The sequence below is a fragment of the Sorex fumeus genome, unplaced genomic scaffold, assembly GCF_029834395.1.
Source record: "Sorex fumeus unplaced genomic scaffold, SorFum_2.1 ptg000122l, whole genome shotgun sequence".
NCBI lineage: Eukaryota > Metazoa > Chordata > Mammalia > Eulipotyphla > Soricidae > Sorex > Sorex fumeus.
This window is the reverse complement of record NW_026606179.1, coordinates 57,034,968-57,323,325: the sequence shown is the minus strand read 5'-3', so window position 1 is coordinate 57,323,325 and position 288,358 is coordinate 57,034,968. Positions and strand designations below refer to the sequence as shown.

General features: G+C 47.5%; 1 protein-coding gene across 2 annotated transcripts; it reads left to right on the top strand.

The window, feature by feature from the left end:
- The first annotated feature begins 107,529 nt into the window (after positions 1-107,529).
- ADAMTS18 (ADAM metallopeptidase with thrombospondin type 1 motif 18) lies at positions 107,530-248,142 on the top strand. 2 transcript variants are annotated; one of them, XM_056136301.1, is made up of 23 exons: positions 107,530-107,678; positions 107,767-107,839; positions 110,654-110,970; positions 163,568-163,850; positions 169,507-169,700; positions 169,884-169,967; positions 172,062-172,221; positions 173,993-174,098; positions 177,058-177,195; positions 179,613-179,766; positions 192,156-192,251; positions 196,864-197,012; positions 205,199-205,371; positions 211,118-211,248; positions 212,668-212,791; positions 213,749-213,993; positions 232,660-232,801; positions 235,962-236,088; positions 240,070-240,274; positions 243,112-243,297; positions 243,522-243,737; positions 246,254-246,401; positions 248,012-248,142. In XM_056136301.1, the coding sequence occupies exons 1-23, from the start codon at positions 107,616-107,618 to the stop codon at positions 248,125-248,127; spliced, it is 3,630 nt and encodes a 1,209-aa protein (XP_055992276.1). In that variant the 5' UTR covers positions 107,530-107,615; the 3' UTR covers positions 248,128-248,142. The 2 variants fall into 2 exon arrangements, with proteins under 2 accessions (XP_055992276.1, XP_055992277.1); XM_056136302.1 differs by lacking the exon at positions 192,156-192,251.
- The last annotated feature ends 40,216 nt before the right edge of the window (positions 248,143-288,358 follow it).

The following is a 288,358-nucleotide window of genomic DNA, read 5'->3' as shown; positions in this document are numbered from 1 at the left end:
AATACTTAAAGATGTGAAACGATTGACAGGTGTCCCCTTGATGCTGCCCCAGACTAGTTCCTTCTGACCTCTACAAACTTGGAGGTTACGGTGGACATGTAGGGGATAGAGAGCAGATGCTGATGTTCAGGCACTCACCTGGACACACAGTGGCTATGGCCCCACCATGATCTGATTTCAGGCACAACCTATGGTTCCCTGAGCACTGCCAGTCTTGGCCCTGAGCAGTGCTGAGTCAGCCCATATACACCCCAACCCCAACAACAATGGAAAGGCAAATCAGGGTATCCCACTTCCGCTCCCCAGCAGAGCTGAAACCAGGGACCACGGATTGACCTAATCCCTCCAAGTCCCAGGAAATTCATTTCAAAAGTCTCTCTCTCTCTCTCTCTCCTCTCTCTCTCTCTCTCTCTCTCTCTCTCTCTCTCTCTCTCGCCTTTTGGGTAACACCCAGCGATGATCAGGGGTTACTCCTGGCTCTGCACTCAGGAATTACTCCTGGCAGTTCTTGAGGGACCATATGGAATGCTAGGGATCGAACCCAGGTTGGACGCCTGCAAGGCAAATGCCCTACCCACTGTGCTACCTTTCTGCCCCCTCAGAAGTATTTCTCACTCCCTCCTCTCATCTCAGTCCCCAGAGGCTTGGCTCAAAGGTGCCTCCATGAGTCTTTTCCCTTTCTTGCATTATAAAAAAAAAATCACTGTGTGTGCATATATCTGTCTTCTACTGTACATGTATCTTTGCCCTTATAATTTCTTATTACTATGGCACGCCCACCAAAACCTACTCAGGATATAATGCTGCCCTCAGTTCACGTGGGCCCAGGACAGTTTCACAGTCCCCAGTGGGGAGCTAGGTGGATCCTGGGGTCCAAACCTGCTGAATTGTAAGAGGGAGAGGATGTACATACAGATTCTTCCCCATGGCTTTGGAGTTCCTTCTTCCAGAAATGGGGAAATCATTCCATATGGCGTGATTGAGGTTGGGCTTGAGCGAATGTATGCCAGAGTGATACAGCCTGAGGTCCCAGCCCTTAACCCACCAGGGATGTCATGCAGGCAGGGAAAGCGGAGAGCAAGAGCCAGGTGGAAGCAGAGCAGATGAGCTGTGTCCTGGGGGGTCTCGGCATCAGCATTTCTATTGTCCATATGGGATGACTCTGATGGTCAGGGGGGCTCTCCTGAGCGGCCGGTCAGAGGCTGTACAGATCTCCCAGCCTCACCCTTGCCCCTACTGGGACCCCCAGCGGTAGGGCGTTTTGCCTTGCACACAGCCAGCTTGGCAGAGCTGGGTACGGTTTCTCTGCCCCTCTTGGAGAGCCCGGCAAGTATTTCGCCCACACAGCAAAGCCTGACAAGCTACCTGTGATGTATTCAACATGCCAAACATAGTAACAAGTCTCAAAAATGGAGACGTTACTGGGCCCGCTAAAGCAAAATCGATGAACAACAGGAGGACAGTGCTATAGTTCCTGAGAGATGGAATTGGCCTGGTGGAGATCCACTGAGTCCTGGGACGGATAGGGGGCATGTTCAAATCCCCGGCCCACCTCTTCCCATCTGAGTGAACTTGGGCATCGTGCTCCGTCTCTCAGTACCTCCATCTCGGCCGTTCCGTGTGGCAGCATGTTGATGAGGACACTTGAAATCTGTTCCCTGCTGGCTCCCTTCAGGAGAAAACACGCAGAAGAGTCTAGCAGAATTTGCTGTACGTGTGTATATGTGTGTGTGTGCGTGCATGCACACTCGTGTGCGGGGGAGGGAGGGGCAGGATCCCGGAATTGAACCTATATATTTAAAAATATATGCTCCTTTTTTCATCCTTTTTTCTTTTCCCCCCAAAGAAAGGGTTCTTAAAGCACTTGGGGATTCCTCATTTCCAATCAGAAACTGTGACCTGAGCTTAGTGGGTCAGGAATCGATTGAGTCCCAGTCGTGATCCACCCTGGCATCCAGGGCGCATCCAGGCTCTCATTCTAGAGATTTCTGCCACTTCGAAGCCTGCTCACATGGAACTTTATCAGAGACTGTGCATGAGGAGTCTTTACCTGGGCTGGCCGTGGGCTGGCTGGCTGCCCCCTGGTCCGGCTCGGCGATGTTCCCCAGACTGGCTGTTTGCACAGTGGTTCGGCTAACGGCCGATCTTTCAAGAGCATGAGAGGGCTTTCACACTTGGGACAAATTAACCAGTTCGACAAGAGCAAAACAGTCCCCCCTTTTAAGATGAAGTGCTCCTTAAGTGCCTCGACTGTTTCCAGCCCAGACCGGACATTTCCAGCTCACCCGTCGGTGCTGACGGGCCAGGCAGCCCACCGTGCTGAGGGCCCTGCTTGGCTGAGGTGAGTGATTAGCCCGATAACAATCTCGGCAGAGCCTGAACTCGGCCTGAACCCCCGAGCTCTCCGCCCCTGCCCCTTCCCCACCCCCCTCTGCTGGTCCTGTAGCTTCTCCCTCAGCAATAACCTGACTGGACTGTGAGAGGCACTCGTCACGGGGGCCCAGTTCTCAGGAACCCTCAGGGATCACCTTCGCCCTTCCTTCCCAGGGTCCTCTTCATGTCCTGGAACCATCCAGGGCCCTCTTCCACCCCCAGCCAGCTTCCCAGAGGAGGTGTGTGTGGGGTTTCCCAGCCTTGGGCTAAGTTCCCTCAGTCACAGGAAGCGGACAGAAGAAGGTGCCCGGGCACGGTCACCTGGTGAGAGCTTTGGGCCCTGGTCAGCAGCTGCAGCTCCACAAGGACTGGAAGCTTCTGGAGCTGAAGCCCAGTTGGATCTGTGGCAGTTTTCCTCCTAGATGAGCTGAGGCCCAGGATGCTGGCGGCATGAGTTCAGTCACCCACGGTGGGGGCCGGCGTCCAGAGTCTCTAGTCCTGTTTCTCTTCTCATCCCTGCACCTCCAGAACTTAATCCCAGGTACTGAAGTCTCAGAACATGGCAGAAAGACAATAGACTCAGGCATCAGGGAAGCTGGTGTTAAATACCCACTAAATACTCACTTTTCCACCCACCAGAGGTCTCGCAGGGAGCGTTTCTGAGCTGTGAGGGCATCCAGCAAACATGATCAGCTCCATGAGAGTGCCCAACTCAGATGGGTCTGAACTCCTGCACTGCACCCCGGGAGAAGGTGGTGTTGGGTAGATATGGTCTGAATTGCATTGCATAGACAGGACCAGATGGCTGTTACCAGCAAGGCAGGAGAGAAGGGGCTTGCAGGGCTTGCCAGGACAGCTGGCCTCTCTGCACTGGACCCTCGGGCTTTCCAGAGGTTTAACCCTCTTAAGTGATTTCTGTTCCTGCTTGAGAGCCACTTTGGGGAGCCCGGCACCCCTTGAAGAGCATTCACAGATGTGTTGCTGCTGATAGGCCCTCCTGTGCAGTGCCCACCCCCGACCCCCCAAATCTTGCTTCCCAGTAAGGCACCTTCAAATGTGCATTATTTTCCTTCCCTCCAATGTGTGGCTCTTAAATTTTTATTTATTTTTGATTTTTTGGGTCACACCTGGAGATGCACATTGCACTCAGGAATTACCCCTGGCGGTGCTAAGGGGACCATATGGGATGCTGGGAATCGAACCCGGGTCAGCTGCGTGCAAGGCAAAAGCTCCAGCCCCTCTTAGGTTTTTAAACTGCTGAATCCCCCAGTGTGCCTGGATCTTGAATGCCACACAAACACAACACACATACGACACACACACAACACAACACACAACACAACACATCAAGCTCTTGAGTGTCACTGCCTTAAATTAAGAACAAATCGCAGTTGATTTCAGTCTCCCGATTTAATAAACACCAGATTTCCCCAAATGTCAGAGCATCTAGTCTTCTGCAGAGTCTTTAACTTGTGGCTCATATTCGAGACTAAGGAAAAAAGTGGTAAATGGCATGAACTACAGAAGGGGGGATAGGAGCAGATGGTTACTCACCAGGCCAAGCATGTGAGGACAAGTGGTTTGGACCCATCTGCACCAGGCGTCTGGGCCAAGCGCACGCCTTCTGGGCCCCAGAGATCCCGCCAGCGTCTTCAGTTCCCGTCAGGAGCGCCGATTCTGTTCTGTGTCGAGTGGGCCGTGTCTCGGAGCAGGGACTCTTGACCAAGATGATTGCCGAGAGAAAGCCCTTCTAATCCCTAGGATGACTTACACAGGATGACTAACGGCAGGATGTCAATTTTCCAGAGCCCTGGGAAACCTTATCTCTGGCTTTCTTCTGAAAGCAATGTGGCCGTCCTGGCCGTGACTTGCACGGGGCCAACCTTATCCTGCTTCATATTGCTCTTGCTCCCAGGACGGCTGCGGTGGGGGGAGGTTGGGGCACGGACACGGGTTGAGTAGTCCGTCCTAGACCAGATCTTCTGCATAGTTTTCATAGATCCGAAAAGAAGTTACTTCTTGCCTCTTGTTTCCTTGCCCATGATCTGATCTCTGAAGTCTTGGGGTGGTTTCTAGGGATTGGGGTCGTACGCGTGATCTGGACAGGGTCAGTTTGGTAGTGAATATTATCCCCATCCTCCTTGAACCTCTATTTCTTCAGAGAAGGGGTGATCACATTCAGCAGTGCGCAGGGCCTACATCTGGCTCTGCATTCTTGAGTCTCTCCTGGTGGTGTCAGGGATCAGACAAAGGTCAACCACATGGCGAAGCATGTGCTCTACCCCGGTACTGTGTCTCTGGGACCTATAATAATTATGCTTCTTTACATGGCTTTGCAGATGTGATTAAGTGAAGGGTCTGGACTGGGGGAGATAATCCTGCCTCCACTGTAGAATGCCAAGGCCCTAGATGAGTGCAAACTTGCACTTGGGGTGATAGCAACGTGCCCATCATTCCAACCATTGGCCCTCTGGTGGCCAGTGTCGGTGTGGAGGAGACCTGAGGGGCCTGGGGAGGTGGGGGGCGAGGGCAGGGACCATGTGGGAACTCTGCTTTCTTCTCAGTTTTGCTGTGAATCCCAAACCACTCTGGGAACACAAGTATTTTCTTTCCAAAGCTAAATAGTAACCCCTGAGGATAACAGCCCACTCACCACTTTCAGATGGACAGCACTTTAAGTGCTTCAGAACCTGGTCAAACTGTCACCCTGCCAGGGAGTTCCTTCCTCCAGCCTCTCCCCTTACAGACACAGTTCCTCCTGCCCATCCAAGATCGTCCAACATGTTCAGACTCACTTCCAGCTCCCCAACCCCCCATTTTGAGTTTTTCACTTTCTCTTGTATCCCCAGTAGTCTCTGATCTAACCTCCACACTCCACAGCATTAGTACTTACTCACATGCCGTTCTGGGTTGGGAGGTTTTTTTGTTTGTTTGTTTGTTTTTGCTTTTTGGGTCATACCCAGCGATGCACAGGGGTTACTCCTGACTCATGTACTCAGGAATTACTCCTGGCGGTGCTCAGGGCACCATATGGGATGCTGGGAATCTAACCTGGGATGGCTGCATGCAAGGCAAACACCCTACCTGCTGTGCTATCACTCCAGCCCTTGGGTTGGGATTTCTTAAGGGTCACAAAAAGCCCCCTTGTTACTTTCTCCATCCACCAAACCTGGGCAGGGCTTGACCAAGGATCTGTTGATGAACGACCAAAGTTGGAAGACCAGAAGTCCTTCACAGTGTCTGTCCCATCTTGGTCAAAGCTGCCTTCTCTTTGTTCTCATACTCCCAATTGTCTTCTGAATCACTGTCCCCTCTTTCATTGTTTCAGCTCTGATCATGTTCATTTGTCTTCTGTATTCATGGTGAAGTGAAAAAGGACTGATTTCTAAACCAAGACATTCTCATTTTCTAAAGCTTGGAAACAGTGATTCAGTTTGCCCCTAAGAGTGCGTGCGTGCGTGCGTGCGTGCGTGCGTGTGTGTGTGTGTGTGTTTGTGTGTGTTCAATGTTCTGGGATCAGTATTGAAATGAAGAGTCTTCCTTTTCCAGGTCACCCTTGTGTGCGTGAGTGTGTGGGTGCATGCATGCATGCATGCGCGCGTGTGTATGTGTTCAATGTGTTAGGCTCAGTACTGAAATGAAGAATTTTCCTTTTACTGTGTGTGTGTGTGTTCAATGTGTTGGTTCTGGTATTAAAATGAACAATCTCCCTTTACCTGACCACTCTTGTGTGTGCGTGTGTGTGTGCGCGTGCACATGAGTGTGTGTGTGTGTGCACGTGAGTGTGTGTGTTTTCAATGTGTTAAGTTCAGTATTGAAATGAAGAATCTCCTTTTTCCTAACTGTGTGTGTGTGTGTGTGTTTTTAATGTGTCAGGTCTGGTATTAAAATGAAGGTCTCCCTTTTCCAGACCACGCTTGTGAGTGTGAGTGTGTATGCATGTGTTCAATGTGTCAGATTCAGTATTAAAATGAAGAGTGTCCCTTTTCCTGACCACCCTTGTGTGCTCTCCTTTTCTTGCTATCTTCTCAAATTGTATGTGATGATGAAAAGGATTCTTCTGGAACTAGAGTACACACATGCTTGACACCCCAATCCCCTTTAGGGATGAATGATTGGACAGAGTTCGAGAACACAATGACAAGAAAAACTCAAGTCATAGGCAGGCTCTGATCAGGGGATCCCCCACATTTTAAAAAAATTTTTATTAGTGAAACACCATGAGGTACAGTTGTAGACTTACAAATTTTTGTGCTTGGGTTTTAGTTATACGATGATCGAATACCCATCCCTCCACCAGTGCCCATTCTCCACCACCACTGATCCCAGTATCCCTCCCACCCCCCATCTCCCCCATCCCCCATTTTGAAAGTCAGTAAGTTGCAGGAAGTAATGCTTTTCACAGAAGGGGACCTCCCTGTAGGGTGATGTCATGGCACCCTTCCACCCTGCTGATGCTCAGCCTCTCCTCAGGGCTCTTGATCTCGGGCCTTTCCTTGTGAACATGAAACTCTCACAGGAAGTGGGCCTGTCCTAATGGCCCGGCGGGCTTTCAGCCTTAGTCCTACCTACCTTTCCGGTAGAAGGATGATATTCATGCCCAGAAAGGAGAGATAATTCTCCTCTTAGAGGGAGGATGTGGGGGAGGTGTCCCAGAGGGAGGAGGACTCCAGGGGAATTTGAGGAAGCAGAGATTAAGGCACACGATTTCCATCACTCTAGAACCTCTAGTTTCTATGTTGGCATTCCTGCTCTTGGTGACTGTACAGAATGTGGGAGCCGGAACCCAGTGGGAAGAGGCTGGATGCAGGGCACTCTAGCAGCTCTTCTCAGACAGGAGGTGGCTTCAATGCCCCTCCCCACGCTGTGCTAATAGTGAAGGAATGTGGATGGAAAGCTTGGAGCTGCCCAAGTGGGTGATGGCCCACGTGAGCCATCTCTAGATGACCTGTTGCTAATATTGGGAGGGGCTCAGAAGGGTGGGATATTTAAAATAAATTTTCAGTCAGTCAAACAAAAACTGAAAGCAAAATAATGTTTCCTGGTAAATAGATTTAAATCCTTTTTTTAAGCAAAAGCTTCCTTATCTGTCTCCCTAGCCAAAGATTCCTGTACCTGTCTGTCTTTCCCAAATATGAATCTGGAAGTAACAGAAGGCTCATCATTTGCATTTTTTGGGAAATGTATCCATCTGTAGGAGTCAGGTCATTACATAGAAGAAGCTGTAAATTCTCCAATAGGCCAAGGCAGCTAGTACAGTTTTGGCCAATTTGACTATGTATGGCTCGTTACACATACTTACGTGTGACTTAGCTCAGTTACAAAATCCTCTTTTCTAGACATTTCAACACTTTTTAATTCTCCCGTGCAAATATGCAAAATGAGTGCCACATTGATTTCTCATTTCTTCCGGAAGAATTCGGCATGTTTTGGGCTTCTTCTTCTCCCTTTGCTCTACTCCACAGCAGGCATTGCTTTCCACTCTGTAACCCGTGGGTGTGCATGGTTTTTACCTGCCAGGGAGGCAGTCATTTAAATCACGCTGAACGTCTCGATGTTCAGCAATTTTTCACTTATTTAAAGGAAACTTGGAAGAGGAAGTCGCGGCAATGCAGAGTCGATAGAATCAGTCACATTGAATTAACTTTGCCATCCTTGTTTCTGAAGAGGGATCCTAGAGAGACAAACGCAAAGTGTCTAATATCTCTGCTTGGCAGTCAGGCAGATGATTGATACTCATTGAGAAAATCAGAAAAATATGGCTGGATTATATCACACTGGGCAGCCCAGTTGGAGTACAAGATGATCAGCCACCAGTACCTGAAGATGTTTGATCACTAGACACATGAAGTCATTCCCTTCGAGTCCCACATCAAGGACTAGATGGGAAATTGAACGTGTAGGTGTCTCATCTGAGTCTACGATCCTATAAAAACATAGATTCAATCCAGGTATCGGAATTCTCAGCAAGGGAAAGTACTTGACTCTCACGACAACAGTCCTTTAGTCTTTTCGAACTTTATTAGCTTAATTCCGGCCAGTATTTTTTATAGCTTTCATGAATCTAATTCGAAACACATTGAGAAGCCAGCCCTTTGCCGGGCTTGAGAATGTAACTAATAAAAAGGCAAATATATCAAGGTTGCCAAAGACTGCAAAAGAGAAGTATATGACACCAGCTCTAATGTGAGAAATTGTAGAGCCTTATTTTTCTTCTCCTTTTGATAGGAAACATAAGGCTTGTTTCACACTCTTGGAGTAGGGCCCTTGCAATACTTAGCCATGACTTTAAAAATATCATTATTATCCATGAGAAGACCCATCATGGCAATGAGCTAGGTAGAATTCAGTCACTGCCCTTCCCTCTGGGGAGTACCAAGCAAGGCTGCGCCTCTCAAATTGAGTATCCTTTGGCAGCCAGAGAGACCATTTGAAAAAACAAAATCTCATGTCACAGTCTTTAGGGTCGTGATGGGGTCAGGCAGGTGGCTACAGGAGGACGGTCTTGAGGTCCCGCATGGACACAGAGGACAAGACCTTCTCTTCACCATTCCTTCCTCCCTTCTTCCTTGTCTCCTACCCCTGTCGACGCACAGTTTGGTAAGAATTGCCGAACAAGTGTCCCACTCTCAGGAGCTTTGTAGAAGCCTGCCAGATAAAGGAACCATTCGCCCAGTTCTTTTTGCAAGTGATCGTTGGTTTTGCCAGCTTATGGTGCTGGAACAGATTTCCTATGGTGTTTCATGGCAGTTTGAAAGCAACCCTGGAGAGCAACCGTGTATGACTTTTGGCATGAAGTCAAGATCAGTAGGGTGGCTGAGTGGTCATCCTTGAATCACTCCCAATCTCGGTCCTCTCCAGGCTGGGCTTCCCACATGTGTGGCTCCTCTCTCTGATCTCACTTCCTTTCCTTCTCACCTGCTCGCCTACAGCCATTCTGGGGGGCTCAACTCAGCCATCAGTTCTACAGAGCATCTCTCCTCTGAGCCCAGAGGTGCTGGAAGCAGCATGCCTTTCTCCTTTTCAGGCACTGACACTCTCCATTCCCCTAGGTCACTACTGGCCATTGTCCACTACTCAGGCTGTGCTGCCATTGGTCCAGGCACTGTCTTTTTCTGTGACTCTCACCTGTTAGTTCATGTTTTGCATATGCTGAGAACTCAGTCAACTACTGTGGAATGAAGGAATGAACAGATGAATGAGTTCATTCCAGTCACCTCCATCCTGCGTTGTATCCGCACCTCTCTGGACTTCAGTGTTCTTCTTAGCACCAGGATAAGAATGTCTGCACCTCATTCCTGACAGGGTTTGGATTAGAATCAGATAACGTTGGACAGCATTTGGAATATTGTAGGAACTCAAATATTTGCTGAACTCAATATCTGAATTGAAAACATTTGGCAGCGGCTCCCATTTGTGATATACCTTACATTTTCTATTTTCTCTTCACCCAGGAAACATCTTTTCTTGAGTATTCTTATGTCTTTTCCACGCCAGTTTCACACTGCTTGATATTTTCCTTTCGAAATCTCCATATCTGCTAGGATATCAGCCTGGCAGTATTGATTGCAATGCCTTTCACTTGTCTATTTTTCATCAGTTTGGGAATTGCTAACAGAACAATTGTTGCTACATTGCCATTGACAGGAGCAGAATTTGGGGGTGTAAAAGCTATTCACATAAGAGAATATCATACAATGATGAACTCATTCTTACTTTGGACAACTTGGCAGGCTGCCGAATGTAACCTGCCCACACGGCTGAGTCTGGCAAACTCCCCATGGTGTGCCCAATATGCCAAATACCAGTAACAATGATGGGTCTCATTCTCCTAACTCTGAAAGAGCCTTGAATATGGAACTTTTAAAAATCTCAGGGTTTGGACGAAGGAGATGTTACTGGGGCTTGCTCAAGGCAATCCACGAACAATAGGATGATCGTGATCGTGATTATGATGAGAACAAATGATTGAAATGGCTCACAACCACCTGGGTAAATACTGAGGATCATTCATAGACATGACACAAAAAGGTCCATTTAACTTTCAGTGTTGGAATCTGGGTGGTGGTACCTCTGATGAGAGAAGGTCTGAGGGAAGGGCAATGGCTGCTTCTGGGACAAAAGTTCTATCTCTCGGTTTGGGGACTGGTCATGCCAGCATGTTGGGTGTGAAAAAATCCACTGAGATTTACGCTTCTGAATGACAAGTGTGTCGCTTTTCCATAGTAATTTCTTTTCTGTACCGCTGCATGGGATCAACAGGACAAGGATATTTTATTTCCATAGAGAGCAGCAGGGGATGACGTGTAGAGATGACTTTCTCCAAATGCAGAGAACTGTGTGAGCATAGAGACGGAAACCCGGGTGTTGCAGTCTAGAATTCTTTCCGCTGGAGCTTATTAACCTTCAGCTGTGATACAATGAGGTCGGTATAAACGCTCGTGTCTCCCTGCCGCTAGGAAGGAGTGAGGGTAAATACAGAGCATCTTGCTTTGAACCGGGGAGGTGTTCTGATATAGTCAAAGCCTCTCGGATTGAGGGTCATTGATATTGCTTGTACCCAACATCTCAACTGAGATCAAGCAGAGGGAGCTACATACTGGAGGTCATTGTTCTTGCACGCCTACCCAGCTGCTGATGGCCAGAAGGAGGAGTCCCAAAGGTTGAGGCAGTGACATGGAGGACAGGCACAGGATCCGACACGGTTGAGCAGATGTTCTGCAGCTGGGACTCTCTCTGGTCATCCAGGCAGGCCACCGATGAACTCATGCTTTGTTTGTGCTCTTCTGTTCGGCACCCCGTGTGCTAATCCTTGCAATGGGAAGGCAGAGCGCTGGCTCACACCTCCTTGCAGAGGTCTTAATGGAGGAGAAGAAATTTTGCAGAGCTCTTTAGAGACACAAGGGGCTTGGTGGCTGACAGGAGGAAAGAGGTTCCAGATGTTAAGGACACGGGGAAAGTGGTTCAAGTTCAAGTGAGTTGTGGCTACAGAGGACAGGCCCATGGCGGGGGTGGGGGTGGGGGGGGGGGCGGTCACGCAGAGAGAGAAGCTTGCTTCTGGAGACAGAGAGCTCACATCACATCTTGTGAGACTTGAAGTTGCAGAATGTGGACCTGTCAGCTCCAGACCAGAACCCCAGGTCCTGAACTTCAAGATCCGTACTCTCTTCCTCTTGCCTGCTGTGGGACCCTGAGCCAGTCACCCCATCTCTGTGAGCAGGACTGTGGGCCTTGCTCCTGTGGCTTGTGGTTATGGCCCTGGTCACGTTCATTGATGCTTCCTAGCAACTGAAGCCTGTTTGTGACTAAGAAGCAGAAAAGCAAGTTTGAGGGATCTTAAAAATATGTTCCATCGGTGCAAAAATGAACATTCCATGCTTTGCTTTGCAAAAACAATGGACACATACCTCCAAAAATCCTCGATCGATCACAGCTAAATAGAAACCTTATTAAAGAACTGCAGCACATTCTTTCAACTCCCTCTTTTTAGGAACTGAGATGCTTCTTTATTTGCTTTCGTGTTGTTTGATTTTCTTGGCTGTTTTCTAGAGTTGCATCGTGGCGTGGGACACGACTTGGACCCCATCTCTGTGTTGGCAGAGCTGGAAGAGCAATATTTCTTTTGAAAATTGAGGTTTCCTGAAATCTGGTTTTATTTTCTCAATAAAAGCACACAAAAAATCCATATTTTGATTTTTCTAATGGGCCTTTTGCTTCTCCGTGGATGTGAGAAAAAGTCACCTATGTGATAATGTTAGTAATGATGATAATGAAGTCGCCTATGTAATAACATTAATAATGTCACTGTGTAATAATGTTAGCAATGATGATAATTAAGTTGCCTACGTAATAATATTAATGATGTCACTATGTAATAGTGTTAGTAATGATGATAATGAAGTTGCCTATGTAATAGTAATAATAGTGTCTCTATATGGGCCGGAGCGATAGCACAGTGGGTAGGATGTTTGCCTTGCACGCAGCCAACATGGCCGACCCGAGTTTGATTCCTCCGCCCCTCTTGGAGGGCCCGGCAAGCTACTGAGAGTATCTCACCCGCACGGCAAATCCTGGAAAGCTCCCCGTGGTGTATCCGATATGCCAAACCCAGTAACAACAAAGTCTCACAATGGAGACGTTACTGGGCCCGCTTGAGAAAAATCGATGAACAATGGGAGGACAGTGACAGTGTTTCTATATAATATGTAATTATAATGAAGTTGCCTATGTCATAATAATGACGTTGATGATAATCCTAATCAGTGTACTTGGACTTCATGTACAAGTTCAGTCATTTGTCCTTGTATTCCTTCTGTACAATCTGCCAGATTTTTCGCATGTACTGGGGGTAAAACACACATTGCTGGGCAGTCATCGTGCTTTTGAATGGGCACCGTCGTGGTCTTTCCCAAGTCTCAAATTGCTGCAAACCTCCTCATTCCAGAAGGCTTCAGTCACCAGGAGAAATGCACAGCCCTGCCGCTGAGCGCGGGTTCTCTGCTGGGAGACTCCTTATCAGTTCAGCTTCGTATCTTTCCTAGCAATCTCCTTGCAGTATTTCATCATGTGCATAACTTCCTAGCAGCTTCAGACCCCAGAATCACCAGCTGACAAAAAGTGGGGAGGCCTGTCTTGGACAGTGTTAAATCTAAATGGTGCTTTTTTTTAAAAAAAAAAAAAAAAGAAAAATCATGTGCAGCAACTCGCCCCATATACTGTCACCGCAAGGAAGACTTATCTGAGCGTTCGCCCTTTACGGCCCCAGATTTCAACATGACGTGAATAATGGGGAAGGGAAGTACTTTGGGAGAGAAGATGAGGATAATTTGTACTGGGGAATTATTTGCCCTTGTGATGAATAATCCCTGGCACACCATAACAGAAAATCTCCACCCCGGCCCTGAATTATATATGTTTGTGTCTCATAAACAAGGTAGAAAATACATTTTTTAAACTGCTGTGTTTGCAGAGCCCTTCACATCTAAGCCACCCTCGTTAATAATCATAAAGAAGGCACAGTTGCGAGCTCAGAGCCACATTAATCTCCCCGATTAATGTGAAATGCACGTGAGCCAGCCTTGCACTCTGAGGGCAATGGAAGGGGGTGTACTTGCCTTTGTGAGATTTTCCCCCTCTGGTTTCCCCGAGTGGATAGCTTGGAAATGCAGAACGGGGGAGGCTGGTTGGGAAAATCGTAAGATAAAAAATGATGTTTCCAGAAAAGGGGACTTTTGCGGTTAATCACCAAAGCCGGGTGCCATCAGGCCATGAGTAGTTGGTTTTCTTTCTTTCTTTCTTTCTTTCTTTCTTTCTTTCTTTCTTTCTTTCTTCCTTCCTTCCTTCCTTCCTTCCTTCCCTCTTCCTCTTCCTCTTCCTCTTCTTCTTCTTCTTCTTCTTCTTCTTCTTCCTTTTTAATTTTCCTTCCTCCAGTTGGAGAAGGTGAGAAGGAATATTTCTGTTCTTCCTCTTGAGTCTTACCCTTCTATCTGGGAAAGTGGAAGGGGAAACTTAGCAGAACTTTTCTTTAGAAAGTCCGTGTTTAGAAATGGCAGAGTTGTGTTTTTCCAAGAGGGGGAGGTTATCCAAGGGTTGGGGGCCAGGGGAATGGCCTTATACCAAAAGGAATGCGAGGATTCCTCCAGAAGGGGTGAGACATGGCAGTGGAGAAAGGCCATGTTGGGGGGGGGGGCTTGTGGCAGGGGACAGATGAAACTCACCAGCAAGCTTGGCCCATCCCTGCCTGGGCTGCTTCCTTGGGGCAATGGTGCATGATGGCCAAGGGGTCCCTGTGGAGGTGAGGCACGAAGAGTGAGATTCCCTGAGGTCTGACACGACCAACAGAGGCGTCTGCCCATCCTGTAGACACACAGTGAACTCTCCTCTCAAGTCAGTTCCCAGTCACCTGACGCACTGTCCTGTCGGGAAATGTGCAGTGAAATACCTTTGCATTAAACCCTGACATCGGAGGACTAAAGAAGAAAAAGCTGAAGCTTGGTATCCCAAAGAACATATTGGGGTTTTCCCAAGAAGAGTCAAATGGGGTTTTAAGGCGAGGAAAGCAAGCAGGACGGGGCAAGATTCCAGGTTGATTCCAGAGAGATGGCTCGGAGTGGGAATCTAAGAAGGCAGGGACCCCTGGTTCAGCTTCTCCCCAACTCTAGGCAATTCTGGGGTGTAGTCATCATCCCAGGGGGAGGGGTGGGGGTGTCTACCAGAACTCTTCCCTCTCTTCTCATCTCACTGTAGAAACTTCTGAGACACAGGTGGAGGCCAGGCCAGACCCTGTCCTAAAGGGTGCGTGAGCTCTGCCTCAAGGATCCACTGGTCATGGTCAGATGGGGTGCTGGGACCTCCACACGGGGAAAATCATGTGAGGATTGAGATACAATCCAGGCCAAAAGAGCCCTCGCTCCCTCCCTCCCTTCCTTCTTCTCTCCTTCCTTTCCTCCCTCTCTCCCTCCTTTCTTCCCTTCCTCTCTCCTTCCCTCTCTCCCTCCTTTTCTCTCTCCCTCTCTCTCCCCCCTTCCCTCCCTCTGTTTTTCCTTCCTCCCTCTCTCTCTCCCTTCCTCCCTCTCTCCCTTTCTCCTTTTCTCTCTCCCTCTCTCTCCCCCTCCCTTCCCTCTGTTTCTCCCTCTTCCTCCCTCCCTCCCTCCCTCCCTCCCTCCCTCCCTCTCTCCCTCCCTTCCTCCCTTCCTCTCTCCTTACCTCTCTCCCTCCTTTTCTCTCTCCCTTTCTCTCTCCCCCTTTCTGTCTCCCCCTCCCTCCGTTTCTCCCTCTCCCTCCCTCCCTTCTTCCCTCCCTCCCTCCTCCCTTCCTCACTCTCCCTGTCTCTCTCCCTCCCTTTCTCTCCCACCCCCCCTCTTCGGGAGGCCCCACCTAGCAGTGCCCAGGACTTACTCCTGACTCTGCACTCGGGGCTCATTCCTGGGGAGCTCAGGGGATCGTATGTGGTGCCAGGGATTGAACCTGGGTCAGCCATGAGGAAGGCAAATGCCCGACTCGCTGTCCTATCGCTCTGGCCCGCAAGTCCTTCCTGGTCTCCCGGCCACACCCGTCTCCTCCTGCTCCGTGGCTCATCTCCAGATTCTAGCTGAGGCTTGTCTGCCTTTGTGGGTGAGCCTCACCCCGCAAGGCCTGCTCAGCATCCCTCTCTCACTGTATCCACAGCCTCTGAGAGTCTCTGAGTTCCAAAAAAGCAGCGCCCCAGCTCCCCCAACCCCCAAACTTGGTCCCTTTCCCAACTGGGGACCCCTTCACCTTGCCCTGCTCTGCCCCTGCCTGCACTTGGCTCTGAGCTGAGGTTCCGCTGATGGTTCTGACTTGAGGCTTTCTTGGGGCCAGGGCTGGGCCAAGAAGTGCAGGTCGGAGCTGCCTTTGCTCTTTCTTCGCTTCCAAAAGAGCACACAGACTTCTGGGCTGTGTTTTACGACGGGGAACGTTAGGCCACAGAGACGTTCCTTCTCCCCCGGCCAACAGAAGGAGACACGGTCCGACCCAGAAACGGTTCCAGCTAATTTTTATGTCACCGACAAACATTTCCATGGGGGCAGATCGTTTTTCCAGGCCCCGTTCTAAGCAGCTGCCACATTTTAATCCATTTAATCCCCATCAGAAGGCCGGTTCTTTTATGGCCTCCATTTCGGGGATGAGGAAGGAAACGGGCGTGAGGGGCTGGCTGGCCACGGCCACACAAGGCGCAGCCCATGTCCCCGCCACCGTGGGTTGGGGGCTCACCGTGGAACCAGATCCATCCGTTTATGACCCGATGTAAAGCGGGATTTCACTGCTTATTGGAGAGGGTAAGCGTGCGTGAAATTGAGAACCAACGGTGTTTCTCTTTCCTCCCCAGGTCTCACTTCTCTGAGTGCTGGGCAGGTTTGGAGAGGGTCATCAGGGGACCCCTCAGATGCACAGACCCTCCGACCCTGCGCCGCACTGTGGGCCTGGCGGCCTCGCTGGGGGCTCCCTCTGGATCCCAACCCTGCCTCCTCGCATCTCAGTATACCCCACCCCGGGTCACACTCAGGAGCAGCCCACAGCCTCTCCATCTCCTCGCTCTGTTCTCCCCTTTCCACTCAGCCTACACAGACCTGCAAAACACAACCGTGTGTGTGTGTGTGTGTGTGTATGTGTGTGTGTGTGTGTGTGATGGGTAAGGGGTTGTCTGTGCATCTTATTGGTGGGTCCCTTAGCAAATGTCAAAGTCAAACGTCCCTTTTCCTCAGGAGTCGAAATTGTCTATTTACGGTGGCGATCCTGTAGCTCTCGCATCTAGCGTGGTTTGTGGTGGTGGTGGCTGGGCACAAAATAGTTATGGGGTGAGCGTGTACCCTGGTTGATGGGACTCATGCATTTTACTGCCCCTCTAGGGATCCCATTGGGTGCAAGGGAGCAATAGGGCAGGAAGGGGTGCTGGGCATTGCCCACCTGTGAGCTAGGGAGGCACACTACCACCCAGTCTCATCCCTGGACCCCAGACTATTTTCTTTTTTCTCTAAACGTGTCTGCTTGCTGTAAGTAGTTAGGGAATGGTAATAAAAGAGTCAAAAAAACAAACAAAGGGGCTGGAGTGATAGCACAGCGGGTAGAGCATTTGCCTTGCACGCAGCCAACCCGGGTTCGATTCCCAGCATCCCATATGGTCCCCTGAGCACCGCCTGGAGTAATTCCTAAGTGCATGAGACAGGAATAACCCCTGTGCATCGCCGGGTGTGACCCAAAAAACAAAAGAAAAAAATGTGTATTAATGTGTATTATTAGATTATAATCTAACCAGGCATGTAGAATGTTCTCTTCACAGTTGAGTTCCCCATTCCCCTTCCGGTTTCTCTCTCCCCTTTCCTGCCCACTTCATACCTGTGGATCATGGGTTCCTAAGATTTCAGGAGTGTCCTGTTGTATAAACTAGTTTGCATCCTGATTCTTCCTCCCCACCTACATTTTTTATCAATAAGTTTCCCATTCTTTTCGCCTCTTAAAACATGCCCTCTCCCACCCCGCAGGTGGCAGCTTGGTTGAATGAGACCCAATTTTTATTCATTTACTTTTTGGTTTGGAGGTCACATCTGACAATGCTCAGGGGTTACTCCTGACTCTGCACTCTGGAATTACGTCTGGTGGTACTCAGGGAGCCATATGGAATGCCAGGGAGCAAGCATGGGTCAGTTGCATGCAAGACAAACACCCTACCCATTATACTATCTCTCTGGCCCAAGACCCTATTTTTAACATGTTTGATGCCTAGCTTATTATCCATGTTTATGCCAAATTAATACTTTTCTCTGTATGTCTCTGTGGTTAGGTTTCTGCACCCTCATCTGAGTTCGTGTTTTTCTAAGGAACTGGGAGCTGTGTTTCCTTTTGCTTGGGGGAGATTTGGAGATAATCCCTAGAGAAAGCAGGGGGCGTGTTTTACTTTTTAAAGGATTTTATGCGTATTATAAAATTATTTTCCAGATAATTGGTCCCAATTTTCTCTCCCAGGAGAAGGGAAATGAAGTGTCTGTTGCAAACCTCCTTCTGCCAAACGTGCTCAACTTTGAAAAGCTTTTATTTGATAAGCTGGAAAGAAGATCTCATTTCAGTTTGTTTTTTTCGAAAGCTTCCTGATGAGAAGCTGGTTATTTACTCGTGCCATTAGTCACATTTTATCTACATTTTCAGTTGCTCTTTAAAGATTTGTTTCTTGGGTCAGAGAGGTAGTACAGGGGTTAAGGTGCTTCCCTTGTAACCCATCCTGATTTGATTCTCGGCACCCCTTATAGTTTCTTGTGCACCCCGAGGAGTGACCCCTGAACACAGAACCAGGAGTAAGACCCTTAGCACTGCTGGTGTGACGCCCTTACTCTCCCCTAAAAGAAAAGCAGAAGAAATAACGGTAAGAAGAAATTTGTTTCTTATTAGCCGTTTATGTGTGTTATGTGAAATGTCTACATTTTTAATCAAAAATTTCCATTGGGATTTTTGAGGCTTTACTTAAGCATTTTTATGAGGATATGGCCTCATTCACTTAGCTTTCATTTCATCAATTAATCTTTAATGTATTTTCAGTGAGGGCAGTCTATCAGCGGGGTACATAGAGAGTTGAAAATACTTTGTCCGGCCACATCTTGGAAAAATGTGCACACAGATTGTTTTTCCTGTCCTCTGTGTGTGTGGGGGGAGAGGGGGTTGCCTGGGGGCAGGTGGGGGGAACTGGTTTGGGTTTGGTTTGGTTTGGATTAGGTTGGGTTGGTTTAGGGGCTCTTCCAGCAGTGCTCGGGGGCTATTCTCAGCGCTCTGCTCGGGGGTCTCTTCTAGGTGAGCATGCAGGCCAAGGATAGCACCCAGACCTTCTCCCTGCACAGCCTGTGATAAGCTAGCACGAGCTGGGCTTTTGAAAAGAAGCTGCCCGCTGGATGTTGGCACATCCCAAGCATCGCCACTTCATCCACCACTTCTGGCCTCTTTCTCTCTGCAGCTCGTCTTCACGGAGACTTCCTTGGCCTTTCTGCAGATGTTCTCAGGCGCTGCTTTATGAGCACATTGTATAGAGGTGGTAAGTTGTCAAGTTTCTCTGAAACACGAAGAGAAACTTGCTTTTTGCCTTTAGTCCTCTGCACGGTGTCTGTTTCCTCTGAGGTGTTCTCTCTCCGCCCTCCCATCTTCGGTGATTTTGATATCATACACGTTTTTCCATCTCGCTCCAGACCAAGCCTTGATATTGCACGAGGTTCTTTCTGGGGTTCGTGGACAGGCAGGCTTCCCTTTGGGGTGATTAGACTCAGTGAGCAGTTGTGTGTCTTGGGTGGTACTGGAGGCTCTGGGGCAAACCAGGGGTGTCTCGTCACCCCTGCTTGACAGGTCTGAGTGTCTCTCCTCACCATCTGCTCCTTCATTGCCACCCCTGATTTCTTCCCAGTCCTCTGTGATACCTCCTGTTTCTAAGCCACAAGAACTCTTGGCCTCCTCTGGCTTTCTCTCTCTCTCCCCCCCTCCCCGCCTCCAGTGGAGCCACTTATACCTCCAGGCTGTCCCCTGTCCCTGCACACCTGAAGCTCCTGGAACCTGTCTTTGCCCCCCTGCTGTGTCCCTCCCACCAGGCACCCTGGCCATAGTAGGCAGCTTCTCCAGCTTTCAACTTGCTTCACACACAGCCAGTGCACGTGGGATCAGCCTTGCTTGTCTGCCCTGGGGTTCCTCAGCCCTTGCAGTTGCAGGAAAGGGTTCGCCATCTAGTTTATGGGCAGAGCCTTCGGGATGAAAGGGGTGTGAACTTAGCTCCGGAAGTGAAAGGATGGATGCTTGTCGGAGCCGTCCTGGTGCGCACACACCATTGTGTATCCACGTCAGAGCTCCTGGATAGATGGGGTTTCTGCTGCTCCCAGCAGTTAACTTGGGCATCTTAAGAGCCCACGCATCTAGGGCTGCACAGATGATACTACCGGTGAGTTAGACACTTGCCTTGGGTGCAGCTGACCCAGGTTCAAATCCCTGCACCACCCCTGAGCACCGCCAGGGGACACTCCTGAGCACGGAGCCAGAACTAACCCCGGAGCAGGGCTGGCTGTAGCCCCCCACCAAGAAACAAAAAAAACCCTAACACACTTCTGGCTTTAGTGTCATGTAGTTACATTTAGAGACAGACATTGTTGTTCGTTTGGTGTGGACACAGTAAGGAAGTCATTGAAGATGTTACTAAATCTACTAATATTTCCTCTGTGGTTTAAAAAAAATGCTTGTGTTTTGAGGGCGGGATTAGGTTCATTCCTGAGAGGAAAGTGAAGACACCACTCATGGTGCCTGATCCACAAAGCTTGTTGATGAGATGAGCACAATCTTAAGAGTCTGCTATGCACTCTTTACAATAGCCAGAATCTCAAAAAAAAAACCTGAGTGCCCAAGAACAGATGACTGGTTAAAGAAACTTTGGTACATCTACACAATGGAGTACTATGTAGCTGTTAGAAAAGATGAAGTCATGAAATTTACATACAAGTGGTACTACATGGAAAGTACCATGCTAAGCGAAATGAGTCAGAAAGAGAGGGATAGACATAAAAAGATTGCATTCATCTGGGGGGCATAAAGTAACAAAATAGGAGATTAATACCCAAGAATAGCCGAGATCAGTACCAGGAGGATTACTCCATGGCTTAGAGGCCAGCTGTGCATTCTAGGTGAAAGGGCAGCTCAGATAGAGAAGGGAGCACCAAATATAGGGTGTTTGGAGGATCCTCCCAGAAGGGGAGATGCATGTTGAAAGTAGACTATGGACTTAACATGATTGCCACTCAATGCCTCTTTTATAGACCACAACACCCAAAAGGAGAGAGAGAACAAAAGGGAATGCCCTGCCACAGAGGCAGGGGGGGATGGGGGGATGGGGGTGGGAGGGATACTGGGATCCATGGTGGTGGAAAATGGGCACTGCTGGAGGGATGGGTACTTGATCATTGTATAATTGAAACCCTGGCACAAAAATTTGTAAGTCTACAACTGTACCTCATGGTGTTTCACTAATAAAAAAAAATTTAAAAAAAGTCTGCTATGGAGGCCACCGGAAATACACCCATTATGGAACCAAACAAGATTCGTTTACTTGCTGCCAGGAGGAAGAATGCATGCCCCATGGGATGGTGGAGTTTCTGGGCTGGGGGCATGTCTCGTTAGAGGCTGGGATTAGGGGGCTCTGGGGAGTTGTGCTTCCCATAGACTGAATGCTCTTGAAAGGTATAGGCAAGTCTCTGATTAAATGTTCACGTCATTACTCTCTGGCAGGCAAGTTGAGTCCAGCAGTGCTCAGGCCATCATTGATAGGAGACTCAGAGAGAGAGAGAGAGATGGGGCCATTGCTTGGCTTCGCCAGGGATGGGCGGTGTTTGGGATTCTTCTCGCTGTAGCCGCCCTGGACAGGGTGGACAGTGCTCCTGTGCTTGCTCAGCCCTTCTGTGGGGTGGGACTGTCATCACCGCTGTCGCCCAGGCTGGAGTCCTGTGAAATTACTCAACACAAATATCTCACCTCCCGGCTGCCAGAGCTGGGAGGCTCCAACCCCAAGCTGTCCCCAGGGGTTAGGAGCTGCCTTTCTCCGCCTCAGCTCTCCTGAGCGTTCTTGACACACGTGGATGCCGTGAGTTTTCCGTGTAACTGGGCTAGACAGTGGCACGTCACTGCTTCTACCAGGGCTTAGTGACTAACTGCTCAGAACAGGGTTAAGAGCCTTTTACATCATCATCATCAACATCATTATTATTGTTGGTATTATTATTTTGACCTCACTGATGATGCATAGGGCTTATTACTGGCTCTGTGTGCAGGAATCAGTCCTGGCATTGCCTGGAAGGCTGTGTGAATGTTAGGCCTCAATCCAAGGTCAGCTGCACACAGGAGAACACCTTATCCTTTGTGCTGTCTCTCCAGCCCCTCGAAACAAGCCCTGGAATCTATTTTGAACTCCATTTTTGTCATTTGCTAAACTTTTTGGTTTTAGTTTTTCATTTCATTGTTTTAGTTTGTTGGGTCATACCAGCAGAGCTCGGAAGATACTCACGCCTGACTCAGGATTGAAGTCAAGTCTGCCATATGCAAAGTACACAGTTACTCTTTGGCCTCGGAGTAGGTTTTCTTTTTAACTGTCTCGAGTTGAGCCAGTGCAGGTGAATGGTGTTAGTGTATAGAAACCTGTTTCAAGTAGTAACTGGTGTTTCATGGGCATGGCGAGCCTATGGGATTCAAGGGGGCACAGACAGTGTAAGTTTTCTTCCCGTCCTTTTCTTTCCCAGCATTTTTAGCATTGATATGGGGATCACACTCAGTGATACTTTGGCGAAGGTGAGGCACACAGGGCCAGGGATTGAATCAGGGGCCCAAGCCTGCAAGGAAGTTTTGAGAGAACATTCTCATGCAAAACCATTGCTCACCAGGATCCTGCCTTGCGGGGGGCCCCGCCAGACCACTCTCTGGCCCGCGGAGGTGGCCCTAGAATCCGTAGGTGCTGGGAAGGACCGACCGAATGAACACGAGACACAAGAGACAGAATGCAGCTCAGAAACAGAGAGAAAAAGGGACAGACTTTATTGGGGGCAATCAGGGTATATATTCATTAGCAAGGCAGCTACACAGAAGGTCGTGCCCACATATGGTTAGGGAGGTTTGTTACACAAAGGGCCATGTCCGTATGATTTATAGGCATCACATACTAGGCAAGAGATAGTTACTTCATGTTGTCACCATACCTCAAGGTAACCATACCTAGCACTGGCCTTGCCTGTTGCAGGTCACGTAGCACAGGCACTTAGGCCTTGGTCAGTTAAAGGGCCAGCTTCCCACACTGCCTGTTCCTGATGGACTGGGAATATCCCTCTTCCACAATGCATGCCTTTAGTTGACATATCCTGCTGTGCCTTCCCACAGGTAGCCCCCCAACAATCCCGCCCCCCCCCCACACACACACCCCATTCAAACTATACTTCCTATCTGTCCCAGTCTTGCTTATCTGCTAATTTATTGGCAGGCTGGGACCTTATTTTTCCTAACTCAGATCTGTATTGCTTATGAAATCTTTTGGAATGATTTCCCTCTACCCCTTTTCTCTAGAAAGCTGGGAATAATTAATACTGCCATAATTGTGACAATGGGAAAAACAAACAAAAACAGCCGTTTGAGAAGCTGCAAAACTCCTTAAATGCAATACTGTGTGCTCATCCTGTATCATGTGCCTGTGATAATAGTGTAACATATTTAACTGGAAGCATCAACTTCTCAGGCAGAGATTTAGCTAATTAGAAAAGGAAACAGAGTGATAGTTCAGTGGGTAGGGTGCCTGCCCTTCCCATGGCTGACCTAAGTTCGATCCCTATGCCCCCTCAAGCACTGCCAGGAGTGATTCCTGAATGCAGAGTCAGGAGTAACCCCTGAGCATCACTCGGTGTGACCCCAAAACAGAAACAAAAAGAAATAGGGAGGGTCTTAGGAAAACGTGTGGAACCCTACGATGAGGCGTTGGAATTTAGGAACAGAATATGCACCGACCACTAAATTATCTCCAACATTTCCAGTTGCCTTACCGGGAACTCTGAGCTGGGTTTTGAGTATGAGTCGTTTCCATGGGAGAGGGTGCAGAGGGCTGGGAAGGGAAGCCTAATAAAGCATGTCTACGGGTCTATGGCTTCGGGGCCCCAGACTCCGAACCTTCCTGGAGCCAGTATAGAACTGCTCCCGGAAGCTCTCTAGACACGGGGGTGTCTTCGCTGACCCCCATTACTCACTGATAATGTGTCCCCAAGGAGCCAGCACTAACGGGCAGGAGGGTAAAGTGGGTTTCTCAAAAGGCAGCAGGCAGGGGCCACGCAGCCCCTCCATGGCAGAGCTGGGGAGGCGGTTGGGGCTGGTCCCAGTATTGACACCCCCTGGACCCAGATTTCACCTGAAGCTAGTCCCTCGAAGCTATAGTATTGCAACCCAGTGGTAAATCGGTAGAATTCACTTAAAGATTAAAATTGAATTAGGAGTGACTTACCCGAAATCTCTTACAGTTATTGATGGGCAGGAACTCCTAAGCAGTGCTTTGAGGCCTGGAGCCATCCCTGGTCTTCTTGGCCAGTCAACATGCCTGTTCTGTGTGTGGTCTGGAGGTGCCTGGGGTCACCAGTGCTCAGGTGAAATGTGAAGTCGGGAATGAGCTCAGCCTGTCCTGGGACCTCAAGCTGTCACCCCAGTCTCAAAATACCCAGTTTCAAAGGCAGCTTGCTTCAGAAGCCCCATTCTCAGGGTGTAGACGGAAGGCAGGGGTCACGGCGGGACTGGCCCAGGGACCCCCAGAACCCTCTGGTACGCTGCCGTCATCTCCTCCAAGACCTCCTTATCGCAGCTGTTTCTACCATCCTGCTCTTATACTGGATTTTTTCCTGTTTGTTTGATTTTGGCCACACCCAGCGGTGCTCAGGGCTTCCTCCTGGCTCTGCTCTCAGGGATCACTCCTGGCAGAGCTCAGGGGACTCTTTGTAGTGCTGGGATAGAACTTCCGTCAGCTGCGTGCAGGGCAAATGCCCTACCCGCTCTACCAATACTCCAGCTCCATATTCGCGGCCATTGTGTTTATTTGGGTTTATATTTTTGGCGAGGCAGGTGAGGTGCCATCAGTGATCCTGAGCCAATGCGATGGCCTAAAGATTCAGGGCTGCTCATTCCCTGCTGTGTTGGGGCTCCCTTGAGTTACTCTGGCAGCACCCAGGGGCCTCCAGGGTACAACTGACAATCCTCGGGATGCCGAGTGGTACCAGGGACCAAACCCAGGTGGAGCACACCCCTGGCCACTGTGCTATCTCTCAGCCCTACTTTACCATTTTAATATTACTACTATTTTTGTTTGTTTGTTTGCTTGTTTTGAGGCCATACTCAGCAGTGCTCTGGGCTTACTCCCAACTCTGTGCTCAGGGATTTTTCCTGGCAGGCTCAGGGACCCTATGGGGACCTGGGGATCAAACCTAGGTTGGCTACGTGCAAGGAAAGTGTCCTGCCTGCTGTACCATAGGTCCACCCCAGGGTTACTATTATTCCTCCTCCTCCCACTGTCATTTGCCCCAGTGCTACGTGCTGCTTCTGGGAGCGTGGCCCTTTGAGCTTATTAGCACCATGTCGGCAGAGAGACTATAGGTAATAGTAAGACCCTGCTTACTTGTCCATTCTCATAACACAGTGGAGCCAGCACTGATTTTATCCCCCTCCACAGATGTGGGTTTGTTTTTTCCTTTTTTTGGGTCATACACAGTGGTGCATAGGGGTGACTCCTGGCTCTGCGCTCAAGAATTACTCCTAGTGGTGCTAAGGGGACAATATGGGATGCTGGCAATCGAATCTGGTCAGCCACGATGCAAGGCAAACGCCCTCCCCACTGTACTATCGCTCCAGCCCCAGATGATGTGGGTTTTAAGATGGAGAGAAGAAGCACGTGCCATGGCTTTCTTGGGACATGTGACTCACATCTTCTGTCCACCATAGGCTGTGGGCTCTGTGTATGCCTGGGGACTGTGGTGGCCCACATGCCCGTGGATGAAGGGACACAAGAATGAGAAAACCACATTGTTTGCCCTTTGGTGAGGGCCCAACTGTCCTGTGTCTCAGGAACAAATGCCCGTGTCTTTCAGAACCTGGAGCTGCCCTGTATCCTGTCTGCATGGGAGCACTGACCACCCGCAGCTATGAGAAGGCCAGGGCGAGGGGTCGCTGCCTGGAAGGCTTTTGCAAGTAAGAGAGCATTTTCACCCCAGAGTTGGTGCTTTAATAGCTTTGGGCAGGTGACAGTCAGACAATGAGTTGTTAAGCAAAGCTCAGCCATGAGGCAGTTCGGGGTCATTTTAAGCCTCTGATTTTCGTTTTCTACTTGGCTGACTGTTCTCAAGGCCAGGGTCACTTGAAATCCTTGATGGCCAGGAGGAGGATGATGGAGGTTCCTGCCTCTACCCCCTATTCTGCTCAGCCCCTCAGCGCCTGGGGAATTCTGGGTTTGGAAGAAGTAGATTAAACCTCACATTGGAGGGATAGGTGTAGCAAGGCCTGGAAACGCATCTCTTGAGGTTTCTCTGTCTTCACCTGTTTCACAGAGGAACAGCCTCAATTTTATCTGGGGCCCAAAAGGTTCCCTTCGTGGTGTTAGGGCTCGCAGGTAAAGTTGGACATCCTCGTGAACTCTATCCTGGTCAAGTTGTCTCCATTTTCTTGTGTTCAATGGGTTTCTCTTTTTTTTTTTTTCTCTCTCTCTCTTCTTAGCTTCTTCTTTGGGCAAACAAAATAGTCCAACGGATCTAACAGGTGCAGCTTCTAGGCGATGCCTCTCCTTCCTTTTCCACATCAACCCAGCCTGCTTCCTCGCCCCTGAATGATCGTCTCACCTCTGGGCAGCTGTGAATCACAGGTGGCCCCCCTCAAGGACCCTGAAGTGGAACCAAAACACTTCTCTCCCCTGGCTCTCAATTTGCCTTGTGCTTTTTTAGCAAGTTCCGCTGTGGGAAATCCTCAAAGATGTGGCAGAAGTCTGGGAAGTAGCTCATAAGCCGGCGGGCCTGTCTGCCAAGAAGAATACGGAGACCCGAGTGCCGTTTTATGACTTGGCGCCGCAGAGATGGTGAAGTGGGAGGCCTTTGTCCAAGTTCTGCATACTTCAGCAGGTAAGCATTTGGCTTCCAGTTCCCACTCAAATGGAAAAATGCTTGGCGTCTGCGGAGCCTTCCAAGAAAAGCCTGACTTCCTGAAACAGTGGGTGTCCAAATTCTGGTTAAGTGGGACTCCTGGTGTGCGCCCTCACTATCTTCCCAAAGCAGCCTGAATGAGGCCGGTGTTCGCGGGAGCTGGCTAGCAGTCATTATGGTCATAAGAACATGATGCCTCATCTGGATGCAATGCTTCTCTTGTTCCACCTCTCCAAAGCGTTTGTTTTTGTCTCAGGTTATTTGTGTGCTGAGTAAACTTCCTAAAGGCCTTGCTAGTCAAGGATAACAAAGTTCCCAGGGGTCAGGCGTTGTGGCCTTCTCTAAACAGTGGTGCAGAGCACCCCAGGTCCTACTGACCCAGGCCAAGTCTTGCTCCTGCTTCTCTGGGTGGTCACCCTAGCTCTGTGGCTCTGTCCTTTTCCAGCTATAATGCTTCTAGAACACATGCGTGCACCAACATATACCACCTGGTCGAACTGCTGTGTGTCACCGGTGAATTTTACTCCATGACTTGGAGGCCAACCACACGTGCTAGGGGAAAAGGGAGCTCAGATAAAGAAGGCAACACCAAATAAAGGCGTTGGGAGGATCCACCAGGTATTAATACTACCAAGTGGCCTTCACAGACTTTCTGTGTTGTTGGTTCTGTTCAAAGCCAACCAACAGCCTTTTGGTCTCCAGCTTCAGTTAATCTCAGAGAAAGAGCTTGGCTCCGGAGGAAAGGCCTCCACCCCGCATTCTCACTTGTCAAGGATTTTATTTATTGCCCAGACAAATGGGGATAAAACTGCGGCTCATCCTCTCCAAGTCAATTCATTTTGTTCCTGCACGTTGTATATATTACTCATTTGGCACATCAGAGACACAGGTATGCTTTAGCCAGACTGTATATGGACGATCTAGGCTACCTCTGATGCCTTTCTACATAACAGCTTGTGGGAGACTGATGTGGAACTAGTATTTTAAAGTGGTATCTTGGGTTTTCAAAGGGGCTTTTGAGTTGGAGGCATGAGGGTGGGTGGAGTGGAATGAAACCCCAGAATCTGCTTCTCTCTGGCTCTTCCTCATCCCCCTCACCCCCACTCCCAGACGTTCATTCTGGACTTTGCCGCTGACTTACCTTCTGCTACCTCCTGTCTCTAGCCATGAAGTATCTGTCCAAGTGTCAGGTCAGCGTTCAGAGGTAGTAAGTCATGGTTCTTACTGCTTTTCTTGGATTCCCCTGGTAGGCCGGGAGGAATTTCCCCCAAATGCATAATTTACAGCCTTCTCACGGATGATGGGTTCACAGTTTCATGGTGCAATGGGAAGGACCATCCCGCTACCATTAACTTGGCACTCCCACGTTGGAAAAAGACATGTATTTAACATTCATTTAAGCTGTGTTTAGCCTAGCTTCGAGTTTCGGGAATCACAAATTGTTTATATTACGGTTACAATATTGGATTAGCAAACTGTTAATGTTTTAAATATTTTGATAACTCCTTTGCTGTCTTTGGGAGGAACTTATTCCAACACAGAGAGAGCCCCTCTTTCTAGGGCACAGAAAAGTCAGAACTTCCTGAGCGTGGTCTCTGATCCCAGAGCTTATGATCTGGTGTAGACAACATTTTTGTGAAATTTTCTGATTTGATATTCCTCTTGTTGATGGACATAAGTTTATTTGCCTGCATTCTGTATGCCTTCAGAATAGCCCTTATATTCTCTCATATATGCCGTGACACCTACACATCATGGCTTCTTGATCATTTGTCATTCAAAATGTTCTCTAAAAGCATTCTGGAAAAAAATACATAGCTATAGAGTAAAATCCTACATGTTGAAGTCCATCTATGTATTCTGCGGCTCTCTACATGAAAAGGAAGCTTCCTCCTACAGGACACACTTTCTCTTGACTGGGATCTAGGCCGAACATTAGTGTGGTGAGAAATAACACACTCAACATGGTACTTAAAGTATCCCAGGCTGGTGGGCAGAACACTGCATGTGCCTTGCTTTTTCTTGTCATCTTACAGGCAAGAATTTTAAGCTTAGAGTAGGTACGGATGATTCTTTGTTTCGGGGACATGCTCTGTGTGTTTATTGTAAGGTGTTTGACTCCATCCCTGGCTTAAACTAAGTGCCAATAATTCTGCCCTCTGCAGTCAAGATAACAAAAATGTCTGATATTGTCAAATATTCATAGGAATAAAAACTCACTCTTTGTTCTCAGCCCATCTGTGTTCTAGATTCTTGTTCCCACCACCACTTTGAGTTAGTAGAGACAGCTCTCAGAGCCTAGGAACTCCTTGGTTGTCCTGGGCGGGCGTTGATTGGGAAAAGCAGTGGGGCACAGTGGAAGCAGTGTTGTCTTGGGGTGGTAGCATTGCCGTTTTATTGCAAAGCCTCTTCTAGTTTTCCTGTGCTTTTGGAGACAATTTCCTTTTATGTGATCAGGAGATAATAAGCACTGTCTGGATATGCTTGGCTTATAGTCAATTACAAATATTAAAAAATTGCATATGAAAGGCCTTTGTGAACTGTGAGTAGTTGTACCAATGAGTTCCTTGTCCACCAATATTATGTTAGATGGTTAAAGCTGAAAAGAGAGTGACAATACACTCATTCAGTTGAATGCTGTCTCATCAGTTCTGACAAAGCCCTATAGAAATTATTAATAAGTTCAGATTACAACTGTCAGTTTGCTGTAGTCCGAAACAAATGTGTTTTCATGAGTTTGTGCAAGTTGATAAATACATGACAAGGATGACTAGAAGGTTGGTGGAGGGGGCTGGGTTGTGGATAGATAAAACCTGAACTTGACAATAAATATGGCTTTTAAATGTCCAGAGGCAATGGGATGTGAGGGTCTATGCCAGAATGAGTTCCCAGAATTGGAAATTTACCTGCAGTGGAGGGTAGGTAAGAATTCAAGATAAGTATTTCCTAAGAAGGCCTTAGACTATTGCCCAAAGTCAAGAGAATAGAATGGGTTGAAGGAGCTTTATAAAGATAGATTCTTTATGAGTTTATTTAGACTCTTATCAATTCAAATGCACTGTCCTCTCATTGTTCATCGATTTGCTCGAGCAGGCACCAGTAATGTCTCCATTGTGAGACTTGTTACTGTTTTTGGCATATCGAATACACCACGGGGAGCTTGCCAGGCTCTGTCGTGCAGGTGGGATATTCTCAGTAGCTTGCCAGGCTCTCCAAGAAGGATGGAGAAATCAAACCTGGGTCGGCCCACGTGCAAGGCAAACACCCTACCTGCTATGCTATCAGCCGACCCGAGCTTTATAAAGATAGATTCTTTGAGTTTATTTAGACTCCTATCAGTTCAAATGCTAAAAGGTCATTTATTTGTCCACGCATTTTGTAAGCATCTGTTATGGCCCAGACGCTGTTTCATGTACTGAGATGATAATGAAAGTAAGAAGGTCTTGCTGACTCCATGGGGCTTGTCTTCTGCTGGGTAGGTAAACCACCAAGCAAGGAAACACAGAACGTACAATTGGGGTTATGGGGGAATACGCAGGATCCACAAAAGGAGGGAAGACTTTGATGATATTCAAGCCGTGATCATATAGTGTCAGTACTCTGTGTTGTGAGATGATATTCAAGCAAGAATTGCACGAGAAAGAGCATTTAATTGGTCTGGAACTGAAGGAGATACGTGAACCAGCAAAGAGAGGGAAAGTATTTCCAGTGGAGGAAAGAGAAGAGGAAGGTTGAAGAGTGGCAAGACTTTGGTCTGTGAGTCAAGGGCAGCCAAGATGGCGAGCAGGTAAAGAGGACCTGATGTCCAGTCAGGCAGGTGTTGGAGACTAAAGCTAGGAATTCCAATTTAATCTGAGTGTCATTGGAAATCACGAGCTTGAAAGCTATGTGGAGAGGTGATGTGAGGAGGGCAGTTATTGTTCAGACAAAGCTAAGAGTCTCGGCTTTGGAAGGTGACAGTGGAGATGATAAGAAAGAGAGGGATTCAGATAGATATGAGATTAAAATCAGAGATTTATGATGGATTAATAAGGGAAATAGTGGAATCAACGATGACTGTATTGAAGCCTGGTAGGTCGATAGTATAAAAGTGTTTCTGAGCCTCTGTGGTTGAGAAAAAGTGGAACTCTCACTCGTCTGTATGCTAGATCATCATTAAGGACTTGATTTAGATTAATTTTCATCCCAAAGACCAGATTGTATGAAGCAACGGAAGAGCGTGATATCTGTGCTGATCTATTGCAGTTGTCTACTTGACTCGGACAGATGACTGGATTCTAGAAGTTACAGCTTGTTAAGTGCAAAGGTTTTCCAACACTGACTAACAGAGTCACGGGTATTAAGGAAACTTTTCTTTTATCCTCAATTTTATTTTTTTTAACACTGTGAACTACACAGTTATTCACAGCTGGGTTTTTGAACATATAATGTTCCTTCACTGATCCATCCACCAGTGTCAGCTTCCCTCCACCAATGTCCCCAAGCTCTCTCTCCTACCCGCCCCCCTGCCCTAGCCCTAGCCCCAGCCAGCCATTGTGACAGGCATCTTTTATGTTTGGGTCTCTTGATTTCAGTGCAGTTTGGATATTTGCGCTATTGTTCTGTAGTTTGGATATTAGCTCTATCATTCCTTACCACCTCTGATGTATCTGAATCCCCTCGGCTCCTGTCCCCCATTGCTTCTTATCTGTCTCTTCTCCCCCTCCCTTTCACTCTATTTCTCTTCTCTCTATACTCTGGAGCCAGGGGTGATCCAAGCATCCCCCCTTTCTTTGCTTTTTTTTTGGTCACACAGGCAATGCACAGGGGTTACTCCTGGCTCTACACTCAGGAATTACTCCTGGCGGTGCTCAGGGTACCATATGGGATACTAGGAATCGAACCCGGGTTGGCCGTGTGCAAGGCAAAATGCCCTACCTGCTGTGCTATTGCTCCAGCCCAGGCATCCCCCTTTAAATCATTGCATTTCCTCATCCATTTACTGTAAATACCATATATAAGTGATATCATCCTGTGCTTGTCTTTCTGGCTTACTTCATTTTGATCAAGCATGGGAAGAATGACCCATGCCATGTGTCAGTCCTCTGTATAAGATTTTACTTGTTATCCAAATAGGATATTTTAAAACCACTCAGCCCAAATCACTAGCTTTCCAGATGATGGAAACAAGACACGAATACTTGTCCCCAAGCAAGTTCCAAAATTCTTGTCATCTGCCTTCTTTTTTCCTACAAGGGCAATAAAGTCATTTGGATGATTTAAACGGCATGTTCATCTACATCACTTCCCTTAATTCTCACATGTAGTTTTTGAGGAAGATATTATTTTCATTTGTTAGGCAGAGACCCTGGTGGCTAGGAAGCCAAATGCCTTGCAACTTGAATTTCTCATGCACAGTTGTGACTGGAGACCAAGACTTCTTATTCCATAGTTAGTCTCTGTTTCCATTCTCCTGAAACAAATGAAGCGACTGGGCCTGGATAGAGGCATTTTCTCAATTTATTTAAAAATGTTGGTGATCCCAGGATGGGAGAAGCATGCTGAAAGTAGACTATAGACCAAACATGATTGCCCCTCAATGCCTCTTTTGCAAATCACAACACTGAAAAGGAGAGAGAGAACAAAAGGGAATGCCCTGCCACAGAGGCAGGATGGGGTGGGGGGTTAGGGGGTGGGAGGGATACTGGGACCCGTGGTGGTGGAGAATGGGCACTGGTGGAGGGATGGGTGTTTGATCATTGTATAATTGAAACCCAAGCACAAAAATTTGTAAATCTACATCTGTACCTCATGGTGTTTCACTAATAAAAATTTTTAAAAAAATTAGACAAGGAAAAAAAATGTTGGTGATCATACTGAGAAGAAAAGGCGTGGTTCACCTCTTGTTCCTCTTTTCTGTAGGACTTGGAGTATGAGAGTATGAACAAGACATAAACTGTATATGCGTCAGTTGTCTCAATCATTGAAGAGAGATGTTCAAACATATTTTTGGAGGGTTGTTATAGGGATAAAAGGAGAAAATAGCATCAAAACCAGATGGTTAATCTAGAAATAGCTACTCTTCAGCCAGTGGACCATGGCTATGAGAACATGATTCTGAAATTTAGACTGCAGTATAAAGACAGATCTGGGTAAACACTTTTTTTAATGCCACAGTGTCATCATGAGAGCAAGAGACCAGGGAGCCACTGGCGTTGTTGATAACTATGAGTAAAGTCATTAGGACCCTCTCTTCTCCATATTCTGGTAGCACAAAAGAAGAGACAGGGCAAACAGGAAGGCTTTAGAAGATCTGGTGGAGGAACAGGCTGGGAAGGCAGACAGCACATGGCATGTCAACCCCCTACTAAAAGCTCTGTATCCAACTGTCAGTTCTTATTTTAAAAAACAGTGGGGCCATCGGCGGTCAGTTACATTCTGCAGAGTCAAACTCTTGTTGTCTTGAGCATTTCCTTGACTTCTCCCTGTGGATCTTGTCACCTCCTGGGTGGTAGTTGCATTTTCTCTGTAGAACTATTGGGACACTGGGAATGTATGAAGTACCGAACATTTAAATGTATCCATGGCTCATCTGTACCAGCAGATCATGCAGAAAAGACTTACACATTTTTCATGAATGTGTCTGTGCACGCAAACACATACGCACGCATCCATGCCGAGTTGGTATGCCAGGCAGATCTAGAGTCAGATGATCTGGGTTAAATCTTGACTTTACCTCTTACCAACTTTGTGTCTTGTTTTAGTAACTTCCTTTTGATGAGGATGAAACGCCTTGAAATATGTGAAGCATATGGCACAGTGCTCATAATTTATCATGATGGTTCTTCCCCTCCTCCTTATCCACTGCCTTCTTTTTTTTCTGCCCTCTCATTCTTCCTCCTCCTCTTCTTCCTCTGATGCCTCTTCTTCATTCTTCTCTGTCTTCACCAGCTCCACCCTTTCCTTCTCTTTCTCCACTCCTAATCCTCCCATTCCTTCTCCATTTTCTTATTTCACGTGACTTTGTCCATCTTTCTTGAACTCCCTTTCTTTCTCATATAAACTTGCTGATTTCCTACTCATTCTTCCAAGCCAAGCTTCAGATGCATCTCTTGAGTGATTCCTTTTTACCACCCCCCTCACTTCCTTGTTTTGGTTCCCAGACCATCTGTGCTCATTCCTTATGGCATCTCATGTCACAAACCTGTGGGCGTTAAGCACAAGGTGCTTGGCAAAGAGTGGGGAGTCAACAAGTAAAAGCATCGGGGAGTGAATGGAGGGAGAGAAGGGGCTCCGTGAATTTTGTTCAGTTGATTTCATCAGTTCGAAGTAAACGACTTAAAGCTAATTGGTGGGTAGAGACTCCAGCTCACTTTGAACAAGTTTAAGAAGTTGACTCAGAAAATACATGTAATTTTTCTCCGTTCATGTGCCTTTAAGAGGACCAGTCAGCCAGGCTCAAAGCAACAAGGATGCTAATTAACTCTGATTAGAGAATTTATTCTCAGTACTTTGTAGAGGGATAGATAATTGTAATGTTTGTAGTGAACAAATTACTTATTATCTCTTTGAGGCATTCCCACTTGGCCAAGAGCTCTTTGATCATGGGGACGTATACACACAGGCGATCATGTATTAGTTTTACATATGAAAGCCTTGGGTTCCTTTAATCCTTACGGGACAGAAAGATTTATCAGTGGAAAACAGATCTGAACCCTCCTGACCTCACCTCGACACAGAAATCCTTAATTCGGGTATAACGACAGTCTGGAAAGAGCAAATGCTTTTAACTAACGTCAACATACTCTGGCACTCTTTGTAATTAATCAGGGCAGAAAATTCGCAGACAAGAGAGTAACATAGGCCTCTGCAAGTCATATTCCTGTCTAATCAGCAAGAGCACACACTTTTTCTTCTCTCCACTTGGCGTTTCAAAAGGACTGTCATTTGAAAATGACAACGGCTATTGTTGGGAAGCTCTGGAAACGTGGTCAGCCTTTGAAGACCCGTGTTTATTGTTGCAAGCAAGGAATGGGAATGCACTTTGGTTTCAATTAGTTATCCCAAATAATCCCCCACCCCACCCCGAAACCACTAAACCCAGCCCTCTCACTGGGACAAAGCCTGTCTCTATTAAATCTGGGTATTATTTTATAATGAGAGTGTAAGAGCATGGAAACAGGAAGACTGAGCACATATCTGAAAATGCATGGCGGGAAGAACTGGGTGCAGAGAGGAGCTCTCACTGCCTGGCTTACAGGGGAGGATGTCCCGGGCAGCCCCGGAACTGGGTCCCTATGGTGGGAAGCAGTGACCAGGCCACGACCAGGACATAATGGGCTGCCCTCATGCTTTTATCCTGAGCAGCTACACACATGCAAGGGGGGGGGCATCCTGACATGAGAGAGGCTGTTGGCATTTTGGAATGAACTGAAACAGTTGAGAAGGATTCTCATATTTTTAATTGAGAATTTATTTTTAAATAGCTCTCATTACTCAGATCCGCAGAGATGATGAGGCATGATGGAAAGACTCAGTCGGAAAGAGGCCCAGATGTGGGCTTGGAGAGGGTTCTCAGACCACCCTGTGCCACAGCCGGGTGCTAATGACACCAGCACAGAGCTGCCTGTGCTCTTGGTTCATTCTGGGAAGTGATGCGAGCGTGCCCAGGGACTCACAAGACCACAGGCAGTGAATCCATCACTGTGGCTCCTGAGGTTGCTTTTGGGGACATTCCTCACAGAGCCAGGTGGTACTCCCCGCTCTGTGCTCCAGAGTTGCTCCTGCCCTGCTTAGGGGACCGGGTGGCAGATGGAACCAGGACAGGTCACATGCAAGGCCTGTGTCCTACCCCTGTGATGTCTCTCCAGGTCAGCTTCCTCCCTTCACGCTGCTGTTGTTGGTGTGATGACGGGGGCTGGGGCAGGAGGGACAGGGGTGTCGGAGTGGGGGTCATCCGTGCTTACTGGGAGGGTCACACCCATGCTTATGGAGGATCATTTACATGCCTTCTGAGTTCACACATGCTCACTGGGAGTCACAAACATACTCATGGGGGATCATGCATGACCATAGGGGTCACACATGATTACTAGGAGTTATATATGTGCTCATGGGGTTCACACGTGCTTACTGAGGGTTACATATGAGTTTATTGAGGTCACACGATCACAGGGGCTCACACTAGCTCACTCGGGTCACATGTGTTCATTGAGGGTCACGTGTGCACTGGGCTCACATCTCACTACAGGGGTCACGTGTGTTCAGTGGAGCTCACATCTTCTCTCTGGGCATTGCATGAGATCACTGGGGTCACACTTGCTCACTGGTGCTTACCCATTCTGGCCCTGGTGCTCGCCTACGTGCACCCCTGGTCAAAGTGCTCCCCTAGCATTACAGTACTTGTGGGGTCACACACTTTCTCACTGTGGGGCTCACACATGCCTGGTCACAGCATTGGTGACCTTAGAATGAGCCTGTGCGTGTATGTGGTTCCAGTGACTGAACTCATGGACTTACCTGGCAGGTGAGCCATGGCCCGTGGTCTATCAAGTTTAGGGAATGGAGGAACTCAGCTACAGCAGCGGTAAGGAGAAGCATCTGTGAGCCCAGAAAAGAAAACGTGGATCAGAAACTCTTGGAGGAAACGGACATCGTGAAATCTCATGTCGTCTTTAGACAAGTGTAGAAAGTGGTAATATTGCAAATACTGAGCCGGGCATTTCAGAAGGATGAAGGCTGCCTCCCTGGAGCTGAAAATGACAGAGCAAGGAGTTAAATGGGGGTGAGCCTGTTTAAAATTTTAGAATCCCTGGGGCACAAGGCTGTATTTGCCACACAAGATTTTATACACTACTCCACTGATGTACTAAGAGTAGCACACCACGTTTGATGGGGTTAAAGTAGAAGTCAATTGATCTCCATCCAAAAATAAATAAATATTAGCACACGAGGCTCAACATGTAACAACATGTTAGTAATCTCTTATACAAGGGCTTAATGACTCTAGGATGAGATACGACAATCTTCACACATTTTCCTCTGAGGAAATTTTTTGGATCATTTTTAATGCATTATTCATAACAAGTCATACAAAATAAATTATTTAGGACCTATTTTGGGGACAAGCTTGGGTGGTGGTGGGAAAATTCAAAATAATGGTGGTAGGAAGATGTTATGGTGGTGGGATTGGTGTTGGAATCACTGTATCACTGTCATACTGTTGATCGTCGATTTTCTCGAGTGGGCACCAGTAACATCTCTATTCCTCCCAGCCCTGAGATTTTAGCAGCCTCTTCTTACTCGCCTTTTCCCAACAATTGGAGACTCTTTCAGGGTCGGGAAAATGACACCTGTTGTCGTTACTGTATTTGGCATATAAAATACGCGACGGGGAGCTTGCCAGGCTCTGCCCGTGGAATAATGAATATAATAAATTATTGTGAACAACTTTATAAAAATAAAATAAAATTGGGGGAAAAAGAAAATAGGGGTGAGGGGAATCTGGGGTTCCTCTGGGGCAATTTTTAACCCTTTGTATGTTGGATTATGCTAATACTTGGAGAAACTCGACATCTAGTGGCTTGGAGGGTGGGGGAAAGCTTTTTACCAAGCCAGGTGGGTTCCATCACGCATGGAAGGATTTCAATATACATGAATTACAGGCAGACACACCTGTGCCTACTGGCTACGTGCCTGTTTGCAGAAAATCTAGCCATGAAAATGCAGCCGCTAACATCTTGAGTGTCTGTGAGTGTGCTGGCATCATCTGAGTGTAGCTCTGGTGGGAGGGGCACAGGGTGGAGGGGCAGCTCTAGGCACCCCTCATCCTCCAGCTCCTCCTGAGGCCGAGCTAGGATGCTCACTCCCTCACTGTGTTTCACTTCACTGCCCAGGGAAGTGTCACCTTCACTGCGTGGACTTGATCTCCCTCCTGGGCACTGAGTCCACACATGCCCAGGAACCCACTTGGCTTAGCCCTTTGCAGAGCCATCTTTGGGGGACACAGTTCAACATGGGCCCTGTCACCGATGGGGACTTTGATGGGCACCCAGACCTGCACTACACAGACACATCTACTTCCTCTTCTTTGGGAGCTTGACCTGGGACACTAGAAAGTCTTCTAACTTCCTCTGTTGGGGGTCTGTGTAGTGTGGGTGTCTGCACCCAGGAATGCTACCACCGGAGGGAAGGAGCTGTCTCTTCCACTTTGGATGCAATGTTCATTCTTTCCAGAAGTTTCTTGTTGAAGTCAGATTCCCTAGTGATGAGAACGACAGGAAGCAGATACTTGGCTCATCATCACATTATTCACTTTGACTAGTTGGGTGAAGTAGAAGACTAGGCACTCACATGAAAAATACATGGTTACTCCAAAATACCACTGGGCTGTCCCCCAGCACCCAGAGCCCAGGTCACTGGACTGGACCTGAGCGTCGGACCATCTGGTTGACCAAGCATCATCTGGAGTGATCCCCCACCCAGGTTCCATGTGCAGTGTCCCTTCCCCCACCCTCCCACAATACACTGTTCCATACAAAGTGAAATTTTTGGTTTCATGACCACTTAGAAAACCTTTAGACCTAAGTCTAGGGCAGAATATCATCTGGATTTCCAAAAAGATCATTGATTAAAACAATGTTCCTTAAGAGTCTGAGACTCTCTTTAATTTGCACCCCCTAAAAGTGCCCATAGATTCATTGCAATCCAAGTTGAAAATCCCAACAGCCCTTTTTTGTTGTTGAAAAGAAAGTGACTAGCTGACTTTATAATTTCATGGTGCCGAAATATAAAGTACCTATTAATAGAGGGAGCAACTTTGAAAAAGACTGAAGCTCCTGGCAGGTCACCAGAGCTTGGCTTTGCTAAGGTGTGAATGGCCAAGGGTGTGCTAATGTGTGGTTACTCTGGGGAATCTCTTAATGAGAAGCTCTGGAGACGGTCTATCCATGGCCTTTGTGAGGGATTGGTCTCCAGGGATGGGATTTTTTTCCTATATAGTAGACTTTGAAAGAAAGCTGTTATTAATTATCCCAATGTATTCTTGGCTGGGGAAATGCAACCATCTATTTAGTAGGAAAACAAACATAAATCTCCAGCAAGGCACTCTGTATTAATCAGACAAGTGGAATTCCGAGCTTTATTTCTCATGTTTAGTCTTTGTTGCTCCAGGAGGCAGGGTAGCGTTTGTGGCAAGAGCTTCACCTTTTAAGTCATGCGGCCCATTCTTGGAATAATAACGCCACTTGTTTGCAAAGAACCAGGGAGCTCCTAGCTTTCAGTCCTTGCTACAGTTTGATGTTTGGTAACCAGAACCTAAAAAGAGATAGGAATGAGGGGAAGAGAAGTTCACACTGACATAAACAGAAAAGATTGAGTGTCCTGGGTAAAACCAGAAGATCGTGCTTGGGGCTTAAGCTGTGAAGAGGACAGACAGCTGGCTATTCGGATGGAATAGTTCCTGGAGCCTGTTTTCACAGAGATTCATTGCAATCCAATGATTTCCCTGAACTTCTTTTTTTTTTCAATTTATTTTTCTTTTTTCTTTTTTAATCACCATGAGATACAGTTAAAAAGCTTTCATGTTTGAGTTTCAGTCATATAATCTCTCCACCAGTGCACATTTTTCACCACCAATGTCCCCAGTATCATTGCCCCCCCAATCTTACCTCTCCCCCTGCCTCCATGGCAGATAATTTCCCCCATACACTCTACTTTTGGGTGTTATGGTTTGCAATACAGATAATGAGAGGCCATCACGTTTGAGCCTTTATCTACTTCATGTTTGATCCTTTATCTACTGTCAGCACACGTCTCCTATCCTGAACAATCCCTCCAACCATCATTGACCTAGTGATCCCTTCTCTATTCCAGCTGCCTTCTCCCCCAGCTCATGAGGCTACCAACCATGGAGTAATACTCTGGGCCCTGTCTCTACTGTCCTTGGGTGTCAGTCTCATATTATGTTATTTTATATTCCACAAAGGAGTGCAGTGATTCTGTTTCTGCTCTTCTCTTCCTGACTCACTTCATTTAGCATGATACTCTCCATGACCATCCACTTATAAGCAATTTTCATGACTTCATCTTTCCTAATCGCTGCATAGTATCCCACTGTGTAGATGTACCAGAGTTTTTTTCAATTAATTGTGTGTTCTTGGGCATTCAGGTTGTTTCCAGATTCTGGCTATTGTGAATTATGCTGCAATGAACATACAGATACTGATATCATTTCTACTGTGCTTTTTTGCACCCTCGGATATATTCCCAGAAGTGGTATTGAAAGTTCATATGGAAACTCAATTCCTAGTTTTTTAAGGAATGCCCATATTGTTTTTCAAAATGGCTGGATCAGTCAGCATTCCCACCAACAATGAAGAGAGTCCCTTTGTCCCCACCTCCGTGCCAGCACTGGTTGTTCTTGTACTTTTTGATGTGTATTAGTCTCTGTGGTGTGAGATGATATCTCATTATTGTTTTGATTTGCATCTCCCTGATGATTAGCGATGTAGAGCATTTTTTATGTGACTTTTAGCCATTTTTATTTCTTTTTTGAGGAAGCTTCTGTTCATTTTTTTCTCCTCATTTTTTGATGGGGGGTTGGAGGTTTTTTTGTGTGTGCAATTCTACTAGTGTCTTGAATATCCTGGATATTAACCCCTTATCAGATGGGAATATTTTTTCCCATTCCATGGGCTCTCTCTGTATTTTGGTCACTATTTCCTTTGAGGTACAGAAGCTTATTAGTTTAATGCAGCCCCATTTGTTTTTGTTTGTTTCCACTTGCTTGGTCAGTGGTGTTTCATCCTTAAAGATGGTTTTAGCTTCATTGTCATGGAGGGTATTGAGCTTGAATGCCGTGATTGGCTAGGGCTTCAATGACCACTTCTGTCTCAACAGAATCGAAGGCCTTCTTTAAATCAATGAATGTTAGACAGAGCAGCATCTTGAACTCCCAAGAAACCTCAATGAGCTTGGTTATTGTGTGGATATGGTCATATGGTCAATGGTGCTGAATCCTTTGTGGAACCTGGCTTGCTCGCATGGTTGTCTGTCATCTAGTGTTCTGCCAATCCTATTTAGGATGACTCGAGTGAACAACTTGTAGATGATAGACAATAGGCAGATCAGGCAATAGTTGCCAATGTCATGGATATCTCCCTTCTTGAACAGTAGTACGGTCCTGCTGGTTTTCCATTGGGACGGAACCTTGCATTCAGACAGGTAGCGTGTGAAGAGCCAAGCCAGTGTATTGATGAGTACAGACGGCAGGTTCTTCAGGTGTTCAGGTCTAACCTTGTCTGGGCCGGGTGCTGTTTGTTTCTTTACTGACGAAATGGCATGTTGAATTTCGGAAGGGAGAACATTGGGAACGACATATCCATCCTGTGGAATTTGGTATGTCGGCAAATGGACATGGCTATCCAAGAGATTTGAGTAGAAGTCATGGATAATCTTTTCCATTGCCATTCTGGAGGATGTGATAGTTCCATCAGGATGTTGGAGGGCAGTCATCTTGGTCTTGTAGTTGGCGAAGGACAGGCGGGCATTATGAATACTTTTCCTGGCTTCTGCTGTATCTACCAGCACTTCTGCTCTTCTCTCTTTGAGATCTTCCTTGGTCGCATCTCTGCACTGCTTTGCGAGCTCGGACGTTCTCTTGCGGTTGCCAAACCACATTGGCGAATAAGCGCAAGAGTTTTCGAAGACAGGCATTTTTTTTGTGGCTATCTCTCTCTTGGCGTTTCTTGCACAATCATGGAGGTGCTGAACCAGTCAATCGTATTCCTCGTCAATGTCAACAATGACATCTTCCCATGTTGCAGCAATAGTGCCAAAGAGCTCCCAGTTGGTGGTAGTTCTGGGAGTTCTCTTCTTAAACTTTGCAGCCCTGACTTCCCGCTCTGTGAAGTAGAATTTTGCACCAAGGAGACGGTGGTCCGATCCCGTTTGGAATTTTGGGACAACAGCGACATTGGTCAGGCAAAACCATCGATTGAATATGATGTGGTCTATTTCGTTGTGAAATCGTCCACTGGGAGGCTCCCATGTCCAACGTTTAGATTCGGCCTTCTGGAACTGTGAGTTACCATGGATGGTCTTGGTCGGCATGATGAACTCAGACAGTCTCTCACCCTGTTCGTTCCATTCTAGGATCAATACATCAAGATCCTCCATGAGCTGTATTACAGATTCACTACCAGGATCTCACCATTCTACAAAGAAGTAATCATTGATGTCAAGAGGGGGGTTCAGCAGGGTGATACCATATCACCGAAACTCTTCAGTGCCACCCTCGAGAACATCATGCGACAACTGAAATGGGAAGGAATGGGAGTGAAGATAGATGGTCGGCAACTACACCACCTCCGCTTTGCTGATGACATTGTTTTAATAACACCAAACATTAGCTAAGTGGCACAAATGCTGGCCGACTTCGACCATGAGTGTGGAAAGATCGGACTACAGCTCAATCTTACGAAGACAATGTTTATGAGAAACAGCCTCATTCCTGACACCCCATTTGCTCTCAATGGAACGACCATCTCCGAATGCAACAGCTATGTGTACCTAGGTCAAGAAGTCAACATGACAAATGACCTGGCACCCGAGCTGCGCAGGAGGAAGAGAGCGGCTTGGAATGCCTTCAAGAGCGTTGAAGAAATAGCTAAGAGGATGAAGAATCTCCGGTTCCAGGCACATCTCTTTGATTCCACTGTTCTTCCTGCATTAACATATGCCTCAGAGACCTGGGCCCTACTTAAATAGGATGAGAACGCTATTCGGGTCTCCCAAAGAGGAATTGAAAGAGCTATGCTTGGAATAACACGTTTCACTCAAATGAGAGAAAGAATCCGGAGTTCTGGCATCCGTCGACGATCAAGAATCAGGGACACTGTCTCATTTGCCAAGGTGTCAAAAATCAGATGGGATGGTCACGTAATGAGATTTAAAGACGACCGCTGGACTAGAGCTGTTACCGACTGGATTCCACGGGATGTCAAAAGACCGTGTGGCCACCCACCTACCAGATGGTCAGACTTCTTCATCAAGATCATGAACGATCGGTTTGAGGCTCTTCATGTTCCTGAGCGAACGGACGCCATTGAGCTACACTAGCACGCGACAGGGGCAAATGGAGACGTTACTGGCGCCCGCTCGAGCAAATCGACGATTAACGGGAAGTCAAGTGATCAAGTGATCAAGTCATGGAGGGTTCTGCCTACATTTTCGTCTATGTTCCTTATGCTGATATTGAGGTCTTTAATCCTTTGACTTTTTTTTGTGTAGGTATCTGTCCAGTTTTCCCAGCACCATTTGTAGAAAAGGCTTTCCTTGTTCCACTTCACATTTCTTGCTCCTTTATCAAAGATTAAGTTATCATATATTTGAGAGTCTGTGACAGAATATTCAACTCTGTTGCATTGGTTTGCGCCTCTGTTTCTAGTCCAATACCATGCTGTTTTAATTACTACTGCTTTGTAATAGAGTTTGAAATTGGGGAAGGTGATGCCACCTATCTTCTTTATTCCCGAGGATTGCTTTAGCTATTAGTGGGGGTTTATTGTTGCATATGAATCTCATGAGTGTTTTGTCTATTTCTTTAAGAAAGTCATGGATATCCTGATAGGGACTGCATTAAATCTAGATCGTGCTTTGGGGAGTATTGCCATTTTGATAATGTTAATCCTCCCATCCATGAGCAAGGGATGTGCCTTCATTTCCTAGTGTCCTTTTTTATTTCTTGAAGTAGTGTTTTGTAATTTTCTTTGTATAGGTCCTTTACCTCTTTAGTTAAGCTGATTCCAAGACACTTGATTTTTGGAGGCATTATTGTGAACGAGATTTTTTAAAAATATCTCTTTCTTCTCTTTCATTATTTGTATGTACAAAAGCCAGGGACTTTTGGGTGTTTATTTTGTAGCCTGCCACTTTACTATACAAACCTATTGTTTCTAGGAGCTTTTTTGGTAGAGTCTTGAGGATTTTCTTAGTATCGTATATATCATATCATATCCTATCCTATCATATCATATCATATCATATCATATATAAATAGTGGTAGCTTGACCTCTTCCTTTCTATCCGTATGATTTTGGTATCTTTTTCTTGCCTGACTGCTAGGGCAAGAACTTCCAGTATTATATTGAATAGGAATGGCATGAGTGGGCAACCTTGTCTTGTCCCCGATCTTCGAGGGAAGGCTTTTAGTTTCTCTCCATTGAGAATGATGCTTGCCATGGGCTTGTGGCAGATGGCTTTAACTATATTGAGGAAAGTTCCTTCAGTGGCCATTTTGCTGAGAGTTTTCATCATAAATGGGTGCTGGATCTTGTTAAATGCTTTCTATGTGTCTATTGATATCACTGTATCACTGTATCACTGTGATTCCATTGTTCATCAATTTGCTCAAGCGGGCACCAGTTACGTCTCACAACAAATTGTGAGACTTGTTGTTACTGTTTTTGGCATATCGAATATGCCACAGGGAGCTTGCCAGACTCTACCGTGCAGGCAGGATACTCTCGTTAGCTGGCTGAGCCCTCTAAGAGGGACGGAGGAATCGAACTCAGGTTATGATCATATGATTTTTGTCTTTTCTTTTATTGATATGATAGATTATGTTGATTGACTTGCGGCTGTTAAACCATCTTGCATCCTACTTGGTCATGGTATGTGATCTTTATTTTTCCTCTTTTTAAAAATTTTTATTAGTCAAACACCATGAGGTACAGTTATAGACTTACAAATTTTTGTGCTTGGGTTTCAGTTATACAATGATCGAGTACCCATCCCTCCACCAGTGCCCATTCTCCACCACCACTAATCCCAGTATCCCTCCCACCCCCACCCCCCCCATCCCACCCTGCTTCTGTAGCAGGGCATTCCCTTTTTGATGAGTTGTTGGATTCTGTTTGCTAGGATTTTGTTGAGGATCTTTGTGTCTGTGTTCATCAGGGATATCGGCCTGTAGTTCTCTTTCTTTGTAGTATCTCTGTCTGTTTTTGGTATCTGGGTGATATTTGCTTCATAGAAACTGTTTGGAAGTGTTTCTGATTCTTCAATTTCCTGGAAAAGCTTGAAAAGGATTGAGAGTAAGTCCTCTTTAAAGATTTGGAAGAATTCACTAGTGAATCCATCTGGGCGAGGGCTTTTGTTTTGGGTAGACTTTTTATTACCATTTCAATTTCCTTGATGCTGATAGGTCTGTTCAGGTACTCCAGGTCTTCTTGATTCAGCCTCAGGAGGCTATAGAAATCCAGGAATTTATCCATTTCCTTGAGGTTTTCTTGTTTTGTGGCATAAAAATTCTCAAAGTAATCTCTGAAGATCCTTTGGATTTCTGTAGTTTCTGCTGTGATGTTCCCGTTTTTGTTTCTGATTCTGTTTATTAAGGTTTTTCTCTCTCCCTTTCTTTGTGAGTCTACTAAAGGCTTATTGATCTTGTTTATTTTCTAAAAAATAGCTCTTGTTTTTACTGATCTTTTGGATTATTTGGGGGGCTTCATCTTGTTAATTTCTGCTCTGAGTTTTATTATTTCCTTCCTCCGTGCACACTTCAATGTCCCATGCACACTTCAGAAGAATGTGTATTCAGATTTTTGAGGATTACGTGTCCTGTATATATCTACTAAACCCCTTTCTTCCATGTCTTCACTCAGATAAAGTATATCCTTGCTAAGCTTGAGTCTGGTTGATCTATCGAGAGGTTGATAAAGCAGTGTAGAAATCTCCCACTAGTAATGTGCTGTTATCAATGTCTTTCTTCAAGTCTATGAGTAGTTATTTTAAGTATTTTGATGGTCCCTTATTAGATGCATATATATTTAGGAGTGTAAGTTCTTCCTTATGTATAGATCCCTTGATCAGTAAGAAATGACCTTCACTGTCTCTTGTGACCTTCTTCAGTCTGAAATCAATGTGGTTTGATACCAGAATGGCCGCTCTAGCTTTTTTGAGGGAGTTGTTTACCTGTAGAATTGTTTTGCACTGAATTTCTCATGTCATTTTTAGGGGTATGATCATGCAGACACAGTCGGAAGGGAATTATAGATTGGTTAGTAACCCTCTGGTTCATTGTTCAGAGCTCTGGTTGCCTGAATGGAAGGTTAGATGAGCCAGAATTAAGAGAAAAATGGTCAAGCATGACATTTCCAAAGCAACACTTTGTTCTTTCAATGGAATCTGTCCTTCTATTATGCTGCTTGGTGATCAGAAAAGCCCAGTGAGGAAGCAACCTACAGACATCACCTCTCTGTGTTTTAAAGGGAAGGGAAGAAGAACAAAGATGTGTTAAGTAGTTGTTCAAGATTCATAGCCAGTTTGTGGGAATGGCTGCTTCAGAGTTCTCGTCTTGGTGCTGGTCAGCAAGGGATGTCCTTTGTCTCTGCTGCCTCCTTCAGTGTGAGTCTTTGTGGGTGTCTGCTATGGTCTTGAGGACAGTGTTGACCTTGTGTAGATGTGAGTTGGGTTTAAAATGGTGGGTCAGCTGTCTTGATTTTCAGATGCAGAACACCTGGATGGAAATCTCAGCCAGGCTCTTCAGAGGGGCCTCCTTACTTATGGAAAAGTGTGTGGGGCCAGGAAAAAATGGGCCAGACTGACAGTGCTGATCTGATGTGGATCATTGAACACGAGTATCTGGTTGCCACAAGTCTCCACTGCTTCATCCTTCGTGTGAAATCCTATGAGAAATGAATTAAGACACGTACTATTGGGGCTGGAGCGATAGCACAGCAGGTAAGGCATTTGCCTTGCATGCGGCTGACCCAGGTTTGATTCCCAGCATCCCATATGGTCCTCTGAGCACCGCCAGTAGTGATTCCTGAGTGCATGATCCAGGAGTAACCCCTGTGCATCGCCAGGTGTGACCCCAAAAAGCAAAAAAAAAAGACACGTACTTTTCTGGCCACTTATCACCACCACCAAATGGTCATCTGCCTTGGCCTCTTCCCTCTGCTGGTCCTTCTTATGAGAAAAGTCCTGGTCAGCAGATGAACTGGAGAGGACCCCAGTCTCTCCTGGTGTTTTGTGAGTGGCTTTGCCCTTGACCAACCACAGCGTTTCCTGACACCAATGGCACCTGCCAGGGTTTGGTTTTCAAAGACAAGATAAAATAGTCTCAGAATTGGGCCGGAGTGATAGTACAGTGGGTAGGGCATTTGCCTTGCATGCAGCTGACTCAGGTTCCATCCCTGGCATCCCATATGTCCCTCAAGCACCGCCAGGAATAATTCTTGAATGCAGAGCCAGGAGGAACCCCTGAGCATCAACAGGTGTGACCCAAAAAAGATGATGATGATTGATGATGATGATGAAGATGGTGACCATCATTATCATCATCATCATCATCCATTATCATCATCATCATCATCATCATCATCTCATGATTATCTGTTTTTTCTCAAAAGGAGGTTGAGTAAAATGGAGATGATGTGTTTCTTCCCAGTTCTTCACCAGCACCCCTCTTTTTTCTTGCCCTGTTTGCAGAGTCACTTTGCTCTTCTGTTCCTAAGCATGTCCTTGTGGAAGGATTGCTTGCTCTCCAGGGCGGGTGTGGCAGTGTTTCTGGAGGCTCTGCTGTGCGTGTCCACTCTTCCAGGTGCTGGAGGGAGCGGACTCTTCCTCAGCGTCCAGCGCAAGGAGACAATGAGTGAGAAAAACATCTCGTGCTGGTTCACCCCAAAAACTTCCCCTGCAGACTTCCTCTTTAGGAAACCGGTGTGAAGAGAGGGAATCCTGGTGGCGGTGGGCCTTTTTAATCACTCATTAACCAGTTTAGTAACTTTCTCCAAATGGGAGCTTTTTCCTACACAGCAAAATCCTGCATAGAAACCTTTAGAGGCAGGAGTCTTATTCTTGTCCAGGAACAGTATGTGTGCACAATTGATTTTCTTTTATTTCTGGATGGAGGTCTGTGGATGGTTTTCTGGGAGGCTAGAACCCCCTGAATTTTAGCATTAAACTTCCTGTGGGGGTTCCTCATGAGGGTGTGGGATAGACTTGAGAGCCAACGACAACCTCCGCTCTACAGAGTCACAGGGGAGTCATTTCTGGACAGTCTCTGCTATTTCACTGGAGAAACCACCACGCTTTCTCTAGCTGGGCTCCAGCCACTGTACTGTGTGCATGATCATCAGTGGTGAGTGGAAGCAGGAAGTGGAAACTCTAATCTCCCACAGACTCTTACCCGGAGTGTGCTTGGGTCGTCCCCATAGCACTGAATGTAGGAGATGAACTCGGGGAAACACCACTGAGTTTCCAGTTTTTTTCATTGCCACTTCAAGCACAGAGTCTACATTGGAGACCATTGTCTTGGGGTCGGATTGGGCAGGTGGCTGTTGCTCCAAATTAAAAGCGCTGGGGCCGGAGTGATAGAACAGCGGGTAGGGCGTTTGCCTTGCACGTGGCCAACCCGGGTTCAATTCCCAGCGTCCCATATGGTCCCCCAAGCACCGCCAGGAGTAATTCCTGAGTGCATGAACCAGGAGTAACCCCTGTGCATTGCCAGGTGTGACCCAAAAAGGAAAGAGAAAAAGCGCTTTGCCTGGTGGCCAGTGCCATCACTAGTGGGGGGTGGGGGGGTCAGGGGGTGGTGATTTCTCTTCATTTAATTTATGGAATGCTCTCTCCCTTCTCATATTTCCTAAAATAAAATTATTTCCTTAAAAAATTAACGGGGTATTTAAGTATTAACACACAGTCCTGAGTCATTCTGGACTGCCTCTGGAGTTCAAGTTGGTCTGCGAATGATTCAAACGCGCGTGCCACTCCTTGTCTGCCTGCTGGCTGGGGAATGGGTGGCCCAGGGAATCTCGAATGTTGCTGCAGAGACAGTTCTGCTCCTTGCTGGCGTGGCTTCTCCTGGAGGCAGACACAGATGTGCCATATAAATCAATAACCTCACCCAGAATTTCGGTCTTGACCGTATTCTTGGCGTATGTAGTCATCTCCCAGTGGTGTCGAGAAGAATCTAGCAGCGCCTTGTGACTTTTCCCCCCGCCTCCCCTCATGCTCACCCCAGCACTGTGGTCCCTCAGTCACGTCAATTCCCAGCCCTCTGCACCCCTTGGGTCACTCCTAGATGCGTTGCACAGCATTTCCTCTCGTCCACTTTCTCTTGGTGTAAGAAGTTTTCCAAGGGTTCTTTTCATGGTCGGCCTGATGTGTGTCGTGACTTGAAAATATTACACTGAGTAGTGTGTGACTTCAGTGTGTGTACATGTATGTGTGTGTGTGTGTGTGTGTGTGTGTGCGCAAGTGCGTACACATCCCTGTACGTATGCCTCTGTGAGTTTATGCAAAGCTCATGTGCATGGGGGCATACCTGCCTCTCACAGGCCTCTCTGACTTCTAGGCCCGGCACTCTCTTGTTACTCTGGTAATACTCTCATTACTCTGGTAATCTTTCCCCTATTAGCGGTCTTCTTTGGGAGGTTTGGTTTTGTTTGAGGGCCACACCTGGCAGTGCTCAGAGATCACACCTGGCAGGACTCAGGGTGCTGGAAATGGAACCTGGGTCAGTCACGTGCAAGGCAGTTTCTTTACCCACTGTCCTATCTCTCCAGGCCCCTCGTTGCCATGGTTTGGATGGTAGAGGGAGTCGTACTGGTGCCATTTCAGAGTCAGCAAACTTTAAATGAGTCTGTGCCACCTACAAAGCAATGATCCATGAAAATGTACGTGCAGACCGTTTTGTAATGAACAAGTTGATTAGGGCGCTGGTGTGTTTGGGGTTCAAGAGTTCCCCACCCAGGAATGTTGGCATTGGTGGGGGAGCCTGAGAATTGGGTGTGGAAGGAATGCAGGCCGTGCTAGTCCCGCCCCTGCCCGGCTTCGCAGCTGGTTGTCCCTGGGAAATTCAGCAGCTCTCCAGGGCTTCTTCTCTGCATCCGCACAAGGAGGACAAGACCCCCCCCCGTCTCACACTTCTCTCCTTTTGGGAAACATCCACAAGAAAAGGGTTTACCAGCATTACAGTTTATCAGCAAAAATGGTGACATCCTGTGGGTATTCATTTTTAACTCCTAATGAACCACCTCCATCAATTTGCTTCTTGGCTTCATGTAGGTGATGGGAACTGGGTTTCTAGACATCATGTGGCCGCCCACCATGCAGTTCACACCAACTGACAAATACTCTGCATTCCAGCTTTTCCTAAAATCTTCCCAGCATTTACCTTTGTAAGAGCTGGTCCCTCTGGTTTGATGGGGTAAGTGTTGAGTCACTGAGTCAGGGCAGATGATGCTTCCCTTGGAGAAAACCTCCTCGCCTTATCTTTCTCACTTACCTGATGCTCTCTCCTCTAGCTGCTGGGGGAAGATGGGTCACAGGAAGCTGTGTGGGCCCCACTGTGAAAAAGGAGGCTGAGAACATTGGTTCTCTCTGACCATCTTTCCGTCTCACCTGTAGGTTTTTCATTGACTCAGATCAGGTACAAACAGAGCAAAGTGCCACGTACCCAATGCCTCCAAGGAGCCCAGAGCGTTGCACAGAGTTTTATTTTTCCCTCCTATGTTATCACGTACTCAACAAAAGGAATGTTGTCCTGTACTCTGATGCATGAAAACACCTCATCCCTGTAATCCATGTGTACTAAAGGAATGAATCACATAGTGATCAGTGGATGGGAAGGGAACACCAGTGGGAGTCAGAGTCACAGCCTTATGCTGCAGACGCTCAGAGAGGCCAAGTAACATGCTGAGGGGCATGCAGGAGCAATGGGGAGACCCTGCACTGACCCCAGCTGCCCCAGAAAGGGGCTGCTCTACCCAGAGTCATTGGATGGTAGATGTCATGCCCAGGGCTAGCCCCTATTTTCTGCTGTGCCCTGAGAACATCTCCTTCACACATTTACCCAATAGGTATCTATTGAATCTCTACTTCATTGCATAGCCTGTACTGGTCTGTACAGTGAAGGAAAGAAGATGAGAACTGTCCATAGAGAGCCTATACTCCAACGAGTTGTTTCAACTAAGATGCAGGGGATAAAATACAAGACTGAAGTGTTCTAAGAATGGTGGGCCACCAGGAGGAATGGGGAGGCCACTCACGCCTCTTGCCCTTCAGAGTCTCAGAGGAAACACCCATCCTGGGTGAGGTGTGAGTGGCCTCTCCCAGGACGGGTGCTTCCTCTAAGACTCTGAAGGGCAAGAGATCTGCCAAGAGAAGGTCCTGGGACGTGTGTTCCTAGCCAGGGAACAGAGGCCCTAAGCTAGGAAGATCAGGGTGTTTAAGGAATCGAGAAGAGAGAACAAATGCATGCCAGTGAGATCACCCTGGCTTTTCTACCTCCCTCTCCCTTGATGCAGGTTTCCCGTAGGGCTCACAAACCCAGACACCTCCGCATAGAGAACCGCTCTGGGTTCAGTCATGGCCTCCCGCTAAACATTACACCTTTTGGACTGTGCCCGGTATCTTATTTGGTAAGAAGATCTCTGTGACTGACTCTACAGTGGAAGCTATGGTGACTTCCTACTGGAGAGCCAACCTAGTTCAGTGGGTCCTGTGTCCCTAGAAGAGATGTGGGAACAGACCTGTGCAGAGGAAATGCCATGTGAAACTTGGGTAGAGAAGGCAGAGAGGCTGCCTTGAGCCAAGAGTCTCTGCCCCCTCGGTGCTCAGGCTGCCTGTGGGCTCACAGGACCAAGCTGCATTGGGAAAGCCAAGGGCACTTGCTCATCAGTGGAGCCTTTCTGTGTAAGGAAAGAAGACGAGAAAAATCCATAGAGAGTCTACACTCCAGTGAGGTGATTCAACTAAGGTGCAGGTGATAAAATAGAAGACCGGAGTGTTCTGAGAATGGTAGGCCACCAGGGGGGATCGGGAGACACTCATACCTCACCCGGATGAAGGGGCGTCTGGAACCCTATCACTGGAACAAGGCCCAGGGAGATCCCTCCTTCTGCACCTGCCACTTGGTCTTCCAGGAGGCTGCAAGGGGCTTTTCTGCAGAGCAGGTCCAGTTGGCAGGCATGGCACCATCAGGACAGGCACCTCTTGATCTATCTGTCCGAAACCCTCTTTCTTACCAGCTCTGCTACCACTGTCCAAAGCCAAAACATTTAGCCTTGTCTGGACAATAACTCCCCTCCACACATCAACTCTCCACATAGCTTCCAAGACATTAGGTCTTGATTTCCAATGACTCTTAGATAAAATTGGAATTCCTAGCTTTAGTCTCCAACTCCTGCCTGACTGGACGCTATGACCATGGCTACAGCCTGGCTCTGCTCTGGCACTGTGAGGCAGTGAGGTCTCTTGGCCCAGTCAAAGGCATTCATGCTGCCTAAGCTTCCTGGCGACTCCTTCCCTCCCAGGGGGTCACTCCCAGGTCCTTGAGTGTCCTACCATTGGGAAAGGGGGGAGGAATGGGGTTATGCAGACTGCATCCTCTCTGTGGGGAGGTTTGGATTACCCCAACATGGACTTCAGATAATTAAGGGGAAAAATAAAGTTTCATTTGCCCCAGAGAGCTGCTTTGCTTGAACAAGTGTTCTTCATTAGCTAAACAGGGTTGGGTTATTTTCTGGTTCACCCTGCTTGGCCACTGCCCCTTCTCGCTAGCACAGAGTTCTTTGTCTCAAGAACGGTTTTAAAGCACCGAAAGGGAATGTGTTTCAAGATCCTTGAGGAATTCTCTGGTGGCAGGACAATGAGCCTTCCAGGATGCAAGATGGCAGGCCTGGGTTCAGATGGACGTGGGCACTGACCATATGATTTGTTTTTGGGTTTTTTTTTCTTTTCACTTTTTTGGGTCACACCAGGATACTCCTGGCTCTGCATACAGGAATTACTCCTGGAGGTGCTCAGGGGACCATATGGAATGCTGGGGATAGAACCCAGGTCGGCTGCATGCAAGGCAAATGCCCACCTACTGTACTATCACTCCAGTCCCCTGACCACATGATTTGTAGGAGCCAGATCCGACTCTGAAAACAGTGACCGCCCCCCCCCCCCCCAATCCACCAAGGATTGTCAAGATCCAGTGAAATCCAGAAGCCCAGTCTCTTGGAAGTCCCTGCCACTGAGCCGAGCACCCTCCTTGTGTTCCGAGGATGACATGTGGAGGAAGGGTGACAAAGGACTCTGCGACTAATGACACTGCAGCCACCATGAGCTTTGTTCCTGTACCAGCACCCCTTGCCCTGGCACCCACGGACCAGTGCAAACAGGCAATGAATCACATGCAGCAGCGAGTAATTATTGCCAAAGAGCAGCCCTCAGCCCAGGGCACCCGGATCTTTTATACTGGACAGTCAGCGGCCCTCCTGGACTCCAGAGGGAAATACAGTCTCCAACTTCCACGCCTGTTGGCTCTTCAGGCTGAAACCACGATGCGTAACAAAACATTCCACAGCACTGCTTGCAGAAGGTCCAGAGTGGGTAAGTTTCCTGGAAAATGGTCTCTCTGTGATTCTTCAGGACTAAAGTGGTAAAGCACAGGGTGGTTGAGAACAACCCATGTTGTTTTGCTTCTCTCCCTCTCCCTCTCTCCCCCTCCCTCTTCCTCTCCCTCTCCCTCCCCCGCAGTCTCCTTTCTGCTTTCCAGTGTCATGCAGAGGATTCAGCCCTTGCGCCTTGGTAGAACTGGGTGACCAGTGTGAGAATTTCAACCTGCTACTGATTCATCAGGAACCGAGCAGATGGCTTATGATCTGTAAGCCTCACTCTTGACACAGTGAAACAGGAACAACCCCTACTCTTACCACAACCCAGAAGAAAATAGGCTTGGTGTTTTCAGAAAACTGTCCATATTTGTCATCTGAATCTGTACAAGCATGCCCTCGTGTCATGGATTGGTCAAGAATGGAGCCTGCATTGTCTTTCAAGGTCACCAGGATGGAGGCTGGCATGAGGAACACAGTGAACAATGGGGTAAACTCAGAAGATTGTTCTCCCCACCTTGCTCTCCAGGCCCCCTTCTGGAAACAAGATCTTCACTTCTCTTGGTACAAGAGCAGACCAACATGGGCCTGGAGTCGGAAAGTGCTAGAGCCTGGCTGATGGGGCCCAAGTTCTCCCTTGTCCTGCTCAGGACTGGGTATGGCCCAGGAGGGCAGCATCTGTCTCCTGAGAGTCTGTATTCTCATGCTGGTTGGTGGCAGCTCATGAAGAGAATGGGCAACACTTCCTAGGAAAACCCCCTATCTAATGTTGATCTGTAATGGCAAAGCCACTTTCGTGTATCTGGTGATGATGGAGAAGAAAAGTGTTGCTTTCTTCAGATAAAATTGATCAGTTATCTATTCACTCAGAGTTTACTTATCTAATTACTTATCTATCCACCTAATCATTCTTCCTTCCATCCATATAGCTTATGTATCTTTCCATAATTTTGTCTGTCTACTCATCCACCCATCCACTATCCATCCACATCCACCTGCCCATTCATCCACCATCCATTCCTCTATCCAGCCACCCACATACCCATCCCACTAATCTGTTTGCCCTTTCCTTCATTCATCTGCCATCTATATATTTGTCTGTCTATGTATTTATCTGTCATCTCCATTGGGCACCTATTTCAAATGACCTAAGTGTTCTGATCGAAACTGAGACATGGAGGATGAATAGCTATTATATTTTTTTTTATTCCTGATGAGTAGAATCTAGATGGTTCTGGGTTTTATGGATTTTTGTTTCTGGCTTCCATGACATCACTATTTTTCCCCGGATGTGGAATATCTCTTCTGTGGGTTTCAGATCAGATCAATGGACAGCTGTTCATTAGCCATTCACAGTTTGGGTACTAGAATACCTATGTAGTCGAGCTCTCATTCAAAATTCCTTATTAACTGGAAACATTTTTTTCCACTTCAAGAGGAAAGTTTTCTTTTTGTTTAAAGAAAAACTGCAAAGCAGCTCTGAGGCCAGGATATTTCTCCACTATTTATTTTTCAATGGAATCAGCGGATGTGATGATGGATCCCACATCACCATGTGTTCTCACGGCAAGAGGCAATACCAGAAATGCAAGCGGGAACTGGGCAAAGAGAGACTCAGTGACCAGCGGGAAGAGGCCCTGCCAAGAGGGGACAAAGCAAAGCTAAAGGCATGGTGGCCTCCTGATGAGGGCGCCTTTGTCAGAGAGAGGAACTGGCTTCAGGGCAGAAATAGCACTTTGAGTAGAGTCAGATACCTAGAAGCAGAAGCTCCCTCAGTCCTTGATTCGAAGCTTCTGTCCTAGTCTGAGAGCCTGGGGGAGGGAGGAAGGGACAGAAGGAAGGAAGGAAGGAAGGAAGGGAGGGAGGGAGGGAGGGAGGGAGGGAGGGAGGGAGAAAGAAAGAAAGAAAGAAAGAAAGAAAGAAAGAAAGAAAGGAAGGAAGGAAGGAAGGAGAGAAAGAAAGGAGAGAAAGAAAAGAGAGAAAGAAAAGAGAGAGTGAAAGGTTTATTGGAAAGTAGAAGGAAACAGAAACTTCCCAACTGGGAAGGAATTTAGTTTTAGCATATCACAATTAAGTATGCCTCCTTTTTCTGTAGAGTTTTTGTAGGAAAATCAGGAAACTGGTCCTTTAAATTATTTATCAAGAGTTATTTACAGTGAAAGAAAGGATTATATTGGTTAGTTGTTTGGTTATATAAAGGATTATATTGGTTAGTTATATTGGTTAGTTATTGGTTATTTATCAAGGAAGGAAGGAAGGAAGGGAGGGAGGGAGGGAGGGAGGGAGGAAAGGAGGGAGGGAGAGGAGGGGAGGGGAGGGAAAGAAGGAAGAAAGGAAGGAAGGAATGGAGGCAGGGAGGCACAAGCTTGGAAAGGAGCCAGGGGTGGGCTTGAGATGGGGCACCTTGAGATGGGGTAGGCTGGGAACTGTCGAACATGAGTATGCGTCTTCCCCTGCTGCAGGGAAATTATTAGCAGCCATATGGACCTGGAGGAATGGTGTTTCCCACCTCCCAGTCTTCACATGCTCTTTCAGTTCTTTCCCGTGGGACTAGGGACAGGGCCTGTAGGGTGTCATGGAGTCAGAGGTGCCCATAGCCTGGCACCGCTCATAAAGTCCCGGGCTATCTATCCACCTTCTCCCTCCCTCCCTGGCTCAGATGAAGCTGCCCTGTGGCATCTGCAAGGTGAGGCCACGTGACAGGGATGGAGGGGGACCTCTGGTCAGCAGGGTCAGGAGGGGAATGGAAACCTACCCCACTCAGCCTTCCCCTTGAGTCTGCAGAGCTGAATTCTGCAGCCAACGACAGAAACCAGCCTACTCTGCCTGAGCTTTGGGATAGCGGCATCCCCATCCCGGCCTGCCCCAGAAGGCAGCAGGCACGGAAGAGACCGTGATGCAGAATGAGGCCAAGGGGCCACATGCAACACACATGCTTTTAAGTTGCTCTTTTTTTTTTTTTTGGCTTTTTGGGTCACACCTGGTGATGCACAAGGGTTATTCCTGGCTCTGCACTCAGGAATTACCCCTGGTGGTGCTCAGGGGACCTTAGGGGATGCTGGGAATCAAACCCGGGTTGGCTGCGTGCAAAGCAAATGCCCTACCCGCTGTGCTATTGCTCCAGCTCCAGTCTCTCATTTTCTGAACCTGTGCTGCAGAACTCGATTCAGAACGTGGCGATGTTCTGGGATCAGCTGAAGTGGCAGAAGGCAGATGGGAGAGAAGCCCAGCAGGGCTGGGGGTGAGCCAGCCATGTCCTGGAGCCCCTGACTAGGCAAGTCGCTGGGTGTAGCCCCAGCCGTGAGGTCTGCCTACACCCGCTCCAGAGAACTCAGGCTTTGTGGAACTGGGAAAGAAGTTTTTTCTACCACGAGCTGGAGTACCCACATCTCCACTCCACTTCTCTCCAGCCTACCAGCAATATCTTGTGGAATTTTCTGGAATTAATCCGACACACGCAATGGAAGTACCCATTACATTGCAGCAAATGGGAGGAAAACCAAACCCAACCCCCAAAACAACTGCTGTCAATACATGGAGAGGAGAAGCTAATACATGGAGTGGTCTCCAGGGCCTGACTTGCCAGATGGAGGGGAAGGCTTAAGGAAAATGGCGCTCAGCTCCTTCAGAGAGTCTGTGTTCCAAGGAAGGTGTTTGCGGATCCCAGAGAGAGTGAGCTAAGCTCCAGAGTCGCTCCTCTCCTGCTCTGCCTCTGAGCACAAGTGGAAGGAATCCCGAAGACGCCTCTGGGGAACGTTCAGGGAAAGCAGGAACCAAGCAAATGCCAAATCCCTCCTTTTGAGCTTCCCTCCCCCCAATGCCACAGTGTCCTACTGAATTTGTCTAAATGTTGCCCTTTATTTCCTCTGAATCCTGGTTGGTTGTGAGTCTAACTTTTGCATCAGGTTGTAGTTACACACTCAGTGCTTTAATTTTTTTTTAAAGGGAAGGATTTGTAGCTGCACTGCAGCCTGGCTGGAAGTGGGTTCCACCTTCTGAGGGACTTTCTGTCAAGAGGCTGATGCATGCTTCATTGCTCCTCTCTCTGGGCTGCCGTCTGGGTCTGGGAATCCTCCAGTTGGAACGCACAAAAAGAGGCCCAAGGAGAAGAGAACAAAACAACTGCAGGTGTCCCCTGAGCCACAGATTTTAAGGCTCTGTGAAAGGTGGTGACCATGGAAACCAGCATTTTTCAACCTGTACATTGCCATGGATGGTTGCCTCTCCAGCACATGGCCCACAGACAAGCACCTGGCCAGCATATGGCGCTCGGACAAGTGCAGGTCCATGGACCATCAGTGAGAGTAGACCAGTGGTCTCCAGCCTTTTTACAAGCACAAGCTACACTACTCTGTGGACCTGTGGCTGAAGGTCACTCATCTAAACCATGAGAGTTTGGATTTGAATATTTCACATTTAATGATGAAAACAAGTTCGTTGTATACTTACCTTATATCAGACACCTGGGTGGATTGATTTCAAATATCAATATGACATCCATTCCAACCCAACACGTTCTTCTACCCTAGAAGAGAAGAAAGTGCTCATTGAAGCCATGATATCCTTTTCCTGCTTTCTAAGGGTTGAGGACAGGGAAAACCACATGGTTGTCACTAGGACATGCAGCGGGGCTCTCAGAAGGATCCAGATTGCTAGGATTTGCCATGGTTGACTGGAATAAGGCACCCAAGCACCCCCTTTCTTTCATAAATTGATTCAAGTTTGAGAGATAAATTAGATGGTGCATCCTAGCTGACACTAATGGTCCCAAACTCATAGTTGTGAAAATAATGATGATAGGATAATAATGTATTGTTGGTAAAAAGCAGTCACATTCGCTGCTTCTGCTCTATCTAAACAAAAGTTGATAGGCAATTTTTATATATTCAACTTATAGGTTGATAGTTCAAGTTACCCCCTACACATTTATAGTGCCATCAGTTACTAGCGATTTTCTCGATCTCTGGATCATTATGTAAATGTGAAATGAGTCTTGTTTTACCCAGGTCAAGGGAAAGTGATCTTTGGTTGACTTGATTCTTCCATCTCAGATAGTTTCTCAGTTGCCAGGGTTAACAGTCATCCACTGGAAAGCAAAAATATCGACTTTCCTATATGGAGATGATGACGCTCATGAATTTCTGGGGAGGGAAAGTACCACCCACACTAGTTTCTCTTACTTTTCACTCCTCCAAGGAATAATTGTGAATCAGAGAATAGCTCTATGGAAATGAGAGCTGAAAATGGCCTATAAATCACACTTGTCATCATTTCCCCCAACTGTGGTTGATTTATGATACACCCTAATGCTTCATTGCTTTGGCCACACCATTCTCGTGATATGAAATCACACACACACATACACCATCAGGGACTACTTAAAGGCTATACAAAGGGAGAAATCAAAACAAAACAGGATCAGAGTTGGAGAGACACAGATGGGATGCAAACACATCCTTGGAAAATCTGGGGGATGCTGGAAAGAAAAGTTAGCATGACGAAGAGCCAGGGAAGGGGGCACCCTTTGGTGGAATGACGGAGGCTAATGGACAATCAAGAGTGTGGACAAATGCTGGTCTTGGGTGGGACGATGCTCCCAGACATTCATTGACCCCAGGCACTCTGGGTTGATTCATTAGCTCCCAAGCAAAGCTGGGGGAAATTTTCCCAGCCATGTTGGTGTCAGAGTGTTGGGGTCTCAGAGCAGAGCCACAGGAAGGAAGGAGACTGGAAGACAGGGAGCTGACTTCCCACCTGCTTCCATCCTTACGGAATCCAGGAGATCCAGGGAGAAACAGAAGTGACCGCCCTGTGCTCACCACCCCCCACATCAAGATCACAGAGCTGGAGTCCACCTTCCAGTATTTTCCCCCAAGAACACACGTCCTTGTACACAAGTACTGTCAGGATTCAGGCTTGTTCCCCTGGAATGTCCTTCATTTCAACAAATCTCCCCAGTCCCGGGTGTTCCAGAAATCTGTCTGGGATCATTTTCTAAAATATTTCAACAAGGAAGAACAGTCAGTGATGAAGTCATGAGGGAAGCTAATGGGAAGCCTAATCGTCCTCCTGGGCTGCCCACATCTCCCTCCCTCCAGGACACATCCAGTCTCCTTGCACACACACCAACAGAGGAGCAGGCAGAGGTGGAGGATGGGCAAGGGTGGTGCAGCCGGGGCTGGACTGGCGGCCTGCCTGGGCTGGTTGGTGAGAGGTGGCCACGCGCGGGTGGGCCTTGCTGCCTCCACAGCGTCAGCTGCTTTCTTCTTTTCCTCGGGGCTTTGCTCCTCGCTGTGGCTTTGGGAAGAGAACAGTTTTAGGGTTAGTTGGGCTTGAGTCTCAGGGCTGGTCTGTCTCCCATGGGAGGTCGGACTGTCCCATGGTTCCACTGAGTCCATGGACTCTGAAGGTAGGGTCAGGGAACATCACCGGGGCTCGAGAGGGCATCTGTGGTTTTACTTGAAGACACAGAACCTGGCCTCTTGCTAATGACATAGAGTAGGCATGTGGAGCGGTGTGTGTGTGTGTGTGTGTGTGTGTGTGTGTGTGTGTGTGTGTAGGGTTTGCCAGAGAACCAAAGAATGTTGCTCTGTCTCTCTCTCACACACAAGTTCTTTCCCTGTTTTTCTTTCCCTCCCTACCCCTCTCTCCATTTTTCTTCCTGCTCTCCTTTTCTCTCTCTCTCTCTCTCTCTCTCCTCTCTCCCTCTCTGTTTCTCTCTGTCTCTCTCACCTTGGTAAGACCAAATTCTATTTTTTTTTCTGTTTTGGGGGCCACACCCTATGGTGTTCAAGGCTCTGTGCTCAGGGATCACTCCTGGAGGGGCTCTGGAGACAATATGAGGTGCTAGAAAACAAACCCAACTCAGCTGTGTGCAAGGAAAATGCCTGACCTGCTGTACTATTGCTCTGGCCTAGTATGACCAAATTCTGAAGAGTGACTTGTGGACTGAAGACCCAGGAAGAGCTCCACCCTCTGTCTAAAGAAAGCCTGTGGCATAATTCCATCAGCCGAGGGAAGCTCAACCCGTTGTTCTATTCAGCCTCCAACTGGTTGATGAGACTCTATTCCCCACAGCATAGGGAATGATTTGCTCTACTCAAAATCCACCCATTTAAGCTGCTAATCTCATCCAAATAAATTCCTTCACCAAAAACATCCAGAATAATGTTTCTCCCTCTCCTTGGACACTGTGGCCCAGCCAAGTGAGCCCTCACAGTATGGATTTAAAATTGGGAACTGTGTCATTTTTTGTAGATATCAAATAAGTCTAGGCATCAGAAATACAGGCAGTATTTTTTTTTTTTTTGAGCAGGCAAAAAAAAAATACTGACTTTATGGGGAAAAATAACTTCATTCACTTTGGCTGGCCATTCCAAACCTCACACTTCAGATCTTTCAAAATTGATTCCACTCAGGTTGTCTATGCCAAATCTCGAGTTAAGCAGAATTCTCTCTCCAGCTGACCTGAAGCTAATCTTCCGGGGGAAAATACTGAAACATGTCTAGGCAGATAGAGGCGGCCGAGAAAGGAAAGGCAGGCACTGTCTTCCCACAGACAGGCAATGCTTCTGGAACTGGACCCCTTCATGTTGAGCTGACTGGCTTCCTGCCACGGCTTTGATTGCGAGCCTCGCGAGCACTTGTTAGAGGCTGAGGATTGTGGCACTTTCTCAGAGTGGGTCAGCACTTTCTGTCCTGTCACCACCCAACCACACAGAGAGTATTTCTGTATCTCTCCCTGATGACGATCTTAGGACCCCCCTGGAAGGAGCCTAAACCTTTGAGATGCATGGACTCAGTCCAAAGGACTGGATAGAGTCCCTAATATTGCAACTATGGGACAAGCAACGTTCCCGAGACTCACTTTCCACAGCTTGTGTCGGCCTGAGAGACATTCGTCTTGGCCCCGCTTCTTGTTCCTGTCACATGGCATCTCCGGATCTAACTTAGAGATGGCTTTCAGCCCCCAGGAAGCTTCCTCCTCAGATGAAAATGTTGAGAAAGTGCTTACCCGTCATTAGGTGACACCTCACCCACCCACCATGACTTTTTGCCTCCTTCTGACTGCCAACAACCCCCCCCCCCCCCCTTAGAAGATCAAACTGAAGTGAAACAATATAGGACAAGTGGTAAATTTTTTCTTGTGTTGAGTCCAGACTGAGCACATTTCTGTGAAGACTTCAGCAGAGGCAGTGGCCTTAGGAAGCCCATTCCCCAGATGGTTTCCTGAGGTAGCCTGTGCTTCTGCTGCCTTGGGTGAAGCTTCATGAGAAAGATGACTTCTCTCTTATCGCCACCTAACCTCCCCGGTAATTGTGTCACTTTCCTCAGTTGCCCCTCTTTCTCCTCATTAGCCACCAAGAAAACTCTTATTTATCCCCTGAGTACAAACATGTCTCACCACAATGCCTCCTGTGGAAGTTTAACCCTTTTCCTGTCAATGTGCCCCAGGACTCTTTCTGTCTCTATTATTGTCCAATGGTCGGCCATGTTGGCTGCATGCAAGGCAAACACCCTACCGCTGTGCTATCGCTGACCCGAGTTCGATTCCTCCAGCCCTCTCGGAGAGCCTGGCAAGCTACTGAGAGTATCTCGCCCGCATGGCAGAGCCTGGCAAGCTCCCCGTGACGTAGTCGATATGCCAGACACAGTAACAACAAAGTCTCCAATGGAGACGTTACTGGGCCCGCTCGAGCATTGTCCAATGAATGTTATTGCTCCAGATATGTCTCTTGAAGCTCTTCAAACGCAGAAAAGGGCAGGTGATGTCATTAACTAGAGAGCACAGACAATGGCAAAGAAGACCCTTAAGGGAGTGGATGGATCAATGGACCAATCACTGTGTCCTAAACCCATGTTTCAGTGCCAACATCAGCATCAACTTGCTGTGTGTCGCAGAGTACTTCACTTACTCTCTCTGTTTTTCATTTGGTAAAATGAAGGTGCTATTTCATTGGTAACCCAGCACTTTTCTGCTCCCTTTGTTTGTGCTCCCTGCGTACCACCAGTTTTCCATGTGGCAGGCAGCTTCCCAGCAAGCCTGCAACACTTTGTAGGATCTCAGTATCCAGCCAACAGTAGGGACTTGTGTAAAAGTTGTGCTATTCTGAATGCTATTCTCTGGTCAGAGAAGAATAAGCATTACACTTTCAGAAATTCTTTTTTCCAGAACCCACTGTCTGGTGAGGGCAGCTGACCTCTACAGGAAGGACCCTATATATCTTCACTGCACCAGGAATGACCGTAGTCTGAGAGACACAGAGGAGAAAGCCAAAATGCATGGCTTTTGGGACCCAAAGGCAGGACATAGAAAGCTTGTCCAGAGGACTGGAATGATAATGGAGATCAGCCCGTTTCTTTTCTCAGCGGACTTTCTACACTTACTTAATCTCCTCTCTGCTGAAGTAGGAGCAGGAATGGACCTTGGGTCCTCCTGGAAAAAGGAAGAGGCTCACGGAGGAAGGGAGGGTTCACTTTCCAACCCTTTCCTGCAGGGGGCCCCGGTAACCACTCTCCGGCCCGCGGAGGTGGCTCGAGGATTGATCCGATGGTGCAAGGAGGGACCAACCGAATGAACACGAGACACAAGAGACAGAGTACAGTTTAGAAACAGAGAGAAAAAGGGACAGCACTTTATTGAGGGTTACAGGATGTTTATATAGGGTCCGGGCAGCTCAGTCAGGAGCAGAAGCAATATAAGCATACATGGTAAGGTCAGCAACAAGAGCTTTACCTAATATTCAAGGTAGACATTTGCACATCAAAGGGTCTTGTGGCAGTAGGTGCATCCTGAGCTTTACATTTGTATATCAAAGGGTCTTAGGGAGTAGATGCATCCTGGAGGTTACTATAGATAAGGCCAGATAAGCTAACTGTCAGCCTGATGTTGCTTGCTATAGATCAGGCATCCACTGAGATCAGGAAGTCCTGGGAGACTGTCACCAATGTCTGTCCCAAGCAGTTCCTAGCATGGGAACCACGGCCAGGGTCTATGAGAGGGCTCTTGGCTTCCCACACTTTCCCACTAGATTTTTCTGAAGAAAGGTTTCTCTGATACAAAGGTTTCTTCTGGAGCTGTCCCTCAATGTAAGTGATCTGCATTCTCTCAGGGGCGCTGCACTGTAGAACTGCACTGTCCTCCCGTTGTTCGTCGATTTGCTCGAGTGGGCCCAATAATGTCTCCATTGTGAGACTTGTTACTGTGTTTGGCATATCGAATACATGATGGGTAAGTTGCCAGGCTTTGCCGTGTGGGTGAGATACTCTCGGTAGCTTGATGGGCTCTCCGAGATGGGTGGAGGAATCGAACTAGGTCAGCCAAGTTGGCCATGTGCAAGGCAAACGACCTACTGCTGTGCTATCTCTCTGGGGATGGTAAGCATTCTCTTGATACCCATGGGTCATACAACCACAGACAAACTTGGCATGTACCAGAAAAGGCTTTCTCTGACAGCCTGGGAAGATCTCAAGGCACATTTGGTAGAGAGTTTGAATTAGATGATGTCCATAATATGCTTGGGCCAGAGAGAAATACGGTGGTTACGGTGCTTGCCTTGCATGTCACTGACCACATTTGAGTCCTCAGCACCACATAGTTCTCTAATCATGGCCAGACCCCATTCCCTCCTACCCCCCAGCAAATAAAATTAAGAGCGAATTGAAATATGTGATAGCCAACATGCACTGAAAAATTAGCATGGTGACCCAGATTAATATGCAGTATCTTGGGACTGGAGTGATAGCACAGTAGGTAGAGCGTTTGCCTTGCACATGGCCGACCAAAGTTTGATTCCCAGCATTCCATATGGTCTCCTGAGCACCGCCAGGAATGATTCCTGAGTGCAGAGCCAGGGGTAACCCCTGAGCATCACTGGGTGTGACCCAAAAAGAAAAAAAAACAGCAGTATCTTAAAATACTGTGTTCACATTGATCAATGGTGTTTTCATACCAGCCACCAAAGAATTGAAAAATCATTAAGTCCACAAAAATTCCATTTGCCCTGCCACAGAGACTGGGTGGGATGGGGGATGGGGGGTGGGAGGGATACTGGGATCCGTGTTGGTGGGAAATGGGCACTGGTGGAGGGATGGGTGTTTGATCATTGTATAAGTGAAACCCAAGCACAAAAATGTGTAAGTCTGCAACTGTACCTCATGATGTCTCACTATTAAAAAATTTTATAATAAAAAAAAATAAAACCTAATCCAAAGGTATGGAAAAAAGAAATTCCATTTGTCCAGAGCAGTCTGTGCTCCTCCCATGTTTCTTCTCTACCCATTCAATGGCTCTGACCTTTTCCTGCTTATCACCTTCAATTTCTCACCAGGGCCAGCTCAGCTGGTGACCTGGGGAGACTTATATACACCTCAACAATAGGGTTCCTGCCGCAGGGCTTCTTACCTCTGCCCCAAACCCCCGACCCTGTTGGGTCTTTACTCCACATTGGCTCACACCCACCAAAGGCAGTAAAGGAAACAATAGCTGTCAGCCCCGGCCAAAACGCCTTGTCTTGGGGAGATGCAGCTGAATAATCAATCTCTGGGCGAGTGGATGTACATTTCCCTGGCCACCTTCCACAAGCCCAACATCAAAGTCCAGGAGCCTCTCTCACCTTCCTGCCCTTCACCCTACCAGCCCCAGGGGCAACTCCTTCTCCTCACCTCACTTCCCCTGGTCCATTCTTGCCAGCGAGTGGGTGTCTCTTGGGAAGGCAGGCGAAGGTTCCCCTTTTGAAAGGGGGGCTCAGTGGGAAAGAAAAGTACAGACAGACACATCTAGTTACTCTGTGGCTTGGGGCAAAGACCAGGAACTATGAAATAAATACTTCAGTTCTATTTTCATTTTGGTCCAGTAAGCGGCTCTGTTCAAATAAAGCAGACATCCAAACGAAGACAGGGACCTTCCGGGAGACACCAGAACCCCGAATGCACCCATGTTTCCATGTGCCCAGAGCCCACACAGTTAGATGTGGTGTCTGTGTTCCCGTTCGCTTGCAGCCCTTACTGGAGGGAAAGTCAGAAAGTCTAGTGATTCCACAGAAAGTCTTTGCCAACCATGAGAGCAGGCTGGGAAACCATTTAAGAAGCAGCTGAAACGCTTGTGTGGGAAGATGTCTGGAGTTTCCGAGAGTTGCTGCAGATATGTTTGCATTTTGGGGAGAATAATGGTACAGGTGGCATGGGGCTGTTGGCACAACTGTCCGCAGCCACATCTAACTGTGTGGGCTCTGGGCACATGGAAACATGGGTGCATTCGGGGTTCTGGTGTCTCCCGGAAGGTCCCTGTCTTCGTTTGGATGTCTGCTTTATTTGAACAGAGCCGCTTACTGGACCAAAATGAAAATAAAACTGAAGTATTTATTTCATAGTTCCTGGTCTTTGCCCCAAGCCCTATTAAAAAACAAATATTTATAAAAACAAGTGGCAGCTGTTGACCCCAAGAAACCCTAAGTGAGCATCTGATATAAAAAAAAAACATTTTTTAAAAAAATTTAAGCCTTGAGTAGAACATGCTCAAGGCTTACTCCTGGCACAGTGCCCAGGGATCACTCCGGATGGTACAGTAGTGAAGACCAAACTGAGGTTGGCCATAGGCAAGGCTTCATCTCTGCACTGTCTCTGCAGAGAAGACAGCATTTTCCTTATAATGTAAACCTTCCTTGCATTTACTTCAAATGTAAACATTCATTTAAGTAAGGAATTCTCTCCTGGAGATATCTAACTAATAAATGCATCTCACCTGGTTGCCCAGTGGCTTATTTCTCCTGATACTCTTCATTGCTTTGCATCAATCTAAACGTCTTAATCAAATTTTCTTCCTGCTGGAAGGGTTCTCTTGAAAATTTCTTGTTTCACATGTGTGCGGGTGATAAATTCTTTCAGTTCGTGGGTGTCTAAAAATATATTTAACCTTCATGTCTTGAAAGATATCTTACTGCTTAGCATACCAGGTTGAAATTTGATTATTTTTATCTTTCAGGCTAGGAAAGATGTTCGCTCATTGTCTTTTTGCTTCATTTTTGATGAGAACTTCCCTTTCATCTCTACCTAACTCTTCCTGCATATACTGTATCTCTTTCTTGCTGGCTGTCTTTATGACACTTTTTTCTCATCACTGTTCTTTTTTTTTTTTTTAATTTATTGAATCACTGTGGGAAAGGTTACAAAGCTTTCAGGTTTATGTCTCAGTCATGCAAATATCAAACACATTTCCCTTTACCAATACTTATTTTTTACCATGAAGAACCCCAATAAAACCCCACCCCCCACCCCTCCCCGTCCCTGTGAGGCAGATGAATTCTAGTTAACACTCTATCTGCTTTGATTAGATTCATTGTTTCAATAAAAGATTCACCACTATTATTTAGAGTTTACCCCCCCCCCCAAATCAGACATGTTGAAAAAGCATTGTGAAGTGATTTGCTTTCTACGGCTGGGTTCAAGAATTAAATGTTGGTTTTGGATTTCTGCTCTTTTACCTATTGACCCTGGAAGTATTTCTACTGAAAGTCAGATAGTTAAGAAATTGGTTTCTGTGTTCTGGAGTCCTGGCCGTGCTGGAGAGCCGCTCGCGGGGGGCAACCGGTGGCCTCGGTAGGGCGTGAAGGGCGGAGCGAAACGCCCCCCTTCCCATGAGGTTTTAGTCGCCCCCACACTCCCGGCTCATACCTGCTGTCCACAAGGCTCCCATGTGGCCGCCATCTTTCTTTCCAGAGAGGAGAGGGCGAATGGGGCAACACCCTTTCCCCTCCGGCAGACTTGATGGCCTGGATCAATGCATAGTCCGTTCACTTTTCTGCTCCAAGCTGCTGGGTTCTGCATTAAGTCCTTGTGCTTCTGGGGCCGTGGCCGTGCTGGAGAGCCGCTCGCGGGGGGCAACTGGTGACCTCGGTAGGGCGTGAAGGACGGACCAGAACGCCCCTCTTCCCATGAGGTTTTAGTCGCCCCCACACCCCCGGCTCATACCTGCTGTCCACAAGGCTCCCATGTGGCCGCCATCTTTCTTTCCAGAGGGAGGAGGGCGGAAGGGAGCAACACCCTTTCCCCTCTGGGCAGAAATGATTGCCTGGATTAACGCATAGTCCTTTCACTTTTCTGCTCCAAGCTGCTGGGTTCTGCATTAAGCCCTTGTGCTTCTGGGGCTGTGGCCGTGCTGCAGAGCCGCTCGTGGGGGGCAACTGGTGACCTCGGTAGGGCGTGAAGGACGGACCAGAACGCCCCCCTTCCCATGAGGTTTTAGTCGCCCCCACACCCCCGGCTCATACCTGCTGTCCACATGGCTCCCATGCGGCCGCCATCCTTCTTTCCAGAGAAGAGAGGGCGAATGGGGCAACACCCTTTCCCCTCCGGCAGACTTGATGGCCTGGATTAACGCATAGTCCTTTCACTTTTCTGCTCCAAGCTGCCGGGTTCTGCATTAAGTCCTTGTGCTTCTGGGACTGTGGCCGTGCTGGGGAGCCGCTCATGGGGGGCAACTGTTGACCTCAGTAGGGCGTGAAGGACGGACCGGAATGCCCCCCTTCTCGTGAAGTTTTAGTCGCCCCCCACGCCCCCGGCTCATACCTGCTGTCCACAAGGCTCCCATGCGGCCGCCATCCTTCTTTCCAGAGAAGAGAGGGCGAATGGGGCAACACCCTTTCCCCTCTGGGCAGAAATGATGGCCTGAGTTAACTCATCGTCCGTTCACTTTTCTGCTCTAAGCTGCTGGTTTCTGCATCAAGTCCTTGTGTATCTGGGGCTGTGGCCATGCTCCAAACTTAACTCTGATTTTCAGGGAGAAAGATTGGGTGGTTTACTTCTCATTGATCACTTTGTATATAGAGAGATGCCGCGCAGTTTTGAGAAAAAGTCCTCGTTCCCGCATACTCGAGCTGTGTTTGTAGAGGCTTCTGGTCACCAGGGTTCCATCTGGGGGAGGCGGGATGCGGCGCCTACTCCATCTGGAACTTGCCGGTGCTCTCGGCTCTTTTTGGAACCTGTTTTTTCTTTTTTCTTTTCCTCCGGGATCCCGCACCCTCCATGTGTTCCTTCTCTTATTCTGAACGCTTCAAAGATGGCCATCACTGTTCTTTTTTATTTATTTATTTTTTTTTACTTTTTGTGTCACATCCAGTGATGCTCAGGGGTTACTCCTGGTTCTGCACTCAGGAATTACTCCTGGTGGTGTCGGGGTTTGCCAAGGATTGAACTGGGGTTGGCTGCGTGCAAGGTACACACCCTACCCACTGTACTATCAATCTGCCTACCCTTCCCCCAATCACTGGTCTTAACAAGACTTTAGTTATGACTTAGATATGAGGAACGGATTTTGACTGTGATGTGCTTTTGTCTAGTTTTCTTTATGTCTTCCATAGAAGGGAAACATTGGGTTGTTTTGATCTACAAGAATATCATCTGAACTAAATTTGAGGAAATAGGTCACAATTCCTTCAAATATTCTCTCTGTCCTTGCCTTCCCCCTCCTTCAGAGAATACAGTCAAACATATGTTTGAGTACTTGAAAATCCCGATGCACTCAGGATTCTTTTTCTTTGGCTTCTTTTTCTCTTTCCACAAATTTTATTGGAATCATTTCTGTGGCAATAGTAGCAACAAGTCCTTTTTTTTCTCCATTTTGCCTCTGGAGTCAATCTCATCCTGTGTATTTTTCAGGCCCCCACCATAGATTTCATCTCTAAAAGTTTAGTGTATATCCTAAAATAAAATAAAATAAAATAATTTTTTGGCCTAAGTCATCCACCCTGTAAAAGATTCCAAACATCAGGGGTATCCTTGTGCTTATTCTAAACACCTTTGCCACTGTGGACATTTCTTTCAGTTCTCACTCCATTCCCATCATTCGTCATTCAGTCTGGGTTCCGTTTCCTAGTTTCATTGCTTTCTGCAGGCAAATAACTGTTGTGGATTTCACCCTGTTGGGTGAGGAGTATTTCTGTATTCCTATCACTTTGTTGAAGATTTCTTTTTTTTCTTTTTTCTTTTCTTTTTTTTTTTTTTTGCTTTTGGGTCACACCTGGTGATGCACAGGGGTTACTCCTGGCTCTGCACTCAGGAATTACTCGTGGCAGTGCTCGGATGACCATATGGGATGCTGGAAATCAAACCCAGGTTGGCTGCATGCAAGGCAAATTCCCTACCCACTGTTCTATTGCTCCAGCCCCATGTTGGAGATTTCTTCTGGAAGGCAGAGAAGTTCCTTGAAAATGATTTGATCATTTGGGAACTTCGATGTTTTGCTGCCTTAGGCAGATCTTGGGCAGTGTTCAGCCTAAGGGAACTATCCCTAACTACTCAGCACTCTATCTGCTGTCCCTGGAATGTGAGTTCTGATGGGTCCAAGGCATTATTCCTGCCCCTGGGCACCAGACATCATTCTCTTTGATCCCTTTCAATGGTTCTTCCTTGATTTTCGGTCATAGCACAGCGGTAGGGCGTTCCCCTTACAAGCGGCTAACATGGCCGACCCGAGTTCGATTCCTCCGCCCCTCTTGGAGAGCCTGGCAAGCTACCGAGAGTATTTGATATGCCAAACACAGTAACAACAAAGTCTCCAATGGAGACGTTACCGGGCCCGCTTGAGCAAATCGACGATCAACGGGAGGGTCTCTCAGGTCAGTGCTCATTAGCTCTTCTGAAGCCTCACAGAAGATCTTTGGGGTGACTCGATGTGTAGATCTTTCCTCTCCTCAACTGCCCTGCATGCATGGTCACCAATGCAGAGACTTGGATTTCTCCTGGGTTGCTCTTGGGGAATGGCAGGGGGCAGGCTGGGGCAACCATCCCCCTAGCTTCAGTCCCCTCCCCCCCACCCCATCTCTCAAGGATTATTCTCTTTTGCTGCTTGATGGATGTTCTGAAAATAACTTTCCATCTGTTTTGTCTCTTTTGTTTGCAGACAATCTCAATCTTGTTTATCTCTCTTGGCTGAAGCCGGAAGACGCCCTTCCATTCGCTTAAGGGGGACCCAGGAGAAACCCAGAAGCTCCTGAGTTGTCAGCTATGAAGGAGTTAACCCTACCGGGTAGGGCGTTTGCCTTGCATGCAGCCAACATGGCCGACCCGAGTTCGATTCCTCTGCCCCTCTCGGAGAGCCCGGAAAGCTACCGAGAGTATTTGATATGCCAGACACAGTAACTCCCACTTCATAGGGAAAAACTCGAGATATACAGGATACGAAGACAATGTTTATGAGAAACAGCCTTGTTCCTGACGCCCCATTCGCTCTCAATGGAACGACCATCTCCGAATGCAACAGCTATGTGTACCTAGGTCGAGAGGTCAACATGACAAATGACCTGGCACCCGAGCTGCGCAGGAGGAAGAGAGCAGCTTGGAATGCCTTCAAGAACGTCGAAGAAATAGCTAAGAGGACGAAGAACCTCCGGCTCCGGGCACATCTCTTTGATTCCACTGTTCTTCCTGCATTAACATATGCCTCAGAGACTGGGCCCTACGCAAACAAGATGAGAATGCTATTCAGGTCTCCCAAAGAAGAATAGAAAGAGCTATGCTTGGAATATCACGTTTCACTCAAATGAGAGAACGAATCCGGAGTTCTGACATCCGTCGACGATCAAGGATCAGGGACGCTGTCTCATTTGCCAAGGTGTCGAAAATCAGATGGGCTGGTCACGTAATGAGATTTAAAGATGACCGTTGGACTAGAGCTGTTACTGATTGGATTCCACGGGATGTCAAGAGACCGCGTGGCCGCCCACCTACCAGATGGTCAGACTTCTTCCTGAAGATCATGAACGATCGGTTTGAGGCCCTTCATGTTCCCGGAGCGAACAGATGCCATTGGGCTACACTAGCACGCGACAGGGACAAATGGAGACGTTACTGGCGCCCGCTCGAGCAAATCGACGACTAACGGGAAGTTAAGTGATTAAGTGATACAGGATACCTAATTGGTCTCAGCTCACACAGCCCAGGCCAATCAGTGAGGGGTAGAATGCTGATTTTATCCCAATTTGTCTCTTGGAAATGGTTGTTTATGTTATTTCCTGTACTCTGCTTTGCCTTTGCTAAACATGCTCTGGTCTGGGAGGAGAAGGATTTGGCTGGAAAATAGCCACCACCAACTTCTCTGGAATACTGCCCTTTGGGGTGTGACAATTAAGAGAGGGAGGAAACTTGAACTGCGGTCCAGACTTGCCCTTCTGCCCCTAGTAGCCAAGGATCTTCTCGTACTATAGGTTTCAAAGTTGAAAAGAAGCAAAGAAACAAATGGACAAAAGTGGGGGTAGGGGATGGAGCCGCATGTGCTGATGCTCAGGGTTTACCCCTGGTGGGCTTGGGAGACTACATGGAGATGCAGGGATTGAACCAGGGCTGGCCATGTGCAAGGCACATGTCTTAGCCACTGTACTATCTCTCTTGTTCCACACATGAACTTTAAACTAGGGCAGATATACAAAGTCTAAAGTTATTGAGAATAGTAAAACTGATAGTAAAGGAAAACATTGAAAAAGAATATACTCAGCTCCCTTTCCAATGCGTCCTCATGACAATACTGTTCTTTTCTCAACACGCTTCCTTCAGTACATCTTCCTACTCAGTGAATCTCAGCCAGGACGTACTGGGCAGGTAATGCAGATCCAGCCAATCATTAGAACCCCACCTTCGAAATGATCGTAATTGGCTCTATTTTTCATTCCATACCCCAGTGGTTAGGGCATTTGCCTTGCACGCAGGTGACCAGGCCAACTTCAGTTCGATTCCTCCGCCCCTCTTGGAGAGCCCGGCAAGCAACCGAAAGTATCTTGCATGCAAGGCAAAGCCTGGCAAGCTACCCATGACGTATTCAATATGCCAAACACAGTAACAAGTGTCACAATGGAGACGTTACTGGGCCCGCTCGAGCAAATCGACGAACAATGGGAGGACAGTGACAGTGACCCCACACTGGGTCTTCCAAGTTCTTCCCCCAAGGAAAAACTAGTATTTCTTCTGCTGGGGGCTCCCAGAGTATCCCAAGGAGGACACAAATGAGGACTACATCGTAGGTAGCCAGACATAAGGGGCTGGGTGGGGAGGAGCACAGGAAGTAAAAACAGGTTGGCCACAGCTGGGAAAAGTTAAGAAAAGTCTAGAACTAAAGGTGTGGGGTGGGAGTGCTGTGTCTTTAGGAATATCATGATCACGATCACGACCATCCTGTTGTTCGTCAATTGCCTTGAGCAGGCCCCAGTAACTTCTCCTTCGTCCTAGCCCTGAGATTTTTAAAAATGTGCCATATTCAAGGCTCTTTCAGGGTTAGGAGAATGAGACCCATCATTGTTACTGGTATTTGGCATATTGGGTATGCCACAGGGAGTTTGCCAGACTCTGCCATGTGGGCAGGTTACATTTGGTAGCCTGCCAGTTTGTCCAAAGTAAGGATGAGATAATAAGATGTCATGTGGCTGTGAATGCGGCTGTGCGCTTCCGGGATCTGGGTTTTATAGTCTCTGGGTCTTGGCCGTTGATGGGATTACATGGCACCAGGGGGCCAGTTGGTGGGTGTGACCCCTGCCTACTGGAATATGGAGGATCTGGGTGGAGGATGCTCAGCCCTGATCCGAGCAGGCTTGGAGATCTCAGCCTCGATACTCCATGCCTTTGCTCCTCTGCCGGTACCTTCATGCGTGTGGAGAGTGGTCTCAGCATGGTGGTGGCTGGTTCTGGAGGTCTTCGGCTGCCAGAGCCCTTGTCGGGGTGGGGAGGGAAACTCAACCCGCTCCCCTCCAAGGGGCCCTGGTGAGGACAGCCAGGCGCAGGGGCAGGAGACTCTGTGGTGTTCTCTTCCGGGACCTGTTTTTTTTTTTTTAATTGAATCACCATGAGATATACAATTACAAAGCTCTTCATGGTCAGGTTCAGTCATACAATATTCCAACACCCCCCCATTCGTCCACCAGTGCACATTTCTTTTTGTTCTTTCTTTTTGGGTCACACCAGGGAATTCTTAGGGGTTACTTCTGTCTCTACAGTCAGGAATTACTCCTGACTATGCACAGGGGATCATATGCAGTGCCTGGGATCGAATGCAGGTCAGTTGCATGCAAGGCAAACACTCTCCCCGCTGGACTATCGCTTGGGCCCCATCCAGTGCACATTTCCCACCACCGTGGGATATAGATTTTGAAGGCTTGAATTTGAAGGAACCAAGATCTGTCTATCCAATCATATAAAGTAAACTGCAGTAGGAGAGGATATAACCCAAAAGAATCATGCCCCCAATTCAATTTGAATGAGGCTGGGCCAGTGGTCAGAAAGAAAGGTCTCTGGGGCAGCGTCTTTCCTGACAACTGTCTCCCACAGTGCATGGAGCCTTGTGTTCTGACTTGGACTTCTCAGTATGTGGCTTGAGCCATTCAATCTTATTTCACACTTCAATTGGTTTGAGAGTCGAGCGTGTTCCTGCTGGCAGGGCCGCAGATGGTTGGTTTCAGTTGGGTTTCCATCACAGAGACCCACAGAAGACCAAGGGGGGAAACATTTACCCAAAATAAGATTTGCTATTCATCGGGATGGCTGGGGTGAGAATCCTGCTCCTTTGATTTCAAATAGACACAGCTCCAAGCGCCTTGTCTCCACAGCATGTTGGCCACATCAGTCTTCATCTGATGTTTGCTTCTCTGTAGAGAAATCATCCACACAGCTGAATGGGCATCCCAGGGGACCAGGGAAACCACCATTTCCAAAAAGATTTTGTGAAGCCAGAGCTGTAATCCGGCAGGTAGGGCATTGACCTTACATGCTGCCTACCCGGGTTCAATACTCAGCATCTCATAAAGTCTCCCTAGCTCCACCAGGAGTAATTCCTGAGCAGAGAGCCAGGAGTAGCCTTTGTGCATTGCCTGGTGTGGCCCAAAAGACAAAAGAACAAACCAAAGAATCCATTGCCCATCTCAGGCATGCGCCTAAGTGAACTGGGGTGCAGCTTCAGGAGAATCCTTGAACTGAGCAAATTCACCTGCTTCCCTTTCCCGGACACCAGAGTTTACGTGCTCACCAGACTCCCAGTTCTCCTGAAGACAGAGCTGGAAGAGGGGTGGAGGCAGGGCCAGTCCCTGACTCAACACATCAGGGTTGAATCCATCCTTGAATCCGCCCCCCTCCTCTCTCAGCAGACAGTGGGGACGCAGAAGCTCCTTTTCCTAAGTGGCTTTCCCCCCACCCCACATTTCAACTTGTGTTTGTGTTCGGCTATCTGTGGAGCAAAGGGGCACAGACCCCACTGGCACCCCATGTGGCTTTTGGCTTTGGGGAAGCGTGGCTGGGCGGAGGGAGCCCCAAGGCCACATGTTTAGACAGGGCGGGGCTGGGAAGACTTCGCAGGAGGCCACCCTGGGTCGGGCTGTGGGAACCGCAAACATTAGGGAGGGAAGGGACCATCATTAGGCTGGCTGCAAGGACAAGAACGTTCCCCCCCCCCCCCCAGCCCTTACACTCTCTCTTGCACACCAGATGGTCCCTGCCTGGGGCTTGGCCAGACAACGGTCCTCAGCTCCCACTTGGCTGCGTCTCTGGGGCAGAGTTCGCAGGAGGAGAGCACGCCCTGAGCACTGAGGCGGGGATCAGGGCCCGAGTCCTACCCGGGCAGTCTCGGGGGGGGGGGGTGGGGGAGGGGGGCAGCAGGCCAACAGGGAGCCCTGAATTCGCTTGGGGCCTCAGTTGCCTACAAACCCATGGATTCATTCAGATAAAACCTGGGAGCTTTGAGCCCTGGTGGTGTCTTAAAAAAAATTAAAAATGTGGACAGCCCCTGCCTTAGATATTACTTAAGAAAAACAAACTAAGCAACACCCCCAGGGAACTTGAATTTCCAGACACTCAAAATTCCCTCAGCTCCCCTCCAGCTGGAAGCCAAAGCAAAGAGGCAGAACCAGGAGAGACATCTCCAGGGCACAGAAGCCCTTGTGGGCCTGGCAAGTCCTTACTATTTGTCAGTAAGCCAACTCTATTTTTTTTTTTGTCCACTAAATCGAAATATTTTAAAAGGGAATCCTTCTATCTTTTGCCATAGTAAGAATTTGAAAGCAGTGTGTTTTTTCATTGTGTTTTTTTTTTTTCAATTATCTTCTAATGAGATGCCTTTGCCTGCCAAGGGCTTCAGCCCCAGGCTGATTCTCTCCTTAATGCTTGCTAATCACTCTTTTGAAGAGGTAGCAAAGGCCTAGGGGTTCCAGCCAAAAACACTTCCCTTGGCTGTGAAGAGCCTGAGTGTTCCTCGGTGCCCTTTGAGAGACTCCTTCCGGATTCTGGGATTCTGGCTCGAGGACACCCAGCAGTGCCAGCCTGGTCATTTCCGCACCCACCAGAGAAAGGCACAGCCCCCCACCCCCACCCCTTCCCCCCTTCCCCAGGCCCAGGCAGAGTCCAATTCAAGCGCTGAGGCCTTGGCAGGCTGCAAGGAGGGTTGGCCACTTAGAGAGATTGCTTGCAAAGCACAGGACCCAAACTTTCATTTTTATTTTTGGGAAGGAAAATAGTTTCACTTAGACAAATGTAAGGGGAGAGGGATGGGAGAAAGATGAAGGAAGGTAGGTTGTGATGTAGGTCATGCTGGGTAGCTGGGTTGTGGAGACCCTTCTTTATATCCTTCTTTTCTTCTTGTAGTTTTTGGGTCACATTCCGCTGTGCTTGGGGCTTATTCCTGCTTCAGTGCTCAGGGGTCACTCTTGGTGGGACTCAGAGGAACCCCAGTCAGTCATGTGCAAGGCAACTGACTTCTCTGCTGTGCTGGTTTTCCAGATCCAGCCCACACGTTTTAACTCTGTGTATTTTGAATGCCAGATGTTTAGAATCTCAGTGTGCAATTTTTTCAGATTGGCTTTTTTTCACTTAGTAATGTGTATTCATTCAGATCCGTCCTCTGCTTACAGTTTAGGTAATACGGTAATCATAGCATTGCTCCTCTGCTTACAGTTTAGGTAATATGGTAATCAGAGTAGTATTGTTCATGCTTTTGATGTGCCTCTTCACCACAATCAAAGTGCCCAACCATCCTATTGTATCCCGATCCACCCTATTGTCCTGTTCTCTCTTCCTTCCCCTCTTCTTCATTCCCCATTGCTTGGTCATTTTGGTTTTGTAACCTAAGGTTAAGGGGTTTTCAGTAAGTGATTTCTAACGCAACCCCTTATCTTTATTACCAGAGTTGAGCTAACTAGTGTTACAACACAGGTGTTTATTTCTTTCTTCTTGAATGTTATCTCTAATATGATGTTTATGTTTTGGGCTGCAGTTTTTGATCCTGCACTTGGCCTTCCTTAGAAGCAGGCTTAAAAAAGTTCTCATCTTTAGGGAGAATTTTCTAAAACTGGAGGCTGGGATAAGCCCCCCACCCCCAAGAAAGGTGCCCTCTTTCTTTCCTACTGCTCCTCCAGGCCCATAACTTGCATGTGGTGTTAGTATGTGAACAGCACAGAATAGTTGTTCAGGAAAAACATACCAAAGGACTGTGTTGTGTATCCTGACTTCCAGAGATCAGAATTAGTTACAGTCACTTCTCATTCATCTGAGACATCAAACTGCCTTGTCAAACATCGAATGAAAGGAAGTCTTTTCTTTCTGGGTTTTTAAAATTTTTTTTATAATTTTATTTATTGGATCACCATGAGAGCAGCTACAAAGCTTTTAGGTTTAACTCTTAGTCATACAATGAAACACCCATACCTTCACCAGTGCCCATTCTCCACCACCAAGAACCCCAGTATACACCCATCCCACACCCTCCCCCTACCTGTGGGGCAGATGACTTTTACATTACTCTCTCTCTACTTTGATTACATTCAATATTTTGACACCAGACCCACCATATTATTTGGGATTTTACCCTAACACTCAGATCTGCTGAAAAGGCAACAGTAGACAATTTGTTTTCTATTGCTGGTTATGAATAACATATGATGTTGCACGGCTGCAGTAGTGGCCATGTGATTTTGAAATTCCAAAATTTTAACAATTAAATCTGGAGGGATTTCTGCCATAACCTGCTGGATTTCGAGATTTGTTCCTGATCTCTGGGATCATGGCCATTAAGCAGCTTGATCAGGAGTCAGAGAGGCCATTAGTGAATGGCGACCTGGGGTCTCGTAGGGACGGGGAGGAAAGGGCCGGCTTCATACCCATCCCATGAGGCCCCATGTGTCTTGTCACTGCGGGCCCAAACCTGACTGTCCAGTGGCTTCTGGCAGATGGTAGCCACCAAGCCGCCAAGGGGGAGCAGGCGGAGGGACAGCACCCTTTCCCCCCTGGGGTGGCCCGGAAACAGTAACCTACTGCAGGGACTGGACACATTTCTGCCAAAAGCCGTTGGGTTTTGAGATTTGTTTCTGAGCCTCTGGGATCATGTCCGTTAAGCAGTTCAATTAGGAAACAAAGAGGACATGCCTCCAATTATGTAGCTGAGTCGGAGATGTTTTGTGGGTGTGTTTCCCACATACCTAACTTTTGGCCATTTACTTTCTTTTTTTCCTTTCTTTTTCTTCAAATTATGTATTATTTTATGTATCATTTGTCATAACAGTTTTAATGTTTTCACCTTAAGATAAAGTAAAGTAAGTAAAGGCCCTCCGGTTGATCATCAATTTGCTCGAGCGGGCCCAGTAACGTCTCCATTGGAGACTTTGTTGTTACTGTGTCTGGCATATTGAATACTCTCGGTAGCTTGCCGGGCTCTCCAAGAGGGGCGGAGGAATTGAACTTGTGTCGGCCATGTTGGCTGCGTGCAAGGCAGACGCCCTACCCGCTGTGCTATCGCTCCAGCTGGAGCAATAGCACAGCGGGTAGGGCGTCTGCCTTGCACGCAGCCAACATGGCCGACACAAGTTCGATTCCCAGCATCTCATATGGTCCCCTGAGCACTGCCAGGAGCAATTCCTGAGTGCATGAGCCAGGAGTAATCCCTGAGCATCACTGGGTGTGACCCAAAAAGCACCTTAAGATAATGATGGTTTTTTTTTTTTTGTAGGAGTACTGCTATTTGTACTGCAATTTGTGTAATCCCATCAATGGCCAAGACCCAGAGACTATAAAACCCAGCTCCTGGAAGTGCGTGGCCGCAAATGCGGCCGCGTGACATCTTATTATCTCATTCTTACTTTGGAAAACCTGGCAGACTACCGAATGTAACCTGCCCACACGGCAGAGTCTGGCAAACTCCCCGTGGCGTACCCAATATGCCAAATACCAGTAATAATGATAAGTCTCATTCTCCTAACCCTGAAAGAGCCTTGAATATGGCACTTTTTAAAATCTCAGGGCTAGGATGAAGGAGACATTACTGGTTCCTGCTCGAGGCAATCGGCGAACAATGGGATGATTGTGATCATGACTGCTATTTAATTGACTGTTTACTTTCTTGGTGAACTTTGCCCCAAGTTTTGGGGTCTGGCACAGCATCAATTTTGGGGTATCTGGAAGTCTGAAGGTGCCATCAGGCTCCTGATGCACTCGCCTCACAGGTACAGATTGACCTGCTGGTGGCACCATCTCCCCTTCTTTCTGTTTTTAATGGGTATTTTCCAGCAAGGATAGGGTCTTTGGGTTTTGAGTGTGCCTCAAAGTTGAATGCTCAATTGAATCTATTCGAAGTTCCATTAAGTAACCCTGGCAAACTCTTCCTCTGAATATTTCTAGCCTTAGGGTTGCATTTGTGTGTGGTGTGTGTGTGTGTGTGTGTGTGTGTGTGTGTGTGTGTGTGTGTGTGTGTAAGGAGTGAGATGTCTTCATAATGTCTTGAAAAAGCCCCCACTGGAGTTTTCACAGAAGCAACGCAGAGGCAGACGAGAAAAGGTGGAGCCAAGGATCACCCCAAGACCAGAAGGGGCTTCAGATTTCAAGGGAACAGGAATCTCTGTGGGAACACTGAGCTCATAACTCATAACTCATAACTGAGATCCCTTTCTCCCTTCCCTCCTGAAAGCCTCTATGTGAAGGTAGAATGTAGATACCGAGAGCATCAGGCATCCCTGGACTTCTGGGCAGTGTTGGACTGCCAGGGGACACTGACTAGCGGTCCTAACAGCCCTGTCACAAGCCCTGTGCTTCAATGTGGCACCGGCTAACCTTTACACTCTAAACCCTCATCCAGAGAATCCTCCTCATGACACAGTCCTGAGAACGCAGCCTGAGAGGTAGAGGAGCAAGGACTGAACACAGGTACTGCATGTGGGAAGCTCCAGTTCAATCCTGGGTTGCTGCAGGGTCCCCAGAGCACCACCAGGAGAGAGCCTGGCACACTGAGCTGGGAGTAGCTCCTGAGCACTGCTGAGTGTGGCCCCTAAACCAAAATCCAAACTGAACAACAGTTCCCCAACCCCCAACAAAATGCAGCTTCATCACTTCTGGTTGTAGGGCTAGTTTGCCAGAGGCTTGGAGTTGTTGAGTCTCCGTAACTCTCCAGGAGGTATGGGACGGGACTGGTATTGTTGGAGAAATTGGTTATTTTTATGGAAGAGTTAATAAAGCTTGCATCAGAGAGGACAAGGGAAAAGTCATCAGGCCAGAGTGATAGTACCGGGGTAGGGTGCTTGCATTGTATACAAGCAACCTCGGTTGGGTTCCCAGCGCTGCATACGGTCCCCCCAAGCCCTGCCTAAAGTGATCCTTGAGCACAGAGCCAGGAATAAGCCCTGAGCATATTAAAAACACCTTTAAAAAATCATGGGTTGTGAGGGATTAGGATGGATGGAGAATTAGCAGGCAGGACACAGAATATTTTGGAGCCAGTAATATGGTTCCTTATCGTGCTGTTAATGGAGGCGTGCTACGATGCCCGTGCAGAAACTCCAACAATAAGCAGAAACTCCTGGTTCTCCTTTCTCCTGCAGGCTGGCTAACCTCCATGTTCGTGATCTGTCTCAGAGAAACTTGTCTCTTCTACTGGATCATCTGCCAAGCACATGAGAGACCCAGGTTTGAGCCCAGCACCTCATGGGCCCCATACGACTGCACCCCCCAGGCCCAGGTATCACCTCCAAGCAAAGAAATGAATACCAGAGGATTTGCCTAGAAAATTCTCTAAAATCATCTAGAGAGTGGCTATAAGTGAGTTACACAGTGTCTATCCTAAAATATGACTTTAGTCATGTTATATCAGAGTATCCTTCCCTTTGGTGACTGCATGATATTCCATTATAATATATTCGTGATATTCCATTATAACATATTCCATGGTATTTATTTCATTATTCCAAACTTCTTTGTCTAACTCCCTTAAAAAATTTTTTTTACTCACCAATCACCCCACCCCACCCAATCTACCTTCTTTAAATGAAAAAAACAGAAAACACACCTCTCCCCCCAATTATACCCAGGGCTTCCCTGGGTTGTTCCAGCATCCACAGCCCCCTCTGAACGCCCGAACCCCACCCCTGCGACCCCTCCCCCTGTGCCTCAGGGCTATATCTCCCATCTGGGAAAGACTGGGCTCTTGTGAATCACTCCAAGATGAACATTGGCCTCTGGCTAAGTGTGTTTCGGTCCTTCCGAATGTGTGCTTAGTAAAGGAACTGCAACATCTTAATTCTAGATTTTGTTTTGGGAAGAACCACCCCCGCTGCCTGCCACACACAAGTTTTCACGGCAGCCTCATTTTCATTTTTTTTATTCCCATTCTTAGTGTGTGCTAGCTTTAGTTTCTCTGTGTCCTTACCCCTACTTGTTATTTCTGTGTTTCGGGGGCAGCCAACCCCTCGACTAGGAGGTGGCATCGCATGGTGCTTTGTTTCCCTAATGACCACGTGAGTGTCTTTCTGAGTCCTTATTGGCCATCTGTCTCTCTGCTGTGCAGAAATAGCTATTCAAAGAGTTTGACTGTTAGTCTCTGTTGTTGAGTAGTAGTAGTTTAAGGTAAGGTAAGGTAAAGGCCCTCCCGTTGATCGTCGATTTGCTGGAGCGGGCCCAGTAACGTCTCCATTGGAGACTTTGTTGTTACTGTGTCTGGCATATCGAATACTCTCGGTAGCTTGCCGGGCTCTCCGAGAGGGGCGGAGGAATCGAACTCTGGTCAGCCATGTTGGCCGCTTGTAAGGCAAACGCCCTACCCACTGTGCTATCGCTCCAGTAGTAGTTTAAAATATATATATATATTTATAAAATCTTAAACCTTTGGCAGATGCGTTTGCAAGTGTTTCTCCCAATTTGTAGGCTTTCTTTTGCTTTTTTTCCCCCACTTTGTGTTTGGAAGCACTACACTTTTTTTTCTTTTGCATGAAGTCCTTAGCCATTTCTGGTCATTGGTACATGTCCTTGGGTGTCTGCAGTGACTTACTAGGACTGCCATAATGAGTACCTCTGGCCGTCCACTTTGCCATAATGAAAATACCATTGGTTTCCTTTGAGGCCTCCTGCCTTGGCTTGCTGCCCCTGGCCTGGCCTTTCCTCTGTGCGTTCACATCTCTGCATGTCCCAGTTTCCTTCTCCTAAGGCCCCTTGTCCTGTGGAATTAAGGTCCACATCTCGACCTCATTAAGTCCCCTGTCCCTATTTAGAGACCCTGTCAGATATTTAGGAATCAGGGGTTAAGAACTCATCATATATCTTGAGGGGACACAAGCCAGTCCCTGCTGGGTCCTATGGAAGAATCCATTTCCAAATCCCATTTGCTTCAGTTTCCTTTTCACAAAGGTTGAAAAGTCACACCTGAGCAAAGGTAAAAGTGCTCAGGCTGGAGAGATGTCAGGGCAGAGACATTGCACTTTTTTTTTTTTTGCCTCAGTCGAACCACAGACCCAGAACTATAGAGTGTCCACTTTCTTACAAAGGAAACAGAAGGTAAACAAACAAATTCATGAGAGAACAACAAGTTCTAGGGTGAAAAACAAAATATATGTAAAATTAATAAACTTACCAGATTAGAAATCAACTGGATGGCGAGAGATTAGGGGAGAAAGGGGGCTATTTAAGCCAACACTTAGGGAAGCCTGATGTTTCGGCCCAAATGACCACAAGGAACCAGTGGTTTCAAGATCTAGGAGAAACCTGAGTCTTATTCCATAGTAAACCAAATACTCAGCACCAACATACTTGCTCACAGGGTCTCTGCTGGACCCCCAGACTGCCCTACATCCTTCTGAAAAACAGACTATGGGATGCACTTCAAGATTCACCAGCCAAGTTGAAGGACTCCATAGTGTGTTACTAGTCAAGAAAAAGATAAAGAGTAAAAAAGGGATGTGATTGATATTTATTTATGTATCAAATTTATGGAATCTCTGGCAGGCATAAGGGGGTAATCAAATGACATATTAATTTGACCAGTATTTTGACAAGCTGCCCTGGAATGTAGGTTCCCAGAATTACTTAAGATCAATAAACAACATTCCTTGCTGGGTAGAGTGGCAGGAACCCTGATCAGCTCTCCTGGAAAGGAATGCAAGGGTGCATTCCATTCTCCAGACTGTGCGCTGGCCACAGTGGGATTTCTGGGTGGCCGTGGAGAAATAAGACGCAAGCGCATGGTCTTGGGTGGATGCGCCAAGCGGACATGGCAGTGACAAATTATCTCCCCCCCCCCCGTCCCCCGCCCATCCAGAGTGCTGGATGGCAGAGCTGGGTGTCTGGATGGTGGCTGGGTGTCCAAGTCACATTCCTCTTTGGCGGGATCATCAGGAACCAAAGTCCTCTTGGACCCCAGACCACACTCGCCTCCTTGGGAAAGTACCACCCAAAAGCAAACACACCCTGAACTCGCCACATTCTTCCACAGCACAGCTCCCAAGAAGTTGCAGTGCTCAGCACAAATCTTGGCGTTGAAAAAACAAAGAGGAGGAGAAGGTGCTCTCTAGGGAGTGCGTTTATTTCGGATTCCCTAGGAATCAGCCTTATTCGGCGGATTCCAGTCTTTTCCAATTTGTACAGCCGAGAATGATAAGTCTTAATCACCATGTCTTCCCAACCAGTGGGGAGTTCAGACTGCCAAGTGTCTTTCTCCCAACACTGCCCATCTTGTTTGGGACACTTAGGACATATTGAATGTCCTGTTTCTGTTACTTCTTCTTCGTCTCTTATCTGCCTGACTCATTGACGCCATGTTTCTGCCTAGAAGGACCATCTCTCATCTCTGCCTCTCTCCCTGCCAACTTGGGAACCCCTGGGTCTTCCCGTGCTGCTGCTGATGATGATGATTATTTTTTTTTGGCAGACACATTTGGTGAATTCTGAAAGCTGTTTCATATTTTGAGTATGCTTTTGCTATGTCTAGAGCCGCAGTGGTTGGTTGGGGTAGAGTTGTCAGAAGCATCACTTCCCACTCATCTCACTGATAAATGCCTGAGACAAATATTATAGTAGGAAAAAAATAATACATGTAATGTTGCCGTGGCAAAAAATCCAACTGCATGACTTCCAAAGGAGCAGAGTAAAACAAAATAGAACCATTTTGTTTTAATTTTCCAGTGGAGAGAATAGATAAAATAAATATAATCATTTGTATACTAAGTATACACAAGTTACAACGGAGGTAGGTTTTGTGGGACAAATGCAAAAAGATGAGGGTCTCTGTTGGAATAGAATAATTGAAAAAATTGCAGTCTATATGCAGTTCCAGCGATCCAACCAGGTTGAGCTACATGCCAAGTGAGCACCTTAACCTCTCTATCTCTCTGACCCAAACAGAATTTGTTAATATTTTCACAACAATCCAAGTTATTGTATCACCTAATTGACTATTTTTTTTACAGTTACAAAACTTTCATGTTTGAGTTTCAGTCATATAATGATCAGACACCCATCCCTCCACAGTGTACATTTTCCACCACCAATGTCCCCAGTATCCCTCCCCCGCTAAAAAACTTTCAATACTTAAAAATATTAAAAGGTACAATGTAGCCTGGACAGCTGATATCTCAAACTTGGCTCCAGTGTTGTCTCTGGAAAATATCACAGCACAAAACAGGAGAGGAGAGACCACCGACTATAATACAAATCCTTATATTTCTAATAAAACCGTAAATGGAGTCTCCTCTTATTGCCAGATACTGGCTGGTGCTACAGTGTTCCGCAGTAAATATAATAACATGGACGCTAAGCTAGCATATATGTTGGCGCTGGTTTAAAGATACGAATGTAAAAGTTTATCAGTGATGACAAATAGTTCAAAATGTTTGCTTACAATTAGGAACGGGTTTCTCTTAGCTACTGTGTTGAACTTTCTGGATTAAAGAAACATGGGGAGATATTTTGAACCTCACAGAGATTCACAAATGCTTTGCAAACAGTGCTTCTCAATTTACAATAAAAACACGCTGGAAATGATCTTGGTAGGGAGAAGAGCTTGGTTGACAATGTGGGGATTATTGAGCCTGGACTGTCCAGGCCTCTTGTCCCACTGAAAGTAAGCAGCAGAAATCTCTTCCAGTGAACAATGAGCAAATTAATTTTTGAAAAGCAGAAGCTTTTGTGGAGGGGAAAGAAGACACTTTTTACATGCCAAAAAAAAAAAAAAAAAGCTTGTTTCTACCCATAGGGCATGTGAAAGCATTTGTAGGATCTGAAGATCCATTAGTTATTATTATTATTTTATGAACTTTTATTGGTTCAATTTGGGGCCCCACCCCACAGTGCTCATAGGCTACTTCCATCTCTGTGCTCGGAGTTGGCTTCTGGGGCGTCCAGGAGACTCTCTGGTGCTGGTTCAGTTCTGGGCCTGTCATGTGCTCAGCCCTCTAGGATATCATGGGCTCAAGTTGAACTTGAAAAGAGTCATCAGATTAGAAAAACTCCCACTGTTCCACTGTTCTTTTTTTGGAGTGGAGAATTGACTTTTGGGCTACACTCAGCAATGCTCAGGGATTACTTCTGGTCCTGCACCCAGGAATTACTCCTGGCAGGCTCCAGGAACCACATGGGATGCCAAGATCAAACCCAGGTTGGCCTTGTGCAAGGCAAGCACTCTACCACTGTACTATCTCTCTGGCCCCAAACTCTCACTGTTCCGAAGGGGAGATTCTTTTTTTTTTTTTTATTAGTGAAACACCATGAGGTACAGTTGTAGATTTACAAATTTTTGTGCTTGGATCTCGGTCATACCACGATCAAATACCCATCCCTCCACCAGTGCCCATTTTCCACCACCAGGATAATATCCCTCCCCCCCATCCCCCCATCCCCCCCTGCCACTGTGGCAGGGCATTCCCTTTTGTTCTCTCTCCTTTTGGGTGTTGTGATCAGCAAAAGAGGCATTGAGTGGCGAACATGTTCAGTCCAGTCTACTTTCAACCTGCATCTACCGAAGGGGAGATTCTTAAGGCCCCTCTAGTAGAAGTGATTTCATCTTGTAAAGGAAAAATAAATCTCCATAAAGATTCCCAGGATGATCTAGGATTATGAAGGTGATGAGCATTTATGAACACATGCTGACACCAATATATTTGGCGTTTTGTGCCAAAAGAGCACCACACGAGTGATGTTTTACTAGGAGACCAGTAGACCTGGGTGCAAAGGCATTTGGTCTCAGAAGTGTTTGACCGGATGGTTGTTGGGGGCCTGAGAATTCCGTGTAGAACCTCGGAGCAGGATTGTAGAGGACACAGGGCACTGATGAATGACTCCTTGTCAACTCAGTGGGAGGTCTGAGCCCAGCGGCCCTGGCCCTCTATGTCACTTCTTATCAGTCACTTGGGTTGAAAGTGCGTTTATCACATTCTCAGCGGCCGCTAAGTGGGAAAGAATGGCTCAGCAGCGTGGAGAGAACTGAGAGACAGTGAAGCCGTGTGAATAGTGGGTCAAAAATGAAAACGGGGCAGGCAGCAGGGAGTAAAGCTAATCCAAATCCTGGAAGTAATACTAAAGTCCATTTGTCCTGGGAAACATGTAAATAAAGAATCAGTGATGATGTCCTGGCGTCTGACATTTGCTTTAGAATAAGCATGTCAGACACCCTGCGTCTACGTGGGCAGGCTCACCGTTCAGAGATTCAGATAAACAAGCAAACCGTCAGAGAGAACTCAAGAGCCAGGCAATGAGAGAGTGAAAGGAACAAGCCAACTGGAGGCACTTGTTTCTTATCCTGACCTACCAGTGCTATGTAGGAACTCTTCATCTTATTCACCAAAGCCCTGAGCACTCTGTTTCAGTTTAGAGAGAAGATTGAGAATCAGCCAAAAAAAAAAAAAGTCTTGCCCAAAGATGAATGACAAGCAAGAAACCAAACTGAGATACGTATCCAAGATTGGGACTTACTTGAGAAACCACCCTTGGGTGCCCTGTCTGAAGGTCAAGCACTTTGGTGTGGAGGAGGAATCTGGGGATAAGAGCTCTTGCAGTTGGTGTCAGCTCAGAAGTCAACCAATTGTTGATTACCTCAAGGAAATTGTCATGAATAGAATCATTCAATCCTACAATGATCTGTTAACATGCGTCTTTGATTTTTCATTTCCTGGAGCTATTTAAGTATAGAATAGATGCTCATCTGTCAGGGAAGTGTGGGAAAGATTCCTGACTCTTCCTGAGGGAGTGATTCAGCTCGAACACCAGCACTGTCCTTTCCAAAGGAAGGTTCTATGAGTCTCCAAGCAGAGACCACAAGAAATCAAACTAAATTCAGAGAGGACCAGTGTCCAGGTTGTGAAGACCAACTTCTCTACTTACATACTAATGCCTTCCTGTTCTTTTCTCAAAAGAGTCATAGCCAGCATGCTCGGGGATCACTCCTGTGCTCAGGGGACCTTATGGGATGTTGGAGACTGAATTGGGGTTGGCTGCATGCAAGGCAAGTGCCTTACCTTCTGTACGAGTCTTGCTTTTTGATACCATATGAAAATTAGACTCCGGATTGCTGGCAGTTCTCTAGTTCCCTCCTTCTCTAGTTTCCAGCTTTACAATTTCCGGGCCTCAGTGGGTCATGGGGTGGGGGGAGGGAGATAATAGTACCTTCTTCAAAAGGCTGTAAAACACTGGTGAAAGGCCAGGTGTTGGAACACAAGCTTTGAACCAAACCTTCACTGATTTTTTGTTTTTCAGTTGTTGGGCAGAGGCATTGTTCAGAGACTGGAGCACAGGTTCCTCATTCAGCAGGCCCCTGTTTAACCCCCAGCACCTCAGAGTCCCCTGAGCATTCCTGGGAATGAGCCCTGAGCACCAAACTGGGAGTAGCTACTTGATACTACTGGGTATGGCCCCAAACATTTTATAAAGAAACCTAAACTCCTTTTTCCAAGTCTTAGCAAAATCTCAGATGCCACTCATGCAGGAGAGCACTGGAGCTAGCTGGGACGGTCAGAGGGTGGAGAGCGCTATAGCTAGCTGTGATGGTCAGTCTCATGGAGTGCAGGGTAGTAGCTGTGATGGTTAGAGGCCTGTAGCTCTAGCCGTGATGGTCACAGGGTTTGGCGTTTCCTGTTCGTTCTTTAATGCTTCAGCTGAGGCAGTTTGAGATTTGAGTGGGCCTGAGCATCTAATTACTGCATAGCCTGGCTGCCCCTGACAGGCTCCTAATGGTTCAGACCAGTCTCAGGCTGAGGAAAAGCCCTTTCCAGGCACCTTTCTCCTGCTCGCTCTGAGTATTCTTATTTTACAAAGCACCTTCATTTTTGACATATTCCAATGCTTTGCAAATATTTATAAAGGAAAATGGGGTCCCCCTTCACCTCCCCAGCCACACCTCCACAGATCCGTGTGTCCCTGGGCACACCTGGGAGGGAACTTGATGGCATATCCTCCGGGTCCTGTCATTGCTGCTGGCCAGCTACAGAGTCTCCACTTCCCTGTTTCAATGGCCTCCACAACAATCCTGTGAATTATGATGACCTGCCACCGAAGGCTATAAACCTTGGAGAGGCAGACCTGCCCCTGGCCACAGATGCCACTCATGCAGGAGAGCACTGGAGCTAGCTGGGACGGTCAGAGGGTGGAGAGCGCTATAGCTAGCTGTGATGGTCAGTCTCATGGAGTGCAGGGTAGTAGCTGTGATGGTTAGAGGCCTGTAGCTCTAGCCGTGATGGCTAGAGCTCCACTCTGCATCCACTTATCCCAACCCTGGCTGTCTTTGGTGGCTTAAGTCATCCTTCCTGCACATGGGACCAGGAACCATGAAAAAATATTCGGAACTCAAAATTTCTTTGAGGTGTTTATGTGGAATCTGATTCACGTAGCTCGGCATGAAATGCAAGGCTACTGCTCTACAGATCTGTTGGCTCATGTGTGTGCCCTTGGGTTGGTCCTGGCACAGAAAGAGAAAAGGGGTGTGTGGGGGAGAGAAAAGGGGATTAGAGAAAGGAAAGGAGAGGGGAGGTGTGGAGGGGAGAGGAGTGCAGAAGAGAGGAGGTGAAGGAAGAGAAGGGGAGAGCAGAAGAGGGGAGAGGAGGGGAGGGGAGGGGAGAGGAGAGGAGAGGAGGGGAGGGGAGGGGAGAGGAGAGGAGAGGAGGGGAGGGGAGGGGAGAGGAGAGGAGAGGAGGGGAGGGGAGAGGAGAGGAGAGGAGAGGAGAGGAGAGGAGAGGAGAGGAGAGGAGAGGGGAGGGGAGGGGAGGGGAGAGGAGAGGAGAGGAGAGGAGAGAGAAGAGAGGAGAGGAGGGGAGAGGAGAGGAGAGGAGAGGAGAGGAGAGGAGAGAGAAGAGAGGAGAGGAGGGGAGAGGAGAGGAGAGGAGAGGAGAGGAGAGGAGAGGAGAGGAGAGGAGAGGAGAGGAGAGGAGAGGAGAGGAGAGGAGAGGAGAGGGGAGGGGAGGGGAGGGGAGAGGAGAGGAGAGGAGAGGAGAGAGAAGAGAGGAGGGGAGGGGAGAGGAGAGGAGAGGAGAGGAGAGGAGAGGAGAGAGAAGAGAGGAGAGGAGGGGAGAGGAGAGGAGAGGAGAGGAGAGGAGAGGAGAGGAGAGGAGAGGAGAGGAGAGGAGAGGAGAGGAGAGGAGAGAGAGGAGAGGAGAGGAGAGGAGAGGGGAGGGGAGAGGAGGGGAGGGGAGGGGAGGGGAGAGGAGAGGAGAGGAGGGGAGGGGAGGGGAGGGGAGGGGAGAGAAGAGGAGAGGAGAGGAGAGGGGAGGGGAGGGGAGAGGAGAGGAGAGGAGAGGAGGGGAGGGGAGGGGAGGGGAGAGAGAGGAGAGGAGAGGAGAGGAGAGAGAGGAGAGGAGAGGAGAGGAGAGGAGAGGAGAGGAGAGGAGAGGAGAGGAGAGGAGAGAGAGGCGAGGAGAGGAGGGGAGGGGGGGAGGGGAGAGAAGAGAGGAGAGGAGAGGAGAGGAGAGGAGGGGAGGGGAGGGGAGGGGAGGGGAGGGGAGGGGAGGGGAGGAGAGAGGAGAAGAGAGGAGAGAGAGGAGAGGAGAGGAGAGGAGAGGGGAGGGGAGGGGAGGGGAGGGGAGGAGAGAGGAGAAGAGAGGAGAGAGAGGAGAGGAGAGGAGAGGAGAGGAGAGGGGAGGGGAGGGGAGAGGAGAGGAGGGGAGGGGAGAGGAGAGGAGAGGAGGGGAGGGGAGGGGAAGGGAGAGGAGAGGAGAGGAGAGGAGAGGAGAGGAGAGGAGGGGAGGGGAGGGGAGAGAGAGGAGAGGAGAGGAGAGAGAGGAGAGGAGAGGAGAGGAGAGGAGAGGAGAGGAGAGGAGAGGAGAGGAGAGGAGAGGAAAGGAGAGGAGAGGAGAAGAGAGAGAGGCGAGGAGAGGAGGGGAGGGGAGGGGAGGGGAGAGAAGAGAGGAGAGGAGAGGAGAGGAGGGGAGGGGAGGGGAGGGGAGGGGAGGGGAGGAGAGAGGAGAGGAGAGGAGAGAGAGGAGAGGAGAGGAGAGGAGAGGGGAGGGGAGGGGAAGGAGAGGAGGGGGGGAGGGGAGGGGAAGGGAGAGGAGAGGAGAGGAGAGGAGAGGAGAGGAGAGGAGAGGAGAGGAGAGGAGAGGAGGGGGGAGGGGAGGGGAGGGGAGGGGAGGGGAGGGAAGGGGAGAGGAGGGGAGGGGGAGGAGAGGAGAAAAGAAGGGAGGGGAAGGAAAGGAAGGGAAGAAGAAGAAGAGAAGACGAGGGGGAGGGACTGGGAACCTGGGGGAGGAAGGCAGGAAGGAAGGAAGAAAGAAAACTATGCCCTAGTTATTTTCTTTAAAATGCAGAACAAAACATACTTTTGCAAGAGGCGATAGAGACCTTTTGACTGTCTTCTGTTTAGAATAAAAGATGACGTGCTACATCCCCAACTGCTGGCTCCTTTAGCCTTTTGCTACCACCACCAGCTCCAGGGAGGAGCTCGAACAACTGCAGTCAGATGAAGAAAACGCTTGTCTCTTTCCGTCCTGCTTCCTGCAGGGAGCCGCTTATTCAATAATCAGGAGCAGACGCCTGCCTCCCCTTTTTGTTTCTGGCAGGGCTTGGCAAGAGGCTCCCCGTTTGGGGTCCATTCTGTCTTGATTAATTGGACCACAGAGAAGACAGGGAAGCAGAACTGAGCCGATGCTTCCTTTTCTTGCAGCGGAACATGTGGGCTGTGCTCGAGCGAGGTGCCTGGAGATGAGACTGCAGGGCGGCAGCATCTGGAAGCTGCTCACTTCCGGCCCGCTGGTTCTGCTGAGCCCTTTGGTCCTCAGAGGTAACTGGAGTTTCATAGTCTGGGCTGGTTATACCTGACTGTTGAGCCTGAGGGTGACGTGTCTGTGACACTCCTGGTAGTGGTTCACAGGTCCTCTGGGTGCCACCAGATACCAGGACATTAGGTTTTGCCCACCCAAATTTCCCAGGTCACCAAGTCATGCACTCTGGGGGTTCCTGGAGCAGCTGAGAAATGCTGTTGGCAATGAGGGGTCTTGGGGCGTCTTTCCTCCCCACTTCCCTGATTGCCCATCATTCTAATGGGGATCTCACAAACGTGGGGGATGGCTGACATCATCAAAGGTTCTCAGGGGCACTCAGAATGGAAAAATAGACACGATTTAGGATATCAAGACACATAGATGGAATAAAATATGATACAATTGATCTTATAAAATATACACAGTATCTTATTGTCTTCAGCTCAGAATACTCACAGATAATACAAACATTTCGAAGTTTGTAAAAAACCGGGATCAACTTACATCAACATTGTCACTAGTTTAGGTGGCATACAGATTTGGCAAAAGAAGGAAAAGAAAAAGAACGAGGTTAACGCAGAAATAGTTTCTGTGTCATTTCTTGAGATTTTGGCTTTTCTGTCTGCATTACCCCTTTTTTTTCCTTATCAACAACAATAGTCTTCGTTCCAGATCCTTTATTGTCCTTCAGGTTCACAAAATTTGCATCTCTCTCTTTCTCTCTCTCTCTCTCTCTCTCTCTCTCTCTGTGTGTGTATGTACGCAGCTGTATAATCTTTCTTGTCTCCACCTTCCCCTCCATAAAAAGTTGTTTGCTGGAAGGAGACCTAGAAACTCTCTCCTGGTAGGTTGACACGAAAGGTCTCAGCGAGAGTTAGACAAAGCGCTTACTAGGGAGTCCAACTGAGGATCTGAACCCGGGTCAGGGGCCAGTTTGATGCAGGGGGAGTCACTCCACCACTAACAAGTTGGAGCGAGCCGATGGGCTATAGGAAAGGAGAATGTCTCTCGTCTCTCCTTCACTGTGTCCCACAGTCCGAAACTCCAGCAAGGACTGTCCCTCCTAACAGCGACTCTGGATTGAGGGCACAGTTTTCAGGAGTGGCACGTTCCTGCACATTCTAATTTCAAGTGTTGTTACTCTGACCCAGCCAGTGGGGGGGGGTGGGGGAGGGATCAGGGGATTCCGCTTTGTTCCAACTGCTGCTGGGCTTCATGGGACCTGTGGCGGTCTACTACTCATCTGATTTCCCTTCCACGACCCCTGGGCACTTCCTTGGCGCGTGGTTTTTCTGCAAGAAAAAGCCAGAGCAAGGCTGGCAGGACTTGAAAGGGGTCACTGTGGACGTGGTCTCTCCGCCGGACAGGCCCAGGGGAGGGTCCTCCTAAAAGGAGTCAGACCAGCCCCTTCCTGCATCCTGGCTTCATCACTCACTAGTCAGGTGGCCTTTGGAAAGTCCCTGGACTCTGTGCCTCAGTTGCTTTTTTCTTTTTCCTCTGCAATAAATTGGGAGAACAATAGTGTTCTCGTGGGGGCTGGAATGATAGTACAGTGGGTAGGGCATTTGCCTTGCATGCAGCAGACCCGGGTTCAATACCCGGCATCTCATACGGTCCCCCAAGCACTGCCGGGAGTAATTCCTGAGCACAGAGCCAGGAGTAACCCCTGTGTATTGCTGGGGGTGACCCCCCAAAAATAATAACAACAAAAAAGTGTTCTTTTTGTGGTGATTCAATGTTTAACACTCATCAAGGCCAAACTTGGTTTCCTCCTCATGATCCTGGCATTTCTCTCAGGCTCCCACAGGACCCACATCTGCTCCCCAGTGGCAAAATGCACAGAGCAGAGCGGGTCAGTTACACTGTGCTGATGCTTCAGTGTGAGGCGTTGGTGGCCATAAACATAGACCGTCTTGTGCCGCCTGGCCCCTGAAGAGCTTTCGGATGCTGTCCCTTGTGTTAAGGCTTTCTCCAGAGTAAAGCCTGCACTTGGATTTTATTTATTTATTTATTTATTTATTTATTCACTTATTTATTTCGGGCTGGAGCGATAGCACAGCAGGTAGGGCATTTGCCTTGCACGTAGCTGACCTGACCGCCCTGAGTTCCTTTACCATGGATTCTTCCACCCCTCTCAGAGAGCCCGGCAAGCTGCCAAGAAACAGATTTTTGCTCCCCCTTCAGAACCATCCTCCTCTGCCCAGGCATTTCAGAGTCTCTTACGAGATCTAATAATTGCTTTCTTGTTAGAGTGCATGAGACGACAGTTCCGAAGAAGAGGAATTCTTCCAGACGCTTCTGGCCGGTTGTGTTGTTGTTTTATGGTGTTGGTAATGTTTGTTTGTTTATTTGTCTATTGTAGTCACCCATAAATACACATGATAAGGCATGATACAATTATGACTTAAACCAAACAGTCTTGGTTTCTAGTTATTGGTGTGTGTGTGTGTGTGTGTGTGTGTGTGTGTGTGTGTGTGTGTGTGTGATGGGGGGGGAGAAGCTGATTCTTAAACTTCAGTACTGCTCAGAACCCCCCAAGATCTTATCCTGCGGCTCCCCAAATATCTGTCTCTGGCGTGTAGGAGAACCCAAACATGTATTTCTGAGGCACATCCCGGGGAATGCTGATGCTGCTGATTTGGGGACCACACTGGCAGCGCCGCTGTGCCCGCCCTGGGCTGCTTTGGGAAAACAGTTCTTGCATCCCCACGTTCCACACCTAGTTGAGAAATCCTACCTGCCGTGGCCTCTGTGTTCACTGAAGTCTTGGACGCTATGGGGACACAGGGCAGGTTTGCCGATGCCTCCCTCACCTCCAGGGGCGTCCCTGCTTTCAACGGTGGTGGCTGGCCCTATCAGGGCCGGGGACGCTGTTTCTTGCAGGGATTGGCTTACTCGACCAGGCTCTCCTGAATCTCTACCGGGACAAGTGCCTGCAATTGAAAAGAAAATGGGGGAGGCTTAGGTTTCAAACATCTTTCACTGAGGAATTAGTTTGAAAGAGACACACAACAACTAAAAAAAAAAGCATGAACCAAGACCAGACACTCATTCCCAGCCGGCATGCCCTCTGTAACTGGCACGGTGCCAGCTCACAGCCAGGTGCCTCTCTTGGCTCCGAGTCAAGTGCCCCGCGGCCACCTACGGAGCACTTTGGGAGGATCCAGGCTCCCACCCCCACCCCCCATCTGCCCTGGGTGATTACTATTTCAGGTGTCACCAAAGGGCTCCCAGCTGGCTGGCCGGGGTCCAGCGCTCAGGCCTGCCCGTCCTCTCATCTGTGCTGCCCTGGGCGAGGACGGGCAGGACCCTCGAGAGAGGAATGACAATTGCCACCGGGAGCTCACCCGGGAGGGGGTCGTTTTCAGGGGATTACAGAGTGTGTAGCTGATTATCCCGGGGCCCAGTGGCTGCAGAAAGAAGCAGGAGTAGCAGATGATCAGCGTCTGCTGAGGAGGGGTCTGTAAGAAAGGAAAGAAAAGAACAGGGCTTTCGAGGAGGGGGGACCAGCTTGACACAGAAGGGGCACTTAGAACACACCCTTGGGGGCGGGGTGGGGGGTGTGGAAGCCGGAACCACCGATGGCTGTCTAGTGCCCGTTGTCACCTCACGGGTGGGCTCTTTGCCTCGAGGGTTTGGGTGTTGAGTGTGTTGGTGGCTCCTTCGCAGGAAGGCAGAGGGCTTGTGTGTCTCAGTAAATAGTTCCAAAGTGCTGAGTGTGGAGCCCAGAAGCGAGGGGCCCCCACAGGCGTTCCACCACAGGGAGGGGAGTTTGGATCCAGGGTGCTTGCTTTGGGGCCCAGTCCAAAATTGTCACAAGCCAGTAAGTGAGCTCCACGGCGCTCCCGCAGTCCCCTTCCTGGGGGGGCACAGGTCTCCCCTGCTGCCTGGCTTGAGCTTAGGACTTCTTCACTGCCACACACTCACCCCACGTTTCCTGCTACGCCCCGGCAGTGGGTCCCAAACTAATCTGACCTCCTGCTTCCCCCCTTGTCAGGAAAAGCATCACTCGGAGCTCCCCTGGAAATTCACGTTCTGCAAGCAAAGAGAAAGCACCCCCAATTACAATGCGCCGACCCCTTGGCTCTTTCCCATGCCCCACTGAGGGTGCAGTATAGCCCACTTTGGGAAACACTAGAGTCGTTTCTCTCTACCAGGGGTCATAGAGCGCCCCCTGGGGGCCCTGGGAGATTCCAAGGGGCCACAGATGAAAAATCGCAAACTTGTGGGGCCATGACTGGAGACCAGGGGGTTCCACCAGCAAAACGGTGGTGGTGGGCGGAACCTCAGGGGAGAATAGGTTGGTAGGGGGCTCTGGTTGGGAAAAAGTTGAGGAGTTCTGCTCTCCGGGCAGGGGGGCGGACCTGAGTATGGTTTGGGGAAAGTGGAATATTTCACGCCCTCTCCCCTGCCACACCAGGAGCTTCTGACTCTCATCTTCCAGACTAGAAAACTGTCTTGCAAAGCACCTTGATATTTAATTTCTTCACACGGGCACAGCAGTGCTTGGCACAGTTCCGAGGATGCCATCAGTGAGAAGGAGGGACCATCCTGTTTCTGTTCTGTGTTCCGGCCCAGCCTCAGTCTCCTCCCACCCCTGCTTGGAGCCGGCTGAGTTGTAGAAATCGCCATGGACTTGAAGCTTCTGGGTGCCTGTCAGTAACTAACCGTGTCCTAGTCTCACCTGTAAACTTGAACGCCAAGTCTCTGAGAAAGAGATCGAATGTTCCATGGCAAGTCTAATGTTTCGTGGCTGCCTGGGCGGGCGTGAAACTGGGGAAATGGAGCCTGTGCCTGGACCACGTGCTTCCTGGTGTGAGGTGTGAGCCGGGACAGTTGCCTTCTGGGCGTGGCCGAGTTCAGAGCCCTCACTGGGGGGTCTGTGACGTGAGTCTACCTCCTGGCTCTGCCTCTGTAGCTCTGACACTTGGGCCAGCGACCTCACCTGTCATGAGCCCCATTTCCCTGGGCATCAAAGGGGATCACTAAGGAGCCTTTTGCTGTGTTGTTGGTGAACCAAATAAGGGCGCCTTCGGCGGCATTCTCCCTGTTTATACCTGGGACCAGCTCCTGTCCACAGAGCAACTGTTAGAAGCCAGGCACTAACCCAGTAATTTTCCTCCTTCCAACACCAGCAGCCCCGCGTCCTGGAGTGAACTGGTGGTGGAAGCCCTCTGGCCTAGAGAACGTGGTGGCGACCCAGAGTAAGACCAGTGGGTGTCCACATCCCTTCCCTGCTATCAGGAAGGTCAGAGGGCACGTGTCAGTGTAAGGGTCACTAGGTCGAGCTCGTGGTCACGCAGTCAAGGAGCTTCCAGATCTTTCCTAAGGGAGCCCTGTGAACTACCTTTGATGGAGTGTGTCCCTGCCCTGACCAAGGATGAGGAACAAGGAATGGCCACTGTGATCGTGTGCAGATGCGAATATCATCCACGAGGCTGCGCACACACAAAGCAGACAGTGGATCCTGACGTTCCCAGTCGGGTCCGGAAACTGACTTTAAGCAAGTGACCGTAGAAGACGTTCCATGAATTCAGCCTCTGTTTTCTCTGTCTGCTCTAGGCCCTGATTCCAGCCTACCTCCAGTACTGTAGACCCATGCCAGGAACTACCTGGGGGAGGACGAATGAGGAATTCTTTCATCTTCTCTGTATCCCCTTTTTTCATTTCCCCCCAAATCACTTGCTTTATCATCTTTTTTTTTTTTCTTTTTGGGTCACACCCAGTGATGCACAAGGGTTACTCTTGGCTCATGCACTCAGAAATTACTCCTGGCGGTGCTTGGGGGACCATATGGGATGCTGGGAATTGAACTTGGGTTGGCTGTGTGCAAGGCAAATGCCCTTCCCGCTGTGCTATTGCTCCAGCCCCAGCATTTTTTTTTTTTAAAGCAAACGTTCCCGGCTATTTTACAGTGGAAAATAGTGCATTTGACTCCCTTGAAACAGGGAGCATTAGGGCTACTTATCTGCTCGGAGCTGCTCAGGGTGTGTTGTTGTTGTTTAGTTTTTGTCTGCATTCTCTGTATTTGTTTTTAAACCCAAGAAGGGGGTCCTAATTAAAGCCGTATGTTCAAAGCTACGCACCCGTACGAGATCTTTCATTTACTGTGCAGTTAACTCGCTGGGCAAGGCAGTACTTAGACGTGGGTTTTTTTTTTTTTTTGAAGACACGAGGGAGCGTAAGGGGTGGAGGGTTCAATTGTAATGATTTTCCTCTGTGTCTCTAGAAGTTTTCCAGGGCTTTTTCATTACGGCAGCGTGGGGCCATCTGAGGTACCTGCTTTCTAATCAGCCCTGGCCGCCTTCCAGGCAGCCCGGGCGGAAACTCCTAGGCACGGGCTTAATTGGGGCCACCCACCATGGAGGCGCTGCCCCCTTTGTTGGGGAGACGGAAGTTCTGAATGTAATGCACATGAAAATGTCCAGCGCTGCCGCGGGCGGGCAGGCAGGGAGAAGTGGGCTCTGCCTTGTCTGGGCTGTTCCTAGATCCCTTTTCCACGATAGCTTCTCAAAGACTCTCCTGGGGGTGCTCTCAGATTGGTTGCAGTCTGGGTCCAGCCTCTGGGGCTGGGAACCTCAGTGAAAAAGAGACCGAAGCGAAGCTGGCTTTAAGCAGAAGAGGGTCCCCCCACCCCCATCCCTTTTTGCCTGTGATTCCACGAGCACCTTACACGAATCCTTCGCGAACACCGGGCTGAGCTCCCAATAATTGGTTTTAAATGATCTGCTTCTGGAAACGGCGCTTTGCAGCACCGCGGCCCAGCCGCCGGCCTCGAGCTTGGTGGGCCAATTCGCCCAGAAGGCAGCTTCTGGATGCAAATTGCCTGTGTAACGGGGTGCAGGCTCCCCTCAGCACTCGCGGTGGGGGGGGGAGGGATGGTGTAATGGGGGTGGAAGGCGGCGGAGAAGCCCCGCGTGACAGCACGGCTGTCTCGGTCTCAGGAGAGCTCTACACGTGGCGTGTTGGAAATGTTTCCTGTGGATGGGAAGCTGCATCTGGTCTAAGAGGGAGCACCCTCCTCGCTGCGTTTCCCTGCATGGCCCACCCCCCAGGAGAGTTCCCTGGCTCTGTCCACCCCCCACCAGAGCAGGCGGGGAGGGAGGGAGGGGAAGGGAGTGGGCCAGCCTGCTAAGAAGCCGCCACTTACTATTCTAGTAAGTTCCACTAACCACTAGAAGCCAGCACTCCTTCTGCCAAAGGGTGCTGTTCCTGACATCTTGTTGCTGGGGAAATGAAGGCTTCTGGAGGGCAGCGGGCTGGCCAAGCGTTCCCTGAAAGGGGGGAGGGGGGACAAAGCCTTCGGACCCCACAGAACTGTGCTCTGCCACTGCTCTCTGCAGTGGGACTCCCCGGACCATGACCGCAGGCCGCCAGCCATGTCCAGGGGCTGCGCGGGGCTTGGCCTCAGCTGGGCAGAGACTGTGCAGGGCTGGGGTGGGAGGGATTCTGCAGCCTGGACACTTGGGAGCACCCCCACTTCTGCAGCCTTCTCATACTGGGGCACCTAACACAGTGGGAAACCAGTGGTGTTCAAACTTCCTACAGCCATGGATGGGTCCATAGACGGGGTTGAAGACCACCGCTCAGGACTGGTATTTCTTCCCCTTTTTCTGCCTGTGACCCTTTTCCAACCTCGTTCCCCTCATCCTTCCGGCTGGCCCGAGTCTTGAGCTGTGTCCCCGCCCCATTGATGCTATTTTCATCAGTCTCCTTTGGAATGTCCTAAGGAGCCAAAAGGGCCCATGTGGGCCCCCAGTTTTGAATCACTGCCCCAAACACGTAGTTTCAACATCTCGTCATACCTGTGCACCTGAACCTGTGTGTGTTCTGATCTGGGACCCCTGGTTGAAAACCACCTCTCTGGTGCAGAGATTCCGGGACTTTCTTCCATAGTTGAATCCCCTGGAGTGCACTTAAGATTCCCACTTCCGTTCTAACATCTCTGGTCACCACCACTGTGGCAGTGACCGCAGCACCATCAGCTGTTGGGGGTCTGCTGGTCCTCACACAGGTACTCCCTGCAAGCACTCAGGACCGATGCCCTGAGGCCTGGACCCCTGTCCACTGTCTCTTACCTTCACCATCCCAGGCAGGCAGACCCCACGGGGGCTTGGGTAGATCAAACCATCGGGGAAGGCTTGGGTCTTCCTGGGCTGTTGGGATGGACGTTCTCGAACCAAGGAAGGAGAGGAAGTCAGGCCAGTAGGGTTGGGCTAGGCAGGAGTGAAGCTGGAGCCCGTGTATCTGGCTGGAGCTGGAGAGATGTGCTGAGTGGCTCAGGAGAGGCCAGGCACAGCACGATCCCCCACACACGTCGGGTAGAAGAAACATAGTAGGTGAATAACAAACACCCAGGGGCAACTGAAACCAAGAAGCCGCCTTCAGTAGGAGACAGTGGACTATGGGGTGTGGTGGGGGGTGGTGTACCGCGGAGGACACTAGGACGTAGTAGAGGGAAACTGACGTTCTGTTGGGGGGTGCGGCGGTGGTGACAGGGTGTTTTGTGCATCAAGCCCGGCTACTATCAATATTGTACATCACGGTGCCTAAAATAAAATTAAAATTACAAAAAGAAACTAGAGCCCATGAGAGGGACAGAGGAGGGGACAAGGAAGGGGTGATGCGAACTCTGGAGTGTTTGCTCACCAGGGTGGTGGGATGAGGTCCCTCGTGGGGGCTGGCTGGGGGCTGATGGAATACCCCATGTCTGTATTTTGGGACCCTTCTGGGTTAGGAGGTTTCCACTCAGCTCGCCTGTGCCCGCCTGGGGATCCTGGTGACAGTGGACAATCGGTCCAGCCAGCAGTGCCCTCTGGCTGTTTGCTTCTTAGCCCTCCCGAGATGGTGCTGTGGGAGGAAGGGGTTTGCTCAGGGTTCCTTCCTGGTAATACTCAGGCGACCAATTGGGGTCAGCTGCATGCAAGGCAAGTGCCTTACCCCCTGGAAGGTCTCTCAGCCCCCTCTCTGTTGATTCTCTTTTTGCAGGGGGCTATGATTTTTTAATACCCTATCTTCATTGTTTTAAAAAATGGAATCACCGTGAATCACAAAGCTACCCAAGATATTCATGATTGAGTTTCAGGTGTATAATGCTCCAACATCAATCCCTTCACCAGTGTCCACTTCCTTCCGCCAACATCCCCAGTTTCCCCTTCCCCCCTTCCCCCGCAGCCTGCCTCTGTTGCAGGCACTTTCCCTCTCGGCCACTGTCCTGGCGTTCCCTTCCCTGACTTATCTCCCACCCCGCACCAGTGCCCAGCTTCCTGCTGAAGACCAGTTCTCGCGCTCTTTGTTCCTGTTACCACTGGGCATTGGCTTTTCCCCTGTGAGGTGTCTTTCGATCCCACATCTGAGAGAGATCGTTCTGAGTGTTCCTCTCTCACCGACTTCACTTCACTCAACACCATACTCTCCAGCTCCATCAAATTGCATCACTCTATCTTTGTGTAAGACTAGAAAAAGAAACTATGGTCCTCACACACAAAGGAGTCATGTATAGATTCTGAAATGACTTCATTGCCATGCAGTGAGGTTTACCTCCGGACCCTGGGCTGGGGCCCCAAGTAGCCCAGTGTTAAGTGACTCAGGGCAGAATGCAGGGGACAGTCTCACCCCTCCAGAATAGCCCTGGGGCTCTGTGAGCCCGGGGGATGGATGGGGCATGGAAGGCCTAGGTGAGAGCAGGTCTCTTGGGAACTGGGGAGAGGGGGGAGGGCATGGCCCAGAGCCTGGGTGGGGGCGGGCCTGGGCTCCAAGGTAGCTGCTGAATCCAAGGTCAGGTCCAGGCCTCAGGCCAGCCCCCATAAATGGTGGAGCCCTCCTTGCCCTGGCTGAGGGGAAATTCAGGGCATCCTTGCCCCCCAAGGCCACCTCAGCCCAGAGGGGGGCTGCTCTTGTGGAACTTTGTTGCACTGCCCATGTCTGGCTGGCTGGATGTGAGGTGTTGCTGAGGGGAACTGCATCTTCTGGGAGGGAAATATCAGGGTCCCACCGAGAGTGTGAGGGAAACAGCTCCCCAGCGGCGGCTTCCTTCTCGAAGGGTCCCACCCACCTCCGGGCTCAGCAAATGGAGAAACTACGTGCTCAAGGCTGAACGAAAGTTCTGGAAAGTAGGAAAACAACTTCTGTGCATTTCACAGAACTGCTATCTTCAACCCTCACCACAATGAGATGTGACGTGGGGATGGTGCTTGCCTGGGTCAGAGTGACCCTTTGTGTTCAAGTTCACAAAGCAGATGGACTATGGCTGCTGGGAGGGACAGGAACCTCACTCCAGACCTGGAGAGAGGCCCCTGGACTTTAGAACTATGGATTTGGGGGCCAGAACCATAGTACTGTGGGGAGGGCATTTGCCTTGCACTCAACTGACCCGGCTTTGATCCCTGGCATCCCATATGGTCCTCAAACAACACCAGGAGTGATTCCTGAGTGTAGAGTCAGAAATAACCCCTGAGAATCACTAGGAGTGACCCCCCTAAAAAAAGCAATATATATTCAAAATCTTTCCATCAATTGACAGGTTCTGATCAAAAGGAGCAAAAATGCATGCATGATCTGAATTTTCAGTTCTTTTGAGAGCCTCCTGCCCCCGTGCCTGGCTGTTCACTGGGATCCCTTGGAGGGGGAGGGTTGAGTCCCCCCTCCCAGCAGAGCCCCAGCAGTCAAAGACCTCCAGACCAGCCATAGCCATGCTGAGACCACGTGTGGAGAGTGCTCCACACGTCTGGACAAGCCTCATGCATGAAGGAACCGGCAGAGGTACCCAGGTATGTGGGTCTTGGGGCTGAGATCTCCAAGCCTGCTCGGATTGGGACTGGACCTTCTCCATCCAGATCCCCCATCTTCCAGTAGGTAGGCGTCACACCCACCAGCTGCCTCTGGCACCAGGTTGGTCCCATCAACGGCCAAGACGCCGAGACTATAAAACCCAGCTCCCAGAAGCATGTGGCCACATTTGTGGCCGCGCAACATCTTATTATTTTTTCTTTTGGAGAACCTGGCAGGCTACCGAAAGTATCCTGCCCGCACGGCAGAGTCTGGCAAACTTCCCGTGTCATACTAAATATGCCAAATACCATTAACAATGATAGGTCTCATTCTCCTAACCCTGAAAGAGCATTGAATATGGCTGTTTTAAAATCTCAGGGCTGGGAAGAAGGAGACGTTACTGGTGCCTGCTCAAGGCAATCGACGAACAACAGGATGATCGTGATCGTGATATATAGGAATTTGAGAGTTGGAGAGATAGCACAGTGGGTAAGGCAAATGGTCAACCCTATTTCAATCCCCAGCACCACATCTGGTCCCCCAAGCCCCACCAGGAGTGATTCCTGAGAACAAATGAGCCAGGAGTAAGCCCTTAGCACCTCCATGTATGGCCCAAACAACCCCCTCCCTCACCAAATAGGGGGCCTTAGAGATAGCACAGTGGGTAAGGAGCTTGCCTTGCAAGCAGTTGATCCCTGTTTGATTCCTGGCATTGCATAGGGTCCCCCGAGCACCAGCAGGAGTAAACCCTGAGCACAGACCTGGGGTAAGCCCCAAGCACTGCCATGTGGCTCCTCCTCCTCCTCCCCACCCCTGCAAAAAAAATCAGGATTCCAAGGATTCAAGAAGGAGCTTTTAAGAACCAGGAGTAAACTTCCTGTTTGTCCACTTGTGGATGGATTTCTCTTTGTAGCACAAGAGTTCCCTGCTGACCACAACAGGCTTGGATCAGATGCTGTGACAACCACCTGTCAAATGTGGATTCACTCTCCTGAATTGTGTGACTCAGCCCCTGTGGAGGAGTCTGACCCAAGTCCCACCTCTTTAGCATATATAAATATAAATTTATATAATATTATATGGGCTGGAGCAATAGCACAGTGGGTAAGGTGTTTGCCTTGCAAGCGGCCAACATGGCCGACCTGAGTTCGATTCCTCCACCCCTCTCGGAGAGCCTGGCAAGCTACCAAGAGTATCTCGCCCGCACAGCAAAGCCTGACAAGCTCCCTGTGAGGTATTCGATATGCCAAACATAGTAACAATTGTTACAATGGAGACGTTACTGGGACCGCTCGAGCAAATCGATGAATAACGGGAGGTCAGTGACAGTTAATAATATTATATATGTAAATATATATTATATATAATATAATATTATATATGTATATACAGTGGGCTGGAGCGATAGCACAGCGGTAGGGCGTTTGCCTTGCACGCAGCCAACATGGCCGACCCGAGTTCGATTCCTCCGCCCCTCTCGGAGAGCCCAGCAAGCTACCGAGAGTATCTCGCCCGCACGGCAGAGCCTGGCAAGCCACCCGTGAAGTATTCGATATGCCAAACACAGTAACAACAAAGTCTCCAATGGAGACATTACTGGGCCCGCTCGAGCAAATCGATGATCAACGGGAGGGCCTTTACCTTTACCTTTATGTATATACAGTGTGGTAATCAACTCAGGGCCTTACCCCTGCAAGGCATGTTCTCTACTGCTCAGCTCTCTCCTGACCCTTGAGCCAATAACATTTTCTCAAAAAATAAATATTATATATGCCATGGTCAGGTTTGAGTCACAGATTCAACCAGACTATTGCACAGGGAGATGTTTCCAAAGCAAATTTCCCTCTTCTTGCCACCAATTTAGTCAAATAAACTACACTTGTCCATCGCTGTAGCAAACCTCACTCCCAGGCCTTCATTCCTTCCCGTCCTGAAAGGAGGCAGAATCAGCCCTGGGAGACGGAGCACAAGCTTTGTATGTGGGAGCCTGGGACGATCCCCAGCATCATATGCTCCCTGGAGCTCTGTGCCGGGAATTGCCCCAAGCATGACCAGGTGTGGCCCCCAAACAAAGCAGAAGAAAGCCCAACGTGAGGGCATCCCCCGGCTTTACAATCCTGCTGACCAGGAAATTGTGTTGGCATTGGGGAGGCCTAAGCAGGGAGGCACCAGGCTGCTTTGTAATCGATTCAGTCACATCCGACACACCCAGGCGCCACTCAGAGACAGATGTCTGCAGTGTAGCACTCGCTGGGATATTTCTGGGGATGGATCGGAGAAGAGAGTTCCCGCAATTTTCCAGGTGATTCTGATTAGCCTTGGTGGCTCCTGGCGGAGGCGGTCCCAGTCTTTTAGGGAGGATGAGCTTGGGGTGTGGGGGGAATGGTGGGCCTGGGAATCCCCCATCAGTTGTCTAAGCCGTTGCCGGATGAGCTCATGGTGGCAGGGAATGCTCGAGAGCCCGGCATGTACATGGAAGTCATTTCCCTTCCTTTGGCAGCTTGATCGTTTCCAGAGCTTTTGCAGAGGACAGATTCCACCCTTCCACCCTGTTCAGAACTTGGCCTTGATTTTGCTTGTGGAAATTAGTCACCTAGTTCTAATATTGCCCCTGTAGCCTCTGCAGGCGAACCGGCTCCCTTGGATCACAAGGCCGAGGCAAGGACCCGGAGGGACAGGGGATGGAGGGATGAGGACGCTTTCTCGAACAGCGGCATCAGATGAGTGCAGGTCCTAAAAGTAATGGGGGGTATACGGCAGGGGAGAGAGAGAGAGAGAGAGACAGAGACAGAGACAGAGACAGAGAGACAGAGAACGAGAACAGAGGCAGAGTTACAGAGAGAGAGAAGAGAAAAGAGGGGGAGAGAGAAGGTACAAGGGTTCAGGGCCATGCTGTGAAGGCAGGCTGACCCTGGTCCTATCTCCAAAGCCACGGGGTCCCCCAAGATGCAGCCTTGGAGCCTAAACTGCATCCTTGGACCATTGCATGGAGATAGCGGCCCAGCCCGGTGACTGGGACTCTCAGGGAGGGGCCCCTAAAGAAAGAAAGAAAGTCACGAGTGTGTGTGAGGAGGATGAGCAGCAGCGACTCCTGAGCTGAGCCATGTGATTTCCTTGTCACAGAGTGAGTGAGACACCCCAGGGACCCACTCTCTGTGCCAGTCACATGAAATGTTTGTCAGCGGTTCTGGGTCTTCCTGTTCTGCACGTTAAACACCCGCCTGTCTGCAGCTGCCTGGCCTGCTGCTCGGCCGTCTTCCATGGGCCCTTCACCCTCAGCCCTGAGCTTCAGGTCTGTGACACTGTGCGTCTGCTGACCGGGACACTGCCCAGAGGCCACCCTCCCCTCCCGTCCTGGGTGTGCTTCTGTGCTGACCTCCTCCATGTAGCCTGATTTGGGGCCCCTGTGATTTGGGGCCCCTGTGTTCCCTGCTCAGGATGGAGCCAGCTTCAGACATTTCTCCAGGAAGCTGCAGGGACCCAGGTCATGTTCAGAGCCCCACTGGGCAGTGCTGGGGAGTGGCCCTCGGTGAGAAGGGGCTTTGGACAAGCAGCATCTGGTCTAGCGCAGAAAGGCAGCTGGGCTGGGAAAGACCTGTGAGGGCCTTCTTTTCCACGCAGGGACCTCAGAAAATGAATCAATAATAAATAGCAAATAATACTAGGGGTTGCCTTGCCCTTTTGCTTTCGCGCAGAGGAGATACACAATTGAAGGCATATGATTATGGAAAAAAAAAAGTTAAATTCTGTCAGTGTAACAAGTAGCAAAACCAATGCCTGGAATTATATCACTGATGTTCAAGGGGGGTATTTAAGTGGTTGAGATGGAGTCTGTGTGATCTCTCTCCAAAGTTTCCACACGCCTCTCTCCCTCCCTCTTTTCCCCCTTCTCCCTCCCTTCTTACATTTCTTACAAGAAGAAATTAGAAATACTTAGATTTACTGACTGTTTGCCCTGTATGCCAAACTTTGAGTAAGATTTAATCGAAAACAACACAACAGAGAATTTTTTTCCCCTCTGTCCCTTTCTCAAATATATCTGTTGAAACCTAGTTGCCAGTTGGCGGTCTTTGAGGATGGGGCTTTTCGGGTGGGGGGTGTGATTTGGTTGTGAGGACAAAGCCCTCCTGACTGGGATTGGTGTCCTTTACTTAGGGGCACCAGAGAAGCCCTTTGGTCCTTCTGCCGTGAAGGATGCAGGGTCCTGGAACAGGAAACCCTCCATAGCCTCCCAAACTTGGAGAAACCCTGCTGGGTGAACCCGTCTGCAATATTCTGTTCTCGACCAGACAGCAACAGGTCTCTGTGTGCTTCAGCTACGCCTTTTAGTGCCTTAGACCTATCATTTCAGAATCGGCTCAGATTTATAAGTCCAAGCGACTTAGAAGCTGGTGCAATTCTCCAGAGCGCAGGGAGAAGGCAGGGCCATGTGCGTACGACTCTCTGTCACCATCTAGAGGCGATTTGTACATATTGCAGGGCTAGTGCCTGCATTCGACTGCCAGTGACTGCGTGTAACTGCATGATGGGAACCCAACCTGCCCAGAACGCATGGCTGTGATGCATTACCGACTGACCCGGATGAAAGAAACGGGACCTGTCAACTTTGAATGAATGGAGCGCTGAGTGCTGATCACTTGCTCTAGAGCGTGTGTGTGTGTGAGAAATGAGTCTTGGCTTCTGGGGGGTGGTGTGAAGGGCTGGACTCTATCTACAGAGGCTAAGGGGGAAGAGAAGTGGACTTGGACATGGTGCCCACGAGGAGGCCTCCTGTCTTTCAAAGGGAGGACATGCAAGACCTGTTTGCCCTGTTGAGTGAGAGTCCACGAAGATGAGGTTGATGGAGAAAAAGGCTATGGAATCTGATGGCAAAGGGGGACCGTTTGGGGGTGTTTATGATTATTCCTCTGGGTTCTTCCCAAGGCTACTTTTGCTCCCCAGGGCACATCTGGCGGTGTCGCAGAATGCTGGCATGACGGGAGGCGTCAGGAGCAGCCAAAGCTTCTGCTCAGCCTCCCACAAGGGAAAGCGCAGTGCCGGTCACACAACGAAAAGCACCTGGTCTCCGGTGCTAACCCCCTCATTTGCTTGATCGTGACTCACAGTGCAGAAGTCTTCATCTGTGGCTGGTGACATGAGTCCGTGAGCGTCGTGGCTAACGGTTCCCAATGCCCATGTTTTTTTTATGTCCAGTTTGTTCCTGACACTGCAAAAAGCCGAGGGTCTCCTTGCCGGCCTCAGGCACAGGTCCTGATGACTTACAAATATGCACATTGGGACTCTGCTCTGAAACTTGGGGATCAGAATGTGTGTGGGACCCTGCCTGGGGTCCCTCTACAAAGCCAGTGTCCAGGTGGTCGGGCCACACATTTGATCAGCAGGGGGACGCGCTTGAAGAAGCAACTCAAGGGCCCCTCACCTGGTCTCACTTTGAAAACCCCAAAGTGCTCAGAGAAATCTGCCCAGCTCCCGCCTCAGAGACCCTGGGCAGGGGGTCTGTTTGCTTCCGTTTCAGATGCTGCCCTGGGGGCCAGGGAGTTGAGGGAGATTGTTGTCTAGTTATCCAGTGTGTGTGTGTGTGTGTGTGTGTGTGTGTAAGGGAGGGGGGCGGGGAATATATTTCACTCCTCACTACAAGCACCGGGGAACAAGCCAGTGGCCTGGCACGCGGCAAACGGGACCACCACCCCCTCCCGCAGCCACCACCCCCTCCCGCAGCCGGGGCCTGCGGCTGGAGATGGGGGCAGCCCGCTTTGTTGTGGCGGGTTTGTGTATTGAGAGTGGGGGGCCCAGGGGCAGGATTCCAAGCGGAGGAGAAGAAAGCAGGGGGTCTGGGACTGGAGGGAAGGCCCTGAGGATCCAGCCGCTCCAGTTCGGGCAGCGACCAGGCCCAAGTGCGGGCTCCCCCGAGGTGCCGGAGTTGGGCGTCACTGCTCCCCACATTTGGAGCGCCCCGAAGATGAGCAGCCGCTGGTTCCCTCCTCGTTCGCAGGGGCCGCTCCCCGCAAGCCGGCGAGGACGGGGCTCCTGGAGGGGCGGGTGCAGGAGGCGCGCGCCTTACCTGAGCCCCCTCCCCTCTGCCCAGCCCAGTCCCTCCCCGCCGCCGTGGGCCCGGCCTGACCCGGGGCGCCCGCTCCCCTCCCCTCCCCTCCCCTCCCCCCCTCCCCCCCGCCCCCTCCCTCGGAGCGCGCCCCAGCCAGGAATCCCACGCCCTTGCCCCAGCCCCGGGGCTCGGCCGGGCCGGGGAGCCGCGGGTCGCCAATCACGGCGCGGTGGAGAGGCGGGCGCTCTCGGCTGGGGCGCGGGGGGACGCCAGCTGGCGCGGCCGGGCCCGGGAGCCGCAGACGCGCGCACAGACGCCGCCGGACGCCTCGACGGGCGCGGGAGGAGGGCACGGCGCGGCGCTGCCGGGCCATGTGAGCGGGCGGCGGGCACCGGGGGGCGCCGCGCTCCGGGCCGGCGGGGACGATGCGCGCCGCCCGCACCTGACCATGGAGTGCGCCCTGCTGCTGGCCTGCGCGCTGCCCGCCGCCCGCTCGGCGCCCGTGCTGCAGGCAGGTGCCCGGCGGGCCGCGGGGTGGGGGGCGCCGGGGCCGGCGGGGGGCGCCGGGCTCACGCGCCCCGTGCCCGCTTCTCTTGCAGGCGCTCCAGCTGTGCTGCCTCTGCTGCGCGTCGGTCGCCGCGGCCAGCCACAGCGGCGGCGGATTAAACGAGGGTTCGTATCTGCGCCCCCTCCCCGCCGCCTCTGCGCCCCCCTCCCCTCTCCCCCCCCACCCCGATCCCGAGCGCTTTGTCCTCTCCTCCTGCCACCCACCACCCCCGGGGAGCGGGGAGAAAAAGCACATCTCCCCGGACCTGCGGGGTCTGTGCGCGCGCGTCCCGGACGCCGCGCCAACTTAGGGAAAGAGCAGGAGAGTTTGCCTCCTTCTCTTCCTCCGAGAAAGTCAAACCCCTCAGGTCCGGAGTGCGGTGGGGACTTAGCCAGGTGGGTAACAAGGCTTCCTTCCTGCTCCGGGGAAACCTGCAGGTACCCACAGGGGCGCGGGGCTCTGGTGGACGCGGGGACTCGTGCAGTTCCTTTTCCTCCCCTGGCGAGGTTGCAGAACACCTTTCCCTCCTGTGGTTTATCATTCCCCACCACCACAAGGAACCCCCAGCTCCGAGGGTTGTCCCTGGTCTGGAAGGGCCCGTCCTGATCTCACCTGGATGCCCAACCACCGCCGGCTCATTTTTATCTTGGGTTCCACCTTCCTCCATGGGATGGCGGGTGAGGACAGTTCATGGGGAAGGACTGTGCCAAAAATTGGAGGGAGGGAGGGGGTGCGGGCAGGAGAGAGCCACCTTTTGTCCCAACAAAAGACTGGTGCTGTGGTCCAGAGAGATAGTACAGTGGGGAAGGCGCTTGCCTTGTTACACAGTGAGGTGGGTTTCGTCCCTGACACCACCTGTGGACCCCTGTGCTCCGCAGGTGTAACCCCCAAATCATATTCATGATAATAAAGAGGCTGGTACTCACCAGCCTCACCTGGTGGGGTCCCGCTGGCCTGCCGCTGACTATGGAGTTGAAATACCTGAGCAGAGAAGATGCGGGTGGGACCTGAGGTCTCCCCCATTGGGCTTGGCCTCCACCTGCTAGGGAACAGCCCTGAGCAGGTGTTTTTGTGGGGGAAGGGCTTTCCTGCTGGATGCCCCGGAAGGGCCAGCGGGGTGAGGCGCCAGCATGAGTGCCCCTGGGAGCAGGCAGAATCTGATGTTTTGGGACAGGGAGGTAAGAAACAACTTACTACGGAGCCCCAGAGGGGGTCTGAGGAGTGGGTTGCACTTGGGTTTATGTACTGGGGAAGGAGAAGGTAGGATTTTGCCAAGAAAATTAAAAAAAAAACTACTTTTAATCCAGAGCCTATAAAGCAATGTAATAGAGCGTCTCTCCCCCCACTCCGCCCCTAGAGAGAAGTAGTGTTATATCCTGTATCTTTTTTGGGGGGGGGTTCACACCCAGCGATGCTGCTCAGGGGTTGCTCCTGGCTCTGCACTCAGGAATCACTCTTGGTGGTGCTCGGGGGACCATATGGGATGCTGGGAATCGAACCTGTGTCAGCCATGTTGGCTGCGTGAAAGGCAAATGCCCTACCCGCTGTGCTATCCCTCCTGCTCTGTTTTTTAAGGTAAAGGCAAAACCACCTGAAGAGTGGGAGCTACTTAAGCAGTTGAGGTCAGAGAGAAGGAGGTATGCACTAGAGAACAGTTAAACTGTCATATTTTAAAATATAGGCCAATTAAATGATCACCCGTTAATTCCTTCCAGCTCGGCAGTAATTTGGGGTTTTTTTTTTGGGGGGGGGTGTTGTTGACTATTTTGGGAAAAGGGAACTTGCTCCTTTGTTCCCTCCTCCGTTCCCCAGGAACCCCAGTGACTCAAACATGCCTCTTCTTCGATGCTGAGCATCCTCCTAAACGCTTTCCAAATTAGTTCCCCGTTCTCTACCTAGAGAGCGGACACGCTCGGGAGTGTGCTAGGGCATATTCCGACTCGCTCTGTGCAGGGATCTTTTCAGCAGCAAGGGTTTGTGCTAGAAGCCAGCATGCTGGCTTGGTTGGGGGGTGTGTGTGTTTTCCAGCAGCAAAGGGATGTCTAGCTCCTCCTCTCCCAAACAGGCAACAATTAGCGGTGCCCGAGGGAATCACGTGCAAGTCTCTGTAAACAGGCCTTTCCAGGTGTCCCGAGATGGGACACTCCCCCACCAACATGCCCGAGCAGTTTGGAATGCCAGCCGAGGGGGGCACTTCTGACAATCCCAAAGCATTTCTAGGCCTCCCCTGTGTTTGAGGCTCACGGTTCAAGGGGGTGGGCGCTCAGCGTGAGCTGTGAATGTCCCCGGGACTGTTCAGCGAGCTCCCAGCTCGGCAGCCCTGTCGTCATGGTAGAACCGACACTGGGAATCTAAGACTGCTGCAACTTGTTAATTATCCCCAGTCTCATCTCGAGTTACGGAGCCCCCGAGAGTTCTCATTTGAAATTTAAACTCTGCCCCCCCTCAAAATCATACCCCCAATTTGGTTTCAACGCAACGATATTAATCTCCCTGAAAACAAATGGCATTCCTTTTGTGGTTTTATACTTAATAATTGAGTCTCCCTTTCCCTCCTCGCCCCCCCAACCCCCCACCCCCTGTCAGTCTTCGCCTTGCAATGGCTGTTGGCTAATGTAGATCAAGGCCAGCTGCTGCCTCCAACCCCCCCCCCCCCCCCCCCAGTGTGAGTCCCGTGGCATCTGGCACAGATATCCTTGACCTTCGTGGACATTGTGCTTGGCTCTTTGTTTCCGTGGGCAGCCCTAGGACGTTGCTCACTGCCAAGGCCAATTCCGGTGCGCCCGGATCTCTCCAAACTCTCCATTGTTGGCATGCTGGCAGTGGTGGAAGTAGAGGAAGGTCTTTGGAGCCCTTCCTGCCCTTTGCCAGGCCGCTGGGTGGCACCCGGGGGCACAGTGAGATCCGGGTGCTGACCGTGAGACCCTTCCCCTTTGCAGATTACGTCTTTGTCACGCCGGTGGAAGTGGACTCGAGTGGCTCCTACATTTCCCACGACATTTTGCACAGCAGCAGGAGAAAGCGGTGGGCGCCGAGCCCCAGCCGCTCCCGGCATTACCGATTTTCAGCATTTGGACAGGAACTGCACTTGGAGCTGAGGCCGGCGGCAATCTTAAGCAGTCACTTCAGCATCCAGGTCCTGGGAAAGGACGGCACCCCCGCACCCCACGAGCCCCAGGTGCCTCGCTGTTTCTATCAGGGATTTATCCGCAATGACAGCACCTCCTCCGTGGCCGTGTCTACGTGCGCCGGGCTGGTGAGTAACCCGCGGCTCGGCGTCCACCCCTGTCATGTGTTTTCTATAATGTGAATGAACAGATGTCTGCAATATGAAGGGCTGTCCCCGGCCAACTCGACACATTCGCACTGTCAGCTTTGATACTTATAATATTCTCAATTGAATTAATCTAATCTGCTCCCAGAAAAAAAAGGAAAATATAATAGAACTTTAATTACCATTTAGAACATTCTTTTGATGTTTTAATGGTCTGGGCCTTTTCATTCTCTGCGTTTGAGACGATCCCCAAGGAAATTAATTTGATGGACGCCACTCGTTTTGTCAAGCCTTGAGAGACCAGGCTTTCTGGAGTCTAACAAGCCGCGGGCCTCGAAGCTGCTTTGAAATGGGAAAACTGCATTTCAATGCAAGATTGCCAGCAGCAGCCCTTGGAAGCCCAGGCTCCACTGGAGGGGGAAGGCTCTTTGTTTCCTTTGAGCCGATCTGCTGGTGTCCCCGGCTCCTGTCAGAGGGAGGGTGTCCCGTCCAAATGCGACCACCGTGTGTCTGGGTTAGTGGGACAATTCAGAGTGGGCTCGGGACGGAGATCTCAGAAGACCTTTGGGACATCATTCACTGCTTCCCTGTGTCCCCCTCGTCTCTGCAGTTCCAGGCCGAGAATATGGGAGGTCAATGGTATTTTTCTCTGGATTTAATCGAGCTCTACGTGGAGCAGTACCTTGTGATGTGTAGGGGCAGCGTTGCAACTGGGAAGGGGCTTGAGCTCGCACAAAAGCCTGTGTGCGTTATTCTGGGATACTGGGATGGGGAAAATTGAAGCAGCCTGACGGGGTCTGGAGCTAGCAATGTACATGCTGGGTGACCTGAAGCCAGAAAGGGGTAGCCAAGATGCTGGCAGATGAGACTCCCTCATGCTCTTCGCTAATTAATTGATAATTGTGGGGGACTTTCCAGGCAATGCTCAGGGGCCCCTCCACCAGCCAGCCTGGCCAGAACATTCATACAGAGGAAGACTGCGAGATGCCACTTATGAACACTCTTAAAAGAGGCTAAGTCAAGCCATCGTAGGGGCTCAGATAAAGGTTCTTTCTGGTATGACAGGAAGTGGTTCTATTTATGGATAATGTCCTGCATGAGCTGGGTGATGGGAAGATGGGTGTGAACTGTGAAAACCCATTTGATGGCATTCTCTGATTTGGAGGCATGTTTTTGTAAATCTGCATCATAAATTTTCTAAAATCGGCAGCACGCGTTAACTTTACCACAACAAGTGCTCAGCTTCTAGGCTGTGGTTCTCTCCTTCTCGCTTCCTTATTGTTTGTTTGTGGCTCACAGTTGTGTAGCAGGCTCGTGGGAGGTCAGGGACACCAAGGGCACAAGGGCACTTGGTTCTCTCCCTTCTCCCAGTGGGCCCTAATAGGGTGGAACTGAAGGAATAATCAAGTGAGTAGATGATTTGCCAGGAAGTGCTGAAGCTCCCAGAGGTCATTTCAGGTGGCTCAGGAGAGACAGCCGAGGCCTAGAGAATGCAGTTAACTAAGTTTCAGTTCACATGGGCCTTAGACACATGAGGATGTGGCTGTTGGTCACTTCATTCAGAAGTGAGTCTTTTCTTCAGGATAAATAACCTGACACCTAATCCCATGAAACCTGGAGTCGGATTCACTCACCCTCACGAGGGGCTCCATTTTGCTGGGACTAGTCTGGCCCAGAAGCACTGGAGCTGGGCCATTCTCTCCCCAAGGAGCCCTGCTTCCCCCGTGAGTCCCACTTCAGAAATTCAGAAAGTCAGAAGATAACTCAGCCTTGCCCAAGGTCCCTCTAGCAAGTGCTGCTGAATTACCCTGAGCAGACTGCTCTTTGCTGTCTACTTGTTGGTGGCCATGCCAGTGGCTTCTTTTGAGGCTATTATGAAGAGTATGCAGCAAAAAGTTCTTGTATGTGCAGTTTGGTGAATTTATTATGGACACATTTTGTTAGGAAGATGGCAAAGAATAAAGACGTAGGCTAAAGGTCTGTATATGCTCAGCTTCTGTAGATTCTGTCAACTGTCCCTTGAAGTGACTGTACTAGTTATCACTGTCACCAGTATATGTGAGTTCTGGTTGTTCCACATCCTTGCCAACATTTACAATTGTCTGTATTTTTCATTTTAGTCACTTTGATGGGCATAAATTGGTGCCACATTATACTCTCTGTTTGCATTATTTGAGTAGCATTGTGAAGTTCAGTACCTTCCCTCACGCCAACTGGCAATCTATATGCCCTTGTGTGATCTAACTATTCAAGCTAAATTGTGTCTTTTCCCGTCTTTGAATGGAGCAAGGAATTCCACTGTACCCAAACCCCTTTACTAACTTAGTACTTCTGAGATTCTGACTTTGAATCTCTAGCAATGTGATTTAGAAGGCAGTGATAGTGAGCACTGTATGACTCCTTAAATTTCCACACTGAGGAACTACTTCTCTAGTGCGATGGGGATAAGGGATATCTTCATCCTGCTGCTACCTGTGGTCCAGCCCAGTGACCACTTTCTCTCAATTTACTTAGCAACAGATGAAATGGATTCAAAAATAGCGAATGTCCAAGAGTTCAGAAGAGGAACAACTTTCTCACCTGTTTGCTAGAGACTTATCAGAGCTAGAAGACACTCATCAAAGCAAGACTTAGCATGTACTAAAAGAGAAGAAGCAATTCTTCTTCCCTCTGGATGGTCACGGACATGAGATGAATGAAACAAAGTAATGAACCACTTGTTGTCTTTATATTAGTCTTGCCGTTGTCAGTGGAGAACTGGCCTTGCTTTCCATTACAGGTTCTAGCTCTCCCTCAGTGCACACAAAGTGTGTTTAACACAGAAAGACATAAATAACGGGAAGAAAACAAAGCACCAATCAGCAAGAATGCTAGGGAAACCTAGGAGAGATAGGAAAAGGCAAAGGATTACTATGTGCGTGTGTGCGTGCGCGCACACACACACACACACACACACACGGCTACAATTGCTCTAGCATGGAATTTGCCTCCATCTTTCAGAATTTCTCTTAAAAAGCACACCCCTCAATCCCATACTGACAGCTCCCAGTCTATTCCGGACCCGAGTAGGTAATCTTCCACTTGGAGCAAGTCATAAGAAAGGCATTGCAAACTTCGCTGAGTGAATCCTGCCTTCCGTGATGTCTGGGGTGATCATTCAAAAGTTTCTCAGTGCTCTTGGATGGGAACATCTCTTTCTCTGGCACAGTCCCGTCCCTGCTCCCTCATACTCCATAAAGGACTGCGTTTATGGCCTTTGTCCTAAGGTCTCAGAACCACAGTCCAGTCACTGGGTCTTATGCATCCTTCCTGCAGTGTGCAGCCTGTCCTTGCCTGGATAAGAAAGGTCGTATACCTAGGAAACCATGCTGTTGTTGGAGATATTTCTTAACTTTTCAAAAAAATTGAAATAATATGGATTTACAGCATTGTATGTTTTAGGCATTTGGCATAAAACCTAACATCTGTTGATACTACCTTGTGATCCCTACAACAGTCTAGTTTCTACCCATTACCAGAGAGTTGTCCCTCCTCTACCATTTCACCCATCTTTCAATCCCCTTCTTTCACAAAGGGAAAAACCAATTTGCTCTCTGCACATAAGAGTTTTATTTTATCTGCTCTGTTTATCTTCTGCATGTGAGTGAAATTGTTTGTCTCTTTCCTTTGACTTATGTTACTTCGTATGACCTAACCATTGCTGCAAGTGGAAAGATTTCACCACCTCTTAAAAATAGTTTTAACTATTACTAGTAGTGTTCCTGTGTGTGTGTATGTGTATGTGTGTATGTGTATGTGTGTATAGTTAAATATGTAAGCTATATATTCCGCATCATTTTATATTCGTCTAACAACAGGTACCTAGGCTTGTTCCCTTATCTTGGCTATTAAGCTGTAATGAAAATAGGTGTGCATATAAGTTAGTGTTTTTTGCTCTTTGACTAAATGGCCAGGAAGTGGAAGGGCTTCATCTTCCACATGGAATTTCGACTAATTTTCAGAGACAGCTGTATTCTGATTCTCATAGTGGTTGCCCTGGTTTGCTTCCTACCCCAGCATTCTCCGCTCTCTCATGGATTCCTTCCTTCCCTATGCCTGATGGCAGTTCCCCGAGGTGAGAGGTGAAGTCTCACTGGGGTTCTGATGGACTGAGGAATGATGAGCATGCTTTCTTGTACCTGTAGGGCCACAGGTCCAAGGAGACCTTCATCCTGAAGTTGAACTGCAGTCTGCCTCTTACATAGATGCCACCTGTTGTTTCTATGTTTTGTTTTCCGGGATAGTTATCCAAACCTGGATCTCTCTTCCCGCACTGCAGGAGATCTCAGAGACCTTTCTGCTCATACATGTTCTTCTTTCATGCTTCTTTCTGCAAGCATGATCATTTTCCATGTGACCTCCACATAGGTGTTAAGACAGAAGTTTCTTTCTTTCTTTCTTTCTTTCTTTCTTTCTTTCTTTCTTTCTTTCTTCCTTCCTTCCTTCCTTCCTTCCTTCCTTCCTTCCTTCCTTTTTCTCTTTTTTCTTTCTTTTGGTTTATTTATTTTTGTTTTGTGGGTCACATCCAATGATGCTCAGGTGTTACTCCTAGCTCTGCACTCAGGAATTATTCCTAGCAGTGCTTGTGGATCATATATGATGCCAGGGATTGGACCTGGGTCAGCTGCTTGCAAAACAAATGCCCTACCTATTGTATTATTGCTCTGCAGACAGGATTTTTTTAATCTACAACAAGCCTAGGGAGGTAAAGTTCAGTAAGTCATGTTTTTCTTTTGTTTTAGGTTGGTTTGCTTGTTTGGGGGTCATGCCTGGTTCATACTCAGAGCTTTCTCCTGTCTCTGTGCTCAGGAATCATTCCTGGTTATGCTCAGGAGACCACCTGTGGTCTGGGGAATCAAACCAAGTGCCTTAACCCCTGTACTATCTCTCCAGCCCAAAGCAGGCATGTTTTCCATTCTAACAATTTGGATGCAGGCTGGCATCAGAGAACCAGTGGATTGAAACATCGAACATACAGCAGATTGTTTCAGTAATTGCTGTGGGTTTGACAAATGGATCCCATTTTTGAAACTTCGTGGAAATGTCATATTTAAGAACTGAGTGGGAAGACACAGTGAACGGGCATTCTTTCCCTCTGCAACTATTCCGGAGCTTCTGTGAGGTCAGCACAGTGGGCAGAGCTGGGCGGTACAGTGGCTAAAGCTGCCAGCGCAGGGGCCGCTGCCCTCCTTAGGACTTCACTAAGGGAGAAGACGGCACGGCTGCTGTTGATCTGGACAGTTATTGTGATCCATGCTGGGATTTGTGTTGATCAGATTTACTCTTCAAGTCTGATAAAAATAGTGAAAATTAGTGAGTCCTCTAAGTAAATGATGGTTGGAGGGTTCACTTGGGGTGGGAGATGCATGTTGAAAGTAGACTATGGACCAAACATGGTGACCAATTAATACCTGTATTGCAAACCATAGGGCTGCAGCAATAGCACAACGGGTAGGGTGTTTGCCTTGCACTTGGCAGACCAGGCCAACCCGAATTCGATTCCTCCGCCCCTCTCAGAGAGCCCAGCAAGTTACCCAGAGTATCTCGCCCGCACGGCAAAGCATGGCAAGCTCCCCGTGACATATTCGATATGCCAAATACAGTAACAACAAGTCTCACAATGTTACTGGGCCCACTCAAGCAAATCGATGAACAATGGAAGGACAGTGCTACAGTGCTGGGATTTGTGTAGAACCATGAGGCAAAGAGTTCCTAGAGCGTGGTGAAATGCAAAGGGGGAGAGCCTGGAAGATCTGTGTCAGAACACCACCTCCTGGGGCTTTACCCTTTGCATTAGAGCATTATGAAGGCAGGAATGTTCTGCTTTATTTGTTTTTAAACATCTTATTTATTTATTTTGCTTTTTGTGTCACATCTGGCGATATTCAGTGCTAACTCCTGTCTGCACTCAGGATTTACTCCTGGTAGTGTTTGGGGGACCATATGGGATGCCGGGGATTGAACCTGGGTCAGCTGTGTGCAAGGCAAACACCCTACCCACTCTACTATTGCTCCAGCCCAATGTTTTGCTTCAATGCTCTTGAAGGCTGTGGTTTTCCTGACTTCTGTGGTTCCAGAAACCTGTTTGCAAGGTATAAACTCTTCAAAATCTGGGAGTGGTAAGAAAAAAAAAAAAACCCAGGCAATGAGTTCCCCAAAGGACACAGTCATACCATACATGATTGTTTCTATGACATGGTGCCCTGGAAATAGTTGGGCTTCATGGCCAGAAAGTTGGGAAAATGTTAGACTCAGTTGCTCTCCAAGAACTGGGCTTTTCATCCTGATTATAACTCCCTCCGCATAGCTGAGCCCATGGACAATCTGGGCAGGGCCTGCAGGCTTGCCCTGAGGAAGCGCTTCCTCCTCTGTATGATTTGTCTTTGATCATTGGATTCTTCATGAGGGGATGAGATGTGCACCCTGGATCAGACTCCAGCCCCAAGACCCCTTCTCCATGCAGAGAGCAGCTGAACTACACATACAGTCACCTCTCTGCCCTGATCTGATGTTTGACCCCCCCCCTTTATTTCCTATTTATGTATTTTTATTTTTTATTTTTGGGCTGGAGCGATAGCACAGCGGGTAGGGTGTTTGCCTTATATACAGTTGACCCGAGTTCGATTCCTCTGCCCCTCTCGGAGAGCCCGGCAAGCTACCTAGAGTATCTCGCCAGCACCATAAAGCCTGGCAAGCTATCCACGACATATTTGATATGCCAAAAACAGTAACAAGTCTCACAATTTGTTGTGAGATGTTACTGGAGCCCGCTTGAGCAAATCAATAAACGGGAGGATAGTGCTACAGTGCTATTTTTGGGTCACACCCAGTGATGCACAGGGATTACTCCTGGCTCTGCCCTCAGGAATTACTCCTGACAGTCCTCAGGGGACCACATGGGATGCTGGGAATTGAACCTGGGTCAGCCACGTGCAAGGCAAATGTCCTACCCGCTGTGCTATCGTTCCAGCCCAATGTTCGACCCCTTTTGCATTTCATTGAGACCTTCCAAGAGTGACTGGCCATCTGTCACCACCTCTGCCCCATCGCTGGTTGGGAGCCAGTCTCTGCCCTGCTCTAGTGGGCCCCAGGCGACTGCTGAGAGAGAAGCCTGGGCCACCACCCTGCCCGAGGCCTCCTCAGTCGTCCCTTGCTTTTCCCTGGCCTCTCTGTCCTTTGTCCCCCCTCAACAATGAAACTGTCAGTGGCATTTGTCCTCCATGCTGGCTGCTCTAGTGTCCGGGCTGGATCTTGCTCTCAGGGCTGGCCATTTGTGGACCTGTCACGGTGGTGACCCCCTTCTCTGGAGAACCCGGCCTGCCCTCTCACTCCCCCCTCCTTCCTGAAGCTTCGGAAGCTGCTGGGTTTCAATAGGGGGGCGGGGAGGCTTTGATCTCCCCCTTTCCAAGGAGCTTTATGACTCAGAAGGCCGGCCATTGAGTGCACTGCCCCGCAGTCTTTAGAAAGCTCATTTCCATTCATGAAAGGGCTGGAGTTAAATGACCTCTGTCCAGACTGGCAGAAAGCAGCGGCCCCTCTGCTTGGGGGTTGGGGGCGGGGGGGGGGGGACGACAACCTGGTGAGCTTGCCTGGGGCTGCTGAAGTCCACCGGAAAGCCTGGGGGTTGGCCGAGCCCCGAGGAAGATGATGTGAAATTTAGAATGAGACCAGGGCTGGCAGCAAGGGCTGGGGGGCATGTATGGATGAGTGATTTGCACCCTGGCAGCCATGGGTGGAACGTTTTTCTGAGATCCCACCCGCTGCTGGGGAGAGAGGGAGGGTCGCTACTGCTTTACCCGGGAAGATGGAGTAAAATGAAAGCGAAGGAAGCGAAGAGGAGGCTGGAGGCGTGGTGCAGGCCTGGCATGGGGCACATGCCTGGCATGCAGCTGATGCTGGTTTGATTCCCACCACCACACGGTTCCCTAGGCATTGCTAGATGCAGCCCTGGCAAGTCCCTCTGAGGTGGCAGCACCGCATGCTCACGGCTTACACTGAACTACTCGTTGTGGTTGACCAAGAATCACCAGGAGCGGGTCGGAGTGATAGCACAGCGGGGAGGGCGTTTACCCTGCATGTGGCCTACCCGGCTTCAATCCCTGGCATCCCATATGGTCCCCCAAGCACCGCCAGGAGTGATTCCTGAGTGCAGAGCCAGGAGTAACCCCTGAGCATCGCTGGGTGTGACCCAAAAAAAGTCAAAAAAATAATAAAAAAAAGAAAAAATAGAAAAAAGGAATCACCAAGAGGGACACCCAGGGATTGACCCTGGGTCTGCAGGGTGCAAAGCAAGAGCCCACCCTGCTGTCTCATCCCTGCGGCCCCTCAGTTCTCTAGCTCATGAGCGATTCTGCCCAATGCTTCTGAGCAGAGCTGGCCTTGGTGAAAAGCTCTAATGGCTGCCACACGGTGGACCTTGAGGCCAGCTGCAAACCACTTACCAGTTGCCAAGTGTCCATTCGCTGCCACCCAGTCACGTGGGTGTTACTGCCATCTGGGTGATACCCCATCCTGAGCCACCAGGAGGCCTTTTCCTCTTTGTCCTCCAGAAACCTTGGTCCTCTGGGAGGCTCCTTTCCTCCAGGGAGCATTAGCGCCCTCCGCCCACTGTGTTCCCACAGCAGCAATAAACCGTGAGAGGAAAAGGCACTGATTGGTACTATGAACAGCAGAGAGTAGACCCCGGGGTATCCCTCCATGGGGGAAGCACAGGGCCTGGGCTTCTGAAATATCCCTGTCTGCAAACCTAGAAGTTTCTCCTCCACAAGCCCAGTTCTTCCCAGGAACACCTGTTCCCAGGTGCTTTGGAGCCGGCTCTGGGTCCGAGCCCTTTCCAGGCCCCCTGACCTGATGCCCACCGCACTGTCTGGAGGATCTGCCTTCTGGTATCAGTGATTTACCACCTGCTGCTAATTTGCTGGGGCCTCCTCTGTGCGCCCCTGATTCGAGAGTACCTGGAAGGGCTGGGGAGAGCTTTTCTGCGAGTTTTACCCCACTCCTGTCCTACAGGTCTATAAGGCCTCATGCACCTGGAGATTGGACCTTTTTACTCTCTCTAAATTTTTACTTATTACAGTGGCAAATAAAGAGTAGTGGGGCTGGAGCAGTAGCACAGGGTAGGGCATTTGCTTTGCATGCAGTTCAATTCCCAGCATCCCATATGGTCCCCTGAGCGCCTCTAGGAGTAATTCCTGAGTGCAGAGCCAGGAGGAATCCCTGTGCATCGCCAAAAAAAAGTTGTTGCCCCCCCCACACGGTAATTTTTTGATGAATAAATGGAAAGGAACTCTTAAGATTTATTTCTTCACTCCTAGATTTCTTTCTTTATTTACACAGGAAAATGAAGAGACAATATGACATGCCATGTGCTCCCCCTTTCTGCCAGTGCCAAGCAATTTTTCTGACTTAGTCTGAGAGTTTTGCAGTAAGATGCATCAAAGTAAGATGGATTCTGTCCTTCCAGAGACGTTTCTTTGGTGCATGAACTGATCGTTCGCTGGGTGGTCAGTCGTCTGGGTGGCTTTGCGCCACCATACACTCTGCCTCACAGAATCGTGAGACCTGCTTGGGGCTTTCGAGGTGCTATCTTGGACAGTCATCCCGGGTGGCAGGTGGGTAGATTAAAACACACGTGGCTGGGAGAAGAACGGGGGGGTTGCTGGGTGGAGAGTACTGGGTCGAGGGAAGGATGTTGGAGTAATACCCACCTGAGCCCAAGCATCAACATCTCGGTACCTACTTCACTCACGGTGATTCCATAAAAATAAAATCATCTTGAAAGCCCTCCAAAAGCACGCGGGTTTGGAAAATACGTCGAATTCACTGATGAGGTTGGCAGCAGAGGTGAAATAATCTCTTTTGAAGACCGTTTTCATTTGGAAATTGTTCCCTGTTCACACGCTGTGAACGTAATTCAGGCTTCCCTGGTACCCTTCACCCAGCTTTGGGAAATTATCTCAGGATTTGGTTTCCCAAGATCACACGTTTATTAAGTGGAGATAAAACACAAGTAACTTCAAAGGGCAGCTGGGAGAATTCTGTGAGCTCATAGGAGGCGAGGGGTGGGGAGGCTCCATGTACTGCACCTGCTCTCCACCTAGGCGCCATCCATCATGCTGCAGGGGCTGCTGGGTAGGGGCTTCAGAGATGTCATCAATGAGTTGCCCCTTGGACAAATTTCCCCAGGTCGATTATTTATTTATTTATTTATTTATGTGTGTTTGCTTTTTGGGTCACACCCAGCGATGCACAGGGATTACTTCTGGCTCATGCACTCAGGAATTACTCCTGGCGGTGCTCAGGGGACCATATGGGATGCTGGGAATCAAACCCTGGTTGGCCATGTGCAAGGCAAATGCCCTACCTGCTGTGCTATTGCTCCTGCCCGAGGTTGGTTTGACCAAATTGTAGGAATGCTTGGGAAAGAGCACAAGTCGGAGAGCTTTGTCGCTGGAGGGGTCTGGTGTGGGCTGTCCCTTGCTGACTCTCCCTTGCTGGGCAGAAGACTGAAGGTATGTGGCTTGGGAGCCAAGGGGCTCTCCCGCTGACAGTCCCTGGGAAATAGAGCCTCAGCCCTGCCACCCACTGGAAACGCTGAATTCTGCCCACACCCAAGCCAACAGGAGATGGGTTCTTTCCTGGAACTCCTCCCAGGGCAATGCCTACTGCCCATCATTAATTTATAGGGAGTCCCTGCTGTGCAACCCCCTGATTTGAGAGACAGTCCTTGAAGGGCCTGGAGATGAGCCGGTCAATGGATTTTCTCTGATGACTTCATCAGCTCTCTTGCTCCACCGCTTCTCTCTTGCACTGATTTTACCCTTTTTCTCTCTTCCACTTGCTGCTGTTGGAGAAGTAGCAACTTCCTTCCCAGTTGGGTCCCCTGATTGGGGCTGTGGGAGACCTTGGACAGAGAACCTAGTGAGGGGGTGCCTGGTCTTTGACTCATAGAAGAGAGGGAAATGGACAGTATTTCTAAGCTGCAAAGTTGGCCCCATGATGAGGGAAGACCAGCCCTATGCTAGAATGAACCAGTGAATTCTTCATCCATTCCCCAGATGCCTTCCTGGGGAAGGGGGGGGGTGCAGGGAGAGGGACAGTGGGGCCCAGGAGAAGCACATGTTTCCTTCCAGACCCTTGAAAGTTTCTGAGTCAGGGATTGGTCTATTCAAACAGGATTTCTCAGCAGGGCACATGGATATGACAGGTAGATGTCTTCCAGGGCTCTTCTGTGATGCTGATTAACATCCTAGGTCCTCTTAAATGCCGGAAATAGATGGCACCCCCAGCTGTGTCAACCAAAAATATTTCCAGAACCAGAGAGATCTTACAGCAGGTTGGGGGTTTGCCTTGTCGGTGGCCAACCCTTGTTCGATCCTTGGCACTACACAGTGCTCCCCCCAGCCCTCGCCCTCCCTGAGCACGTCCAGGAGTGATCCCTGAGCACAGAACCAGGAGGAAGCCCGGAGCATTGGCATGTGTGGCCCAAAATATCAAACCAAAAATAAAAATTTCCAGCTATGTCCCAGTGACTCCTGATGATATGACTGTTCCTGGCTCAGAACATTTGATCCAGCAAGTGTAAGTTGATTTCCGCACCCCCCCCCCCCAAGCATATACTTGCTGTTGAATTCAGCATCATGAAGAACAATTGCTGGTAATTCTGCTTTTGAGGAACTTAGTTAGGGAAATGGATGGAACTTGGGGAATTGCACATCAGCAGAAAAAACTTTTAGGGACAAATGAAAGGATGTGTATTTGCTTTTGAATGTCACAGCTAACCCAGACTGCAGGAAATCACGGGATTTCTGAAAGCACAGATATTTATAATAAAACTCCAGCTTGCATTCTCGGGAGAGAGGGCGTCTCGCCTTGTGGAGATTGGAAACCAGATGCTATTTCTGAACTTAGAACTGACTTGGGAGAAACTTAAATGTACTCTGCAGCCTCTTGACCTGTAAAAACAGAGGCAATGAGCTGTCCTGGGAACAAGATTGGGAATGCTCTCTGTTCTGGGACGGCGTGCTCAAGCCTGAAAAGTTGGTGAAGGAATATTAGATCAGGTCATCTACTGCATGTGGACAGTGTGTATATTTCCTCTGTGTGCGCAGGCAAAAAGCCTCATGAACGTTGTCCTTCTGTAGCACCTGGGCCCTCCCCAACCCCTTGCCCTGACCTCCCTTTCTTCACACTACTTGATACTCTGAACCCAATCAGCTTATTATTTTGCATATGTGGTTCCCCCTTCGAAATAGCTGTTCCCCAAGATACAAAGAACCTCATCTGATACTCTTGGCTGTGTCTGCAGCGACTAGAACAGTCACTAGGAAAGAGCAGTCTCATGAGAGACCTTTGTCATGTGAATGTATGTAACGTAACATCCGGGTGAGTTAGGAGCCATCTCTGACGTTTGGGATATATCATGCGTCACATACTTCTCATGCACACGTTCATTTCTTCATTGATGGAGTCATCTATTGGGTATCATTTAATTTAAAATTTTGACTGAACCTTAGGTTTCAGTTTCAGGCACACCACATTAGAAATCAATACCTATAGAGACGCCATTATATTTGCCACCAGAAGTCTGGCGTCTGTCACTCACCATCGATTTGACCCCCTGATTTGAATGATACCTCTATTTCTCCCTTGCCTTCCAGTAGCCCGTTTTGTTCTCCTGTCTGATTGTTATTTGTGGTTTGTGCATTTGCTCTTTATCTTCCACATATGAGAGAAATCATGTGGTATTTGTCACTCTCTGATTCTCACTGAGCAGGATAACCCCAGGCTCATCTACGCAGTAGCTAGTGGTAGGATTTAGGCATTCTCATGGCTGAGTAGTATCCCAGAGTAGCCAGAACACATTTTTTTTTAATCCATTCACCTATTAACCGGCACTTGGGTTGTTTCCAACTTGCAGTATTGTGATTAACTCTGCCATGATTGTGAGGATGAGTATTTCTCTTTGAATCTGTGCTTTTCAGATATGTGAGTATACTTTATGTGTCAGTTGGATATGGAGTGGAGCGAGAAGGGCAGTGGCCATCTCTGCCCTTTGCTGGCTCCATCTTTGCCTCAGTTTTCCCAATCTTTTGGTAAAAAGCATGGCCATTTTCCCAAGGGTTCACTCTTTGTCACGTCTACTTCAAGCCCTTGAGTTCTGATCAGGGGTGAGAGCCAAGTAATACAACTCAAGGAGACATGGACGTTCTCCTGGGGAGAGAAATGAATGAGTCCTGGCCTTTTCCTGTCGAAGCCCGGTTTCACCGAGGGGGCAGTGTAGGGTAACATTGGTTTGTCCTTTCTCCCTGGCTTCAAGGAGCTTAGGTTTATTGGGTTCCACCCATCACAGTGCTCCCGAGACATTCCCATGCCTCTATGTTTATTGGAATATAGCTCTAAACATTTTAGGTTTAACATTGGTTTGTCTTTTCTCCCTGGCCACAGGGAGTTTAGGTTTACTGAGTAACACCCATCACAATGCTCCCAAGACACTCCCACTCCTCTGTGTCTATCTGTAACCTCTTTCTTGGTGCTCTACTTCCCCACCAGTCAATCACCTTTATCCCCTAGTCAGATTCTGTTAACTTGTAAGGTCAGATCCTTAGAAGGACTCTGGTTTTGTATTTGTAAGTTAAATACTGCTGCAGGTTTCCTGAATTGGAGTCACCAGCTGTGTCAGAATTGAAGCAACAATCTCTGGCCCAGTGGTTTCCCTTATAGCATCGTGGACAAGGTCCAGGTGGTGCTCCCACAGTAGCACGGTTGGGAGGCGCCCTGCCGTCCTTTGGGAAGTGGCCTGGTTTCCCAAAATTAAAACATTTGCCCTGATCTTGGCACTGTACCACATAGGCCTAAACAGCATTGATACGTACCTGATGTTTGATGGAACCAACATTATGACCTGGCTTAGGGCAGGTTTGCCCACTGCCACAAGGATCTTGGCATGGAAGCCAGCTACTGCACAGCTGCTTCTTCACTCTACTTGGGCACCTGCTGACTCTACCACAGGGAACTTACCTGTGTAGCACAATGCCTGCTGGTGCCTCTATAGGCTTCTTGGGTGCATTATTTTTGCCTCGTGACGTCTGACTGGGTTGTCAGTTTCCTTGAGTGCACATACCTCTCCAGGACTGCCCACAACCACTGCAGAAGGCTTCAAAGCAGCAAATGCCAAAGAGCGTGTTGTCTGCCCAGCAGTGAGCAGTGGGCAGGGCCTGGAGACACCCAGTGCACTGAGGATGACGTCACATGAGTCCTGGCCAGTAGTTGCTCTCATTTGTTTGGACAGTGAATTGTGGGGCAATGTTGTAACTTGAGAATGCATATTGATGGGTTCATTGCTCAAATGTCCACATGTAATTAATTTGTCTCTTTGAAGATTTTTTTAAAGGGATCTAATTTTAGTGTGCAGTGGTTTTTATTTTTAAATAATGACAAGTGGGGTTTGTTTTGGGCTTTTTATTTTTGTTAATCCACAGAATCCTGTTTTTTTTCCCCCAACTCTATGATACATGGAAATTGTTCCTCCTCTTTGCTTTGGCTCTGAGCTGTCCAGTTGAATATAATGCAAGCCAAGGTCTATAACCTACAGTGTTCTGATCACCATGTTAAGAATAAGGGGACAGGGAATAGTTCACAGGGCTGGAGCATGCACCTTGTGTATGGGAACCCCAGGTTCAATCGTCGTTGCTACATGGCACTCCACGCTCCACTGAGATTGACCCCTGAGCATCACAGGTTATGCCCCCAAAACCAAAAGGAAAAGGATGAATGGAAAGGAGCCGGTGAAACCTGGCATGTTGAGTTGGCTTTCTTGTTGTTGAATACATTATTTCAAAAATAGGATTTTGAAGGGCTGGAGCAATAGCACAGTGGTAGGGCACTTGCCTTGTGTGCAGCCGGCCCAGCCGAGCCGGGTTCGATTCCTCTACCCCTTTCAGAGAGTCCAGCAAGTTACCAAGAGTATCTTGCCTGCACGGCAAAGCCTGGCAAGCTACCCGTGATGTATTCGATATGCCAAACACAGTAACAACAAGTCTCACGATGGAGACGTTACTGGGCCCACTCGAGCAAAATCAATGAACAACGGGAGGACAGTGACAGTGATGATTTTGAAATACAATCAATGCCAACATGAGTATTTTAATTTTAGACCTGTTCATCTCAAGCCAGCCACATTTCAATTATCTGGGAGGAGCAGCTCCATTGGACACTATCGGTGCCATTTCCCGCCTTTTGGGGGGAGCAAGTGCTTCCAAGTGGTGGTTCATGCACCCCTAGGTCAGCCTCTGTGATGCTCAGCCAACTGAGACCCACAGTTCAATACCAGGGGCCAGGTGGCACTCAGGAGCGCCCCCCCCCCACACCCGAGTGACATGCACAGAGCATCTGAAAGAATAGGAAGTGACACTGTAGGATTGTAGGTTCAGCGGAGCCAGAGGGAGGATTAGAAAGATTCACTGTTCTTTTTTTTTTTTTTTTTTGCTTTTTTTGGTCACACCCGGTGATGCACAGGGACCACTCCTGGCTCATGCATTCAGGAATTACTCCTGGAAGTGCTCAGGTGACCATATGGAATCTATGTAGTGTTCTATCACTCCAGCCCCTGGTTCACTATTCTGAAGGTGAGCTGGTGCTATGTTGACTGGGGCTTTGGCGTAAGGAATAGGGGTGGGCACTATTCTTGGGCTTGCCCTGAGTCCTGGCGGGGTTCAGAGCAGTTTCTGAGGGACTGGAGCCATAGTACAGTAGGGAAGGAGTTTGCTCTGCATGCCGCCAACCCAGATTCGATCCCCAGCATCCCATGTGGTCCCCTGAGCATTGCAAGGTGTGACTCAAAAACATAAACAACTCCCTCCCCCACAAACCAAAATAGACTAGTTTCTGAGGAGGAAACCCCAAGGTTGTGTTGTTGCCTCTTCATACACCTTCTTGTTAATGCTAGATTTCGATTGTCCATTCTCCAATGGGGTGGAACCAGGGGGAGTGATCATTGGTGACCAGCTGACACAGGCTGGTGGCCAGGAGCCCTGGTTTCCAGTTCTAAGGTTTGTAGTTTGTAAGGGACTATGTACCCTAGTGCAAACCTGTCTCCTTCTGGCTCTGCATGTTTGCATTTCGCACTGCAGGGCTGGAGGAGAGAAACTTAATTTAGGCTGTCACCCTCAGGCTGTATTGTTTGATGTATTGCTTCAGAATTCAGCTGTAGTATAGCGGCTAGGGCACTTGCCTTGCACATGGCAGACCCAGGTTCAATCTCTGGCACCCTGTATAGTCCCCTGAGCATACAAGGGTGATACACGAGCACAGAGTCAGAGAAAGTCCGAGCACTGAATAAGCCCTGAGCACAGCTGGGTATCCTCCCAAAACAAACACCCCAAAACTTCAGTAGTCTGGGTTCCAACAACTGAAGTTTTGGAAAATATACATGAAAGATATATACTGAAAGATATACATGGTATACATGATAATCATTCAGTATCTGTATTGTAAACCCATAATGACCATAAAGGACTTCATTTTCTTTCCTTTTTAAAATTTTTTTCTTTATTTTAAAAAATTGAATCACACTGAGATGTGAGATACTCAGTTACAAGTTTGTTCATAATTTGGTTTCAGTCATATAATGTTCCAATACCCTTTCCTTCACCAGGGTACGTTTCCCACCACCAGTGTCCCCATTTTCCCTCTTCTGCCTCTCCTTTATGTCAGGCACTTTCCTCTCTCTCTCTCTCTCTCTCTCTCTCTCTCTCTCCTTCCTCTCTCTCCTTCCTCTCTCTCCTCTCCTCTCTCTTTTTCTCTTTCTCTTCCTCTCTCTTTCTCTCTCCCTTTCTCCCTCTTTCTCCTTTTTGGGGTTACAATACAAATACTGAACGATTATCATGTATACCATGTCTATTTTTCAGTATCTAACTTTCATGTATATCTACCAACACTCAGTTTTTGTCTAGAATCTGCATTTTCAAGAACTGTTGTGCTCATCAAATTTTGAGAATTCGTGAAATCAAAAAGCAAATGTGGGGGGTGTAATATACACTTAAACTTTTCTTTTCTGTGCTGGGCATCAAACCCGTGGACTCACAGACATGCAAGGCAAGTGCTCTGGTGCTCTGCTGCCAAACGGCACCCCTGCCTGTGTTATGTATTAAGCATTCCGAAGAGAGTAGATCTTAAAAGCCCTCATTGCAAGGAAATGAATTCTCACTACAATGAGAAGTGTGTGTGTCCCTACACATACACAGCCTGCCTTTATGAACTCATTGCATTGTACATCTGAAACAAATATGACATCTGTCCAATTGTCTTAAAATAAACAAGGTCGCCTGGCTCAGCCTTGCAAGAAAATCTTATTCTTTATAGGAACTGCATTTTGCAAACTTGAGGGCGCTGTCCATTAGTGGATCACAAATCATGTTCTAATCATTTAATGAGCATTAACCAACATGGCAGCGGTCTGAACCAGGACTGCGAAAAGTCTGGCCACCTACACCTCTTTCGCCTGAGAAACACAGTATGGGTGGCACTGCCAGAAGCACCTCAAATTTATAAGACTTTTGAGTTAAGTTTTGGCACATTCGGAGACCTTTTCCTGTGGCCAGTTTTGGGTGACCTCCACACTCTCCACCCCCCCCCCCCACACTCATTCAGGTACAGGACCCCAGTTTCAGGCGCCAGACTCTAGACAGTAGCAGCTGATGTAGGGCTAAGAACAGTGAGTTATGGAGCTCTGCAGTGTCGGGGTGTGTGTGTGCGTGAGTGTCCAAATCACACACTGAAGTTGGCCAGGGGTGGCTGCTTACGTTTTAGATGTGGCTTTTATCCAGGCCGGTTGAAGGGCAGTCATATTTGATGGACGGGTGCTGTGGTCTTGGGGATTGTCCCCCGAGAAGGGAGCGCTGTATGCCATATGGGTCCAACCCAGACAAACTTAAATCCCCCGTGTGGGGCTAACATGAGGAGTCACGGAACAGAGATGAGCTGGGGTAACACAGTGTCGGTACCTCTCCCTGCCATGGCACCATTTCCCCCTAGAGCACCATAAATATTCCCAGCGAGCATGTGAACAGCCCCCAGACATTCTCCCTCGCATGTTAGCAGATGCTTGTCTTTGATAGCCCAGCGTTTAGCTGAGCGCAGATTCAAGACGGGGCTTGTTGGACGAAGTCGACCTGTCGGGGCACTTCACCATAAATGCCAGAAACCTGTTGATTTAAGGGTTTCAGTGAACACCGTGGGTCACAGGCCCCGAACAGAGCACATGGTTTTTGATCTCCATTGTAAATCTGTCAGCCAGGACGGTGGAGTGGGGCTACCGGGCGCAGAATGTCTGCGATGACTATTTATCCTGTCAGCGGAGGTGCTTGGGGTTTTGTGACTCTCTGTGGAATAAGCCCGCCCCCACCAATGCTACTTTTGACTCGAATACCGTTTCTGACTCCCCCTCCTCCACCGGTGGCGTCAGCGCTGTAGGCCATGTAAGCTGGAATCGAGAGTTTTCGATGCCATTGTGGATGCCCTCAGGATTTACTTCTAGCTGTGCTTGGGAGACTATATGGGATGCTGGGGATTGAACCTGGGTTGGCTGCATGAGAGGTAAATGCCCTTCCCGCTGAACTATCGCTCTGATCCACCCCATGTCCTTCTTGTAGATAATTATTGCCCATCTCCATACCTCCATGTTAGCGACTGCCTGCTCTTGCTGCAGAAGCACTGTGCCTGCCCTTGGGACCTGCCACACAGGCCACCCCCTGAAAGCTCTCCCTCTGTTGCTTTTGTTCTCACAGTGTCTGCACAGAGCTGTTTATTCATGTTTCCTGTTCCAAGTATCCACAAAAACCACAGGTGGGCCATTCCGTGGCTGATAGATCTTTGGGTTGTTTCTGGTTTGGGACTATTATATCTGAAGTGTCTGTGCTGACTCTTTGGCAAAAGTTTTGGCTCCGATATGCACTCATTTCCTTCGGGGTGTTTAGAGATGGAATTTCTGGGTCTTGAGACATGTGCTAATTCGGCTTCAGTAGAAATGGTTCACCTTCCAAGTGGTTCTCCCATTTACATTCTCACACATTGTTTATGGGTTTCGCTTGTTCCTCATCTTTGCCAGCATGGGATATTGTTTTTCTTGTTCACTTTAACAAATCTGGAGAGTTTGGAGTGCATCATGCTATGATTTTTGCCTTTCTTGGATGAATTGAGAAGGTGAGCGATTTGCTCTATGTTTAACGGGCATTTGGCTATATCCTCTTCTGTCAAATTATCTTATCTCCTCTCTCCTTCTGAGCTTCCAATTGAATATATATTATACATATATTTTCTTTTTTTTATGGAGTTGGGATGTACTTTTTTTTTATTTTTAGTGAAACACCATGAAGTACAGTTGTAGATTTACAATTTTTGTGCTTGGGTTTCGATTATACAATGATCAAATACCCATCCCTCCACCAGTGCCCATTTTCCACCACCATGGATAATATCCCTCCCACCCCCATCCCTCCCATCTCACCCTGCCTCTGTGGCAGGGCAATCCCTTGTGTTCTCTCTCTCTCCTTTTGAGTGTTGTGGTATGCAAAAGAGGCTTTGAGTGGCAAACATGTTCAGTCCATAGTCTACTTTCAACATGCATTTTCCCTCCTGGGAGGATCCTCCAAACACCCTTTATTTGGTGCTCCCTTCTCTGTCTGAGCTACCCTTTCCCCTAGAATGCCTGGCTGACCTCTAAGCTATGGAGTAATCCTCCTGGTGTTGATCTCAGCTATTCTTGGGTATTAATCTCATATTTTGTTTCTTTATATTCCCCAGATGAATGCAATCTTTCTATGTCTATCCCTCTCTTTCTGACTCATTTCGCTTAGCATGATACTTTCCATGTTGTACCACTTGTATATAAATTTCATGACTTCATCTTTTCTAACAGCTACATAGTACTCCATTGTGTAGATGTACCAAAGTTTCTTTAACCAGTCATCTGTTCTTGGGCATTCAGGTTTCTTCCAGGTTCTGGCTATTGTAAAGAGTGCTGCAATGAACAAACAAGTGCAGATATCACTTCGACTATACATTTTTGCCTCTCTGGGATATATTCCCAGGAGTGGTATTGCTGGGTCAAATGGGAGCTCAATTTCTAATTTTTTGAGAATCGTCCATACTGTTTTCCAGAAAGGCTGAACCAGTCGACATTCCCACCAACAGTGAAACAGTGTCCCTTTCTCGCCACATCCGCGCCAACATCGGTTGCTTTTGTTCTTTTGGATGTGGGCCAGTCTCTGAGGTGTGAGATGATATCTCATTGTGGTTTTGATCTGCATCTCCCTGATAATTAATGATGTAGAACATTTTCTCATGTGCTTTTTTGCCATTTGGATTTCTTCTTTGAGAAAGTTTCTGTTCATTTCATTGCCCCATTTTTTGATGGGTTGAATGTTTTCTTCTTGTGGAGTTCAACCAGTATTTTGTATATCCTTGATATCAACCCCTTGTCAGATTACACATATATTTTCAACCAACCAATTAACATGCATGCTACATCATATTTTCTACTTACTGATTTTCTAAAACATTGGCCCTCCTTTCAGCTAGTGCTTAGGGATCACTCCCAGCAGTGCAAGGGAACCTATGTGGAGCCAGGAATTCAACCAGTCAGCCTTGTGCAATGCAACAATGCCTTAAACCCTCCCTATGCTGTCTCTCTGACCTCCTATGTGTGAATTCATCAGGCCATCAATACTTTTAATTTTAACTATGAGGAAACCCACTGTAAAGTTTTAAAATAGGAAACATTTAACTTCTCTCGCTTACTTTCTTGAACATATTGAACATGATTTCCTGAAAATTCTATGGCTAATAACACTAGTGGGGCGTGTTGGTGGTGCTCAGGGCTTCCTCCTGGCTCTGAGCTCAGGGACCACTCCTGGAAGTGCTTGGGGGGGTGACCACATGTAGTGCTGGGGATTAACATGGGGTCAGTTGCCTACAAGGCAAGAGTCAGCCCCTGCACTAACTCTCCAGCCCCCCAGAGTCTGTGGTGAATAGCACTTTTCACTTCGCTTTGCATACTGTGATATTTGGGTTATCTTCCCTTTGCTCTTCTTTCTTAGGTCTCATGATTTAAATTTAGTGGACATTTAGTTTTTGGACTTCATCAAGTGGCATGAATGATGGTTAACTGCTTGGGGGCTGTTTAGTCAGTGTTTTTTGTTTGTTTTGGAGCCATACCCCAAAGTTATCAGGACTTATTCCTGGTTTTATCTTCAGAAATCACTCTTGGGAGTACTTGGGGGACCATGTGGGGTGCCAAGAATCAAACTTGGGTTAGCCCCAGGCAAAGCCAAGTCTGTGAGTTCAGACCACATGGTTGCACAGCGCTGTTTGCTCATGTCCATCCCACCCACTGTACAATCCACTTGGTCCCTCTTCATTCAGTCTCCTAAAGCTGGGCGGCTCTACTTCCAGATTTCCTCTTATCAGACGGGTCTCCTGTAGACCAGGCTGACTCTTCCTTGGTGCTGACTGGACTCGGTTTGCCTTTTCTGTCCCAACAAAACTGCCACAACCTCAAAACTTTGCTTGTCCCGTGGCCTAACTCTCATAATCAGCACATCTTATGAAGTATCGAATCCCTCAAAGTGATGAACACAGCAGACTGGGTTTCTCTCTCAGAGGGATGTTGTCTCCCTTCCAGTCCTGGATAGCTTGGTGGCCCCCCACACAAGCCACTCCTGTTTGTCTGATTCCTTGAGACCAGAAAGAAATGTGCTGAATTTGCTGTCTCTTAGCTGTCGATGTCTGTCTTTCCAGCCTCTCTGTGGACTGCCTTCAGGGGAAAGTAATGCAGAGTGCTCGGAAGGGAATTCTTCTACTTGTCTGGTTTGTGATTGGTGCTTTGAGGCAGGGATGCCCAGGAATCCTCATGGGGATGCCATATCATGGCTGTGCTGGGCATAGAACCCAGGGCCTCACACATGGGAAGCATGAGCTATGCCACTGGGCCACAGTCCCGCCCTTTGTTACAGCACATGCTGCCTAGTTTTGAGACTTTGAGGGCTGTGCAGAAAATGGGTGCATGGACCACGGGAGATCTTCAGAGTCAGGGCTGCTTAACACCTCGCATTGGTATATCTTCGTAGGCTGCAGCAGCCCCAGGAACAGGAAGCTCTGTGTCCCAGATAGCAACCCTCACGGCCCCTGTCGGCACAGAATTCCCTGGGCCTTGGTCCATTCGCTTCTCTGCAGCCTCTGGTTGCTGGTCCCTGTCTTGCTGACCATTTTCCATGGCCATATCGCAGCTGGTATTTCCATTGCTTTTGCAGGGTCTTTACTGTTTTTCTTCTTGTTGCTCTGTTCTCATTGCCCTGCCTGTGGGGAGGGGGGGAAGGAGGGAGGGAAGGGGGGAGAGAGAGAGAAAGAGAGAGAGAGAGAGCCATAGACAGAGACAGAAACAGAGAGAGAGACTTTTAGCTCTTTCTGTTATATGATTGGCTACACCCCTTGTAAGCCATAAAGTGTCCAGATTGCCTTGATTATCTGGTTCCTCACTTTCTGCTAAGACTTCTATTTTTTACTTTTTGACACTTTCACTTTTTTAAAAAAATGAACAGTTGTAACATTTATTTCCCTTATCAGAATTCCTTTTACAAAGAACTAAATTAAACCCTGAAGCCATACTTCTTAATCCAGACCCAAGGATGGTAACCATTATTCTATATGACCTTTCAATGGATAATAGTAGTGTTTTCCCCTCACTTTTTAGCATGTTCTAATTTTGTCACCATGTTATTCATGAGTCTTATAATAGCCACATCACAGAAGCTCACGAGTATTACCATTTACAGAAGAAACTCCTAGAGATGAGTGATGGACATTATGTCCTGTCTCTTCCCTTCCCCCCATGCCCCAACACATACCCAGTACATATATTGGCATCCTGAACCGAAAGCGATCTTGTTTGAAGCTGGGGCTGGCTGCTGAGGAAGGAAAGAAGGTTCCAGAAAGCAGTGGCCTGTCTCTGAGTGAAGCTCCAGCTGCTTAAAAGGCCAGAATTGTAAACCACAGTGCCTTCAAGGGTGGGAGGAGGGCAGATATAAAGGAAAATAAAATTAAAAAGAAGAAAAGCTTGCTGGCTATAGAGGCAGACTGATGGTGGGAGGGAACCTGGGGACACGGGTAAAGGGCTTGGTGTTGGGAACATGCAACACCGCAACTCCATCATAAGTAACTTTGTAATTCATGGTAATTCAATAAGTAAAGTAAAAGTAAAGGCCCTCCTGTTGATCATCGATTTGCTCGAGCGGGCCCAGTAACGTCTCCATTGGAGACTTTGTTGTTACTGTGTTCGGCATATCGAATACGTCACGGGGAGCTTGCCAGGCTCTGCCGTGCGGGCGAGATACTCTCGGTAGCTTGCCGGGCTCTCCGAGAGGGGCAGAGGAATCGAACTCGGGTCGGCCGTGTTGGCTGCGTGCAAGGCAAACGTCCTACCGTTGTGCTATCGCTCCAGCCCGACATTTCTAAATAATTATTTTTGACTTTTAGGGCCACATCCAGTGATGTTCAGGGGTTACTCCTGGCTCTGCACTTAGGAATCACTCCTGGCAGTGCTTGGGGGACCTTATGGAATGCCAGGGATAGAACCTGGGTTGGCCGCATAGCCTCATCCTCTCTGTCCTATTATGCTGGGCCCCAATAATAAAAATTTAAATTAAAAAAAGAAGGGGGATGGGCATCAGTCTGCGGGGCTCTCTGCAGGACCTGAAGTGATGCCCGCCAGGTTTCAGCCTCCGTTTGACTGACACATGAATGAGGAAAAGCTAACAACCCAAGACGTTGTGTCTTTGGATGCAGAAAACTCAACCTTCTTATTCCAGCACGTACATACACAGCCTTCCTGGAAACACGCACCTCCCACCACAGTGCCCTTCAATAGTAACCAAGTCAAGAACCTCATCCTGTCCATGTGCTCACTTACCTGGGGACCACCCATCAGGAACCCTGGAAGGGACTTTGCATAGTGCCGCATAAGTGGGCTGCAGAGGGGATCAAGAGACTTGAAAGAATCCCACTGTGGCTGTTTGAGTTTTTTTCAGGACTGAACAATCTGAGATGCATTTGACCCAGAGCTGCGTGTCTGGCCTTGAACAGGGGACCACTTAGCTGTCAACACCTGCAGAAACATCCAGGCTTTCCTTCTCAGCCCCAGTATAGAGAGAGCCAGCTGAAATTAACTCTCTCTCTTTCCCTCTCTCCCCCTCCCCCTCCCTCTTCTTCCTTTCCCCCTCTCTCCCTCTCCCCCTCTCCCTCTCTCTCTTTCTCTCTCTCTCCCTCTCTATCTCTCTCTCTCTCACCCCCCTCTCCACCCCCACCACCCCCCCTCTCATCGCCTGGGTTCCAGTGTCACTTTGAGTCAGAGCTGATCTGCCTGAATCACTTGGAATGTGCAGCTCACCCTCGGCTAAGCTAATTAATAGCAGGGCTCAGCACACTTCTGTAGGCACTGGCCTCGTCCCTTCACTGAAACTGTTGGAACCATTTTCTCAACCAGGTGCTTAGACAGCCAGGCTGTGTTCCTGGGGCTCACTGCCGTTAGCGGGCCGGCCTTCTCTCTGACTATTAGAGGCCCGATCGCAATCTTTACCCCACCGAACCTGGCAGGGAATCAGTCACGTGGAAGCAAAGGATCAAAGTGTGGATGGTGTAAGAACGACATGCAAGAAGTAGACGGGCAGAATGACCTGCCCTAGGTCTGGAGAAATTGTAGCCTTTTGCTGTGCAAACAGAACCAGCAACTCCAAACTCTGGCCTTAGGAACTACCCCACCAGCCAGCTATTTGAGCATTGGATCCTCATGTTGATATCAATACAATATTTAGACAGGAAATTTACCGTGAGTTTTTCTCTGATTTTATTTTTTCATTTCTTGGTGTTTTTTTTTTTAATTTGGTTTGATTGGGGCAGCGGGGGCCACAGCTGGCAGTGTTCAAGGCTGTACACTCCTGGCTGTTCCCTCAGGATTAATAACTCCCTGAGGTACTCAAGGAGTTTCCATGTCTAGGGTTCAACCCAGATCAGCTGAGTACAAGGCAAGTACCTCACCTACTGTGCTCTGTCAAGCTCTATTTCTTTGTTTTTGTTACCCTCGTATTGCAGCTGTTGGTTCATTTATGAACTTATCATACCTTGTTTTCGTGTGATAGTATTGTAGGATGGACTTGCGGTTCTGAAAATCTTCTTTCTCTCAGACCTCATTTTTTGGGGCCTCGAGACGTTGTCCCTCAAATCTCCTTTCTTCTTGAAGTAGCCACCCTCCTCACCATGGTCGCCATGATGCCATGGGAGATTTCATGATTATTGTGGGAAGAATACAGACCTCAGTTCCAGTTGTCATTTGGTCATAGCTTTTTTCTCTTTCTGCTAGAATTACGTACTGGTAGCAGGAGAGGGGGCACAGCGTGGTGCTGGGGGGGGTCTACTCCCAACTCTTTCCTTGGTCAGGGGTGTCATTCCCTGCAATGTTCCACAGGCCAGGCGGTACCAGGGATTGCATCAGGGTTGACCACATGCAAGTGAAGTGCCTTAATTCCTGTCCTGCTTCACTGTCCCCCTGCAGGGAGCAACCTTAAGGCTTTCCATACTCAAAAACAGGCATCTAAAGAGCTATCACCGCTAGCCCCAAATGCAAATCTGTTGTCCTTGGGATTTCTGTTCAAGGTCACTCTCTCTGCCAGCCCCATTCACCATGCAGCCCTCTCCCCTCACTAGGTGCGGTTCGTCTCTCTTCCTTTTGAATCACTGACCTTCCTTCGCCACAAACATAAGGGCTGGAACCATAGCACAGCAGGTAGGACTTGCACGCAGTCAACCCAACCATATGGGTTATCCCCAGTAACCCATATGGTTCCCGGAGCACTTCTAGGAGTAATTCTTGAGTGCAGAGCCAGAATTAAGCCCTGAGCACCACTGAGTGTAGCCCCCAAAGCAAAACAAAAAGCATCTAGCATAGACAGTAACTATTCCACAGTTATGTTCTATGGCCTCCCCTAAACTGACTTTGCTTAGATACTTTGGGGGTTGCTTGGAGGCAGGATCCAGGAATAGGTGTCCAGTGACCCAGAAGCAGACAGACTTTTGACCAGGCTGGTCTCTAAGGTCTTCTTCCCTCAGTTTTCCAGTGCCCTGCTGGTGTGGTGTTGTGGCTTTGGGACACAAACTTGAGCTCAGACCACCTTTCAATTCAAATTTTGAGCTGTTCATTGACCAGCATGTGAGATTGGGGGGGGAGGATGGGCAGGGATGTTGATCTTCACTTCTTCACATGCTCCCTCCAACACCCAAATGTCTTGAATCAAGTGGGCTGACCCAGGGCAGATGCAGCTAAGATTTGTCCTTATTATTAAGAGTGACCTCAAATCTTAGCACAGGGATAAAGCCTTTCTGGACTTAGCGATCACTCCATCACTGAAGGGGAACATGATGTTTAGTGGTAAATTTGAATCATTTTATCTCATCCTAGAAAGCAGCATTTTGCAGCCAAAGGTCGGTCTGTCTTCCTTCCTTCCTTCCTTCCTTCCTTCCTTCCTTCCTTCCTTCCTTCCTTCCTTCCTCAGAGAATTCAGATGCTTCCCTAAGAAACAGAGCAGGGAAGTTAAACTTTGGAGAGGCCAAGCTCTTCCACCTTACATTTCTAGGTTTGGTATAAACTGTATTTTCTCTTGTTAGGCTTTAGATTAGTTATCCGTGTCAATCAAATGCGGGGGCCATGTATCCCAAAGAATAGAATGTGTAAGAATCTTGGACTACAGGCTGTGCGTGCGTGCGTGCGTGCATGTGCAGGAGCAGGGTTTGGTATGGGAAAGCTTTCAGTCACACCTTGTGGTACTGAGGGGTGACTCTTGGTTCTGTGCTCATGAGTGACCCCTGGCTCCTGCTTATGGGAGGAACCATATGCAGTGCAGGGGATTCACACTGGGACAAGCAAGAGGCAAGGGAGGCACCAAATTCTTGAACTTTGGCCACTGCAAGGAAAATTTTTTAATACATCACTTTATTATTGATTAAGATTCTGTGGTACCCAATACCATATCCATCACCAGTGTGCCCATCTCCTTTCTTGTGGACCCCAACACCCCTCACTCCCAAACATTTCTCTCATTATGTTGCCTTTGGCCCCTTGCTGCCCCTGGGCTGCAATCCTGCCTTCAAAAGAGATCTCTGTGTGTCTCTCCCTCTCCTGACTGCACTGGCAGGACACTTTTTTTTTTCTTTTTGGGTCACACCCAGCAATGCACAGGGGTTACTGCTGGCTCTGCACTCAGGAATTACTCCTGGCGGTACTCAAGGGATCATACGGGATGCTGGGAATCGAATCCGGGTTGGCCACGTGCAAGGCAAACGCCCTCCCGATGTGCTATTGCTCCAGCCCCCAGGAGTAAATATTTTGGAGCCAATTAACTCCCATGTTACATAGCATGGCATCAATTGCCTTCCTGTGTCTATACCAAAAAAGGACATTGCTACATAAACCATGCAAACGACATAACATGAAGAAAAGAGAAAAGCACACTCACGGTCACGGTCCTCCTGTTGTTCATCGATTTGCTCAAGCGGGCCCAGTAATGTCTCCATCATGAGACTTGTTGTTACTGTGTTTGGCATATCGAATATGTCACAAGTAGCTTGCCAGGCTCTGCCGGGCAAGATACTCTCGGTAGCTTGCGGGGCTCTCTGAGAGGGGCGGAGGAATCAAACTCAGGTCGGCCATGTTGGCCGCTTGTAAGGCAAATGCCCTACCACTGTGCTATCACTCCAGCCCAAGAGAAAAACAATATAGGATTATTAGTGCTTGAAGGAATTGGGTGTTCTCAGTTGCACTGTTGTGGGAGTAGCTCAATAAACCTTAAGCTCCCTGTGAGAGGAGCAAGGTCAGTCCAAGGTTATCCAACAGGAGATGCTGCCTTTGACTTCTTTCTTTAGAGGAATCAGTCCTAGCCCCGAGTTTCTCCTTCCCAAGCAATTGGAAATTGGCTTTTCTTCTTTCCCTGTGTCTTCAAGAGATTCTGCAGCGCCATCTCTCCTGTACTTAGGGGCATCCATTCATGCAGATCTGGAGGACTAGGATCTTGGAAAGCATCACAGGTTGGCACCATCTTGGTACCACAGGCAGGCTGCCCTTCCAGGCTGGGCTCTGAAAACCAGTCATGGTCTGGGGCTCACCTGGTCTGTGACTTGGGCTTTATGTGGCCAGGTGCCCCATGTGTCATGTTTTCCCAGAATCTAAGTTTCCCTGGCACTCTGGAATTTTGAGCTTACCCTCTGCAGGCTCTCAGTCTACCCGTTGTCTTACCGTCAACATTTGTCTTACCATGAGGGTGGTTTTTTTTTTTCAATCTTTGAATATTTCCTGCGGTTTTGGTCAAAAATGATTTTTCAAACGTGTGGCTCTGATAACAACTTCCTTCAAACATTACACTAATCTTGTGAAACGGGTACATAACCCAGATGGCACCTGGAAATGGTTATTTTCAAATGACTATGCTGAAGTGTAGTCATATTTGGGTAGAAAGGCAGAGATCTGTTTTTAATTTGCTGCAGTTTGAAGTTGAATCGATATGGGTTTTTTTTTTTGTTTCTTTTTTTTTTCTGCTGATATTTCAAATTTCCCTTTATGGCAAACACAGTAAGTCGATTAACCTCTTGGCTGCTGTCAGTGGCAATAACTTTATGTGCTCAGTTGGAATGTCTAGAGATACAAATTCTTCCATGCTCTGTACAACTTGGGTGGAGCCTGGGAGGGAATTTGGGGTGATTGTAGTTGGGTTCTCGGTAGTCAAGTGGAAGTGGCGATTCTGGCTTTCCCTTAGCTGTTAGATGGCCTGCAGCAATTGCCATCTTTAGGGGGCTCATCTGTGTATATTTTTGGGAGGGCACACCCAGCAATGCTCAGGGGTTACTCCTGGCCCTGCACTCAGCAGTTACCTGGTAGTACTTTGGACGACCATATGGGATGCTGGAAGTTGGAGCTAGGTCAGCCGCATGCAAGGCAAGCACCCTACCTACTGTACTATTTATCATTCCTGCCCCTCCTCTTATTTTTCCCCCAACCCAGGATGAGTGAATGCGTTTAGCAACCTTGACCCAAGCTAACTAGAGACGCTTCATTCTAGCGTGAGAAAATGGACCATAAGCCAACACAGTTATCACCCATGAGAAGGTAAAATTGATTTATGTGGGAAAGGAAAGCAAGTTGGCAGGCATGGGGAGAGGTGGCCAGGGCAGGTCAGAGAGGGATGAGGGAAGGTCCCATTGAACATGACAGATGATCAGGAAGGAGAGTGACTGTTTTCAGCAGAACAAACAGGACCTACAAAGATACAGTCTGGGAACATAGAAATTGGCATATTTTAGCATCAGTCACCGGGCCAGTTTAACAGGTGAAGGGGGATCATTCAGAATGGAGTCAGAGAAGAAGAGAGGCATTCATATCACCTAGATCATGAAATCGACCAGATACCAATCTGAATGAGGGGAGGGCATGAGGAACACTTTCATTCTTACGTTGAATTGCCCCAAAGCATCAAGCCAGTGTATGAGCTGGTATCACATAACATTTCCAGCTGGACCAAGCCCTCGAGGATGTGGTCAGCGACTGGATTAAATGATGCCCAGTCAAGTTTTGCGCCATTTCCTGTGTGGTGATGGGGTCTTGCCTATGTGGGAAGAACTGTTTTCCTGACCCTAAAGTTTCAATGAACATTGGTGGTCCGTGGGACCCCCTTTTCCTTAGTGAACCGCTACATGGATTACATTGTTCTCAAGTCAGAGCACATCTTTGCAATTCCCCAAGCCACTGTGTCACACGATGTGACAGGTCCCCATGGGAGACTCTTTGGAAACTCAGGAAATTAAGAACCCCTTGTTTTGTAATGCACCCTGAGTCCCCTGACAGGCTCTTTACATGAAGAAAGAGGTCCTTCTTTTCTTTCTCTTTAACTTGAAGCCACATACAGTGATATGGTTTCTGTTACTGCTTTTCTAAGCATTGTAATTCCTGTGATAGTTCAAGAAAATTCCAAAGCCATGAATGGTCTGAGTGGTGTATGTGAGGAGATTCTGTCAGTCACCACTCATCTGCCTTGGAGTTTAATAAAAAAAAAAAAACCACTAAAATGTTCCATTAGCTACCCCCTGGCGAACTAACTTTTAAATTCTGCCGGATACTACACAGACAATAAAGTTCAATGATAAATTTGTTTTAAAAAATTCCTGTGATAGCCTTCTCTTAAGCTTGAAACCATATTGCTTGATCTGTCCCTTTACTACGTTTTTTTGTGGTAGTGTTATTGATTTCTGACATTGGCTTTTCAGGGGAGCAGCATTATATTTGGCATCTGTCAGTTCAACATCGTGGGCAGTGCCAGCAGCCGTTTCCCTCCTTCATCATAGACTTGACCCCCCCTTTGTCCATTTCAACGCTTTCCCCTCTGGTACCCCTCAGTCTGTTCTCTAAAAGTTTGGTTTGGTGCGTTTGCTCATGTGTTTTGTTCTTTTTCTGGTCCACACCTGAGTGAAATCATATGGTTTAATTCCCATTATTTCTAATCCCCGTAGATCATAGATGGCTCTCAAATGTCTTGGTAGGTGTTTAAGAGATTTCCAGACATTTTTTACTGACACATCTCCACCTCCTCTCTTGGCACTTTATCAGGAATGCCCAAATTATTGCTTTTTGTTTGATATTACGAGGTTCTAGCTTGTTGGTAGCAAGCCTCTTTTGCTAAGACTTTTCTGTGATTAAGGAGTCATGAAATGTTGGTTTTGAAACCTTCTCTGTTTCTCTCTGCATTGGTTCACCCTGGGTCTAGGTGCTTCCATGCTGTGCTGTTTAATTTGTGCTTGTCGATAGAGACGCCCATCTTAACTTGGGATTTTTTGGAATTAATAATGAAAACAAAATGTGTGGGCTCCTGGCAACTTATTGACTAAGCTGAAGGGACGATGGCTTGGAGTGTCCACTGGAACTTTATGTGCTGTCGAATATGGCAGCTGTGGGTGTGTGTGCTAGAGAGCACTTGCCTAGTGTGGTTAAAGAGCTTCACCCTTGAGTATTCTCTGTGAATGAATGAATTCAGTTTAAGTAGAAATAGTCCCACGTGACCATTACTACTTTGTGGGACAGTACAGACTGGGTGGAAGGCATCTTCCTCAAGAAATCAGCAGGACTGAGTGATCTTTGGGGGCCTGTCATTAGCCAAAAAAAAAAAAAAAGAAGAAGAAGAAGAAGAAGAAGAAGAAGAAGAAGAAGAAAGAAAAAAAAGGAAAGGAAATTAGGCCCGAGGCTCTTTTCATCTTTGATCTCAATGGCCTACAAAGTAGATCTAAGGGCTGTCCTTAGCTTCTCGCTTCCAAAATTAAATGCTTGTAAGTCTGCATTCTCACATTTCTTAAATGTGCTTACTCGGCACCCCCTCTTGGCTGTTATTGTTTGGTTTGCCACTGCCATGCTTGCTTGCAGACATTCTGGTAATAGCTCCTGACGGCTTTCCTGGTCTCGACTCTTGGCTTCCTTTCACTCCTTCCTCCTCAGTTCAGCCATGTGGGTGCCCCTGGGGATCAAAACTCCTATGACTCCGTTTTTCTCAGGATAAAGCTCCCGCGTCTTTAGCTTTAAGGAGCACGGCAGGCTCGTGATCAGCTGAATGTAGTTTTACTCCTGGCCTGTTTTAAAATGTTTCTTGGTGTGGAGTTGTGTATGGATACAGCGTCTCTCTAGTATGAGCGGAGGCTAATAAAACCTCCACTTTCCACACCAGCAGTAGATGTGAGCCCTAGCACAGAACCATTCTACGCTTGGCGAATCAAATAGCTCCAGGCAGCTGAGCACCCCGTTCTCTTTCACCTTTGCTCCCTTATCTGGATGCCCGCCCCTTCCTCCCTGCCTGGCTCGCCAGTTCATTAAACTCTCGGTTTAGCTATAAGCTTCCTTCCTAGAAGTCTTTCCATGAATCACTTGAGTCCCCTTTTAGTAAGCTGAAGAGCCCTGGGGGAGCTGGAGCCGAAAGAGGTCTTTGCCCTGTGATGTTGCTCTAGGCTTGGTCTCCCCGAGCTCCCTGAGATAGGGGTCAAAGCTGCTCTCTCCTTTCTTTCCCAGCCTTGGGTCAGTCACATGCTAGTCTATGGAGTGCTTTCCAGGCACTTCTGACCACCAGGCTTTCACCCGAAAGTAACGAAATCAAGCCAGATGCCTCATACCAGCCCGCAGGCTCACAGGTACTTTATGCATCCACACAGTGCCACGTCTGGGTCTCTCTGGGTTTTATTTATTATTCCATCCCTCTTCTGGTTCTCTACTGAATGACTCTGGAGTTGGCTGCAGTCCTTCCCTTACTGGCTTGTTGCAAGACATCGTTTATTCAGTTGCCAAGCAAGGGTCCTGAATCTCTCAGGCATCACACACTGCTCTGGGTGCCTGGATGCTGGGGTTAAGGAACAGGAGAGGAACCAACCAGCCACCGCTCTGCTAGCACATATGCAAATGGAAAAATGGAACTCACCAATGAACCCAGAAAAGCCACGCTTTCAAGGCAGCGAAGAAAAGGTACATAGAACGGCCAAGCCTGCCCTCTGCATCCTCCGCTCCTCTGCGGGGTTGCAGCCCATGGTGGCCTTCATCTCAGATACAGCCAACAGCCCTCCTTAGGCCTTCATCCTCTGCAAACTGGAATACTGAGAGGTCATATCCGCTGACCACGGTCACATGCCTTTACAAGGAAGGGATCCAGGATTCTAGCATCGATGTTTGCTTCCACCCGGGGACACAATCCCAGCGTGGTTCACGGAGGGGAGAGGGTGAATTTTTGAGTATTCAAGGGAAGGAGAAGTGGATCCAGGCTTGCTAATTGAGAGCTTGGGGGTTTGTGAATCTCCCACTGGGGAAAACCAGAAACAGGTTTGGCAAGTTTCAAGAGCAGCAGAAAGGCCTGTCTGCCCAGGATGCTTTGGGTGGGGGATGTGTGTTTGTGTGTGTGTGTGTGGGGGGGGGGGGGGAGATAGGGGTGAGAGGTGATGCCAGGGAGAGTAGTGAGAGCAGGCGCCCTCAATGCCCCAGGACTCTGCAGCGGCCTTAACGGGATACCACAGGATTCCACCCCCAGCCTTGGAAGTAAGATCCAGATGGCAATCGCCATCCCAACAGTATCTTCGCCACAGTTGGAGAATCCAATACAACCCTTTTGTGTTTTGGCCATGACTACAGAGCAAATCCTGCTGCTGATTTTGTTAATGTGATCATGGTCAACCGCTGCGACATACGCCGGAATAGCTAACAAGAGCCGGCGGCATTGCAGAGCCGTTTCCTGCCAGAGGCTTGACATTAAATAAAAGAATAGGATGTGCAGTGTAGGGATCAGGGCAGGAAGGAATGGTGGTTCCAGGGCGCAGCCTTTGCACACACATGCTCAATGGTCTGTTGATGGTAGATCCCGGCACCTAGTTTGGTCGTCCAATGTCTGGAAGCCTGGTCATCCTTGGCATTAGCAAAACTACTGTGTCTCCTAAGATAAGGGTGGCCTGAGCTGTCATAATATTTCATTATGTCTCAACCCTGTAAGAGATCCTAAGGCAACTGTTGATGTCCATGGGAAAGGCCTTGCACCTGACCTGGAAGACACGTCCCATCTTCTGGCTATGAGTTGAAGCAGGAAGGGCCTCACAGGGTGTCTGACTAAGCCGAGGAAATCTCAGCAAGCCCAGGGAAAAACTTGGGCATCATCACACATCTTCATCTCTTTGTTCTATGCTTTTATTATATATTTGGCCAAGAGTATTAATGTTTATAAGTCTTAGGGGTACAATACCTCACTGCCACAGTAACACCATACCTACCATCAGTGGGGTCTTTGGACCATTTCATCCTACCCAGGCACCAGAACATCACTTCTGCAGTCAAAGTCTAAGGTTTTGTCAGTACTGGATGTCTTCCATCCCCCTCACTTTATTTCGTTATCTACCAATCTGTGAGTGAGATCATCTGGTATTTATCCTTCTACCGACTTACTTTGCTTAATATGACACCCCCTAGTTCCATGCATATTAAAGAAAAGGGGGAGAATTCATCTTACCTATAGGCCAGCCAGCATTCTGTTATGTCTCTAAACCACCTTTTTTTCCTTCACTCATGTGTCTGTCACGGTTTTTAGATCCCGGGTATGGTGTAATTGGCCTGCAATGCACCTGGGAGTGCATGGACCTTTCCAAAGGAGTGCTCTTGTGTTCTTGGGATTAGTACCTTGGATAGAATTGCTGCGTGATATGCGAGTTCTCATTTTCATTTTTTTTGAGACATCTCCTTACTGTTTTCCATAGAGGCCAAGTCAATTTCCACTTCTGCAGAGAATGAGCCTCCCTTTCCCTCACGTCTTTACTAAGGAGTGAGTAGCATGTGAGTGTGCCCACCCGGTCCTGTCTTATCTGTGTCTTTCTGAAGATGGATCCGGATGGGAGGATGTTAGTTTAATTTAATGCAAACAGTCCTTCACTGCGTTCACCCTGGGCTCCCCTGGGCCGGCCCCTGCATCTGTTTGGAGTGGTAATTTTGGTGCCACAGCAGGCAAATTGGGTTCTCAGCGCAGAAATGTTTAGCCTTTTGTGGGCTTCTGTAGTTTGTTTTTGCATCAAGGCACCAAGTGTTTGCAAACTCCCAGACCTCGCAAGGTAAATAAATGGCTTCTGTTCCCATCTTCGAAGAGAACTGTTTACCTAGCTGCCTCCTGCAAGCAAGCGACCGTTCCTTGATCTCTCGATGAAGGTCTGTCACCAACCAGATGCTTTTCAGACATCACCTTATGTCATTCCAAGCTAGGCAAAAATGAGGCTTCTTTTGATCAACGAGGAAACTGAGGCTAACGGAGGCAAGTTGCAACAACTTTAGAGTGGAGACAAACTTGAATCAAAGTCCAGACTCCAAATCCTGTTCATTTTTCTCTTTGCTCAGTATAGACTCGACATTTATTACTAGATACAGGGTGATTAAAAAAGCGACTTAAATTTCTGCAAGGTATGGGGCCATATCTGTAGTGCTGAGGGGGTCATTCCTGATGGGACTTGGGGGACCATATGTGGTGTTGGGGATCAAACCAGGATCACTTGGAAGGCTAATGCCTTATCTCTCTAGACCATCTCTCTGGCCCTAACACTGGATACATGTTTAATAATTACATTTCTATGTGACAAGTATGAGGAATTCCTGTGCAAACTCATCTGGCAGATTTAAAAGAAGGAAAAATTGATGTCTCTGATAATAATACTATCTTTTACGTAAGAATTGTGTCACATAGAGAATTGAATCTGGACAGAGGTCACAGGTCAGTTGTCCACAGACTAGTAATGTAATGAGTGATGGGGGCCACGGGGGGAAGGTGGGAGCTGTGATGAACTGAAGAACATGTGTCATATCCTTAAGGGGCGGTTGCGTATGTAAATCAGAGTTTCTGACTTCTCTTTGAAAAATGAGATGCAATGACAGGACTGATTTTAGATTTCTATATGGATGAGATTGTTTGAGACAAAGTTCAATGGTAAAACTTATTAGGGGGGAGTAACACCAGCAAGATCACAGAGGAGAAGTTTCTAGTGCTTGTCTCCTCCTAGAAACATCAATTTGAACAACTGCGTAAAAATAAGCTAAATACATCCAAGACTGGAAACTGTAAACTATTAGAAGAGAATATAAAGGGGAAACTCCTTGACTATGTCTGGACAATGAATTTTTGGACAGAACCCCAGAAGCACAGCCCACAAGAGCAAAAATAGACAAATGAAATTGCACCAAGTGGAAAATCTTAGCACAACACAGGGAGTGATACATGTGACAGCTTACAGAATGAAAGGAAAGAATTGTACACTGTATGTCTGATAAGCAAATGGTATCCGAAGTGTATAAGGAACTCAACAGCAAGAAAGCAAATATCCTGATTCTTAAAACAGGCAAAGGACCTGGATAGTCATATCTCAAAAGAACACTTAGAAAACGACTACTGGGAGCATGAACAAGTGCCCAGCATCACTCATCAAGGAAATAGGAATAAAAACTGGACTGAGCTTGCCTAGTGCCTGTTGGAGTGGTTGCTGTCAAAAAGTGATGGCAACTGTTGATAAGGATGTCGAGGAAAAGGAACTCTTGTGCTCTCGACTGGAAACATACAGGCAGACATTGTGGGAAACAGCGTGAAGAGTTCTCAATGGAACAACCAGCCCTTCTAGCAATTCTACTTCTAGCCGTAGAGCTAAGGGAAAGGAAATCAGGATGCCCAAGAGATAACTCATGTTTATTGTTGCATTATTCAAGATGTGGAGTCAAACAGACTTCCTATCAAAGAATGCAAGGGAAAGAAAACACGGAGTCCATGTATAGCCAGCATACTGTTCAGTATATACATGGAGTTCATGTGTGTTGTTCAGCAGTAGAACAAGGAAAGCCCACTGTTTGCCACAACATGGATGAATATAGAGCATGTTGTACTAAGGGAAATAAACCAGAAGCAGCAAGACAGATGCCACATGATAACCACCTATAGAATATTAAAGAAGCAAAATCCGTAGATTCAGAGAAGAATGGTGGTTTCCGGGGGCTGAAGAGTGGAAGAAATAGAGAGAGAGAGCTGTTGGTTGATGGTCCAAACCTTCAGTTATGGGTTGGAAAGAGAGGTCGGTAGGCTAAGTACAGCCTAGCACAGACTTTGCATGCAGAAGGCCCAGGTTCGACCCTCTGCCACACATGGTCCCCAAGAACTGCCAGAAGTGACTTTGAAGCACTTGAGTTGGGAGTAGCACTCAAGCATTACCAGGTGTGGCCCAACCCCTTCCCGCCCCCCCCCCCCCCCCCCGCCAAAAAAAGAGACAAAGCTTCAGTTCTGCATGATGGGTAAATTCTTGAAATGATCAGCGTGGCCAACATATCTATTGTATACATGATAATACTGTATTTGTACCTGAAATTCGCTGAGAGTAGATCTAATTTTTCTTCCCATATACACGTAGTCGCATGTAACTGTGTGAGCTGTGGGGCGTGTCAGGATGATCTTGGTCTTGGTAGTATTCCAGCATAGACTTCCCTGAAAACATCCTATTGTGTAGCTTACAGATCCACAAATAAATCTCTGTCAAACCTAGGGAAGAACACTCTAAAGAGATAGACTGGGCCTCCAGGCATCCGTTTGCAGCCTCTCATTTACAAAGTCACTTTTAAGCCCTGGAAATTCAAGCTCTGCAGGCCGAGGTGGGTGGAGGTGGGTGCATGTGGAAGCAGGGTATTCAGTGGGGTGGGGCAAAGGCACTAAGACACCACATCATTAACACATGCCTCGCCTCTCGGGTACCAAACTCTCAAGCCAGTTTTCTGCCTGAATAGAAACCGTTTCTTGCTTCCTGCGGCCATTGCCTTAGCTGCATTGCATCCCAATGGATCAGAACACTAGCTGGGTGGTAGAAGGGCCCCCACTCTACACAGCCCATGGCAGTTTCTTGGTTAAGCGGACGAGAAACCCACACACTGGGTAGCAGCCATCTGCTCTTGCTCACTTTCGAGACTTTGGGCAATCCCTTTGTTCTCTGTGGAACCCTGCTCCCTTGTCTGTAATCGGGGATGAGGCGCACAGTTGGGTCAGTGCCACGTGGCGTCGCTCATCACATCTCTAACAGCTGGTTTCTGGCACGGCTTGAAGCTCCAGCTGGCTTCTTAACAAGTGAATGCTGTCAGTTCCACGGGAGGCAGGGCTGGGGGGGGGCAGAGGGTGGGGAGCTTGACCTAACCCATCACCACTACAGAGACAGGCAAGTACATATGTCTTCCTTATGCTGAGCATGGCAAGGCAACAGCCAAGAGCATGGCGGGGCATCATGTATTCCAACAACCGTTGCCTCCCTCTCTTGGAAATAGAACAGACCACTTGTGCCACGCCGGCTAAGTCATGGGATCCTGTCCAATGCTCCTTCTAGAAAAACCACTGTTTTCAACAAACAAGGACTAAGTATCGACAACATAAATTCCTTACTCTCAAATGTGGAAACCAAATACTTCTGGGTAGTGAGGATGACATGGCAAGAGACAGCGATCATTGATTTATTGCTTTTCATGGCCCTCGGAAGGGATTAGCCACATTGAACTTATCCGAAAACACCTGAATTGATTTGATGCTGAGGGTTTCAGTATTCCGGTCTCCAGAGATGTTACACTCAGATTTTCCTTTAAAAAAGCAACTCCAGGCAAAGGTGAAGAAATATGAATGGAGCAACTGGGTGTTGGCAGGTGTGTACTCATGCCATCATTTTCTGTTTATGTCCCACCATCTGGCATGTTGCATAAGTCTCAGGTAGAATTGGAAAGTATAAATGGGTCTAATCTCTCTGTGAAGCAGAAATTCCTACCAGTTGGGTCCAGCCAGTTCTCTAAAGCAGGAACTGGTTTTCCAAGCTCTTTCCTTCAAAACTTCAGCCTTTCCTTACTAGCTGAGAGTTTGGATGTCAAGAGTTTGAAGTATCAAGGCAGGAGTGAGGCATGGAAGTCAGAACAATGAATTAATAATGGGGTAGAATCAATTCATCTATTACCTGTTTGTCTCCCATATAGCTGTGTCAGGAAGTGCAGGAATCAATTTCCGGTGGAGTCTGTTGTATCAGCTTTCGCTCCAAGTTCATTGATGAATTCTACAAGTATGTCCTGAGCGCCTACCACATGCTACATGCCAGACTCTAGATGGAGAAAATGGAAGGGCAGACATGCATCCCTAAAGCCTAAAGGGCAGTGGACAATAAAAGACCTAAGTCATCAGCTGCACAGGACCCCTCCAATAATGACTAAAACGTAAAAGCAAACTCAGGCAGAGAAGGACAAGGTGGGTTTGGATTTCATGGGGTGGACTCAAAAGTTGACTGTGGGTGAAAATCTAAGTAGAGTGAGGTATCAGAGAAAGAACATTCCAGACACAGGAAGGAGCCATCAATAGATCTCAAGACTGGAGAGCAACCGTCCTGGTTTCTGGTTCAGCCCTGAGGCCAACCTGTCGGAGTTTCATTCCAGGGCAAAGGGTGGTGGGTAATGGACCTAGAGGCTATCTGGGCTGTGAAGTTAGAGAGGAACAAACGTCACTGCAGAATGCAGTGCCATCCACATGTCTTTGTTTGACACTCACTGTGTAATAACACAGCCTGTGTGTGCCCTCTTCAGTGTGAGGCATTCGGAGACAAAACAAAATGCTTTGGTGCAAGGGAGGGAGGGATGGCTCACCAGGAGGTGAGGGAAGGGGAGGTTCTGGTTTCTTCCAAGCCTGGAGGGAGGATATGACAAAACTGGAAGGAGAACACAGGGAAGAGCAGAATTAGGCGTGAGAGATCAGCCGTTAGTGGAAACTGGTCTCCTCTGCTCTTGCTTTTGGTCATGTGGTGCTGCTATGAGCACTCAGGAGCTGTCGAGTGGGAGGACAGGGGATTTGAGGGTGGCCGCAGCAACTTGGAGTCTGACATTCAAAATAAAACACACTGACACACAATTCATATGGCAGTGGCAGTCTCCTGAGGATGGGGCCCGTGCAGGAGGGCTGTTGTTCGTAGACACAGCCCTTAGGCAGAAATGATTGTGGAGGGTGGTGTGGTGGTGGTAGGGGAGGGCTTGTAGCAAGGCCCCGTGTGAGGCTCGTGGAAAGTCTGGTTCCTGTTAAATCCAGGCGTGCTAGCATGGACCCTTCTGGCTGCCATGTGCTTCCCAAATGGCCCTCTTCCTCAGCTTCTTTATAAACTGTCTGATACTCCAGAATGGACTGGAGCAGAGACGATGGCAGGAAACCGGACTGTCACGTGTCAGTGCCCTTCAGGTGAGCGACACCTTCATAGCCGAGCTGCGTGTCAGTGTCCACCCACTGGATACCTGTCCCTCTTGTGGGTGGCCACTGGGGCTGGGGGCTGGGAAGATGTGATTGGTTTTCACCGAGATGTCACAGTGAGGTCGGATGTGCAGAGCAGAGAGAGACCTTGCTGCATGGCCCAGAGAGGTGACAAAGGCGTGTCACCCATTTGTGCCCGTGGCTTCAGCTGCATTTAGTAAAGCCACATCACAGAGGCCACTGGAGCCTGGGGTCTCCCTCAGACCCACAGAGCAGCTGTCTTTGTGATCCTGCTGGCCACCCTCCTCCCTTCAGGGGTAGAAAGACAGAGAAGCAGCCAAAAGGATGACACCGTATCTTGAGGGCCACTTGAGCTCAGCCCTCATTTCTTTCTTTCTTTTTAAAAACATTTTTTAATTAAAAATTTTATTTTTATAAAGTTGTTCACAATAATTTATTACATTCAATATTCTAACACCAATCTTACCGCCATCCCACCTTCCCACGACTATTATTTCATTATTTACCACCACCACCCAAGCCTGTCCCAAAATCAAGACCTAAATAATTGATCCCAAAAAATTTCCTTAGAGGAAAGTGTGTGAAGATTATTATATCTTGCCCTGGAGCTATTAAGTTTTATATAATAGATTACTAACACGTTATTACATGTTGAGTTTTGTGTTTATATATATATATATATGCATTTATTGAGATTGGTATGGACTGGAGCAATAGCACAGCTGTAGGGCGTTTGCCTTGCATGCAGCCAACATGGCCAACCTGAGTTCGATTCCTCTGCCCCTCTCAGAGATCCCGGCAAGCTACCGAGAGTATCTCGCCCACACAGCAGAGCCTGGCAAGCTCCCCGTGACGTATTTGATATGCCAAACACAGTAACAACAAAGTCTCCAATGGAGACGTTACTGGGCCCGCTTGAGCAAATGGATGAACAACGGGAGGACAGTGACAGTGATTGAGATTGGTTACCTTCTACTTCACACCCCATCCAATGTGGTGTGTTACTCTTGCTTGGTACATCAGTGATGTAAAGTATGAGATGTCACTCCAGAAATTCTAAAATTTTAAATAGAATGATATAGCTGGAGTTAAATTTTGAACTTGATGGTGACTGTGGGGTCCATAGGCACCTCTGCAGCTTCTTACTCTCTTCTGAGATTATGTGTGAGTCTCTGGATCATGGCTCGTCCGAGTCTGCCAAGATCGGCTGTGTGTATGTCGGTGATTGATTCTGGAGGTTTACGGCTGACGGAGCTGTGCTGGGGCAAATGGTGGGTTCAGCCACCCCTCTCTGGGGGGACCCCGGATGAGAAACAGCCTCTCACGGGGTCCGGAGGCATCTCTGCAGCTTGTTTCTCTCTTCCGAGATTTATTTGTGAGTCCCTGAATCATGGTTGTTTATGAGCTGAGGTCCAGCCCCTGTTTCTGGAAGATCTGAGTTTCTCCCATAGTGGCTGGAGGTAGGAATGATGAGAGTGAGCCCACCTGGGGAGGGTGCTATTAGGACTCAGACCTCCAGGTCAGGAGAGGGAAAAGGAGCGAAGCCACCCAAATCTCTCAGACATAATTAAGGCCCCCGGAATCATTCACGAGTGTTGAATCATAGAGGATTTTAGCTTGTCAGACTTTTGTGAAGGAGGGAAGGCAATTGGTTCAGGAGCACATGATGCATCTCTGTGGGACCCTACTTTGATCCCAGGTACCACATGCCCCTGATCACCTACGCAATGGACCACCAGGGGCCACCAGGACCGTGGAGTCTGAGCTGCACCACATCCTTCGACCCTAGCATCCAACTGTCCCACCTGCTTATTCAAGTGTGGCTAGGAGGGGCTCCTCAGCCCCCTGAGCTGTTCTTGGGGCTCAAAACTGTTGCTATTTTATAAATATCAGTGCATCTAATTCTAAATGAACATTAAACTTGTGCAATAAGCCATGGTAAATGTATTGGTAATTTTGCTCTCATTACTTTATTGGGAGGTTGAGAGCTTCATGGGCTCAGCACAACCTTTGTGTGCAGGCACAGTTCTTGGAATGGAATGTCCATCCCTCCCAACCCAACACCACCATCACAACCACCATCGCTGACGCCACTCACCACCACCAACACTGAGCTGAGAGTAGACCCTGAGCACTGCTGGGTGTATCCCCCAAACAAAATTAATATGGAAGACAAAAAGCACGTCTTATCCATAAGACCCAGCAACGCCACTCCTGGGAATATACCCTGTGTGCCCCAAAACAGTGCAGAAAAACCACCTGCACTCCTATGTTCACTGCAGCACTGCTCATAATAACCCAAATCCGGAAACAACCTGAGGGACCAAGAACAGGTGACTGGATTGAAAAATAAAAACCTATGCACATTTACATAATGAAATACGATGCATCCATTAGGAGAAATGAAGTCATAAAATTTGTTTATACATGGATGGACATGGAGAGTACCATGCTGACTGAAATGAGTCAGGGGAGAGAGACAGACATAGAATGATTGCACTCATCTATAGGATATAAAAAAATATAGTACGAGAATAATTCACAAAGTCAGTAAAAACATGGGTCAGGAAAACTGGCCCATGGAAGGAAACTTGCCACAAGTTGGGTGGAGTGGAGTTAGGACAGAGAAGGGGCCACTATGCCAATGATAGTTAAAAATGATCACTCTGGACAAGAACTGGGTCCTGCTAGGAGGTAAAATTATAGATAGATAGATAGATAGATAGATAGATAGATAGATAGATGTGTATATGTATGATAACCTTTCAGTAACAATATTGAAAACCACAATAAGGTGGTTATCCTGCCTAAAAGGATGGAGAGGGAAAGAGATAGATAGGGGGAGGGAGAAGGGAGAGGGAGAGGAAGAGGGAGAGAAAGAGAGAGAGAGAGAGAATATCTGCCATAGAGTGGAGGCAGGCTGGTGGGGGAGGGAAACTGGGGACATTGGTGGCAGGAAATGTACACTGGTGAATGGATGAGTGTTGGAACATTGTGTGACTGAAACCCAATCATGAACGACTTTGTAGTTGTGTAGCTCATAGTGATTCAGTTTTTAAAAATGGAAGCCTACAAATAATGTTTATAAATATTTAAAATTCATAAATACAGAAAACAAAAAATACAAAAAATGTTTCTTAACATCTTAGCATCTTCTTCTGGGCATCTTAGGACAAAATCAGCCTCTTGAACCTGTTACACTTTCTGGACTCGTGAGATTCAGGTTTGTATTAAGTGTTTATTTCCATAGAAATATTGTCCATTAGCCAAATGAACGCATCCCATCAGTCTGTGAACATCTCCTAAGAGCCACCAGTTGGCCTAATCTAGAGCGGTCGAGAGAGCTGGAGTTTTGGTCCTTTGAAAGGGAAGACCGGACCAATTTCTCCTCACGTCTGTAGTGTTAACGCCTTTGTATCTGGACAAAGCCAAGAGAGAGGTTATTGTTTGGGAACTAGCTCTGGTTCATCTTCATTCTGAACCTCCCAGTGTGTTTGGAGAAGTAGAAAACCCCAACCAGGAGGAACTAACAGCCAGGCATGTCTCAGCTTCAGTGGCGGCAGTGTGGGATCTACTTTCTAATCCATCTGTCTCAGTGGGATGTGGGAAACCACAGAGACCGGAAGTGCAGGGAGGCCCTCCACTTCATTGAACTGAAGTGGGTGGGGTGTGTCCATAGGGCACATTGGACAGTCCTGGACACTGATTAGCGTTCCCTTGAGAGAGCTGGTTTTCACCTGTCCAGTCGAAGCAAGTGGCCAGCATGTTATTTGAGACACTTCTCTGTGGTCACATGGATTTTGCTGTCTTCTCCAGAAGGTCTGCATGACTTTTTCTGTTCCCATCTGTGGCCATTCGTTGACCCTTGAAGTCTAATAAGAAGCACCTCCTTCCCCAGGGCGGCTGCCCCCAGAAGAATGGGTAGCTGCACTCTTTACAATAGCCAGAAACTGGAAGAAACCTGAATGCCCAAGAACAGATGACTGGTTAAAGAAACTTTGGTACATCTACACAATGGAGTACTATGTAGCTGTTAGAAAAGATGAAGTCATGAAATTTACATACAAGTGGTATAATATGGAAAGTATCATGCTAAGCGAAATGAGTCAGAAAGAGAGGGATAGACATAGAAAGATTGCATTCATCTGGGGGATATAAAGTAACAAAGTATGATATTAATACCCAAGAATAGCTGAGATCAGCACCAGGAGGATTACTCCATAACTTAGAGGCCAGCCGGGTATCCTAGAGGAAAGGGCAGCTCAGATAGAGAAGGGAGCACCAAATAAAGGGTGTTTGGAGGATCCTCCCAGGAGGGGAGATGCATGTTGAAAGTAGACTATGGACTGAACATGTTTGCCACTCAATGCCTCTTTTGCAGACCACAACACCCAAAAGGAGAGAGAGAACACAGGGGATTGCCCTGCCACAGAGGCAGGGGGGGATGGGGGGATGGGGGTGGGGGGATATTATCCATGGTGGTGGAAAATGGGCACTGGTGGAGGGATGGGTATCTGATCATTGTATAATTGAAACCCAAGCACAAAAATTTGTAAATCTACAACTGTAAAAAAAAAAAAAAAGAAAGAAACAAAAAAAAATTTTTTTTTTAATTTAATAAAAAAAAAAAGAATGGGTAGCTGCTCTGTGGGTAGGCTCTGTCAGGAGGACCAGCTTCCCAGGGACAGAGGCTGAGGCCCACAACTTAACTAGCAGTAGTCATTCGGGAGAAGAAGAGGGGTCAAAAGGGGTCAGACATTCCAGCAACTTCCTTCCCACCTTCCAACTCTCTCTCCTACGCCCAACCTACCAATTCCCAAACCTCAAATCCCAGCAACCCTCTAAGATGGAAAAGCTCAAGTTTCTTCCTTGCTCTTGAAATACCTCAGTTCCATTTGCAAGAACCCTGCGACCAGGTCCCCTTTCTGATTCCATAACTGTGCTTCATCCTCCCTCTGTTTCTCAGTCAGCGGAAAGAACACTTAGGCACCTCCCTAGGTGGGTTAAGGGGGAGAAATTATAGTGTAAATACACGTTAGCAAAAGAGCCACCTGTTTTGTTCCCTCTGGTCATCGGTCATCAGATGTCAGAGGTCTTACTCAGGGACACCGACGGGTGTGCGGCTATGCAGAGCACTGTTCTTACCTTCCCAGAAGCGTCAACTTGGTTCATCCTCGGAACCCCCTCACAAGGCAGCCCTCTTATTATGCCTATTTGAAAAGCCAGGCTGATAAGTACCTCACTGATTTGTAAACTTGCCCCGTGATAAGGGGAGTGACAGGCTTGAACCCTCTGTAACACTGTGACCCCAAGCTGTGAGTCCCTCTAGCCCTTCCGGGTTCCTGATTCCCATGGTTGAATTAGCCTGGTCTGGGCATTACTGCCTGGGGAAGGAAGATTACTTTGTACCTGGAAGTGAAAAACATTATAAATCTCCTAAGGTGTATTGTGAGTCCTGCCAGTGATGACATGGACATCCACGAATAGGTGGAAAATGCCAGATTTTGATGAAAATGTTCTTCCTCCCAAAGAGTGAAATTCTCTCCGCCCCTGCTTTGACAATAAGAGGGAATCCCGAGCTTCCATTCTTTCCGTTAAAGCATGTGTTTGCATGTGAAGGCCTGGGCGAGTGGCCTGTGAAACTCAGCATGTGTAAACACAGATGGCGGAACATCCCAGTGCTATTGCTATGAGTTAGGAACATTCTAGAGAGTGGAGGACACTGCTAACGTGCTTGTGTGCTCGGCCAGATGACTTGTTCGTCTCGTCACCTGCCAGATGCCTCTACTAGTCCCTGCTCCTTGGACCTCCTAGACAGTTCCCCCCCCCCAACTTCTTATTTAAATTTATTTGTACCCAGAAGTATAGAGTTGAATTAGTGAGATAACATGAACATGTGAAATTCCATTTCCAAATTGAGGGAGGAAACAAAAAACCAGTGAGGTTTGTGTTTAGGACATTTTGATCCCTCATTTTATCATTTGGTTGTTCAAGTGCACATCCCTTTTATTTGTCTGTTCTGGGGTCATGCTGGTTGCTCTGTGGCTGGGCAGGGGTCGCTCTCGGTGCTGCTCAGGGGGTCATGTGGTACTGAGGATTGATCTGTGACCAGCCGCATGCAAGGCAGGTGATAGACAATTTCTTGTGTGCTCTCAGGCCAAGTCCCAAATTTCCTTTTTAAATGCCATTGTGACTTTGGCTTTCTTGTTTTTGTTCTTGGCGAGAGGGTGGTGAATGCTGACCATTTGCACAGTGCTCAGGGATCAGTGCTCACTTCTCTCTTTCTGCTCAGGCTCAATTCCGGTGGTGCTCGGGAACCATATGTGGTGCTAGGGATCAAACCAGGGCCAGCAGCTTGCAAGTGCCTATCTCTCCACCCCATCTTTTGTTTTTCTTTTTGGGTCACACCCAAAGATGCTCCAGGGTTACTCCTGGCCCTGCACTCAGGAATTACTTCGGGTGGTGCTCGGGGGACCATGTGGGATGCTGGGGATTGAACCTGGGTTGGCCACGTACAAGGAAATTGCCCTCCCTGCTGTACTATCGCTCTGGCCCCTCCACCCCATTTTTAAAATTAGTTTTATTAATTTAACACTTTTCTCAATGGTTTTCAGTTTAGCCCAGTACCTGATAAAACTCAATTCTATGAGTTGCTATTTCACAGATGGGAAAAGAAATGGGTGTGTGTGGAGTGGGGAAGGGGTGAGAGTTTAAACACAATTACCAAGAAGCAGACCTTAAAATTTGCCTCCAAACTTATTTAAGGATTTTTGGCAGGAGGGGCTTGTGGGCAGTAGGAGGGTTGGTAGCTGGGCCATACCCTGTAGTGCTCAGAGCTTACTCCTGGCTCTGTGCTCAGTGGTCACTCCTGGTGGTGCTCAGGGGACCATATGGGGTCCCAGGGATGAAGTGGAGTTGGCTGGATGCAAGGCAAATACCGTAACCCATGTGCTGTCTCTTTGGCCCCAAACTGATTTAGTTCTACATGAAACATTTCCCTTCACTCACTGTCTTGTTGCTATTCTGGTTTATCTTAATCGTTTTTGTAACTTCATCACCATATCCTAAAGTGTCCTCATGCCAAAGGTCTTCCTCAGTGAAGTGTTTCTTCTGTCTCTCTTGTCCCTTCTCGTCTTCGTTGCTCTCATCTGGTCTTTCCTTTTCCGGCTCATCCCTTGGCCCATGAGCTTCAGTTCCCCTCAACTCACTCTCCTACCACGGTTAATTTCTACTCAACTGAGATTTCCCCCTCTATCTCAGGCAACTGTTTAACACCTTGGATAGAATTTTTTACAAAGAAGGTGACCTTGGGGCTGGGAGAGCACACAGCATTAGGGCGCATGTGCACCCAACCTGAATTTGATGTCCCTGGGGCATCCACAGGTGTAGTAGCCTGGAGGCCCATAAGCACCTAGTGTGGCCCGGATCGCCCAAGCACTGAGGGGTAACCCTGGGAGTTTCCCGCACCCCAGGGCCTGAGCTGCACTGCATCTTTGGGTTCACTTGGAACTGCCACCCTGGTTGGTGAGATTGTCTCCCCTCTACTGTCAAAAGCAACAGGGAGTCCTTGGGCTGGGGAGATCAGAGGGTTCATGTGAGTGGCACATGCCTCACGTGTGCAAAACCCTGAAAGAGAATGAGGTATTTTCACTGATGTCGTGACCCTCTGGTTGTCCTTGAGGACAGGTCTCAGAGTAAAGCATGAAAAAGCATTTAGGTGATTGGGAACCTCAAGGGGATGTCATGGGCAGCATTCCTTGGAGGAAGGCTTTTTGCTTTTTCTGTCTGTTAGTCTTTATTAAAAATAGGGGTAAAATAATGGAGCTGCCCAGCACTGTCTCCTTGATTATGCCGAATTACTTCTTTTTCTTTATTATTCACGGGCACAATGGCTTACCAATAGCATTCTTTCACTGGGTCTTTCGCTTTGGGATGATGTCAGAGGTTTAAGCACAGATCCTTGAGCACAGAGCCAGGAGTAAACCCTGAGCACCATCGGGTATGGCTCAAAAACCAACTCCTCCACAAACAACACCCTCTCCCCCCCCACCCTGCAATAAAACAAAAAAAACCCAGAAACCCAGAAATGCATCTACAGCACCACATAACTCCTTAGCTCTTTCTGGACTCTTGCTTTTCCTGTGAGATCCAAAGCCTCTGATAGGATGGTGGTGGGTTCACCAGGAAGGCCTAAGGAGTACTTCATGAAATATGGCTCATGAGGGACCCTTTGATGATGATGTTGGCCACTGAAATCAAAAGATTCTAACACAGCTTGATGCGTTCTCCTTTTTCAAATGTATAACACAGCCAGATAGGATCTGAAGAGTATGGACTCTTGATCAGGTTCATATATATATATTTAATTCAGCTCAGTGATGTCATTGAAGTTCTAGGTCTTTCCAAGTGGAAACGACTGCAGGTTGCATGCAGGAAGGATATTGAGAGTAAGTCCACCGTCTGCCCAGTAGGGGGCGTGGGGTGTTGCTATCCTCCCTTCCCTTTTTCTTCAGGGGTGGAGAGCAGGGGCCAGCCCCCAGCCCATTGCACCCAGGTTTCCCTGGACTTCAGCATTTCCTGCAGGGAAGCCTGGTTGGGAATGGGGGGGTGGGTCCTCACACTGCATCTCGGAGCTCCCTCCTGGATTCTCCTCCTGGATTGTCCATCTTCCTTCTGTCGGGCTTTCCTCTGCTGGATCTGCCAGAAGGAGCTTTTGTGATCCTTCCTTCGTTGATCCTAGTTTTGTGTAGCTCGCAGGAAGCCACAGGAGACCCCAGAAGTCCTGTCTTACTCCCCTCTCAGTGCAAGATGTCTCCCGTATACACTCCACCACCACACGAACAAGGGAACAGACAGACGTCACAAACGTGGTCTTTTGGATACTGGCCTTAGAGTTTTATTATTATTTTTATTTTTAGGTCACACCCGGCGATGCACAGGGGTTACTCCTGGCTCTGCACTCAGGAATGACTCCTGGCAGTGCTCGGGGGACCATATGGGATGCTGGGAATTGAACCCAGGTATGCTGCGTGCAAGGCAAACATCCTAACCGTGGTGCTATTGCTTCACCCCCCTGGCCTTAGAGTTTTAAACTGAAGCATCTATTTGTCTAGATTCCTTCTCTTTCCATCAAAGAAAGGAAACACCCCCCACCCCCACCCCTAGTGGTTTTCTTCCCTAACACGTGGCATGCTAAATTGCTGTTTTGTTAATGCAAATTCTAGGTTTGGGTCTGTGTCCCTTCTGTGCTGATAAGTAGAGAGCCTTTAGTTCCTGCCTGTTGATTTCCAGAAGGGCTAACCCTTGGGGTCTGTTTCTGTCTCTCTGCAGAAATTTGTGTTCTGCTTGGGAGTTACGCTTTGGTTCTCCAGAAGCAAGAGGCAAATGGAAAACTTCCAAACTGGTTGGTCCAGTTAAGGCACTTCAGTGTCTTAAACCTTTGATGTTCGCTCAGCCAGGCTTCTTTGGGCGATCCACTTGCTTGCTGGGGGCTGTAAATGCTGTCTATTGTCTTCCTGCAGTTTTGCAAGAAGGGAGAGCATTTGAGAGTGGGGCTTAAGAAGAGTTCTGCTGAGAAGTGGGGGGATGAGACCCTAATTCTACCGGTGCTTCCACTTGGCATTTCCTGGAATGCTCCTGTCTTGACTCCTTGCAGAGACCCCTCAGAGTGTTGCTGCCAACGAAAGGGGATCCATAGTTCCGCAAAATGGGTTGCCTCAGAAGCAAAATTCCGAAGATTCTTTGGTAAGAGGTAAAGGTAAAGGCCCATCCGTTGATCGTCGATTTGCTCGAGCGGGCCCAGTAACGTCTCCATTGGAGACTTTGTTGTTACTGTGTCTGGCATATCGAATACTCTCGGTAGCTTGCCGGGCTCTCTGAGAGAGGGGCTGGAGCGATAGCACAGCGGGTAGGGCGTTCGCCTTACAAGCGGCCAACATGGCCGACCCGAGTTCGATTCCTCCGCCCCTCTCGGAGAGCCCGGCAAGCTACCGAGAGTATTCGATATGCCAGACACAGTAACAACAAAGTCTCCAATGGAGACGTTACTGGGCCCGCTCGAGCAAATCGACGATCAACGGGAGGGCCTTTACCTTTACCTTTACCTTTGGTAAGCGGAGCCTCGTGACTCAGGGGCACCGTTACTCATCAGAGGCAAGCACCCCCACATCTCTCTACTGAAGGGGTGGCTGGCGGGAGATGCCTCCTCCTTTCTCCCACTGGAGTGGGAAAGCGGCATCACATCACCCCACAAGGCATTGTTTGCTGGTGGCTCACGCATGAGCACTGTCTTACGATTTCCCAAGACACCCCTGGGATGAAAGATAAACAGGAGAACACATTCCTGGGAGAGATCCGCAAAAACTAAGTAACCGCTTTCAGCATCATCTCCAGCTAACAACAGAAGAAAGTGTGTATGTGTGTGTGTGTGTGTGTGTGTGTGTGTGTGTGTGTGTGTGTACGTGAGTGTCTTGGGGTGGGGAAGGTCTCAGGCCACACACAGTAAATGAGGGAGAGGTAACGGTGCCTGCATTTTGGTTGACCAATGGATGTCTTTTGTTTTCCTTCTAACTTGGCAGCAAAAAAAAAAAAAAAAAAAAAAAGGGCAATTGATTGTCTCTGCTGGCATGTTGTCCCTTCCCTGGTGTGTTTTCTCTGCCGTCTGGCCCTCCATTTCCTCCCAGTCCCGGTGGCTAACTGGTACCTGCCATTGGTCCAGCCAGCGTAAGTGTGTGGGAGTGTGTGTGTGTGTGTGTGTGTGTGTGTGTGTGTGTGGTGGCAGGGGTTCGAGGTCCCACCTTCCAGTCAGATCCTGAGCTGTCAGGATAGACTCTGGCTCCTTCTAGCCCCAATCTGGAGTGAATAGGTGAGTAGGAGAACAAATGAATGAAGGAATAAGTACAAATAACAAAGGATTGTTTTATCGTAGAAGCACTCGACATTTCGTCTGAGACGTTTGGTGATGGTTTCTGCTGCCAGAAATATATATGCCTCAGGACCTTCCGTTGGGTTTCTCCCAGTCAGCTTTGGTGCCTGTTGGCTTCCTAATCGATTGTTTGTTGGTTTCTTAATATATTGTTTCTAAGAACTACATTGGGGTAGATTTCCAGCATGGAGCTGGAAGTTACACTTCTGGAGATTTCCCTTATTGGTATCATGTATGCTTTTTTTTTTGCTTTTTTTGGGGTCACACCCGGCGATGCACAGGGGTTACTCCTGGATCTGCACTCAGGAATTACTCCTGGCGGTGCTTGGGGGATGCTGGGAACCGAACCCGGGTCAGCTGTGTGCAAGGCAAACACTCTACCCACTGTGCTATAGCTCCAGCCCCTGCTTAAAGAATAGCTTCTGCTTGGCTTTCTAGAGTTTCACCTATGCCTGTGTGTCTGCTGATGCTTACAATACTCAGCTCTGGAGGCCAGAGGAAGAGAGTGACAGGGGAGAAGGCATATGTCTGGGGTGCAGCAAGCCTGGGTTCCGTCTCCTCCCCCGCGTGGTTCCATGAGCAGTCCTTTGGGTGGTCTGGGTAACCCCCGGCACCACGGAATCTGAGAAGCTGCATCCTTGGATGCTTGGAGGGAATCACCAGTTGGTTGAGTACCCCTGGGAGGGGCCCTGAGCCTCCTGAGAACTGCCGGGGAGAACCCCCCAAATCAATTCAAGAGACTTCTTGCACCAAGGGGCAGGTTTGGAGGTGACAAATTGTCCCCTCCAAGTGAAATGGCAGAGACTCAGGACTACGGGAGGGTGTGAGGGGAGAGGCCAGGTCAGGCCAGGCTCCTCCCAGACTGGGTCATGCAGGATGTTATGGGCTTGGGTTTGAGGTTCATTCCACAGCGCAAGGAGCAGGTGGATGTGTGTGGATGGAGATGCTGGCTAGCATGGGGAGATGCTGTTGGAGAGGGTAGGGGTCTCTGGGATGTGGAGCCGTGTCCTCCACCAGGGGACTGCCCCTCCACCAGGGGCTCAGTGGAAGAGATGAGGACTCGGGCCAGTGGGTGGTTGACAGCCAGGAACCCAGGGGTTGTGAGGTTTGAGGGGCATAGTAGGTTTGCATTTCGCCTACCAATTCCTCCTGCCATTTCTCCGACACAAGCTAGCTGCCTTAGGGGCCCATCCTGTGTCTTTGTGGAACCAATGCACCCACTCAGGACACCCAGGTAACATGTCTGCATTCATCTGAACTACACCCTGAACTTATCATTGTGGGGTGGGCTGCCAAAGTTCATCACCATTGTATCCAGCTGTCCAGGCCCTGGGTGTCAACATAGCCGAGACCTTCTGGCTCCTAGTCTAGGTCAAGAGCCAAGACTGGCAGGTAGAAGGGGTGTCCATTAAAGGCAAGGAAGGCTGGGGCCACTTACTCTCTTAGCTGCACCCTTAGTGGCCAAGACCCACTCCCTGTGGTGCTTGGGGGACCACATGATGCTGAGGATTGAACCCCAAGACCCCTGTGTGAAGCTAGTCCTCCAGCCTCGAACCATTTCCTCAGCCTATGACCCCCAGTTTTCCTTATGGTGCTGATGAAATGAGGGGTCACGTGACCAGCCCCATGCCCATGGCCTGCCTGGGGGAAGCAGCTGGCAGGCTTTGACTGCGATCAGCCCTCCGGGTGGGCAGACCTGGAATCACGGGTGTTTCTCTGTGTTTGGCCTTTTCAGTCGGGGCTCATCAGGACACGAAGACACGAATTCCTCATCTCGCCATTACCTCCGCGCCTGGCCCAGGAGCATAACTTCAGCTCTCCCGCCGGCCACCATCCTCACGTGCTGTATAAACGGACGGCCGAGGAGACAGTGCAGGGAGGCCGGGCCCCCCCAAGTTCCAGACAACCCGGGCCCGGCCGCCCCCCACATCCCACCCCCCACGCGACTCCGGAGCCACAGAACCAGCCTCCCCCTCCAAGGTGGCAAAAGCAGCATTTTTGTGGACGACGCAAGAAATGTATGTAAGGAAACTTTTTTCTCCTTCTGTCCTTAAGTGGGTTCTCTGCCAGTTGTCTAGAGTGCTCTTCGGGGTGCTGAGGGTGCAGGATTAAATGCAAAACCCCCACCCCCACTGAAATGAGTCACAAAGGCAAGCAGATTAGTGGCCCCCCTGTGAGGGGGATCAGTGGTTCCAGATTAAAGTAGGAAGGTGTGAGACCTTGAGACCTGAGAGATAGTACAGCAGACTTGCCTTGCATGTGGCAGACCTGGGTTACATCCCCAGCATCCCGTAGGGTCCCCTTGAACCCCCAAAAGCCAAGACTAAGCACTTAGAACCTCTGGTTGTGACCAGAAGACCAATAAATGAAGCAGGAAGATTTTTGATAAGATTTTTTTTTCCTCTTAGCATCATTTTAGTTACACGTCTCAGTGTTATCTTGGTTTCTGTGAGATAATACCAGGCACTGCAGGAAAAGCACCCAGACTTCCAATAATGAAAGAAATCAGTTGATTCCACCTGAAGCTCCCAGGAGTAGTCCCGAGTGCCTTTGAGGGTCACTAAGAGAGATGCCTGGGGAATAAAAATAGCACTCCTTACCACTCCCAAGAAGTTGGTGGTTGAAATTCAGTGAGCTTGAGGCAGGTTTGTGACCCAGACACTACCTACCTCCTACCGTTTTCTATTTTTTTCCATTTTATTTATTTAATTATTTTGGGGGTTTTTTTGGGGGGGGTCACACCCAGAGATGCTCAGGGGTTACTCCTGGTTCTGCACTCAGGAATCACTCCTGGTGGTGCTGGGGGGGCCATATGGGATGCCCCGGATCAAACCCGGGTTGGCCATGTACAAGGCAAATGCCCTATTCGCTGTGTTATCACTCCAGCCCCACCTCCTGCCTTTTTGGACCAGCAGGATCCACCAGAAATGCAATGCCCAGTCACAAACATAATCTTAAATTTTCTAATTGTCACATCACGAAAGAAATGGGTGACGTAAGGTTGAATTTTTATTTGGCCGAGTGTCTAGAAAGTAATATATTCAGGTTGTTCCAGAAACCCTGAAAATTTTACAGTCCTGGAATCAAGTCTTACCTTTTAACTGAAAACTACAACATCAGTTCCTTGCCTCAGGGAGGTAGCTCCAGAGGAGGGGGCCTCTGCCGAGCATGCACAGGACCCTGAATTCAAACCCTGACGCCATCTCAGTCCCCATCATCACTAGGTATGGCCCCAAATGTAAATAAAGCAACTGAGCCGGAAAGATTGTGCAGAAGTTAAGGCACACACCACAAGTGCAGTTAACCTTGTTCCCTTCTCAGTACCACACAGTTCTCAGAACATTGCCGCAAGCAGCCCTGGAGGCCCCCAGTCCCACTGGGTCCGAAGAGCCACCCATCTTTTGGGCACTCACATGGAAGCCCCTGCCTGGTTGGGGAGAATAGCCAGGAGAGCCCAGAGGCCTCCCGAGTTCCACTTAGAACTCCTCATGTGAATAGAATAAAGCTGGGCTTCTTGTGTGGCACTGCATTTCCAAGACCCAGTAGTTCCACGTGTCGGAGAGTCACAAGTTCAGAGAGACAGTGACCAGCTGCTGGTTCCGGCTATGGCGCTGAGCTGGTGCAGCTGAAGTGCTGTCTGGGAGCGCTCGGGAAAGCTGGTGCCGGTGGTGCCCTTTGAACTGGACTTTGGATGTGACTGAAAATCCCTCTTGATGTGTGTGTGACGTGGCTCTACAGTGACTCATAGTGGCTGGGATAGGTAGTTTGATGTGAGCTAGCAAAGATGTTTGATGATTGGGTCCTGATGCTCTTTTTAATGGTGAGGTCCAGAGAGTCAGTGTCACTTGTCAGTGGCCAGTCTGGGGTTTTGATCTGCTTTTTTTTTTAAATTTTAAAATGACAAAAGTGTCTTTATTTGCAGATGTTTTATTTTATTGAGGTTTAATTTGTGTGCCATTGGTTTGGTTTCCTATACTCTGTACACCTGGGGAACCTCTTCATACCTCTGTAGGTCTGTATGTCCCTGCAGCTCCTGGACCCTGAAGTTCTATGGCCATTTCCAGGACCAGGACCAGACTGACCCTCTCTACTCTGTCCTTCCACCCGCCCTGCCCCCTTTGGTAGCTCTTGTTTGGGAGGGGGTGGGTTATTTTTGTTATAATTTGGTTCCTCGGGCTATTAATATTCCACATGAGAGAAACCATCTGGTAATTAGCCCTGGGAATTGCATTGCTGGGTCATGTGGCATATTTGTTTTGTGGTGGTGGTTTTTGTTGGGAGGCTACAGCCATTGGTGCTCAGGGATGCTCTTGTCAAAGTCGGGGGCCAGCCCTGTGAGCTCCCTCCTGGCCCTGTTTCTAGTGAAGGAATTATCAGAGTGACTGTCCCAGTATACATTCCATCAAAAATCAAGGAAAAGCTGTGACCTCTCCTCACCAATTCATTGTTTTCGGACTTTTCATGAAAGCTATTCTCGTAGATGTGAGGTTGTATGTCATTAGTGGTTTAATTTACATTTCCCTATTAATAATTTACATTTCCCTATTAATAAGGGCTGGAGCGATAGCACAACCGGTAGGGTGTTCGCCTTACACGCAGCCAACATGGCCGACCCGAGTTCGATTCCTCCGCCCCTCTCGGAGAGCCCGGCAAGCTACCGAGAGTATTCAATATGCCAGACACAGTAACAACAAAGTCTCCAATGGAGACGTTACTGGGCCCGCTCGAGCAAATCGACGATCAACGGGAGGGCCTTTACCTTTACCTTTACCTTTACCTTTACCTTTACCTTTATTAATAAGTGAAGTTGATCGCTTTTTTATTTTATGTATTGATGGGTCATCTTTGTGTTTTGTCTGGAGAGGTAGTTTCCAGGGGTAGGGCACACCCAGAGGTGCTCAGAGGCTGTTCCTAGTTCTGTGCTCAGGAGTAACCCCTAGCAGTGCTCTGGGGACCATGTGCAGAGCCAGGGATGGGACTAGGAGTGACTACATGGAAGCACCTTAACTAACCCCTGTATTGTTCAGTTCTTGGATAGGTATCTTTTAAATTTTCCGCTCACTTTTTTTTTAATGTTTCTGTTGTTGTTGAGTTGTATGAGTTCTTTATATAGTGTGAATATTTACCCCTTGCCTGATATACCAGTATCTTTTCTCGGTGATTGCAGTTGCATTTTTGTCTTTGTGATGGTTTGTTTCACCATACAAAACTGTTTCAGTTTGCTGTAGTGCCATTGGTTTAATTTTGGTTTTGCTTCCTTTGCCTTTGGAGTTGAATTACCGAAGACATTTCAGCCATTAGTGTCCATGAGCTTGTCATCTATATATTTTCTGTGTATTTTATGGTTTTAGGTCTTATATCCAGGTCCTTAACCCAAGTGTTTGAGTGGATTTTTGTGTATGGCATTAAATATGATTTCTTTTACTTCATTTTAATGCATATGGTTGTCTAGGTTTCCCAGCAACATTTTTGTTGTTAGGTTCGGTTTTAATTTGTTTGTTTTTGGTTTGATTATGGGCCATGTCTGCTGGTGCTCAGGGCTTACTCCTGGCTCTGTGCTCAGGGATCATTTCTGGAAGGCATGGGGGACCGTATGGGGTGCTGGCAATCAAACCCAGGTTGGTTTTGTGCAAGGCAAGTGCCTCACTCACTATACAATCAGTTCAACCCCTCCAGCAGCATCTGTTAAAGGGACATTTCTCTTCCCTTTGTATGACCCTGACCCATAAACTAACTCCCCAGATGCACGTGGGCCTATTTCAGTTCTTTCCCATTGGTCTCTGTGTTTGTTTCTGTTCTGATGCCATGCTGTTTTTATTGTTATTGCTTTATAGTATACTTTGAAGTCAAGGAATGCGTTACATCCTAGTTTCTTGTTTTCTCAGAACTGCTTGGTTTTTTGGGGTCCTTTGTGGTCACATACAAATGTTCGAACTGATCAATTTTATTGAAAAATGTCATCACAATTTTGATAGATATAGTGTTGAATCTGCAAATTTCCTTAGGTAATGTCACTGTTTTACCAGAGTATCTTTCTATCTCTTTGTGTCTTCTGTTTCTTTTAATAGTGCCTTGTAGTGTTCAGTGTCTAGTCATATTTGTTAAGTTTGTTCTCAGGTATTTTATCTTTTTATGAAATTGTAAATGGTATTGATCTTTTTCTCCGTTTCTCTTTTCTCTAATTTGCTGTTTGCATACACAAATGTGATTGATTACTTAGGAAGAAAGATTTTGGTTTTTCTCCAATAAGTGTAATGTTACCTGTGAGCTTTTTATATATTTTTATGTTGAAGTATATTCTATTCCCAAATCATTGGACTTTTTTTTTATCACATATGCATTTTGAATTTTATTCAGTGATTTTTCAGACTATATTGATGTGAGCTGTACTTTTGGTTCTTCCTTTTGTTGATGTGGTGTATTTATTGATTCACATATGCACATCCATCATAGCTCACCTGAGAATATGTACCACTTGTTTATATAGAATGATTTATGAATGCATTGTTGATTCAATCTGTGGATGATTTTGTGGATAAATTTTCCCTCTGAGTCCATCAAAGATGTTGGTCTATAGTTTTCTCTCATGCCTGCTTTCCTTCTCTGATTTTGAGATTAATGTTGTACTTGTAAATAGGATGGTGAGTGGCTCCCTGTCTTTAAGAATTTTAATTCTTTTGGAATAATTTGAGTGTTAAATCTCCGTTGAAAGTTTGTAATAATATACCAGTGAAGCTAAAAGAATGAAAGTCCATGACCAGACTGATAGTAAATGATGTAATCTTAATTTCTCTCTATATGAAGAGCATCTCACTATTGAGCTTTTACCAGTTGTTATTGGATGAAAATATGTCTACTTTAGTAGTACATAGTTACTATCCTGAACTCTCCAATTAACCTCTACCTTCCCAGCACCCCTTGAATTTGTAACTATACATCAACCAAAGCTTACACTTCAAGGTCTATCTGATAAGGTGGCCCACACCTTTCCAGTCACAAAATCTTTTGAATATAATCTAAATATGGCCCATGATTATGTTGTTTTCCTAACTGTAGAGTCACTATCAGGTAAATAGCCCTTACTGAATTCTTACTATGTCCTTTGTTAAAGTTTGTGTTGATGAAACAAGTGTAAAGTCTAGGTATATTCAACAGGATCTTAATTGTTTCAATAAAATATTAAATAGCATTATTATAAATTAGATGCAAATGGAAGTGTTTATTCCCTCAATAACATAAAGGAAGATCTCCTGTTTAAAAAAACTACCCCAACAAACAATACAAAAAGAAAAACAAAATTTTAAAAGCAAAAAAATAAAAACGACCTCCCAGAAACTGATTTTTATCATGACTTTGTCTATCAAAAATTCTAAGAATTAGAACCATTTTCTTTCACTCTTCAGAGAATTTTTGAGTTATTGAATCCATCCATCCTTCCGTCCTTTAACCATCCATCCATCCATCCATCCATCCATCCATCCATCCATCCAAACTGGTAGCTAGTTCTTGATCAGATTCTAAGTGCAAAGCTCCAGGGCAGACTTGAATGATCTCACTTATCAGTAGGTTAGTGAAGCTCTAGTCTCTTAGTCTCTCCTCTTGTTTACAGTCTGTCCTTCTCACCCAGCTTATCTCTACTGATATCTCTTGCAACTGCTCTTATGTTCATTGCAGATGCTCCCAAGCCTCCCACCCAGGACACCTATCTAAGATTCGATGAATATGGGAGCACAGGAAGACCCAGAAGATCAGCTGGAAAGTCATCAAAGGGCTTAAATGTGGAGACCTTGGTGGTGGCTGACAAAAAAATGGTGGACAAGCATGGCAAGGGGAATGTCACCACGTACATCCTCACAGTCATGAATATGGTAAGGACGGTTATTGTACTCCTGACTCTCTAAAACAACGCAAAAATTGCCCAACTTCTGAGAAGATCAGTTTCATGTGTCCATATATTTAGTAAAAGTAAAACTCACAGACTTAAGATATTTTACCAGTGCCCCTCATTTTGACATTTTGTTGTTGTTGTTCTCTTGTGATCATTTCAACAGGTTTCCAGCCTATTTAAAGACGGGACCATCGGGAGTGATATCAGCATTGTCGTAGTGAGCCTCATTCTTCTGGAACAAGAACCTGTGAGTGGCTGACATTGTTTCCTCTTTTATTCAGGACACTCGCTCTGAACATCGACTCTTCCCAGTTCAGGGCAGACTCTGTCCGATTGAACTGGACTCCATCTGATTCAAATTTGGAGACAAGCTAATGCTGCCCTCAAGAAAAGTTCTTCTGATCAGGATGTGTTGAGACACATGAAATATGGACTAAGAGTACCTATGAAATGCATAAAAAAGAAAATACAAGTATTGCGTTCTATGTAAAAATATTTCTGTGGTGTAGGCTTCACAGGAAAGGTAATAGATTTAAGATTGGTTCAACTTTTGAAGATCACATGTGCCAGTTGAGTGTCGGGAGAGTCAAAAGGATATTTTGGAAATAGACTGGAAACAAGTCATCAGAAAATTCTTAGAGTAAACCCACTGGCTGGCCAGCTAAGGTGCTGCCGAGAATATGCAAGAATATTTCACTGCCCTTATATTGATTATGACAAGGTGAAAAAATCAGGTAGCAGCGGCAATTTATAAAAGCAGGACTTTAAATGTGGTGTTAAATTGTTAAATTGATGGTATTCAGTACTCAGCAGTGTTTTAATACAGAAATCACATTGGTTCAGGGTGTGCGTGTGTGTGTGTGTGTGTGTGTGTGTGTGTGTGTGTGTGTGTGTTGGGGATTTCCAGTCAGACCATTGTTTAAGTCGCTTAAGGACTCTCTAACAATGAGTGCACAAAGCAGGAAGCCAGGACTTAGAAATTGATCTAATTGCCCATGCATTTAGACTTGCCAGAGGTTAGCAACTTACCAAACAATTCTTAGAATTTTTGAAAGATAGCCAGGGTGTGTGTTTGGGGGGGGACACTTCTGTCTTGAGTCTACACTTGAACCTTGTCCAGGACTTGAGAGTAAGTAGTGTCCTCAGCACATTAAAGATCCTGTCTCAGAATCCCCACCTTGATTCAAGTCCAGAGTCTTAAGCGAACATTTTAATAAATGATTATTTTATTTTATTTTTTTTGGCGGGGTGGGGGGGTCACACCTGGCGATGCACAGGGGTTATTTCTGGCTCTGCACTCATGAATTACTCCAGGCGGTGCTCAGGGGACCATATGGGATGCCAGGAATTGAACCTGGGTCGAGTGTGTGCAAAGCAAATGCCCTACCCGCTGTACTATTGCTCTGGCCCAAATGATTATTTTAAAGGTTCATCCTATCCTGCTCTTCAGAATCTTGCAATTATTTGTTCATGCATTTGTTCATTCAGTGACCTTTCATTTTATGTACTAATTAATTGAAATCTATGACTTGGGGCCAGAAAGAGATAGCAAAGCAAGTTGGAGTGCATGATTTGCATGCAGGATCGACCCCTGCTATCGCATGATCCCAAAAGCACCACCAAAGAATTACCCCTAATACTGGACTGGGAGTAGCCTCTGGGCACTGTCAAATATGGCACCCAAATAGCACAGCGGTAGGGTGTTTGCCTTGCACGCAGCCGGCTCGGCCAAGCTGGGTTCAATAGCTCTGCCCCTCTCGAAGAGCCCAGCAAGCTACCGAGAGAATCTCGCCCGCACGGCAAAACCTGTCAAGCTACTCCTGACGTAGTGGATATTCTAAACACAGTAACAATTGTCACAATGGAGACGTTACTGGGCCTGCTCGAGCAAATTGATGAACAACGGGAGGACCGTGACCGTGAATCTATTTTTAAATGTTCCAAACCTAAGAAAATTTGACTTTTGGGTAAATTAAACCATTGGTCCCTATCTCACTCATGATCTATGCAAGAAGTCACTAAATTGGACCTTCATGAACTTAACTCTTTCTAAAGATTTTGACAGTTTTTGAAAGATGGTATGAGCAGAAAATGAACAAACATAATTGATTGTAATCTATCTTCATGATACTCTGAAGTCACTTAAACTTTGTAACTTTGTAAGCATTTACCCCAAATACCTTTTTTTCCCAATTGTCTCCAACCTTAGCATGGAAGTTCTCCTCTGTCAACCTCCTCCCCAGCAATATGATGTTCTTGTGTTCGCCTGAATCGTTGGTATAACTCAATGTGCTTGTCTCTGTGACAAATTCACACTCTGATTTGTGTGCTTTTCCCGCAGGGAGGATTATTGATTAACCATCATGCAGACCAGTCTCTGAACAGTTTTTGTCAGTGGCAGTCTGCCCTCACTGGGAAGAATGGCAAGAGGCATGACCATGCCATCTTGCTCACGGGATTTGATATTTGTTCTTGGAAGAATGAACCATGTGACACTCTAGGTATGGTATGAGCAGAGGCTTCACACAATACCCATGTTAGCTGAAAACACCAGGATGGAAACTTTCTACTGGGTGGGTAGCCCTAACAACCCTTAATATGGAAAGCCGATCTTCAAATTGTACAGTAGTATGGTGTCTTTGGGGGGGGGGGGTAATTGTCAAATTGGTGGAATAGGGAACCCACTTCTTTCCTTTTTTGTTTTTCTTCATTGATGATCACTGAGGCATAAGTTTCATGACTGCAGAACTAGTAGCAAAAGAGAATTTAATTGGTCTCCATGGTACTTAAATGTGCCCCTAGGTAATATTGCCTCCTTGAGAAGGTTATTTGACTTTTGAAGGATTCAGATTTTCCATATTTGTATAAGACAGCTAGCAAAGGACTCTGTCTTTTATGTGACACTTATGTTTCAATTGTGCCTCATTGCATGTAATAAAAATTCACTGTCACTGTCACTATCCTCCTGGTGTTCATTGAGTTGCTCAAGCAGGCCCAGTAACATCTCCATTTTGAGACTTGTTGTTACTGTGTTTGGCATATTGAATACATCACAGGTACTTTGCCAGGCTTTGCCGTACAGCTGAGATACTCTCAGTAGCTTGCTGGGCTCTCCGAGAGGGGCAGAGGAATTGAACCTGGCTTGGCCGGGCTGGCTGCGCACAAAACAAACGCCCTATCTTTGTATTTTGGTTGAATGAGTGATCATCTAAGTCAGTGTTGATGGTGGTGTGGACATATTGATTGTGCCACCTGTGTTGTGTGCCTGTCCATTTGGTTTCCCAGGTGATCTCACATGACAGCAAAGAGGATAGAGCAGTGCACAAGAATGTTTAAATAGTAATCAGGATCAGGGCCCTGTTCTACTGTTGATGACCTATTTATGAGTACCATAGACTGGGAAGAAAGATTTGTGACACTCTATTGTAGTTCAAGATAGGATCAATGACTGACCGGGACATTTCTCCAAATGCATTTGAATGGAAGTAGTTCTGAGAAACAAGGACCTTTTCCATTTTCGAATGAACAGGAGAAAAGAAATAGGCTTCATTATGTTGTTTAGGTATTTCTGTGTTAATTACTATAGAGAAAGGACAGCAATACTACTTACTAAAGTAGTATTGTTGATGCCAATACTACTGTATTGTAAACACTTTTCAGTGGCTTAGTTATTATTCTTGCAGTTCCTCTGCTGACTGATATAATAAATGTAGATAAGATTTACACATGTCAAATGCCTTGTCTCCAATATGTCAAATGGGAACTAGTGAACTTATGCTGACTTTACAGGATGATAAAATGATCAGTGGATAGCAATAGCATTAAAAAGCAAGTAAAAACTAAATACTGCTTTTAGCACAGCGGGTAGGGCATTTGCCTTGCACACAGCGAACATGGTCGACCCAAGTTCGATTCCTCCGCCCCTCTCGGAGAGCCCGGCAAGCTACCGAGAGTATCTCGCCCGCACAGCAGATCCTGGCAAGCTACCTGTGATGTATTTGATATGCCAAACACAGTAACAACAAAGTCTCCAATGGAGACATTACTGGGCCCGCTCAAGCAAATTGATGAACAATGGGAGGGCAGTGACAGTGAATATATTTGAACAGGGCAGAGAACTATAGAACTTGACAATTTACCTGCAGAAAATTAGATGTATTAACCTATTCATGTAAAACTATAAAGAATACTTAATTTATATCTTAATATTTAAAGATCAGATATCTCCATGTGTGCCCTTTGGGCTAACCTCTGAAATGGATCTTTTAATAGGATTTGCCCCCATCAGTGGAATGTGCAGTAAGTACCGGAGTTGTACCATCAATGAAGACACAGGGCTTGGCCTGGCCTTCACCATTGCCCATGAGTCAGGGCACAAGTAAGTGACCCCTTGAAATCATCATTTACATGTTGGTTAATTCATTGCCATTTAGCTAATGATTTTTACTGATGTAGACAGAAAAATATGGAAATCTTGTGCAAATTTTACAAGTGTTGGACAATCAAATGGGTTAACAAAGACTAGTTATTATCTGTTAATCTTTTTAAACATTCTCTAGCTTCATGGTGTGGCATTGTGCATGTGGATGAGCCATATGTTCTTAGTAGACCTGGTCTTTCAGAAATTTGTCTATTTTCTTCTATGCTATGCAGTGTAGGTACTTTTCACTCATTTATACTAAGTAAGTGACCATGAAGACATGACATTCCTCAAGCATCAAGCCATTCTAGTTGTTCAAAATCTTTGATGCACACAGTGGAAATTCTTTTACTGGGTGTCATTGCATGTTTGCTAATGTTCTTTTTAATTGATGTCAGTAAATCTTTCTTTTGTGAGGCTAGAGTTAGACATGAGGAATGAGAAGCCAAAGAGCAATGTGATGAGTTGATTTTATGAGGCATGCAATCTGGAAGGGTTAGAATCCTGTAGATAATTTTCTTACACTGTTTTGGATGATGGCATTGGCATTGAAATGAAACCATGTTGTTTTACAAATGGTGGTTTCAAAGAGAAATAATCGTTGAATGTATGAGTTTAGTGGGAGTGCCCGATTACCATTTATGTGAAGGGTCATATTCAAAACATCCAATTTTAAGTTAAAAATAAATATAAAAGAATCTACTCTACAGATGTGAACTAGACTGATATTTCAATGTTAGTGTCTCTTATGGGCTGAATTAATTTTCTTTGGTAAATTTGAATGTTGACTGTTACTGTTACCCAACTGTTCCAAGGCATTTTATGTCTATGCACAACCCCTACATGAGATATAAACAAGCAGGTTTTATGGTGACTAGAGGTGCAAAAATTCCCATTATATCCCTTTGTACAAAGAAAAAAATAGTGTGAATGTCAGACAGGGGTCTAAATTTGTCCCTTTGTGGGATGTTCCAAATAACCAGTCTGACATATCAAAATATTGGCTATAAAAAATTTAATTGTTCTTGCTTATGAATTAAAGTTGACAGTGTCAAAACCCAGCATTTTAGGTCAGGAAAAACAAAGACTCCAGGGAGAAAGATATAAGAGCAGATATAAGATAAAGTCCTCTGGTTGAGAGATGGGTGTTGGAACGCTGTTTGACTGAAACCGAATCATGAACAGCTTTGTAACTGTGTCTCTCATGGTGAGTCCATAAAAAAATAATAGGTTCATGCATAAAATAAGGTACACCCAGTTTTAGGAAGCAGGGCATTAATGGAACTCAGTGTAGAAGCAGACAATTTATGAGATTCTTTTCATGGGACTTTTGACATATACTAAAGAAAATGTATATTCCCTCCTTCAGTGCTACTCAAGTGGATTAGAAAACTAAAGAAAACCAGGTTCAAGATTCAATTTCAAAGCTTTCTGATGTCCCTACACCTCAACTTTCCTGGTCTTTTCCTTTTCTCAAGTTGCGGTTTCAGTGTCTCCCTACCCCACCCACATTTCTGGAGTTCTTACTCTCTCTTGGGTCTGTGCATATGTTTGCTGCTATCTTTTGCAAATATACTGAGGAAGGTTGTCTCCCAAACAGTTCCCCTTCACTTCCAAAGAGAGGTCAAAGAATACTGTGCAAATCTAGGTGTAAGAAGAGCATCCTTGGGCCTGTGCAGAGGCTTGTGAATCTGGGTGTGTTTGCCATCAGACCCAGTGCACCAGACACACAGCCATCCTTGAATTCCCCACAGATAAGCTTGGAGAATTCTGACAGGGTGGCACAGACAGACCCAAGCCCCACTCACTCTGGCCCAGAGTTAGAATGACTTATTTTTCAAACACTGCCTCGGAGGATAGCTGGCTTCATTAAGTTATTATATCAGGATAACATCTTTATTTCCACATGCATCATTGGCCTCATCAAAGTGCGAGACCAATTTTGGTTCTCTAAATAGATTAGGAACATGCCTTGCTTATAAAGAACCTGATGTAGGCTTCTACACTGCATAAAACCAAACTAAATAATTTGGGGCCATCTATATTCACAATAAAATTGATGTCCCTCCAACCTTGCCTCTTTAAAAAACCTATAAAAGGCCTTTTTTTGGTGTGTGTGTACTTTATATTTTATTTTACTTATTTATTTTGGGGGAGGGTGGGGAGGCCACACCTGGCCATGCTCAGGGATTGCTCCTGACAGTGCTCAGGGAACCATATGGGACGTTGGGGATCAAACCTGGATGAGTCACATGCAAGGCAAATGCCCTACCTGTTGTACTATGGCTTCAGCCCCTAGGTGCTGAGTATTTTAGAGCATATTCTCCCATTCTTTCCCATGTTAACAGAGCCTGAAGTAGGTTTTGTCTTACGGCAATGTGTCCTATACATACATATCATGTGTATTTTACCCATCAGGAGAATGCAGGAACATTTAGATGTAAGGTTCATGGTGTCTGGGTAGGAAACCATTTAAGTTATATATATGAACTGTAATTCTAAAGTGTTCCATAATGAAATGGGACAGACCAAAGTTATCAAATAAGCGTTTGATTCAAAAGATGTTCTTCTTAGATAGGCTTTCATGAGATGGGTTTGACCATTATTTTTTTAAAAGATATTTATGATCATAGGGAAATCTCATTACCATCAGTTTGTAATTTCTAGGAATACATTGATCTCATGGAGAAGTCCCACCTGCCTATTGAGAGATCCCCTCCCCCACTCCCCATGTAAACTTACCAGCTTCTCTCCTTCCCTACCTCTTCACTCCAAATTCCCTTCCGTGGAGTCCAGGGCAGGTAGCAAGGAAGGAATTTCGTATTTGAAATAGAGAATAACTCTGACATAAGAATGGAGTGGAGAGTTTGGGATGCAGGTTAACGGCCAGGGCTTGGCTCTGCTTCTCCTCCTTCAGCTTTGGCATGATTCACGACGGGGAGGGCAACCCCTGCAGGAAGGCGGAGGGCAACATCATGTCCCCCACTCTGACTGGCAACAACGGCGTCTTCTCCTGGTCCTCCTGCAGCCGGCAGTATCTCAAGAAATTCCTAAGGTAGGACCAAGGCAAAGCCTGGAGCACCCCCATGTTCGCAGAGGGGATTGATGTGAAAGCAATGACTCGACCTCTCAATGAGCAGAAGGGCTGGCATCAAATACCCATGCTGGTGGCGGTGGTGCTATTGGCGTGACGGTAGGGGAAATAATCAGAGGACTGGTATTGTGCTGGACACTCTCCAGCTCTAGTGTCTCACCCAGTTCCTTTCTCTTATCCTCATTCTGGAGTGGAGGAAATGAAGTCTTAGGTTAGTTGTGTGGCTAGTTGACTGTTAGCTGCTGAGTTGCAGGCAAATACTGACACAGAGATCCCCAAGACCTGTGCTCCTGACTTTCTCCTCTATGACCCCTCTGGGCTGCTAGGTGCATTGGCATCCTACTGGGCCTAAATATTTTAACCTAATCAATCTATTTGATCATAAGTATTTTTAAATGCTATAATAGGGTGCATTTAAAATAATAAGCAGAACATGATCTTGATTGACTCTTTAGTTTGAAATGACTTTAGGCCAGCTCTCTGTCCAGAACATACCCAAAGGGGTAGAAAGAAACAGGAAATCTCTATATTTTTTCATTTTGGAGCCACGCTCAGCGATGCTCAGGGGTGGCTCCTGGCTCTGCACTCAGGAAGTACTCCTAGCAGTACTCAGGGGACCATAGGGGATGCTGGAGATCGAACCCGGTTTGGCCATGTGCGAAGCATATGCCCAATTCTCTGTACTATCGCTCCAGCCCCAGAAATCTTTTGGATAGTTAGGTGGCATTAATAAGGGGTTAAGGACTCAGCACTATTTGATTCATATTAAAGATGAGGAACCTCAAGTTGAAGATCTTTGAAGCTTAATTATATTCAGCTCTAATATATACTTAATCATCTGCCCATTGATAATCATTGGTCAATGGGATGGCATACGTAAATTATATTTATGTATGCCTACATACATAAATTGTATTTATGTATGCCTATCACTTTACATGTCTGTAGCTATATTATTTTTTTGATTGACTCAGAAGAACAAGCCGGCTCTGATCTTGCAGCCCTCTGATCAGATGTTCAGAATACGAAGTTTTTTTGGGAATTAAAAATGTTGATACTCTTTTTTTCCCCCCATACTACTACCATTTTATACATAGCCTTTGCACATATTTTCAGAATCAGTAATATCCACAGGCCATGCTTATTGAATTTGAAGTGTCCATCTGAATGATATCTCCAAGGATCAGACAAAGTTGAAAAACCTTTTGCTAGTAATAAACTTTGTCACATAGGAAATTTTCTCACTCATTTTCAATTTATGACTTGGATCCCATTCTCATGTGAAAATGGAATCAGCAAATATTCTATGTCAAGGCCAACTTAATGTCAAGTGAGTGTCCGTCATGAACACGATGAACTTAAATGGGGTCGGCTGTGAGAGCAGCAACTGCAGCCATAACTTTGCTTTGGCTTTGCTTGGGGGCCACGCCCTTCTGAATTTACTTCTGGCTCTGTGCTCAGGAGTCACTCCTGCTGGCAGGGCTGTAGGCTCAAACCCACGTGGGCCACATGCAGGGCAAGAGCCCTACCCACTGTGCTATCTCTCCAGCCCCAGCAGCAATAATTTGAATGCTGGTTTTGCAGAGTCAGACACATCCGTGAGTTATGTGAGAGCCCAGTGGGAGTCCCTGTCATCAGTGATTCGGATAAGGATTCTACACCTTGGATGTGACTGCGAGGTTGACCAGAACCCCCGACTGTCTGGCTCCAAAATTCACATTTAAGCACCCACCATGCTGTTACCACTTGCCCATGCAATGGTTTAATTCCTTAAGCAAGAGAATGGAAGATGCTATGGAAACCAATTTTTTCTCCCTAGCACATCCTCATTCAGCGAACTTCAGGGAACTTCTTCTGCCTCAGATCTCGTTAGATGCTTCCTCCTGCTTTTCCTTGAGGAGCCTCGATCATTTCGCCCGTAAAGTTTATTTGAAGTAAAGTAGCTTCTGTCCCATTCTCTGAAAAATTATAGCATTGACTTTCAACTCCATGAAGACAGGCATTCCATCTGGTTTATTTTATCACTCGAATGTTGAGTCTAATGCAACTGTGGAGCAAATACCGCGCAATTTATTGTTGAACAAGACTCTTGGAAGGTTTCAAGTTTATTGACCTTCCCTGTCTCCTTGCCTACCATGCCTAATCCCCTGGCTGGCTCTACCTTCCAGGACCAAAACCCTTCCTAGCTATGTCAATTCCTTCTTCTGAGCGAGAGCTCGCTCACTGGAATAAATATACAATTTTATCTAAGCATTTACTTATTTCTTTAGCTGAGGTATATTTTTCATTCTGTGAGCAAATTCTGAGGTGCATTTTTCTTTTCAGCAAAAAGATCACAGGTAAGCACGGGAATTAATAAGTGTATGTTATCCCTGCAGTACCCCTCAGGCTGGGTGTCTGGTGGATGAGCCCAAGCAAACGGGACAATACAAATACCCAGACAAACTACCAGGACAGATTTATGATGCCGACACACAGTGCAAGTGGCAATTTGGAGCAAAAGCCAAGTTATGCAGCCTGGGTTTCGCGAAGGTATGTTTGCTTGTGATTTCAAACTTACATGAACGTTCGGCCTTGTGTCTGTGTACCTCACACCAGGATAAACATTTGCTTTGTGAAGGTCAAGGGTTAGCGTCTGGGTTATCTCTCAATGTCAGTTGTTTGGCATGATAATTAAGTGACAATTTTACTGTCAGTGAATTACTCAGACTTATCCCATGTAGAACAGGCCCGGTTTAAATATCATGTGACTGCATGCATGGAAGACGCTTCTCCTCTTTTGGCAATGATTTTTCTCACAAGTAGTAAATCTGGGTACAACAGGCTTTTCCCTTGTGCCTGTCACTGTTGTATCCATATGTCCTATATTTCCTTTTAATCTCCTGCATTTAAAAATAACCCCTGGAAAGGCACACAGAGTGGATTTTAGAGTCCAGAGACACAATGATTGGCTGCCATTTTCTAATGTAAAAATTCAAGGTGTTTCTCAGTAGTCGAGATTTTGGGCTCAAGCATTTCATTCAATATATTGAGAAGAGAGATGGGGTAGGGGGGAACAAATCTCTAGATGTAGAACTTCGAGGAACAGTGTTGTAGTTGTTCAAGAGATGGGTCCGTGGGAAGCTTAACCTCACTAGAAAGTCAACCCATTGTTCACGCAGTTGGTTTCTTCCTAGCACCCTGAGAGAAAAGTGGGATCCTCAGTATCTGGATACACAAGGATCCTGAGAACTGGCAGCAACTCTCCCCAACCCTGCTCCTCTTCTACCTCCCTCTCCTCTTCTTTCCTTCTCCTTCTTTATTGCTCTTCACCCCCATCATCACCTGTGTTCCCACCAGCAACCAGCCCCTCTTGCCCCTAATCCACCCCCATCGTCACCATCCCTGCTACCTCCAACTTCTGAGAGCGGCTCTGCTCCATCAGAGGCCACCTGCTGAGAGACTAACTTTCCTTTTCCTCAGTCGTCAACAGTTCAGAAATATTTTGCAGCAGCGGGTGGGGTGGAAGGAGGGGGGAAGGCGGTTAACTCAGCACCTCACACATGCAAATCAGATGCTCAAACACTGAGCCACATCCCTCACCCCCAAACAATCCTTTAGTCACTTATTTTCTTGTCTGTTTGTTTGGGGGCCACACCTAGCAGTGATCAGCACTTACTCCTGGCTCTGCACTCAGGTATCATTCCTGGCAGGCTCCGGGACCCCTGTGGGGTGTTGGGGATCAACTCCCGGTTGGCCATGTATAGAGCAAGCACCCTAGCTACTGTACTGTCTCTCTGGCCCAATTCCCAAGAATCATTTAAGTGAGAAATAGACCTACCTTTTTTTTCTTTTTGGGTCACACCCAGCGATGCTCAGGGGTTACTCCTGGTTCTGCACTCAGGAATTACTCCTGGCAATGCTTGGGGGACCATATGGGATGCCGGAGATCGAACCCAGGTCGACCGCAAGGCAAATGCCCTACCCACTGTGCTATCGCTCCGGCCCATAGACCTACCTTCTTACTGGAGTCCAGAGGAAGTGTTTTCCCAGTGTCATACAACTTTTAAACGGGGCAATGTCCATCACTCACATGAACATTAAGCTCCCTCCTCTCCGCTCGGTAATACAGGTAATAATTCTGAACATCAGTAATTGGCAATTAGCAATCCCCCATGGTGCCACAGCCCTGCATTATTGGTCACTTGTTCTTCTCTAAGTAAGCTGCGTGCTTTAAGAAACAATGAAGGTGGGGGCCCGGAGCAATAGAGCAGCGGGGAGGGCATTTGCCTTGTACATGGCCAGCCTGGGTTTGATCCCCAGCATCCCATATGGTCCCCCAAGCACCGCCAGAAGTAATTCCTGAGTGCAGAGCCAGGAGTAACCCCTGAGCATTGCCAAGTGTGATCCAAAAACCAAAAAGAAGGGAGGGAGGGAAGGAAGGAAGGAAGGAAGGAGGGAGGGAGGGAGGGAGGGAGGGAGGGAGGGAGAGAGGGAGGTGCTGGAGAGATGTTCCACAAGCTGAGAGTGTGCTTTGTTAGTGGGACACCCAGCTTTGACCCTCATCCATGCTCAAGTACAGAGTCAAGAATAACCCCAAAGCACCCCTGGATATGGCCGTCCCAATAACAAAGAAAAGAGAGAAAAAAACCCAAACAGGTCCTGTCCTAAGAAATAACAAATAACCACTGAACCACATCTTTGCAACAGGATTTCTCTAATGCAGTTTATGTGTATGTTAGAAAAGTTTATCTACCCACTACCAGCAGTCATTTTTCAGTGTGCCCCATGGAACATGGGCCTTACTTTGGCAAATGCTAGTGTGGGTTTGTGTCTATCAGTTAGCAAGTTGTGTGTCTAAATGATCTTGCTCATGACTCTTTCAAATTTTCTATCAAGTTGATGCCTTGGTCCAAGTAGTCATTCCCTTTGCTGAAAAAAGTGTGTTCCCCCACTTTGTCTTCTGTTCGCTTCACTCTGGAAGGATTTTCCTTCTTTCTCCTTTAGTAATCGGGTCTTCACGAAGCACTGACTCTACAGGCAGTCTGTGGTGGTTAACATGGGGTGAAGGAAGTCTCTGGAATTACTATCATTCTTTCAGGATTGTACATTCAGCAAACAGTTGGAGTGCCAAGCAAGCTCTGTGTGTGTGAATTAAACACCCACCAAAGTGTGAATCTTTCTGGACCCACATGGTACTTATGACAGACAGACCTGAGTATGATAGTCCTCCCTGAAAAACGGGTGCCAAGTGAAATAGGAATTCCATAGTAGAGGATTGAATAAAATGAGGGCGGATGCAGAATGACACACCTGGAGAGCTACGAGGGCGTAAGATAGTCACAGGTGGAGACAGATAAGCTAAGATTGGGGTCAGACCCCTGAGCTCTCAGCCTGAAGACTTGTGTTCCAGGGATTTTCGACTGTTTGGCATCTCTGCAGAGTTTAGCTGTGAGGCAGGGGAATTGGGCCGTTTTCATGAATGATGGCAACTATGGGATGTGAGTGCAGTTTTCCAGGCTCAGCAGGGTGGGAGCTCAGCCTGTCCCATTCCTGAGGGCACCCCAGAGTTTTCAGTGGGGTGTCTCTTTGGATCTTTAGCTGCATACTCAAACCCCCACTCCAACCCCAACCCCCACTGCCTCCAAGCATTCCTGACAGAGAACTCAGGTGGCTGTTAGTTCATCTCCTGTTTTGTTTTCCCTCTTTTCTGGGCTCAGGTGTTCTGTGTCTTTGAATCCCCAATTCTCTCTTTAATCCCCACAAAGTGTTAGAGAAAACGAAATGTCGATTGGGTAATGGTTTGATCATATTTGAACGGACTTTAAAGAGGGTCACCTCCAAAACACCGGGGGAGAACGTGCATTTTGAATGTCGCTCTCTGGCTAAATGTTTGTTGGCTCCAAGTGGATCTTTGCTGTTTAGCAGAATGTCACCAGCATCATGAGAGACTGCTCAGTGCTGCCATTGGTCATTTTCAATGAGCACTTTAGTAATCTCCACAATTTGGGCCACTTGATAAAAATGCAGGTTCATTTGGAGGCACACCAAGAGGGTCAGAGGTGGTGGGTTAGAGAACGGGGAAGGGATTTGCATTCTAGCGTGTTTTCAGGCTCATCGTCCATTCCTTTGGAAGGAAACGGCATGGCAGATATATTAGAGAGGGCCTGTCTTTCTTCTATCAAGAATTTGTCATTCATTGGATCAAAGAATGCAGAAAAGGGGCTGGGGAGATAATACAGCGAGTAACACACTTGCTTTATACCTGGCTGACTGGGTTCAGTTCTCAGAATCCCAAATGGTCCCCCGAGCCTGCCAAAAGTGAACCCTGAGTGCAGAGCCAAGATTAAGTCCCGGGCACTACCAGATGTGGCCCCCAAAACCAAACACAAAAATTTCTAATTTGGGGCTGGAGCCATAGCACAGTGGGTAGGGTGTTTGCCTTGCACACAGCACCTGCGTTCATTTCCCAGCATCTCATATGGTCCCCCAAGCATCACCAGGAGTAATTCCTGAGTGCAGAGCTAGGAGTAACTCCTATGCATTGCTGGGTGTGACCCAAAAAGCCAAAAAAAAAATTCTAAATCAAAAAAATTTTAAACTGCTTTTCTTGTTTATTTATTTATTTATTGAACTGCAAAATAGAGAGTTCCTAAGTGTGACCTGAATCACACTTTGCAGTCTCTGGAATTTGCCGCATTTCACTCCGCCGCCTTTCACTTTCCCCTTGGACGGACCTGGTTCCCAGCGGCAGTGACGTCCTCTCTGCTCGTCAGACATTTCGTCTCAGTGTCTGCAAGCCTTTGTTGGCATGGTTCCCATCCTTGCAATCTGCATGGCCTCCTTGTGACAGGAGCTAATTGTTTCTGATGGTTTGTGAAGGCACCGTTCAAGGGCAGTCTACTTCCCTCCTCACTCCTGCGAGGACCACTGTCATAAACTCGTGACACCAGCTGCACACGTCAGCCTCTTGTCTGGCAGATGGACATGCTGTCAGGTTGCTGGCTTACCCACAGATCCCCAGACAGTGACCCCGCACAGATAATGCTAACGGAAGTGAACGCTCTCAGCATCACTTTTTCACCAAGTAGGGGAATTGGGCTCTGTTCCCTTTTTTCTCCATTCTCAAAGAAACATGAGTAGCTTATCTGATGGGCAAGTTTAAGGATGTAGCTGAGCATGTGAGCCCGTATTTCTCAGGCTTTTCTCTCTGGGCTGCTTTTCTGCAGGACACAGCTTCTCTCCTGCCCTTCATTTTATTTTATTTTATTTTTTTGGCTTTTTGGGTCACACCTGAGAATGCTCAGAGGTTACTCTTGGCTCTGCACTCCGGAATCACTACTGGCAGTGTTCAGAGGACCATATGGGGTGCTGGGAATTGAACCCAGGTAGGCCGCATGCAAGGCAAATGCCCAACCTGCTGTACTATCACTTCAGCCCTTTCCCTCCTGCCTTTGATGAGCAAACTTGGCCGGTCTCTGGCTGCAAATGGGAGAGGGAGTTAGTTTACTACAGTTGAAATCCATTCAGAGATGCGTCCAGCTATAGATATTGGCAGGGGCAAATCTTTCCAGTGTGGCTGGGTCAATCACTTGCCTTCCACCTGCCATAGTCTTGCTTCCACTAGAGGAACAGAGGTGTGATTGACTATTTCCTTGAGATGCCCTGGTGAGAGTTTTGAAGTTGAACAGCCTGTCCATGCTCAGGCAGATGGTACCGCCCAAGAAAACCAAAGGCCCAGGTCTTAATTGGAAAATGGAATCAAAACTGTGGAGAAACCCTGAGTGGGTTTATGAGCCAGCCTAGAAAACTGAGTAGGTTCAGCGCTACATTTCTTAAATAGTAGTTAATGCCTGTTGGGGGTTCCACATATTCAGGCAATGTTTTCAGCCTCTCAAATGTATTAATACAGCAAAGTGTTCCCAGTATGTGTTTCTCTTATTTGCATTCTTCAGATAAGAAGCCAATAGAATGTTTTGCTTAAGTTTAGACAACTAGTAAACAGCAGAACTAAGATTGGATCTGGGTGGTACATATTCTTAACTCACATGCTATGCTCATGTCTACTCACCCATGATTCTGCTTCCGTAGGTTAAATTACCCCAAATCAAACAAGGTCAGATATTTTGGGAGCAGGAGAGAAATGAAGAGGCTGAGACTGTATTTGCATATGTAAATCATATTGTCATAATTGCTTTATTTTTTATTAGTTGCTCATCTCTTACTGTACTCAGCTGCTAAATTATGCCTTATTATAGCTATATGTGGATCAAGAAAAAAAACATAATATGTAGAATTTGGTATGATCCATGTTTCAGTAATCTAGTGAGGGTCTTGGGATAGACCCTCTAAGGTGAAAGGCGGACTCTGTATACTGCCCCTCCTACCTGGGAAAATCATAAAATGGTACCAAGTGCTCATCTGGTCAAGAAAAGGAATGACAGAAAACTTCAATGTATATCACAAAGAGAAATAGACAATAAGGGCATAAATACCTGCACTGGGGCAGGTTATACTCATAAACCTACCAAGTAATTGCTAACTTGCCACCACTCACAACACTGGAACAGGTCATATCAAAAGCCTGGTGGCACCATGACCTGATGCCACTGGAAAATTTTGTGTTGCTGTTGCATGCAGATGTGACACAGTCAGTTTTTGGAAAATGGTGTAATACCATCAACTACCATGAAGCAAAATATAATAGAAGATCACATGATATATGATGCCATATAAAAGGAAGAAAATTTTTTTCTGGTTGGTGACTGAATCCAGAATCTCCTACTTGGGTGACATGGGCTCTGCCACTGTTCTTCCCTAGCCATGCATGGATGGGACATTTGAGAACAGGCGACTTCAGGCTGGAGAGATAGTATAGAGGTAAGGATCTTGCCTTACACACAACCAACCAGGGTTTGATCCGCAGCACCACATCTGGTCCCCTGAGCACAGTCAGGAATGATCCCTGAGCATGAAGTTGGGTGTCAGCCCTCAACACAGCTAGATGTAGCCCAGTTGTTCCTCCACCCCCATAATCTATGAAAATAGAAACCAGACCAGTGGTTACCTCTAGAGAGAATCACAGTCACGGTCACGGTCCTCCCATTGTTCATCGATTTGCTCGAACGGGCCCAGTAATGTCTCCATCATGAGACTTGTTGTTACTGTGTTTGGCATATTGAGTACGTCACAGGTAGCTTGCCAGGTTCTGCCATGCGGGCGAGATACTCTCGGTAGCTTGCCTGGCTCTCCAAGAGAGGCGGAGGAATCGAACTTGGGTCGGCCATGTTGGCTGCGTGCAAGGCAAACGCCTTACCGCTGTGCTATTGCTCCAGCCCTCTAGAGAGAAATGGACGAAAAATGGGCAAAAGGAAACTTTATTTGGAAGGTTCTGTCTCAGTCATGATGTTTGTAGAAGTGTATGCGTGTTTTTCAGGTTCATACAACCACACACTTACATATTGGAGCTGGGTATGTACCAGCTACTGTCTAGGTTGTGTGTCTAGGAACATACCAGGGGTGAATTAAAAGTTCCCTGTCCTTTGACAATGACTTTCTGGGAGAAGCAGTATGGGTTTGCTACAAATATAAATAATAAAATAATGTGATAGAATGGGGAGGGGGGGAGATGTGCTAGCTAACGGTGACAATTGGGGATATTAGGAAGCAGAGGAGGTGGTACCGATTCATTTTTAATGATAGAGTTTCAGGAGGGGAAAGAAAAGAATCGAAGGAAGGGATAAAGGGAAGAAAGGGTGAGTTGGTTTGTCTGAGCTTGTAGTAGTGCAGACACCCAAGGTTTCAGAAAGCTTGAGGACCTGACAGGTTAGCACGGAAACAGCATGAGCAGAATAGCCAAATGGGTTACTTTTTGGTCACAGGTTAGAGTATCTAGGAATAGGTGAAGGTGAATTATACATAGGTGTGGGTGAATTTTTGGTCCCCAACTCCACCAGAATCAAAAGCCATTGCATGGTTTAAGCAGAAAAGCAGAATGATTTAACTGGCTTGATTTGAAAGGATCACTCTAGCTTCAGTAGCATCCAATAGAATGTTCTAGAAGGATGGAAATGATCTTGAACATCGAATATGGCAGCCACGAGGCAGGTGTGACTACTGTGAACTTGAAAAGTAGGTGGTGTGAGCGAGAAAGTGAGTTTTTCATTTAATTTAAATTCACATTTAAGTAGCCATACGACATGAGTGGCTTCCATCTTAGGTCATGGAGCATCAAGACCTCTTGACAATAAACTGGGTAAGGTTGGGAGAAGGAAGGAAGAAACCAAGAGTTTTCAGGGAGGGTGTGATGCTAATCAACACAGGGGATGGCTTAGAATGGCATGGTAGCAATGGAAGTAGCTAGAATGATTCAGATTCTGCATCTATCTTGTCTTTTATTTAATTTTATCTTTATAAAGTTGTTCACAATAATTTATTACATTTGATATTACAACACCAATCCCACCACCATTACACCTTCCCATCACCATTATTTTGAATATTCACTCCGACCCGAAAGCCTGGCCCTAAATAATATATTTTGTATTGCTTTTTATGAATAATTTGCTAAAACTGATCCAAAGAAGTTTCCTTAGAAGAAAGTGTGTGGGGGGTGGAGCGATAGTACATGGATAGGGTGTTTGCCTTGCACGCGGCTGATTCCATTCCCAGTATCCCATATGGTCCTCCAAGCACTGCCAGGAGTAATTCCTGAGTGAAAGCCAGAAGTAACCCCTGTGCATCGCCAGATATGACCCAAAAAGAAAAAATAAAAACTAAAAAAAGAAGAAGAAAGCATGTGAAGATTGTTGTATCTCATCCTGGAGCCACCAAACCCTTATACAAGAGATTACTAACATGTTATTATTACAGGTTGAGCTGTGTGTATGTGTGTGTATGTGTGTGTATGCATACATACAGATGTATGTACATATATATGTATACATACACACACATATATGTATATATATACACATATATACTCTTTTTTGATTGAGATCTGTTGACTTTCATTTTACAGCCCATCAAATGTGGTGTCACGGGGAGCTTGCCAGGCTCAGCGATAGCACAGCGGGTAGGGCGTTCGCCTTACAAGTGGCCAACATGGCCGACCCGAGTTCGATTCCTCCGCCCCTCTCGGAGAGCCTGGCAAGCTACTGAGAGTATTCGATATGCCAGACAGAGTAACAACAAAGTCTCCAATGGAGACGTTACTGGGCCCGCTCGAGCAAATCGACGATCAACGGGAGGGCCTTTACCTTTTACCTTTACCAAATGTGGTGTGCTATTCTCGGTACATCAGTGATGAAGAGTATGAGATGTTGAGCTCCAGGAATTCTAAAATTGTAAATAGGGTGATACAGCTGGAGTTAAATTTTTAACTGGATGGTGACTTTGGGGTCTTCTGAAGGCATCTCTGCAGCTTGTGATTCTCTTTCAAGATTTTTTTGTGAGTCTCTGGATCATGGCCATTAATGAACTTATATGGCACCAGAGGCAGTTCATGGGCATGACTGACAGGCTCCTGGAAGAACAGGGAGATGAGGAGAAGTCTCCTACTCCTGAGTCCATGCAAGCCTGGAGATTTTGGTAACAAAACCTGCATACCTGAATTTTTTTTTATCAGATTCAGGGATGAGACTCATCTGAGCCTGTGGAGATTGGCTGTGAATATGGGCCTGCATCTATTTTGAAATAGGGTGAGTGGGGTGTTCTCATTTGGTAGATTTCCTGGGAGAAGAAGTGAAGTCAAAGATGATTCCAGGACTGAGAAGGCTCAATGGGCTGGTGAGTTCTAGAAGCCTGGGCCCGATCCCTGGCACTGCTGGCCCCCTGAGCACAACCAGGAGCAACCCCTGACCATGCCCTGATGGGAATCCAGTCTAGTAGAACTTCACTGACAAGGGACAGGTGACAGAACAAATGGAGACTTTAGGCTGAAAAACCATACCCAGCACTGGGAGGCCGTGGTGTCTCTCTGTGACTATTCCTTAAAAATGACTTAAGTCTTGAAAATTAATAAGGAAAGTAACCCAGTTGACTATGCGGGGCTGGGGTGTGGGAAGGAAGAACAGGCAAAAAAAAAAAAGTGCAAACTCTCATTTCTGTTGACTCGTAAGAGTTTTCTCCGAGAGCTTTGATGGTCACTGCGCCTGGAGTTGGCTGTAATTAGGTTTGACTTCTGTACTTCACCACAAAAGAAATAACATGTTCCTGTGGCCTGTCTTCTTGCACTCTGGAATCCCTGGGTTTCTGCTGTTTTGCTTTATTTTCGCTGTCCTCTCCAGCCGCCCTTTCCCTGGCCCTGTGGCTTGGCATTGGCCATGGAATGTGCCTTTGCCCTGGGCTTTGGCCGGCCCACGGGTCATTTGGTAGCTGCTGCCCATGGAAGGGATGTGGGTGATACGTCCCTTGGTCTAAGCATTAATGACTGTACTTGCTGTTTCTTTTTGTGAGTGTCTTTGTTTCTCTGGTGGTGGCCTCCCTCAGACTCGGGGGGGCACCTAGGGGACATCACACCTAGAACAGACCTGGTTCTTCCTTCGGGGATGCTGGGTTATGTTTTCTGCCAATGTCACGGGGAGGTTCATTTTCTCTGGCAAACTTTGTGTCTTCTGAGCTATTTGGAACTGTGCACACTGGGATGGCTGGGGGTGGGTGGGGGATACTCCCCAGCCATGTCCTCAATATCCTGGCATCTCTTGGGACTTGAGGGGGAGAATGTTCTGGCCTACAACAACAGACTCCCTACACATAGCTCTGATTTCCTGGTATTTTCTTTTCTCAGTCCTGTGCAAACTCTGTGTGTGTGTGTGTGTGTGTGTGTGTGTGTGTGTGTGTATACACTATTTTGAGTATCTTCTTGCTGTATTTTCTAGTTGTGAAATCGACCTTAATAGGAATGCTTGGAGGACTGGGGTGCCTGGGTTATTGAAATTTTAGGGTTGCAACCCGTGACCACAGTGTCATTTTGTGTCCTTTCTGAGCATCCTATTCCCCAAGTCTTGGCATGTCGGTTCTCAGATCTTCCCAGGTCAGTAGAATGCAGCAAACGAGATGGAATGACTTTGACATTCCACGTGTGACGTCATTCTGAAGAGCAGCATCAGCGATCTGAGCCAGGAGGAATCTGGGTCAGTGCCCGTCCTTATAAAAAGGCAGCAGAGACCTGGAGAGGTCGAGCACTTCTACCACTTACTCATGGAAAATTCCAGTCTTGAGAAGGCCTCAGAAGGGCTTGATCCCAAAGTCCAGGTTCCTTGACCACTGCGCTGGCCTGAATTTTCCAGTAAAGAATCAACAACTCGCCTGGTCTCCTCCTCTACACACAGGGAATTTCAGTTGATCCTGGAATAATGTCCTCTTGTCCCTTTGTGATAAAATCAATGGGAAAAACAAAAATCCATCCCGGCTTAATTGTTCATCATTGAACAAATGATGTGTTGTCTGAGAACTTGGTTATGTTCACTTCATTTCACTTGAATTTGCAGTTCCCAGGAATCTGTGTGGCCCACCCCCGGGGGGAAGACTTACTATTTAAGACCCACCCTGATATGGTGCCAAGGGTAATGTGCTCTTCCGCAAATTCAGTGAAATAGCGACACACATTCATTGGCCACAGTGCTGCAAGGAGTCATGCTAAAACCCTTTCATGACTTTCTGCTTCTAGAAGCCTCCGCGGGGCCCCTTCCCTTCATCTCCCATACCAGCCACGCCCCTGAGAGTCCCTAAGAGGCTACTCTCTGTCCTCTCTGCTTCCCTTCTGGCCTCCTCCGTCCCAGCCCAGGACCCTGGTAACCCCCTCGGGCCCACCTGGAGAATGTAAGATGGCTTCAGCACCCCCTGATTGGCCCCCTCCCTCTGTCTACAGTTTCAGTTCTCCTCCACTCTCCAGGCTCCCAGGGCCAGAGGTTCAAGGATGAGGCCGTGTCTTCTATGGGGGCACTTTTTTCTGCCTGCTCCCATGGAACCCAGGAGCCACTGATGACACAGGCCTCACGGGACACTCCTGACACTTCACAGGGGATAAGGCTAATGCCTTTGCCCGACCTGACCTTGAGAACAACCCTCTCAAGGCAACTGTTGACCTCAGTCACCAGTGCTCGGGGCATGCATAATTTTTTAAAAAAATTTTATTGATTCACCGTGAGGTATAGTTTCAAGCTTTCATGTTTGAGTTACAATCACACAATGATCAAACACTCATCCCTCCACCAGTGCACATTCCCCACTACCAATATCCCCAGTATACCCCCCCCTTCTCCACCCTCCCCCTGCCTCCATGAAAGACAGTATTCCCCATAATCTCTCTGTACTTTTGGGCATTATGGTTTGCAATGTAGATACTGGGAGGTTATAATGTTTGGTCCTTTATCTACTTTCAGCACACATGTCCCATCCCGACCAATTCCTCCAGCCATCATTTTCTTAGTAATCCTTTCTCTATTCCAGCTGTCCTCTCCTCACCCACTCAGGAGGCTGGCTTCCAACTATGGAGCAATCTTCCCGACCTTTATATCTACTGTCCTTGAGTGTCGGTCTCATGTTATGTTATTTTATACTCCACAAATGCAGTCTTGATGTTCTCGGGCAAGGATCTGAATCTGCCTCGCTGGCTTCCCCAACTGAGCTCACTCTGCTGCCTCAGTTATGGTGGGTCCTGGTTTCCAGCCCAGTCGCCCCTTAACTGATGCTCCCTCTTAGCCATGGCTAGAGCACAGGACCGTGCAGCCAGCACAAAGACTGTCTGCCTCGACGCCCCCTCTGGTCCACCCCAGGTTACCTTGCTTGCTGTCAACTTGCCTCCACATCCCAGATAATCAGGTTCTCAAAACTAGAATATCGCCTATCTAAGCATTGAGGATTTGGGGATGGGGAGGGGGGAATCTTTTTTTTTCTCCAAATTGTGTCATCACCCTTACCAGCCCCTTCTTTCCTTGCAGGACATTTGCAAATCACTTTGGTGTCACCGAGTGGGCCACAGGTGTGAGACCAAGTTTATGCCTGCAGCGGAGGGGACCGTGTGTGGCTTGAGCATGGTAATCTGCGGACCTGTTAGTTTTCAGTTCTTGGACCTTGACCTGGGGGAGGGGGTGGAACCCTACTGCTCTGATCTGTCATCTGAGAACTGTCCCTACCCCCTGCAGCTCCCCAACATCACGGAGCAGCTCCAGTGTGAACCCAATACGAGTCCTCACCCGTGGGGGCTTGGCAGTTTCAATCTTTTCTTTTTTCTCCCTTCCTGTCAGTGTTTTTCTTTTTTTTTATTTCCAATAATCTAGCAAATATTTCTATTTCAGTGAGCTGAGAGGTTGCGGTGGAGATGGCTTAGCACGTTGTGAGGTGAATTGAGTATGAAAAATGCCTCTGGGATGGGCCTTCAGAATGGGGGTGAAAGAGTCTTTGCTCATTGACTTGTGCCCTCTTCGTCCGTTCCCAGCAGATGCTGGAGAGGAAGGTGCAGAGATGGGGCAGGGAATCCCCTGCTAGGGTCTGGGAGGACCTGGCTGAGCCTGACACTGCGGGAGTGCCATCCCATCCTAAAGTAACTGCTCCTTTCACAGCAATTCACTTTCTCCAGGATTTATTATGGATGAGGATTGAGGGGCTGGAGCCATAGCATAGCGGGTAAGGCGTTTGCCTTGCATGCGGCCATTCTGGGTTCGATTCCTCCTCCCCTCTCGGAAGAGCCCGGCAAACTACTGAGAGTAGCTAGCCTGCACGACAAAGCCTGGCAAGCTCCCCGTGATGTATTCGATATGCCAAAAACAGTAACAACAAGTCTCACAATTTGTTGTGAGACGTTACTGGTGCCCGCTCGAGCAAATCGATGAACAACAGGAGGACAGGGCTACAGTGCTACAGAGGATTGAGGGGCAGGACAGGAGGCAGAGAGGAAAGAATCTCAGTCACCTCTCTTCAAGAATTCTCAATCCGTGGGGGCACATGCACAGAAAGCAGCACTGATGTTTTTATTCACTTTGTTTGGGGCCACAGCTGGAGTGCTCAGGGCTTACTCTGGATTCTGCTCAGGGGTCACTCCTGAAGACCTTGGGGGCCACATGTGCAAGGCCAGCACCTTGCCCAGTGTACTAGAGCTTCAGCTTCAACAGCTAATGCTTTTTAGCAAAAATGGAAAATGGGGCCAGAGAGATGATACAGTTGGGAAAGGTGCCTATCTTGCACACAGATGACCCAGATTTGATCTCTGGTGTCCCCCAGAGCATCACCAGGAGTGATTCCTGCGCGCAGAGCCAGGAGAACTCCTGAGATTGCCAGGTGTGGCCCCCAAACAAAATAATAATAACAAATGGGGGCCACTCCAGGTGATATTCAGTCGACTGGGCTAAGTGACTGGATGGGGGTATATGGTGTTTCTCAGGCCCTGAAGTTCCAGGGACCCCCAGGGCCACCATGATGGTACTGAGGGCGTCAGCGTTCCACCTGTGGTGCTCAGGGAATGAGGCAGTGCTTGCTGGGATCAGACGGGGTTTGGGTGCATGCAAAATATGTGCCCTTGATCCCTGCCCACTATGGACTTTTTAAAGAGCCTTCTTCTTTTATACAGTTGTGCAGGAAGAAGGAGCTAATGGGTGAGAAAGAATTTCTCAGGGGGGTTGGATAAGTCTGAGAATAAATGCCAGAAGGTGTTCTGCAATGAATACTGAGGTCTGAACTCATGTTCTTCAATTAGGTGAGCTGAGAGAGGGGCTTTCAGGGCAAAGAAACAGACACACTCATGAACAAGTGTCAGATGACTTTCTGATATTTGTTAAGGCGTTTTCTCCCAATATCTATTAAAAGATTACTTAAAACTCTTTAGCTAAACATAAATAAATATATAAATAAATAAAGGCTTTAAAAATCAGGTAACATGTCTATTTTTTAATCAGATGAACTGGTCTTAGGAAATCTGCATGGGATTCTTATTGAAAATTTTCATGGGAATGTTAATGAGCATTTTTTTCTTTTTTGGTCAGGAAAGCCACAGCATGAAACATCAGAGGATAGACCAGGGGAGAAAAGATGCTATAATATACAAGGAAAATGAATAATAAGTTTCTGAGGGCTTGGATTTACTGCGTAAATACATCTCTGATCTAGTTCTGTGGAGATGAACATACTCCTGGGTTAAACTTTAGTATTATATGAGGCACATCAATCCCAAAGTTAGACAATAAATGCCCTAATGACACTCCCCCTGCCTAATTTTAAATCACCACGTAATACATATTTGCTGGGGGAAAGTCCTTATTTAGATCAACCTGCAGAGAAGGCATTCTGCTAAACCCCAACTATTGTTCCTCCTGTGTTAGGATTATTGCAGACCTTGGTGCCTTCCTTTACCGGGGGATGTCATTGGTTATTCCTTAGATTGTCCGTTTTGCAAGGCCAGACCCAACTCTCACTTGTATTCTATCTAAGTACTTCCAGGGAAGACGTGGCTCTGTGTTGTGTTCCAGCTGTCTCCTTCCTCATCTCTCTCTAGCCCCAACCTTTCAGTGGACCTTGCACCATGGATGTTCAGTGAGCCTGTGTGGACTTGAAAATGAACTTCACCACTAGATTTAGTGTGTGAGAAAAAAGGAGTGGTTCTTACAGTCTCTTGGAAAAGGGTTCTGCCCATGGCACTTTGCAGAGAGAGCACTGCTAGAAAAAGACATAGACCGATGAAGAAAATCATACACATAGCTTACATGGAAAGTTTTATATCGACCTGTGTGTGTGTCTGCGTGTGTGTCTGTGTGTGTGTGAGATACTGGGGAGTCTTGATTTCTGTACTAATCAAAAATGCTAGAAGGGACTATAGGTCAGCAGCCTACCCAACCCTTCCCCCGCTACTAAAATGAAGACTGAACTATAAGAAAGCCAAACTAATTTAGTGCTTGGGACAACGCTCAAAACCACATTTCTGAGAACAAAATTGGATTAGAGTGAAGATACATTGGTTAGTAATCTGCCTCCAGGGTGAGGAGTGTGTTCGTCCTGGTGAAGGGCTTGGGTTACCATCTTTCAAACTGGGTTCAGCTGGTTGTGTAGCCTTTTGAGCAACTGTGTGACACCAGGCAGTTCAGTAAGTTCCTTGTTAACTTTGCCATGGAGAAAAACAGCTGTAACTCCTAAGTGCTTTGGGAGAATTATATTAGATGCTGTCTATGAGGTACTTCCATACCTGCATCATTTGTGGCCCAAAGAAGCAACTAAATCATCAGTTCCTACTACTGCTGCTGCTACTCTAATTGTGGGCTGTTGTCGTCATTGGCTGTCACCACTGTTGTTGGCTTTGTCATTGGTGTTGGCTGTTGTACTTGTTGGCTATTGTAGTTGCTGGCTATTGTTGTCACTGTTGGCTATTATCGTTATTGGCTATTGTTCTTAGTGTTGGCCATTGTTCTTGGTGTTGGCCGTTATCATTGTTGCTGGCTATTGTTGTCCTTACTGGCTGTTATCATGGTCCTTGGCTGTGTTGCTGGCCATTTGTCTCCTCCACGGAGCTCCATTCTGGAGAATCCTTGCAATTCCTGCTTGAGAAGATTTCCATTCTTGCCTATGGTCGGCAGAATCCTCAAATGACCGACTGCTTTCCCCCTAAAGGTTCTCAACAGTGTTATATGACTTCGTGCAAATGCTAAAGTGGCAATTAAACCAGGGAGAAGAAAAATTAAAAACAGAAGACTTCATCAGTGCATGGCAAGCATTTGAAGAAAGGCAGCAGTATCTTGACCTAGACAGAGCACCTCCCAATAAACAGCTGTGAAGCCAAGTGCATCACGGGGGAAAAGTGAAGATTTGAAAGTCAAACAAGCTCCCTAGAATTCTGTAACCGAACTCCCACTCCTCAGCAGAACCTGGCACTGTCCAAACCCCAACCCTTTGGCTCTAATTGCAGAGGCTTTTAGGAAAGTGTGCAGTTATGCTAAGTCATGCAGAACTTACTCATAATAAAAGCACCACCACGGGGAGAAAACACTCACACACATACACACACACAAACACACAGACCAGCACTAGAGGCTCCTGCAACCCCCAAGGACAGAGATGACCAACAAGTCCTGGAATGCATGACAGAGGGGAGGCAAGGGAGCGCACATTAGGGCAGCAACTTCTCAGCTCTTGCAAAAGAAGGACACAAAGCTCCTTCTGAAAAGACCCTCAGAGAACTTAGAGTCATTCAAGGGCCTGAAGCAGGACCCTTGTCCACAGACGAGAGGTCAGAAGTGCCATGTGCTGAGACCGAGGTTGGTTTCCCCAGAAGGATTCAACCCTGATCATTCAAGCAAGCAACTGATGGCAGAATTAGTTGTGCTGGGGGCGCTGAGTGAATCCCACACATTGATCCCATCTGCGTGCTCCTCAAGCGAACAGTCCCACAGGTCCTGGGAGTAGGGCGGCTGGGAAGTGTCAGGGTGTCAGGGGAGGAGGCTGTGCTGTCTTCAGCCAACCCCCTGGCTGTCATGCGGAAGCGAGTCCTCCTCAGCCTGCAAATGACCAATTTCCCCGTGTTTAGACAGCAGCCTTTCAGGAGGCACATGGAGTGGCTTAGTCTGAGAGGGCAGCAAGATGCCCCAGACAGTCTGGTATTTCCTGTCCCGAGGCAGGGGCTGTCTCCCAGGGGGCCTCACTGGAAACACACCCACCTTCTCTCCACAGTGGTGCCGGCAAGGCCAGTGTGTGAAGTTTGGGGAGCTCGGGCCCAGGCCCATTCACGGCCAGTGGTCTGCCTGGTCCAAGTGGACAGAATGTTCCAGAACATGTGGTGGAGGTGTCCAGTATCAAGAGAGACACTGCAATAACCCCAGGTAAGCCTCGTGCAGAAGGATGCGGGCCTGACTGCCAGGTGCCATGGGGTTGGACTGGGGTGTGGAGTCTTTTGCTTCTGCTTCTGTTCTCTTCAGGGAAGCAGAATTGTTCCTCCTCAGCAAGCACCAGGCTCTGACTGTTTGCATCTAAGGACTGTGGGCTCTGGGAGGAGCCCTAGCCACAGCGGGGGAGTCATTCTCTGAGCGACCGTGGTCACTGAGTTCTGCAGGCGTGTCCTGCGTGGTGCTCTGAACCTCCCAGGTAGCCAGACCACCCTCCGCACCCCCCGAGGCCCGAGACTCTGTTCTCTACAGCTCTCGGTAGCGAGTCTGTGAGTTAGCTCTTCCAGCGGATGAACTGGAGGAAGGACACAGGCTCAGGCCTCACAGGAAAGGGCATGGCACGGGTTGACCGCTTCACTGGACTCCTCAGGAGAAGCCAGAAAGGCTAAAGCCAGTGTGTGTCCCAGATCCAATTCCTGAAATATTGATGTCATAAAAATCCCCACAGTCCATTTTCTTTTCTTGTTTTTTTTTCTTCTTTTTTATCTTTCTGGTCATACCTGGCGATGCTCAGGGTTTACTCCTGGCTCTGCACTCAGGAATGACTCCTAGTGGTTGGCTGTGTGCAAGACAAACTTTCTACCCACTGGACTATTGCTCTGGTCTGCCACAATACATTGTGTTTTAAAAATAAAAGTAAAGGTATGAGCTCTCAAGCCCCTGTTCTGTTGAACACGTATCTGTCTATGTCTCTTGGTTTGCTTGCTCTTTCCAGCCTGTGTTCCTCCCTTGAATCTCTCTCCTTCTTCTTTGTCTACTCAGGAAAAGCCCGTGTTCTCTCTTGAACATGGATTTCCTCCCTTTCCTCATGCCTTTCTAAGTAAATTCCATTTAAGAAAAACTATCTTGCTTCACTAAATAGTAGATAAATAATAAAAATATTTTTTTAAAAAATTTAATCTCGGGGCTGGCCGTGAGTCTGTTCCAAGCTCCGGCTAAGGAGGCATCCGCTAGGACTCCTTCTGCGGGGGAGAGGAGATCCATAGCATCTCCTGCCCAGTCTGTCCTCGCCAGGGCCCATTCTCTCGGAACTCACCTCCCCGAGCTCGGGGAGGGCCCTGTTAGAGCCGCTGATGGCCCTAGTTTCAGACCTTCCCAAGGGACATGGGAAAGAGTGACGAGATGCACTCCGCATGTAGCCCCACTGATGAACTTCCAGCGGGTAGGGCGTCTGCCTTGCACGCAGCCAACATGGCCGACCCGAGTTCGATTCCTCCGCCCCTCTAGGAGAGCCCGGCAAGCTACCGAGAGTATTCGATATGCCAGACACAGTAACAACAAAGTCTCCAATGGAGACGTTACTGGGCCCGCTCAAGCAAATCGATGATCAACGGGAGGGCCTTTACTTTACTTTACTTTTAATCTCGGGGCTGGAGCAATAGCACAGCGGGTAGGGCATTTGCCTTTCACACAGCTGACCTAGGTTCGATTCCCAGCATCCCATATGGTCCCCTGAGCACTGCCAGGAGTAATTCCTGAGTGTATGAACCAGGACTAACTCCTGTGCATCTCCAGGTGTGACCCAAAAAGCAAAAAAAGAAAAAAAAAATTAATCTCATCCACTGCAAGGATAAAAACAAACCATCTACAAATTGAAATTGGCTCGAGCATTCCTGGGAATACATGGGACCTGGTCATTCTGGAGGATGGCCCATACTCTGTGGGAATGAAGGAGGTTTCTGTAACTTTGAGGATCTATAATTGCCACACAATGATATGTGCATTTCTTACATATGTGGGGATGGGGTGTGTGTGTATGTGTGGTGTTTGGGTTCAAATCCAGGGCCTCCCCCATGCAAGGTAAGTTCTTTACTTCCTGTGCATCACTTAGTTGATATAGACAGTTGATGGTGATATAGACAGAGCCCAGCTTTTGCAAACTCAATGCCCCAACTCAAAATCTCTGAACTGTCAGTGATCACCTGTAGAACTTTGAGGTATGGTTGCTTGTAAACCTTGAACTTGGGTTTATGAACACTGGGAGGAAACAATCCCCACCTCCCAGATATCTGGAGGTGGGGATTGTTTCCTCCCCTCGTTCATCACGTCTATGAATGGAGTGACACACTTGGGAGCATCCACAGAAGGTTGTGGAGTCCACGCAGCTTGCTTCATGTTTGTCCTGAACCCACCAGGAACCCAGGCTACCATGGGAGCAGTCCTCAACACAGTAAAGAGAGAACTTCCTGTTGCAGTTGGGCTCAGCAGAATGCGGAGTGAAAGCCTTGTGAGGGGACCCGGGGAAGTCATGGATTGAGGTTTCCACCCTTGCCTTGTTGGTCTGCCGTGGAGGTGAAGAACCTGAATATTGAGTCCGGGAACTTGCCTGGGCCTCTTGGCTTCTCCCTCTGGATGGTGATTCTGCCCTGCCCTCTGTTTCTCTTGGGCTCAATGCAGGATGGTATTCGTACCCCCAGACTCGGAGTCAGTTCCTCTCTGTAAAGTGCTTTTTGGGAAAAGTGCCTGGCACCATTGGAGGCATTACATAAATGTTTGGTAAATGGAGAATTCAAATAAATAATGAAAGCAGAGCAAAAGGGCATTAAAAAAAAAGCCAATTTGTCCCCGAAATATGAAGGAGGGCAGGAAGACACTCAGGTTTGTTTGACATCTTTTTGGGATGTCTCAGCTAATCCAGGGTTTCTCAACTGCAGCATTTGACATTTGAGGCTGAAAAATTTTTATTGTGGGGGCTTGTGCTGCCCATGGCAGGAAGTAGAGCAGCGTCCCTGCCCTGTTCCAGCTACGTGCCAATCCGATGTGCCCTTCCCACTTGTCCGAGTTGTAAGGACCTAAGAAAAGTCTCCAAATTCTGCCACAAAAGGTCTGCAGGGGACAGGAATCTGGCCCAGTCACTGTGTCCTCATAGAAGGTTGATGATGCATTTACAGTTCATACCAGGCTATTAAAACCACACTCCTCGTGCTTTGAATACAGCCCGTGTCTTGGGTGGAATTGTTAAAATCATTATATTAGTTTTCATTTTTGCAGCATATTTCATGGCTCTGGTTTTCATACTTCACAACATTTTACAATCTCAATGTTTTCCCAAGAAAGAAATAGATTACCTAATTTAATAACTCTGCTGGTAAAGCGCGTGAGTGAGGCCCCTGAGATTTATACTCAAGCCTCTCTCATATCTGCGGGATTGAGAACTCTCATTAGAATAGAGCATTGTTCATGGAAATTGCAGATTGTAATTTTAGAGATGCCCAATAAAAGTAATCACCAAAGTAGTTCCACTTGGTGCAGTTTTTATCATTTTAAGCAAGATTAAAACTAATCAGAAAAGTGTTTATTTTAATTATGCATGAAGTCACAGAGAAGAAATAATAAGTAAGTGATCGACCATCCCCAGACAATTGAATTAGTTGTTCCCTGTTCTTATTTCACTTTGTTGTAGTAAAACTGTTTTGTCTCTATTTCAGTTACTGATTTCTTTGGTTTAAACATGTGGTCTGCTCACATGACTCACTTGAACTTTTCTTTCTCTCTCTCTCTCTTTTGCTTATGTGAAAAGCACTGTGAATTTTTCATTCCACATAATGATGGTTTTCCCAGAACATAGTTTGTTTTCTAAAAATTGAATTATTCTTGGTTGATTCCTGGAGTTATCTGAACAGCACGTAAACCTACTCGTTCCTGCATCTGCATCAACATCATAACTGTCCCTCTCTAAACTCCTACCAAGGCTTCACTCGTCGGAAACCTCCAGCATTGCCAGGCAGGTGCTCCCAGTTGGTCTTTTATAAACAGGTTGCCAGAGGGCAGAGGGTCTGCAGTAACAGGTAGTCAGAGAGCAGAGGGTCGACCCCTGTGATGGTGGGGTAAGGGAAGTTAGGGATTCCCCCTAAGACTGGCTCCGGCAACCTGGCAACCTTGTTTCTCGGTGTCCTCACTCTTCCTGATATGGTCAGCAGTGAGACAGGCGAGATTCCCATAGATGCTATTAGGAAAATTCCCTGACCATTCAGATGGGGAGAATTAGCCTGCTGAGCCTTCTGCGAACTCTCCTGCAATGTGAGTCCACCAGATAGCTCCAGAATTCTCATTAGAATTTATCTCCAGTCCACTTTCCAACAGTAACTTCTAGGATCAGCTGATCATCAGAATGCCCAGTTAATCTGTTTAGAAAAAAAAAAAACCTGATTTCCGGGTCTTTCCCTGTATCACTTTTACTGAGAAAGTCTGTGAGCAGGTTCAGGAATGTTTATAATTTATATGTAATATTTATATATACAAATATGTGTGTACATAAAATATTTAACCAGAATTTCCCACATGATTATAATCATTCACCAGCCACGTCATAATGATTTGTAGTAAGGACTTGATAAATTGTGCCAAAGCGAATATGGGTATTTTTCAGTCTAATTATTTTAAATATATAATATTATTGTAAGGTAGTATCTTGAGCCTCGTTTCTGTTTATATTTCGTTTTAAATCCTAAAAACATTATTGCCCCAAGGGACAAGATGTCATGTTAGAATTTTCTATCAATTTATCCTAACATTCATGTTTAAAACTCCAGAAAATTATCCTCTACATGAGGATGATGGAAATGGAAAAATTGAAATTTTTATTAGTATCATTAAAAGTGATATCCCCACATTAGATTATATAAATTGATTTGTTCTAGCAGGGGATAGTGCAGGGGTTAAAGCACTTGCCTTGTATATAACCAACCCCTGTTAGATCCCCAGCATCGTGTATGGTCCCCAAGTACCACCAGGAATGATCCCTGAACACCCTCTCTGAAAAAATTTTTAAAATGTATTTTTTCTGACTCTGCCCTAAATTCTTTACCAACATGACCTCCATTGTCCTCATCGGACAGATTAGGAGGTTAGAAAATGTTGTCTTGATATAAGATGTGGGAAAAAGTAGATAATCCTAATATCCAGACTGGCTCCATGTTTGTTTTCTGAATAGGGGCCACCCCCAGTGATGCTCAGGGGTCTCTCAGCCATGCTGTAGGGAGGGACATGCAGAGCAGGGCTTGAGCCCAGGGCTCCTACACATGTATTCCCCAGCTCTTTGAGGCTGCCCCCCAACTCTGTTTCATCTCAGAGCTGACATCAAACCACTTCAGGAACTTTGTCTTCTCCCTGACCTCAAGAGTCAGTGTCAGACTGGGGAGAGAGGAAGGTTGACCTTTGACTCTGTCTCTTTCTAAACACGTGATCTTCACCTCACATGCTTTTTGAGTCCGGGATGACTGTGAGTTTGGATGGGGTGTTCCTGGTTACTGTCTCTTGAGTGGAAAAGACACACACGTGGCCTTTCTCTTGCCTGCAGTTGAGTCATCCACAGGAGCGCTCTTTGTAAAGTCTCCAGCAGAAAGTTCTACATCGAAAGCTCCAACGTGCCTTGTAAAGATGATCAGGAAGTAAAGCTCTCATGTCACTTTTCAGTTTTCCTAAATGCTTTTTACAAAATGATTGAAGAAAGCCCCGGGGATTCGGTCCAGCACAAAGCCTGCTGAATGTTTAAGTAGTTGCTCCAGAATGTGTTGAAATAGCATAAAAATCTTGTGCTGGCAGCGGCACACTTCCTGTTTCTGTTGAATCCATGTTAGCATGCAGCTAGAGGAGGCTTTGATAAAGTATGCTGAAACAAATCCAGAGCTGTTTTATGGCATTCTTGGGCTTCTTAAAGAGACAAGGAATTTTAATCACATGAATTTATGGAAGTGTCGCCTTTTTTTTTTCCCCCTCCATGTTCTGGGTTTGTATCAGGCTTTTTGTAGGAGATGATCCATCGTGGAAATTGAGCCTTTGGAGAAAGAGCTTTAGAATGAAAAGAAGCACTTACTTTGTGCCTGGAGGAAGCTGGCTGGGACATGATGGTGTTGGCCTGGCTCTTATCAAAAAGTCAAGAAGCAGCAAATAGGAGGAGGATGAAGAGGAAAGAGCCCCCTTTTAGAGTGAGTGGGAAGGTAGGAAGGTAAATTAGTAGCCACTAAGGAGGGAAGCGTGAAATTCCCAGCTGGATGAAGATTAGAAATGTCCGAGGACCCAGCCGTTCCAGATCTTGTATTCCAAGAACATGAAGCGTGGCTTTGGGAAGATAGGCACCTTTGTTCCTGTAGCACCATCGGTGACTGGTGAGTCATGCAAAGAACCTGAGTGGCTGCTGGCAGGTGAATGGATAAGTAAGGTGTGATTACCATACACGATGGACTCCAACTCTTTCGTAACAAACAAAATGGATTCTCACCTTTGGTAGCCACCAGAATGGATAGAGGTTGTCCACTGGGTCAAAGGGGAAAAGACCCCCAAAACCCGAAAAGAAAACCATATGATTTCACCACTTGTTGCTTTATATGAAGAAGCAACACACGAATAAAGGCAACAAAGCAAGGAGAACAAACTGCTAGCTATCCTAGCCACAGATTGGAGGCGACCAGCAAGCGGGGGGGGGGGGGGGGGGCACCAAGGGTGGGTGAAACAGGTAAGAGGGGGCAGTTGTGTGGTGGACTTGGATGAAAATTACTTGTGCTAGTGGTAGTCAGGATGCAAGGTACACAGAGTGTACACGGATTCTAGACCATAATTCTGTGCATGCAAAACTGATATTATACCTCAATAAAATCTTATTTTTTAAGAAAAAGTAAACTTTAAAAAAGATGTGATCAATCTTTTTCATGTGGTTTGTCTTCCTTTTTGCCTTGCTTTCTGAGTTTTGCCATCTGCCCATCCAACTCCCCAAATAGCTTACCATTCAATTATAATTACTCATGTTCTAATGGGAGTCCCTCTGGAAATCCATTTATTGACCATTGGGCTGGACCAGCAAGGAGACAGCCACCTGCACAGCAGAAAAGTGATTATGTGAATAAAGAAAAGAGAATGTTTTTCCTCAGAGGAGTGACTACATCAGCATAAGACATGTCGGCTCTGAGGAGAATCAGACTGTCAGCTCAATATCTGACAGAGCCAGACAACAGAGATGGGTCTACAAGCACCTTCTCCTGGTGCGCTGACCAGAGCAGCAAAGGGTGGGCTTCCCATGCATGGCCAAAAAGATGACAAGACTATTCCAAAAAGGAAAATAAAAATAACCTGGAGACTCAGTTGAGTGTATGCATGAAGAACTTTGACACTAGCCTGTGAGGGGGTGGGGGTGTTTGTGTGTGTGTCATGCATCTACATTTATTGGAACATTTTGGGGGTATTTTTAGACATCTTGGCATGTGAGAGAATGGGTATCAGGCGTATGTGCTTCATTCTTTCCCAGAAACGGGTCTTGGAATCCGCCTAGATGCCCACAACAAATTACTGGATGAAGTAGCAGTGACCTGACCAAAAAAAAAAAGATGAAATTCTGCATTTAGAGATAAAACTGCATGCAACTTGGGAGGGATATGCTGAGTGAAATAAGGAAGTGAAAAAGCATTATTAGTTGGTTGCACTCATATATGAAATGTAAATATCTATCACTAAAGCAAATGAAGTGAAAAGAAAAACCCAAACTAATGCTGACACTCAGTGAAAACCATGGTGGCTACGGAGGATGGTAGAGGAGCAAAGCAGTGATAGGAGGAATGAGCTAAAACTCTTCTTAGAGTTTGCCTTTTTTTTTTTTCAAAGGGTTGGGTTTGGGACCACACCTGGCAGTGCTCAGGACTTACTTCTGGCTCTGTGCTCAGGGATCGTTCCTGGTGGACATTTGGGAGTGAGTCCACACATGGAGGTTTGAGACTGAACCCCTGAAGTCCTATGTTTTTGTAACCCAAATGATAAATCCGTTAAAATAGTGCCTTCATCACGACTTACAAAAATGGCCAGGAGGTCAAAATCAGATCAGAGATGGTAAATCAGTTTGATGTGTAATGCCAGCCCGAAATAAAGAGCTGTGCAAGGAATCACCATGAGGTCATGTGGTGAATGATGTTGACGCTATGTCGAACTCTGCGAAAAAGAAATGCATCCAACAGGATGACTTTGACCATGGATAGAAGAAGGAGGCGGTATTGAGTGCCACACATCCCATTCTCGTCATTGACCTCAGTGGCGAGTTTTAAATTCAAGGCCCATGGCCATGCTCATCCAGATTACCCCTTCCAGGACTCCCGCTTATGTGGTCGGGGTGACTCACACGCTGTTGTTTTTGTCTTTAGACCTCAGTATGGCGGCAGGTTCTGTCCCGGTCTGAACCGTCTCTACCAGCTGTGTAACACGGACCCTTGCCATGGAAATAGCCTGGATTTCCGAGCCCAGCAGTGTGCAGAATATAACAGTAAACCTTTCCGGGGGTGGTTCTACAAGTGGAAACCGTACACCAAGGTGGAAGGTAAGAGGAAAGGCTGCAGATCACACAAGTATGTTGGTATGGGCAAGAGACGGGAGGGCTGTGTGGGCCAGAGATTTTTAGCATTTACTTTTTTGCTTTTTTAGCATTTCCCCACACCCTGCCAAATGCCCCCTCCTTTTTTTTTTCATTCATTTCCAGAGGATTTGTTTATTTTTCCACACTCCCCCCCCCCCCCACACACACAAGACACCCCCTTGCCTATAAGCCCACATCTGTAAGCCCGAGATTCATGTGTTTGGAATGTACTTAGGTTTCTAAACTTACCTTTGACATTTCAGCAATTAAGTCTCCCGGGGATGTTAATTGAAATGGGTATGAATTGTCCAGACCAGAAACTCATGAAACCGTATATGCCTCTTAGAGACACCCCATTTGGCAACTGACAGACAGTCACGGTGATGGCAAGACTGTAGAGTGTACATACATCCATGCTCACATTACACACACACACACACACACACACACACACACACACACACAGTTAATAACTCTAAAACTTGACTTACTATAGCTTTAGAGAGATGGCTTGTATTTTAAAAAATTAATTAGGGCTGGAGAGACAGCACAGAAAGTAAGGCTTTTGCCTTGCATGTGGCCAACGTGGGTTCGATTCCTCTGTCCCTCTCAGAGAGCTTGGCAAGCTACTGAGAGTATCCCGCCTGCACGGCAAAGCCTGGCAAGCTACCTGCGATGTATTCGATATGCCAAAAATAGTAACAACAAGTCTCACAATGGACACTTTACTAGTGCCCGCTTGAGCAAATCGATGAATAACAGGAGAACAATGCTACAGTGGTACAGTGCTGTTTTTTGCTAAGTAGCACCTTTGTTTTTATTACATAGTTTGTAAGCTTTGTAAAAGCAGTCCCTGCTCTGGTGGTTTTCCTACCCTTCAAACCTATTGTCTTTGGGCAGAAATCTCCTCCTTGCCTCCCTGGAAAAGGATGTGATTCCACGGGCACATGTGTGGAGCGGGAAGTTCAGATGGCAATCTGGTGTCATGTGCCAGGGTCTAAGGTTGGGCATGGTGCCTGTGGCTAAGCTCAGAATGACCCCGGGCCCAGCCCAAGGGTGACCACAGGGCGTGAGTGCGCAAAGAACCTGTCCTGGAAGCTGCAGCTCGATGACTCCAGCTACAGGAGTTGGAGGCTGTTCTTGTGCTGGAACTCCCCTGAAGCACCAGGGAACACTGGACCATTCTGAAGTCTGTGTCTCGGGTGCAAATCGTGGGGCATCTATAGATGTTTGGTGTGGAGAAGGAACTCTGCAGTTCGCCTTCTAGAAACCTAAAAAATGAGGGCCCTAGAGATTCAGGGGTTAATGCACGTGCCTTGCATACAGCCAACCCCAGTTCGGTCCCTGCACCTCATGGTCCTATGAGCACCACCAGAAACAGCCTGGGAGGCACCCAAGAGCCTCCCCGGGGCACCGCCACAGCCCTGGTAACTCTCCTGAGCAGTGCTCGGAAGGCCCCCTCAAAAATTTCAGAGTCTAGGGGGCAGAGTGATAGGATAGCAGGTAGGGCGCTTACCTTGCACACTGCAGACCTGGGTTTGGTCTCTGGCATCCCCTATTTTCCTCCAAGCCTGCCAGTAGTGATCCCTGAGTGCAGAGACAAGGTTGAGAAGCCCCGAGCACTGCTAGATATAGCTCAAGAACGGGAAAAAAAATCTAAGAAGAAGGGTTCAATATAGACATTGCTCCAGGAGCAGGTGGCGTCTGGACTGAGGACTTTCTGGCCCTATCCTCCTCCTAGAATTCACTGTGCCTCTTTGTGAGCTTGGGCCTCCATCGGGTCCACACCTGGCACCCCCGGCCCTGATTTATGCTTCAGTGATGGTTGCAGCACATGACTTTCCATCATCAGCCGGTGCTTGATCCCCCTTCTCCCAACAAGAATTTCTATTCCCAAAAGTTGAAGACTTTGCCTACGGCTCAAGCCTGCTTGTCTCTCCTGCATCTGTGAACAAGTGCTTGGCATGCATTTGTAACAGCGAGAAGGAATGCAAGAAAGAACGGTTCAAATTATGCACTGTGTTCTCTTTTTTTTTTTTTTTTTTATTTTTAGTGACACACCATGAGGTACAGTTGTAGATTTACAATTATTTGTGCTTGGGTTTAGATTATACAATGATCAAATACCCATCCCTCCACCAGTGCCCATATTCCACCACCATGGATAATATCCCTCCCACACCCATCCCTCCCATCCCACCCTGCCTCTGTGGCAGGGCAATCCCCTGTGTTCTCTCTCTCCTTTTGGGTGTTGTGGTCTGCAAAAGAGGCTTTGAGTGGCAAACATGTTCAGTCCATAGTCTACTTTCAACATGCATCTCCCCTCCTGGGAGGATCCTCCAAACACCCTTTATTTGGTGCTCCCTTCTCTATCTGAGTTGCCCTTTCCCCTAGAATGCCCGGCTGGCCTCTAAGCTATGGAGTAATCCTCCTGGTGTTGATGTCAGCTATTCTTGGGTATTAATCTCATATTTTGTTTCTTTATATTCCCCAGATGAATGCAATCTTTCTATGTCTATCCCTCTCTTTCTGACTCATTTCGCTTAGCATGATACTTTCCATGTTGTACCACTTGTATATAAATTTCATGACTTCATCTTTTCTAACAGCTACATAGTACTCCATTGTGTACAGCCCGCCTCCAGGGCCTGGGACTCTCTCTGGGCTAGCACTGTGTTCTCTTGAGGAGAAGTGAGAGCCCTGTCATGAGAGGCATTCATTCTGTCCAGACCCGAGTTGGTAGCAGGACAGCACACCTGATGGCAGGTTGTCACCTGCTGTCATGATCAACCCCAACAAGTAAAGATGTGGCTTCGCAGGGTGCAGACTCCGGCCATTCCATGCCTCCTAGGGTCCTTCTTTTCTCTTGTACTCTGGGCTGTGTTTTATGTTAGGACAGTTCTTAGCTGGCCTGAAGCCATAATACACCATCCGAGGTACCGGGGATGGAGCCAGGATCGGCTACTGTGTTGTGCAGAGCCAACTCGGTACCCACTGTACCACCTGTAATCACCTGAGCCCTACCAGTAGTGATCTCTGAGCACAGATCCAGAAGTAAGTCCTAATCACATCCCCCTACTCCCTCCACAAGCTTATTTTTGGCCTTTCCCACATTCTGTCTTTCATCCAGTTCCAGTGTTTGTGGAATTCATTCTGTTATCACCCTCTCAATAGGTCCTGTGTTGAAGCTGGTAGAAGAAAACATGAAGGAAATGAGTGTGTCATTTGGAAGACTTTTCAATGCTTTTGCAGGTTGGGTTGCAGTTTTTACCAGGGAGGGAACATGCCACTTCCTTCCCTCATGGCTCGAATGCTGACTGGGCACTTAGGAAGACCAGGTTCACTGGCGGACACAGCGGGGCACGCACTGAACAGAAGCACCTCAGCCCGAGGCCCACAATCCTCACGGGGCTGGGGGAACAGAGGAGGGGAGGCCCCCCTCTCCCACCCTCTTTGAAACATCCCTTGGAACTCAAGGGTGTTGTGTTGTTGGAGCAGTGTGAGAAGAGCGGGGAGTTTTGACGCCTAAGCGTTGATTCCGTCCCTCGATCAGATCAGAGCGTTTTTTTTTTCTCCTACGTTTCTCCTGGATTCATTTGTGAACTTGACTGTGTGTGTCCGGGAAACTGCGCTCTCCAGCACCCTAGCATCCCTGGTCTCCAGTATCACATGCAAACATTAGAAGCCATCAGAAAAGCAGATTCCTAGGCAGGACGAAATCTTTGCCTGTCTCGGCGTGGCTGTGCGTTGATCTGCCCTCTTTGCCGTTGAAGTTGGCTTTTATTGAGCGGTTTTATGTCGCACAACTATTTGCAAACTGTTTGCACACTTGTTGTAAATCTGTTGTCAGACGTCTCTCCCAGTGCCGCCTCCGCACAGTCTCCTGTGAGAAACATCATCTGGAATTCCTGGCCAAGGAGGACCGTGTTTAGCAGTTGGCATGGCAACCCCCTTCTGAACTCACGCGCTCTGTAAATGAAAGGCTCTTTACTTTGTGCTGATGGTGCCAGACTCTTTTTAGGGACCCACGGGTCAATACAAGTCCCCAGTGTTTGGCCTCTAAGTCTGGTTTGTTTGTTTCCACAGTGGGGTTTGTTATCAGTGTGTTTCATGCACTTTGCCCTTCTGCCTCCCTCCCCCCCAAAAGTGCCTTCCCCCCCCCTTTTCAAACTGTCCAAATAAATGTTAAGAGTATGTCACTTGCTAAGACTCCATCAGTAAACTGTAACCTTTGGACCAAGCGTGACTTTATCTTTCTGAAGTTTAACTAGCAGGGCGAGAGAGAGAGAGAATAGGTATGAAGGCACTCGCTTATACGTCACCGATCCTGGTTCAATTCTCAGCAATCTAGCTATGGTCCCCTTAGCTCTGCCAGAAGTGACCCCAGCTACACCCCCTAAGTAAATAAATATTTTTAAAATAAAGTTTAAGTGGAACAGAGCATAGTCCATTGACATATTATTGTCTAAAACATTTACTAGCCAAGGGAAGTGGCTACACAGCTCCCTGTTCTTATCTGCCATAGCCATTGCCAAGATTCAAAAATTCTTGGCTATTGAGCAGTTTTATCTGTATTAGAAAATGAGTATCATATTTTTAAGGTCGTATAATCTTCATTGGATGCATGTCAGGATGGCTGAGTGAACTGAGGCACCCGATTCAAGTTCCTACTTCCCACCCCGGGGTCTTCTGGTCTCTGTAGGGAGGCATGGGTTTGAATTCCACCTCTGACACTTCTCTTTGGGTCAGAGTGATAGTGTAACAGTGGGTAAGACACACAGATAAGTCTTGCACACAGCTGACTTGGGTTGGAATTCTGGCACCACATATGGTTTCCGGGGCCACACCAGGAGTAATTCCTAAGAGCAGAGCCGGGATTCAGTTGTGAGAACACCTGGGGCCTGTGCACAACACCCAAATAAAACATATAATGTAAATTTATTCATGAGTCAGAAAGAAAGGGACAGACATAGAAAGATTGCATTCATCTGGGGAACATAAAGTAACAAAATAGGAGACTAACACCCAAGAATAGCCAAGATAAGTACCAGGAGGTTCACTCCATGGCTTGGAGGCCAGCCGCACACACTGGGGGAAAAGGCAGCTCAGATAGAGAAGGGAGCACCAAATAAAGGGTGTTGGGAGGATCCTCCCAGGATGGGAGAAGCATGCTGAAAGTAGACTATAGACCGAAATGATTGCCAGTCAATGCCTCTCTTGCAAACCACAGCACCCAAAAGGAGAGAGAGAACAAAAGGGAATGCCCTGAGGCATGGGAGGGATGCACAGAGGCAGGGTGGAATGGGGGGGGGTGGAGGGTGGGAGGGATACTGGGATCAGTGGTGGTGGAGAATGGGCACTGGTGGAGGGATGGGTACTCGATCATTGTATAACTGAAACCCAAGCACAAAACTTTGTAAGTCTACAACTGTACCTCATGGTGTTTCACTTATAAAATTTCTCGATCAAATTTTTTTTAAAAAAAGAAAATATATATATACATTTATTCAAATAATCTCTCACACACATACACACACTCACATGTGCGTGCGTGCATACACAAACACACACACACATACATACACACCTCAAAGCCTGTATGGTATTTTCTATATTCATCTTCGTAGTTTTCTGAGTTAACTTGTCCACTTGTTGGTCATTTGCTATGATCTCCCCTTGACTCTGTGCCTGCTGCTCTCTTTCCTTCTAGAGGAAGACCGGTGTAAACTGTACTGCAAGGCCGAGAACTTTGAATTTTTTTTTGCCATGTCTGGAAAGGTGAAGGATGGAACTCCTTGCTCTCCCAACAAAAATGATGTTTGCATCGATGGGATTTGTGAAGTAAGAGAACATTTCTGCTTTGGGGTGTGTGAGCATGCCGGGATTTCCTCTTTGCCAAGGCATGCTCTGAGAAGTGCTCCAGAAATTCTGAATCTGGACAAAAGCAAGGGGCCTGGGAGGTGAGGGGGATGGGTCAGGGCACCTCCATTTCTAAGTGGAGGTGAGAGCAGGCTCCAAGTTTCCGCTCTTTCGGCCTGAGCCCATGTCAATTTCCTATTTCTCGCTTCATTCTGGGAATTCCTATTTCTCGCTACATTTCCTATTTCTATTTCCTATTTTTGGAGCGAGAAGTTTTCTATTTCTCACTCCATTCACAAGCAGAACGGGGATAACGAAGGCTCCATCCTCCCTTATGTTGTGGATGTAGCCAAGACATGAGGATTTATGTGCGCCTCATCCACTTCCGTGTTGGCGGAGTCCACTGGTGACCGGATGGTCTCACTTACCTGTGGTCTACAGAATAACAGGACAGGGAAGGCAGGAGACCCCACCAGGGGATACCTTGAATACCCCGGGCCCTCGATGACAGAAATGAGAAGGATCGGGAAGGTGGTGTAGAGATGACGGCAGCCTTTGGTGCCGCGGTAATGCTATTCATGTTGTAAAAGGCTAGTTTGCCTCTCTCTCACGGTAGATGCTTTCTCTTTAAATTTGATGTATTAAGTTAAAAGAGCTCTCAGATATATTTTTCTTCTCCTGGGATAGTGGTCCCCAGCACTTTTAGATTTCAGGGGTTGAACTTGCCGGAGTAAACTCATCTGCTGTTAGCAACCAGGGAGACTTTTTATCCCACATTTGCAGATCAAGAATCTAAGCCTATTTTGTTACTTTATTTTCCCCAGATGAATGCAATCTTTCTATGTCTATCATTCTCTTTTTAACTCATTTCGCTTAACATGATACTTTCCATGTAGTACCACTTGTGTGTAAATTTCATGACTTCATCTTTTCTAACAGCTACATAGTACTCCGTTGTGTAGATGTACCAAAGTTTCTTATAAATAAAAAAAATAAGAAGAAATAAAAAAATATTTAGCAGAAAGTGTGCTAAGGATTACCCAGTGCTAATATGTCATGGGATCCAACTAATAAGCCAAACACAGAACCCCGTTAAAAAAAATAAATAAATAAAAATAAAATATTATATTGTTTTGTCTTTAAAAAATCTAAGCCTAGGGGTCAGGACAGAACTTGTCTAGCCATGCATCTATTAATGACAGAGGAAGGGCCAGACCCCTATGCCCACCCCAAGCTCCTTCATCATCAGATGGGAGCTGGTGCTGCCCAAGGTACCTCCCTCTCCCCACAGTTCTGCGAATGTGCAAAGCCCCTGGCTTCCAGGTTATTCTCAGCTACTGCTCTGTGACTTGACTCACAGCTGATGTTTTGGTTTTGGTTTGTTTCTTATTTTGGTCGCAGCCAGTGGGATGTGACCATGAACTTGGCTCTAGAGCAGTAGCGGATGCCTGTGGCGTTTGCAAAGGTGATAATTCGACGTGCAAGTTCTACAAAGGCCTGTATCTCAACCAGCACAAGGCAAATGGTAAGAGAGACGGATGGACACCCCCTCCCCTCTAACCCCCATTGAGGCAGGTGCCTCCCAGCCCTCTCTGCTGCGCAAGCCGGAGTCATACTCCAAGCCTCAGATTGGCTCTGCTGACACCCTGGAGACCACAGATCTGGACCTGGGGCTGCCTTCCTCAGGAGGGAGGGGACGGGAGCTTATGTGAATGGGAGCTTATGGTCAGGGATACCTCAGTGGGTGGCACACGGGTACCGTCCTGCTTGTTCTGTCTCCTGGGTGCTCTGGACTCATGTGCCAGGTGAATACTTGAAGCAGTTAAAGAACATCGCAATCAAGTGAAACATGGTGTCTCTCTGTTCTAGATTGCTTTGGAAAATGCAAGGTCCTAAGGTTCTTCTAGGTTGATTTTTGCATTTGGTGGGGAGAGGGGCGTGGACACAAGTGATAAGGATCCCACCCACAAGGACTGAGAGTCAGTCCCACCAGTGATGCTTAGATCTAATGACTCACTGCTTGGTGACCACCAGGGCTACACCCAGTGGTGCTCAATGACCAGAAGGTATCAAGGGATCAAACTCAGGGATCCGTACTTATGCTCCAGACTTAGGGTATATGCACTACCCCTTGAGCCAAATTCCTATCCCTAGGCAGATTTTTTTTAACATTCTTTAGTTTTGTGGTGCTTATTCTGGAAATGAAGAATGACTCTCCTGTTCATTTCCTTACCCATCTCAGACACACACACACATGCATGCAAGTATGTACACATATACACTCATGTGGAGCATATGTTTATTTTCTCTCTGGTGTTTCTACTGCTTGGACCTTGAAACAATGCATCATTTTTCTCTTTCGAGAGGAAGAACGCATGTCACTGAATGATGCAGACACCCCGTTTTGTCACAAGGGGCCTGGGCCTTTCTGGTTGCCTTTCTCCCAAGCACAGTGTGGAAACCTTGTCTCCCACCCGTGTAGAATATTACCCAGTGGTCACTGTCCCCGCGGGGGCCTGGAGCATTGAGATCCAGGAGCTTCAGATCTCGTCCAGCTACCTGGCTGTTCGGAGCCTCAGTCACAAGTATTACCTCACGGGGGGCTGGAGCATCAACTGGCCTGGGGAGTTCCCTTTCGCCGGGACCACCTTCGAATACCAGCGCCCCTTCAACCACCCAGAACGCCTCTCTGCACCAGGACCCACCAACGAGACGCTGGTCTTTGAAGTAAGTCCTTCTGTTCCTTGAGTTCTCAGTGGGTAGTGAAGCCCATCCTCTTAGTTCTAATGTGTCTCTTCAGGGTGCAAAGGGGAGAGACTGCCACTTGAACCAGGGAAGAAGACAGGGATCCCACAAGTGTCCTGAAGAATGTGTTTCCAGCAGACAGCCTAGTAGCACACTTAGCTGTCAAGAGTGCACCGTTAAGTCATATTTTCCTCGGGGTCTGTTCCCTACATGGCACACTGTGAATGTTCATTCCATGGGTCCACATCACAAACCAACTTGCATGTGACTGATGGGTAATACTAATGATTAAGATGTCCATATCCCTGCAGATGGCTCTAGAAGGCATTCATAGATGCATATTCTCAGTTCCTTGATAATATCTTTTGGTTTGCTTCTCCTCATTGGTAAATCTGTATGTTTCCCCCATTTCTTGGGGCTGGGATTGATTATTGGTCTTCCAGAGAGAGTTACTTGCTTCGGATTGTGTCACTACTTAAATGAGAACCTACATAACCAGGCTCTTGTGTGAAGTTGTTTTGCTCTCCAGTTTGGCACTTGTGAGACCAGGAGAGGAAACTGACCTCAGATAGGAGGAAGAAGCAGTGCAGTAGTGCCGAGCAAGCTTCCCAGTGTGCCTGACTGGCACACTGTGAAGGAAACTGGGCACGCTGGTTTCCAAATCTCTTTCCACCTCTGAGGACATGACCTCACGCCTGTCCAGTCACAGGTGATTCTCAAAGGCAACGTGAGGGACACTGATTATTGTGTTTCTGTGACTATTATTGGTGCTGGCAGTAACCAGCAAAGAGACTGAAGAGAGTTTTTTAAACATGATAAACAGTTGGAACACAGGCTTCTTAGTCAATGCCTACATGGTGCAGACTTAAGTGTGCAGTCTTGGGGCTGGAGCAATAGCATAGTGGGTAAGGCATTTGCCTTCCACGCGACTGACTGGGGTTCAATTCCCAGCATCCCATATGGTCCCCCAAGCACCGTCAGTAGTAATTCCTGAGTGCAGAGCCAGGAGTAGTAACCACTGAACATCACTGGGTGTGACCCAAAAAGCAAAAATAAATAAATAAAGTAGCTGCTCTTAAAAAAAATGTGCTGTCTTGACCTGGCCTCAGCCTTAGGGTTCTGGGAACCACCAGAGCCACACCAGGTGGTGTGGGGAGGCGGAGGTTGGCGGAGGTTGGGGGGCCGGGGAGCGGGAAAGGGGTTAGGTGATGCAGGAGATGAAACTCCTTCTTGTGCCTGTGCCCCAGGCTTTGAGCTCTCTGCCCAGGCCAAACACTTAATTAGTTACATAACTTGGACCACTTTCTTAACCATGGCATCTCTTAATGCCCACATTTGTCAACTGGCCAAACAGTTCTAGGAACTCTTAGCACTTGTAGAAGGATAACTTAAGACATGTTTATTGTTCCCAGAGCACTTAAAACATTCGCTTCGTTGACAAGCATCACCATTTTTGCCCCCTGAACACATCCCACAGGTGTTAGCAAAGAAACCTTTAGACCGCGGCTCACCACAGACCAAATCCAGCTCCTGGATCTGCAATTGTTAAATCAAAAGAGGTCACTGAGTTCATGTAAGGGGATTTTGACTTTAAGTGAAAGAGGGATTCCAGATCCCATTCAATATCTAACTTAGTGGATCAGAGTATAGCAGGTAGGGTGTTTGCCTTGTGTGTGACTGACCCTGGTTCAATCCCTAGCATCCTATCCGGTTCCCTAGACCCACCAGAAGTGATTCCTGAGTATAAAACCAAGAGTAACTCCTGAGCACCACCAGGTGTGACCTCCCCAAATGAAACAAAGCAATCTGAGTTTGCTTCTCAGGCTCTAAGTTTTGACATGCTTTAACTTCCCCTCATTTTATGAACTTGAGACACGAGTTGTCATTCCTTATATCTATGGGCTTGGAGATCCCTGAATATCTCACAATGCCTTTTCAGAGAAATGTTCTTCCATAGACAGAGAGAGTGCATGCAACTGGCTTAGGGTCTACACCAGCACCATATATAGCCCCCCGAGCACAGAAACACAAGTAGATTCTTATCACCACTGGGTACTGCCCCAGCAAGAAGGATTCTTCCAGCTCTGTCAGCCCTGTCAGCATTTCCAGAGTTTGAGAGTTGGAACCCCAAATCCAACTTGACTGTAAAATGGGGGTGGATTGGGACTCAATGAATCGAGTTCCTGAAATCACACTTTAATTAATCTTAAGACATGCTATCCAGTGAAAGATTTCTGAGAGTTTTCAAACCCATTATTTTTTTTTTGAGAAACAGGTCTGATTTTTATCAAGTATCTGAACTGCAAATATGTAAGCACATTTTGGGATATCTTTTTTTAAAAAATTTTTATTAGTGAAACACCATGAGGTACAGTTGTAGACTTACAAATTTTTGTGCTTGGGTTTCTGTTATACAATGATCAAGTACCCATCCCTCTACCAGTGCCCATTTTCTATCACCACGGGTCCTAGTATCCCTCCCACCCCCCACCCCCCCTATCCTACCCTGCCTCTGTGGCAGGGCATTCCCTTTTGTTCTCTCTCTCCTTTTCTAAAAGAGATATTTCACTCTCAAGGTCTTAGAGCAACATAGGCTTGTTAAGTTTGTCAAGTGGCTTTTGAATCATCTCTGAACAAATAGACACAAAATAAATTCGGTACCTATAAAGTAAATCAGGCAGCAGGTATCTTACCATTTCGGCCCTGCCATCTTTCCTGATGAGGAGTGGGTTCCTAACCACTCCAGGACACAACCATTTTTTCTCCTGTCGCTTCTCACTCTAGCTTTGTTTGTAAGCCTGTCACTGACATGCAGTAAATTTCCACCAGTCTCCAGACACCGTCTGCAGAAAACCACCAAGAAGAATAGGCTAGAAATAATGGTGTGTACCCAAGCAAATGACAGGGCTCCTGGAAACCTGAACACCCTTAGCTTGCATGGTGTTAATGAATAAACCTTTACATTTCCCATTGGTCATTTTTTTTCCCGTTTTTTGGATCAGTTTCACCAGTTCACTGACACTTTGTCACCAGTTCTTCCACCAGCCTCCAGCTGGGAACTTTCACCTGTGCTTTTGTTTATTGAGATTCTGTCTCCTTCATCACTATTATTTAGCAAAATTATAAAGCAAAATCTTGGGATTGGTCACCAGGTCAAGCATTTTCCCCGAAGTTTAGTTGTTTCGAAGAAATGGAAGGGGATTCTCACTTGGCATTGGAGTTCTCCAGAATCGCTCACTTTTCTCAATCTTTTTTGGTCTCCATGCCAACCAGAGCAGACAGCTCCTAGAGGAGAAAATACAAAAAAATACAAGGACGAAGCGTGGCTAGATATCAATAAAATGGTGAAAAGATCGAGTTTTCTTCAGTTCAACTGGATATGTAAAATGTCCCCCTTTTGAAAAATGATTTTTACTGTGATGTGACTCGAGTAAGAACAATGTCTCTACGAATAAAATATAAAATCACAGTTCCACCTCAGCGATAAGGACCCATTTGCTTAACTATTATTTTACAAAATCTTAATGTACTCATTCTACTTTTAGACTCATTGAAAGCTTAAATTAATGTCCTAGGAATGTGGCCTGTCTGAGAAGGTTCTAGAGGGAAATGTGTGTGATTAATTGGACGTGCCTTGCTTGTATTTTTAAAGGAGTTATGGTTTCATTAGAAACGTGTGAGCATGTTAGGAGCTTTAAAAAAATAAAATCCAGTCATCTAGTATTATGTGTATTTTATCTTTTAAAGGAATTTAAGTTAATGATTTTAATATTTAAATTATACTTTATTGCTCTCAGGAGAACGTCCTCCAGTTTCTGGTTAGTCTTTATCACATGTTCATACCTCTCCAAAATTGATAGAATGCAGTGCTTTTAAAAACTTAAAATCACAATAAGTAATGAATCACATTTCCCAAAACTGGACTCTGTGTCAGTATCCAAGTAATTCATGGCTATATTCTTTAAAAGAAGTTAAACAAAGTTCATATGCCTTTTCCTATAAGTATGAATTGAACCAAAACGAATACTCTGGGAGCCAAAAATATGTTCACTCCAATATAAAAATGTTGAATGTGTTTTACAATCCTGTGGGATGCTGAGATCAAAGTGTGGGAATCTCACAAAATGAAAAACGTTGTCCCATCCACAGAAGGGGTAAGTGTACTTTCTCTCTCAGGCACTTCCAATTATCGCGTGTTCCCGAAGTTCTGATTATAGTGTCAGATTCTGCAGAAGTGTGTCAGAAGCCTTAAGGATGGAACAGGAAGTAAAACATCCCTCTTTTCATTACAGTTCTATATATATGAATCAAATGTTCCCATTATCTTAGCTAATTTTCCTCCTCGGCTACCTTGGAATATATTTACGTAGGTACTAACCTTATGACAAATTAATAGGCGTTTGCCTTGCACGCAGCCAGCCTGGCCGAGCCAGGTTTGATTCCTCCGCCCCTCTCAGAGAGCCCGGCAAGCTACTGAGAGTATCTAGCCCGCACGGCAAAGCCTGGCAAGCTACCCGTGACGTATTCGATATGCCAGACACAGTAACAACAAGTCTCAAAAAATGGAGACGTTACTGGGCCTGCTGGAGCAAATTGATGAACAATGGGAGGACAGTGATACTTTCCCTTGATGTCTAAGAAGATTTGGGGGCGAGGGGGAAGGGACATGTCCTGCCATGCTCAGGGGTCACTCCTGGCTCTGCACTTAGGAGTCACTCCTGGAAAGTCTCAGGAGACCATAAGAGGTGCTGGGTATAGACCCAGGGTCGGCAGTGTGAGAGGTGAATCCCCTTTGCTGTCATATTGCTCCAGCCCTATGATGTCTGGCTTAAAAAATTAGCATTTTGGGGGTGCTCATTCAATACCCAGACCCTTGCTAAACATTGGGGATACACAGATAGTTAGGCCATAAAACATATCCCTAACACATTTTCATATCACATCTTTAAAGACTGTAGAAGCAGTTTTGACCAACGGATGCCATTCATTCTCATTTTCCAAGCAATTTGAGTTACAACACTGGGTCACAGTTGTATACAAAGGTTGATGCTTTGAGGGCTCTGCTACCATTAGGTCACTCTGGATGAATCACCCAAACAAGCGTGGTCCTGGTTCTCTCTTTTGGGAAATGATTTCCCGGTTAAACAAACTGCTCTATCATCTGCTCTATCATCTCCCTGTCCAGGAGCCCTTCACAACCTCTGAAACTCTCTTAGCAGAACCACCTTTTGGTGGCTTCTACTAGGGACACTGGATTTGGAACCTCAAAGATGGGCAAAACCCATTTTATTACATAAAGGACATGCAACAAAAGAAACTTTTTTTTCAAGAGTAAAGAATCTCCTTGGTGGAAAGAGGACTGCCTTATAAGTATGAAGCCACGAGTTCGATTCCCAGTGCCACTCACATGCACCAAGGGTGCCCCCAGCAGCTTTTGCTTTCTGGAAGTCCTGTTGACTGACCAAGTATGTAATCTTTGGCACACGACCAGGTTTGCCACCCCCAAGAGCCACCACAGCTAGAATATGTGCAAGCACTGTTGTGTGTGGTTGGGGGTGCGACCCCTGGTGAGCTACACAGCCAGAATATACATGAGTCCATACACCTGAAATTCTGTGTAATGGTACAGCAACTGCATGGGTGCAGTCCCCGGTCACAACTGCAGTGTGAACAGAGAAAGGAAGAGAGGTGAATGAATGAATGAATGAATGTGAATGAACCAATGAACCAGTGAATGAATAAACAAACCCATGAATGAATAGGTGGGCAGATAAAACACTTTTTACTGCCTGTCCTCCCGTTGTTCATCGATTTGCTCAAGTGGGCCCAGTAACGTCTCCATTTTGAGACTTGTTGTTACTGTGTTTGGCATGTTGAATACATCACGGGTAGCTTGCCAGGCTCTGTCGTGCGGGCGAGATACTCTCGGTAGCTTGGCGGGCTCTCCAAGAGGGTTGGAGGAATCGAACCCAGCTCGGACGGGCTGGCTGTGCGCAAGGCAAATGCCCTACCTTTGTGCTATCGCTCCAGCCCAAAAGTAGAAATTTCTATGCCAGTTGCTAACCCAGGAGGTAGTACACAAAAGCAAAGATTAGAAGAGCTGTTGATGGCCGTGCTAGACCAGTGTCTCCTTGCCCCTCAAGCAACCCTCCGAAGGTGTCCCCAAACACCATCATCATCTGCCATTCTCAGAACGGCTCATGTGACCTGCAGGGCACAAATGACAATCCTTTGGCTTTCCTCATCTCTCAGAACCAGACTTAAGAGCCATGCGCTCACAAGCACAGCAGAAGAGTAATGACCGTCTCGAATCATGAGCTGCATTTGAGGAACCAATATCCTGCCTCAAAAGCTCGCCTGTCCCTAAGTGAAGGGTCCACGTCTCAGTGATCTTGTGCAGAGTCACTATGTCCAGCCCCCCACACACCCCCTCCCAGAGGAGCAAGGCAGGGCAACCCTCTCCTGGGAATAACTGACTGCTCTCCCTTAGCCCTGGGAAGAATGCACGGCTCTCCACCAAATGCTGGCGTTTCAGCAGCTCCTGGTTATTTTTGTATGTCAAGGCTTTATAGAATGTCTTCCTCAGGATGCTCAGTTTAAACAAAATGGAAGCCAGACCTTGTCTTTTTCCACCGGCTCACGTGCCCGTCTGGTTCCCCACAGCCTCCCCAACATCCATTCTCCTCGAAGCCTCAGCTTAGCCTGCGTGGATGTTTGCAACAGGTGGATGTCGGCGTGCACAGTCCTGGCCCCTTGATTTCCTTGGTGGCCAAGGGAAATCCTCAGGGTAATCAAGGTTTCCGTGATCGCCTTAGTTCTCACATTTTTTCAGCATTATTTAAGACCATCCGGCCAGTTTTTATTTTCAAGTAGAAACGCACAGATCTGTGTCAATGACTTGGGAGAGAGAGGCAGAGAGGCATGGTTCCATATTATATTTCCACCTGGCCCAGGAAGAAGCTATTCTCTGTGTCTGTCTGTCTGTCTGTCTGTCTGTCTGTCGCTCTCTCTCTCTCTCTCTCTCTCTCTCTCTCTCTCTCACACACACACACACACACACACGTACACGTACACGCAACAAAAGGAATCAATATTGCTCTGGCCACCAGACACTGTCTGAGATCACTACCAATAGCGTTATGATAAAAGGAGATAATTTCCACATATTTCTCTCATTCAGCACAGCCCCCCCCCCCCCCCCCCCGCAGCATACGCCTGGCAGTAAAGCTCAGGAATTTCTCTTGGACGTGTACACTGATTAGTCATCCAGAAGATCTAAAAGTCAGCTGCTATTTCAATAGGTCTGTAGGACAGTAAATGTATTTGTTTTGTCCTCTTTTGATGGGATTTGGGAGTCTGAGGAAAACAGAATCCACATTCTGGACTTCTGTGGAGGACTTTGCACCCCAGAGAGCTCAAGCTGAAGTGTGTGTGTGTGTGTGTGTGTGTGTGTGTGTGTGCGCGCGTGCGCGTGTGCTTGTGTGGAGAATGACATTCTAAAGCAGTCGAGGTGAAAACTAAACATGAGTAAAACTTATTTATATACCTTTGCTGAAAAATAATCAGAGGTGTAGAAGGTATGTTCGTTTTCCCCGGGCATAACTCTGCATGGTGCAGGACCTGAGTTCAGGCCCCAGCACCATATGGCCTCTGAGTACTACTCTGGGGGGAACCAGAGTGTTGGGGGGGGCACGGGGCTTAAGGCACTTTGTCTTCCTCTTCCCCAGCCCTGCTGCAGGGCCCAAGCAGCTGCATTTGGGGCCCTCACATTTCTCTGTTCTGCTGGGGAGACTCTGTGTTATCGGGAGTGACCCCGAGCATTGCTTGGGGCCTCCTTTCAAAATATGATTTCATTTGAAGTCGACAATCCTGTTGGGATTTCTCAGTGTATGGGACATCCTAACATTTTTCCATTTGGAGATTGAAATTCAGGTCATTTAAGGTCATTGACTTTGTTCTTTGCTTAGGAAGTGTGCAAAAGGCCCAGTTGATTTTTCAGAGTCCTTGACAGTAAGAAACCTTTTCAGAAAACTTAAAACCACAGTAATCTCCCACCCTCTCTTTTCCTCTTGAATAGTTTGTCAGAGGTGACATGTTCTTTATTTGGGGGTAGGAGGGTCAGTTTGGACCACACCCAGCTGTGCTCAGCGGCTTACTCCTGGCTCTGTGCTCAGGGTTGACTCTTAGTGGTGCTTATATGGATATTGTGTGTGTGTGTGTGTGTGTGTGGGGGGGGGGGGGGTTGATCAGATATGCAAAACAAGTACCTTCATTCCTGTACTATTTCTCTGGCCCTAGGGATGCCACATTCTTCAGAAATGGCTAAAGATTAATCTTTGTGCTCTTCCTACTCCTCTCTCTCTCTCTCTCTCTCTCTCTCTCTCTCCACTGTTCTTCTCAACTATTCTGTCTCCTTCACTTCCTCCATTCCACCCCCCCCAAACTCCCTCTCCCCTTCTCTCCTCTCAACCCCTCCCCTTCCCCCTCTTCTTCTCTTCCTCCCCCCACCCCCTCCCCATCTCACACACAGACAATGAAGGAGTCACATTCTCCATCAAGCTGTCCTGTGGCGGGAAGGGAGGTGGGGAAATTCAGGGTGAGTGTTTCATTAGAGAGTTTCCTTGCTCCTGGTAGGGTACCCAGGGGTTGGGATGACAGGACAGTGTAAGTTGCCTGCCTCAGACTGAAATCCGATGCCCTCTGTTTTCACCCACATTCCTCCTTTTAGAAGTCTGGGAAAAAAAAAAAAAGACCTCCCCCCCCCCCCCCCCAGAGTCTTTCTTGGTAGACTGTGGAAGCTGAGCCCTGATTTAACTCTTTGCAAGCCGGCTCCTTGGAGTTGCTCAAAGGCAGAATCTTGAAGCCAGGTAACACGGAAGCCCCCGGTAAGGCCAGTCAGGGTGAAACTGTCAAGGCCAAAGGTGACATGGAAAGAAATGACACAGGTCAGCTGGCCACCCTCCTTTGCTCCTTGACCAGAGATGCTGATGGGGCTTGGGGATCCCGTGTTTTGGAAATGACTCTGACGGAGCATGACCAGGTGATTTCCCACTATCTGAACACTGCCTCCCACCCCAAGGAAAAGAGGCTGCAAGACTTCAAGGCGGATCTCAAGGTGATAAAATTAGTGGAAGGGGAAGATGCACCTGGCCACGTGGATGGCAGATGGCAGCACCACACAGGGGACGTGATGACATGAGGGAGGATTTGTGCAGAACAGACAGACCCACAGGAGACCAGCGGCAGAGCAGGGTGGGAGCGGCCAGTTGCGGTCACCTCAGACCTGTGGAGAGGGTTGTCCACTGTGGAAGGCTGGGCCTACAGGAATCTCCAGCACCTCATTCTGTTGATGACCCAGCACCCATTCTTCCTCGTCTTCGCCTCCAGGAATGTGGATAAGGGGACGTGGGCTGTGACCCTGGCTCTCCCTTAGCCTGTCAGCCCACACCTTGGCCCACAGCCCCGACAAGGCGTGTGTGGAAGTATCTCCTGTCAGATGCCCTCACTCACACGTCATCGTCAGCAGGACACCTGTCCTTGGGCTGCGAGCTTCAACAAGCAGGACGCAGCAGAGACCCTGACTGGATGCTGTCCATCCTCAGGGTACCCAGGAGTCAGCGGTGTGCAGTGAAATAGGGATCCTCCCCCCACAGAACCCAGTGATGCCTCATCTCTATGATGACCCAGCCCGTACCCCCAAATCACAGTCCCTCATCTATGTGATGATCTAGCCTGTACCCAGAATCACGATGCCTCATTTTATGTGGTAATCCCAGTATGTAACCCCCATGGCGCCCCATTGAAAAGGCCTATGGTATTTCCATGGGGGAGATTGTAGCTCACTGCATCTCACAGGAGAGATGGGTGGAAGTGATGAAAAAGCTCATGTCGGAGCCAAGAGATAAAACAGTTCCCATGGCTCAGGATGGGAGATGTGTGCTGAAATTAGACAAAGGACCAAACATGAGGACCTCTCAGTATCTGTACTGCAAACCATAAAGCCCAAAAGTAGAGAGAGAGTAAGAAGGAAGGTGCCTGCTATAGAGACAGAGGTGGGGTGTAAGTGGCAGGAGGGATGCTAGGGACATTGGTGATGGAAAATGTACACTGATGGAGGAATGGATGTTCGATCATTGTGTGACTGAAACTCAAGCATGAAAGCTTTGTAACTGTGTCTCATGGTGATTCGTTAAAAAAAAAAGAGAGAGAATAGTGGTTAGGGTACATGGCGAGCAGGGACCTCACCTGGGTTTGATTTCCAGCATCACACAGTCCCCAGAATGTTGCTGGGTGCAGCCCCAGGGATCCTCTGCCTGCCAGGATGGCCTCCCCATCTCTGGAGCACCCCTGGAGCACCCCATCCTCAGATCCTTGCATGAAATGCAGACCTGGTTAGCCTAACATTGCTGAAAGGCCTGGAACCCCTTGAACACTTCTTGGAAGCCCCTCTCACCCGCCACACACACACACACACACACACACACACACACACACACACACACAAACTTTAAAGCTGCAGCAGCAGGCAGGCTAGTTACCCAAGCTTAGTTTCTCTGTACTCCATTTAATCGTGGTGTGCCCAGTGGAAACAGAACACCCCCCCACACACATACCGCAAAGGACAGTTGGTAGAGTCCCGCTCCACATCTGTGGTTTTCCAAGTTAAGAAGCTGTAAATTTTATAACTCTGCACCCTGCGGTCAAAGCTGCTGAGTGTCGTGTTTGAAAGCAGGTGGTTGGTGTGTTAAAGGTAGACATTAAACAGTTCAGCTGAGGACCTGCAAGCACTTAAGGAGGTTGCCTGCCAGCTGTAAATTAGAGACCCAGTGCCAGTTGGCTGGAAAATCCTCTGGACTAAATCCAGTTAAGTAGACGGAATCGCTGGCGGTCTTTCCAAGTCTGTGCGTTTCACAGCCCGGCCACACAGTCTGCTGTGCAGTGTGGGGTGGCAGGAGTGAGGGTGAGATTGCAGCCCTACTGGATGTGTGTAGCTCTCCATGGGCCCAGAAGGAGGCTCAGGAGCATATTCTCAGGTATGAGTGATGGGAGTTGTGTGGTCACGTTAGGTGCTGTTCCCCAGGTGTTTCTCTGGCGGTCGGAAGCAGACAAGGTAGTGACCTGTTCACAGCACACTCCCAGACAAGGCTGCTGGCCAGCTGCAGGCTGGACAGACAGTGGTGAAATTGAAGGTCATGGTCACCAGGCCACATTTAGTCTAAACAAGTCTGTCCAATCCGGGGCCAGCATCTCTGGCTCCAAAGAGCCAGTGATGTCATTGCCAAGCTGCTGGATGATTTTGAATTTGGGGTGTTTCACCATTGTATTCTATAGCCACACTCCAGGACAGAAAGCCTGGCCCTGAGTCCGGCTATGCTGACTTTCCCAAGGGGTCCTGCAGAGCAGCACAGAGCTTGGAGGCTGTAAGACTGGGTCACACATCTTGAAATTTACTTTGTTTCAAGCAAGGGTCCATGCATCATGCATATTCATTTTATACTGTGCCCCACAAATTATATTCTTGGGGATTATTTTTTGAATCACTGTGAGATACACAGTTACAAAGCTGTAAATGGTTGAGTGTCAGTCATACAGTGATCGAACATCCACCCCTTGGCCAGTGCTCACTTCCCACCACCAATATTCTCAGTTTCCCTCCTGGACTGCTTCTATGGCAGGCACTTTTCTTCTCTTTCTCTCTCTCTTTCCTTTTCTTTCTCTCTCTCTCTCTTTATTTCTCTCTCTCGCTCGCTCGCTCTCTCTCTCTCCCTCTCTCTCCCTCTCTCTCCCTCTCTCCCTCTCTCCCTTCCTGACTCTCTCTCCTTTTGGGCACTGTGGTTTGCAATACAGATATTTTAAGCACATAGTTTTTATACACAGTGATCATTTCCAACTATCTTTGTCATAGTGGTCCCTTCTCTATCCCAACTGCCTTCTTCCTCAGCACTTGAGGCAGGCTTCCAACTGGGAACCAATCCTCCTGGCCCTCCTTTCTACTGTCCTTTGGGTTTATATTTTTATATCCCACAAATGAGTGAAATTAGTTAGAGGAGAGGGACATACATAGAATTATTGCACTCATTTGTGGGATTAAAAAAAAAAACTAGACCTTTTATGTTTGAGAACAAGGAAAGAAAGACCCCAGAGAAGTGTCTGAGCCAGTCAGACAGAAAGTTTCCAAAGGACTATTTGCAAACATCATATAATAAGAGATGGGATTCCCACTGAGTATTCTGTTCTTGGTCACTTTTCTCCTCAATACAAGATAAAGAAGGAGTCAGAGAATACCTTACTTATCGTTGAAAAGCAAATAAAATGTTGTCATTGGCAAATGCTTATCTTTTATATATTTGGTCTTGGTGTCTATTTGTTTGAATAATTACTATCTTTAGGGGCCTTTATGAGCTAATGTTAAAATAAATCCCTAAGTCAGCTTTCTGCAGGTTTATACAAACACTGTCTTTCAGTCTGCACAATTACATGTAGAACTCTGCATGTGAATTTATAGCTGTGTAGACTTTATAGTCAAACCTTGAGTCATTTGTTTTTTTTAAAGTGGAGAATCTAATTAGTGTGTTCATTGAATGCATTAACATGTTCAACAAACAAAATATAAACAGTATGATTCTGTATGCCTTTGGCTGCAAGACTATTACTATTAGTAAGACGACAATACCCAGCTACTATGTATTTTAGTAAAGTAAAGTAAGTAAAGGCCCTCCCGTTGATCATCAGTTTGCTCGAGCGGGCCCAGTAACGTCTCCATTGGAGACTTTGTTGTTACTGTGTCTGGCATATCGAATACTCTCGGCAGCTTGCCGGGCTGGAGCGATAGCACAGCGTTAGGGCGTTCGCCTTACAAGCGGCCGACATGGCCGACCCAAGTTCGTTTCCTCCGCCCCTCTCGGAGAGCCCGGCAAGCTCCCGAGAGTATTTGATATGCCAAACACAGTAACAACAAAGTCTCCAATGGAGACGTTACTGGGCCCGCTCGAGCACTATGTATTTTATGAGTTAGTAATTCGAAGTTGCATAATCCTGTGAGCATTTATGGTGGATTGGTGAGGTATTTCTACTCTGGCTTTGACTGGATGAGTAAACTTATTATCTTGAGAAGAGGAGATGGATTAGTTGCTTTCATGCTAGTAAATATTCTGTTCGGGGCTGTTTTTACTTTAAGCTCAAGAGTCCTACTTTTCAGAGACTCTTCACATATTCTTGTTGATGAGGGGAGTGAGGAGAGGAGCTCAGTTTGCGTTTGTCCCTTTGGGGCAAATAGACATTCTCAAAGTCAACTTGAATTCTCTCTTGTCAGGTCCTGACTTCGGGGCTCTGACCATTCACTGAGTGCTGCCTTGGGGTCTCGCCAAATCTCGCGTGATTCTTTCTGCTGCTGCCATTTTCTGTGTCAGAGTCTGTGGGCACTTTGGTTTAGTCTCTTATGTTTATTTTTTGAGGGGAGGAAACATCCTACGCAGGGCTCAGAGAGCCCAAGGGGTCGCTCCTGGCTATACTCAGCCAGTTGAGCCGGGCTCCGGGCTCCGTGCAAGGGTCCCCCCAGCCACCCAAAACCACACCTGCCATGCTTAGGAGGTCAGGTGCTGCAAGGCATGTGCCCAAGTTCCTGCACTGATTTCACAGTCCCTGTCACTCTGTGATTACCTGTAAGCCAGTCCCATCTCTACACCAGGGCATGTGGCACTTTCTTGGCCCGCGAGAGTGATGAGAGCTTAGCCCAGGCAGGCAGCTGGCACAATGGACAAAATGCAACAGGATCAGGTCAGAGGCGTTGAAGGCCAGCACGGTTTTCTGACGGAGGAGGTGTGGGGTGTGATCCAGGGGGCAGGCAGACTACTTACGGCTGTGAATTGCCCTTTCCTTTCATTTTCTCTCCCTTTATATGTTGGTTCATCATTGGGGTACAAGATAATGGATTTCAGGGTGTCATTAATGCCTCTGTATGTGTGAAGACCCCTCATTTCCCACCTCCAACAAAGACGCCCCCAACCCACTCGTCCAATACCATCACCTGCCCCATCTTTTTTCTCTCATAATCTCCACAGTTTTCACTGAGTGTGAGTTAGTTTTGTTGCTTCCTAAAAGTTCATTTTCTTTTCTCCACTTAGATTCTAAAAGAAGCCATCTAGGAATTGTCTTGGCTGTTTAGCGATAGCACAGCAGGGAGGGTGTTTGCCATGCACGTGTCCGACCAGGGTTCGATTCCTCTGTCCCTCTCAGAGAGCCTGACAAGCTACCGAGAGTTTCCCACCCGCACGCCTGAGCCTGGCAAGCTTCCCGTGGCATATTCGATATGCCACTAACAGTAACAAAAAGTCCCATAATGGATATGTTACTGGTGCCTGCTCTAGCAAATAGATGAACAATGGGAGGACAGTGCTAAAGTTTAGTATAATCACTTCAGGGTCTATCCCTTTTGTCCTCACAATTTCCCAAAGTCACAATTTCATCATTTTAAGAGCCAAGTCATATTCCACTGACTCTGACTACCACAGTTTCTTTATTCAGTTATCTGGGGATAGGCATTTAGGTAGACTCCATGTCTTGGTCGTTGTGAATAATGGCACAGGAACAGAAAGAGGCAAATGTCCTTGTGAGTTGGTGTTTCTGTATCCTTCAGATTAATGCCTAGGAGTGCGATGATTGGAACATAGGTAATTTCCTTTTCTCTTTTTTAAAGAGGAGTTTCCATATCATTTTTGCCAACTTACATTCCTGCCAGCACATTGAGTTGCCACGCAGTGAGATCAACCTTTTGAGAGGGGAGAAGGAAAATCCTGAGCTCAGCCTCGAAGACGGATGTACCTTTGGTTCTTTACAAGTAGAGAGTCCCAGCAGGCAGCTGGAGAATGAAACAGAGAGATAACGAGCATAGAGCTTCACCCTTGGACCATCCAGCCCCCAGGCCGCTGTCCACTCTGCACCCAGGGTTCAGTGTAACGCACAGTCACAGCTTGTGGTGCCCACATAGAACAGTAGGATTCCATTAAGTCTCCCTTGCAGGAAGTTGTGTTGAAAAGTATGGAGACAGGATTCACTCACCATATGGGTTACTCTTAAAGCCACAGGAGCACAGGAGCTTGCCTAGCGGAGCCAAGCCTAGGGGGCCAGGCAAGGTCAAGAGACAGAAGGTCACTTTGACTAATCAGGACATCCAAAAGATTCCGCCACAGAGACTCAGCATGAAGGTGGGTTAGGGAGGAGAAGAGCCAAGCTGGGTGTTGGTAAAGGAAATCAGGAAGAAAGTGAGCCCCGTGGCCCAGGCTGGTGGAGTTAGATAGATCGCCTAACTACTGGGTATGACAAGGCGTGCTTGAACACACGGTTTAGAGGGAGACTTGCTAGAGAAGGAGCATGGAGGAAGGGGATGGATGTGGGAGTAGTGTTTGGAGTTAAAGGCAACTCTGAGAGATGTTGGTTAAAGGGAATCAGGGACATAGGACTGATGAGTCAGCACTTTAAGTTCTCTCTGGGTCAGTACAGATACATTCTGATGGAGAATCTTCCTGCAGACATGGGGAAAATTTGACCACTCCATCCATGGTCTTGTTTATTTGGGGGTATTTTTATTTGATTTTTTTTGTTTTGGGGGGCACACCCTACATTGTTTAGGGTTTACTCCTGGCTCTGCACTCAGGGATCACTCCTGGCACGCTTAGGGAACCATATGGGACAATGAAGATCAAACATGGGTTGGGCACATGCAAAGCAAGTGCCCTACTATATCGCCAGCCCCTTCAATGTTTGTTTGTCTGGTTTTTTTTTTCCATTGGATAACACTTTGATCTTCAAAGTCTTCCCCCTCCCCCCCCCCATTAAGTGTCTCCTGCTGTTCGAAAACAGCATTTTAAAATGTCTTGCAGGAAACCACATACCGTGTATAGTTTTGGTTCTCCAAACTGGCTATAAAAGTGAAAGAATATATTTTAAATGCCCGTTGAAAATTGGTTAAGCTGCTCAAATCTCCAGAACATAAGTCCTGGGAGCCCCCCAAACAAGAACTCCTGTTATATTTTTTACTTGGGAGGGTTTGACATTTGCATTCAGAATCTGTTTCCTCTAAGGCACTAGGATTTAAGGTCTCCTTGGGATGGTGCCAACAGAGTGGCCCAAGGAAGTGGACAGAGACAGGGATTTCTGCCCCACCCATCATGCTTTGCACCCTCACTTGTGTAGGCATTGTCCCATAGCACCGTCCTCCTCTGTAGGTCTCCGCTCACCTGTGGGACCAAAAGTGTCACCCAATGCATTGCGTTGGCAATATGCCTGCTCTCCACCAATGGGAAGGAAATTAGGTTGAACTCTCAGCCAGCCCAAGGATTAGCTCCTGTGTGCAGTGTGAGGATGCATGTAATTCCTTTCATAAAACACGATTGCTTCCTCCGAAGGAAAATCTCAACAGAAAAATCCCACACAAGCAAAACATGTTGCTTACTCAAAATGTAGGAAATAATTGTCATTGGCATGTGATTCCAAGAAGAGTTATAGGACTCAGCAGTAAAAATGAGAAAACCGAAAGTAATGATCAGACACTTTTTAATAAGGAAAGCAAAGGCAAAAAAGATGTTAAGACCCAGAAGAAACATGAGACATCAATTTTTGAAAGGTTTTCACTGGAGACTAAGAACTCTTTTCCATGCCACAGGACTGCCTGTGTCTAGTGGTGCATGAGGATGAGGCAGACTTTCTGTTAACATTTTGGTTGTTTCTGGGAGACCCCGGGGTTTATTTTGCTCTATAGCCATCCCATAGTATCTCCAGAGTAAACCCACATATTCCCGAAGCCATTTTAAGCAAGTTTCTGTGGTGGGGTCCTAAGGAATTTGGGGGAATGCTGGAGGTCCCCAAATTGAATAATTGCCGCACCCAACATTAAATTAGGGAGATCCCACCAGACAGACAGAGTGAAGGGTGCTTATTTTAAACTGAAAATATCCTTCACTTCTGCCCAGTTTTGGTGGTAAAAAAAAAATTTCCACTAGACTCCTGGGGTGGGAGAGAACCAGATATTTATATTCACGCTTTGAGCTTGAAAAGAGAAAAGAAAAACAGAGGAATCTTTAAGCGGGGAGAAAAAAAAAGACATCAGCCAGAGAGGCAAATACTGTTTGCCAGAACCCAAAACAAACATTTTGTTGGAGGTCCTAAATTCTATTTTAAGCTCATCTGCTAGTTACCTGTGCAATCTTGCGCAAGTTTCTTTCTTCTCTGGTTTAATATTTTCTCAATGAAAAGCACAGGCAGCTCCATTAGAGAGTCATTAGGGGGATACGTTTTGAGATAATTCATAGAAATGGCCCCGCGAGGCACCTGGGACATGCCAGTAAGTGATGGATCAGAGTTTTGTTGTTCAGTCCTGAAGCATCTGCCTTCTCCTGAGTCCATGTTCTTTTAAGAGCAATCTTTGTTCGTACATCTGTTACCAAAACCTTCCCTTGGATCCTGATTCACATCTTTTCTTCCAAGGATGCGTTTTCTTTGGAAACCTCATTCTGCTTGGAGTCTCAACTGGATGATAGGCAAATCTGAGTGGGTTTTGGGAAAGCTTTTGGAGGGTCTCCTGTGGCCCCTGCTGCTGGTTCCCAGGATTGTATCTTGATTTGGATGAAATCATTGATGTTCATGGGTTGGGGGTGGGGGGTGGGGGGGAGGTGCCGTTTCAAATACTGTTAGGCACAAGTGCCACACTAGACTTCTAGTCCGGGGTGAAGACTGAGACCTCATCAAAGCATTCTCGGGCTTGTGTTTGCCTATTTGCAGACCAGTGTGGTGCCCTGATACATCGTATGGTCCTCCAAGCACCACTCCTAAGCACAGAGGCAGGAATAGCCCTGGAGCACTGTTGGGTATGTTGGGTGTATTCACCCCCCACTGCACCCACTCGCCCCAGTAAATCACTATCACTGTTATCCTGTTGTTCATCAATTACCTCGAGCAGGCACCAGTAATGTCTCCTTCATCCTAGCCCTGAGATTTTAGAAAGTGCCACATTCGAGGTCCTTTTAGGGTCAGGAGAATGAGACCCATCATTGTTATTGGTTTGGGGCATATTGAATATGCCACGGGGAGTTTGCCAGACTCTGCCGTGTGGGCAGAATACTTTTGGTAGCCTGTCAGGTTATAAATATAAATAGAATAGATTTTTCCTCTTCCCATCAATATGCAGGTTTTTTCTTTATTAATAGATTTTCCTCATGATGAAGGTGTGCATGTCTGGCAAATGTTAGTGTCCCTTTGGGGCGTCTAAATTAGAGTTTCCCCAAACTTATTTGACCTCCTTCTCCCCTTTCAGAAAACAAATAATCATTCTGTTGACCTTCTTTAAGTGAAAGAATAAAAAATCACCCACCACCTCCCTAGTTGGAACCCAGGGTACTGCTGCCTCCTGGATCATCCAGCAACCCCTGGGGTTGGGAGCAGGGACGGGGCTGTATTATCTCCCTCACTGGGGAGCTGACCTAAATTTCACTGTCAATGACATGGACAGAGACACTCAGTCATGGAAAACATGGGGACAAAGGTGTGAGCCCAGCTTAAAGCCAGACGGTCCCTCAAGCATCTCAAAGTGCAGGGTTCTGGAAGGCGGTGTCTGACCTGTTGTATTGCTCTCTGATTTGTGTCTCACCCGGGCAGATTCTGATGCAAGGCAAAAACCCGGGGATAGCCTGGAAATACGCACTCCCCAAGGTCGCCAATGGAACCCCACCCGCCTCGGAGAAACACGTGCACTCGTGGCGCACCTCACGGGCCGACTGCTCTGTCTCCTGCGGAGGAGGTAGTCCCCCCACCCTCCTTGCGGGTCACACACAGTGCATGGGTACATGTGCTGTAGATGCTCCTCCGGATGCAGTTTGGTACACACATACACACATACACACACACACACACACACACAAACAGTGCAGATTTTCCTCGTGATATGGTTTGGTTTTCACACACACTATAGATTTTCCCCGTGATCCCTTTTGGTTCAGACACACACACACACACACACACACACACACACACTACAGATTATTCCTGTGATATGGTTTTGTACACACACACACAGTGCAGATTTTCCCCATGTTATAGATTGGGTCACACACACACACACACACTGCAGATTATTTCTGTGATATGGTTTTGTACACACACACAATGCAGATTTTCCCCATGATATGGATTGGTTCACACACACACACACACACACACACACACACTGCAGATTCTCCCCATGATTTGGTTCACACACACACACACAAACATACACACCCAGAAGATTCTCCTCATGATACGGTTTACACATATACATGGTTGGATTCTTTCCATGCTCTTGTTTCTACACACACACACACACACACACACACACACACACACTCATACACTGCAGATTTTCCCCATGATATGGTTTGGTTTTCACACACACACTGTAGATGTTCCCCATGGTCCCTTTTGGTTCAGACACACACACACACACACACACACACACACATTAAAGATTATCCCTGTGATGTGGTTTGGTACACACACACAATGACACAATGCAGATTTTGCCCATGATATGGTTTGGTTCACACACACACCACACACACTGCAGATTCTCCCCATGATTTGGTTCACATACACACATACACACACAAACATACACACATAGAAGATTCTCCCCCATGATATGGTTTACACACATACATGTTTGGATTCTTTTCATGGTCTGGTTTATACACAGACATTCACACACACATACACACACAGAGGTTATTCTCCCCATGCTCTAGTTTCTACACACACACACACACACTCACACACACACACACACACACACACACACTCTGTACCACATTGCACACTTTGCTCCATGGTATGGTTTAAATAAGCAGCAAAAAGAGCTGTCTTCTGTGGGCAGTGTCTCTGTGAAAAGCAAATATTATTGTGTTCCTTGTGGCTTTTCCTATGTAGAAAGGAACCGATTCTTAGAAAACTCCACCACCGTCGGGACTCAGAAGTTCGATGTCTGAAACTTAGAGGGGAAAATCGAAAACATGTTTAGATGTATTTATAAACAGAAGGATGTATGCTAATGTCTGCCTGCCTCCCCTTCCAGCTTGAGGTTTCTCTCCATCCTGACTTTTCTGGGGTTGCAACACCCCCCCCCCCCCACTCCACCTCCAACCCAGGGACCATATCAGGGAGGGATTGAGACCAGAGTAAACCAATTTAAGCTTTAAAATCCCGGATGTTGACCCTAGTGAGGAAGCGATACAGCAACCATCTCTCCGCCAACAGGAGTTTTGTATATGCACCAAAGTTCCTATGTGGGAGAGTCCTTCTTGCTCACACACGTCCCTCGGGGAAAATGAAGTCCTTTCATAGGTTTGTGAAGCCAGTGGCCCTGAGAGATCAGAGCAGCTAGTGTTGGGGCATCTCTGTCATCTCACCAGGCAGACTGAGATATCAGGGTCAGAGACAGAACTCCTCTGACCAGTGAGGCCTGCTGTTCAGTCGTCAGGCTGATTTATCACACTGGAGGAAATACTTAAAAATAAAACAAAAACCAGGGGCCTGAGTGATAGTACAGTGTGGAGGGCATTGGCCTTGCATGAGGGCTATCCAGATTCAATCCCCAGTACCACATCTGGTCCCCTGTGTGCCACCAGGAATGATTTTTGAGCCAAAAACCAGAGCATCTCTGGGGTGGCCCCCCAAAAATCAAATATGTAAAATACTCTTATTCAAAGTGGTTTTGAATTCTGACTGGGAAGTTCACAAAATATTTCTATTTGCTTTAATCTGTGAGTGTACAGGGCTTGAAACTCTCTGGCCTATATCATCCCAATTTCCTTATACAAGCATCAAAACACATTTTTCACTTACCCAGCTGATTGCCACAAGTATCATTCTGTATTTTTTTCCCAGAACAGAAACCATGATCTAGACCAAAGATATCCAGACATATTTACACTCCTGCCACCTTCTCAGAAACACAATCTCTCTCAGCGAGAGAAATCTACATTCTCTAAAGGAACCAACAAAATCTTCTCCCCATTGTACCCAGGGTGACTACTCCTCCTCCAAGATTCCAGCACCCCCACCTGAGTGGGGTATGTGTGTGTGTTGGGGGTGGTCACCCACTTTGGGAAGCACTAATCTCCACATGCCTTTACATACATTCTGTAGCTTCTCACTTCTGCTCAGAGCCCGTCATCACACACCAGCCACTCATCTGCAGTCCCTTAGCATGGCGCCCATATCCCAGTGTGGTTTCGAGAGATGCCTCAAGAGCAACCCTCATCCACCCAGTCACTGCTGCGGTGATAATGATGTCACTCAGCATTCTCAGATTGAAATCTTAAGAACATCTTAAGGAAAAGTACCATGGAAACACAGACAATTCCAAAAGAAGGCAGCATTTCTATTGGGTGTGTTGGGGTGGGGGGAGATGTCAGATTAAGTCATTAAAAAAATGTCTGGAGCTTACAAGCTACGCAGAGGAAGTTCATTCCCATACAGCCAGGATGCAAGTCAGGAGGAATGAACCTGAGAGAGCTACTTGGCATTTCTGTACGTGAATCCTCCGATGGAAAGAAATGATTGCTGCTAAATCTGCCCATTTTCATACCTCTTTCACCACTGGATTTTTCTTCTGTGTTTACACCACTGGATTTTTTTTCTGTGTTTAAAATTTGTGGGATGTTTCCCCTTTATGGTCACTCCATTTCCAAAAGGTGGTATTTATCATTCTGTGGTTCTGGGATCCACAGCCATCTTTAAATGAAACTTCACGTTGAAAATGTTCAAATAGGAAAACTCTTCTCTTGACTGGGGGGTTGGGTGGGGGTTCAGGTTAGTTGCAGATTTTATCTCAAGGAAGTGTGTTCATCAGCAACTGAATTTGGGAGTGAAATGGATTCAGTTCTTGGTAATTTTCACTTGGTCATTTCTGACTTTTTTTTTAGGCTACATAAGTATAAAGGCCATTTGCTTGCGAGATCAAAAGACTCCAGTCAATTCCTCATTCTGCAATCCCAGAACCAAGCCGGCCACTGAACCTAAAATCTGCAATTCTTTCTCCTGCCCTGCCTAGTAAGTTCTGTGGAAGTGTCTTTCTGGTGATGTCTGAACGTCTGTGCCTTGATTTTCGGTATAAGGTCATGAAAGCAAACTCACTGTCCTGGCCTCTGCTCAAAGGTGGTATCAAGGGGCTAGAGCACAGCAGGTAGGGTGTTTGCCTTGTATGTGGCCAACCTGGGTTTGATTCCCAGCATCCCATATGGTCTCCTGAGCTCCGCCAGGAGTAATTCCTGAGTACAGAGACAGGAGTAACTTCTGTACATCTCTGGGTGTGATCCAAAAAAGAAAAAAAAAGGTGGTATCAAGATGGCCCCTCTCAATATCCCCTTTCCCCAAAAAGGGAACAGAAGCAAGTGTCTTCACCTGGAGACTTAAATATAAATCTCGAAGAATAAAGGATGCTTTGGGCATTTCTGTAACTGGCTTTGCACACAAATGGGAATAAAAAAGGCATCAAGGTGTCTCATATATTTTTGCATAGAAATCCTTCTCTAATTGAAATCAGATACTTAAACAACATTGGAATCCTCTATTAGTTCAATTTCTATGTGGTTGTATGCTTACTGTTATATAATTGTCCAAAGAAAATTTTTTTTTAATTTATGCTCCATGCAGACCGCGAAACCCCAAATGCAAATTACACAGTAGCCAGAGACGAAACAGGGAGAGGCCAAGTGGTAACTGCACTTCTGACGATGGTGCATTGTGGGACTCTCAGTGAATTTGTTTCAGGATTGCTTTTAGCCACACTCTTGTTTGAACACTAATTTTAAATAATCCTCCCAGCCAAGTGGAGTCACTTCTTCTGTGACTTATCTTCTGCCAAGTGTGTGTGTATTGAATTGACAGAGTTTATTCTAAAGCCATGCTGTGTTCACAAGTATTTCAGATCATCTTAAGAAATCGTGTTTGCATTGTGGTGGTACAATTATGTTGCACAATCTTTTTGTATACCCATGACCAGTTTTTCCTTGCAAAGAAAGCATTTGTCATCGGCATCATTTGGGACTTCAGTTGTCCGCCCATTCCAAGTGCCTAGCCAGCCATCAACCTCATCTTTCCTCAGAATCCGGAACCAGGAGTATCCTGGGGGGAAAACGGGGGGATGTTCCTCTCATAGGTTTTCCTCTCCTGCTAAGAAATATCTGGTTTTGAGAAGTGCCCGCGGTCTAAGATGCAATTAGCAGGCATTGTTCCTGGCCGAGTGGAAGGCATCCTGACTCCTCCTGGGTCTGATCACCCCTTCCTTGGGCCTTGTGTCTCTGTGTGTATCAGTACATTTAGGAATCATCAGCGTGCTTGAGTGGGAAGCTGATGTCTTCTGATTTGAAACTTTCTGCCCTTCCCAGTTATGTCCTTCTTGCAAAGAAAGGGCACATTCGTGTAGAGACCCATGCAAAGGAAGAACTTCGAGGTCCTGCCAACCCTCAGAACTTCCCCATTGGCTCCATGGACCTAACGTTTTCCTGTTTACCAGGAGGACAGGCCCTCCCGATGCAGAGATGGAATGGGGAGTCAGGCGGGACCTTTCCCCCTTCCTGTCTTAGCCCTTCCACATTGCTAGTTTCTCTTCAAACCCCGGGACCTCCCAGAGATCGCTCTCCCTCCCTCAGGAAGATGCTGGAAACAGGGCTTAGATGACCAGACAGACTGCCAAGGACAAAGGCAATAGAGCAGAGAAATCAAGAAAATGCAGTGAGTGGGGCATTGAAGTGTTCTGTACAATGTGCAGTGAAGAGTCTGGGCCTGAGTGGGGTGACAGGGAGCAAGCTTGGTGGCAGGTAAACCTGGGAAACCACCTGTTGTGCAAAACATCTATCTATGTTCTTCTTGCTGAGACTTTGATCACTCCAATTTGCAGTGTCAGCTTTGTCTCTTGGCTTTTTTCAACCATGATCCCCTTCCGACTATGTTTCCTTCTTGTGCCCCCTTGCCCCCAACGAGTAATCCGATTGGTTACCTTCCTAGTTTAGTGCTATGTCCACCCCCCCCCCCCATTTACTTTCACCTGAGGGCCCCTTGGAATATTCTGGGAGCCCCACTCTGAAGAAACTCTGATGTAGGAGAAAGAAACTTAAATGTGTAGGTTAAAAAGGCCATCTTCCTGTGAGAAAGTAGAGACCAATCATTTCCTAAAGCTTTACATCTTCTTATAATCTACAAATGACTGCATAGTTACAGGGGATTTATTTATTTGATCCTCTTCTTTTAATTCATGTGGATTATGCAATGTTTTATAATGAACTTGGTTCCAGCCCTCATGGGCTGAGTTCTGTAGACTAAAAAGCCTTTGTTTTCTTTTCTTTTTTTTTTTTACATATTAGGTTTGTGGGTGGAAACCAGGGTGGAACACAGAACTAGAAAAGAGAACAGAAATGTACAGATAAAACAGAAAATATATTTGGTCTTAATGCCATCTTGTTTCTTACAGTTAAACTTAAGAATTGTACTCTAATTCAGATGTTTGATAGTCATATCTGCTCTATCTGTGTATGTGAGGACTTAAGAATTCTGCTCTAGGGGGTGGAGCAATACTATAGCCAGTAGGTGTTTGCCTAGCATGTGGCCAAACCAGGTTGTATCCCCAGCATCGCATATGGTCCCCTGAGCATCACTTAATGTGACCCAAAAATAAATAAAATGATGAAACTACTATTAAAAACAAATTTTTTCTCAAATTCAGATGTTTGACATTGATATCTGCTCTATCTGTGTATGTGAAGACTTAAGAATTTTTTTCTAATTCAGATGTTTGACAGTCATATCTGTTCTATCTGTGTATGTGAGGATTTATGAATTTTGCTCTAATTCAGATGTTTGACAGTCCTATCTGCTCTATCTGTGTATGTGAGGATTTATGAATTTTTCTCTCACTCAGAAGTTTGACAGTCACATCTGCTCTATCTCTGTGTGTGTGAGGCCTTCAGATAAGAGAGCTTTGGCTCATCCAAAGTCGCTGTTGAAAGTAGCTTCAATTGTCCACCCTTCAAATATATACCAAGTCTCAGATAGCTGTGGAGAAAAAGTGGTCTGGCAATCTTGAAATAAGGAACATGGGGTTATATCTCTAACCCATCATTACATTTTATGACTAGTCAGAAAAGTCCTGTGTATGTACATGGGCATGCTTGGAGGGTGACGTGGCTCTTCAGAAATATTCCCTGTGAGACCATGTCTGAATATTTCCCTCCCTTCTGTGTGCACATACCTGCAAACCCCCTTCCCTTTAATTGATCTATTTTATTCTCTTAGCTATTAGCCTCCTTATTGTACATTGTTATCTTCCACTGTAGTGATCCAAAAACTTTGCGTTACTTGTGTAGTCATCATTTCACTCTACTGCAGCTGACTTAATGGAAAAATCATCCCATTATTTGAGTTTCTTTTTTTCAACTCTATTTGCCTAAGGGAGACCCTGGCTCAAATTTAAAATCTGAAATTTGCCTTGCATGCGGCCGACCAGGCCAACCCAACTTCGATTCCTCTGTCCCTCTCGGAGAGCCTGGCAAGCTACCAAGAGTATCCCACCCGCACGGCAAAGCCTGGCAAGCTCCCCGTGATGTATTCGATATGCCAAACACAGTAACAACAAATCTCACAATAGAGACATAACTGGGCCCACTCAAGCAAATCAATGAACAACAGGAGGACAGTGCTACAGTATATCTGAATGAATAAATGAATGAATGAATTCCTCAGATTCCCAAATGGTACCGGTGTCTTACCCTGCAAAGGGCAGGGGTGTATTCCCACCCAACCCCACCCATGAACTGTGCGGTGGTTAAATGTCACGCCCCCCCTTACCCACCTGCGTGTAGACTTCCACCTGTATTAAGGAGCAATGTAAGACAGTCATGGCACTGTGCATGGTAATGTTATCTAAAGCTGCCCTCAGTGGGGATAGCCAGTTATAGCAACTGCTTCCCAGGTCAGGATCCAGAGTCTTGTCTTAATGGGAGTTCCCTTTTTCTTTTTCCTTTTCCCCACTGCAAGCTGGAAGCCAGGTGAATGGAGCGAATGCAGCAGGTCATGTGCCGGGGGCCAGCAGAGCCGGAAGATCCAGTGTGTGCAGAAGCAGCCCTTCCAGCGGGAGGAGGCCGTGGTCCATTCTCTCTGCCCCGTGAGCACGCCTGCTCAAGTGCAGATGTGCAACACCCACGCCTGCCCCCCAGCATGGAGCCCGGGGCCCTGGTCGCAGGTAACTGGCAGTGTTGAGTCACAAGTTTTGAGCCCCAAAGAGCTCTCACAGGTCACAGCTTCCTGGGAGTCCCCCTGGCCTTTCCTCAGCTCCCAGAAACCCTCAGCAGTGCCCAGCAGGGCTTCCCAAACAAAGCAGTACCTGGTGCTACATGCGCTAAGGCTGAGAACTCTGTCCGGCTTGCTCAGCCACAGTAATGGTGGCTTGAGGATTGATGAGAATCAGGCAGTGGGCTTGGCTTCATCTTCTGGACCAGGAAACCAGGCTGTTATGGTGCCCTTTCTGCCGTGTTTTCCTTTCAGGAGGTCGCATTGCATCCCAGAGGATGAGGGTGTCTGGTTGCTCAGCAGTGTGATCATACCCTCAGCAGAGGTTAGGGAAAGGGTCTAGTTTGGTTCGTAAGGCTTCCAAGGGTCCCTCCTCTTTAATGATAAGACATTTCGCAAGTGTTGTTGTGACAGCTTTCTCTCTTAAGGTTTCACCAGGGTCCTGGAGGGGGAAATGTGTCAGCACATGCTTAGCTGTGGCCTAAATAAAGGTTAGAGGCCCTGTCCATGTGAGTAAATTCATGCAGTAAATTGGCTTGAACTGGGTTTCTTTCTTTGCCATGTCGGGGCTTATAAATTTACTCATGGGCAAAGAGAGAATTCAGAGAACTATTTGGGGTATAAAATGGGCATAACTAAAGGCAGTGGAAGACTTGGGAGCTAATAAGACACTTTAGTTGATAACAGTCTCATGTTTCCAAAGGCCTATCTTGGGATAATGTTTTTTACTTCAAAAACCCTTTGAGAGCTTATTCTTGACCCTGTAAAAATTTGTTTCAACCTCCTGTTCATCCAACGGAGACTGTCTCTGGAGACCCTCTGGGAAGCAACTTAAACATTTCAACTTTGTAGGAGAAAAAATAAAAGGTTGAGTTTTTAATGTGAATGAGCTCTGTTGGTTAAGGGGTGCAGAGCCCTCTGTGGCATCAGACCCAGATATTATCTCTGCTGCTGTTGGATCTTGGTCAAGCTACATCAGCCCTTTGATGCTCAAATGTTTCACGTGTAAAATGGGAGGATAGCAAGGACCTTATTGGGTGGTATGTCTGATTCTGGGACAAGGGACCAGCAGAAAATCATTGCCACAGGGAAGCTGATTTGTCCCTTACTGCTGTTGCTCATGGCACATGGGGATGGCATATTGTGAGTCTGGCTCCATTTTTCTTAAAAATGTGAAGAATGAGGACTCACATGGTCCTCCACGAGCCCTAGGGCTATGCCCAGACATTTACATATCAAGGCAAGAGTGAACCCCAAGTCAATGACCCTCAAACAAGACCCTGATGGCCAGAGTGGAGACCCCTGGTTAAGGAGGTGGAATATCTTTGAGCTTGCCGAGACTTTTGTCTTTGAGACTTTTGTCCAGGCCGGGACCCAAAGTCCTCTAAGAAATCTTGGTGATGTCACAGTTCCTCATCTTCAAGCAGAACCATTCCCAGCTCCCTAATTTCATGGAATTCCATCGAAGCTTAAGAAAGTGACGAGTGCATATTGACCCTTAGTTCACACAAGGCCCAGTCTGGAGACAGCAGATGTCAGGAACAAGAATTGGATGCTCTCTTTCTTATGAATGTCACACTTGGTCACACCCCCACAGCAATTGGTGTTGCTCCCCCTCCTTTGAAGGATGCATGATCATCCTCAGCCAAGTGCTCAGATGTCCCCTGCCGTGGGCCAAGGGGAGACACATGGTCTCACCAGTGGACAGACCATGCACTATTCCCAGATGCCCAGCTGGAAGGCTGGGGAGAGAACACCCCTCCTAGTAGAAGGAATGAAACTCCCCTGCTGGCCAGAGAAACTAGACAGGAACTAAGGCGCAACCTGGATTCCATCCCAGACGCCACATGGCCCCCTGGGATGTTTTGAGTTTGGCCCCAAAATCTAGTAAATAAATATATAAAACCCTCCTGATGGCCGGGGGTGGGGGGCGTGCAAACCACAGCAACAGGATGTTCAGAACATGGAGGTGAGCACCCCCGCAGGAGCCCCGGGTGCAAGGCTTACAGCCGGCTTTGCGGTGCGCCATGAGCAAGAGCACTGTCTTTAAAGGGAGAAAATCCAGGACGCGGGCAAGCACATGGCATTTTACAAAAATATTTATTTATGCGTTCTTCAAAATTGACTCACCACGAATCACAAAGTTCCAAAGATATTTATGACAGGGTTGGAGCAATAGCACAGCGGGTAGGGCATTTGCCTTGCATGTGGCCTACCCGGGTTCGATTCCCAGCATCCCATATGGTCCCCCGAGCACTGCCAGGAGTAATTCCTAAGTAAAGAGCCAGGAATAACTCCTGTGCATCGCTGGGTGTGACCCAAAAAGCAAAAAGCAAAAAAAAAAAAAAAAGTAAAGATATTTATGATTGAGTTTCTGATGTATATTGTTCTATCACCAGTCCCTTTGTCAGCATCTACTACCCTCCACCAATATCCCCAGTTTCCCTCTGCCTCCAGCCTGCCGCTGTGGCAGGCACATTTTCCTTCCCCCATGGTCCTGGTGTTCCCATCCCTACCTGATCCCCCCAGGGTGAGCTTCCTACCGCAGACCAGCCTTCCTGCTCTTCCTTTCTAATGCCATTGGGTATTGGGTATTTGAAACCCTGTGAGGCTTCAAAAGCACCACGCAGAAACACCATCTGCACCCCTATGTTGGCTGCAACACTACAGACAATATCTGAAATCTGGAAACACCCCAACTGCCCAGGGGACTGGATGGAGAAATGACAGTACATCTACACAATGGACACAAGGGCTCAGCGTGGGGGCATTTTTGTGTTTCTTTTCCAGTGTTCCAAGACCTGTGGGCGTGGGGTCCGCAAACGAGAAGTCCTGTGCCAGCGACCTTCCACGCCCGGAAGCCTGCCCGACAGCCTGTGTGCGGGCAGCCCCCGGCCAGCGTCCCAGGAGGGCTGTGTTCTCGGACGGTGCCCGAAGAACACCCGGCTGCAGTGGACTGTGTCCCCCTGGAGCGAGGTAGGGATGGTACCCTGCATGGAGATGGGGAATCTCACCAAGAACAGGCCTAGCTCCCTCCTGAGCACACTCTGCGCCCCAGTCCACCCAGCAAGGGCGGAACCCTGGTGCCACAGTGCCCCGTGATTGACGCTCCAGCCGGGTACCACGGGGCTGTCAGTTCTTCCCTGCCAACGCGCAGCACCCAACCTCAGCACGCTGACGATCCCTCTCTGACCTCGCAGTGCTCTGCCACCTGTGGTCCTGGGGTGAGGAAGAGGGAGATGCGGTGCAGCGAGAAGGCCCCGCAGGACAAGCTGCTGACCTTCCCGGAGCGCAGGTGTCGCCACGTGAAGAAACCTCGCGTGGACTTGCAGGAGCCCTGCAGCCGTGGCCCATGTCCCGCCAGGCCGGTGTATGGCGGGGCAGCAGTGGAGTGGTACGCGTCACCATGGCAACAGGTGAGCAAGGCCTTAGGGGGTTCATCTCGGTCTGCTGGAGGGATGGGGGGGTTGCAGCCGGCAGAGGCACAAACCTGGGGCTTCAGTGACCTTGGAGCCAGCTCCCCGGCCCTAGGAGAGATTTTTTTTTTTTTGAAGTAAAACAGATTTTATTTGGAGGGTTTTTTGAAAGTGTGTGTGTGTGGAGAGAGAGAGAGAGAGAGAGAGAGAAAGAGAGAGAGAGAGAGAGAGTACCGTGCTCAAGTGAGAACACAGGCTTCTCCAAGGGATGGAGAGAGCCCTATACACATCCCAACATTAGGAGGAAAGCATGAAAGTACAGGCAACACATGTATTCAGGCACTACATGTGCTTGGTCACACAGGCATAAGCACACATGGGCTCAGGCAGCATATGCGCCCTAAGTGAGATTTTTATTCAGTTATTTTTCTTTTCTTTTATGATGAATGAATATAGAAAGTGGGGAGCAATCGATATATGCAAAAACTCTGATGTATGACTTGAGGATATTCACAGATGCTGACGCCTCCTGGTAAATACCTAGGTTTGTAGAGAGTGTGTGAGGTGAAGTGTCACTCCTTCCTGATCAGATCCAATCAGATGGTTCTGTGAGCAAAGAGAATATTTCATTGAAATACTGAAATTGTAGTAACAGATAATCTACCCTGACTGTTGCATTATATTGCAAACATAATTTTTTTAATCTCTGTCTTTTTGATTTTTTATATTGAATCAGTGAGTTACACAGTTACAAGGTTGTTTGTGATTGGGTTTCATTTATACAGTGTTCCAACACCCCGCCTTTCACCAGTGTACGTTCCCCACCACACCCAGCTGTGTTTAGAGTTTACTCCTGTGCTATGATCAGCTATTATCCCTGACCATGGCCGTGTACAAACCAGGTGCCAGACCCCCCTGCTATCTCTCTGGCCCCTTAATTGAGGGCTTTTTGAACCCTGAAAAGAGGCTGCCCACCTGCAGTTGTGTGGAACTGTCCAAGCCTGAGCAAAAGGCCTCAGATCCTGGAGAGGGAAGTTCTGGCTCTCAGCCAACTCCCCCCAGTGGAGCTCCCCTGGCACCTAGAGCACAGAGAGGATGGACCCCCAGAGAGGACATTTTCCTTTGTCTTTCACCACGGTTAAACATGCTGCTAGAATACAGAACTGGGCCGTGCCTACAGCCAAGGCCCACTGCTCCCTCCATCTGCCGGAAACTCCCACTGGAGTCTGTGTAGCTCAGAACCGCCACCCCTCTGGGTTCCACGGGTTCGGGGCCATGTGTCTGTAGGAGTGCAGAGAGGATGCGAGACCACAGATCTCAGCTCTAAGGCTCTCCCAGGGCCAGGGCTGCTGGGAGAACATTGTCCTGGGGACTGTGCTTGGGGCTAGGGAGAAAGTTGAGTTGGGAGGGCACCAGCCTTGCACGCAGCTGACCAGGGTTCGCTCCCTGGCACCACATGTGGTCCCCTGAGCACCGCCAGGAGTGATTCCTGAGTGCAGAGCTGGGAGTAAGCCCTGAGCATCTCTGGGTGTGGCCCGAAAGCAAAAAAGAAAAAATAAAAGACTAAGAAGGAGTCATGCTTTGGCCCTGGAGGCATTCCAACTTGGAGCTCCCCCCAGACCCCTCTTGCTCACACAGAATGAAACCATGAAGGAAGGGCAAAGGCAAGAGAGTGCGCTGGCTTCAATTTTCAATTTCTCTGCTCTGCCTAAAACTGTGCAGTTTTATCCTTCTTTGACTCATTAAGTGGAGCTAGACAGTTGAGTCTTACTATATTTAGACTAGCTGACAAAGGCCAACTCTGCTCCCCACCAGTCTTTTATAAATAAAGTTTTATTAGCACTCAGCCTGCCCATTCATAGTCAGTGACTGTTTCAGCTCCACAAAAGCAGAATGAAGTCACATGACCCATCAGGACTAACAGGTGGCTAATTCCTGCTTTAAACTGTATAAGGAGGATGTGAGAAGAATTCCAAAACTCCTACCGTTTTCACTCCAAGATACTCTTCCTCCCAATTCCTAGCGGTGAGGCTTGTCCAAGGTATAGCCTTCACCTGTCCACAATATAATAGGAAAAATAAGGATGATTAGTAATTTTCAATTGATAAAACCAAAAAAAAAAATCCGTGGAAAGGATGTCCTTTCCCCTATACCCTATATGTGTTCTCTTATTTTGTCTTATGTTTGGAAATACCCTTTTTCTTGCCCTGTTAAATTGGACAGTGAAAACCTTGACTTCTAGAAAGATCCCAGTTCACCAGTCTGAGGCCCAGCAGTGGGGCCGTCTGCATGCTGAGCTGGACTCTCCATCCCTTATCTCCTTGCATCTGTATCTGATTTGCATTCTCATGGCAGCTTCTGCATTTCTGGAAGCTCTCTGTGGAGTCCCTGAGCTGGGACACACTCTGGCCACCCAGTTCTCATTCAATCGCCCACACCAGGTGGGCACCTCAATAACGACCTGAAGGTAGGAATTCTCGCCATGTAATGACATGCCCCCATTTCCTCTTCTTCAGTGCACGGTCACCTGTGGAGGGGGTGTCCAGACAAGATCTGTTCACTGTGTCCATCGCAACCAGCCTTCTTCGGGTTGTCCACTCGGGCAGAAGCCACCTGTGCTGCGAGCTTGCAATACCAACTTCTGCCCGGCGCCTGGAAAAAAAGGTAACGCCCCAGGAAACCCACCACATTGTGCCTTTGCATTGCTGCTCCCTGGACAGCTCCCCAGGGCTTCACTCACACCTACATCAAGGTGAGCAGAGCAGCGCCCCCTGGAGGTGTGCAGGCGCGAATGAGGGCAATCTGACACAAACAACCTGTCTCGTCAGTCTGGGCGCGCTGAGGAGACTTGTCCTACAGTAGGGTTGCATTCTCAGGAATTCCTAGGAATTCCGACTTGGGAAAGGCATGTCTTCTTGGCAATTCCATTCTGGTAAACTGCATAGCAGTGAAATGAATATCTGGGAGAAAATAGCGCCATGCCTCTTGCCCCCAAAGGTTCTGCTACTGGGAATGAGGGCAGTACAAAAGCAAGCAAGATTTGCTCATAGAGAGCTCCCAGTTCTGTGGTGGAGACCCAGCTGGTAGAGTCCATGAGAGTGGATATGTCCACTCCCAGAGCCCTGTCACACATGCGTGCTGAGTTCAAGCCAGACCTGAAACACACAGCGAGCACTGTGGGAAAGGCAGGGCATTCAGTGAGCTGTGCCCGCGAAGGCGTCCTTTCCGGCCCTGGCTGATTCTAAAGCGATCTCACCAGCATCAGGAATCTCTTTCTCCAGCCCTGGGCTGCAGAATCGCTCCCATCTCTTACCAGCCGAGGTTTTCTGCCCGGCTGTGTCCTTGCCAAGATGGTCCCATCACCGCCCCCACCCATGACCCCCACATTTCACAATCTGTGGTGACTCAGGATCATTCACTCTTCCGTGTCCATATCATGTCGCGTCTGAGTTATCTACTCCTGTAGGCTTGGTTCCGGGCCCTGGGCATCCTTATTTCCCTGCCTTATCTGGGCCGTGCTCCAGTCCAGGGAACTGCCTCCACAGTGTGCTGGGAGCCAGATCTCCTATCTCGGCGGGTTCCTGCACACCTGCAGCCTTTCTCACAATGCTGCTGGAGGAGAAATGCACATTTGGGACAAGGAGTTATGTTAGTCCTAGGACATCGCGAGGTCTCCTCTCCATCCTCTGTAGACAGACTCCATCTGGGGGACTGCTACACTCACTCTGGGCTTTCACCCACTCTGGTCTAAGTCCCTCCACTGGCCTTTCCTGTCAGAATGGCCTGACTCGTAGATCAGCCAGTAACAGTTACCTTAAAGACACTACATTTGAAGGGCTGGCTTCCCCCAGGGGCCAGGCACCTGGAATACTGGCTGTATCCCACACAGAAGCAGGCAACTGGTGCTCAGGTCCAAGGGTCCCTCGTCCTTAATAGATTAAGCTCCTGGCTCCTCATCTTCTAGAAACTGCTTGAAATCCAGAGTCACAGCTTCTCACCCAGATCTTTTAGGGAGAGCTAGGACTCATGGGGTAGCAGGGCAGAGGTTGGGGGTGGGGGGTGGGGCGGGGGGACTCTCTAGAAGGCAAAATGGCAACTCGCAGACACTCTGGAGAGGATTGCATCACCTCTGGCTCGCTATGATCCTTTATGCCCCTGTGTGTTTGGGCCCCCTTACTCATCAACTTACTCATCAACTCCCTCTCTATAGATCCAAGACAGGGGCCCTAAGGGCTTTGTCCTGGAGGCTTGAAGACTTAACTTTCTCATTTCAGAGGACCCGTCCTGTGTCGATTTCTTCACCTGGTGCCCTCTAGTTCCCCAGCACGGCGTCTGCAACCACAAGTTTTATGGCAAACAGTGCTGTAAGTCATGCACTCGCAAGAGCTGAGCCCCTCCCCACCGCCACCCCAGGACCCCCCAGTACTGTGAGGCCAGCGTCCTGCTACCACCTCCCAAGACCCGGCCGGCACTGCCTTGCGGGCTGTGCACCCACCCCCAGGGGAGCAGTCGCCGGCTTTGAGGTGGCGCTTCTGGACCTCGTCCGCGCCCCGAAGCACATGGTACTCTGAAGCACTTGAACCCGGCACAGCGATGACAAATCGGACCGATGGAAACACACAGACAAAACCACTTCGATTTTGCACTGTTCCCCCAGAAAGAAGCGCTGAGTTGCACAGGACCACATCGGCATTTCATGTGGGCAAATAGGAAAGTCACTTTGGGACCGAGTCTGCTTTGGATGCCAGCGGGTTCCATGGCAAAGACATCAGGGTTTGCAATAATGGTCATCAACTGGGCCTCGGAGCTGTCATAGGTGGAACCCCTCGCCGGTTACCAGAAGCCTATGGTGTGGCCGGGAGCGCGGGCACCCCAAAGCTGAACTTAACACGCAAAGCCAAATAAATGGTGCTCCAAATCCTGCTTGCTGCTGGACTAGCAAGCTTCACGTTATGTGTATTTAGTGTGCGTGTGTGGGTTATAATTATTATTATTATTTTGTTTAAAGTATAGCCTGCTTAGAGTCTGCAAGACAAAACTTCACAACTTGAAAAGTGTCCCATGGAGCTCCTGGACTCAGAGAGCCGCGGGAACTATTTTAGCTCGCCCTTGCCTTGAAACACTGAACACACCACCAAGACCAAACTCATCTAAAAGCGAGGTGCCGCTGCCCTCCCTGCGAGGTCAGCCTCATGACTTTTGGTGCTAGCCGAACCGAGCACATGGGAGCTGCACGTTGCCTCATGGGGAAGCAGAACTGGTGAGACAGAGGCTCATTCCTGGGGAAGCAAACTCACAGCGTTTTTGGAGAGAAGATCCTTTAAACACTCTCTGTGCATTATCTGAGCTGCTTGAAAAATTAGAGGCCAGTTGTGGGTTGGCTTTTTTTTTGTTTTTTTCTTCCTACCAGCCAACATGTTTTAACATGCCCGAGTATTTGGTTAACAGGAGAAAAGAGTCACCATGGCAACAGAAAAAAGCATCCATTTCCAGGCTCTGTTGGTATTAATCACAGGCCCTTCAGTGAACACTCATATTTTATAATCTCTCCGATTTTTTTTTAAGGCTTTGGCAGCTGGCAGCTGGTAGGCACTAATGCTCTTAAAATTGTTGTCAGTGGGGGAAAAAAGAAAGAAAGAACACTGTCTTGCCAAATCCAAAGTAACTGACAAGACTGATTCCCCCTGTGATTTTTTTTGAGATGTGGTTATAAAGGGCATATTTATATCATTCGGCTCTTGTTCTTAATTTCTTTGATGATCGTAGCCCAATTTTGCTACTTAAAAAAGTCACCATTCAAACAGGAACTTGCCAGTCCAGCATACCGCACCAGACAGTGGTCTGTTCAATTTAGAGCGTCCTCTGCTCCCATTCTAATTGAAATCATGTGTTCTGGAAGCTCAGCGAAGTCGTATTTGGGACATTGTCTCCATTGGCTTGGTTTGGCCCAGAGGAGTGGTCGTTTGTATCACCAGAGGAAAGATTCTATCGCATTCCCCTTGCCCTCTAAAATAATGGCAAGGTACTTGTGTCTTTGTCTAACTTTCATTTTATTTTATGGGAAAAATTAATTTATTAATAGCCTATTATGTGTTCTCACTTGCTTCTCTAAGTGATATTAATTCTGAATAAAACTGTTGAATAAAACAAAACCTTGGGTTCTAGAGAAACGTCAAAATATATGTGTAATATTTAATTTTATAAGTTTTATAATTAAAGCCCTCTGTTTCTTCATCTTGAAAACGTGTTGTGCCTTTGAATGACTTAGAAGATGGTGACGGCCAAGGAGATCTCGAGGTATAAATATCAGAACTATTCCTCCATAAAAAATTTGAATCCTGGGGCAGAGAGTACAGCAGGTACAATGCTTGCCTTGCAGGTTTGATGCCTGATATCTCTGGGCCCCATATAGCGCCCCCCCCACACCCTGCCAGGAGTAATCCCTGAGCACAGGGCCAGGAGTAAATCCTGAACACTCTAGGTATGCCCCCCCCCCAAAAAAAATTGAGTTCAACTTGGGAAGGGGTAAGAAAAGATATTGTTGAATGATTTTTCTTGTTTGGTTATAAGATCAGAAACCATCACATGTTGGGATGGAAGAGGTGGACTTTTCCTCTGGGGATCATCTTAGAGAATGATGAAGTAGTAGGGAACCATGTGGATACTTAGAACATCACACACACGTCACATAATATGGGCAAATGAGCTGTGGGCAACCAATGAGAAGCAGTGTCTGTCAGTCGTGGGCTAAGGTCAGACCACATGATGTCACAGGTTATCATGGGGCCCATGTTCCTCATCCCTGCAGTGTAGGGGTGCATTAGGTTTCACTTAGGTTTGTGCAAATACAGTCTTAACATCCCCACTGTGATGAGACTGCCCGAAAAGATGGTTTCTTGAAACAAATCCATGGCTAAGTGGTGCTCAACTGTGTTGTTCCATAGGATGTAGATACTTTATGTAGATACTTTTTTTTAAGTTCTGTTTTCTATGGGTTTACATTTTTTACTTATTTTTTGTTCTGGGGCCAGGCTGGAGTGATAGCACAGCGGTAGAGCATTTGCCTTGCATGCGCCCGACCCAACTGACCCGAATTTGATTCCTCCACCCCTCTCGGAGAGCCCAGGAAGCTACCGAGAGTATCTCACCCGCACAGCAAAGCCTGGCAAGCTACCAATGACTTATTCAATACACCAAACACAGTAACAACAAAGTCTCACAATGGAGACATTACTGGACCAGCTAGAGCAAATCGATGAACAACGGGAGGACAGTACTACAGTGCAATGCTCCATTTTTACACTGTTTTCTATTGGGTTTACTTTGGAAACCATACAAGGGTATACAAGGCTGCTTTATCTTCTCTCTCTTGTAAGATTGTCACTCTGAAAGCAGAAGAGTGTGACACCTTCTTACTGGCCCCTCATATCTCTGAGACTGCAGAACAATTTCTCTTCCAAAGAGAAGGGAGAAAAGGTTTGTTTTGCCTCTTGTGTCTGATCACCCAAGATTCTAAAAAGCACATGGCATTAAGCACATCTGCTGAATTTCAATTTCAATGTAGTAAAGAGGGGGGGATTATTTCATTGTAAAAATGATTGGAGAATCAAAATTTTTGTTTTGTTTTTCTTTTGGGGAATACATGGTGGTGCTCAGGGCTTACTCCGGGCTCTGTGTTCAGGGAACACTAGTGGCTGGCTCAGAGGATCTTGTGTGGTACAAGAGTTAGAATCTGGATCAGCTACATGCAAGGCGAGCACCTTACCTGCTGTACTATTGCTCTATTGCTCCAGGCCCTCAAAGCAAATTTTTAACAACTCCTGTAAGTGAGAAATCTATTTGCCATAGGTAGAATGTAACCCTCAAGATAAGCTCAATAAATAATATTCCTATTTAAATCACTTATCTTTGAAAATCCTGTCACCCAAGTAAAAATCATTCATAAATGCACTTAGAGATTTTCCAAATGTTTAAGCAGATGATCCTGGTTCAATTCCCAACACCACATATGGTCTCCCAACTACCACCCACAGTCACTCCTAAGCAGAGCCGTGAATAACTCTGAGTACCACTGGGTACATGCACCCCCTCAGAAAAAATTATAAGCAGATGTGAAAAGTGAGAGTTTACTGTGGCAAGAAAGCAACTTACAAATTCATTCATTCCCTGGTGGCATATAAATAATAGTTGCACTCATCTGGCATAGCTTTTCATCATCATCACACATAGTATTTTCTTTCTCTCCGCTCGCCATATCTCCGGGTCCCACAGAAATAACCCTCATCTAGCTGGCATCTGTTCTCTGCCCATGGTGGACAGAGGGCAACCCGTGTAATTACGAAGTGAAAAGAAACATAAATATTATATCAAAATTTAAAACTCCTCCAGTGGTTTTCACCATTCAAAGGTAATGGTGCCTTCATATAGACCAGATTCCTCTTGTTTTTGAACTCATGCAGATCATGTTTTAGAAAATATTTAAGTAGGAACTATATGACTGCCAAGGGAAATGGAAGTTTTATTCAGATTATCTGCCTGCCATTGTGTGGTAATGTGTTCATAAAGATTAATTACCTTTGTAGGCTAAGTCAATTTTTTTCCTCCCACCACTGAATAAATTCATACAAATGCACAATCTTGGGCCAAACTCTCTGTTGATGGTCTAGTACATTAATATAAACACACCACCCACAATCCCACAATGATCAATATGAAATGTGTGCACTTTAATAAAAAATATATAGTTACTGTAATTGTTTACTGAATTCGTGACTGAAATTCCTCGATGAGAACAAGTCAACAGTTTTATAGTTCCTGAGGAATATTCAGTTTTGCATCATTCACCTTCGGATGAAGATGGACTTCCCCATCAATTTTTATCTTCATTCCCAATTCTCATATGGACCCAGAAAAGAAAAAATATATCTATTTATCTATAGCTTTGCTAGCAGAGTTAGATATTGGGTATCATTGTAAGATACTCTTGTTGTTCAACATGTTTTTGTCTATAGAGCTATCTGGAGCAATACCAGTATAAGTTTTTCTGAATGTGTCTAATTATTCATTAGTTTCTGCAAATTTGTGAGTTACCTCACCTATGTATATACATCCAAGCTCACACTTGTGTGTGCTCACACATAAACACACACACACACACACACACACACACACATATATCCCACAACACACTCCCATCCTGTCTGGACACCACGAAGAAAAACTTGTTAGATATTTCTATTTTCCTACGGGCTGTTTCATGAGAAACACAGTTCAGTTCATAATAACATCACTCTAAAGGTCAGCACTACCCATTGCTGGTTAGTTTAATGAACAAGTGAAGTTCAAGAATTGTTCCCAGCATCCTAATTGGGATGCGACAGAGGGATCAACATGCCAATGGAAGTACCACTGCCCTTTCTCCCCACCCTGCTCTATCTCTCCCTCTCTTCATTTCCATCTTGCCTTGCCCACCGACACCCCCCATACCAGTTAGGTTGCACACCTGGAACCCACAATTCTCCATGAACCCTTGGATCCTTCTTCCCTCTTCATCGCAGCTGGTACTCTGGCTTGCGATGCAGAAAGGGGCAAGTTTTCTGTGACACCTTAACAATAGGAGAGCTGGAGGAAAGGGTCTTTGAAGGTAAAACCAGGGCCAAGGGCTGTTCCTGCTGGGACAAGACCCAGGCATGTTCCCCCAGACTCCCCTCTCTCCTGTCATGCAATTGATGCACAGGGAGGACTGGCCAGCCCTCTCTTGGCAGAAGGCCAGCTCTCCTGTCCTTGAAGACTCTCATTCCGTAGGCCAGGGGGCCTAGGCTCTCCCCTGCTGTAGAGGGTTCTCTCTCCCCCACCCCTTACTTTGGAAACTTGCATCTAAAGTATATCAGGAAATCTAGTCATGGTTCGCAATATCACAATTGCCTAAGTATGTATTTGATACGTAAACTTCCTAGGCCCTGTTGTAGTGACTTCATTCATAAAATCTGGGGGCCAGAAATTTATACTGTAAAGAGCATTTGAGCTTCTTGGAGGAACAGCTTGGTCTGGGAGCCAGCAGCCTGGGAGGATAAAGAGCCACTGGCTGTCTTCCTTGCAGAGGCAAAGGCGTTTCCTTAGGCAGCTCTGCTGTGATACGGGGTTAACTCAGCTGATAAGGAGGGACCTTTCCCCCAGTGCCGGACATTCTGAGGCAAAGGGGAAACAGACATGGTTCCACCCTCCTTGGACTAAAGTGTCATGGATGAAGACAACCACACTCTGACCCAGAGAAGCACAAGAGTTCAACAGCACTCAAGAAGCACGACTGCATCCCAGCCACCTGGGCTTGGATGCCTTCGGCATTTTCCTGCCCTTCCCACTGTAGTGTGACTTGACTGCCCAAACCAGCACCTGCTTGCCTCCCCCCCCCCCCCACCTCATGCTCTTGCTACCAATGTCCACTGGGCCTGGAAGCCCAGAAAACCGCCAGCACCTGGAAACTCACCGCTGTCCTCACCCCTTGGCAGCCAATGTTGTTAGCCACAGGCCTACTTGGAAGTCACTTGGCTAACTAGAATAGTTTCCATTGCTTAAAGCACAGTGGGAATGCCTGGTACCCAGGAATACTCAAAAAAGGGGGGGGGGGAACTATTTAAAACAACCATGGAGAAAACAAAGAACTGTGAAGAAGGCAGCCGCCGCTCTTGCAAAAGCTCAGGTTGGAAGGGCCAAAGCCAACTTTCTTGCTTCTGCAGCTTTTCAGGAAATCTCTGGATATGCAGGTTCCCTCCTGGCTGGGATTTTTGAGGCTTGGGATATCTGACCCTCAGCTGCCAGCCTGCTGGCACAGGTGCACGGCTGAGGGCTTCAAAGGGCTGAGAGCTGGCAGCCTGGACAGGCCCACTGCCAAACTCCTCCCTGCCCCCAAGTGGGAGGAAGTTGGTTCCTTGTGTGACTATTAAAGCAGCCCTGACTGGGTGGGCACTGGGACTGTCATCTCTAGCGGCCGCCTCCCTGGTGGCATTTAGAAGTGAACTGAACGGCTGCCAGCAGCCACCAAGGAACAGGAAACAGGCGTTGGCTGGGCCCAGAGCACTTGTTCTCTGTCCACATTTACTCGCCCAGGTAGGGGAGGGTAGAGGTGGGGGGTGGGTACGGAGGGGGCTGCGATTCTCAAAGCATCAATTGTTTTCAGCCGTCTCCCCTGGCAAGATCCGGAAGCCATGAAATGGGATTGGGGGGAAGATTAACGGGCGACCTGACCCTCCTGTCTCCCTGGAAGGCACACTCTGGCCATTGTTGGTCACACAAAGAGCCTTTCTCCGCAGGGATCGCTGTTGCGAGACTGTTTGGGAGTTAGGTGTCTCAGCCTCCCCGGTTTTAAGTGGTGGGGAGATTTAGACAATCTTATCGGGCCAGATAATTCGGATGTTAGTTTTACGCCTTCACATGCAGGGGCTCCATGATCCTCAGAACTCTCTTCCTTTCTGTCTGTGTTTCGACACGGGAGTGGGCTGAGGGGCACGAAGGCCTCATCACTGTGCCAGGCACTGGAGTGGTACCCTACCCTTTAATTCTCACATCAACGCATGTATTATTATTTCTCCTTTTTGAAGGAGGAGGGCACTGGAGCTCAGCAAAAGTAGATTCACTAGAGCCCTAGCAAAACACAGCATCCCTGTGTTTTTGGTAATGAAAGCTTTCCATTTTGGAAAGAAAGGAATTTGGAAGTAACTATTGGTTTATAATATTATACAGGTTTCAAGTATACACGGGCCAATATATTTTCATAGTCTACTATCTGTTCACCTACATCTAGTAGTAAACAGATAGTAGACTATGAAAATTTCATTTTCTACATCAATTTCATTTTGTAAAAACAATCCAATAAGGGGGTTGGAGTGATAGCACAGCGGGTAGGGAGTTGTTGGCCTTGCACACGGCCAACCAGGTTCGATTCCCAGAATCCCATCTGGTCCCCCGAGCACCACCAGGAGGGATTCCTGAGTGCAGAGCCAGGAGTAACTCCTGAGCATCACTGGGTGTGACCCAAAAAGAAAAAAAATCCAATAAGAAGATTCTTTTTAAAATTGTGCCATGGCTTCTACTTCTAGGATATGCTCTAAATCTAAGAGAAAAAAGAAGTTGCCCACTGTGGGTAAAAATGAAAAACACTTGTGTAAAGCTCTGGAGCTTACATATAATTGAGCACAGTATGGAGATGTAACTAAAGTGGAGAAGCAACTATTACAAGGGGTACATTTCATTTCCTTTTCCTCTTCTTCCTTTGATTGTTCTTTCTTCTTTCTGGCTTTGTCCTAAGGGCAGGCTATAGACACCAAGCAGCAGTGGGTGGGAGATAAGAACAGGATAGGATTTCTGGCTGGAAGAAACCAGGAAAGCATCCAAAGAAACATGAAGGGTTGCTAGGTAATGAAAAAGGAATCTCTCAATAGGAGAGCATTAATAAAGGTCATTTAATAATTCTGAATATGTACCCATAGAAATCTTTGATCAGGACCACACTGAAAGGTAAAACAGAACCTCAGTAAATGCTTAATAAATTGAACTTTTATTTGAGATACTAACCATTATAATTAAGACTAAGTTTATGGGGTTGGGGCTTAATGAATTATCTGCTAAAAGAAATCATCTTCAGAGGAATGTAACAAAACCCAGAGTAATCATAATGTGGCATTTACAATACCCAGAATATAATGTAAAATAATGTAAAATACATACAAAGAGTTGCTTAAATATTATCTATTCCTGAGAGATAAGATGATAAGCATATGCCAATCTCCAAATGACCAGTATATTAGAAGAATCAACATGTTTAGAATTACTGGACTTTAAAAGAGAGGAAATTCTCAGTGACAAAGGAAAAACACATCAAGATGAAGAAAAGGGCATAAAAATAAGCAGAGAAATAAAAAAATTAAATGGAAATTAAAAGATTTAAAATGGAAAAATATCATTTCATCAATAAATATATCCACACCAAGGAAGGCTTAATGGCAGAATGGATATGATAGACAAAAATCCAGTGAATCTCATCTGGGGGATATAAAGTAACAAAATATGAGATTAATACCCAAGAATAGCTGAGATCAGCACCAGGAGGATTACTCCATAGCTTAGTGTCCAGCTGGGCATTCTAGAGGAAAGGGCAGCTCAGATAGAGAAGGGAGCACCAAATAAAGGGTGTTTGGAGGATCCTCCCAGGAGGGGAGATGCATGTTGAAAGAAGACTATGGACTGAACATGTTTGCCACTCAATGCCTCTTTTGCAGACCACAACACCCAAAAGGAGAGAGAGAACACAGGGGATTGCCCTGCCACAGAGGCAGGGGGGGGATATCATCCATGGTGTTGGAAAATGGGCACTGGTGGAGGGATGGGTATCTGATCATGGTATAATCGAAACCCAAGCACAAAAAATTGTAAATCTACAACTGTAACTCATGGTGTTTCACTAATAAAAAAAGAAGAAAAAATAAATAAATTAAATAAATAAATAAATAAATAAAACAAAAAAAAATCCAGTGAATCTGAAGGTAGATCAATAGAAAATAGTTTGTAGAAGGGAAAGATAAATGGCCAAATAAACAGGAAGGGCTGAGGTAATGGTGAAACATTCCTTCCTTAAAAGTGAGAACATTGGGAAAACTTTTAGAATTTTGATTCTGGACAAAAGATTGACAGCAATCAGGAGGGAGAGATGGCATGGGGAATGGTTGACTTTTTATAAGAACTCTATGTTTTGTTGACTCATTTTTTCCACACCTCCCTTTCTCCAGCCCCATGGTAGCCTGTGAGTTCTCAAAAAAATATACAAGTGACTTCACGTCCCATCCTCCCCATGGCTCCCCAGCAAAGAGACAGAGAGACAAGGAGCCAGGGACCACAGACTAATGGTGAAAATGGCCCATTTAATGCACAGCTGATAGCATACTTATAGAACATCTGAGGGGATTGAGGTAAGGACCTAGGTGAGATTGATCATTTACATAGAAAAAGCACTGTAGCACTGTCCTCCCGTTGTTCATCGATTTGCTTGAGTGGGCACCAGTAATGTCTCTATTGTGAGACTTGTTGTTACTGTTTTTGGCATATCTAATACGCCACGGGGAGCTTGCCAGGCTCTGCCGTGCGGGCGGGACACTCTCAGTAGCTTGCCAGGCTCTCCAAGTGGAATAGAGGAATTGGACCTGGGTCAGCCGTGGGTGACCCTACCCACTGTGCTATCACTACAGCCCAAGTCTTCCACAACATAGAAAAAACATCTGGAAATTTACATAGATCATTTACATAGATAAAACAGGAAATTCTCTTTTGGGGAGATTAACACAAGGAGACACTCTGTCTCTGCAGGGATATCTACATTGCTTTAACTTTTCCCTCTAATTGTATAAGTCATCAATATTTGTAGTTGTTTGGTAAGAGACAAAGATTCCAACATGTAGTTCTCTGGGCTCTAGGGAAAGCAAGGCTTTTGCTGTAAATCCCAGACTAAATCTCCTCAGGCCAGTTCAGTTGCCCTTTCCCATGGTGGCTCTGTCTCTTAAGTCATAACAGCTTGCATCAAGACCATGCATTTATACCTTCTAGACTGTCCCATTTCGATGCCAGGATAGCTTTGCCACTCGCCCCAGGTCCATCCAAGTCCCACAGTGGGACCTCCCTTTTGGGGTGTTAGGAACTACAGCAACTGAAGCCTGAGTCAAGTAATTATGACCAATGCCCAGGAGGAGATTTATTTCAGAGTCAATCAACTCCCAAATATTAGGAGCATAACATTAATGGTCTTTCTGTGTTTAACCAAAGAACATTGCTCTATAGTAAAATATAAAAAGACTATAGGGAAATAGAAAAGCAGGTGCAAATACACAGCACTTCAAATACAAAGCAGCACAAAGTTCAGAATTACCAGAAAGTTCTGACTTAGAAGTAATCAAGACTGACTTGGGGAACTGTGACAATGAGATGTAAAATACAAAGGAAAGGTTAAAGATAAATTTTAACTAAATTAGGGATGCTAGGGCTGGAGCGATAGCACAGCGGGTAGGGCGTTTGCCTTGCACACAGCCGACCTGGGTTCGATTTCTCCGCCCCTCTCAGAAAGCCTGGCAAACTACCGAGAGTAGCCCGCCTGCATGGCAGAGCCTGGCAAGCTACCCGTGACATATTTGATATGCCAAAAACACTAACAACAAGTCTCACGTTGGAAACATTACTGGTGCCGGCTTGAGCAAATGGATGAACAACGGGAGGACAGTGCAACAGTCCTACAGGGATGCTAGCAAGAGCATGATAGGCTACTCTGGGAGGAGGAAAAGGGACAATTCACTGATGAAGCCTAAAACACTTAGGGTTAATATCCAGCAGTGGCTTCATGACCAAGATTCTGCAGCATACTAAAATAATCATTTTATTATTAATCTTATGATAATAATAAGAACCAGCAGCCAGGCATCACCTGAAAGAGCTTCATGGACTGGAGCCCCTGCAGCACCTTCCCAGAGAAGAAGCAATTCCTTGCTCACAGATTTGGTTTCAGTTGACCTGACCCTAAGGTCATTCAGTATGAACAGCCTTTTTGGGGGGGATCTTATGAAAAAATAATCAGTGACAACTGGTTGACCTTATGGCTATGTCACTACGTAAAGGTTTTATAACTATGGTGCATTGGAAAGACCACATTGGAAGCCATAAAACCTAGGATTAAATTACTCTGTATTATTCCTTAGGGTGGATTTAAGTTATTCTCATACCCATCCCAACCCCACAATATCGTTAGATTTTGTGATTCTCAACTCTAATTATATATTGTAATAACTTAGAAAGAATGTTAAAAAAAAGAAACTACTCTCACTCCTTACACCCAAATAGTTTGATTCCATTGATTTGAGAGAGACTGAAAATCCCCTGGTTTTTTCTTATAGTCAGGGCTGAGAACCAGGGACTCGGTTCCAACAACATTGCACATGAGTCACTTCGGGGCTCTTCCAAGCCCTTGAATCTTCCATAATTTTATGATGGTTTCCATTCTCACTGAAAATCTCAGAATGACTTCAGCCTATTGTGTAAGTGGCCTGGAAGTGCAATTGCTAAAGAAATCTAGTTATCTGCCCTGGGTGGGTTCAATAAGCAAAGATTGAAAACATCTGGCCCGAGTATCTGTTTCTGCAGTGACATGGGACACAGGGAGGATAGGGTCCTCAAAGAGTGTGTTACTGGAAAACCCAAGACCTTTTCAGGTGCACATCTTTGTTGCTCTGAGGTTGGCAGCTCATACCCAACCTAGACCCTACTGGTGAATTTGCTACAGTGGGCACTGTGGTTCGCTGTTTCCACAGATACCTTCTTTACTTGTGCCTCGCCCAAAAATATTTGAAAACTCACCTGGATGTTGGCATTGCTCTCTTGAAAATGTCAACTACTTGACCATTTCAAGTGATGAGGTTCACAGAGATGAGGGCAGAAAGGAGCTTTTATCTATCCAAAGAACACGATACTGCTTAAAGCTGAGATTAGAAAAAGTTAGTAGCATCTTTCTGTGCCTTTCCAATTCCCTTGGTTCCCTTCTAAAGGATGTCATGTTTATTGTGGAATGTTGCCTCTCAATTTAGTTAGGAAGATTCTAAGTTGGGATTCTAATGAAGTTAGGATTTCATATCAAAAGCAAAACAATGACATTCATAGGAGAGGCGGACAGGAACTTTCTCCAAGTTCTCTCTCTTTTTAACACGTTGACACTGGCTCTCCAATTTGTATTAACCACATTTCAAGTGCAAGCCACTGGTGTACGTGCTAGCATTAACACGTTAAAGAGATTTTTTTCTACTAATGCTTGGCCCCAGATACCTTCACTACTAGCCTCTTCCTTTCCCGTTCCTCTTAACTCATTTCATTCATTCACTCTATATTTCTCTCCTTTGAGAATAACGTAGGAGGATAAAATTTAAGATTCTGAATTAACAAAGGGGAAAAGACTTACCAACACAACATCTTTTTTAAGTTTTTTATAATTAAAAAAAATAAACACTAATTTACCCTCTTTCCTAGTCTCTGCTATGAACAATAGACGTTAAAACTAGGCTTTACTTTTTCCTGTCTACAAAAGGGGAAATTCATTCTTAACATGTGATTTCTGCTTTACCTCAATTTTCTTTTCTGCAGAAAATTGCTTCCTATCAAAATTACACTTAGGTTTATGGTTTCAATGAAAAATAACACTTTGTTCCTTTTACCTTATCTTCAATGTTATTTTGTACTTTACTTTACAAAATCAGTCTTAATTTTGGCCACTGCAACTATATTAGAGATGATAAGATGAGAAAAGTGAGATTGTTTCAATGACATATACCATAAGTACCTGCTAGTTGCCAAAATTTAATTCAATATTAGAAGCATTAGATAAGATATGGCTCCTTTCTTTCACATACCTCTTGGGCCTTTCTTTTATCTCTTGGTGGAGAGACAAAATTTAGTTCACAATAAAATGAGTATTATTTTTTTCAAAATTAAACAGCTATGTACATAGTGCTATTAAAAAACTCAGAAAAGTATTGGCTTTGTTTGGTGAATTCAGAGAAGACTCCATAATGTTGGTAGCTTTCTAGAAGAACGAATGGGAGAGTGTTGGGAAGAGTCAAGACAAAGGTAGTCAAGGCTGAAGAAAAATCATGTTCAAGGTTATAAGTGTAGCAACCAGGCTCCAAGAACATCCCAGAGACCTCTCTCTAAAGCTGTGACCTTGTGTAATTCCCTCTCACACAGAAAAGAGCTGTCATACTGCACCTAATATTGCCAAATTGAGTATGTGTTTTCCCAAGGCTCCTGCCTTAACCCCCCCTTTGAGTTTCACCATATTCTGATGATGCTCAAAGGTCCACAGCCAGGACGATACAGCTAATCACTTCTGGTTTCCTACCAGCCAAGGAATGTTTATTGTAAGACACTATATTCAGGGTGACTTGTTACTCTACAATAGGAAGCTCAATTCGGTAGCAATCTGGTGTATGGCATGCCTGAGATAAGAACAGAAAAGGTAAGACATGGATCCATGGGAAAAGAGAATATTCCATTGAAAAGGCTTGTGATCAGGGTGGTCCATTAGAAATCTATAGAACGGAGTTGTTGTTGATCAGTGAAGTGATGCATTTGCATTGTTGAATTAGGAAATATGCGTATTTCTCAAGCCCCTTTTGAAGGAAGGGCTTGAGAAATATGATTTTAGGCAGGAATTGTAGAATTTTTTTCTTGCTGAATTGTCTGTATCTGCTTTTACTGGAAGCTGGCTTCTAAGGTTGCCAGAAATTTTATGGGTTCCCATCTTTATTCAAGGTTTTTATCCAGAACCTACTCAGTAGATAACTTTCCTGCTTCTACCTTATTATCTCCAGAGATTGGGAACTATCACTAGATGGGCCACCCACATATTGATTCAAAGAGCTATATGACTTTTATAAGTATTTGTTTTAAACTGCTGAACTAGGCTTTAGACTTGTCTCTTTCATGAAAGAAAAGGTAACGAAAGTAGTCAAACTTGGAGGATCCATGTAGACTGGGATGGGGTTTAGGGTTCTAGTGTCTGATGCCAGGTCCCTTTCTTCTTCTGAGAGGAGTCCACAAAGATCACTAATGAAGCAATGATACTGGGCCCCAATCTTTGAGATAATTCAGTTACTCTAGTGGGTCTCAGAAGAAGGGTGATTGAGACGGTTCCCTTGCCATCCTTCTTAGACTTGCTTTACCAAACTAGTGGCAGGCTCATCTGAAGCAACACTAAACCCTTCCCAGTCTTTCTCACTACCTGACATCTGATGTTGAGGCTATTTTCAGCACCAGATTTAAAAATAGACTTCGGCTTCATCTGCAGCTTGCGGAAGACTCCCGAGAGTTGACACTGTCACAGATCTCCTGCCATCCCAGTCTGATAGCCCTCAAGTGGCCCTGGATGGAGAGAATTGAAAGGATGTACTCCCAGGATGCCTATGATGAAGGTGAAGTCATGGATAATCAAGATTTGGCTCAAACTACATTCTGGTAGAGAAAAAGGAATCATCCAGCTTGTAGAAATCCCTGGTCTAGAAAATCCAGACTTACAACACTTGGCAACCAGCAGAGCCCTGCTAAGTGAGTTGGATGTCTATCCAGTTGCTTAATCAGTAGATTCAATCATTCAGGGTTTGAATAACTTTTAATTATTCAGTATATTAGATGATCCCTTATAAGTTCTGCCAAGAGAGAGTTTCAAGAAAAACATAAGAGTAATGGAAGCAATATTTGGAGGGTCAGAGTGATAGGACATCGGGAAGAGCACTTATCTTGTACCCCGGTACCCCATATGGTCCCCTGAACCCCACCAGGAATGAACCCTGAGCACAAAGTCAGGAGTAAGCCCTGAGTGCTGCCTGTTGTGCCCCTCTCTCCAAAAGAAATGATTGCAAACAGAAGATTGTTGTATCTTGTTTGATAGAAGTTCTAAAACATAGTGTCCTATTTATGTTTGCATTATGTGGTCGCAGTCAACCTCTAGACCTTTGGTACTTTATTTCAGGATGTGTATCAGGAAGGCCCCTTAAATTTTGTATATGAAAAGGAGCAAAGTAATATGGTTCTTCCCACACGCACACCACCAAATCTTGTCTTGGCTGGGACATTAAATGCAAAGTGGCAAGAGCACAGTTAACTGAGAATGTCTTGCCAGAGTGCCATTAGCACTCTTCATTCTGGAGCATGGGAGGACCCTAGAAGATGCCAAATCTGCTCATCCAGGTATATACGACTCATGGGCAACCATGGACCAAATGTGCCCTGTTGAATCGGTTGTTGCTTTGTCAAATTAGTGCTGTGGTCTGAGGCTCCCCCTGCCAAATCCTGTCCCCTCCCTTCTGAAGCCTAATTAATCCCCACTGCACTGCCACTGCCTCCCTCACCCGCATTTGAAGAGGAATATGTCAAGTCCCCTGGTTCCCAAGAGATTCACACTAAAGCCATTTGTTCTCCTTTCTTTACTAGTGGAACTTTTTCTTTTTCCTTTTTTATTTGGTTTTTGGACCACACCCAGAAGTGCTCAGGGCTTATTCCTGGCTCTGTGCTCAAGGGTCACTTGTGGCAGTATTTGAGAGATGATAAGTGGTGCTGGGGATCAAACTGGGGTAGGCTGTGTGCAAGGCATGTGCCTTACCCCCAGTCCTATCTCTCTGGCTCCGGGTCTAGTGAACCTTTTTCACCACTATTATATTAATATATATATATATATATATATATATATATCTGTACATACATGCAGTTATTTAGAAGACGATGATGTATATGTATATATAATATTTGTACATATGTTTTTATATCTTCATTTGTAGACTTCATGTTTGTGTGAAGAGTAGAATTCAGCACCGTTTTGAAGGCAGGGGAATGCTGGGAACATAGCACTATGGGAGATGATGACAAGTCTCTGACCATCTTGTAGGAGGCAGCAAGTTCCAGGTTCTTAAGAAATCAAACATTAATGACAAATGTCTGCACTGGGTGTCAGAGGAACACAGAGAAGGGACATGGAGCCTGAGATATTAAGCTCCTGGGGGAGAAAACAATGGCTTTGAGTCTGGAAGAAAGAGCTCTGGTTCACTAAGGAAAAGGCTGGTGACTAGCAGAAGAGGAAGAGGAAGTGTGCTCATTCAGTCCCAGAAACTCCACCAACCAAGAGAAACATCAGTCGTCTTTAGAGTTCCGCTAAGTGGGATGTAGACAGCAGGGTTACTGCAAAGCTCTATAAGGGCTCCATTGGTAGAAACCCTGGGGTGGCCCAGCTGTCTGATGTCCCCCAGCCTGCAAGTGTGCATGAGAACTCCGTCCTGGGGTGAGCATGTGAGCCTCCAAGTCATCCCTGGGGCTATCTGAGGAGATCTCTGAGCTCCAGAGTGGGAGGAATGTGAGCGCCTAGAAAACAGCAGTAAGGAAATGGAAGCCAGTGGACCAGTGGGCCAAGGGCCTCATTCTGTTTCCCCAAATCAGTGAGGTTGCAGGGGTGAGAAGAGCTGACAGAGTTCCCAAGAAAGAACAATCTCCCCTCTGGAACCGGAAGCTGACCCCTATGCCTGCATCTCAGCCATTGTGTCAAACCCTTTGTCCAAGGCCAGGTCTGGGTCTCATAGCTCTTGTGGATTTTAGTAATCTCCTTCCCAGAATTTTAAGAGTTTATACCGATGATACTTCTTTTGTTGCAATAGTTTTGTTGTAAATACCCAAATCGCTACTGTCCAAGACCCTGATCTCAGCGGGCACCATGTGCTTATAGAGCAGAAAGCGTTTCCCCCAGATGCAGGTGTCACCAGCACAGACACTGGCCAGGGAAAAGCAAAAGGCAGCCCATTTGAAATGAGCCAGATGGACTCCCACTGTGCCCATCCCCTGCTCTTGCCAGCTGGTGCAGGGGATGGATGCGAGCCGTCCCAGCCTGGACAGGAGAGGGCAGTGCCAGCCTGTGCTGCACTATACACACATCCATCTCGATTGCTTTGGCTGCCTTTGATCTAGAAGGCACCACAGCTGCTGGGCGAGAAAAATGTGGTTCAGCTCCCCCACTTCCTAGCTGAAGAGATGCAGGAGTTGACGGGGCAGGCAACTTGATCCAAATGGAAGTCCTGGTCATGTGGCACAGGAGGAACTCGAATCCAAATGGTGAGGTTCCCAGACCACCCTTTGATTTGGCTCCTTCACTCAGCAAAGGCAGCCGTCTGCTTCCAAAGTTTTTGCTCCCTTTGGAGGAGAGAAAAAGGCAGAGAAATAAATTCTAAAAGTAAAGGGAGCCATAGAAAAGAAAGAAAAAATGAAAACGCAAGCAGTCTTGGCAGCAGGACGCAGGTTGTGAAATCCACTTGTAGGTTCTGTGAGTCCGCGCCTTCCCTCAGGCACGCACTGGAGTGTGTTCTGTGAGAGGTCCCTGGTGGTTCCGGGTAAATAAAGAGCTGCCAGTCACCCAGGCGGGTGATCAAAGTTAACAGATGTGACACCTGACAATAAAGAGAGTGTCCCCATGTACCAGAGGCTACACTTCAGGAAAACACACACATACACACACACACACACACACACACACACGGATGTTGGTAGAGAGAAAAGACCTAGGAAGTTGAAAGGGCTCTTAGAAGCTCCCCTTGGACTGCTCTTAGGGGAAAAGGTCCTAAGGCAAAACAGTTTTGGAAAAGCAAGGTTCTAGTCATCCAAATCTAACCGTTTCTTTGCGGCAGAATGTTTATGGTGGCTCTCGGCCCAGAGGACTCCCAGGAGAGGAACATGCAGTATGGCTTTGCCCACTCACTGGTCTACTTCAGAGGACAATCTCCAGATAGGAGTGACTTCTCACCTCCTCGTGCTGGTGTGTGTGTGTGTGTGTGTGTGTGTGTGTGTGTGTGTGTGTGTGTTTAACCAATGTCCTTAGCTGACGAATGTGAAAAAATAAAAACGAGAGACCAAGTGTGCTTCACCTTCGGTCAATTCACACCTAGACCTTTAGACAAAAACCCAAGAAGCCAACCTCTAGCTCACAACTCTATCCTAGCGTGTTCCCAATAGCCACCTAGTAAGGCAGTGACTAATACACAGCCGTGTCTTGCATGCCTTCTCATACATCATTGATGGAGCTCCTACCAGATCAATTCTCCTATAACCAGTTTCACAGATAAGGAAACTCAGAGTTCCAGCCATCTGACCTTTAATGCAAAGGAGTGAATGAGTGAATAATGCAGACTTTTTTCCTGGATGACTCACTCCCAAGAAGATCCCTGGGAAGAAGCTATAAAGAGAAAGGGAGAAGATTGTTTCCCTGGGAACACAACCCACATCCCTCTCTCACCCTTAAGCCCCACACCCAGCAGATCCAGAACTCAGTTCTCCCATCAACCGAGTTTGTGCAGAGACTTGGGGTGAGGCAGCCTTTGCCACATAAGCTCCTTTTTTGGCTCCTCCTTGATGGAAGAAGCCTGGGAGATCCCCTCCTGGCCATAAGGAAGGCATTAGCACAGCCCGCCCACGTTCCCATTGTCTCCTGCAAGTTGCTCAAGCCTTCCGTTGCCTCTCTTGGGAGTTCAACTTGTTTCTCCTCCTGGCCTTTAATGGAGTGTACCACTCTGGCACTAGACATCCCTGGAAATGCAGAGAATTCCTGGAAGGAGGCGCTGACTCCAGAGACCTTTGTGCAGTCTGACCATGGGGAAGAGAATGGCCACTACCAAGCGGTCATCCAAACCTTCCAACTGGTTCTTCTTACCCCATCGCCGTGAAACATCACAATCAACCATTGGGGTGGCTCCTATTATTGTGCCCATTTATAAACCCAGAAACGTAGCACAGAGAAGCTAAACTAGCTCTTGGCTGCAGGCCCTTTGGGCGGAAGCAGAGCTGGAGTCTGAAGAAACAGTCCCAGCTGGGGTTGCCGCATATTATGCGCTGGGAGACAGGAACGCCATCGGGGTGCCTCGATTGTCATTTTGAGTGTATATGAATGAATCTCTCCTCTGTTTCCCTAAATCTGTGAGGGAAGAGTTATCATCCCATTCTAAAGATGAGAAGACTGAGTCATAAAGGAATTTTAAACTCTGCTCCAGTCACCAAACTGAGTGGCAGCCTGGGACTTGGAGCTGAGGACAAAAAAAATACTGAGCACTTTGGAGTCAAAGGTTCTGATGGGTCCAGGTCGCAGTGTCTTGGTCCCTCTTGGTGAGTGCAGCAGAGGTCCTGGCGTCTCTGAGAAGAGATCTCTGAGAGAGGTCTCTGAAGGAGGAGGAGTGGTGAGGCTCGCCTGCTCTCATCTTCCGCAGCCCATCACGAGGAGTCTCTGGCAGGCTGCCACTTGCTGGGTTCATGTGTTGGAGGGGGGCTGCAGATTCACTCACCTAATTTTTTAGGGCCTTGTAAAATGCATGAGGTAATTTGTCTTTGTTAGCAACAAAGATTTAGTGATGAATTCACCCTCCAGCCTAATTAGCCCCAGGCCTGTCTGTCCCTGAGGGAACCCTTCCTATCTTAGCAAAACTGAGACAGCCCGAGGCTGGGGCCTGTCACGGTGGAGAGCCGAGCTAATCTAACATAAAATGCATTGAATCAACAGGTCTTTATTCCTGCCACTTCTAAGACACTCAACTTCTCCTCAAAGCCAAACAAAAGAATCTCTCTCGCTCTCTTTTTTTTTTTTTTTTTGTAAATTGTGTTTCCAGCATTAAGGCTGATTGAGTAATGAATTCCAACCTATCACTAAGAGGAGTTGCTGGCTGCTTGGTTTGCATTTCTACAGATGCTTCTTCAGGAACAAAAGGGGCAGAGACTCCGGAAGCGGAAGAACCCAGACCCAGACCCTCTGTAATGTTTGGAGCAGGAGAACATGCCTCTACTTGATTCTCGAAAGACTTTGTGAGCATAAAGGCTAAGTGGTTGCCAACCTGCTTCCAAATGACAGCGGGATTTGCTCAAAAGAGAGTCTGCACTTTAAGTTCAAATCAGGCTTTGTTCCTGCCCACAGAGCAACCAGAGATGGGAGGAAATCCCAGCTCTTCCCTCCCCAGGGCCTTAGATCATTTGGCTATCATGACCTTTCGTGATCTCAGTGACCTCTCCCCTGGCTTTGCCAAAGGTTGATTGCTGTTCAGTTCTTCTTGGCACTGGCCCCTAGGCAAGAAAATACCTTCACCCCACTGCGTGAAGACTGGAAATGGGTGCTGTGGGAAGCCCACCGCCAACGGATGTGTGGGCTTCACTGGCTTCCGCCCTCCTGGCTCAAGTCCACGTGTCCCCATGGTGGCCCTCGGAGTCTCTGGCCAGGGTCCATAAGGAAACCCGCTGGGCCTTCCATAGTCTCCTAGGCAGACAGTCCCTCTCCTGTACTCCCTGTGAAGTGACAACCGAATAAGGTAATGGGGATTCCCATCAACAACCCAAGCCCTCACTTTCTGCAGGGACTGGGACATTTCAGCTATTCAAAATCTAGAGCTTCCCCACCCCCACCCCCCTTGTCCAGATGCCCTGGCTTAAAGCTGAATGCCTACATTGGCTCTCTCCAAGGCTGTCCTCTGCAGATCCAAGTAGGGTCAGTGTTCACCAATCACTTCTCCCTGGGCTGTGGGACCCTGCTGGGTAGGAGGGGGTCCCCCTCCGGCTGCGACTTCACACTGTCCCACTCTTGAACTGACACCCTGGACAGGCTTAGCTCTCCAGTCTGGTCATTCTCAACTTTCAAAAGGGCGTCCAAGCATCCTCTCTCTGGAGTAGCTTCAGTCAACCCTAGTTTGAGCTCACCCAGGCCGTCTGAAGGAGACTGAAAAGCAAGGCAATGCCTCTTACTGGAAGTAGTTTAATATCTAAGGTTTTAAGTCCCAGGTTTGCCTCAGCTGACAGAACACGATGGAAATGATGTGACATGAGTTCTGTGAACTGGCCCCTAAGTTGTCCTCAAACCTGCCACTCTTTCCTTTTGAAACGTTGCCATGGAGGACCACAAGGAGGGTCTGTCCCACCCAACAGAGGCTGCCAGGCTACGTAGAGACACCCCAGTGCCCCCAGAGAATGCCAACACCAGCTCCACACACCATCTGCACCGTCCAGCCCAGCGGAACTAATGGACAATGACAGCCCATGGTCACTGAGGTCATGGACAGACCTTAGTCCGGCCAGAACAATGCCTCTAGCCCACGTCTGCCAGAGGCCCTGACAGAGGTCATGAAACTCAGGCACATTTTTAAGCAGCAGGTAGGTAGTAACAGGTGATGCATACAAGACATTTTTTCATGGGACGTCGGAGGTATGCGGGTGGGTGTGTGGGGCATGTAGGTGTGGGTACCTGGGAGCTACCCCCAGTCTCTGCTCGGGGGATTGTTTCTGGTGATGTGGACGGCACCATGCAGTACCAGGAATCGAACCCAGAATCTCCTGCCCACGAAGCATGTGCTCAGCCCTGATTTATCTCTTTGTCCCAAGAAAATTTTCTCTTTGAAAAAAAAAAAGTCACATTTTCCAGCAAGGTCATATATGTTCAGGAAGTCACAGGAACCTTTTATTAGGGAAGGTGAATTATTTCCAAGGAAATCTCTCTCTCTCTTTCTCTCTCTCTCTCTCCCCCCCCCCCCCCGTGTGTGTGTGTGTGTGTGTGTGTGTGTGTGTGTGTGTTTGTCTCTGTCTCTCTCCCACACACACATTCATTTTATCCAATTAACTCATATTCAATCTTCAGATCTCCAATTTAATTTTTCGCTGGTTATTCCTATTCTTTGCCTCCGGGTTGGCTCCCCAGCTTCCTGATTTCCCCCTTACAGGCCTTGTCACCCTCCCTAAGGTTGGCACACTTACTTCCCCTCAACAAGATGAGGCCAAAGCCTGTCGGCCTCCACCTGGCCTGGCACATCCCACAGGACAGTGGGACTTCCTTCCTACACATCCCATCAGCCCCCCGCGTTGTCAGACACCCTCAGGGACTCCACAAGTGACACAGACACTTAAGATCATGCTCCTCCTCCCGTGAGATTCCCTCTAAGTGTGTGCCGTCCTCTCTTTGCAGATTATGGTCTGGTCGCTGAGTGTTTCTGGATAATATCCCCTTACAGAGCTGCCTATTTCGACGACCAGGCTGTGTTTGCTTAAATCATGTCTTCTTTGGCCAATGGTATAAGAATTGGCTGAGATCTGATTGTTGAGTCTTGCTTCTGAACAATTTTCCTCTTGCCATGGTGTTGCAAAAACTTAGCTCCACCAAGAGTGTTCTGACCGAGTTGAGAGGAGGAGGAAAACTCCTCAGTTGCCTTGTAGTTAGTTTTGGATGCAACCGTATGAAAATCTTTTGTTAAACTAGTTCGACTCTCTGTAGAGATTCCAGCGGCCTTGCTGCCAGTAGGTGCTTTTGTGAAAAGGACTTCCGGGTCAGAGTTGATTCACCTCTCACCCAGACAGTCAGAGAATCTGCTGTTGATTTTATTTTCTTGTTAATGTTTTAGGAAACAAGCCCAGCAATGATCTTCTAGCCCCGTTCTAAAATTTATGTGGTAATTGGGCTTTTGGAGGTGCTATGTGATTGCAGAAAATTGTGTGTGATGCAATGCTCCTGCGAATTCCCTGTCAGCCAGAATTCCACAGGACATTCCGCGTTACTAAAACTTGCCTTTGGTGGGGAAGTTTCTGTTTAAAGCTTGGCGGAGGACTCTGTTTAATTCAACTGTATTCTATTTGAAAGAGGAAAAACAATTACAAGTGACACTCAGTTCCTCTCAGAGAACCGAATATTTCTTGGTACGAGGGAGTAGGAGGAAAGAGGCTGCAGAGGGAACAGCCAGCCGAGAATCAGAACCAGGCCACAGGATCTGTCTACCCGGAAACCTCCTGTAGAGCAGAGAGATGAACGCGTGGCCCCGAGAGTCAGCTGCCCTGCAGCTTTCAGGGTAGGAAGCTGCTTCCCTCATGCATGCCCTGATGGACTCTTGGGCTTTTCCTCCTGTGAGGTACAACCTCTGCCCATCTGGTTGACCTTGGGAGTCTAATGGCTCCCACCACTGATGCATGCATTTAATTAGAATTCTTCCCACGGTTGCTAAAGTGAAAAAGAGGTCACTCCCTCTCAACCCAGAGACAGGGCGGTGGATGGCTTGTTCACTGCCCCTATCTCACCTTGAAACTGTGTGTGTGTGTGTGTGTGTGTGTGTGTGTGTGTGTGTGTGTGTGTACCTGTGTGCTTACTAGACAGCCACAGGAAACCTCTTTGTGAATTGCTCCAGGAAGCTGAGGGTGGAATGCTGGGGACGAGGGTCCCACCAAGGAGCCCTCAGAGCCAGCCCCTGTCTAGCACCAGCAGTGAGGGCCTGGAGCCCTCTAGTGTCGCTTCCGCCCACTGTAGGGCACTTGCCAGGGGCTGGCGGCTGGCGCTTCTCCAGGCCGATGCTGCCACCTCCTGGTTAATGTCCCCTTTAGCAGCTCTGGGTACGCCGCATCGGAGGCTGGGAGCTGTGTGGGAGACCCTGTTTCTTCTCACTGGATTCTTCAGACTTTTGAAAGGCAGGAGAACAGGAGGGGAAGGTCAGCCAGGAGAGTTTATAACCCCCTTACTCCATTCTCTGGGTTCATCTTCCCTGACATCGCTCCCCAGCCTCCTCTTAAACTGTTGTGTTTATGGTTTTCTTTCTAGAGTCGGGGAGCGAGTACCAGGATTAAGGCCCTTGCTCTGTGCTCAGCTGATCAGGACTGCACATGAACCCTGGGCATGCCAGGACCAATCCTTCAGCACAGAGTCAGGAGTGAGCCCTGAGCACCAAAGGATGTTACCCAACATCCACCGTAGAAAAGGCACATGCCATTTTCCTGGTATTCAAAATGGGAAACAGGATTCTGAAGCATGACATTAATAGCGAAATTTAGCTGCAGGTGCTGTTGGGGATAATAATTAAAGAACTTTATAAGAAGTTCTTTTGTTTTTGCGTTTCTTCAGGCATTGAAACAAATACTTATGTATTTCAAAGCAATCTGTATTATCATATTTTGTAGCTTCAATATTATAATAAGTCACTTAAAGTCACCCGCCATCTGCTATAAGCTTTAACTCTGTATTGTGTAGTTAATTATATAAAATAGAGTGGGGGGGGAGAAGGCATATGAAAATTGAAATGAAAGTCGCACATGATCTCTTCTCCTGTTGATTTAGAGAAATATAAAATCTCAGGGTCAGGGTAGTAGGTAGGCACTTGCCTTGCACACAGCTGACCTGGGTTCGATCCCTGGCATGTACACCACCAGGAGTGATCCCTGAGTACAGAACCAGGAGTAATCCCTGAGCACAGCCGGATGTGGCCCCAAACTTTAAAAAAAAGTCTTAAATTTGGGTTATTGTTCAGTGGTAAAATACTTTGTCTCACATAAGTGAAACTTTAGATCTGACCCCCAGTACCACATGGCCCCATTTTGCTGTTAAAATATTTTATATACTTAAAGTTCAGCATAATTAAAACTGACCTTTACTATTCAAATTTTAAAATAGGCCAGTCTTATTTTTTCAATCTATTCATTCCATTTATGAGGGTTCTTCATATTTTATGCATTAGCTCTTTACTCACAATAGTTGTGGGCAAAATATTTAATTTAATGATGGCATATATTATCATTCTTTTAAACACAGATTTAAAGTTACCAATACTTTTTACCCCCTGGATTTTGAACCATAGTTAGAAAGCTTTTATTTATACCTAGATAAAAGAGATTCACCTGTCTCTTCTTCTATTACATAGTTTCACACATTTACTTTATATTTTTAGCAAAGAAAAATAGTTCCTACGGAAGAAATTTAGAATGATGAGAGGGGAGAGAAAATGAGAGAGAGATGCATGGTCAAGAGAGAGTGCAACTTTCCCTTAACAAGTGGGAATTAATTCGCATGTAAGATAATGTATGGATTTCATCCGAACCTTTTCAACATTGTTTCTCAGTCATAGAACGCTTCTTCTTGTATCAGTTGACGTGATTTATGTCTTTCAAGAAATTTGCCTAGTTCTCCTGAACCTTTTTATTTATCGCCCAAAGCTGGCCTTTATCAATGCATGCTGATTGCTGTTTCAATGTCTGCAGGACCCAAAGTGATCTGCTGGAAAAGACCATGTGAGGGTAACTGATTCTTGAATTCCAACGTCTGAGCACGCGGCAGAGGATTCAGCACTGAGCAAGCAGGTGAGCAGTTAAATTTAGTTTGCAGTTAAATTTAGTTTTCAATTTCTCTAAGCTTCGATGCTCTCAAGGGAGTTTGGTAAAATGGTTTCTGGGAATATGGAAATTATGCAATGATGTTAACGGAGGGAAATGGCTTTGTCAAAGGCAGGGGGGCTTTGTTAGACCCTTTCTCAGAAGGACTGCACAGAGACCTGCCCTAGCCATGCTGTTCTGGGAGAGAGCTTGTGAGCAGATGGAATGCCATCTCATCCCTCAACTTGCTCCCCAGGACTCGGCCAGCCCACAGACTCACACAGAGCAGGAGCAAAGTGTCCAAGAACCGGGGTCCTTGGCTGGTGAAATGTAGAGGGAAGAGAAAACTCAAAGGAGCAAAGAAAGTCCATGACTAAGAGCACATTTCAGGAAGGTGAACAAATGCCGGTGTTGAGGGAATAGAAGACAAGGTTGAGGGAAAGTACAGGAGGAAAAGGAGAAAAAGAACAGCCCCAAAGCATCTTGGGGATGTGTAGTGGTCCAAGTTGGCAATTTTCTCACTGGAAAGGTAGATGTGGTAAGTCCCTCTTCCAGAGGGAGCGAGATTTCCAAGGTGCATCCCAAGTTCCTCATCAAGGATGAGCTATGATGTCACTCATTCCCCCCCAGAGAGTGAAGGATGAGTAGATGAGACTGATAAGCAGAATAGGGTCTTTGGGGGGAGGCGCACTGGTAGTTCTCAGGGCTTACTCCAGGCTCTGCACTCAAGGATCCATCCTGATGGGCTCAGGAGACCATCTGGGGTGCTGGGGATTGAACCTGGGTCGGCCATGTGCAAGGAAAATGCTCTAACTGCTGTACTATCACCCCAGCCCCCTGGGAAGAGTAGGAAGCGAGGTAAGTTATGTCGCCGAAACAAACCTTGTGGGTAAGTCCAGCCAGCGCAAAAAAGTGTCAAATGCCAGTGTGCTCAGTGGCGGCAAGCACGGCATGTGTTCCTTCCATGTTCATGTGCTGAGGCATCCCTGGACACTTCTGCTGACTGCCACGGCTGAACACATACAGGAGTCTGCTGTAGCCATCAGCTTGGCTGGGACCTGGCCAGTGCAGGCGACCAGGCTGCCACGAGGAAGCTGCTTCCTGGCTCCCGTTTCTCTCTCAAGGTGCTCCTGGTGCTCCCAGGTAAGTATGAAGATGCTCAGAAGGACACGAGTGTTTTGTTTTTTGTTTTAATTTTTATTAGTGAAACACCATGAGGTACAGTTGTAGACTTACAAATTTTTGTGCTTGGGTTTCAGTTATACAAGGATCCAGTACCCATCCCTCCATCAATGCCCATTCTTCACCACCACGGATCCCAGTATCCCTCCCACCCCCGCATCCCCCCCAGCCCATCCTGCCTCTGTGGCAGGGCATTCTCTTTTGTTCTCTCTCTCCTTTTGGGTACTGTGGTTTTCAAAAGAGGCACTGAGTAGCAATCATGTTTGGTCTATAGTCTACTTTCAGCATCCTGGGAGAAGGACACAAGTGTTTTTGAACCATCAGATGCTATTGGCTAAAGCAAGCCACCTGACACCGGCATCAGTGTGGGAGGTGACATGGAGAGGCTCAGGCACCAGGACCTTGGGGGCAATTGACCTATGGCCTTATGGTCTTTTGTTTTCATTGCAGAAATGCTTGAAATCGTGAAAGGCATGAAATTCACCATAGTTTACAATCTAGACAAAACAACCTCTGATATGTTTCCTCTGTATGGGGTGGGAGGTGTTTGGGCTGTACCAGGTGATGCTTAGGGCTTGCTCCTGGTCCTGGGCTAGGGGATCACTCCTGGTGGCACTGGGAAGTCATATACAGTGCTCAGCCCTGTGCACAGCAAGCTGTTGGATCTGCTGTGCTACCTCTGTGATCCCCACCCCCGCCCCCCCGCTACATTTCTTCCCCAGCTTTTTCTCTCTAAAGACAGGTGTTTCCAATTTCCAATAGAAAGCCTTAAGACCCCGTGACTTCTACCCCTTCCCAGAGAGTTCACTGTTCACTGCTCAGAAGTTTCTGCTCTCCCTAAACCCTGTGATTTCTTTAAGCCTGCAGGGCATTCTCACTTGCTATTACGCTCGATTAATGCATGTCTTTTCAAAGTACAAAAACTATTCATACAATATTGCTTTCTGAAGAGACTCAGCTGAGAATACGTAGGCGATCATACTTCAATTTTTAAATTCCTACCACCAAAATGCTTCGCGAGACCAGTGTCTACACTCGTCCATACCAATCCTGAGCACCCTATTCCCTCTTTCTCCAAGAGTGAAGATGATCTTGGTTTATGAAGTATCAACACGAGGAATAATACATTAGGAGGCAGGAACATAAACCCCGTGAAACCCTGGCAGAGCCTTGGACGCTCGAAAGCTCCCATTGAAGGACAGTGGGATGGAACACACACGGCGCCTCCCAACGACTTCATCTCTCTCTCTCACACCCACACTTCATCTCCCACCCTCTCTTTTTCCCCCATTAGTTCCCTTCCACTGTGTTTTGTTATTTCATTGCTTCCCTTTGAGATTCTACTTGTATTACGTTTTATCGAAAGAATGCTGAGTTTAAAGTTCTTTCACAGAAAGTAGACTATGGACTGAATATGTTTGCCACTCAATGCCTCTTTTTCAGACCACAACACCCAAAAGGAGAGAGAGAACACAAGGGATTGCCCTTCCACAGAGGCAGGGTGGGATGGGGGGCATGGGGGTGGGGGGGATATTATCCATGGTGGTGGAAAATGGGCACTGGTGGAGGGATGAGTATTTGATCATTGTATAATCGAAACCCAAGCACAAAAAAATTGTAAATCTACAACTGTACGTCATGGTGTTTCACTAATAATAATTAAAAAAAAGTTCTTTCACAGAGTCCTTCAGAGACTTGCACTAGTGGAAATAAGCCCAGTGGCCAGTTTCCCACCATCACCATGAGAGCACTGGCAAAGCACCACGGGAAAACCAATAAAAGGTAAAGGTAAAGGCCCTCCCGTTGATCGTCGATTTGCTCGAGCGGGCCCAGTAACGTCTCCATTGGAGACTTTGTTGTTACTGTGTCTGGCATATCGAATACTCTCGGTAGCTTGCCGGGCTCTCCGAGAGGGGCGGAGGAATCGAACTCGGGTCGGCCATGTTGGCCGCTTGTAAGGCGAACGCCCTACCCGCTGTGCTATCGCTCCAGCCCTAGGGAAAACCAATATCTGAGATAAACAGTTGTAGGAACCACCTGCAGGATGTTCCGGGGCTTGGGATGGGGGTTGTCCTGGTCTACTGGGACATTCCCACCCATCACTCCAGAGGTTCCCTGAGGGCTCAGGCCCCATCTCTCTTTATTTCTGAGGACCAGTGAGGGTCCCCTCGACTGGGGTTCCCCTGCTGGGGCCTTACCCCTCAGTCTGCAGACAGATGGATGCTTTGCGAGGCCGATGAGGTCCTAAAGTTGTTTGCTTCATCAAGAGGTGGCACAAAGCTCTAGAATGACTCCGTGTGGAAGATAAATGCCTCCACTCCCCACTTTGTTTTATTGGTACAATTAAGCGGATGTGAAAAATAAATCGATGTGGGCGTCGTGTGCTTCTCACACGCACACACCCATCATTCCCTTGGGTAGTGGTCTCGATGTTAATTTTAGATAGTTGAAATGGCAAGTCATAGATTGGTAAGCCGTTGAGTCATTTTAAGTTAATGTTTATTTGCTTTCATGGTGAAGCTCTGCTGAAATCATCAATAATAGAAGTTGAAAGCCCAGGCCATCACAGCTAAGTTACAGGGGTGAGTATTGCCTGTGAGTTATTTGTGGGATCTTTCTACTGTTTCTGAGAAAAACACTGTTTTGGGCTGCTGCAATAGAACATCAGGTAGGGTACTTGCCTTGTACGTGGCCAGCCCTGGCATCCCATGTGGTCCCCCGAGACCTGCCAGGAGTGGTCCTTGAGTGAAGAGCCAGTAGCAAGCCCTGAGCTCTGCCAGGTGTGGCCCCTGCTCAAAAAAAAATTGTTCTGCTGGCCACTGGTGGGTTCAGCTGTGAAATTAGTCCCATCGATGATGACTTGAGTTGCTGTTCAGTGAAAGGAGTGTGTGGTGAGTTTGAAAGATCAAGCAGGGGAAATGTGTCCCTCATTGAGGCCAGGGACTTCATTAAAGATGGTCAGGTGGCTGAAGTGGGCCACACCCCTCCTCCTGCCTTAGGAAGTGCTGGGTTAGGGACAGAGAGGATGCGTGGTTTTACCCAAATGGGGGCTGGCCAGTAGCTACAGGAAGGAAGGACAAGGGAGGGGAGGGCAGAGCGCTGGGGGACAGCAGTGGGCACAAAGATCAAGGGAGAGAAGCCAGGGAGGGGGGAGGGGACAGGACTGGGACCCTGGGCTCCCCCCGCGAGTAGACACCTGGGGGTGGGTGTCTGCTGGAGCGGAAGTATATAAAGGAAGGGGCCGAAGACCTGAGACAACTTGTTCCCTGAGCTGTGTCCCTGCGGGGACAGGATGGCTGAGGCCTGACAGCAATTAGCTCTGTGGGGAGGAGCAGGAGAAGGAGCTGGTGAAATACCCACCAGGTGGTAAGACCCCAGAGGCGGGTCAGGCCGGGAGGTGAGAGTCGCGCAGTCCAGCCCAGCATGGAGATGCTCAGTGAATCAACTAAGAACACGGACTCCCTGGGAGCTTAGAGAGGAGGTGAAGGTGACAGAGGAGCAGGTCAGGGCAGAGCCAACACTGCCCAGAACTCCCCATTTCACAAACATAAAGAAAACGCTTTTCCAGACATTTCAGGAGCCCGGGTCCTTGGGCGCCTGCAGTAGAAAATGTGTCCAGTCAGAGATGCGGAAACACCCTTTCTGCAATGCAAAGTCTCAACACGTTTTCTCAACGGGAGCTGGAATTTCAGAATGATGCCAGGGGTTGGTTTGCTGAGTTGGGAGCGACAGGACACGTGGAAGGAAACCGCGGGGTGGGACTCTGCTTTCCTCCGTGCTGCTCCCCAACAGTGCTCCCCTTACTCAAACAGGGGAAATGTGTCCCTCATTGAGGCACACCCCCCCTCAACCCCGAGGTGGGATGTGTCCAGCTGGACAGCAGCACCCCAGATCTGCCCCACCCCGTGCAGCTCCCCTTCAGGGTGACTAATCTGTGGAGACAGCTCAGGTCCAGACAAAGACCCAAATGGGAAAGACAGACTAACTTCCATGTGGGCTCCTCTGCAGTACTCCCAGCAAATACCACAGTGTGTGGTGTTCCAATTTTGTCCTAGGAGTGTTATGCTCCTTCAGGATGCTCTGAGTGTTTGCAAAACTGCTTTAATTTCTCCATGGAGTAGCTCCCTGAGCGCCTGCTGCATCCGCAGCTCCTCACGGAACTTGAGAGAAGCCCCTGCCCTGCCTCTCACCTACGGGGAGGAGCAGGAGCTGAATAATGGCAAGGAGAGACCTGTGACATGGGAGAGAGGAAATGTCAGTTATGGTGCAGCTGGTACCCAAACAAGCCCGGCGCGCTCTGACCCGTCAGCAGAGATGGAGTCCTTGGGCTCTGGAGGCCGGAGTTGGAATCAGGGACCAGCTGGGAGAGGTCTGGGGACAGCCCCACCAGATATAGATGCCACCCCGACAGCACCATTCCACGGGGAAGCGAGGGACCCTGTCTGCCTCTTGGGAGGTCACTGATCCCCCTCATGAGGGTCCCACCCGCACAATCCCCACCCAAAGACCCCCTGTTTCCACCTGTTGGTAAGGTCTTGGCTTGGGGCATCGTGGAGACAAAAATGTTCAGAAGGGACACTGGGGAGTCCTAGAAACATAATATTATCCTAGAAACATAATATTATCCTCTGTGTCACTGCCTATAGTGACTTAAAATAGACCACAAGAGAGCAAAGTTAGATTTCAGGGAGATGGTCCGGCCGGCATGTGCTGTTCTTAGGTTAAGACACAGAGATGGTTCCACAAGGAATCATGCCAGTTATTAGGATAGGTCTGACCGGGTCTTAGTGCGCCCCCACGCCCTTAGGGGCTGGTTCCTTGGGGTTTAGCAGAATCTATGCCAGGCCTGTTGTTCCGGATGGTATTTCTCCAGGTTGTAATTCTCCAGCTATCTCAGTTCTTAGTCTTAGTTCCCTCATGAGAGCAAAAGTCACTCTGGACATCTGAAGAGTCACACTCCCCGAACCAAACGGAGCCAGTTTAGTGGCCCCAAGTCTGACTCTAACAAGACCCGAAGTCTCAGACCCCCAAAGGGGCTGTGAGACTCCAAACATGGTGATCAGAGATCGCCACTCTGACACCCACGACAGTGGACACCCTCGAAGGGGGTTTGTCTCAGGGTGACTGGCACAACCAGATGAGCAACGATTAAAGACGATCTGAGACTGGGCACCCCCGACAGAGTCTCTGCATCAGAAGAGCAGCATTCTTGTCTGGCTCCCTGACCCCTCACCTGAGATAGGGCACCCCAAAGACCAGCCTTGTCAATTCCCAAGTCAACATGAGGCTGCCAGGTGACTCCGAGCTCCAGGTGGGAGCTCAGCAGAAATTTTGACACATGCACATAATACGTGACGTCCATGAATTAGATATGCCCACCTCCTTCCCAGGGCTCAGGACTGGGCAGTCAATACACGATGCAGGTTTGCAAAGGCATGTTTCATTTCATTTCATTAAACTGGGGCTACCAGTTTAATCAAGAGAGAGACAGACAGTTACTTCCTTAGTCACAAGTTCATAATAGAAAGTTCATGTGACAATAGGAAGTTGAGAAGATGTTCTAAATGACACAGGTTGCAAAACATTGACAGCAACCATTCTTGAAAAAGAACCAAATTCTCAAAAGTGGGGGCCAGAGGTAGTACAGGGACTTAGGTATCTGCTTTGCATGTGGCCAACCCTGGCTCAAACCCAGGCACCACATGGTCTCCAAAGCATTGCCAGGTGCAGCTGCAGAGTGGCCCTGAGCACCACCAAATATGACTAAATAATCCTTGGCTCCACAAGCCCCAAGCAACCACCACATTCTCAGACCCTCACATTGAACCACCAGACCAGTTGGCCAAGAATTGCTAGGCGTGAACCCACAAAGCATGCCCCAACACAAAAAAGGAGATAAATCCTCTAAAGTGACTAGACCTTAACTTTATATGAAATAGAATTCTAATATTACAGAAAGAATATTTTATACAATATTTATTCTTTTGTAACATTGATACTTCTCAGAAATGTGCCCTTTCTTCCCATTAGATGATTAAATAAATCATGCCGCTCTGAGTTACCAATATTTATAGCACCATTGACAATAATTTAGCCGAGCTCATGTCCTCTTTAGATGATGGAAGATTTTAAAACTGGCTGATTCATGTCAGTTCATATATATCAAGATGAAATTGCTTTACTACAATCCCTCTGATATAAAAACCTGCCTCCATGTGTTTTGATTGCGAAGCACGGCCGAGACCAGGGAAGGTAAAACATCACCCCATGAATTGCCACTGAAAGACGGATAGCGTTTCTTTGACAAAAATGTAAGTCAAGGGGCACTGTGATTTAAAGTAAAATAAAAATGAACAAATCCCCAATAATATATCAAAATGACCCTGGTCCACAGGAAAGCATGCAATGACATTATCATCATGTTACAACCAAAAGGAAGCACTAAACAGAGAGAACAATTTGCACCCCAGGGGATGGAGAATAGGAAAAATAAAACTGTATTTATCAAGAAAAACATTACTGTATGAATAGGTAATCTTTCGTAGAATATAATTTTATTTTTAACAGTACAAAATTCAATATATTTAAAATAAAACCAATGGCAACCGCTGAACTGGTTGGAAATGCCTGGGCTGATTGCGGGGTGCAAACGGGATAGATATATGAAGACATAAGAAAGCTGGATTTGTGGATATCAGGCACAGCTTTATTCTTCTGAAGTTTGAAGCAATATTCTGTAACAACAATGAGAATGGGACCATCAACGCTGAGTGTTCACTGCAGGCAACCCTGAGAGAATGATCCAGGAGGGAAATAGCCTCCGGGCGCTCTGCTCTCCATTCCCACATTCCCTTATTCCCTCTCCATGCCCAGAACCCTGGGGTATAGGCTGCCCACGCCCACCCATCTGTCACCCACATTCCTGCTCACCTCACAAGCCCGATGTCCCAAAGGCGCTGCTGAGTGATGCTGTTCAAGTCAATCTGAGCTGACTGGGTGGTTCCCTGTGTGGGTTCTGTGCTCCCCCCCCTTCCCACTGGAAGGAAATGAAGAATCCAGAACCTTGGCAACCTGCTCCATGTGACCCATGTCACCTGCTACTTATCATTCCCCACTGCCACTGCCATGGAAGGGAAGACGTTCTCTAATGACAACAATGCTACCTAGTATTTATTGAAGATCTACTATGCATATCCAGGGTCTCTGATCTGGACTGTAAGTACATGTGAATGTCTTCAGAATAAATTCATGGATAATGTCAAAGGGGACCTAAAAAAAGTTGATGAATGTGCAGCCTAACAGCCATCACAACGAGAACCATGCCCACTAACAGTAGATTGGGTATGTGAAGTGTTATCTATTTATATAATGAAATACTCTTCCGGCAATGAGAATAAATTAATTACAACCACTTAAAATAACATGGAATACCCCAACAAACAAATGTGTGTAAAGGGAGTCCGCTGTTCCCATCCCCCACCACCAAAACCAATGTGTGGTGGGCATTGTCCGGATAGTGGATGCAGCCTCTGTGTAGACAGGAGTCATGGTGTACTTCTAAGGTCCCGCTAAGTTCCTGTCTGGGGAAGAATTGATCACTCTGGTTTTGTCTGTCAAAATTCATTGACTGTAAACATGAGTTCTGCCCTCTTCCGCAAGCATTTTATACTTTAAACAATTCCAGTAAATAATCTAACTCATCAGGTTAACGGAATGATGGAGAAAAATATTCTCATTGCCTCTCTTTTTCTGACACTGAAGAAACTTCGCGTTGGCAGTCTGAGATCAATCCTGGTGGGTGTATTTACTCTGCAGAGATTGTCAAACACTGCAATCCAGTCCTTAATTTATTGTTTTGCTGATTGTCTAAACCAGGAGCTGGCAAAACAGTCCACAATCTGTTTTGATTCAACCCTTAAACCAAGAAAGATGTTTCTGCATTTTTAAAGTATAAAAGGAGAGATGGGGGAGGAAAGAGAAATGAAGAGCGGAAGAGAGGAAATATTTGACAAGTAGACTGCATGTGGCTGCAAAATCTAAAATATTTATTAGCAGGTTCCTTACCCACAATGCTTCCCGAACCTGACAGAAAAAAGATTAATAATGTGAATGAAATGAAAGGGCCCCCTTGCTGGCTGTAGATGGGCCAGCTCTCAGCATCAGCCTCATTCCTGGTCCTGGAGCCTAGCTAGCATTTGGCTAGGCTCCAGGAACTAGCAGGGGTAACATCCCTGGAATGGATTCTCTCAGGCTCCAAATCTCACTGCCAGGAAGGTCCTGGTCCGTTTTTCTGGTCCCTTTTTACGGGTTCCCTGAAGGCTCACCTCTGGGGGTCCTTGCTTTTTTCTCTCCTGAATCCAGCTGTGTGCTGGACACAAAGGATGCATGTGGGTGATCCCAGCTCAATCGCTGACATCCTGTATGATCAACGGAGTGATCCCTGAGCACAGAGCCAGGATTAAACCCTGATCACTGCCAGGTGTGGCCTAAAAACAGAAAGGAAAAAGAAAATCCTCTCTGGAAGTGGGGCTCACACAGCCCAGGAAGGGAGGACTTGGACCGTGGGGTATCCTGAGTTCTCCTGACAGGAAGGGGGCCCGTAACTCTCCCCCCCCCCCCCCCGCCTCGCACATCTCCCTCTTTCACCCGCACTGTTACTGGGAGACCTAACTGCTCTCCTGTGTCACTGATCTTTACTCATTCTCAGGTTCACATATCAAGAGTCAGCTGATCTCCTGTCTACAGATTGTGAGCCTTTGACGAATGGCTTTAGGAGACTGCATACTAATCTAGGTGTTTAGGGAACAAAATCAGCGCTTTTAATAGAGCTCTCGAGGGAATCTGGTTGACTGAGTATTCACAGCCATGGTCCACTGACAGGTTTTCTGAATTGCAACTCCGTGTGAGCTGTTTATGCACAAACGGACTAGCGCACAGGATCATCGGGTGTGGACAGTCTCAAGTGTCCAGCCAGTGTCCAGCCCAGTGCCCCTCTGAACATGCTCATTCAATTCTTCAATGCTAATCTTTTGGAGCCAAAAGGATCAAGTTTATTGGGACGTTCCAAAGGACCCAAAACTCTGCAGCATAACCCAACCTCTTCAATCCCCTCTACATTAGCTCTGACCAACAGAAATTGCACCACATGCACTGTATCATTTTAAATTCTCTAATAGCAACAATAAAGTAGGAAAAAGAAGACACGGGTAACTATAAGGGTAAAGGTAAAGGTAAAGGCCCTCCCATTGATCGTCAATTTGCTCGAGCAGGCCCAGTAACGTCTCCACTGGAGACTTTGTTGTTACTGTGTTTGGCATATCGAATACTCTCAGTAGCTTGCCGGGCTCTCCGAGAGGGGCGGAGGAATAGAACTCAGGTTGGCCATGCTGGCCGCTTGTAAGGCAAACGCCCTACCGCTGTGCTATCACTCCAGCCCATTATTATTATTTTTTTTTATTATTGAAGCACCATGAGGTACAGTTGTAGACTTACAGATTTTTGTGCTTGGGTTTCAGTTATACAATGATTGAGTACCCATCCCTCCACCAGTGCCCATTCTCCACCTCCAATGTTCCCAGAATCCCTCTCACCCCCCCCCCCAACCCACCCTGCCTCTGTGGTAGGACATTTCCTTTTGTTCTCTCTCTCCTTTTGGGTGCTGTGGTTTGCAAAAGAGGCATTGAGTGGCAATCATATTTGGTTTATAGTCTACTTTCAGCATGCATCTCTCATCCTGGGAGGATCCTCCAAACACCCTTTATTTGGTACTCCCTTCTCTATCTGAGCTGCCTTCTCCCCAGCATGTGCAACTGGCCTCCAAACCATGGAGTGAATCTCCTGGTACTTATCTTGGCTATTCTTGGGTGTTAGTCTCCTAATTTGTTACTTTATATTCCCCAGATAAATGCAATCTTTCTATGTCTGTCCCTCTCTTTCTGACTCATTTCACTTAGCATGATACTTTCCATTGTAGTATCACTTGTATGTAAATTTAATGACTTCATCTTTTCTAACAGCTGCATAGTACTCCATTGTGTAGATGTACCAAAGCTTCTTTAACCAGTCATCTGTTCTCGGGCACTCGGGTTTTTTTCCAGATTTTGGCTATTGTGAATAGTGCAGCAATGAACATAGAAGTGCAGATGTCATTTCGACTGTACTTTTTTGCCTCTCTGGGATATATTCCCAGGAGTAGTATTGTTGGGTCAAATGGGAGCTCAATTTCTAATTTTTTGAGAATCGTCCATACTGTTTTACAAAAGGGCTGAACCAGTCGGCATTCCCAGCAGCAGTGAAGGAGAGTCCCTTTCTTGCCACATCCACGCCAACACCAGTTGCTTTTGTTCTTTTGGATGTGGGCCAGTCTCTGTGGTGTGAGATGATATCTCCCTGATCTGCATCTCCCTGATGATTAGTGATGTAGAGCATTTCCTCATGTGCCTTTTAGCCATTCATCTTTTTTCTTTGGGAAAGTTTCTGTTCATTTCATCACCCCATTTTTTGATGGGATTAGATGTTTTCTTCTTGTACAGTTCAACAGTGCTTTGTATATCCTTGATATCAACCCTTTATCAGATGGGTATTGGGTAAATATCCTTTCCCATTCTGTAGATTGTCTTTGTATTCTGGTTATTATAGCTTTTGAGGTGCAGAAGCTTCTTAATTTAAGATAGTCCCATTTTTTTAAAATTTCTGTTTCTATTTGGTAGGTCAGTGGAGTGTCGTCTTTGAAGATACCATTAGCCTCAATATCGTGGAGGGTTTTGCCGACCTTGTCTTCAATGTATCTTATGGATTTTGGCCTGATGTTGAGCTCTTTAATCCATTTTGATCTGACTTTTGTGTATGGTGTTAGGTTGAGGTCTAAGCCCGTTTTTTTTTTTTTTTTTTGCATGTGGTTGTCCAGTTATGCCAGCACCATTTGTTGAAGAGGCTTTCCTTGTTTCGCTTCACATTTCTTGCTCGACAAAGGTAACTTTAATACTTTCTTTAAGCCAGTATACTCAGTAAACATAATGTATGATAAACGTAGGAATTGGTGACACACACATGTTGGACATGTCTCCATGTGGATAGGCCATGAGAGATAGAGGAGCAACGGCAGAGCCGTGACAGGCTCATAAAGGAGCCAGAAGAAGCTAGGCCTAAGTTTCAGTTCCAGAATACCTGGAATTGAGCAGAGATACCTGGAATTGAGTCATGATTTCCCTGAAGTGAGATAGCCATGGTGAGGTCAGCTAAGGGTTACTCAGGTAGGGAAGCCCCCACTATATAACCCTTATGGAACTCTTATGCAACCCTTATGTAACTCCAACTTATAACCAATCGGCTAAGTACAAGTCATGAAAAGCCCCTCAGACTGTGGCCAAAAGGGTGGTCCATGGAAAGTCCTTATTATATAATGTTATGCTATAAAAGCCCCTCAACTTTTGAGAGTTGGGGCCGCTCCTTCTGAGAAGGCTGCCAGTGAGCCAGACGAGGGCCCTAACTGAAGCTCGCCAATAAAGACCCTTTGCTTCTTGCATCACAACTTGTCTTCGTATGATTCCTCTGGGGAGATCTCGGCCCAGTTTAATAGCCACACTTGTGCTCCAGAGATACATGTGACCAGAGCTGAGGCCCACACAGCCCTGGGCTCATCCATCACTCAGTGTCTCAGAAACGCAGCTCTCACATGGCGTTTCAACACACCTAAGTACCAGACCTTTGTCCTTTCTCCCCCTCCAAACACACAATCCCAACACGATAGACAGGAAGGCGAAACTAAACTAAATCCCCTGGCTGAAGAACCATGGGAGTCCCTGGATCTTCTGTGGTCTCTGTCCTGAACAGGAGACTGTGACTGTGACGTTCAGGAGCAGCCACCAAAGGACTGGACTGCGGGAAAACTCCAGGGACTGAGAAGCCACCCTTGGAGGGTAAGATTACGAATAAGGACTGTCAGTGAGCAATTATCATCCATTACCTTCAGAGCCAAGGACCGCTATTGGCTTTTCACAGATTTGTGAAAATTATCTGCATGTGCAAAACCCACAGATGTGCAAAACCCCCATGGAAACAGCTGGGGGCTTCCTGTGGCATCCAGGCCTGATGGACTCCTCAGCTGCTGTCAGCCTATGCAGGGGACAGGAAGGTTTGGGGAAGAGTGGAGGTGGTCAGGTTTATATACTAAATTCTGACTGGCTGTCATTGTCACTTTGCAAATCCACCCTCCCCGCCCCCCCCCCCCCTTTTTAAAAAGTTTTTGGGCCAAAGATGCTCAGAGGTTACTCCTGGCTCTGTGCTCAGGAGTCACTCCTGGCTGGGTCTTTGGGATATGGGATCAAATCAGTGGATGGAGCCGGATCTCAGGGCTGGGACTGGGCAGGGGGCTTGTCTCTGAGCCAGGTGAGGGTGAGGGGGGCAGGCAAGACCACAGGGCCCGCTTTCTGAGGCATTTGCCACATCTGTGCTGATTCTAACCTGTGAAACAGCTGGTCCAGGACCGGGATTAGGTCTTCATGCTGGCGGGTTGCCTGAACCGCCCCACCTGGACCCAAGGCGAGGTCCCACCTGCCCCCAGGACCCCTCCCAGCCGGATCCAGGAAATGCACCTCCAGCTGTGCCCGCAGCGCCCTGGACAAGCTTCAGCACAGAGGGCCGGAGAGGTGAGGACAAGGGGAATCGTCTTTATTTCAAAGGGGGAGGGTGGGCGCAGTGCGAGGCGCGGGGCTGTGAAGCCCGAGGGTCCGGTCCAGCCTGCAGGAAGAGACTGGGGATCGTGCAGGGTTGGCGCCGGGTCTCAGCGGGGCTCCAGGGACAGCTCCTCCGCCTCCTCCTCCTCTTTGTCCACCTTTTACTCCTCCTCCTCTTTCTCCGTGCAGTCACCGGGGCTTTCGGGCTGTCCCTACGGGGTCGCCACAGAACTGTCCCCCACGCTCCGCCCAGGGCACCTGCTCCCGGAGACCCTGGCCGTCCCGCCGCTCCCCCACCCACCTACCTCTCTCTGGCCGCCTCTGTTCTCAGAGGGGCTCTGGGCTGGGGCGTGGACCTGCGCCCCGGATATCTCCAGCCCCGCCTTCAGTCTGCAGAACAGGGGCGGAGGAGGAGGAGGAAGAGGAGGAGAACGCGAGGTGGGGTGGGTACCACCTGGGGACGCGCCCTCCAGGGCTGGCAGCTGGGCAGGTGTGTTTGGGGGGAGGGGGGCCAGTTTCCCGTGCCCACCCACCCCGCCCTCTGCCTCCATGTCCCCTTCCGCCCCTCTCACTCGGCGTTCCCGGTCTGCGTGCTTTTGATCTCGATCGGCGGGTCCCCGACCTTGGGCGGCGAGCGCAGCTTCTGCTCCACTTTCTGCAGCTTGGCGCGCGCCAGTCCCTCTGTGGGGGATGCGGGGGGAGGGCCGTAGGTCGTGGGTGGGGGCAGACATCGCCCCTCCCCTCGCCCCGCCTTGCCCGCGGGTCTCACCTTCAGTGAGCAGCTGCTCCAGGCTGCCCTGCAGCTCTGGGATCTCAGTGGTCAGTCGGCTCTGCAGGACCTGCAGAAATAGAGGGTTCAGTCCGTCCAGCTGTCTGTCGGGCCTCTTGCGGGGCCCTTGCCCTTTCACGCCTCTCGGGAAGTCGTTCTCTGATTAGGCCATTCATTCCTTCATTCCAACGTGCCCTTTCTGCTGTGGTCAGGTGCGGGTGGAGACACGGCTTCCCCCCCCCCAATAGCTTTCCCTGTACACCCCCAGCTCTGCACCCCTAAGGCCTCTTCCCTCAACCATCCTGGGG

What these genes read in the sequence shown, in the direction of transcription:
- ADAMTS18 (XM_056136301.1), top strand. Translation starts at nt 107,616, where the DNA reads ATGGAGTGCGCCCTGCTGCTGGCCTGCGCGCTGCCCGCCGCCCGCTCG. An exon ending in GCAGCCTGGGTTTCGCGAAG is followed by an intron (nt 179,767 to 192,155) that starts GTATGTTTGCTT and finishes CTTTCCTTGCAG; the next exon opens with GACATTTGCAAATCACTTTG. An exon ending in GCCCGGGGCCCTGGTCGCAG is followed by an intron (nt 240,275 to 243,111) that starts GTAACTGGCAGT and finishes TTTCTTTTCCAG; the next exon opens with TGTTCCAAGACCTGTGGGCG.